At 38.8% G+C, this 260,960-nt stretch overlaps 1 protein-coding gene across 1 annotated transcript; it reads right to left on the bottom strand.

Moving 5' to 3' along the window:
- Positions 1-25,385: 25,385 nt before the first annotated feature.
- On the bottom strand, positions 25,386-239,466 carry XKR4 (XK related 4). Its single transcript, XM_085052850.1, has 3 exons — positions 238,445-239,466; positions 103,812-104,011; positions 25,386-28,399 (listed from the first exon to the last, which is right to left on the bottom strand). The coding sequence occupies exons 1-3, from the start codon at positions 239,281-239,283 to the stop codon at positions 27,453-27,455; spliced, it is 1,986 nt and encodes a 661-aa protein (XP_084908976.1). The 5' UTR covers positions 239,284-239,466; the 3' UTR covers positions 25,386-27,452.
- Between the last annotated feature and the right edge of the window lie 21,494 nt (positions 239,467-260,960).

Genomic DNA, 260,960 nt, shown 5'->3' with positions numbered 1-260,960 from the left:
ATCTAAACCTCCCTGATCTATTTGAAATCTAGCAAAGGTACCTAGAAACATTTCTGAGCTCTTATTTCTCTAATGGAGTTGCCAGCTCTCCAGTCATTTCTTTAATGATCAAGTTTCTCCCTGCCGTATGAAAAACACTGCTGATATATGCACCAAAACTTTTGAAGCATCCCGTCTGTTTAGAAGTGAATTGTTTTCTTTTGCTCATTATGCAGTGGATTAATTTTCTTAACTAGTGGGCACAGCATTTGCAAGCTTGCTTGGTTAATGTTTTTTACCACAGATTTCAACTTTCCAGACAAATTTTGGTATTTGATCTGGCTTTGTGAGAACAAGCTTGAAGTGAAAGGCTGACTGCAGCTTGGCTCAGTCTCTGAAGGCATAAATGAAAATATAAAGCAAATCTCACAGCTGAAGCAAGCACACCCAAACCCGAAACTAGTTTTGGAATCCTAATTCTGGGCAATCTTGAGTCACATTTATGGAAACAAAACTTCCTGGCTCATTTCTTTCCTTGCAGAAATTACTAGCACAGAAGCATAGCAGCTTTGATGGCATTTCCAGGACCAAAGTTGTCATCTGAGTTGAGCAGTGGTGGGGGCACTTACCCTGGAGGAACAGGCTCAGGAGAAGACCTCAGCAGCCCCCAGAGCCTAGTTGGAGCAAAATATAACTCAGTAGTATGTAGTGGAAGATACATAGTAGTCAATGATGTATTAGACTTGCTCATCATTCTCACCTCCAAGTCTTGTGGTTCCCTCTCAAGACCAAGCTAGTAGTTGTGGTTGCTGCCCAAGTCCTCTCTCTAGCGCTGGTTTTGGTCTAAAATCTTTCCTGCAGACATCCCCTGTGATGACACCTGGGGTTGTTCAGGACAAAGCTTAAATCACACTAAAGCTTTGCCTTTGCAGGGGGGTGAAGCGAGCTCGAGTGCCTGCAGTTCCCCTGGCGTGGGACAGTGCATGGTGTGGTGCTGTGCTGGGCTGCCTTAGCAGAGCAGTCAGAGGAAGAGGCAGCAGCCTGGCTGACCCAGCCTCCCTGTTTCCAGTGCCTCGTGTGCCCTGGAATGTTTCGTTCAGCCCAGGGCTGGCTCAGGCATGGCCAGACAGACACAGCAAGTTAGAGCTGAGGAGCCAATGTGGTTAAGTTTGGTACTTTGTGCGCATCCCACCACCTCCTGAAGATACCCACAGAGAGCAAGCTTGATAAGGGAAGGCTGTGGTTCTAACGAGAGGAAGCTTTGTATAAAGAACTGCTGGTGGTTTTCTGTCAACCTACAGTATGCACAAATACCATTTCTAGGAGGCAATAAACTGTCTGCATAGCAGCTCTAATAAATGAACCAATAGACACTTATTCTGTGTAATTTATTCCACCCTTCTGGTGCAGCAAAGGGTCTGAAGTTGTGCTGAACACACCACCTTCAAGTTGCTCTGGTTACTCCCTGCCCAGTGCTTCATTTGCAAAGCTCTTCTTGCGAGCCAATGAATATACAGTTTGACAAGCATTTAAATTTGGAGGATGGCTTTTGTTGTTGTCTGCAGCAAGGTGAGTCAGAAGAGCCTGGCATGTGGGCAGCTAAGCACCCACCAGAGCCCAAAAAAACACTTCAAGAAATGATGAGAGTAGAGAGCTGACCTAAAAAGGCAGCCAGAAAATCTCAGCTGCTGGAATGCATCAATCCATCATTAGTTTCTTAACTTATAACAACTTACCATTAATGACTGCAGGACCAGATACTGTCTGACTTAATATACACAGCAGCATAGGTAAGTGTACGTGTGTGTTTTTGTGATGCCCTGTTTCTTTGGTAGAACCAGGAGCATGGAACCTACTTCAGCTGCTGTTGCAAGGGAAATAGCAGACCATTATTATTCAATCCACCTGGGCTTTGCAAATGTCAAGATGATATCACTCACACTTGCTTTGTCATTATTACACTTAATAATTTTTATTAGCTGGTGAACCAAACAGTTTCTGTAGATGTTCTGGTTTCTAACAGATTGCCCCTTCAAAACATGCAGCAAAAACAGATAGCAAGCAAATTATTTCTGTACCCCAAGCTCCTTATTTTAATGCAGACCTATATAATTGTTGGACATAGGCCTATAGGACATTTTCATCACTATGAATTTGCCCATCTCTGAGGATTTTTGCCCATCTCTGAGGGCCCCATTTCTAATGACAAAAGTAGAAGACAGCACCTGTGTTACCAGCATGCTCACATTGGGGCAAATAAAGCCAGAAACACTTGGGTTCCTGAATAATGTTTCCACTTCAACAAATATTTTTTATATTATATACATCATAATATTCCTGCACTCCAAAAAAAAAAAAAACCAACGAACCAAACCAACCAACTAACCAAAAAAAAAAGCCACAACCACAAAGGACTAACAGGTTTCACAGTGAGAGAAACTGATATTTTCAAACACACAAGTGTATTTCACCTGTGGAAAGGGAATGTCCCAAAAAAGACTGAAATTTTCATATTGGCGGTATGTTTCTGAAGAATCTTGATTTCTTTGGCAGGCTGTCCTGTTTCAACAGTCCCTCCTCCTTTCCAGGCAGTGTGCCAGGAAAGAGACAGCAGCGGAGACAGGCAGTCAAAGGAAAACACGTGAGTTTGTAGTATCAGCTCTTTCGGGACAGAACGAGGGCCTGCTTCCATCAAATTTAATCAGACTTAATACTCAACTGCTGGGAGCAGTTACTGTTTTGCAACTGCAGAGAGCAAAAGATGTTTGGCTGAGCACAGGCAGGATGTGTTGGGAGAAGGTGGTGGTGATTCAGCCCAATATAAATGTGCCACTGCTGGGGTGGGGTAAGTCAATTTTAAGAGGTGCAGCAAGTGTTGGCAGCTGCATGAAATAAATTAGTAAATCAAATGAAGAAAACAGCAGTGGCTCCAAGTAATTCATATGCCCGTGACCCAAATTTCCCTTCCTGGCATTCCATACTGCTCTGTGCATGTGCTGGGTTTACCTTACATCTCAGCAAAAAGCTGAGGGTTTATTTCTCCCAAGAATCCATTTGTGTAACAACAGTGCATCTGGGATGGAAACATTTGATCCTGTACAGGTTGCTGTGCTGTTTTTTTGCTCCTCTTCGTTGCATACAGTTTTGTTTAGTGAGCACTGCTGCCCCATTACAACCATCCTAATAAAAAATCACCAGCTTTAGCTGCCATTAGCACAGACATCACTTAGCAAGGCAGATTGTCTTAAACTAGGAAAAACTGTGAAAATGCAAGATTTTTGAGAAATAGCTGAGGTCACTTGGTCTGTTCAACTTAGAAAAGAGGAGACTGAGGGGAGACCTCATTGCATTATATGACTTGCTCTTGGAGGGGTAGCAGAAGGCCAGGGATTGATCTCTTCTTTCTGGTGACCAGTGACAGGACATGAGGGATCGGCCTGAAGTTGTGTCAGGGGAAGTTTAGGTTGGATATTAGGAAAAAGTTCTTCACCCAGAGGGTGGTTGGTCACTGGAAGAGGCTCCACAGGGAAGTGGTCACAGCACCAGCCTGCAGAGTTCAAGAAGCATTTGGACAATGCTCTCAGGCACATGGTGTGGCTCTTGGGGATGGTTCTTGTGCGGTGTAGGGAGATGGACTTGATGATCTTGTGGGTTCCTTCCAACTCAGGATATTCTATGATGGTTCAACATGGCTTAGATAGTGCAGTTTATTCCCCCTTGTAAGAGGAAAGAAGAAAATTTTTATATGACTGATTCCTTAAGATGTTTGGCCTGGCCAGCCTGAAAGCAGAACTCCCTGCCTCCCCACCTCGTGTAGTTAGGTCTGCTCAGTTCACACTTACAAGTGCCATAACACATATCATGGAAAATCCCAGCATCTCCTTTGCTGGCATCTGAGGGCAAGGGAAGGAAGGATCTTTGAATGGGGAAGCTTGCAGTGTGAAAAGGTATACTAACACTTTGGCCTCTGTTTTTTTTTGGTTTTTGCCCCCAAGCATATTGGTTGTAAGTTTGCAGTTAGTGTTCTGATGTCAGGAAGAATAAGGACATGGGGAATTTAAAAACATTGCTGCCTTGGCACAAGTGGAAACGCACATTGCTGAAGCAGAAATTATTCCTTTGAACACTAGTTGAGCATCTCTGAGCACTCACACCAGCTGCTGCATCTGAGTCCTGACAGCTCGCAGGAAGAGCTCAGAGCAGCGCCATGCACCATCCGAGCCAGCCGCAATGTGAGCTGGCACAAGGGGAGCCAGTTGCTCTTGCAGCCTGATGTGGACTGAAAAAGCCAGCATGAAAACTTCTCTTTGCAGCCTCTGCTTAAAATCCAGACATGTGGGACCTGGAAAGTGCCAGAACACAAAGCACTGTCCTGCTACAGATAAAAGCTCAGCTCTGGCAAGGCAACAGGACACGGTGCCCAGCTCCGTTGCTCACCCTCCCTCCTGTGGCTGTGTGTCCTTGCTGGCTCTGCTTACTCCTGCTGCACTCATGCCTTGACACCTAACCACAGATTTGTGTATTTGTCCCAGGCAGTTAAAGATAAACAACAGAGAGATCCTGAGCCAAGGAACTTCTCTGCTTTCTTCCCCCTAACCAGCTGCCTTCACAAGAGGCAGAGCATCTCCTCTGGGACCTGTCTTCCCATGTGAATTTGAATGGCACTGCTTCAGTTCTTTTGAATCGAGGTAGTAGATAATGCAGAGCAAATGACTGCTTCTGATAACTCAGGTTTCAGAGAAATGTCAGATAAAGTCTTCAAGGCAAACTGTAATGAACACAAGACTTTTATGTTCTTCCAAGATTTTTTGTTTTTCTCTAAGGCTGCCCTGTTTTTTCTGTCACTTCCTTTAGGAAATATAAGAGCTATGATCTCAAAAGAGGTTGCTTATGTGCACACAAGAAAAAGCTACTCTAAAGGATAAAAGTGAACCAAAACTTCACTTCCTATTTTAATTCTACTTCAGGCAGAAATAGAAAGAGAGTATATTATCTCTATGCACAGTCAGGAGCATCCTGTAGCATAGGCTGCTGGTAAAACTGAATTATCTATGCAAGAGAAGTTAATTTAAAAAAGCATTTTTGGAGATCTGTATTCAAAACAACATTAAAAAAGTTAAATTTAAAATTGAGGTTTCTCATGTCCTACTTGCATGCACTACCAAGGCAATGAGATACCTCATTGGAAACATGCTGAGGGAGGAGATGTGCCATGCTGGATCAGATCCTCAGCCTGGTCACCATCTAAACCATGCACTGGTGAGGAGTGCTAAGTCCAGCTTGCCCTTGTGCAGTTTCATAGGGCTGCAAGGTTGGTGAGATGAATCCAGACAAAGCAGCAATGCTCCTGTGCTAAGCAAGAGGCATGAGAGCCTTTAAAATGGGCAGAAGTTAGAGGTGACATCCTGTAGGTGGCTGGGTGACAAGTTCGGGCAGGAGGAGAATTGATCCTTTTCATTCCCTGCTCTCCAGCCCACTTTTTAAAGTCTCACCATAATGATGTGTCAGACATTCAGCTGAGTACTGAGAATGAATACCAAGGACCACACTCTTTGGATCCTCAAATTTCCAGGAATGCTTCCCATTTGATTGCATATTTTCTGAAGATGTCTGATTCTAGCAATTTGTGCAAGAAAATCAAAGACAGAAGTTTCACCCTGATATTCTTTCTGCAACAATGCCTCACAGAGGTGCTTTACAGGCGAGGTAAAATAATTTTATGTGCTAGATAATATACCACTAGAATGAAATCCTGTCCCATTAGGGTTTTGAAGAAATTGGTATCACTGATATCTCATGTCTTATCAGCACAGAGTAACAGTTTGGGATCAGGTTGGTGTGATCAAATGTAAAAAAACAGTAACTACATAAACAGAATGAAGTTGGATAGTTATAACTTTCATAGGAGATGGGTCAGAAATATAACCAAAAGCCCATTTAAGGGCAAAATTTGATTCATTATTAGTTACAAGTCACACATAAGAGTTGATGCCACTTTAAAGGAAGATGTAGCCATGAGGCATAATTATTCTTCATGCCCTGCCAGCCATCAGCTGGGACAGCGTGGGGAAAGCTTTAACCCCTGTGTGAACACCAGTGCTTCTCACAGGAGGCAACACAGCCCATTTCTGCCTTTAAACCATATAACGGAACTGAAGCTCCAACCTCATTTTTCCTTTACAAATCCAGTACACACTGCACTGTGTAAGCTGCTCACATGAGTAAGACATTTGGAGATGTCATTAAGGGATGTCATTAAGACATACTTTTTATGCTTTTTATGCTTTATGCTTTAGGCTTTATGCTTTATGCTAAAGCAGGGTTTAAGCACATGGCAATTATTTGCATTCCTGGGAAATGGTGAACGCTCCAGGGCATTATGGAAGAGCTAAGGAAGGATTTCCTTCTTTTGGGTTGGGCTCTTCTAGGTTTCAAAGTATGGGCTAAGTGAAGTCACGCATAGAAGTCACAGAAATTCCAAGTCAGCACAACAGATCCTGGGGTGAAGCTGTAGGCAGAAGATGGCAGAGAGTACCTAACAAAACACTGACAGGCTGGGAAGTTGAGAGATGGGTTAGTTTTCCTGCTTTTATCAGGACATTGTTAGAACATTGCTCAGGACATCAGACCTCTGACGAAATGTCACAAAATGTTACCTGTAACGTAACCACACAGCTCCTCACAACTGCTGCACCAACACAGTCAGCTGGAATCAAAGTCAGCTCGAGAAGGTGACAGCACTTGAAATGTAGTCTCAAACATAACAGATGGCAAGCAGAGCCCAAAGCAAAACAAATCCCCAAAGGAAAACACAAAAACAAATATCAGAGGCAAATGGGCATTTAAAATAAATGAAGAAATGCATACAAAAAGAAAATGCCTTAAAGGGAGAATCTTGGAAGAGTTACAAAATCATCAGACAAGAAAAAAGATCAGTAGGTATAAATGTGAAATATGGAAAAGCTGAGTTGTGTAACACTGCTCACTCAGTCTGAAGGAGACTCCAGATGTTCCCTCTTACTTTCATGTAACTACAGGTTGTGAAATAGCTGGTTTGAGGAGGGTGGCTAAGCTGAGGCTGGCCATGGTGCCCCTTGTCTCACCACAAGAGTGAGAAACTATACCAAGGGAAGAGAAACTGCATTCATTTCACTGCAGTGATGGATCCACTGACCTGGCAGAAGAATGCACAAAGCTAACAGAGGAATACAGTGGGGCCAATGCTGGTAAAGATATAGAGAAACTACTACTAGTGGCTAGAGCCCCACTAGTCATGGATGTTAAAAATGAAGTTAGGCCCATATGGAAAGGATCTGTGGAGTTTCATGAATTGATAAAATTCCAAATTTGGACGGCTTACAGCCTTTACAGACATAGGAAATTTAAAATTACTGCAAGATTAGCATGCTTAAAACTATGAGATAGTTTGGTGATGAACTGCAGGAGACCACAATATCTGTAATAAACCATGAGCTCAGTTCCAATTATTTATAATAGTAATGGACTCAAGCTTATCCTTCCATGTTTTGGGACATTGTCAGTAGTCTTGCCTTCCATAAACTGGACAACTAGGTTAACAATGTAATCCTATGAGCACATGTAGCAGTCACACAGCAGCAGGAATGTTAATACCTGCGTGTGACCATGGCAGCAAAGCTTGTGCCCACAACCCTTAACAAAAACCTGATTTAAAATAAACGACCTGGTTGCTGAAAGACACAGTAGTAAGTATGAGCATCAATTTTTTTGTGTAGCCTCTTGTGAGTAAGAAATCCTTCCACCTTGGCTAAAGCCTAGTGCTGAAGAACAGCAGTGAAGCCCAAGACATGCTCGCCCTGTTGTGCTAGGTGGCAGCAAAGGCAGGGAAAGCCACCCTTTCCAGTCAGCCTGGCTCTGCGTTCTCCAGAGCTTTTTGTCAGCAAACTGAGCTCTCTTCCCATTGGAACAGAGTGCACATGAGCACGTGAGAATAACACTGATGTAAAGCAGTTAAAAAAAATCATTATCATGTGAACAGCACACTTTGGAGAGTGTTGTACTTAAGGGTTTGCTTAGCCCAAAACCATGGGTTTCCAACCCATCTTCACATCAAATTCACCTGTGGTTCTGTGCTTGACCATGGGTTTGAAATGCTCCCACAGCAAAAATACTGTATATCAGTTCTTGCTTTTCTATTTTCCAGGTTTGTTTTGGAAATGACGGAACAAATGTATCTCATACCTGGCAGCATTCAGGAGAAAAAGAAAAAATCTTCTCATCTCTAATATACCTTTCCAAGTTTACCATTGCTGTGGTAGGAAGACACTGCTCCTTCACATGCACACAGGTCTCTGGGTGCATTAGTAGCACAGTATTAAGCCATGCCTCTTACTAGCTCCCAAGCTAAGTAAAGTAGAAGAAAAACCCTGCTTGAATAATTTTGCCAAGACACTTGGGACTTTTATTACCAAGTCCCTGTATTAAGTTTTTCAGATTTTTTTTCTTTTTCCCCTGAAACTACAGACATGTCTATTCTTTTAAGGCAGGAGAGACAAGAAGTGCTCAGAATAAGCACTTTTCAAGCCACTTGCAAATTTTTTCTCACCTTCTGTTGTAGAGAATCTAATTAGACTGTCTACTACCTTTGTTCAGCCTAAAAAGAAGCTGCTCTGATTTTTTCATGTAGGTTTTCATTAAAAGTCCCCTGAAGAAAGCTTTTCCCCTAGAGGTAAATAATTTGAATAAAACCATGCAAAATAAATCCCTTTTACCCTAAGCTAACTAGACCCCACTGTGGCAGCTGCCCACCCAGTTAATGTGTCCCATGCAGCCTGCATTTGGGGAGAGGAGTAGGAAACCATGCTAAGGGTAAAAAAAAAAATGTTAAAGTGTGTTTCTATTACTTTCCTACTGGTTTTGGAGCCTTTGGTGGGGATTCACAGGGTTACAGGGACTGAGGATTTAGGACTTGTGAAATAATTCCAGTAGTGCTGCTGGGCTGCTGCTCCCTCCATTACACTTTTCCAGGTTAAAATAACAAACTATTCCTTTCAAACCCTTAGCCACACAACAGACACACATGAAAAACAAACCCTCTTATCAGTCACATATCATCCCTACTTGCAAATTCAATTACTTATGATATATACATATGTATTCTTTCCTCCTGTTGAACTCATGACAGATATTTAATTGTTTTGTGGGTCGTTTGCCCCTCATCTCCCTTTCTTGATCACCCAAGGAAGGCCAAGCAGTGTCTAAGAGGGAGTGGGAACATGGCTATGGGACAGAAAGGATGAGGGATCTAGGGGTTGGCCTTTCTTGCACAAACTTTGGCTGCTGCTTGAGGTGGCATTGTGCACACAAATGTGGCAATGAAGTTCAAGAGGGCTATCAAGGATATTGGAGATGCTGCCAAAACCAGCAACAACTTGTGTAACTGTTTAATGATTTAAGCAGTTGCCCAGGGGGCAGAGGTAGAACCATCTGTGTTTCTCTGGAGTTTTTCTCAATTATTGGGGTCAAGATAAGACTGGGATGAGGCTCAGCTCTCCCTACTCCACTACTCAATGGATACCACTGAATGGCGATCATTTCAGGAGACTAAAGGGGGTTTAAAAACAACAAATTACCTTTGTCTGTCTCCTGTGACCGAGGCCCTTCTCATGTAATGGAAAAATCCTGCTTTTCTGCATTCCCCTGACAGCCCTGAGATCAGAGCCCAGAATTCTCCTTTTCCAGCAGCAGGGTCAAGCTCCTCTTGCCTCTGCCTTCCTTGGTGTTGTGAACTGGCCAAGGGGCCAGCTGGGGAGTGTGGTCCCTTGTTGGGGAGTGTTTTGGCTGAGAGTGGCCTGGGAGTGGGGAAGACCTGCTGACCTGCTCCCTGGGCAAGGGCAGCTGTTTTGGAAGTTCTCTTCCAAGACAGCACCTAAAGCCTCATCCATGGCAGCCAGGGCACCCTATTCTGCTGCTCTGGGTGAGATGCCTGCTGGGGTATCTCATGATTTCCTGGACATCCCTGCTGGAACAACACCTGTAAGGTTGTCCAAACCCCAGGTAAAGTCTTCTCCCAGTCCCAGGGGTAACGTGGAAGCCACTTGCATCACTCCTGCATTCAGGGATGGGAGCTCCTGTGGTAATATTGCCTGGAAGCATAAAATAATTACTGGTGGAGAAGATCTCTGGAGATCATCTGACCCAAACCATTGTCCAAGCTGCGCTGACTTTTGTCTTCTTTGCTAATAATTTCAGAAGCTCAAAATTAGCATCCTTTTACGGACCCATTAGGATAAAAGAGTTTTAATGAAGACTCAAGAGACAGGGTAAAATGACCACAGTGTACTTTATTTAATGATTTTGGTACCTTGTGTTGCAATAAAATAAAAAAAATCTACAAAATCCAAATATATAAAATTTTCAAGTTTCCCTTTTAAGTTTTACAAGAAAAATCAAGTTGTAACCAAGGAAATTTGTTAGTATGAAGCACTACTTTCAACTTCATTTCATCACAAATTGCAACTTACTTAACAGACCAAAATAACTATGGTACTGCAGTACATCAAATACTTCACACACTGTGTTCTTTACTATAGCACATGTAACCTCTGCCATGGGAGGCAGTGGTCTCTAGCCAATAAAGACACTCTTCACAATCTGAACTCTAAAGGAATGTTTGTATACATGGATTCAGAATATATATATTTACAGGAAGATTTCTTTTTCTTTTTCTTTTTTTTTAATAACTATTTCGATTCTTCATTTCAAATAAAATACCAAATACATTTTTACAATGTTTACAAGTCAAAGCACAAGTTCTGCAATGATTATCATTCACCTCTAGTCACTGTGCTTGTACTGGGGGGGTTGGGTTGTATCTACACTGTTCCATAAACACAAATGTGATCTTCCATAATTTTATTTCTGCAGTGGTGACTAAGGAGTATAAGCACAGTAACAGTTCTTTTAGCACAATCAGTGTATAATGCAACAGTTTACAACAGAGAACTGAGAAACTATTGGTCCATTCTGTTCAATTTGCTGTTTATTTGCCAACTGTTATGTTAGTCTTTGTCACATAAATTTTGTACAAGAGAAGAGTTAAATAACACAACTTGAATAGGAAAGAGCATACATTTTTAAGGCAAATTAATAAGCAGCTTATGGTGTTTTTTTGTTAAACTATATCCCAACAGAACCTAAAAATATAATGTATGTTCTGCAACTGTCAATAATTATGTCTTCTTAAACTGACCTCCTCTCTAAATTGATCAACATGGCTTTGAACCTGGTTATTCAAAATTGAAATAATTCCTCCCCCCAAATCCCCAAATATAGAAAGTGCATGACTTCGTATGTGCCAAAACAAAACAAAAGGCAGCTGAGGTAGTTAGATGTAAAATGTATTTATGAAAAATAACTTAAAAACTGAAACAAGACATATAGACTAAAAACCCACTCATTTGGAATTAATTTTATATCATGTAACAAAGCAGGAAAATTTATGACTTCTGGAAAAAAAGTAATAATAACATATGAATGAACACAGAATATACTATTGGAATTTTAATTTCAAGTATTTGAATGTATTTGCATGTGCATTTTTTACAGGCTTTGTATAGTATCAGGAAGTCATTTACTTTTTATCAGGCATCACATGAGATCTGGTTGACTTCTGGGACTGAAGCTCCTGGAAGGCAGAAATACACTGCGAGTGCCTGAAGATATGCCACCATGTATGCCTGGAAGCACCATCATCTCAGCGTGGGTGAACTTCTACACACCCATCCTCTACTGAGGTCACCTGAGAGTGACAGGAACAGGGATGCTGTGCCTATGCCTCCCAGGGACTGACTGGATGGGTGTCCTGGGAGCCCTGGGGTGAACCCACGTGTCTGGATCCAGGTGGGATGCGCCCATGTGGTGGGGAACCCCCAGGGGATGTTCCTGCAGAGCTGGTGTGGGTACACCTGACCCAGGCAGTGACCCTGGGCACCAAAGAGAGGATCAGCTTCCACTTTGGAGCACATTTACAGCTCCTCTTGGGCATTCCTGCCCATGCCTAGCACCATGGCATTTCAGCTCTCACAGGGACCTTTCCTCATCTGGAGAGAGGAACAGTGTTCCCCCTTGGACAGGACAGTCTCCAAGAAATTGTTCGCTTGAGTCCACTCAGGATGAATCTGGATTTCGGCTCACATCATTGTCCCAGAGCTCCACCAACAGCCCCTGGCCCAGAGGCAGACCCAGCTTTCCCTTCCATTCCTGTCCAGAAAGAGGAGCAGGTAGATTCTTTAGCAAAATGCCCAACTGGAGTATGCAGGTGCATGAAAATTCTTCAAGCTCTGGGAATGAATTTCACAAAAAAGCTCCTACTTGTAGGGGACAGATCAATTTGGAGATGTGTTCCGGTCTTCAGTAGCAACAACCTAAAACCATTGCATCACTAAGTGTGCAATGTTCTGGCTTTTCTGAGTCCTACTGTTAGATCCCTCTGCTGATGGCCACAACATGGGTACATGTAATTTAGTATCATGAATTCTGCACTAGGCACCTGGCTTGAAGAGAATCACAGCAGGGAGCATCACAAACTGAAATAGTTCTGGTGTTAGTGGTTTTCCTTTTTTTTTTATTGGCGTGTGTAAAAAGTAGAATTTATACTTTGGAAGTGTGTGCATATGTCATCTTTTATTTTCATTTTCTATTAAAGAAGGAAATTCTGAAGCCCTTTTGTCCCTTTCTTTTTTTTAAAAAAAATTATTTCTTTTTTCTTTCCCTCTTAATTTTACCCTTCTAAGCTCACTGTATTGTAAATATGATTTTCAAAAGTGATGTATGATTTTGGACAACTTCACCTCTGGCAGCCCAAAATGAGGAGTTGCTGATGTTCACAGAGTGCTGAATGTATGTGCTGTGGTGGCAGAGCCAGTAATGGCCGATTAGACTTGGACATCCTGCACATCAGGGTCATTTTATTTTTTCTGCTAGACCTAGATGGAAAACTAGAAGACTGGACTGTGAGATTTCTTGATGTGGCATGATATTGCAGTTTTCTCCAAAATGTTTGTCAGGAGTTTCTGCTCAGTTGTTCAGATTTTTTGTGCGTGAGAGGGAATTTCTCAGAGAAGTCAAGGTTTTATAGTTTTATGTAAACATAAGCAGAAAAAGATGCTCTGATTTTGAAGAGGGGAGAAATATTTTTTCAGGTCTGATTTCATTAAAAAAAAAAAAAATGTTAAAAGGCACACTTTTACAATGGATGTAAAAATCTTTCTCCTGAATGAGAAACAACAATAAAGACAATCCTCTACAGCCTATGGAATCCAGCTCGATGTTTCAGTGTGTTGGCATTGTGAGTATTTGACATATGTAGACATCCTCTGCACTGTGTCATAAATTTAATTGCCACTTTTCCTTTCCAATCACAAATAATATTTCCAAGTCTCAGTACTCACAATCAACATCTGCCCCAGGAAGCAGTGGTCTCCCTTCTCATCACTAATTCAGTTGTGCCACTGGCAGCCATTGGAGAAACTGGAAGATGATCTACCTGCACCTGCTTGATCCCTATCCTTGCACCACTGAGCTGCCACTCTCCTCTTTCTGTGTGACCCAGCATGAAAGAATGAAATGAGATTTGTCAGGATCCAAATGCTAAATCCATTTGCAGGGATTTCAGTGGTGAAGAATGACAGGCAAGTTTCATGGAGGGTTGGGGTAGCAGGCTGGGTAGAAAAACAGGATTTTTGCCTGAGCTTAGGAAAAAATTTCACCTCCCCAACTTGTCGAAGTTTTTCCCTGGAGTCCAGTTGGCTATAAAGTCCAGTTGACTTGGACTTCATAGAAAGATGCCTATTTGTCTTGAAATTCAAGCGCATAGCTCAAATAATAGTTTTTATTCCATAGAGAATATTAAAATATAATTAATATATTCACAAGCTATCTGAAAGTTTAAACAGACTTTTTAATTTATCCTGGAATCCAGCCAGGTGTCTTGGCCTTATCCAGTGACTAACAGAATTGGAAGACCGAGAAATGCTTTAGTATTATTTGCAATGCTTTAGTATTATTTGCAGTGGACTGTTTTTTATTACAAAGCCTGATATTCCTTCCTCAGACATTTTCAATAACTTAGCCAAATCAGTACAAGGTGCACCATGACTGACAGTTTCACTTGACAGTAAAGTTCAAGTGCACTTTAAAGTAGTTATCAAAGAGATTCCTTAAAAAATAAATTTTACTTAGACTGGCATTGTGAAATTTAAAAGCAAAATGCCCACATGCTTTCTTCTGGGGCTTCTTGGACTCCATTGAAGTCAAAAGAAAGCAATTCATTTGCTGTGGTGGATCTTCAGGGAAGCCCTTTATGATTATAAACTGCCTGTAATCAAAGCAAATCCAAGTATAATAAATACTCTTGTCCAGACCACTGGTGTAAGTATGACTTATTGACGTGTGCAATCAGGCAAAATTCCTCCATCAGTCCTTTAAGACTGTCTCTTTTTTTTTTTTTTTTTTTTTTTGTGTGTGGGTTTTTTCTCTCTTTTGTTTTGGGGCTTTTTGTTGTGGTTGGGGTTTTTTTTTGTGGGTTTTTTTGGTTATTTTTTTTGCTTAGCTGTAGACTATTGTAGAAGGTTTTGTAAACACAGCTGTCATAAAGTCTGTCTTTTAGGATCATTTGCTTCATGTGAAATTGCTTTGGAATGCTCCCTTTTTTTACTAATAGCCTAGAAATACTTATGCACATGTTTCCCCAAAGCAAATGAAATCCACCAGTCAACCTGAAAACAGACTTGGAGTTCTGCATATTAAGAACTGGAGGGTGGAAGAACACACAAATTAGTTAGCCTTATCTGAGTATACATTTTACTGTAATGACTGGAGAATATGCCCTTTTTAATTAGTACTGGGTTAATGAATATATTTTGTAGGAATCCATTGGAAATATCCAGTGTGAATTAATGGACCACTCCTTGCACATTGCAAATTTCAAGAGAACAATGTATGCTGAGGAAGAACAATTAAAAGTTGGTTTTATTATTTTTCCTTTTTTTTCTTTTTTTCTTTTCTTTTTCTCTTTTTTTTTTTTTTTTTAAATACAAGAAGATTACAGAGAGCTGCACAAAGATTCAAAGCACAGCTGTGCTCTGGAAAATTGCTATAAAACCAATATGATAATGAACCGTGTTTATTGCGTCCCAGAGGGTGCCATTTCCGATGCACTTGGCTTACAGAGAGAAGATGAATCTCCCATTTGCTAATGCCACAGGTCAAATCCAGAAGTCAAACTGGGTTTTGCATGGCTCTGCAGCATGTGAAATAACAATTGTTAAGTTAACATTTGATTAAAGAGGCAGGTGAGCAAGCATGGGAAGAACAGAGCCAGCTGCCTCTGTTGAGACAGTCATATCCACAGAATGGCACCTGCAGGAAAATACAGTGATTCTCATTTGTTAGAATAAACATTAGCTTGTTAATAATACAGAACTCAGAGAATAGACAGCAAAATATCTGTCCCCTCAAGCAGAACAAATTACACAGGGGACAGCTTCTGCCCTTGAGAATCAATGGGAATTGATTTAAAGGAACTGCAGGCCTATTAAAAAGGAAGGGAGATCCTTGTTTGCTAATCCAACACGATCCCTATTAGTGGCTGTTCTGAGAGTCAGAAACTGTCTCAGAAACTAAAGATACTGACTTCCAGGTTGCTGTGGGCATATACCAAGGCTTTGGAATGATGAAGTAAAATCAGCTGAGCTAAAGTAAAAACAAGATATGACAGGTGTCTTTGTTCTTGAGAAAATTACTTCAGTGTTCACTTTTAACTTGGTTTTCCATCTTAACATAACAGAGATTATGCCACAGCCAGGTGTTATGCAAGGGAGTTTTTGAGTTTCTCATGTACTACAACATGAGAAAAGAAAATTTCTTAGATAACCTGAGCATTGTCTTTTCTCATTGGTGAGGTTTCCATATGAGACTCATAAGCACACAAGAAAAATGAAAGCAATGGAAAACATCAGAACAGTATCTAGTAAACTTTGCCAAATTTTGAGTAAATCTTTGAAGAAAACAGACCTATCATTATATGCTACACTCATGGATCATGCATGAACCTATGGATAACTCCACGATATTTTCTGCTGAAATCAGGATGAGACTGTTCCACTACTAAACAAGCAAGAATTGATGATAACATCTAATACAGTTGGAAGTCTTTGAGCAATAATTTCCATGATGAGCTGAGTGAAAGAATACCTGAGCATGAACAAATGCTATGAAGGCTCACCTGCTCTAAAGATTCACAGCTCTCTCCTAATTATAAGGCTTCTAGCACATCATCTACGGATTTCCATCTTTCTTTCTTTCTCTATGCCTTTACACTGTCCCATGCATGTGTTCCTCAGCTGTGCATGAAGAAGTTGATGTGAGGACTATTAGCAATAAAGGAACATGCACCTGAAAATCCACTATTTGCTCATGGATGCACTGTGTGAGAAACTGAGAAAATGAGAAAATGCTCAAGCAGTTGAACAACACCAAGCCTACAATACTTCATACACAGAAAATACTTCTGAGCCTATTTTAAACCTTCTATTTTTTGTGGAAGCCATCTGAGATTTATCCTCCATAAAGAAAATAATAAAGTTCTCTGACCCATAATCTATTACAAAGACCTCTCATTCCTAAATTTAACAATCACTGGCGTAACTGCCATACATAATCCTTGTCTCCCAGGCCTTAGTTTGAGACACTTTTGTATCTTATTGCTCATAACTAACTCCTGTCAATAGCAACAAAGTTATATCTAAGAAGTATCTTTCACTGTGTCCTTGTGTGTTTCAGTTAGTTTGTTACACATCTAGAATTTTCTCAGTCAACATCTTTCCCAAAGCAAAGAGCAATTGCACCATAAATAGTATTTTGGCATTAAGGTTTGTTGGTTTGAGTTTTGGGGGTTTTTTGCTGTTAAAAGACTCTGCTCCTCCTTTTATCCACTTAAACATCAGGGGCAGCTTTCCCACAGTGTTTCACAAACATCTCCTAATCTTGACCAGAGGAATCACCACTTTGCTTTCATGTCTTTTGATCTCTGGCATCCTTGCAAAGGTCACTAGAGGAGATGTTTCCACAATAAAATGTGTGCACAGATTATTCACATGCGTGCCCTGTGCAGCTGGACTGGAGTGGACTGTGACAGCATCCCACCTGAAAACTCTGTATCAGGAGGGGCCCAAGACAGAGCTGTTGCTGAGTCCCATGTTGCTGTAGTTGTGTTCCTCCAAGCACCAGAGTTAGGTTAAATATAAACCACCCACTCATTCCTACTGATTTTTATAAAACTGCAAGTGTACTAACCAACATCCTTCCTGATGATGAAGAAATTTAAGTGCTTTGCTGACCAGGAGCCTTCCATTGTTCAGTTATCTCTGTAAGTAAGCAGCATATTTTTATTTATTTTTTTTTTACCTTCTGCTTCATCTCAAGGTAGCTAAAATCCACCTGTGTGTTAAAAGCAATGAAAACCAATACTTTCTTCACTCATTCACCCAATTTTTAATGCTGTTGCTAAATGCAGTATGAGTTTTGTTACAGTAATTTCTCCAGGATAAACACTTGCACAGTCAGTACAGTCATCTCAAAAATGAAACAATGAAACTGTACTGCTGCTGTGTAGAATTTTTTGTCTGATAAAATGAATAGATGACCAGAAGGCAATTTGTCCAGTTCCTCATTGATGGTCACTAAAGCTGTCTCAACCTTAGCAATCCTCTTTAAAATACAGCTCCTTGCATGCATGAAACAAATCAAAGAGATAAATGTCTCATAAGATGAATGATGAAAGCTTGGCTAGGATGAATTTACTATTGTTACATTTCTTCTAGATCTCTTCCCAGTGTGGGCATCTCAGTGAACACAGCTAACAATAGTTTTCTTTTTTCCCCCCTTAACTGATTAATGTTTGCTCACAGGACCTTGATTACTGTATTACAAGCCACAAATTTGCAAGATTAAAAATGTCTGTTGAATTAATTAGCTGCAAATCAACCTAGGCACAGCTCGACAAGTTCCAAGCAGTTCCAGTAAAATAAAAAGGGAGGAATCGATAGCAGCTACAAACACATGACAATATGTTGGCACTTTGTGACTATAAATAGTGGCAGCTGCCCTCTCTGCTGACAAAGGAAGATTTTTCATTGTCCATACAGTGATATCTAAAGGCTAAATCCTGCCCAGATTGGTGTGGCAATCTCACTGATAGCAAAAGTTCTCTCAGTGAAATATGTCCCGTGGGCCAGCCTGATAACCCAGGGAGAACTGGAGCTGAAAACAAGCTCCCTACCTTGCCTTCATCTTCAGCCAGAGTGACTACCACAGTGCCCAGGCCAGGAGTGATCATGGCACATGTAGATGCTGGCTGACAGGAGGATGATGTGTGTCCCAAAGTGGAAATGCTGGGAATGATGCTGAAAGTCATTAGTGACTACTCTCCCTCTGCAGTTACAGCCATTGTCTTTTGCAGTTATGACAATTTTAGATCTCTCTGTCCATAAATCAGATCCTGTAGGAAAGTTACACATTTTTTCAAATGCTGCCCTTAATGCTGAGTTTTGACAAAAAGCAAGAACTCTAGACATATATCTGAACTTCAGAGGAGTAAGGGCTTTCACTGTCTAGTAGTTTCTTCCTCAACTTTGTAAAATTTAAAATTAATTCTTGTCAAATATTGTCTAAGAGGCAATCTGGGATTGACACATAGTAATGCAGAAAATATTGAAAAGAGCATCAGCAGTTAAAATTTCAGAAATAGTTACTGCATATGTGTGGTACAGTTAAATTGCCAGAAGTACAATTTTCAAAGACATGATTTGAAATTTATCTTCAGTACATAATCCACGCAAGAGCAAGTCTTTCCTTCTGACAGCTTGTATCAGGAAATTGCATAAGTGTTGGATAACAAACCTCCTTAATGTTCTTCAGTAAAATGCAAATAAAGGATCCTAGTTATTGCAGGTCATTTCCTTCATAAACTACTGACAATGATAACTGATAGTGAAACAAATACAACGAATATTAAATTACATGAAACAAAAGTTTAATTGATCCCTTGACATTTTTCTATATGATTGTTTTTTCCTTGATTAAGTAAATGTGATAAATCTTTTTTTATTTTACACAACTATCCCTGCTCTATTATTTTACCAAAATATTTCAGATATGAAATACAGCATTAGACATATTTTCTCCATAACTTCTTATTAAAGTGCTGGCACATTAAATCACAAGGCTGTTTCCAATAATGACTAGAATGTGTTTTCAAATAGTATTATTTTCTTTTTGCAGTTATCACTTGATTATCCTTGATGACAATGCTCCAGATCCTTTTTTTTTTTTTGTTTTAGGCTTACGATTTAAATGAGTTGTAAGAGTGAATCCTAATAGAATCTCAAGACTCATTGTCATGTGTATATACAAACACACACACGCATATATATATATACCAGTGTATATATATATATATATATATATAAATGCATTTGATACTGTAAATTTGCTCCCAAGCATGAGATAAGATCATACTGTTTTTTATTATAATAAAACAAAACACTCACAGAGAGTATTCTTTTTAGCATGCTGTGGACACTGAACATCTTGCATTCACCATAACCTGGGCAATTTGCACACAACTGTTGTTCAAATGTACCATCCAGAGAAACCATGTCTGCTCCACATGCTTCACTAGATAGCACAGAGCCTGTTTGCCCTTTGCTCAGCCCAAACTGACCAATGTTTGGCAAAGGAACTGGGATCTCAAAAGCGTATGAAACTTGGGCTCAGGCAACAGTAGATAAGCTACAAGTGTAGCTCTGGTGTCCAGATGAAGTGTGCCTGAGCTCCAAAGAAAAACCAAGTGAACGTGGCCAGAGTAGCACACAGTACATTAATAGACCTGGTTCAAGGCAGCGTGTAGAGATTCAGGCTCTGTCACAGTGCTAACCATGTTCATACAGCTTTTGGTCAGGTTGGAAGGTGAGCAAAGCGATTTTGATTCTGCCCCAGGTGTTTACTGCAGACATTGCTCTGGCTGGATGTAGGCAATGGCACTGAATGTGCTCAACAAATTCAGAGTCCTCAACACTAAAGCGACTGAGCATGTCAAAACACTAGAAGTATGTTTACACTGCACATGTCTACGTTTGTATGTCCACATTTGTGTTTCCCACAAAGAGGAAGAACAGTTCAAAATATGAGGCAGGGAGCATCGCCCTTCTCCTCACTAGCGTGCAGCCCTATACTCTTCCCCTGAGATAGTAGCCAGAGTTATGAATCACTGCTAGCTGAAGAGATCATCTGGCTCTCCACTTGGTCTCTGCCTACCACCAGTTTACTGCTGGAAAAGCCCTCATGAGTATTTCTGTGCAAAGCTCCATCTGATAGCACCACAGAGGACCAAATTCTTTCATGTAAGATGGGCAGGAGACTATTTGCTCAGAAGATCCTGGCAGGCTTAGGTGGGAGGTAGGCTCTGAGCTAACTTTGTGCTGTGAAGACCAAGTTGTATCTGACCAAGTCCAGGAGGCAAATTTTGGGTGCTTGAGCATCTGGCATTAAAAATGTTCAGGAGCTCCACGAGCCTGAGGCCCCTGATGTGCCTGTGACCTCTGCACCTGCGCTGCAATGTGCCAGACACCTGGTCCCCAAGGACTGTGGCTTTCATCCAGCCCATGCACATGGCTTTCCTCTCTTTTGGGGGCTCTTTGGTGCATGAGGTGGGGAAGAGAGTGCTGGACTACGACCAGGCCTTGCCCTGAGTGGACATAGAGCACAAAACCACAGTCCATGCCTTGCCTTAGTACTGTGTTATGGCTCTGCAGGCTCCTCTAGACATTCAACTAGCAGCTTTTTTACCTTGAGGAAATCACTGATCTGTGAAATCCTTTTTTTGCAGTACCTTTACACAGTAGGTGGCTGAGTGGACACACCTATTTCATGCTAAAAATGCTTTTGTGAGGTTTAGTTCAGTGCAAAAAACTACCCCAACCTCAACTCTTTGTTTAAATAATGTGGACTTTCTTATAGCAGAACAGATCTTCTGCAGAAGAGCTGCTGGCATGCCTAGAGCTGCAGTGTGCCTAGAACTAAGATCCAGAAGCAATTGCTTCCAAAGATCTGAAATGAGAGGCCAAACTCAACAGATAGAGAAAATGTTTCTACTCATAGCAGTCATATCTTTCTTTCTATGAATGTAGCATTTAGTTACTCTGACAAATCTGCTACCTTTTTAAATTTAGCTCTAACATTCCTTGAAATTACATTTTTGGTTACACTTTAAAGTTTCTTGGCTGATTTTATTTTACACTGCCTTGCATGTAGAAGCTGAGATTTGATCTATTAGTTGGCCACTTATGCCTCCATGTCTTGTAAATCTCTATCAATTAATATAGCATCTACAAGTCTGTTGAAATTTTGCAAAAGCTTCTGTCTGACCTCTCTGACTCATGCAAATCACCCCATAAATGTGCTGAAGAGGGCTTTTTGCCCTGCATCTTCCATATCTGTCCTCTTTGCCCCAGTATTTAGAGTAGGCACATGGTTCACTAATAGTTATGTAAGATCCTCTGCATAAGAATCAAATGCTAAGCATTCAGAGCAAAATGCAAGTATAGGAGCCAAGCTTACATGTTTAGGAAAAGTTCCTTTTAACGAATGTGCTGGTGAGGAATTGGCTTTGTAAGAATCACTGGAAATGACTGGTTTCAGAGACATTTTTCAAAGTCTTCTTAAAAGGATTGCAAAACAGCAACTCTGTCAAAGTGGGTATATTCTTGAATGTTTGAACTAAAAAGGAAAGAATAAGAAATCTTTGATTCACACTGAGTTTGCACTAACTTTAGAGTATCTATTTCAGGTTGAGCCAAGTGACATGCAGGCTTTTTGGCATTACGAAAATCTCCAGATGAGTTCAGTTTGGAGTGAGGAGATGAAGACTTCCACTGCCACGGTCTGAATTCATGTAGTTCACTCTAGGCCAGGGTCTGATTTTGACATATTCATATCAGTGAAGAAATCTCACCAAAGTCCTGCACTGAGGTCACTAAGGCAAAAAAAATGGTGCCAGAGGATCCCTTATGTGTTAAAACAGCTCTGTAAATGATCTCTTGATCAGTGACACCATTCCCCTAACTTTGCATGAACAAGGCTTTGTAATGTCATCTCTGTGTCTCCTGTAATGAAGTCTGCTCATACCAGATGTGAGAAATCATCTCAGAAGAAGATCACTCAGCAGTTTGCAGCCAAGTGAATATGATGGCAGAATTTGTTTTAAAAAATCACTATATGTGAACTGCAGTAATCTGTTGTGTCTTCTTTTCCCTTAATTCCAAATTTAAAAGAATCTGTTCTCATTGCATTTTATCTCTTTTATCAGAATAAACAGGAATGGGTTCAATGCCATAATGAAAAGACATAGTTCTATAAACAACCAAAGGAGGGTTTTATAACTTAATGTCTCTGGTACACAAATGGCTGTTTGCCACCTACTCCATTTGGCTTTCTGCTGAGAGCATGGGCTTCATGTGAGCTACTCTAATTGCTACCATTAGCAAAATTAAATGGCTTATTGTGTATTTAGACTATTCTTCCCATGTCCTGCATTGTTTTACTGCAGAATTAGTAATTGCGGTGTTGGGCTTGTAAATTCACGGACACGAGTTGCAATTATTTTCATCACACACATCTTGTAGGGGCTTCACTTAAATAAGCTTGCTCAGATGGATGCACAGATGCAGTTCACTCTGCTTCCCACCATGCACAAGAGCAGGAGAGGCAGCTGTAGGACCCCAGGAATCTGCTGAAGTCTTTTCCTTGGCATTGTGCAGGCAGTGCAGGGGGTGCAGAGTAAATCACAGCATCTCAGTCACTCTGGATTGCACAACTTCAGGCAGGGAGAGGAGACAGGGCAGTGGCTTTGGAAGCTGAATCACTGGCAGAGCCAACCAAAATGCAGTACAGTGCCACTTTTAAGGCTCTTAGGAGTGATATGATCAAATCACAAACACTTCAAAATTGTTTAATTTGTGTTCTGAAAAACCCAACAGTCTAGTTGTGAATATTTGCTGGCCAATAAAAAGTAAATGAACATATTGCATGACTGGGAGTCCCTTTCCAAATAAAGCAGCACTTCTACTTTTAGTACCATTTATGAATTGCTCTTTTGGGGAGATAATGATGTATTGGCAAGACCATAATATGTTTTAAACTAATACAGATTTAATAGCTATTCACCACATATTAAAAATTAAATCTCCAATAAAACTGTAATTTACCTCCTCTGCTTAAAAGTTTAAAAAATCAGGCAGATGAGGCCTAGCATTAAATTTTGGAAAGAAAAATTTCTCCAATTTTATAAAAATTAATTAATAGAAAATTTGTTGATTTGACAATGAAAATACTGTATGTATGCCATCAAGTCCATACAACCCAAGCAAAGAAACATTGTTCTATCACAAGAAGCATATTTAAATTGACATAACCAAAATGGGAAATTAGTTTTTTCATTATTAAATATGCATGGAAAGAAAGTATTGCACATATTTGTAAAGACCTTTAAAAGAAAAAATATCCTATTACAGAACAAATATCTTTTAAAATAAGTCAAATGTTTTGTCTTACATTTTCTTAAATGTTTTCTGAATGAACATGTGTATATATTACCTTTTCTTTATTTAATTAGCAATAGTAGTTGAATTGTCTTTTCTACAACAGACAAATCCACAAGTCTCAAAATTTTCGGACCAAGTCTTTAACCAGAGAAGTTACCATTAAATCTGCTGGAAAGTTTGTTTGGTTCATTAGAACAATGGTCCCGTAATTCTTTCTTCTAACAAATAGATGTGATTGCTTTTGTTTACCAGAATGTAAATATGAAAATATGAACTTCTTTATTTTCCTGAATTTTGATATGAAATTTAAAAGGCCTGATTTTTTCATTATTTTAAATGGAAAAGTTTGGGGTTTTTACAAGACTTTTTTTTTTTTTTTTTTTTTTTTTTTTTTTTGCTGTCTCGGTTGAACTTTAATGATTTTACAACTTTTGGTGGTAATAAGAATAGTGCATATTGATTATTAACTGTCCATAAGGCCATAATGGAATTTCAACATGGACTAAGTTTAATCTTGGCAATTTCTATAAAAAAATTCTTACAGCTTTTAATGTGACTATTCAGAGCAATGCAAATTATGAGACTGTCCATATAGTCATGCAGAGTGTTTAGATTTCAGTTGCTGCCCTGTTGTCAGTGCAAGTAACACTGATGATATGAATGTCACAGAGCAAGATTTTGGAGAGCAAATTTTGACTTAGTGTATCATGACTTCTATCCCTGCCTCAAACAGCTGGATTGAATTCTGAGGACAAGGCGGATATATGTAGTGTTGTGTATATATAAATATATGTACACACAAACACATATATGTCACTCTGCACTCACACCCTGCAGCAGTTTGCTCAAGATAAACATTTTTACAAACACTATTTAAAAAAATTTAAAATGCTATGAGAATAAAGAAAAGAAATGCTAAGCATGAAAAAACACATGGATAAATAACACCTCTGTGTCCTTCCTTCAAAAACCAAATGAGCAAATCAAACAAACCCGTCCCAAACTTTCTTCAGAAACCTTGCAATGCAAGCACTGGTACAGACCTTGACCCTTTAAATTCTGTATGAAGCAACATTTCTTCAATTCTGTAAGCCTGACCAAAGGGCTCACAGCACTGAGGAAGAGCAAGACAATAAGAAGGACATCAGAAGAGGAAGAGCCTTGCTGACAGCAGCGATGCTGCCCCTCTCCCCAGGAGGTGCTGGAGGAAGGCTGGAGCTTGAGAAGGCTGCCCACTGAACCTCACTCAGGCTTCAGTTTCTGAGCTGTTAAAGCAGCAGAAAACACATCAAACTGTTTCCAAAAGAAACCCTCACATCTTGGATCACAGAGTTTACATTTGCCTTGCTTGTAAAGAAAAAAACCCATTTCCTTGTGTGAACTAGAATTTGATTCTGGAGTGAAGGGTCTATTGAATTCGGCAGGACACAGCACTTGTTCCCAAAATCTTTTTCTAGCAGTTCTTGAAGTGGTATATTTTCTGACAAAACATGAGTGCTTTTCTTGGAATAATCAGCTATATCTCCATGAAGAAAAAGGTAATCACTCTGTAAAAAGCTTCAGGTTTGGACTATCAAAGAATTGTTTTATTAAAAAAAATTTATAGAGGCAGTTGGCCATTGCTTAATTTGAAAATATCTAAGAAACCCCTGAAGCATATGTGTTTTCTCATCTGTGTAAAGTTCCCTCTGCCTTGCAGATTCCTGCACTTCCACAGATTTTTGTTTTGAGGAACTTGCCCCAGCAAAGAACAACAGGTATTGAACATTTCACTAATAAAAATAGTCACCATTAAAAATGGCAGAATGCATACAAATAAACATAGTCTGTGTAACCTTGGCCATTTCATAGTACAAATATTTGTAATAGGAAAGACAGAAATTAACCCAGCAGCATACACAGCAGTGACTACACTGGATATATCTGACAGTGAAGATTACTATACCAATTATCAGGTCTTCTCCATCCTGACAATGCCATTTACAACAGTAACTCTTCAGTTCTGCTTCGCTCTCCTAAAATGGATGGAAATAGTTATAGCAAATTGTTTCTCATGGAATCACTTGGTGTCTTTACAAGCCACTTACATTTGAAGCAGGATCCACAGTTTATAGAGTATTCTAAAAGTACCCATGTAGGCTTTCATATGACATTACACTGCAAAACAAATCCATAATGTGTGAAAACCAGATTTATGTCAACCTGCAAAAGCCATTTGATAAAATTCATGGACCAATTCTTAAAATCTAAGCTATAAAGAGAATGAAATGTATTAAAAGATTTGAGGTTTATAAAAAGTAACCTTTTATACCATATTTTACTTTACAAAAATATTGAAATAATCCATGAGTTTTTCACTCTGCACCAGCTTTAAAAAAAATACTATCAAATTTTGACTTGCACCTTTAATGCATCTGAAAGCACCATCAGGGGATACTTTTAACATAAAGGATAATACCATTAACTAGATTTAGGGAGGTATTTTAAACCCAAAAGCTTGCAGCAAAAGCACTCTATTACAAGAGATTCAATGCAATTTTTAGACGCATCTGGACACAAGTCTTGAACAGGCAGAAGAGGCTCTTCCACATAACTTGTTTATATTATACTTCGGTGAATATACTTACTAAGAGGTGGCTGAAAGCCTTTAAAAGACATCACTTTCACCTTGGGTGGGAAAAATCAGAGCTGTCTCTACACATTGAGAGCTTGGTTGGTCTTTCCTGCTTCTTTTTCTGCTAGGGCTTGTGCCACTCGTTGTGTCCCTCAGACAATATCAACCTTGCAGTTATACAAAGTTTGGCACTAGAAGGGTATGGCATGTCACAGTCTCTTGTCACACCTGCATACATTCACACACTGAATCATGCATTCTCAGTCCTGAAACAGAGAAGTTTCAGTGTGTCCAGCTCCTTGTAGTTTCTTTTGAAATATCTGAATGGGGTCCTCCAAAAAGTTTAGTATATGAAAACTATGCTTCCTTGTTCTTTTATTTTTTTTTGCAAATTGAGCACTGAATCATGATTATCATTTAATGAATATCACTACGTGCTAGAGCTCCTTATTACTCCTCAAAACCAGAAGTGAGCTGCATAGAGTTTCTGTTGAAAATAACATCAAGAAGTTAAATTGCATTTTAAAAAGACTTTGAAATTCCACAGAAAACAAACAGTTCTGGTAGTATTAATTTTAATGATCTAATTAATCAGAATTTAGTTTATTTTCCATTGACAGCCTTATAAACATGATGATGTTTCTTTTAAAATAAGAACTATTTTGCAAACCTGTTCTAACCTGAATGGTTGATTTATGGGAGTGTTGAAGACTACTAAGCTCCTATTTTTCCCCCCAGAAAACAGTTTTCCTAACAGCAACACTGTGTGCTACAGTTTTGTTACTTTTTAAAAGGAATGGATTTTTTGTTTTTGCCATTGATTATGGAAACATCAATCATTTGTTTCTATAATTAAATGCACTACTGGCTAAAGTTGAAAGCTCTGGTCAGAGCCTTTTTATTGGTTTGATTGTAAGTACTGTGCAGTCAGAGTTTCATAGCAGTAAGTGGGTGAGTTCCCCAGCTGATGTAACTGATTTGTATGTGTGGGTCAGGGTTTGGGGTTTTTTGAGGCTTTCAGATGATGCTGCTGTATCAGTGTCCTGCAGACAGACTGCACACAGTGGATCAAATGATAATCATGATGATAGCCAGACTAAGAACACTATAGCTTGCTGCTCTACTTGTAGTACGCAGTTTAGTTATTCCTGCAGCCCTACTGTCAACCCTTAATTTGGACTGTCAGGTCGGAGCTCCTTCAAGCTGTGTTTCTGCTTTGTTTACAAAGTGGTTTCATATTCCAAGCGCTCCTGAATAAGGGCATCATCTTTATACTGTAGCCGCGGAGGAGTAGGGGAACATTCAAATGCTAAGATTGCCTTCCTCAGGCTCCTGTCCAACACGTGTCTCTCCCATGCTGGGTACCTGTTCCTGAACAAATCGATTTTAATGACAGACTCCTCAATCCTTGGTGGCCGGGATGAAGGTGTGGATGGTGCAGTGGGTCTCACCTGAAACACAGGCACACACCCATCCCTCTCCGCAAATTTTTGATCCCTCTCGCTCGTGACACTCCGGTTGTTGGAGATGGAGCGCAGCGTGCTCGTGGCCACTTCTGGGGGAAGGGTGAAGGTGGCGGCAGGGTCCTCACAAGCACAGCTTGGTGACTGCCCAAACCTTGGTCCATTGGGGTGAAAGAAGGCATAGTACATTAGCATAAAAACAATGCCTGTCAGAAAGCTGCTGAACACTACACACAGTGCTGGTATGGCAAACGCGTCAGAGATTGGAGGGGCCTTGTACAGATACCAGAGAACACTCAAGGCGGTGTTTTCTAAAAGGATGACAAAATAGTAAATGAAAAGCCTACAGCGTGTCCTTCCTTCCTTGACGTTGAACCAGCTGAAGATATAGATTATCCCAACAACCATGTCGAAAACTATCTCCTCCCATTTAGTGATGCAAAACTCTGTTTCGCAGTGAACGATCCAGAAGGTCATGATGCACCAGTGCAGCACTATGAAGATCCCAAAGTACAGCTGGAAAACCGAGGCAAAGAGAGCAAAAGTAATGACCCTTGCTGCAATCGTGAAGAAATGCCAGCAAAACTGGATTATAACAGCCATATAACTGATGGGTTTCTTGTCATCACGGGAGTCACGGAGGGCCTTTTGGTAGGAGGCCAAAGCCCAAGCCAGGGATACGAGGGATGCTGCAGCAGTAAGACCTAGGAGGAAACAGGAGATGCAGTTAAGGCATAATTAGCATGTCAGCACTTGGCTGGAAACAATGAGATCCTTGCTGCTTTAAATACGTTCTCCACCACTGGCGCAATAAAACCTCTTCCCTCTCCTTTAGCTCAGAGAAATGGACCTCAGCTGCTGAGATTTCATTGCTCTTACAATGCTGAACACACACATACAAGAGATGCTATCAAACCACACTCTGAACCTCTTCTCAAGCAATTACATATTTGAAACAAATTAATTAATTCACTACTTTGACCAAGTTGGGAATAGGGGTCTCTGTTGGCTGTGTGATTTAAGGGGACCTACTGTGGTTATTTTTTTCAAGAAAGAATATGAATTTTCTGATTTTGATAAGTCATTAAAGAAGCCTGATATAAAGCAACCAAATCTTTCTAATTAAAATGCCAGCATAATCTACATATAAACTAAATCAATAACAATGTGAGCATAAATCTACATGTTAAAAATAAATTTATGTTGCTCTTGTTACAACAAAATTTAAACTGGCTGCTTTACTCTTGCTGAGGGAAAAAAATGCCCATTTTGGTATTTTCACTACTTTTAAATAGAATTTTAATAAGTAGAAAATGTCAGAACTTATAGTCTTCCAGCTGGAAATCAAATTTATTTTAGAAATTATGGAGTTTTTTACTGAATTGGAACTGTGAGTAAAGATGCTGCTAAAGGAGGGAGCTATATATTTTAATTTATATAGCCATTCTATCTCCTATATATCATAGAATTACCTACTTACAAAGCCCTAAACTATAATATTTTAGTAAATCCTGACAAATATTTAAAGCATTCAATGAAATTATTTCTCATAAGATTTCAAACATTAGTTTTGTGAAAATACAAAAACAGTGAAACAATTTTAAAAAAATTGACCTTTTATACTTATTTTGAATGTGTATTATTCTTTTCTCCTCAAGGGAGTTTGATTCTTGTCTATAGGCAAATTTAGGAAAAAATACATTGCTTTGAAATGGAATCTAACTTTTAAACTAATCTGTTGCTTCCATGCACTACAAGAAACATCTTACATTCCCATTTCAAAAATGGTATAGTTCAGCATCATTATTCAAATGATTAATACTTACAGAGCATTCTGTTAGAAATGAAAGATAATTTTTCTTTACTAGAAGATTAATTTTTATTTACTTACGACTCGTATCAAGCTGCTTTGGATGGAAATGGGAATTGCAATTGAAATGCAAAATCCCTGCTTTTCAAGAGTATTTATTATTTAAATAAAATTGCAATAAATGTTGTATACAGAGGAAAAAATGTATCAAACATTTTATACTTAAAACTGGTTTATTACCAAAGCTATTTTTACATACAGTTAATGAATGAATTCATAAGTCTCAGCATCCCAGACTGAGAATTTATTCATAGACCACTTAAAGATAATGATGCTTCAGCTTATTCTATTTCTAAGCAGTTCCTTAACTTTGAACTAGTTATTGAAGTAAATCAAACTGACATGAAGAAAACATTTCTTTTGTCTGCTGTTAAAAGCTGTTTAATCATTTCAACCACCTTTGGTTCTGGATGCATAGCCAGTATTTTTCCTCCCTATTAAACAGCTTTCTTTAGAACTTAACTATCAGGAATATATTACTTAAGTATTATATGCTTTATGAAATTGAATTAATACAAAATAGTAAATATAAGCCTAAATACATGTTGCTATGTACTTTGCGGGGGAAAAAAAGGTCATTTTAAAAGAGAAGAAATGTAGGTTATGGAAATAAAATCTATTTAAACAATTCATTTGGCTTCACATCCTAAGATTTTGCTCAGTAAATAGTACAGAAAGATTCATTCCTTTCAGGAGAGATTGTGTTTGCCAGTGTTTCTCCCTCTCTGGCAGGGTGCTAATAATGTTGTGAGCTCCCATGAATCCATGAATTTAAAACCTCTTTGTTTTAAAAATAAAAATAATAACAAACAATCAGCAGAAATATAGACCAAACTTAGGATTCCAGGGAGAATTTTTAATAAAATGTCATAATTTTTCTTCCCATGCAGATGCCTGCATGACAAAACACCAGTGTTACTTCTGGAATCTTCCTTCATGGAGAAAATAAGCTATCAGCGATGAAGACAGGAAAGAGACATGGTATGAATTGGTGTTTTCATTTCTGACATGTATATTTGCTTTTTCACACTGGGCTACATTTCTGTGTCCATTATCTCTGATGACAACCCTTGGAGCTGAAAATGTAAGTTCTTGTTTTCCTGTAGGAATGTTTTAAGTATTGAAAAAACACAGTTCATTTCCCTCACAAAATGAAAAGTTGGGTAAGGTAGATGAATAGGATAAAGAATCTTCCAATATAAACAAGCTGCTCTGAACAAGAACTCAAGAATAGCATTATCAGCATAGGGAAAAATAATGTGAGCGAGAAATCCATATATTTTCTTTGCAAATCTAACTTTAATGACCTCACACACTCCCCCAGAGGTTTGTAGAGATATCATCAGTTTTGCATTAGGAAGTGTAAAATCATTCAACAATGCACACAGAATATAATGTTAAATTCATAGGAATTTCCAGTGTTCTAATGCTAATTAATTCATAGCCATTGTCTGGGACATAAAGAAGCAAGTACAATAGCTATGTAATTCTGTTATTTAAATAGTCATTAATAAGGAATCATCCTCTGCTTTTGCAGAACAAACTCAGGGATGCTGGCATACAGGAGAGAAAAGGAGACAAGGGAATGTACAAAAGGGAAGAATTACCAGTTAATATATTATGTATCTGCCCTTGGCTATTGGCAATGGTGTTAGGGATATAGAATTAAGATAAAGTTAAATGCTTCATGGGCTCCATCTGTTTTTCTTTATTGATGAGGCCAAGCACTAAAGAATTATTGAAAGTAAATTAATAATGAGAAGAATGATGTAAAAGTGATGCAAACAGCAGTTTGCTAATAAATGTCACTATATAAATAATTAATTGGGAATGGTTAGAAATAAAGTGGATTATTGTAACACTGAAAGGATAATTCATTAATTAGAACATATTGATGTATTTGCTGAGTATATGTTCATATAAACCTCTTTATCCCTATTTCAAAGGAGGAACTAAAATAAATTTCTATTACTATCAAACCCAAACTTTAGCAATGCAGGTGGTTTGACTTCTGCTGTCAGGAAGGCTTATTTGCCACTCAGAAATGAACAGAGATCGGACATGATCTGTGGAGCCACTGTTCATGAAGAACAAGAACCAGCTTTCCCACTTGCCATCTGCAGTCTCTGAACACTTTTTGGGCACTGCAGCAGCTTTCTGGTGTATTTCTTTGTCTTGCATTATGACAGTCTTGTATTTAGGGTCTTGATCTTGGAAATTAAGACTAAATAGCCATTTCCAGTGAATATGTACACAAGCAACTATATGCTCATCCACTACAGACTGTTACAATAACAGGAAAGCAAGAAATTCTCTAAAATGGCCTTAGGAAGCAGGAAAGCATGTTCCTGTTTCTTTCTTTTCTAAAGCTGAACCTTTAAACATTTTTCACATTGTATGATTTGATCTCTAAATTCTGTACTGAAGAGGAAAGAAATGTAGGCTTTGCACAGGAAAAACATCACAATTTGCATCAGGCAAACGATGCTTTAATCTGGTTCTAAAGTGGACACCTGAAATACTCTAAATAGCAAAGAGTGGGAGTGCACATACCCACTTTCAGCCTTTGCAGCATAGCCCATCAACTATAGTCACAATAGCAAGAAAATAGTGCATTGTATCAGGACAACTTTCCCCCAGGAACTAATTATAATTTTTTTGGAGTGAAAAATAAAATTTAACCTCTCTTATTCTATGAATGGTTTGCATCACTTCATTATATTATTTGTATAAAGGAATGACAACTTTTTAATTACAGATATTCTTAAAGTAGTGTCTATCAGACTTTCTGTCTGATAAACAAGTAACAGAATTGCCTTGATTGAATTATAATTTTAATTAATTTCCCTGAAATTATTAATTTCTCCATATATGACATGCACTTGCATTTTATAGATTGTGGCATTTCTGTATGGATACTTTAGATATAATACATAATACACTACAATGAGCTACAGCTCATTAAAGACATGATAAAAAACCCATAAACATGAATTTCACAAGTGAAAGCAGACATATATGAGGGAAAAGAGAATGTATACAGAGAAGAATACATTCACAAATGTAATATCATTTCAAGGAAGCAAGCAAGCTCAAACAACTAGACAAGAGTCAATGAAATTCTTCTCAACAGCATTTGTAAGAAATCTGACTGAAATGTTTTGTTCATGAATAATCCAAACAGAACTGCTTGCAATACATAGGGGTTTTCTATATTACATCTCATTACATCTCTGCTTAGCAATTCACAACTTAATTTTACTCTACTGACACCCCTGCCTTTGTATTATATCCCACAACATAACCTTTTGACTGTGGTGTTGCTGAAAAAAATACGGGTCTCATTCTTCCACTAATTTTCTTTAACTCCTGATTTGGACTTGAAAGAATAAAGGCATCTCCAGGTCCATAAATGACTTTTTCTCTAATCATATCAGTCCATAAATTCTATATAGCATAAGGACAGAACAACTCGAGTCAGCTAGAAACACTACAGATGAATGAACTGATCTGAAAAAGTGCTCCTTGACATTCAACCTGGTTTCAGAAATAAAACTCCTGCCAAGGCGTCTGTCTCTGCTTCATCCTCCCTTTTAAACTTGCACTCATCTCACCATTTCCAGGAGTAAATTCATCTGAAAGCAGGAATACCAAATGCAGCAGGACATCTGGGCATGGCAACATTGCCTGGGATGTGAGACTTTGAAACATTATTTTAAGAAAGCCTATTTTGTGAGTTTCCTACTCAGCTAGAGAAGTGACATTACATGCATCCAAGCTTCCAGGTGGTTCTCTGAACCAAAGCCAAGGATCTCTAATATCCATATCTAAGTCCTTTAGGAAACCATATCGTGACTGCATCCCTGCAGCTTCAGAAAATGTCTTGCTATATTTACACAGCTTTTACCACACTTCTCTGCAAGTATAGGCACATGTTAAAGATTCACGTGGAGGCAGCCTTGCAGGCAGCTTGACAATAGTCCATGGGTTTCTGCACTAACTCTTTTCTTGTCATACACAGTGTATGATAGCAGTGTATGACATGGCATACATACTGTGCTTCCATATGTGGTTTAGTACACAGGAAGCTCTGAATGCTTTAAGGGCAGATTTTGGTCATATCAAGGACCACGTGTTCAGGTTATCAGCATGTGTTTCATGCTCATGGGTCTCATTGCCTGACAGAGACTGTGAGATGAAACTTAAAGGTGAATCTTACTTTTTTTTCATGCATTCCTATTTTCTAAAGGGATAAATATATAAACTCTTGTCCTCACCTGGGTTATTTCTCCATAAACATGCTGCCAAAATAATCCTGCTACTTTCCCACATCAGCCAGTTGTCACGTATTAGCAATCCTAAATCAAGATCAAAGGCTTTCTATTCAGCTGAAATAAGCTGCCTGAGGTCAGAAAAGGACATTTTTCTTCTTTCTTGAGTCGCACTATATCTGATTGTGCCTAGATTGAAATGGCACCCTACTGAAATGTTCTACTCCTGTGGTTTTACACTCAGACTGTTTGTTCCCCACAAACATGGGAATGTCAGTGTTTGAGGATGACAGTAGTTCACATGTCCAATTTTTTCCACAGGCTTCATTCATAGCTGGGGATTTTCAAGGCAACACAGGTGGTTTCATCAGCTTGCCAACATTCAGTTTAACTTTCTCTCACTGATACCGAGGTGGATTAATACAGCATAACAGGTGACAGGAACTCCTCCTTGTTGAAAACTAAGTTAGAATTATGCCTGATATTACTTCTCCTATGTATTACACAATACTCATAGAACATGCTAGCATATATAGGAATAATTTCTCCCACGATTCCTCTTAGCTGTTTTCAATAGACACTTCTGGTGAGACAACTTCCAGTTGCTTCTTTCATTTGGCTCCCCACAACAATTTACCATTGCACTGAAAATCTAGAAACATTCTCTACATCAAATGTTACTTTCAACTTACTAATTTTACCTGTTCCTAATTTTTTACCAGCAGTGGTTTAGACTCTGTGCAGGGGACCAAGGTTAACTGGGAAAAGTTTGGCGTATTGTATGTATTTTTAGCAGTTTCTTAGGGTCTATGCAGGACACCTGCCTAATGATTTATCTCTTGCTGCACTCAAGGTCATATCCACCTTAGCAAATCTAACTGTTAGTGTTGAGAAGCTTCTGCTGAGCAGCAATCCTGGTCGTAGCTTTAAATACATGGATGAAGGTCATAATTTGGTTTCAAGATAAAATCAAGCACAGTTCCCCTTTGCCTTGCCCCTAAATCCAGACTAACTATTTTACTCAGTTTTTGTTTTTATTATTTCAGGATTTGTATTAGAAACTGAATGAAATCAGCACAGATAAAGAGAGGCAACTTGGCATGCAGGGACCACTAGAACCATGAAAGTTGGCTCTCTCCTGTCTTTCAAAAGACTACAGTAAGCAATTCAGGTCTCTCTCTTCACAGACAGCAAAAGCTCCACTACCTTCTCAATCAATCTGTAGAAGTAATTGGCTCTTTCAGATACTTGAATGGAAATCACACTGCCAGAATACACCAGCTAAGACTAGTTACTGTCTCACATACTGGGTGATTTCTTCCCTCTCAATTACATTTTTCTAATATTTGTTAGTTTCTTGTTCTATTAAAGATTGTTCTAACTTTCAATTTAGGAGTCCTTATTAGCCACCAATCAAGCCCAGTCCCTCACAGGCAGTGACAACCGCCAGGTACTCATGTGTGTCATGCAGTCTGTGTGCTGCCAGGCTTGGCAAGACAGCATGAGATCATTTTGCCTGTTAGGAATCTAAACTTAGACTTCTGTACTTTCACAGCTAGACTCCCTGTCTGTTAGCTAATTTGGTATTTTTTATTCCAAGTATATGCAGCAAAAACATACCCACTGACTCCAAGCTCATTTCCATGATTTCTACATTTCAGGGCTTTCAATGCCTTGAGCTTGCTGCAGAAATCTTAGCTTACAAAAATCAAGGGATTATTTGGAGGATGCAGCAACACCAAGCAGGACAAACCCCTGCCATTAGCTCTTCAGAAACATCATGACAACATAATGCTAAGTTAAATATGGGGCACCATCTATGGGTTCCATAGTGCCAATGGCAGCAGCAGGATCACTTCTCCCCGCCACCAAACAGGAGAAAAAGATGTAGTTTACTATACATGTAAAAAATCCTGTTAGAACTTTTGAGGAAACACCCTTCTGTTGATCCACATTTCTGTGATTTTACCTGTGCTCTTCTGTTGAGCTTTTATATGTTTTTACTAATGCAGTGTCTGGACAAATTTTATCCTGCTATATTTCACTGATTTGGAAGAACCAGACACACAAATTTTCATTCCATGGCATCTAACAAGATCAACTAGAACTTTTTTTGGAAATGCTTTGGAAAAATACTGAAGTGAAAAAAACCCCAAAAGACGTACACACTAAATGCCATTTAGATGATTTCAGTTTTCTATTTAAGAATATAGAATTAAAAAAAAATCCAACTCTATTGTACTTAGTCCACAAGAGTGCATAAGCACGACTAGGGAGAAAATTAGTATTAGCATTTGATTTATTTTTTTACAAAGTCATTTTGTCACCTGCCCCAAGGTCTGCATGCCATCCTTCTCAGCTCACAGGGCAGGGATCTGACCTTGGTGCCAGGCTTGGTGCTGCTGCGGGTGTTGACTGAATCCACACATCAAAAAATGGCAAGAAAGTAAAACTTTGGAATAAAAACTCTCAGAGGAACCATACAAAACTAGAACTGAAGTGGTACAAAATTTGGAAATAAACCTTTTGAAGTGAAAGCATGGTTGTGTTAGAAACAGTATTGGTTTCTTAATCAATTCTCCGTGAATCTAATGGTTTTCTAACTGTTTTCTAACTGGGTGTCAGGTGCCCAGGGGTTGGCAGGTGGACACATGGGGTGACCTCTATGAGGAGAGGTCAGGGCCTGTCCCATGCCAGACACAGATGTTTCCAGCCATTTTCCAACCAGCTCCAAAATGAGCCACCACAGGACACAGCTGAGCCCATCAGCCAACATGTTGGTGCCTCCGGAAAACATATTTAAGGGGCAAAAATGTCTGATAGGCAGAGGAGGGGGGTGGGAAATAAAGATGAGAGAACAGCAGTGTAAGCGCTAAGGTGAGAGAGGCAGGAAGGGGATGAGGTGCTTCAGGCAGCTGTGGGAGAGAGCCATGGTGGGGCAGGTAATCTCCCACTGCCACATGGAATGAGAAGGCAGAAGGGTTAGGGATGAAAATGTGAAGCTGATTCTTGTAAAAAGGGAATACAGAGGGAAAATCTTGTTTTAATTTGTCCATGTTTCTCACCATCCACATTTAGTTTCACTGGCAATAAATTAATTTAATTTTCCACAAGTCGAGTCTGTTTTGCCTGTGGTGGTAACTGGTAAAGTATCTCCCAGCCTTTATCCCAGCGCACAAGGTTTTTATCCTCTTTTCTCACCCTGCCCTGTTGAGGAAGCAGAGTAAATGAGTAGCTGGTGGGTGTCTGACTGCAGTCCAAGGTCAACACATCACATCTAATCACCTCACGCCAATATATTTTTGCATGCACAAACTGTACACATGGCCATGGATTTAGGGGCCAGGTTGTACCTGTTCCTTCCAGAACCACTCAAGAAAAAGATTTTTTCCTTGCACAGGGATATATGAAACATTCCTCAACATTCTGTAAACCCTTGTTCCTCTGAAGGGTGTCTTACCACCTCCCAGTGACCTACAACGTACTGGCTGACTCTGAAATAGATGTCTGAGAATATCAAAGCTGTCACATTATTTCCTGAGATTTAATGAGAGGATGTGGGAGCAGAATGCACCTAATACCCAGGAGAAGTGGAGGGTTACTACAAATACAGTTTTTCAATGCCTGTAGAGAAAAGTATAAGCTCTGAAAAAGGAAGTACCTACCAGCATGCTTTGGTTTAGTTTAACATAACCTCAACTAATCCACTACCTTAATTTTTTATAGTGAAACACAAAAAAAATGGGATACTTCAGTAATGTGTTTCACAGATGTAAAGATATATTTGAAGTGAGATAGCACAGTGTCTCTGTGCTATCACAGAGACATCTGTCTATCACAGAGACAGTGTCTCTGGGCTATCACAATACAATCACAGTGTGATTGTATTTTACAGTCAGTGTAAAATACAAGCCACTGCCTCATGAACACTGAGTGAATCCCATACTGTGTTCAAACAAGTGAATATGAATTCAAAAGTTTCAAACAAGGGAGAAAACATCCCTTCAAGGGATATTTGCCTTGTCTTTAAAAATATACATTTTTTTCAGTTTGGCTTTATTTACCTTTGGTTTTCAGCCATTAATTTGGCTGAAATTCTGTAGGGTTCAAATGACTCAAGCACAATATTTAATGGACCTTCAGAATTCTAAAAATTAAAGGTTTCCCAGGACATCAGCTTTTTACTCAGAAGCCCTCAGTACTAAATAGCTGAAGACAATTTTCCTAAACCTGAAATGAGCTGGTGAAAGATAAATTTTTTTTTACTATTAACCAAGCTTTTTGACATGTTTTCTGCCAGCATTCCACAAACAAAATAATCATGCTGGCTGCAATATAGTGGAACGTATCAGAAATAGTATCTGGCAAACTCAAACTATCTCTTCCGAGTATTTTTTTCAGGACATAGTGAGTATCATAAACTACAAATAGCAGCATCACACTGGCTCTAGAAATGTCTGCTGAGGATTTGGAAAAGGAAGGGCTAAATCAGTACTTCAAATACACTAGAGATTTTTATGTTTTGGTTGTTTTTTTTTTTTTCCCCAGATACTGCACTAGCTGTGGCCAGCATCCAACACAGACATTACTAGAAGCCAAGATGCATTTTGGCATGAAAAATATCCCATGTTCCTTATACTAAGTTTTATTGCAAATCAATAACATGGGACCAGGGCACTGGCAAGAGCATATTGACTCCATGCAAAGATAGCATGGGGCCCTTAAATCTCCTTAAGTCATGACTTTAGGATTGGCTTTCAGTGGCTCGTAGGCTCATATTGGTTTTCTGAAAGAGGATAAATTTCAGCCCTCATTAAGGAACTGATATTTCTTCCACTTGCACATTAAAATTGGACTGAAGTTAGCACATTATTTGACACAATTTGTCTAAGAAATATTTTGTATATGTAGCATTTTTTGATGTTTGGCTTTTAAACTTCTCTAAGCTCTGAACAGATGCTGAGGATGATGCCTGATATGAGGCTCTGGGACAAAACACAATTAGCATCACTCTGAGAAAGAAATCAATTTAGTATTTGTGCAATCCCACTTAGCACAGGAAAAAATGGAGCTGTTAGCTCATGTTAGTACATGATGCCATAGACGTGTCCTTTGGATCAAACTCTTTGCTATGTTTTTTTCACTTCAAAAAAGTTCAAATATAATTTCACAATAATTCATTAAATAGACATTTTTCTGTTAGAGGAAAAGCAATCACTAACATCTTATCCTCCATCTCAAAAGAAAATCCATAGTTTCACCTACTGTGCAGATAATGTAAATTGAAGCAAAGTCTAACAAACTCTTTTGAAGAATATTCAGAGTATTGTGGAGATTAGTTCTGCTTCCAGCTCATGCCAGGCTTGGATTATTTTAGGTTTCATATTTATGCCTCTGTCTTCAATATTCATTGCAAAGTTATCAGTAAGGAAGTTCTACAGCTATATATCTGCCTATTTCTGATAGAGTTGGAATATATACACATGATATATGTAGGTATTACTTACATTTTGTACATATGGTACTTTTAGAGTCATATACTACATGCAGACAGATAAGCTGGCACAATTTGAATACACCAAGCAAAATAATGACCCAAAATTTCTTCTGAAAAGCTTTTCCAATATTTTTCTGTGGCTTGTGCCAAAAATTTGCACCTTGTTGCAAGTTTAAATGAATCTAATTTCCATTTCTGCTGCTTGTCTAGAAGATTGAAAAAGTGAAAAATTCCCCTGGCTCCTATCATTAAGCTTTTTTTTTTTTTAATGTGTAAGTACCCAGAGAGAGTGATTGAATTATTTCTTCAACCTTTTCCCAATATTCTAGGCTCATCAGTTCCTACAAGACTTATATTTTAATGGTTGATTGATGGCCTCTGGACCATTTTTTTCCTGTCCTTTGAATTTCCTTCAGTAGCTCCATCCTCCAGGAAGTGTAAGGCACAGAACAGGGCACAGTGGTCTTATTGGTGGTGTTCAAAGTGGTTTGATCTTTTTAATGTGTCTACTGTATATTTTTTTTCCTCTTCATCCATGGATCAATATAAGGTTCAAAGTCCCAACTTGACACCGAGATATCACAAAAACCTTTCCTCTCTCCTGACTGTTATGCCATCTTCTGAATTACTGTTTTTTAAAACAGAGAATTTCTCATCCTATGGGTGTAGTCTGTGTTTCTGATTGTCAAATTCACTTTTCTGTATTAAACCACAATTAGTTGGTTGTGATAATTTTGACCAAATCACTCAGATCAGCCTGTGATGGCACCTGTCCTAAGCATTATTAGCTGCCCTCACATCTCTGTGCAAAGCCTGGAACTGCCAGTCACTGGAAACCCAGCTGGCAAGTGATGCATGTCATCATCCATAAGGGTATCAAACAAGATGAGAGCAAGGACAGGCATTCAGTAGGTGCTCCTGAGCACTTTCTCACTCATTCTTTCCTAATTATCATATCCATCTAGATGACAGATTTTAGTACACTTCATATGAACTCTACTCATTCCTAGTTTAAGATCTCATGTCATTTTAAGTCATGTGAACTTAAAAAAATATTTGTACATTATTCATTGTAGTTTCTGTCATCATTCTAACTTGTGAGCTTGTCAATGAATGATAACAGGTCTGGGTAACAAGACCTGATATTCGGTAAAAAAAGGGTTTGCAGAATTCTACTGTTTTGCTTCTAATTCTTTGTTACCTGAGTACAAAGCTGACATTTAAATTATTTTGATTCTGAATTAGTCAGGATAATCCATACTAATTTTTATCTCTGTGCACCTTTTCTTTTAAAATTTTTAGATTTATTTCTCTATACATCTGCACATCAGTCTTCTCCATGGCAATTGTTAAGAGTGGCCAACTGATTTCAACAGAATTTGACATGGAAACAGATGTCTCAAAGATACTAAGTTCTATGAAGTTCAGGGAAGATGGCAGCTAGAGAAGGGCCCAAAGAAATGTTCCCACTTAAAGTATAGTGGACTTCAGACATTTCATTTTTATGCCTGAATTTCAGGCATTTTTATGGCTTCAGGCATTTTTATTGCAACAGCTAGGGACCAATTAGTAAGTGAATAAATATGTCCCTGGCAGCTGGCAAATTCACATAGATGTAACTTTGAGCTAGTCCCAGCAGATATTGCCTCTTAGCCATCCAAACCCAAAGTCATGAGAGAGAACTTGGAATAAAGCAGGGAGTGAACAGTACAGTGTGACAACCCAGGGGATCTGAGGAAAAAAATGGATATATTTTCAGGGCAGTGGTTAAGTCAGGAAATGAAGCTTCATTATTTTTTTTGCTGCTTGAAGAACCTATATTAATAGGCACTCTGCTTTTCTTGAACTCATCTATTTCTCCAATATTTTGTTAAAATGTAATGTTTCAGTGTCTATAGACATACACAACAGAGTCCTTCAGGCTGGGGCATGGTGTAGATCAGGCTGGACATAGAACACACAGAGGAGCCTGCAAATGGAACTCAAAGATTTAGATTATGTTTTAAAGATTAATGAGCATCTACCTCAAAGTGAAAATAAATGGGTATTAGTTTTACACCAGTGTGACTGTATATCAGGTTCTCTGCAGACATAACGGGGGAAGTTACAGTCAGCTGCACACCTAATATTTATTTGATTTATTGTTTTTTTGATACAGTGTGACAGCAGATTAGCAAGGCATTTTTCTGACACTGATGATCAAGAAATTATCAATGCACATCACCGGGACATTTTAACAAAAAGAATAACAATAATGAGGCATTCAATCTATAACTGTTACCCAAGTAAACAATTTGATATAAAAATCCAGTCTTTTCTCAACATCAGCAGCAGTTGCAACAACTGGTAAAAGCCCAGAAGCAGTAGTTTGAAACATTCTGGTGAATATACTAGACTAATATAATACCTTTACCCTGATCCACCTTGTTAATTTTGATTTGGAGAGGAAACAGGACAGCGTGTGTGCCCTCAGTTGGAGGAAGGTGATGATATGCTATTCCCCGTCAACTTTGGCTGTTTGGATCTGCAACTGTGAATGACTCTTCATTCAGCCTGCAGAAAAATAGCTTCTTTCTGCTAATGCTACACTTGGATAACTCATCCCATTTAGACAACTATAAACGTAGCTATTCTTTAGAACACAGAGCTCACAGAAAGCTCTCTGAGCCATGCCATAAATACACTGTCAAACAAAGAGTTGAAACTAACACCATCAAACTAATATCCCATTTTGAGATTTGAAAGATAATATGAAAATATACTTCAAAGAATTCGTATTCCCAGTTAGAGAAAAAAAAAAGTGCCATGATCAATTTGAGTAAATGATCTTCCACAGAGAGATGAAGCAAAAAGGCAAATTCTTTTTTTTTAAATTAATTTTTTAAAACTTTTACCCAGTAATTGTGGTTCTTAGTAAGGCACATGCAAAATACCTTTCCCCAAACACTCAGCCACTGGTGGAAAAAGATACTTCATGTTAATTAGAAGTCCATTCAGTGTGCATGTGGATTGTCTCTAAGTCTCTACAAGTTTTAATGTTCGGACACCAAGATGAGTTATATTTTGAGCTCCTAGTATTTAATTTCAACTCTTAGCACTTCTGGCCTGGTTATACTATAATGAATTTCAGGTTTTTCTATTGCTATTAATGACTGTTTGAAACAACATATTATGGGCACTGATACTAACTAAGGAATAAATGCAACACTCTCGCAATAACCTAGCATACTTAAATAATTAATCTTTTTAAAAATTTTAACCTGATTTGGGAAGCAGGAGACTGAGAGATTTTGTTTTGATTGTGATTAGAACAGTATATGGGTACAAAGTTGTTTAGATATTTTCCTTATTCTGTTCTTGAAAAGAAATGTGTATCAAGGGGAAAGAGTGTGATTCAATTTATATTCCTGAGATACTCAATACTACCTTCTCCTCTCACAACATAACCACCACAACCCACAGCCTAAACATCTTGTCCATTTCTGTTCTACATATTTTCCTTCCACTGTTTATGATCCTAAAAGAATTCAGCATTGCCCTCCTCCCAAAAGTTCCCTGAGACACCTTCCGCTTCTCTTTGTCACCTCTTCTGCAAGGTTTTCAAACTGCTCTTTCCCCAGTGCTTCTTATATTTATTGCTTTCCCACAGGTTTCCCACCTCATGGATTTATTTTCTGTTGAGGTGCTCCAAACTTTTAGCCCTCCTCCTCCCTTCCTACATCCATCTCATGTGGTATCTCCACAGTACCCATCCCAGGACTGGGACAAGGGGCCAAGGTGTTTGCATTTACATATAACCTCTTGATGACTGCAGCACTGAGATCAGAGCTGTCTGGTTCAGGAATGTGTTGTGGTCCACCATAAAACCAGACAGCTGCTACCTTACGTTCACTTCTCTGGCAGCAGCACCCTGTCCCAGCAACTCACTGCTCTGCTTTCCAGCCTGTGTGTAGTCACACATAGGTCAAACCCATTTGTTGTTCTTCAGGCTTTCCCCCCAAGCCACTTCATCTGTTTTCCTTAAACTGCCAATTTTTTACTTTTAAAAAAATTCCTGTTAAACAACTGTGGTTATTTTTTAGAATTTTTTGTTAAAGATCCTGCCACACAATGAATTCCAGAGGAAACTAATATTCTTCTTAATTTTAAAGAAGTTTTAGCTGTGTTACCTGCTTCATATTTTAATACAAGATGTCATATTGAGGACAAAGGTCTGCTTGTATGAGTAACTATCAAGTCAGCAAGTGTATTCACTGCTTCCTAGTTTTTCCAAAGCAGCCTTCATTATCTAGGGCATTTAAATTCACTTTCTTCTGTTCTGACTAGCACTTCTATTTGCTAAATTATGTCATCAGAATAACCCCTGGCCTGTGCCTCTCTACATTTTTATTACCTCTCTTACTCATAATGAGGTGAGGAAACTGAATACAATAGTCAAGTAATCAGGTAAAGTTCCATAGAGTGCAGGAATATATTTGTAATTATTTGCTGTCATAAATTCTGTCTGCATTAAAATAATTTATGCTATTCACAGAGTACCTAGATCCATAAATTCATAATTTAGCATTAAAATAGATAAAGTCACAGGCTTGATCTGAGCACAGCTTATTCTCAGTGCAAAGAGTTCATAAACTGAGCATCTCAGAGGTTTCTGGGAAATGCAAGTGATGTTCATACAAAAAATGCTGTCTGACAATATTCAGTTAGTAAAACACATTATTTCTGTCCCCAGTACAAGATTCCCTCTCCTTTATCCATGCTGAAAAGGTGACAAAATTTCCCCTTATAGCTCCATTGTATTCCTCTAAGCTCTTCAACAGGAGCAACGTTAGCTCCTAGAATGTGCCTATTCCTGTGAATGGAACATTTAACAATTCTTTGCGGATCTAACACTTTTTCTCAAAATATTTTAGTATTCTCTGTAGTCATTGCATTATTCTTGAAATAGCTAATGAAGAATGTCAGTATGACATCCATTTTCCTGATGCATGAACCAGAGAAAAAGGAACTCAATGATTTGCCTGAAATACCAACCTACAAAGCTTTTCCAAGAGCAGGAACCCAGGAGTTTTTAAGCAGTCTATTGTCTCAGCTGCACAGAGCATGGCTTCAATGGCACCTCAGTACCACTTTGCAGCAGAATCCTTGGCTAAACTTTCAAACACTGAATTATCTGCCTGCATTGGTGCTGTGCTTATCAGTGGACTCAAGCACCACTGCCCATGAGCCAGCACTACAATCTGTGCCTGCACTGCAAATATTGGTTCATCAGCATCAAGCTGGATCTTTGGAAACTTCTTTCCTGAATGATCAGTTTGCCAAAAAGATATACAACTTGTATACTTTGGAAGCCAGTTGAGTCCCACTTAATATTTCAAAAGCCACTGGGCTTTGAAAATAGGCCAACGCATAAAGGAGACAGTATTTTCAAATTAGGCTTTTTACAGTTCAGTGAAGTGACAGGTATTTATTTCATTCTTTCAAGCACTTGGCTAGCAACTACAATTCAGAATTATCACAACTGCCATTTCTCAAGAGCTATATAAATCAAGCTATCTTACCAACTTAGCAGCCTTCTACATTCTAGATTAAGAAGAGTTTATTTATCTTCTTACAAGTGGAGGTGAAGCTCTGTGCCTCTGCTCACCCAAGACAGTGTTTAACCACTATCTTTCAAGCATGCTGAGAATGCCTGCTGTGAACACTGGCATGCCTTTGGGTGAGTATGAAAGACGTTTTCCTGGAGTTTTTCCAACCTTAGATGCCATTCACAAGATTATCACAGTGGTGATAGATTTTTTCAAGCCTTCACATTTGTGCACAAAAACTTATGGGTTTCATGCTAATTCACTGGCAATAATGTTAGGCGAACTAATTCTTCTTAGATTAGTTTTGCAGAAGCATAAAATTTCAATAGCTTTCCTCATCTTAAAGAGACTTGGGGACTGGGTATTTATAAGCATAAATTCTATGGGTCATTAGCAGAATTTGGTTCACTAAACCCTTATGGGCTTTTTTTAAAACGTCTTATCTGATATACTTAGTACAATTATTCAATCAAACACTGCAGCTTGAATTTATTATTTTTGGCCAATGGCACATTCCAGAACAGCCCCATCTGGAACTTCTGAGCTGTATAGGGTATATACTCTGCTGTTTAAATAGCAATTTAATAGCAGCCCTGTCTAAATAAGGATAAATCAGTTATTTTCTGAAATATTCAAGATTTGTCACTTGTCTTAAAAAACTTTTGCATCTTTAGAAATAAAGCAGCAGTTTTATTGGCATATTTGCAACTAGAATATTAACAAATTTCCCTAACTCTACAAAAGCTAATGTATACTAGGTGTCACCAACCTGAACTGAATTATTACTGCATGATAATAATCTCCTCAGAATAGAAGTCTATAATGGGAACACTTAAACTCATGTAAAGAATGCCAATTATTCTATTACTCTGCTCAGTGTATAATTAACAGAAACTGGAGAATATTCCAGGCTTTCAGTTTCTCTATTGTTGGATTGTTTGGTAAACTTGACTGGCAGCTTCCCTGTTAATTTTTTTTTAACCAGCAGGGAATCAAGTCATGCAGCCATTTTGAGTGACAGCTAAAGAATACTGACTAATGAGCAAACATTCCACACCGCATTTTAAAAATGCAAACACCACCATGGAGAAGGAATTGAAGTAGCCAATTTGTATAATAAATGATTTTATAAGGCATGCATGATAACAGAACTGAGGAAAAATGGGATGCTGGTCCAAGATAGGCTCAATGCAACAGGCATCCACAGCACAGGATACCTTTACATCTTGAAAGGCAAACACCACATACCTTGGCTAAATTGTAAATTAATTAAATAAGTTGCCAATATAATTAGTTTGCTCATTTTTGGTTTCCTGGGATGAAATTAATGAAAGAACCCTTTGCACTTTTTAAGACAGACACATAATCACACATATTTGCCATAGGAAACATAGGTGCTCGGCCTTCAGAGCAGGAGGACAGATTGAGAGAGTTTGCCAGTATGTTGTCCTGGTATAAATTAAAGCAGCTTGAAGGTGGCTGTCACTTGCCTTTGCTGCTGACAGTTTTAAAGGATCATTGATCCAGCTGACAAGCTTTGGAGGAGTGTAGCCATGCCACCTTTCCCAAGGCCACAGTCTTTGCCCAGGAGGCAACAGCTACTTGCCTTCCAGGGTATCAGGGAATCATTGCACACTGGAAAGCTCTTCTGCAGTCCCTGGCTGTGAATTAAGGGCTGCTCTGTGGTGGGAGTAATCACCTGTGTTTGTGAAATAGGTCTGCCTGCCAAGCAATGCAAGGCTCTTTCCTCAGTTGCAAAGCATCAAAGCTTTAGAAATCCACCTAAGTTAAATGTTTGTGAGAGGAGATGGTAAGGGAGGGAGGGAGAAAGGAAAGTTGAGCAAAGGCTTGAGACACTGTAAGCAACCAGAAAACACCTGTGAGTCTTTCTGTGAGGAAAAATAAAGCTCACCAGAACTGCTTTTCAATAGAGGCACATAGTCACATAGAAGGAAAAGAGTACTGCTGAGGAACTTAAAGAGCTGTTTTTTAATACAATTCTCTGTTGTGCTGGCTATGCTTGCCAACATTTCACCTTAGGGGTAAAACTTCTTTTTGTTGATCCGTTGTACAACGAGGTGCAAAGGCAATGCATAACTCAATAGGATTTGAGTCACGTTAAATCCATCATAAGAAATTTGTGAAATGTCCTGTTTCCAGTTTCAAAAGTATCTTAAGCTTCAGCAGTAATTAAGTGCTTAACCCCCTGATGTCAGTGGGAATTAGACATTAAAGCACTTCAGATGAAATCCTATGGGCCAAGATCTCCACATCTAAAAACAACATTGATGTTAAGTTTTCTGTAAGACTCCGACTACAGCTCGAAATAAACCCTTATGTTGAATCCTTAGTGCCAGTTCCAATTCAGTTATAGTTTTGGAAATGTAACCTGAGGGCACATTGACCCAGTCCCTTGTGGAGAACATGTTCACTGACTGTCTGGGAAAATTAGTTTCCCCAAGACTTGAACTATGTTTTCAGTGGTAGAATTCTTCTGCTAACTGTTAAAAGCTCAGTCTTCCTATGCTGTTTCCAGGGCTCTATCCAGCTCAGATACCTGTGTATATTTTTTCTTCCTTCCGTCAGTCATGCACTCATGAACTTGCTTTTCTTCTGTGGTGAAGCTCCTACTTTAACCATAGAACTCTATGAAAAATCGAAGATAAGGCCAAAGCACCATTAGAATAACCTTCCAGGAGGGAAAGTAGATGTGGACAGCTTTTCTTCTGAATTAATTTAATAAAAATGCTCAGAAGAAGCAGCAGTATAACAAACAGCTTCACTAATGTTTACCCAGCTGAAACATCAAATAGCAACCCAGAAAATGTTTAAAAAACCTATCCATTATTCTTATGAAGCTGAAATTACTTTTGCCCCCTTAGAGTTTGTGATTATCTTCTGTAATCCAAAGGAACCCTGTGCCATAAGTTTCTTATTTCAAAAATTTTTGTTTTATTCAGAAAAATTTCAATAAATGTTGAACATACTTCAGGAATTTTCAAGGTTAATTGTCAAATCGTTCATGACATCATGTCAGCTTCTCTGTGGTAAATATAGGCTTGTGATCAGCAGACTGTCAACTGTATTTATTTATAAGCCAGTGTTCCTAGAAACACATCTAAAGGCTATACTTAGAGGTTGTGCCACAATACTGCAGTGCTGCAAAAACTGGTCACATATGGAGGTAAACAGTTTTGAAAGGTTAACTCTCCTCACTTGTGATATGCTCTGACATCCTGTGGATGCCAACTGGCTGAACACGACACAAGAGGAAGAGCTGTGGGTATGTCAGGAAAGAAGACAGTTGCTTATTTGGATGAAAATTTACAGCTTAAAATGGTAGGATGGAAAATATGCACAGTACTGTAGGAAGGTCAATGATATGGATGTTAAGACCTGAAAAAGGCTCACAACTGACTTAGTCCTGAGTGAGTTTTATGCCTGAGATCATGAATATTTATTCTAAGTAATAAATTATTTATAATAGATAGCATGCAAGTACATTTATTATAAATATGTTTTAAATACAGTATTAGTTAAAGAAGGCAAGGCACCTAGTCACTCTAGACAAGCATGCAAAAATTCTCAAAAAGAGTTTCAAGGTCTAATTTTGTGCAGACTTAAAATAAACATGTCTCACACTCATCTATTCTGAGACAATCTCCTAAGCAAATATGAGCTGAGTGTCAGTAAATCCAGTTTGGTATGCACTCTTCTTCCAGCTAATAGAGCCTACACTATCAAACAAATACCTCAATTAAAGTTCCCTCAGCATTTATGATTGAGCCTCCAACATCCTGGTAAAGTATTATTATGTTTCTATTCTCATTTGATAAATTAAAAACTGATAGATTCCTTTAAGAAATGTGGCTTGTTTAACCATTTTTTTTTAATGTTTGGGCACTGATGAACCATCAGTTCATCTCATTCTCTCTATGTAGCCATGTTAGGTATTTTCAGAAATGAAATGAAATGTAACTCAAGTCTTTGTCCTTGGTAAAAGACACCTAGGTAAAATTTAATGGAGGGAGATGTACAGACAGTTGGACCTTAATTCCTATGAACTCCAACTGTCCTAACAAGCATAATGACATCCAGGAGAAGTTCCAAGATTAATCCATTTTACCATGTCTCAGCTCCTTCCTTTTCTACAGGTCTCTATGTTCTCTTGCTAAAAAGAGTAGATAATTCTATGGTCAGAAATATTTTACAGAAAGCATCTTACTTTTTCCCTTAAGCCCATCGACAAGTCTTCAAATACATGCAGTGCTCTGATATTTCAGAAGGCATTTTCCATGGAGACAAAGAGATTAGAATGAAATGAACAAAAACCCATCATCCTGTATATAAAGCATAACCTTTACCAGTCACATGTAATCCAAGATAAAAATACATCACTTTGTTAATGTCCAGTGAATTAAAGGGAAGTTGTAGGCCATAGTCTATATATCCTTATTCATATCAGGTAGAATTGTCCTGTTCCCACATTAGCACGGTCATTGTAGGACCACTGACTCTATTCTTAATGACTCTTTACATATTTGAGAATATGCAATACTCTTTTTCTCAGAAATGTGTTGTGATGATCACAAAAGTACAATTCAAAAAGGCAAACAACCTGTACATATAACTCTCTGCAGAGCCAGATTGTTCAACTTGTTTGATAGATGAAAATGTAATAGGAATAGCATCTGATCATTAAAGATATTGCTTAAAAAAATTGTGATTGACTCCATGATGGTGTTGAGAGAACATCCTCAAAGATATTGGTCTTGACAGGACCATTGGCAAGGTTAGGATAGGTTTCAGATGGCTGATGTGATTTCTGCAGGAGTTCATGCTATCCCTGAGGCAAGGGAATTCAGGTGATGGAAACCTAGCCCTTGTAACTGAGAGATGATAGCAACTGATGAGTCTTACAGGAGTGGATTTTTGCGTAGTTGAGAGAAGTATCAGAAAAGGTATGATACTTAAAGGGCTGATTCAACAGACACAGGAACCATCTTGTGATAATTCATTCAAATCTCTTTCAAGTACCTGACTACCTGCAAAGAACAGTGTTAATGAGTCATTATTTTTTTATTATTAAAATAGCAAAAGAAAAACATAAACACCAATGAAGGAAGATTAAGAAGACAGAGTTGCCACAGGGGCTCAGGCAGAGATTCAAGAAGCCTCATATGCAAGATGCAAAGATGTAAGAAGCCTCTGGCAATGGCCCAGATCAGTCACATAGGGAAAGATACACAAATAGGACAGCTGAACTCTTCGCTTTCCCCAAATGTAAATTTTGTTTCAGCTACCTTCAATGTTCTTTCTCTTTAATGACTGGTCCCTGCTTTGTTTTGGACTTGTCTAACCACCCAGAACATCCTTGAACCTTAAATATACCCTATATGAGAAACTACGTCTGTTTATTCATTCTTAATGTACCATCTGCTAAATTCCCTTCTTAGTCATCAGACAATGTACCAAGTGAAACTCCAACCACTGGTTACTTCTCATTGCATTCACAAGTTCTTATTTCATGCACATCATGTGAGCTGTCAGATTTCAGAAGAGGCTGAAAACACAACCCATATGTGTTGAATGTCTTTAATGCAAAAATGCATCTACTTTTATTCTCCAGAGAAGAGGAGCTGCCACTAGGATAAAGAGGCTGCAGAGTTGAATCAGGCACTATATGACTGACTCATCCCTGGTGGACAAAAGCCAACACTAGGTTTTTCCTCCTGCACAGTGGGCTGTTCCTGTCAGAAAGATGAGGCAGAAAATGACACAACTTTTCAGTAAACTCCCTAAGGATGAGACCAACCCAAAATTTCCAACCCAAATACTTTCTATTTATTTGACAATCTTCACTTTTATACATTTTAAAGAGCAGTGAAAAAGTTAATGGTGTGGTCTCAGTTCAATAACTGCCACTGAAAACCTCACCAGACATTGACATGAAGATATTTCACAGTGCTCAACACCATTGATGCAGAATTTCTGCAAACACAGGCACACATCAATTTCATCTGGGGTTGTTTCAATTTACTTCATAAATATAGGAATTAGGAACTTTAGATATAACTAAACAGAGGTTCTGGAGAGCAAAAATACCAGCATCAAACAAAACCAAGTTACCTTCCAACTCATCTGAACTGAGCTTCTGGCAGAAGCGGCAGAAGCTTTTATGTGAGATTTTCCTTACTTTCGTCTCAGTTTCTGAGACTGTACAATTATCACAGCACACGCCAATATGTCAGACAAATCCTGTTGAGGAGGGAAGAAACTGGAAGAGAACCAGGTTGGTTAAAGTCAGAAGACCCACATGTATTTCTTACAGACACAGGAAATAAAATTATAAAATGGAAGCCTTTAATACATCAGTCACTCAGTATCTGTTTGTAAACCACTGAAATTTGAATCATCAGGCCTATTGATGTCATTTACAGGAAGAATCAATGGAGTTAAGAAAACAGTTAAAGAACCCACATAATTTCAAGATGTACCTTTCCCATGGGCTTGCATAGAAAGCAAAACCAAGCTGTTAAACCTTCTTACCTGAGCTTCTTTCATTACTAGATTATATTTTCTGTTTTCCTCCAGAAATATGGAAGAAAGAATGGAGAACTGACATCTGCTTGTAAAAGGAGTGATTATTTTGACTTGATGGTGAAATCAACAGGATGTGTACATGACCTACTGCCCTCAAAGTCCCTAAAAGCTGCTTCCTTGGACAATTGTTCTAGGTTCAATTTTGCCAATTAAGCAATTTAAAAAAAGTGTTTGTTTGCCCTAGAGCTGTTATGGTACTGTATTCTGAACCAGCAGTTCCAATTAGCTTTGGAAAATATAAGTGACAGATACTTTAGCACAAGGGTCCATGCACCAAGGTTTTCTTTTCCTGTGGCCATTTCATGCATGTATTTCTAGGGGTTGTGTAGGAAATTTCCCCGCTATGTATGTATATGTCACAGGGACTGAATCTGTCACTGTTTTCTTAGCAAGGATGGGCAGCTGGTATCTTTTGCAGAACTTCATCACAAGGGACATTCTACAATGAGAGCAATGCACACTGTAGTATTCACTACCAGTTGAAAATATGTACAGAAAAAACATATATTCAGTATCTTGAACTGTTACAGCACATAGCGATGAATGCTAAGAAAACAACTCAGTAAGCCTTGCCTGCAACTCAGGAAAAAGAAAAAGGGAACCTTCTACCTGGAAAAATCTGTGTTATTGGAAACAATACAGCTTTGCACGGAGTCTGAAGAATTTGCTACTCGAATAGAGTGAAATGCTCAACTTAGCTATGGCAGCCCCTTGCTTAGCACATCAGTTTTCTTCTTATAAAGAAATACATTTCTTCAGTAGGGGAAATGGCATGTTTCTGATCTGTTTGCACTGCCTGAATGATGCAATAGATGACAAGTGGAAGTTTCCTCCTTTATGGTTACCGAGTGTAGCAATAGGAGCCTCTTAAAATAACTGATGGAACTTTAGATTCTTTATCAGGCAAGTCCTCACCCATTTCAATATAATTTCACTGAAGATATCTTGTGTAAAGTCTAGTTTTTCTGCTTCCCTGTTTGCCACTAATTGATGGCCAGGCCAAGTCTGATTCATGGGTCATAAATACATCTTTCAGACAGTTGATAGAACATGTTTCTATCAAAAACATACTTAGGATTCATTGCTTTTTTGTGAGGAATTATTAATTATTTCATTATTTAGATTCTTAGCCCAAATAAGTTTCTGCCCCATGGTCTGGGTATTTTAATGTAATTTAATTTCACAATCAATCTAGTGTCTCCCCCAGCCAACAATAAATGCTGTGACAAATAAATAAAACAAAATCCTAGTCACCATGCCTAGCTCCCTCTATAACACTAAAGATGAGCTTTCCAAAGAGTTTATAAGATAACTAACACAGGCCTTAATGGATCACGTAGGAAACAAAGTCTAGAGCTCAGAAGTTCATCATAAAGAGCATTTGGCCAAATGCATTAACTTGTACCAGTGGAGTTGCAGTACTTCAGCAATACCAGCTGCAACAGTAAGAATTGGGTTTCACCAAATTACTCAACTTAGAAGTGATAACAGCTGTTGTTTTGGCATGTTACTTGAAAGGGAGAACATGGAGGAGTCTTGCTTCCTGAGTTATTTTGGTATCTGTGCCTGCTGTGTAGTGAGAGACTGAACTCTGCAACGACAGTGTGAGATTAGACACTGTACTTAAATGCCCTAAAAGCACAAGAAAATGCAGTAGGTTATAGGTAGCCAAAGCAGAAGGAGGCTGCTATATACACCTGTGATACAAATCATGCCATCCCTGTTTGCTAATATCAGTAGGATCCCTTGATAATCTATATGAGCTTTCCTCCATTTATCACCTTTCTGTCCGGATTGATTTATGCATGCCCTTTCCAGAACACCACACAGCTGTGAGCACATCACATCTACTTGTAATCCATACTAAAAAGACCTCATGGCAGGAGAGCAATTACCTGCAGGTACTCATTAGGTCCTGCCAGAGGACAAAAGAGGAGCAATGTAAGGACCATATCACCCATCCTGTTAGACCTACACTGCCTTTCACAGTAAGAGTTCACAGCTTCTCACAGCTCTAGAAGAATCAGCACTTGTAACTTGTCCCTTCTGCTGCCAGGAATGGGTGAATAGGTCATGCAACTTCTTTTCCACATTCAGATTCCAATCAGATTGGTATCTTTTCAGTACTGTTTTGAGGATAGTATAGATCTGAGATATTTTATCTACAAAATAACTAAATGAGGAAAGCCCAGCTAATGACCGCTGGGACTAGCCTTCTAAGTATGTTAATGAGTAGCAAAACAAACCCTTATTGATGCTGTGAACTGCCAATGCATGTGAGAATTTCTCTGACTATTCATCTGCAAGTCTGTGAGGAAGAATAAAAGACAGAAATGTTCAAGATAACATCCTACTGCCTACTATTGAAGCAATAGCCATAGAAAAACTGTTCCCAATTGACATTGTAATAATTCACCAAGAATATGACTTCAGTTATAAACTTGTAGTGCTGCTTCATGGCCAGTGAACTTAGGATTTTCTAAATTAATTAAATTTCAGAAAAAAAGTGCATTATCTCAGGGAAAATTCTGCCTGTTTGCCCAAAATACAGCATTTGGCTTGGTAGTAGAAGCATTGTAGTGTATCTGGATTGTAAACATTATTCATTGAGAATACTAAATGGAAATTGAAGCTGATATTCATTCTAGGGTTGTCCCATCTACAAGCATCAAATATATATTAATGGGAAAAACAGTACTGTAGTGGCAAGTTGTATTATTGTCCTCTGGTCTGGATTAATCCAGTCCTGCAGTCTTGGCAAATTTTAACTGCCAAATGGCTTTTTAGATAAGAAGAGTTAAATGCAAAGAGTAATTAAGCATGCAATAAGTATTTTTCTCATAAATGGCTGTTGAATTTCTTATTCTGATGTTTCTTTGATTCAAAAACTCCCAAGAGTTCTTTGGGTACCAGGTAAATATTTAAAAGTAGGAATACAGTGTTTATATGATGTGGATGATCTCTGATACAGTTGCTTAATTAAACAGTAGGGTATACAGAGGCACAGCCCAAGGCACAAAGCTCTGTTTGATTTAGATCCTGGCTATCAGACAGCCATTGGGGTGTGGAAAATGTGTTCTTAAACTAACAGCCACCTTTCATTAGATGACAGGCACTTCTGTGGTAAGGTATATCAGAGAGAGACCCTAGAGTCTAAAAACTCTTTTTGTTTTTTAGTGAGCAGAGCTAGAAAGAATTTACCTAGGGGTTTTCTGTTGGATTTGTGCATGAGTCCTGTTTACATTCTTATGTTGGGTATAGTTTCTGATGAAAGTGTAAGCTGTGCATTTAATAATGGTAAAGTTTCATGCAGTATCTATCACTGAAGTGTTATGTAGCTGAAGTATTTTGATACTGGCAAAAGGATATCCATACTGGCCAAAACCTTGAAAGTTTAAACTGTGGATTTCTATGCCTGAAAAAAACCAAAACAAAAAAACTGCACATTACAATCTGAGCTAAATAATACAAATATTTATTATTTATACAGAATAATAAAAGATTTGCTAGGCAGCACTGTATAAAACTAGGCACAGCTGTCAAATGACCTATTGCACACTTCCTAATGGGATGCACAATGTATTATTGATCCAAGTTTAAACAAAATTAAGTTAATAACTGTTAGACTGATATGTTTTTATTCAAAGTCTTTCAGGATCTTTGGCTCTTATGTAAGAATAATTGCATATTCCAATTAAATATGAAATACAAATATTAATACTACTTACATTTGACAATGTAAGGTGACATCATAACTGTAAAAGAATTTTATTGACAGTGATTTATTCACAGCCTACTAGAGATTAGACCTCTCTCATACTTGTCTCTGAAGCTTTTATAAGCTCGATAGGACCAGACCAGGTCAGATCCAGAAGCAATTTAGAGGTGCTATGAAAATTCAGATATTCTAGTTGAATGCTGCAGTGATAAATATTTGGTCTCACTTTTATGCAAGTACTTCAATTAAGCTGAAATATGAGTCTGTATAGAGACTTCTAAAGGACTTAACTTATGAAAGTTTAGTAGAAAAAGCAGTTGAAAAGTAAACATGGTATTTCTCCACAGATATTAAAAGGTTCTGCTCACATTACATGGTCAGAATATTATGCAGTGCAACTTCAAACAAATGACTTCAGACTCCTCTAGAAATCTCAGTTACAAGTACAGTTGATTTATGGAAGTAATTTGGGATACAGTGGACACACAGCAAGATTTTGGTGCATAAGCATGATGAATACCTGATTAGTATGAGTGGAAATAAACCATTTTTCATTTGCCAGAAACAGAAAACAGGACAGTGCTGTCCTCTCTTGTGTTCACAGCCTGGCTCAGTTTTCTGCAGGCCACTGCAATATTGGGGCAGCGTGCTGAGTGGCTGGTGTAAGCCTTTGGGCCTTCATCCATCCTTTCATGCATCACCAGCAAGCCCCTTTAATAGCAAGGCTCCCTGTGAAGGTCATGTCAGGTGTTAAGTTGGTACGAGTGGGTATTGCACTTGAGCTCAGTAATAAGGCCCTAGAGATCAGCCATTTTACCATGCTTGTGTGTGAGAACTGATTAGTTCTCCTTCCTCTCATTCCTCTATACTTTTCCCACTCTGAGTTAGCAATGCCATTGCAAAGGAAACCCTTTTCTTGATCTGGAAAGGCAACAAAAGAAGCTGCCTTGATTTTCTCAGCCCCTGGTGATGTAACACAGTTATATAGTGCATTACTTAGGTTCAAATGCACCTGTTGAGAGTGGATCAGATAAACATGTCATGGATTGACTCATCGCTGTCATTGCAGCTGTTCAGAGGACTTTTAAACCAGAAATGCTTGGAATTGCTAAATGAAAGTTACATCATTCAAAGGTAGCATTTCATCCCTCTAGTGCATTTTTAAAAGGAATGTCAGACTCATCGCTAAGAGCTTCTTTGATAATGCTGATAGTACTGTGATCAACCAGACTTTGTAGACAGACTCAAAACTTTGCAGCCACATAATGGTCACTACAGATATTAAGAGTTGCTGATAAAATCTTAAGTGAGGAATTAATTTCAGCCAAGTTACTCATCTAAAGCTATGTCATTTCCACTTATTTCAAGGAACAGTCGCACATCTAAATACATTTCAAAAGTTGAATTCTTGATACACTTAACAGCCTAAGAAATTCTTTTTTTTATGATTACTTTTACCAGTAAAGCATTAGAAATGTAACTGGTGGCCTTCTTATGTCAAAAGGTCTTGTCTTTCCTTTCCTGTCCTGTCTTGCACTACTCTTAAAAATGCCACCTGTAAGAATGAACAAGGAGCTTATTAATACTCCCAAATATCCAAGGTTACAAAAGCCTTTCAAAGATAAGGATCTTCAAAGGAAGTAGCATGCTCACATTTTACATGGGATGAAAAATTAGAGTGGAGAGAGACACTTCAGATCTGAATTTTAAACTTAGTGAACTTGATTACAATGTTGGTGAACTAAAGCAGAGTGAGAGAGCTATCTAAGGAAAAGAAACCAACCCCACAGCACAGCCCAGATAATATCAGTTCTGTTATTCTTCCAATACAGAAATACATTAAACAGCCATGAAAGAACCAACTTTATAAGTATTCTAGGTCCTGTTAACATTGGTGACTTAGAGAACCTGGATTTTAGATTTTGTGCTTGATGGAAATGGGATATTCATTTTAATTAGCTGGAATCATCTTCATCTAATGTTAAGCAGAGGCAAGAAGAAAAATCTGTGCATATTTACTCTGGATAAAAAGCAAATATAGGAAGAGATAATTTCTAAAATGAAGCAGGTAAGATACTGTTGTGGATTCTGACAACTCCAAACACAATGAAGAGAGACTTGCCTGGATGTGGAAGCTTGTAAAGACCATGGTTTAAGGAGAGTTTAGTCTCCCTCCATTTGCTCTATAGGCAAAACAGTAAATAAAATATTTCAATCTGAACAAGCTGCTGGATGATCTTTTCAGTTGGCCACTACCTCAGCTAACAGATAATAACAGATTGCAAAACTCACGTTATTATCGAAAACATTAGGGGCTGCCTTGTAGATGTAAGATGAAAAGTGGTCAGGCTAAGTAGGACAGCATCCTTTCAAAGAAGGAAATTACATCTCTTAGAAACAGCTTTAAAAATATAGCTCACACTATACTGATATACTGATAACTTCACCCACAGTCCCTGTGATGCTGCACATTGCAGAGCAATTCCCAGGGCTGTGATGAATCCCTTGCTCTTGACCTCAGAGAGGTATGAAACAAGACGAGGTAGGTGGCTAAGGAGCAATCCCTAACAGCTTGAATCCTGGTTGAGCCAGTTGGAAAAGCTGAAGAAAAAGCTGAATCACATAACCTCCTGGCTTAGGAACTTCAAAGGGACTGATGCTGGAGATGAGGCTGAGGTGGGTCCGTGCAGTGAGGACAGAAAGCAGCAGGACTCTGCTGTGCCAAGGGCAACAGGGCTGGTTTCCAGGTTGTTTTTGTTTTTTTTTTTTGGTGAACTGACCATGTGGAGCAAGATGCCTACACTGTGCCTTACAACTTAACAAATCATTTGAATCTTCAAACTGCTGTGCAAAACAAGTAATCCTTGCTGAGCCTCTGTGAATTATGTTCAGTTGCTCAGCCACTACCAAGGTGAGCGCACTGTGCAGGTTTGGATAAGAAAATTTACTGTCTTAATTTTATCTCAGGTGCAAACAAGGTAGGGAGGAGGTTAGGAAATGAGCATGAGGTCTTGCAGTGATTCAGAGGCTGAGACTACACAGAAAATTATTTTAAAGTTATTATGCTTAACTCTCTGCATTACTCCATTCTCTAGCTGATTCAGGTCACTCAAAATGGGAACAAGGTAAAAAGGGAACACAGAAAAATGTTTGGATTCAGATTTTACACAGCTAAGCTCAGTAAAAATAAACCATTACCCAATAGGACTAAAATAAAGACAGAATCCTGTTCAGACCAGACTTAGGACTAGTCTTTAAAGAGCATAAAAATATGTATTTTTAGCTCAATTGCTGACTGACTTTACCTGTCAAAGCTTGCTCTTTTTTTGTCAATGAATAGCTCACCCTGTAAATTATTTATGAGTTTTAGATTGAAAACCATATTTTTTGTGTGTATGTGAAAAGACAGAGGAAAAAATTGTAATACATGCAATGATTTTGCTTCATATCAGCATCTCCTTTGCCATCTCTAGATATCAGAAGCACAAAACAAGTTACTGTCCTGACCTTATGAAGAGCTGTTGCTGAAGATTGAATTCCTTGTTTTTCCTAATGATGGTAAAGTTGGCCAAACCATTTCTAACACATAAGCATTTGGTTTCATTCCTTCAGGGATATTCAGATATTCTCCCAGTACTTTTACATTTCACCTTCTCTGAGCAAACTTCTAATTTAACTAACAGCTTTCTGATTAAACAAGGCTTTTTGGGTGGAGGGGAGGACTCTCTCCCACTGGAAAATAGGGGTGAGATCTTTCAGCCCACCTCTCTTCTCCACAGCACTCCCAGGTGCCTACTCAGTTGTTTTTACTCCTGGCCCAACTTGTGCCAGCAGCAACCCTTGCACAGTTTTGCAGTTGGTGGTTTGGCAAGATGATTTGGGTGAAAATTTGAACAGTTTGTTCATGCACAAAATTAGTTTCAGGGGGATCTGTGTGTTACCAAAAGTCCTACCAGTAGAAAACAGAAAGGTAAGAAAAGTGCCAAGAAGAGGATGGGAGGACTAAGCATTTAATCATGAACATGACTTTAAATTGGTGCAAGTTCCTTTAGATACTGGCCATAAGAACTGAATTTTAGGCAACAGTTATTTCAAATTTCCTACTCCAAGAAAATACCAAATAGAAAAATGCTTTGAAATAAATTGGTGTTTTGCAGTGTCTGGATCTCCGTGTGAATCTTCTGTGGCTTCAGCTGTTTCATTTCACTGATCAGTCCACTGTTATCTTAAAGATGTACACAGTCTGCTTTGGCAGGGCTAAAGCTTCTGAAGGACTGCCTTGAAAAATGCCATTTAAACAAGAAAAAATAAGATATTTCATTCCATAAGATGTGTTCAAAGACATTCATCAGCTATATAGTTCTTAGCAGGGAGAACTAAGAGCACCCAGATTCAGCTGAATGCATAGATGAATGTATAACTTTAAACAATCAAATCTACCTATGTTTAGGAAAGTATTTGAAGTGAGGTGTATTCTATTTATAATAAACTTTAATAAAAGCATTCAAATGCCTAAGGCCAAGTACCTGTTTAAGGGTTGTGCTGAAGCAGAGAAAAGGAGAAATACAGATTTGAAAGATCAACCCAGTCATCTATAAAGAGCTGACCATGGAGTGCTAGGGTGACTTTTTTCTTTAATTGGTTTCTTTTTTAATTGGTTATCTTTTTTTTCCAAACTTGTTTTTTGGGTAAAGGTCTCATCCCGCAAACTTTTTACTCAGTAGCAACACTGGCTTAAAAAGTCCTTCTATCTCTTCTGTCTCTCCCATACACCTTATTTATCACCTCATCTTCAGAAATATCTATATTATGAAGGAAGCCTTTAAGAGAAATGAGTTTAAAACAACTTGATCATTGAAGTTATCCAGTTTTATGAGTAATACCATAAGTAACTACATCAGCACAAATGTGAGTGATCAGTTTCAGGAGGGGGCAAGAATGAATAGGTCGCATTGAAACTTATCTTGTAGTTACAGGCTGAATTTGAATGACAAGTTTATGAACCCAGCAGTTGTCAACATCACTTAAGATACATAAAAATCTGTGTGTGCCTTTCTACTGCTTAGGTGTGCAAATGATTAGTTTATATGCAAATTAAATTACATGCTGGCTGTTTACATGCTGACTGTGGATTTCTTTAAAAATGATGCCTTAAGCATGGTTCTTTGCTGCAAAGGTACTGGAAGAACAATATTGCAAGAAAAGTATGGGACACAGTTTGTTTCTTTCAAATCTAATCGACCTAATGTGCAAATTAAAAGTGTGCTGCTTTTGCTTCCAGTAATATAAATTCAGGATATTCTTAAAAGTGATAATACTCTCCTACTTCAGCAACTATGAAAATTGTGCACCTGAAATTTATGGCTAAATCCTGGCTCATAGAAAAGTGTCTTGGTGCTCTTTTGACTACGTAAGGGGCAAAAGCTTCCCTAGGACTGATACAATGTTGACTGACAGAGAACTATGACCATAATACTCTAGCATGCATTGAGTTTCAGGTGCAAAACTAGATGTTTTTCCCAGATGTTGCAAGAGGAGAATGGGAGCAGTACCCTGTCTTCCTCTGCACTGCTAGCAGTTGTTTAAAGGTGCTTGAAGACTGAGACAAGAGTCATTAATTACTCAGATGATGCACGAGAGGAAACAGCAGCACCTATTGTAGGTTTGTAAGAGGCTCAAGGACCATTTGGGTAGTCTGCAATGATGCTTAGGTATTGTGTTCTACTTGGCACAGCTTAAACTGGTTGGTCATGAATGACAGCTACATGAAACTGAAAAAAAGGAAAACAGGACAGATGGTTTACAGTCAGACTCACACTGTGTCACCTTGATTCCTCTCAAATAATATTTTTGAAGGAGGAAATGGGCTATCTATGGAGTTCAGTGAAGGAACTTCCCAACATAACTTGAGAGCATCAGATCTTGTACAAATTAATGTAAGAATTGTAAAATGTCTGTAGTTTTTAAGCATACCGATAAAACCTAGCGCTGTTAAAAAATCAGAATATATATGCCTGGTTACTTTACATCCCAAAATAACCATGTGAGCCTAAATTGACAAAAAACTAGGGGGAGGAAAGAAGCAATTAAAGCTGCACAAAGAATTAGGTTGGCTGTGGTTGTTGTAGGGGGTTGCTATTTTCTTCCTTTAGAGGAAGGATTGGGATCAGCTGTAAGTTGTGTCATTATCTGCAATTCTTTTAACAGCAGCATGGTGAAAAGCTGCCAAAGCATTTAAAATTAATTCAGTCAGGCTAAGAGGAGTATGTCAAACTGACTTCTTTGCCTGCAAATTACAAAATTATCTGTAGTTAAAATTAGCATCTAACCATCCTGGAGAGGGAGGAGATGAGCTCCTAAAACTACTGTATGCTGTGATGAGTCTGCAATGTAGGCTTGATGGCCCATCAGCAGGACTTGCAAAGTCAGTCGGTGCTGGTAGAGCTGCTGAGGTGTATACATGATGCACATGTGATTACCACTGCAAAATGAAGGAGGTGATAATAGTAACTGTAAACTATGAATAGCAAGTTATTATAAAACCACCTAGATACTGAATACTGTTCTCATTTTCTCTTCAAAAATCAGCACAGCATAGCCTACTTAACTCTTGCGTAAAGTAAAATTAACTTTTTGAATTATTACTACTAGCTTAAAATGCCAATAAAATTTCCCTTAGCAAACTTGGTTTCAGCCACATCTACTGATTACTGTCCTTCAGCACAGGGACCATTACAGTCAATTACATTGTTATCTGACTCAAACATGTGGACAGCTCAGTCAGTGACTTTAATTACTTTCTCATCAAAGCCATGTTGGACAGTCTCTGAAATTCCTTCTTTGCCTCTTAGGACATTGTAAAGGACAAATGATTTTTGCATTCTGTTCATCAAACATGACAGGAAATCTTTTAGTTTAGTTATCACAAGTCAAGTTCTACCAAGAAAATGTATGTATACCTGGATTGTCAATGAGCTCATATCTCTTGAGATCTGGCATCAGATCTTTGGCTTCATGGATTATTTTCAAAAACAATAGGCAAAAATCCACATCCTCACTCACAGTCTGAAATCAATATATAAACAGAATCCTTTCCTTAAATTATACCCTTCACAAGGCAAAAATGTTTTCAAGTGGTCTCCCCTGGAATGAAGATTCACAACATCTTGTGCTTACATGCTAATCAACTGTGCTCTGCTTTAGCCTTGCCAGAACTACTGGATGGGGCATATATGTTTTTTTCACATTGAGTAGGGCTTCTGGTCCTAGCTGTGCAAGACATCAGTCTGCAGTTATTTTCTAGCTTGCTCTAGAAATTCAAGGCATCACATCAACAACAACAACAAAAACAAAAAAGCTCAAACTGTTTGTAGATTATTTTGAATGTGCAATGAACTTAATAATACTTAAGTGCTTATTGTTACTGAAGTCCATGGGCACATGGATAAAGAAACAGGATGCAATTACTGGGTGTTCATGTCATCAACAAAAGGACGTTGCATTATTGTAGAAAGCAGGACAAATACCTACAGCAGATGCAACTCATGAAACTACTAAAAACAATTGCCCAAAGGGGCCATAATGAAAACTTTTTAATCAAGAACACTTATTTCCACAGGAGGTGTATTTCAAATGTTACTGATTTCTGTTTGATAGCCACAGCTGCCAGTCCATGCATCTAAAGGTGACATTTGAGCCAATGTTTGAAAAAAAATAATCATGGCCTCAGACAGAATAAAATTCTATGAAATTATAGTCTAAATACTGTTGCCTTTAGAACAAACAAAAGTGCAGCTGCACATTTCATGAAAAACAGATTTAGACACATGCAATCAGGGTGAGAACTGCTCAGAGATGTGATAGCTCTCTGATTGCGAAAGGGACAATTACTCCTACAGGGTTTCTAGAATCAGTGAGGGACCTGGGTCACCTAGTCTAACTCCTGCTCAAAGCAGCATCAACACTGAACACAAGCCAAGAGATTCAAGCCTTTTGATAATCTCCAAGGAGAGAAGGTTCACAACCTCTCTGGACAATCTGTTCCATGATTAATTGTCTTCTTGATGAATTTCTGCTCCCTTTTACATGCAGTCAGAACATCTCTTGTTTCAGTTTATGATCACTGATTCCCATACTTCTGTTGTGTAACACAGAGGAGAACCTGCCAAGAGGAGGGAGCAATATTTCCTACATGTTTTCCCTAAGTATCTCTCCCACTGGCCACTGTCAGAAATAAATTATTGGTCTAGCATGACCTTCAGTTTTACCAAGTGCAGTCCTTCATGTTCCTATGACAGAACCTCCATCACTTTTCTACATAGACCACTGAATGATAATTACTAGCTTTCAGCACTTCTGCTCAGCAATCAGTTACGTATAGAGAAAGGAAGGGGAAAAAAGGGTCTGATCTACAGATATTACAAACTATGTTTATAGTTAAATGCCTTGCATTTAACATAGAAAACTGGATTAATTTTCTTGATAAAACAACACATGGGAAACATCATTTAACAACAGCACCTGGTGAATTATGGAGCAGAGATGAAGAATAGAAAAGAGCATTGAGAAAGAGCATGAAAAAACCCGTGTAGGTGCCAAAGGTGCATTTGTTACTATGTGTCACTATGATTCTGAACTGGAAAGTGCCATCTCCCACTGCTGCAGCACTTTCCACCTCTGTCCTTACACAAACGTGCAGGAAGAAGAAATTGCAAGTGGTAGAATGGAGGTGGGGATGCATGATTACAACCACCCCCACTATGGGAGGCACCCAGACATTGCTGAAAGAAACAACAGGTTCAGACCTGAGGGAGTGCAGTTTGGAGGGGATGAAGCTGTTGCAACTAGTGACCTGACCGGTTTGTTAGCATGGGACAGAAGCACATGTACCATAAAGGGTTTGGGTAATGCAGTGGAGTTGCTATCACATGACAAAAAGACTGTTCAATAGGACTTAAGCAGAATCATTATCAGGAATTAAAGTGGGCTGGTATTGAGTTTATGCTCTGAGCACACTCTCTTGATTTCTTCACACAGAGTTCACATAGACTAGCAGAGTGAGCTCAAATGCACCATTTAAATATGTCATATTAATTTCTGAGTACGTGTTGCACACAGAAGCACATGGGGAGCTGAGATTTCTATGCTAAATCTTAAGGAGAAATTGCTGCATGCACTGACTTCTGTTCACTATTCTTTTGTATCCTCTGTATTCATCTCCTTTATACTTGAAATTCTTAGCCTGTGCTGTAAAACCTGCTCCTTCTTTAATGAAAATAATTTACTTTAGGATAAGTTTGTAGAGGAAAACAGTACCTTTTATTATAAAAACTTCACTTATATCCTCAGAGCATCATGATTCCAATGTTATTTGAAATTCATTTAAAAGAAAAGGGGATTTAATGCCATTCTTAAAACTGTGATCCTCTCTGGCTCGGTCAAACCATACACTAGCAGTCTTCAATTGGCACTTCCAAAAGAAAGAGATTTGAAGAACATGTTATGCAGAAGACGTTTCTGGAATATTTACTTGAATTAAAAGAAAGCCAAAATGCACTCTCAAGTCATTGTTTCTTATAAACACAAAGTAACTTGTAAATACTCAGTAGAAGCACAAAGCATGGCAGATCTTTTGCTTTTTAATTTTAATTTGCTAGTTTTTAAAACTTTTTAGACTTGGTTTATAAAACAAATAGTGGTGGGGATTTTGTTTCTCTTGTTTCTTATTGAGCTAGTGCATGGAAGAACATAACTTTGGGCACTTAAAAAAGGTGCAGTCATTAAGGCATTGCAAGTAGGATCTGGAAAATTTGTACAGAGTTCTCACTTGTGCTGTGGACTTGCTTTTTTACTGTAGACAAGTGTTTAAAGAACCTAATACCCTTCTCCTCCAAACTTTGTCTACTTGCAAAGTAATTTCACTTGAGAAGAGACCGTAACCTAACAAATGAAGGCAGAATATGACATGGACCAAGAGAAATGCAAATCCTACTCTGTTTACTGTAACTGCATGCCCTAAACTGGCAAAGTTGCCAGTTAGTTAAAATATTAATTGCAGCAAGCATGTCATTTTTCCCCTGAATACACAAATATTTTGTCTAGGAAGATGCAGGAGACCTTTACAAGGCCACAGATAAGAAAGCTTCATATGCATTTTTGTGTGGTATAAGGGATTACAAGTTTTAACATTTAGTGTATGCCGCTAGTTTATGCATTAAGTGGTGCCACTTAAACTTGTTTAAGAAGCTGCCACCCTCCCTGCCTTGAATTAGTTTACACCTCCACACTTCCCGCAGTGCTGTCATGGCACATGTGAAATCATGGCTCTGCAGCAAACTGGATCAGTTATGTCAATCAGCCAAAACTGTTTCTGTCCATGTTATCCTTCAGCAGGATTAGTTCTGCACAAACAGAGAGCGAGGGTTGGATGGCTGGGCTCAGAGGCTGGTGGTTAATGGGATTTATTCTACCCAGAGGCTGGTGAGGAGCAGAGCACCACAGGGGCCTGTCCTGGGATCTTTATATCTTTATCAATCACCTGCAGGATGCAACATTGCACATTCATCAGATGAGCACATGGCACCAAACTGAGGGTGCCAAAGGCAGGGCTGCTTCCTGGACAGGTTGGAGGAACAGGACACTTACGAAATTCAGTAAGGACAGCATAGTCCTGCCCCTGAAAAGAAGAATGCTTGTCAGCAATCTAGACTGGGGACAGACTGGTGGGCAAGTAGCTCCAATGAAGAGGCCTTGAGGACCATGGCAGACAGTAAGTGGCACAGAAGCCCCTGTTCCCTGGCTGAATGGCATCCTGAGTACTGTCATTAGAAGCACAGCCTGTAAATTGAGGGAACTGATGAATCTATTTATGCAGGCCCTGTTAGGCCACACAGACACACAGATATGTCCATTTTGGGGCACCCAATACAAGACGCATCAACCAACTGGACTGAGTTCAGCAGAAGGTCACTGAGGTGGTCAGGGGCTGGAGCCCTTGCCCTGTGAGAAGATGCTGCAGGACCAGGGCTTGCTCAGCCTGGAGAATCTATGATCATCGATAAGATGGAGCCAGGCTCTTCACAGAAGTGCAAGGTGGGACAATGAAGGCAATGATGTTAAGTTAAAACAAGGGAGGTTCAAACTGAACAGAATGAAGAAACTTTATCCCTATGAGGACAGTAAGGCAGTGTCACAGGCTGCCCAGAGTGGTTTTAGAGTCCCCAGCTTTGGAAATGTTCAAGGTCTGACAGCATAAAGCCCTCAGCAGCCTGGTGTGACCATACTGCTGCTTCTACTTTAAGCAGAGGTCACTTCCAACTCCAGTGACTCTGATTCACATGAAAGTCAGGGAATACTAGAACTGGCTCTGTTATGGATGAAACATTTATGGAAGTGTGTTATTTATCCCCAGGAACAAGCAGTTGGGGCATATCATGTCAGCAAATGAAACACAATAATTTCAGCCCCTAAAACACATGAAAAAGAAATACTGTGGTATTACATTCTATTCATTAACAACTAATGGATAAGCAACACAAGGAACTTTATTACTAGAGATTGTGTTTATCCCTCTCCATATATATAGTCTATATTTTTGTGTATTTATATCTGCAAGTTGGCAAAGATATCACTGCTTGAGAGGTTTAGCCCACACAAGAATTACTCTGTACAGAGTGTTTTTTACAGTGTTGCTTACATTTCTTAGCTGTCCCTACAGTGAGAAGAGTTAAATGTTTCAGAAGCTTTTGGAGGGCCAGAACTGGTTATGAGGGTGTGGAGAGATATGGACTATGCATCACTGATTATATGAAATCAAATGATCGATGAAGCTAATCTCTATAGACAGACTTGTACTGAGTGATTGCAGTACTACACGTGCGTAAGACTATCTTGGATATATTAGGAAATAATTGGCTTGCTGTGCTGTGTGCATTGCACTTCTCTTGAAGATAGATAAAATGCTGGATTTCAGAGTAAAATAAATATCAATACTTCACAATTCTAAGACTCTCACATGATGCTTGAGACGTGAATTACCGATGTTCCTTTCACATTGTACTGTAAGGCAGTCATGCTCGATCCTCACCTTCTCAGAGGAAGAAAGAGATGCACTGAAATTGAATGGCTTGCCCAATATCACATGCTAAATCTGTAATGGAATCACAAAGAAAACCTGTGTATTAAGGGCAGCATGTCCTGTGCCTTTCTAAGCTTATCTTCCACTATCTTTTTCTGCTAAATAAGAAGGTTACTGGGTCAGAGGAGCTGTTTCTTACCTGCCTGTGAGCAACCAATTACAACCTACCTTGGTACCAGTGTTATTCCTTAACTTAACAGTGTTATTCCAGTCTGTGTACAAACATGAGTGTCAGCTTTACCCTGGTAGGCAGCACCTGCAATTGAAGCTGCTGTGAAAGATGTTGATACCCATCTGATATCATCTTGTAATTTAGCTTTGTATGAGCAGAAAAAAGAAAAAGAGATATTGGGAAAGGAAGAGCAAGAGAGAAAGAAGGGAAATAAGTGGAACCCCTTTGTGTGTTATTATAGCCATAATTTCCAAGTTGTGGTAGAAAAATTAAAATATGAAAAGGAAACATTAATATTAACAGTCACACCAGGCCATATAAAGTTCAGCCTGATCTGCATAGTAAACTTTCTGGAGATAAACTTATGCTTAGTATAAGAAAGTGGAAAGTTTATTGTAAGGTTCACTGCATCTCCTAAACCAAATACGTAACAAAATACACTCAAAATAATGCACATGGAAAGTGCATAATTGAAAAGCTTTATGATACTTTTTTTGCCAGGTTCCTGAGAAACACCTTTGAATTTCATTCTGCAACAGATACACAGATTTTACCATGTGCACCACCACAGAAAAAACTATTATTATTCTTTCACTTAATTAATTTAAACTATCATAACTTCTTTTTAAGATGCCATATTTGGGAGTTTAAACCCTTATCATTTGTTTTTTCCCCCCAACTTAACAGGGTAGTTGGAACATTAATAATAAAGAAAGAAAACTGAGATTTACTTTTCCTCATTCTCTCCAAGGCTAAGCAAATGTATTTAAACAATGAATTTTCAAGTGAAACATACTGTCATGTGTAGATACTTCTGTGTACAGCTGGCAGTCAAGTAATTGTATTAAAAGAAGATTCAAATCTACTTGGCAGAATTTTTTGGAATAAACATTCAGAGAGCCATTACATTATGGTGTGAATAAATACCAGCTAAAAATCTGGAAAATTGTAGATATTTGTCAATTGAAAAAAAAAAAAGGTGAAAGTTTAATTTAATGGAGAAAGATGTATCTATTTCGTATTTTTTCTGTGGATACACTTTGCCCACTTTCTCTCTGTCATTTCTGGAAAGTATATCCAGTTCAGCTTGCCTTCCTATGAAAGTTTCTTACATCCTTTCAATAAAGTCATACAGGTGAAAAATCACATCTTTGTCCATGTGCAGAGAGCGGGTGGGCACAATGTGCCTTTGCTTTAGGTCTGGTATTTCTTACATCCATACTGTGTCTTAACTTTTCCCATTTGGAGGCACTGACTGCTTTCACTCTTCTGGGTAAAACACTGTCTTTCTTCTTGCAAGGGCGAGGACACTGACATTGATTCTCATCAAGCTTTAATTTAAAGAGGACAAAATAATCGAAACATTATGTGCACACTTGTCTGCCTTCAGCTCCACAATTCATCATAATTCAAAAACATTTAATATGTGTTTTCATCTGAGAATGCCCTTTCTGGGCAAATGACAATTTTGGTGGGCTTTTTTTGAGGTTTGCCCTACAGGACACAGTAGACAGGAAACAGAGATTAAATAAAAAAGACATTAAAGAAAAATCCTAAGTACAACAGTTTCCTAGAAACTTTGCTGTCACTACTTTTCAAAGGTGACCCAACATAGCCCTGCAATGGGGGTCAAATGCTACCAAAACACAGGAATTTCATGTAGTTTTGTCTGCTGTGTGAGGGAAAGGTGTGAAATGAGGCAAATTTGTCATTTCTGAAGAGCAAAAACCAACAATCAAAGTCATAGAAACCTTAGGAAATCTGGTAGTGACACATTTCTCCAAGGCTGACATCCAACTTACTGGAATACATTCCTCATCAGCTTAAGGTACACCGAGAAGAAATGAGTGAAACTATCATATAGGGTGGGATGCAAAACTCTCCTGTTTTGTTAGGTCCCCACACTGACCTCACCTGGCTTCTGCCAAGGTCAGCAGCAGCCCAGCTCATTTCTGTGCACCCAGTCTTCAACTGAGAGTGATTACCTGTGCTTAGAAGGGGTGGGCATGTCTTGAAAGGTCAGCTATTCCACATCTTGGTGCCTGATTCCCCAGTCTGCTAGGAATAAATCTAGTTTTGATTTGGGCCGTTCAGTAAGAATAAATGTGAAATGTGGTATTAAATATCATGATTCCTAGTCCCCCAAAATGGGGCAGCATGATTTTATGTTTTAACCACACTGCTAAAACATTCCAGCCAGGTTTAGAACAGATCCTTCCAGCCTGCTCAGGAGCAGGGGCCTTCCTGAGGGGCAGGGGGGCTCTGGCAGGTACCTTGTGCTGAGCTCCCTCCCACCACTGCTTGCAGACAAGTGAGTGCTCCTCACAACAAACCCACATCACCATCACTAGGGCGACCAAAGTGAGGTCAAACTAATTATGCATGGTGGTGTTACAACAGTTGTTAGGAAAAAAATATGTAGCACTCAGGTGATGGCTGTCTTGTGAGGGGTCTGTGGCAAGACAAGATGAGGATGATTAGAAACTAGTGGTAGGTATTTCTCAGACTGGTCTCAGGCTGTTTTCTCTTTGGTTAACCCTCTTCAACCCTCACCCAGGCACCAGTAAAACTGATTTTCAAGCTGCTCATAGTTTCAAAGGGACCACATGTTGATATCAGGAAAAAGATACTATCACTGAGGGTTCAAGAAAGAGAATGGTAGGATAACTAAAGAAGATAAAGTGGTTCCAGAAATCAGTGCACGAACATTTCAAGTCTTGAAATAAATTTGACAAAAGGATGATACCTGTTTTGAAAACCAAATTACAATTTTCAAAAGCAGGCTCTGGCCTGAACTTTGAATGCTTAAAAATGCCCCCATTTAGACCATTTAGGTTTAAGACAAATACAAAACAAAACACCAAATTGCTGTTCCTTGGTCTTGGTCTGATTTTCCAGAAGCTACCACACTATGCAAACTATTTTCAATTCACGAACTGTTTAGGTATTATTTCACAGCTAGAGTACACAGAATTAAAGAAATGCAGTGTAGAAATTACATGCATTCACAACCTGCACTGTTTTGCCTTTAAAAAGGTGGGTGAAGAGTGGCAGTCATTTTGATTAAGGCTGTATATGTCAGCAGGAAACTGAGAGTACATGTCTGTTGAATCACAGGATTTGATAAAAATAGATTTATTTAGTCACTGGTACAATTAATCACGTGTGTATATATATAGATACACAGACAAACTATTTATAGATTTAAAATTTCAGTAGATATGCATGCCCTTCAACAGAGCACGTTTGATGGCAGCAAGCAGAAGGGTCACAGTAATTAGATAGCCTAAATGTGAAACCACTTCCTGTTGTGTGGCTGATGAGACCACTGAAAATCAAATGTTTCTGGTTCTAGGTGAGAGGCTGCTGGTGTGGCTAGTAGGTAAAACACGCTTTCCCTGGGGGAATGACCTGACCCTGGCCTTTCTGCTGCCTCCACCGTGCGTCCCACCAATCCCACCACCAAGGAAGCAGGCCAGGAGGATTTTTCCCATTTTCCTTTCCTTCTCCTGGGCTCAGACTCCCTCTCCTGGCTTCTAGCACCACTGCACCTTGTCCCCCTTCCTTTTTAATCCTGGCCAGAGATTAAATGTGCCTTCAGTGTCAGTATTTCCCACAGAAACTTGGGTTCAGTTTCCCAGGGCTCCACCACAGCACCTACTTGTGTCGATATGGACCTGCCTTTTTTACCTCTAGCATAGAGCTATCCAACAAAGGTGTCACCAGAAAAAGGTGACAGTTCACAGCATGGGGGTCTGAAGGGATGTCACATCTAGATATCTCTTTTGTGAAGTGTTTCTCTGGGTATCATGATGACGAGATGAGCTACCAGCTTACCTACAGGGACTTGCTGGCAAATGCCCCCATTTGACAGCATGGCCAGCTCCTCTGGTTCCATCATCAGATGAATTTTAATTTGCCAGCTCTTAGTGTCAAATATTATTTCTATTTCAATCTTGAAAAAGTTCCCATTTTCAGAATAGTCATGGCTCAGAGGAGGCAAGATGTGGTCACTCCTGGTGGTGCATGCTGATGCATTAGTAAAGCGTGCATGCATTCCCATAATTTCTATGGAGATAGAAAGGCCTTAGAGAAGATTTATTTGTGTGTTCCACAAATAATTGGAGAGAAGATGGGACTGGATGATGTGAAGGAGCAAGAGAACAGACAGTGAGAATAGTGTTGGATATAAAGCAATAAGAAGTAGAGGCAAAAACCTTGATGAAGTGCAGGAACATGTACAGACTCATGAATAAAATGGGCCAAGAGCCATTGTCTGGCTCTGAGAACATCATCTGCATCCCTGTAGTTATAATTTTCTTCCTACTTCACTTCCATCTCCCCAAAACCCCAAACACAGACAAGCAGGACTGTGCCATCCAAACTGCTCTCTGGAAGCAGACTCTGGGCTTGTGCTAATTCCCCATGTAGTGTTTAACACCTCACTTTGGTACCCGTGAAAGCAGCAAGAAGGATAAAATTGCTCATCTCAATAGCCTGATACTATCAGTGAGCAGTGTATGACAGTGGCATGGCTCAAAAACTTCATTCATCAATAAGTGACATAGTTACCAGATCACTAAAGCAGAATTTACCTGCTACAAAGCATTTAAAGTTGATGAAAAATTTTTTGTACCCTGTGTGCTCCTGCCTACCACTCTAGGTCTCCCTCTTTGCACTGAGGTTATGGATGAGATCCGAAGTGCAGTCTGGTGAACTTTTCCATTCTAGACTAACTCCAGAGTCAGTGTCAATGAAATTTGTAGGTGACAGGAAGAGACAGCAACAATCCTCTCCATTCTGTGATCAGTGAAAGGGGGAGCACTGGCTCTGATTGGGATGGAGTGAGCTTCTATCAGCCCATATGGCACCATGTGTTGGAATTGTGGTTGAGAGTGTTGACAGCACACTGACATTTGGGTACTGCTTAACAGTGCTTGCACAGCACCAAAGTTTCCTCCTTTTCCTATTCTGCTCCCCCTCTCTCCTCCTGAGCAGCAGGCTGAGGGTGAACAAGAAGCTGGAAGGAGACACAGCTGGAACAGCTGAGCTGAAATAAGTAAGGCTAGTGCATGTCCTAAGGTATCACACTCAGCAGTAAAAACTGTGGGACAGGAAGCAGGAAGTTGGGCATTTTGGCTTCCAAGGTGGCCATTGGTCAGACTTGCTGGGCATCGATCTGCTTTTGGAAGCTGCTGAGTGATTGTCTTTGCAACACCAGTATAGTTTTTTTCCCTTTGCTTCACTTATTAAGCTGTCTTTATCTCAACTGTCAGGAGTTTTCTTGGGTTTACTCCTCCTATTCTCTTCTCTGTACTCCTGGAGGAGGGAAGAGGGGTGAGTAAACGGTTGTGTGGGTGCTTGGCTGCTGGCCAGGGTCAACCCACTACACTAGGGCTTTATCCCAGCCTTGTAAAACTTTTACCAATGTGTAAGCAGTGTTACGCATATTTTTCTTTCATGCACAGAAACACATAATATATCTATTTAAAATATGATTTTGTTAGTAAAAAGGAAAAATAAATAAAGAGTTGATTTAATTGCCAAATTGATTGCAAATTTTAACATTGAAATATACATTTAACCAAAGTTGTCTTCAATTATATCCCAAAATTTGAAAGTGCAGAAAACTGCAGAAAAGCTGTATTTCCTAACTAGCCTTTTACCTTTATGGTTGTAACACTAATCAGCATAGCTGACTTATTTTGATGACTGCATAGAAAAATCTTGCAGTGACCCATCCAAAGTAATTTTTTTCAACAGAGACAAAACCCCCTTGAATATCTAAAGGCAGAGACAAATTTTCATTCTAGCTCCTACTTGCTATAAAGATTCAGGCATAAAACAGAGAAAATTAATATCCTTCCTCATCTGAAAATTTTGCTTCTCAGACTGGGCATATTTATTGGAGTGCACATAGTGTCTTTATCTTTTAATAATCTTTGTGAAATTAAGTTTGTACAAAATATACTTTGGTCAATTATGTCCTTAATTTACCGCAATTCTACTAATATCTTTTTTCTGCTTCTGAAATGCTGCTCTGGCAATGACTTCTGGAACCAGACTGTGGTGCTGCCCAGTCCAGGACACCAGTTGTCCAATCCAGACCAAATCCAGTTGTCCACAATGTGGTACAAAAAACAGGCAAGACCTGCAAGCCATGTCCCAGACAGTGGATAAGGAAAGCTAAAAAAACTTTAGAAAGTTTTTTTAGTAAAAGGAAATTAATTTTCTCTATTACTGCAATGTAAGATTTTATGACGTATGATTTTGCTCTTAAACAAGCTGTATTGGCATAGGAACACATCAATTTTTCAATGCAGTAAAAATTGCATGGAAAAAATGTAAAGAAATGCCACACTGCACAGATTTCCACACCTTATATTATAGTCATTATAACAGTCTTCTGGATCTTCCTTTTTCAATACCAAAATATATATAAATAACTGAAGGGAGAGTGTTAAAAAAATGGAACCAAACTCTTCTCAGTGATGCTCACAACAAGAGTCAATGAGCACAAACTGAAATATAGACTGTACCTTCTGATCACAAACACTTTTTTTTTTTTTTTTTTAACTGTGAGGGCCATGGAACATTGGAATAGGTTGTACAGAGAAGCTGTAGTCTCCATACTTGGAGATACTAAAAAACTGTCTGAAAGTGGTCTCTCAGTAATGGCCTTGCTTTGAGCAAAAGGGTTTGACTAAGTAATAACCAGAGGTTTCTTCCACCCTCATCTGATGTTTTAGATTAGATTTTGTGATTTGTCATTTGTTTCTCCTTCTAACCATTGTAGGAGGAAATTTTGGACCCTTGGTTTTCATTTAGTTTCGCAGCCAGCTCTCCAAGGCACACAAATCTACAAACATGGATTTACAAACCCCGTGAGATTCATGCAGTTTTGTGTATCTGGAGTGAACAGTCCTCTGCTTGGCTCTGGATCCTTTTCTCCTCTCCTGAATGGTGCTCTATAACATAATATTGCAGTACATCAAGGCAAACAAGAAATGGCAAGATCCCTCTCGGCCTGACTCGTGTTCAGTCATTTCTTTCCACTTCTCAGGAGGCATTTTAACCCTGTCTACACGACTGGTATCAGTAGGGATCATGTACAACCTTGTAGATGGTAGATCCAGTTGTTCAGCATAGCTGGTTTGTGCCTGGATCCAGAGAAGGAAATGAAGCTCTTTGGCCACAAGTGCTCTAGCTTCCTGTCAAATTCAGATGTATCTTTGATTTTCTTTGTAATATGATGCCTTGTCCCAACAGAGCTGGGTCAGCTGCAGCTGAACAGCTGTTCTACTTGATGTTGTACTAAACATATCTTTCTCTGTGCACAGTCTGTCTTCCTCTGATCAGACCTTTCAGCTTGGAACACTCGCCACTTTGTTGCACAGAGACTTTAAATTTCTCCTTGGGGTTTAGGGACTTAGGGTTCCTCCTAAGTCCTTTCTGTCATTTGCTTCACTGTCAGCATGACAGCTTAAAGCTAACCTTTAATGTTTCTGTCCTGTGTATCTCCTAATTGTAACTTTCTGTTCATAAATACCTGCCAGATACTGGCTCTCAAAAACAAATAACTTGGTGATGCTTTAGCCATTTTTTGATTTAGAAATCTCATTTTCTGACTTTCTCCCGATGGATAAATTTCTGATCCTCCACTTGAACGATTCCACTGCCTACATGTTCCTGTTTCTGGTTCTGTTTTTCTCTTCCCTGAGCGTGACCTGCAACTTCTCAATGCTTTGCATTTCACATTACAACCTGGTCTCCCTGTTCCTTTTGCCTTTTTTAAGCTTGTCCAGTCAACTAGCATTTCACCTCACACATCATCAGTGATACACCCCTGTTCTGCCTGTGTTTAATGTACAGAAATAGCTCCTATCTTGTCTTTTCCATTCTAACAGCACCATCCTGTACAATTATAACAGGCAGCCCAGTGAAAGGAGACAGAGGGCATCAGGCAGCGTACCTGTTGTGAAGTAATGAGGGCAGAGCATCCCCACCCACTGTATGAGGTAGATGACATGACCTGGGGCATTTCCTGGCCCTTCTCTCCTCCTGAATGCAGGGGTAGCAGGGCTTCACACAAAGCAGATGCAGAGGAGTGCCACTTGTTAGACTTGGGGCTGCCTTGCACCATGACACTCAACAGATAGGACAAAGGGAAATTGAGGAACACAAAGAAAAGAGTGGGTGCTTGTTTCAAAGCCTCACTGCCAGTAAAGCGAGCATTGCAGAACAAGCTCCGTATTTGAGACCTAGCTGTAATGTAGCAACAAACAGCTTCTAGTGCACAGGTGTCTGGGTGGGGATGATTTCTTAAGCTTTGCTTACAAAAGCAAAAGTGTTTGTGTTACCAAGGTAGGATGGAGGGAAAGCTAAGGCTGCTGAGGTTGAATAAATAAATGTAAATGTGGGAAAGCAGCCCTTGTGCCAGTACTCATGCCACAGAGGGAGGTACTCCAGGGCTCTTGATCTTGCACTGCGCTCTTCAGCTCTTGCAGTGATGAGTTTCTAAGAGGCTCTTGACTTTTGTTCGTTTACCCAGATTCCAGCAAGCTACGGTCAAGGGGTCTACTGTGCTAGTCAGCCCTAGCCACCAGAAAAGAGAGCAGATGGCCTCTTGGAGTCATTTCCAGGAAAACCACTGTCATTATTACTTATACTAACTGCAAACCCCATATACCCTGCTCCACACCCCAATAAATTTACCATCTTGTTGAGGACAAAACCTGTCACATCCTCCTCATAACTGTCATCACAATTATCTCATCTACTGTCTCTCTGCCTCTGCTTTCCCCAAAATACAGCTCCTCATTGTCCATCAACCCACATCTTCTTGTTGCTCTTTTGTAATCTCTCCAATCTCTTTCAATTACAGCAAGAACTTCAATAAAATACCTAGATTCACAACAAAACTATCCTCTTCTTTGTTCTCTTTCTGTGCTTCTTCACATCTCATCTCATCTCCATGGATAGGTAAGGCAGATAGCAACCTATGAAACTGTTTATTATATTCAGTGGTAGCAAATAGACTGTTTATCTTCGCTTTCCATTTTTTAATGTTTCTACTTTTACCTCCACATATTTTAACTCACTATGAGTTACTCTTTTTAGTATATGTAGGCATGGCATATAGCACAATTTTGCAAGTTTGACAAGTACTTATAAATATTATCCCAATTTTAAGTGCTAATTAAAGAGAAGGAAAGAAATTCTTCCAATATTTTCTGTGTATTCCTATATGTACCTTGACAGAATCCTGCTTATTTAAAACTTCTTCAGCTTTCTGTTACTCTTCTGTAAAGACTGTTATGGTATACCCTCTGATTCCAATTTCCCATCTTTATGTTCTCAAAGTCATACTTTGAACTTCAGCTTCAAAAGACAAGATATCATGAAAGAGACACTGTTGAAATTGTAGCTCTAGCAGACCATTTGTGAGAAGAAAACAGGATGCTTTCATGTATTAACTTATTTGACACAAATGCTCTGTTCTGCTCTGAATTCATATAGTTTGAATCAAACCAGGAAACCAGAATTTTGATTTAACAGCATAAACCACTCTAAATTTCCTGAAAAAGTCTGAACAATAGTAAACTTTTAGCTGAATGCTGCTTGAGTGTGGAAAGCAATCAGTATTTGAGTTTGAGGCAAGAGCAGGCAACTCGAATGTTAAAGTGAACAATTTGCATTGTACTGTAACCATTTTGTTGCTGAATAGTGTAGTGTTCCTGCATACCACTGCTCTCTCCATTATGAGAGCTTGATTTCTCATTGCTTTACACCTCTTGAAGTGTTTTGTGCCTGTGTAAAGTGGGTATTTAAAAAATACTCTTTTGGTTTAATCATATTTCATACCTTCTTTGTGCAGTATGAAGAGACTTTGTGCAGTATGACAGACTTTATGTCACTCCAGATGTCCATTACTGTAGACATCATGATCTCTTAACTGACTAAATCTGTCCATATTTGGAAGCATAAAACCATACTCATTTCAGGAACTAGTGCCTTGATGTATTAAATTGCCATTTTTAAAGTAGTTGACTTGCTTGACTCTTGCACCCCCATTTTCCCTTTCCCACATTAACATCATAATGGGAACATAAAGAAGCTTAAAGATGCCAGATGGCACCTCTGGGGATGAGGGAATACCCTGCCAGTGTGCTCCTAGACTACTTGCTCCCAGCTTCTTAACTAGAAGCTGGAGGTTCCTATATTCTAAAATATAAACGTGGTAGACAACACTTGGTTCCCGAGGTAGTTATTAGGGAAGATGAAAATACAGGAGACATGCCGAACCTCAGCCCACAAAATCATTAACTCAATGAATACACTTTCATTTTTACAGTGTTCAGACCATTAGATGACAGGACAAGATTAACAGAAGAAAAGGAAAAAAAGAAAAAGAAAAAGACAACTTTAATCAGAGCTTTGTGAAGTGTGCTAATTATCTTCAGGGAATAAGATGCCACAATGAAAGACTGTGGTTTAAACTCCCTTTACTGAGACTCTGGAGCTTGCATTTGTTCTGAGTGAACAGCGTGTTGGGTAGGGACTCTGGGGTAAACCTAGAGTGGATGTGTTTTGTGATCAGTGGACTGTGTAATGAAATACTGATGCAATATATTTCCCTTTTTCCGCAGGGGAGTCCCTCTGGGATTTGATATAGCTACATTTGATATTATAAAGAATTTAAAACTGGTAATAAATGTGTGCATATCTGTTCCTAAACAGCAGGTATGAATGTTGATGCACTGACTATTTATTATGTGTGGAGCACTTTTTTTGCCAAGCAATATAACAAATGTACCTGACTACGCTTTCTTTTAGCAGTTTGGAACTGTTTTATATGCACACCATGTATTAGCAACCCCAGCAAGGAAGCTGAAGAAGCCAGCAGGATGAGCGAAGCATCCAAACAACTGCAAGCCTACATGAGTATTCCTTTGGTGGAGCCTCCTGCTCAGCCTGCTCTGTTTCCAGGTGCTTTCAGCTTCCCCTTCACCCATCTCTACTGTGGGTTTCTGGTAGTGTATTTACTATCAGACATGCAAGGATGAAGTTCGATCTGAATTCCTATTTGGGTTTTTTCAGTTTGATAAACTCTGGATTATGTGCCCCGTGACATCTGTTAATCCCCCAGCCATCCTGAAGAACGCCACCAGAGCACTTCCAAGTCTGTCCCAGGTGCTTAAACCGCCACAGCCTATTCTTTGAACTGCTGGAGTCATCCTCTCCCCTCCCTCTTCCCCGCTCTTCAGCAGCTGTACAGCTTCTCAGCACCTCGGACGGCCGAGTGGCCACCAGGAGATGGAGTCAAAGCACCCTTCCCTGCGGAGGGAAGCTCGGGAGGAGCTGCAGGAGCCCTTGCGGGATGCTGGCAGCAGCGCTGTCCGGAGCCGGGCTGCCGAGCGTCGCGCTGCCTCCCGGCTGGACTCGCACTAGGTGGCACTGCGGGGCTGCGAGGCACGGTAGCTCCGCGCTCCGCGCTCCTCGCACCAAACTTTGAATGGAGCCCGAGCGAGCTAGGAAGGCTTTCCCGTACATTTTGACAGCGAAAGAAAAACAGGATCTGCCAGCAGAATAGTCCCGTTCTGTCTCTCCAGCGTGAATGACGCACCGAGAAGGATTTTTCTGGGCTGTTTCTTCCGGCAGGCACGAGGAGAATGCTGGTTTCTGTCACACAAGAATCTGCGTGGCCTGAAGAAGTGGGAAATCATGCCTTACAGCTCAGTTTTGAATTGTACCACTGCGCTATGCCAATGTATTTTAGGAGATCCTTGTGCTCACAAATGCTTTGCATCTTCCAAAATTCCCCAAAATAGATCTGACCTATCATGGAGACCTTGGTCTAGCCTCTGTAGAAATTTCCCTCCCAGACTGAACATGCACACACAGCAGCCAAAAAACAACTGCATTCCTGATGTGCTGGGGGAAAAGCTGGAATTTCTTGATTCTGCACACGAATGAACTAGCTGAATCCAAACTGCTCATTACAAACTCTGTCAGAGATGCTGCATGAAAGACAGGCTGGAAAGAGATGAAATTCCATTTTAATTGCAGAGGATTCAACTTTGGCTAAAGTGGGGCACAGAGATGCTCAATAAACAGCAATGTTAGTAGCAATATCAGCCTTTTCACTTTCCACTTCCCAAAAGTGAAGAAATAAACACGATGTACCAGAAAGGCTTTGAGCTTGAATACCTGAAGGTAGCATTTAGCCCTAAATTAATACATTGTTCAAGCATTAAAAAATATATGGAATTAATTGCAAGTGTGACCTGGGCTCCTTGGCCTTGCAGCAGTCCTCAGTTTAATGAAATTCCTGGAAAGTGTTTGTTGGGGTAACTAAGAAGCACTGTCTGTGTACAATAACTAAACTGCTCAATAGTAGAGGTGGATCCCATTCTGACTGAAAGAGATTTCATTTCTATTAACCTATTTGGCAAAGATTTGATGCTTTCAATTCCATACCACACTGGATATTTAACTGTGATTACGGTAATTTTTGAGGATGTTCCACCTAATTATGGGTCTTCTTTTGAAGGAACACAAAGCATTACTTCCAAAAAAACTTCTAATATTAGGATGATGACTTAGTATTTACACAGACACAGACACACACACACACACATGTGCAGATACATCTGGCTCTGTAAATCTCTGTTGCTACTGTGTCTGTGATGTAAACCTGATTTTTTAGGGAGTTTAGTCAAAGTAGAGAAATTCTGAAATAATGTGGGAGGGACAAAAGATCTTTGGAAATCATATGATTATTTGTCATGAGGGAGTTGGCAGTGAGTTTCTGGAAGAAAAGGTCACAGTTGGGATAGGACAACGGTGCTGTGTTTCCCCACCACAAGGCAGATTTCAGACCTAGAAAGGTCTTGCTGTTTCCTGAACTCTGTTTATCAGAGCTCACAGCTGTTAGGACAAGTTTCTAATAAGCTCTCATGTAGTCACCTCAACAATGGCTAAAGAAAGCAACCCTGGTCAACCTTTACAAATGTGTTCCTCTCTTCACCTTTTATATAATTATCATCCTAATCAATGCCTAAGTAATTGAAATCTCCCAAGACCAAAGTCGTGACTTTCTAACTGTCCTCATCCTGATCTACTTTCTCTAACTCCTGTAGCAAAGGAGAGCAACATCCAGTGTCAGATGATTGGCTTTGTTGTGCTTAATGAGAACCAGTCTGCCAAAATATATCCTCTCCTTACAAGCTCAATATCACCCTTTCATTTGTGCTTCTGAAATCTCATTATCATTTTACACATTAGAAATTAGTAAATATACTGGTGTTTCTACATATAAGATGAAATTTCACTTTTTCATTATAAATTGAACATCCTTTTTAAGCTCAGTATGTTTTTTTAAAAATAGTTTTCAGAAGAATAAAATCATGTTGCTACCAATCCAGTTTCAATTCTTATCTGGTTTTGTTTCTCCTGGTAGGGATATCCTGGCCACAATGTGAGTTATGATAAACTTCAGGTGAATGGAATGACTCCAAGATTTTTCCTTGTAAGGATTTTTATACTATTCCCAAGGTGTTTAGCTGTAACTAGATTACATGAAAAACTTGATACTAATATTAGAGTAATTATTTTTATTTTTAATGTATTACAGTAGAAAGTTTTGAATTATGTAGTTAATTAACAAATCATCACAAAATTATTATATAATTAAGGGTTTCTGCAAGCATATTTCAAGCATTTTTCAAATGTTCAAGGCTTTGTAATTCACAGGTGAAAAATATCCTCAGTCCCAAGGACCTGGAACTTAAAACTTCAATCTCATAATGGAAGCCAGATCCTTGACTCCACCTGGATTCTCAGTGAAATCAGCAGGTCTGAATGGTGTAGAAATATATACAAATCCCATTTCCAGACTCAGTACACACTCATGATGAAAGTGTAGAAAGATGCTCTTAGACACTGGTGGCTTGCATGGGCTAATGGGATGTGGGAGTAGTAAACATTTTGCTATATATTTTTAAAATCCATTTTGTTTTTTTTTAAAACCAGAAATTCAGTTGTTTGGTGTTTTTTAACTTATGTGGCTTTTATAATGTACCTCAGTGCATGTAAGGTGGTAGCCTTTGGAATGATTTTCATGCATTAGGAAGGAGCTGAAAATCAAGCATGTTACACTAAAGAAAATGATGGCACATCACATTTAGTACTAGAGGAACACGTAGAACTGTGCCAGGGTCTGTATATTAAACATTGCCATGGATTTCCATATTGCAATAGGACAGCTCTAGAGAAATCATAACATAGGACAGATTTGTATTCAACAATCTGTTCTTTCAGATAAGAAACATTTAATTTAGATTTTTGATGACTTGAAATAATTAGTTTTCTACAAATTTTATCTTAGAATTGTGTAGTTTGCACTTGATCAGTTATTTTTTCCTAAGCTATTCATATATGTTAAATGTTGAAAAATTTCTGCTGGGTTTGGGGAATTAAGCAGATTACTGGTCATCAGAACTTCTTTTTTCTAAGACTAGTGTTAAGTGTGTTTTTTTACTTCTCTTGTCTTTAATTTATTCTTGCTATTTAAAAAATCAGATCTTTTGATTAATCAGCTTGAAGTTGCTGAAGTAAGGAAAGTTAGGCCATTCCTACCAGAATTAATGAAGGCATTTTCCATTATTTGTGTCACTTGCATAATCTCTCAAAGTAACAACAATATCTATCCAAAACATAAAAGATTCAGCAAGCAAAACCAGCCAGACATAATCCAGCCTCCCCAGCACCATGTACCTTCAATTTACTGATTATTTATATCCAATATACTTCAGAAGCAACTTCACAGCTCAGGCCTCCTTGGCGCTATTAGCCTCCTTTTTATTTGATTTGAAATCACTCTAAAGGTAAGAAATCATGCTAGCTGCTAGATACTATCTGTTAATTGCTCCTGCAGATAATGAACACCCTAAGGGTCGAAAGAAGGTTGCAAGGCCTATAGGGACACATCAGAAATGTATAATTTATGCTTCTTCCAGCAGTTAACATTGCAATGTTTCTGTGTGCACAGTCTATCTTAAGCTGTTCAGCCTCCAGCTTTCCAGGCATTTCATTTTTGGATGGTTCACCATTGAACAAACTAGTGAAACCTCCCAAAATCTCCTTAGGGCTTTTTCCTCCTAAATCCTCTTCTGTCATATGCCTCAATTATTTGATGGTGAAGGATTTTCCATTTCTCTGCTCTTTGTTCCTCTCCTCACTTCCTCACTTGAAGTCCTAAATAAGTGCCAAGACTGAAAAGTATTTAAAATAATTAACTTGGCATCTTGTACAGCTTGATTGAAAAGCAGGAATTATTAGTACAAATGAGCAACGCCTGTAGGACCTTTAATATAATTGTTGTTTTGTTTATGCTGACAAAGTATAATGTTGGCATCTTGTTATTCAATTTTTATTAAGATTTTGAGACAGTGAAGTTGTGTTTACAGTATAAATGAGGCATTTATAACTATTATAAAGAGAACATTTCATACTCCATCCCTAGGAAACCAGTTACCTTATGGATGCCTCTGATAAAGTGGGATACAAGCACTTGCAATCAAGCAGTTTTGTTTGGCCTCTATCCTTACCTCCTTTGTCCCAAGGGTTCTCTGAAGAAGCTAACAGAGGCTGGTAGTGCCTGTGTTAATCTTCTCAAATGATCTCACTCATGAAATCTTATGTATCTTCTGATTCAGTGAATTCAGATTGTGTCTGCCAGTTTGAATTAGGCAAACCAGCTATATGAGGATAATCCCAAGGTATCATATTGGAGCATTTTCTGTACAAGGCTGAAAGGCTGATCTTGTGGCAGGTGGAACAAGCTGCTCCTTCCTCAGAGAGCACCACTGTCATTTTTGAGGGCAGACTAGATATTGTAACTCACTGTATGAACTGTAGCAGTATTAAGTCACAAACATTTGTATTGTTTCTCATTACTGCAGGTTTGAGACACAACTGTGAATTTTTTAAGTGCAGTACCTTTTTTTCATACTCAACAAGCTTTTAATTTATTCCTGTTTGATAATGCAGGAAACTTCTGTGGTGAAGGAAAACAATATTTGTGAGATTCAACAGCAATGTAATTCCCTGGCGTGTGTATAAAACCATGTGAAATTTCTCTCCACAAATTTCTCAAGCAGCTATCTTGCAGTGAAAGATATAGAAAAAGCGAATGTGTGCTCATCTCCCTAGATTTTAGCCCTGTTAAAGTCAGATACTGAAACTATATTAATTACCTGAACTCCATTTCTAATCCATGGAGATATGTGAGCATATCTATAGGGTAAATCATCCCGTCTGTATTAGATGCCCCTCAAGAAAGAATGTCCTTCAGGTGCCCCTCTCTCTTAACTGGCTATAAAATAGCTTAAACAGAACATCCAAGTTTTAAACAGAACTATAGTTCAGCAAGATTAATTCTACCCTTAACATGCAGTTTCCTCATATCATCATCACAGTTCAGCAAGGTATTTAAATACATGCCCAGCTTTCCACGGCTGAATAGCTCTAATCACATGGACTGGTTTAAGTATCTTGTTATACCAGGACTGGATGGTTTCTTGAACAGAAAGCTTAACACTCTGCGTGGCTGCCTCTGTTAGACTCCAGGCTGCTTGTTTATGACACTAATTCTCTTTAGCTTTCTTGAGCAGCAGTGTCAGTATTTTAGAGGGCAAATGGAAAAAACAAAACAACTGTTTCAGGTATTTTCAAAAGAAATACATTGCATCATTTACTGCCTTGCTCTGTGCTGCATGTCTGACTAAGAGTTTGAATTATTTCTGCTTTCTTTTGCCTAAATATTTTAAATTTTTTTATTCTCTGTTGTTATTTACTGAGACTGTTTTATGTAACTCTGTTAAGTGTTCGGGGACACTTTCACGGTATGAGATGTTCCACACATAATAAAGAGCCATTGTTCAGGCAGCTCCCATGGCAGTTGATGGTGAGATTGCAGTATTGGGCCATAAATTGTATTGGTATTGTGTAAGCAGGACATTGTTGATAATTTATGATCCAAATTGGAAAAAAATTCCAAAAAAGCTTGCCAGTTTTTGAGCAGCTTCCAGTAATTTCTTTACGTGAGAATCTAAAAAGCATATTCAGATAGCTGACATGTCTCTGGTGTCATGTTGATTTCAGGCAAACTTTTCCTCTGCGACTGGCTCAGGAATATCTAGTTTAAGACACATTTTCTCTTTTCTTGACCTAACTAAACATGTTCTTCCAAAAAACCCCTGATGACAAGAAGAATTGGATGTTCAGAGGAGTATCTATAGGAACAAGTGCATCAAAAGTCCACTGAGACCAATGGAACATGAAGCCCCCATCCAAGGAGAGAACAGAAAGAAGAACATTGCTAAAACAAGCTCATTTGACATAGCTTGAATTCTGGCAGTAAACAAAACAAGCCGAAACAAATGTCAGCTCATTTAATATACAAGTCAGAAAAGAACCTGAGCCAGATGATCAATGGTGTTTGAGAGCATTGACATATTCCGCCAGAATCCTCTAATGTAATCACTCACAGTAACCCTGTGACAGTGGATGATGTCTGAGAAGCATAACTGAAAATCACTGAGCTGAAATGAACCTGAAGCTGAGCCAAAACTGGAGCAAATCACCATCTATAAAGCACCACAGATGAAACTGAACTTCTAGTGTGAAATCTTTGTAGAATTCCCTTGTGTCCTCCCTCCCCTCTGTCTGACAGCCATGAAGGGGGCCTAATACTCCAGGAGTGGCTCAAAAAGCTCCAGTGTGGTGAGAGAGCAGCCTGCCTCTGGCTGATGTGAGGCTGGCTGTCCCAAAGGTCACAGATGTGCTTGTTGAGGCTCACAGGAGAATTGGCACTGACACACAGTGTACATGTGGCTCCTGCTATTCCTGCAGGTCTGAAAACAGGAGTTATGCAAGGGCTGGAGGTGTGGATGGGAACCCTGTGGACAATGCTGAGCAGGGGTGAAGGCCATGCTTCTGCAAGGCTGCTGTGAGGGGCTAGGTACTGCTCGAGGTGCTGGTGTGGCAATTGTTCTAAGATAGAATCTTGGCAGGAAGAAAAGATACAGGCCATGTGCTTTTCTTCAGCACAGTGTTGCAGAAGGACTCAGATCCACAATGCCTCACAATGGCATTGAGCAAAGCTTGTGCAGGAAGGAGAATTAAAATGTAAATTCAAGTTTGGCAGCTCTGTTGCATGCTTGCACTCTGCTGGCCAGTACCTTTATCTGTTTCCTTTTTCTTCTCTGCTCAGAAGAGCACATTTCTGCTATTTTAGATTTAGCTTTTCAGTATCCTGGGGTTATGGCACTTCCTAGCAGGAAGAAGGTATAATTTTAGCATATTTTAATTTTTATGCCATGCTCTCTCAATCTGCCTCCTTATCTCCTTTTGTTCTTTTTCTCTTAACCAGAAAGGCAACAGAAATCAGGCACTGAGGAAAATGAATACTGCTCCCTGACAACAAAATCTAGAGCCAACTGTTGCAGTCAGTTTCGATTTGCATTCTCTGGTGAAACCCTGAAGCTTACTGGGACATGGAAACACACAGGCTAGAGCAATTTATGATCGTGCACGTAGCTACTGCTTTTTTTTTAATTACCTTTTTTTTCTTTTTTAAAAGAAATGTTAGCAGAGATGCAGACTTCTGACAAACATCTGTAGTTTTTAGGACGTTCACATGCAGGGTGAATTTTCTGCCCTGAGAGAGGAGAAGAGGGCACATTTCTCATGCGCCTGCTGGGGAACAAGACAAATTCAGTGCCAGTTTGCACAGAAATCTCAAATTTCAGTCCTAAATCCCTCCACACATAAATACATAAACCACTCTGCATAGTTTGCCTATTCTTGCTTCGCTTTGGACATAGTTAATGATGTAATGCTAATTTTTTGGATGACTGTTTTGCATTTTGTAGCACACTATTGTTTGATTCTTTTCTTTGTGTTTCATAGCAGGAGACTGAATTTGGTGATCCAATATTCCTCCTTGTCTGACACCTGACATTAACTATTGGGAGAGACCATAATAAAAACACAATATGAGTTGTACCATTACGGCCTTGGTAATGGCTTTAGAGGGCTGAACATATTTAAATGATTGTGTTCAAAGACACTCAGAAGCTAAAGCATCTGGTTTTGACAACAGAAATAGTGGCTGAAAGCGTTACCTCCCTTTTCTTCAAAATTTATGACATTTTCATTAAAATCAGCATCTTTTGCAAACGACTGTGAGGAGAAAGTGTGTTTGGGTGGAAGAATAGAGGGGAGGACAAAAAGGAGGAAATATGACTTGTCACCATGGATTAATATGCCAGAGAATGAATGTTTAGGCAGCAGTGCCTAACTGTAACCAGCATCAAATAGACACTGTGAAAAACTAATAAACATTTTAGCACTCACCAGTGAGGTGCTAATGAAATTGTGTGTGTGTTTTTGTGTCCATATGGGGGAAGCAATCAAAAACTAAATATTAGTTAACTAATTAATGTTATCCTTAAGGAAAAATTTAGTTCCTCTTGGCCATCTTATCGGGCAGCAAAAATGTAGACTCATAAGTACGTTTATAATCTGAGAGGCACAAGATAAATCAATCAAAATGCAAAAATTAAAGAAAATCTAATTGTACTCCAGACAAATCTATTTATTTAAGGAAATATATGTATTCAAAATTTGGTAATGATTTTATAGTGCTTATTAAGGGAGTCAAGAAAGCCCTATAAATTGTAAAATATCTTGTGACTGGATTGTTCTTAGTTACAAGACTACAAGATATTAATGATATCACAGGTGATCATAAAAAGACTCAAATATTTTCATGGTTTTCAATGATACATGATTTCAGTTAATGGGTTAAGCTGTCATTTGGATCAACAAGTATTTAGAGAAATCCTCTGTAGCCTCAATGTATTTACAAACACATAACTGCAAATTTTTCTTTAAGTAACATATCCATTTGGAAAGCAGATTACATATTTGTGTGGTTAACTATGGATCCCTTTTCCTAACTTGGGCCATGCAATTTTTAAAGGTTTTGTCAAAGTAAAATGTTATTGGTGTGTTATAGGAAGAAACTAAAATATGATCCCAAAGATGTCTCTAAAAGCCTCATGTTTTCTTAATTACGTTCCAGCTTTCCTAAGACTTCAGATCTTATCTTCTATCCTTATAGACTTGGCAAAGTTTTATATACAGTTCTTGGAACCAGGAATTTAGTATCTGAGAAGCATCTTTCCATAGCCTTCCCAGCAGGACTATTTTACTTAATAGCAGGTACGGCTCATATGTAGAAAAATGTGTGAAAGTCTCTAACTGGAATCCTTTCTTAGCTGAAGCCTTTGTTCCACAAATTACTCATGCTCAGATATTTGTCTAACCATCTTCTATAATACCTTTCAGTCTTACTTTTACCTATTGTATATTCAGCTGGCTCCTCTATTTCAAGGCTGCATAAAGAATGCTCTAGTTAGAATCAAATCTGGAAATTGATTCACAGTATGTACAGATACTGAGACTGTCAAAGCAGAAGATATTCTTAAAGTGTCTGATCTTCCTAATTTGTTCTGCAGACCCAGTTTAAATACTTCTGAATATGTGATCTGAAAAACTCAGTCTTGATGACTGTTGTTGATGAAACCTCAAGTAGGGGAAAGAGAAAAAGCCCATAACAAAAGAAGAGTTCCCCAAGTGTAGTAACAGACGAACATAACACAAGTCAGTTGTGATGGACTTGCTACTTCATTTGCTGATAACAACTAGAGCAAGACACTTCACTGAATGGTATAAAAAATTCTACAATAAAGAGTTCAGGAATAGCCTGCCATGAAGAAAAATGCTTTTTCTATTTCAGGAAGCAGAACTCTGAAAGATACAATGGCTAGATTGTAAGCATTTGCTGTTAGAATGCTGAATAATAATAATAATAGCACTCATAATAACAATAATAACAGTGTTCTTCAATCCTTGTTCATCTTTACCGGTTGTGCTTGTCCTCAGTGATACTTGACAACAAAGGGATACCTTATATAGGCAAATGATATAAAGATAACACTTCCTCAACACACAATTCACACTTTGCCACTGTGCAACTTAGTGGTCCTTTAGCTTTCATGTTAGGTGAAGTATAGCTAATGTGCTTTCCTGGAGATCATTTGCAGCTCTGTACATTTTATCCAACTGATCTTTTCAGAAGAGCTTTTTTTTAAAGCTCCGTTCATTCTCATTGCCTCAATTGTATCTCAGTTTCAGAAACAAACACAGGACCCTGTCTTTGAGGAAGCAGATTTTGCTGCCCTCTTATATTTAAGCTTTTTCATACTAGGAAGCCTTTCATAAAGAGATGAACTGGTACTGCTTTTTAGATTGCTCTGGGTCTTGGCCCACGTCCTTGTTCAAGCCCCAGCTAAAAGTGAATTCTTACAGCTGCTTTAAGTAATTGAGAATCAAAATTTAGAAGTGAAATGCTGATACCACCTTCCCCATTACACCATTTAGCTGCTTCTGTCATGAAGCAATCAGCCGTGTATTGTAAGTGACTGTGTTGTGAGCCTCTCTGATCTAAACATGTGTTAGCTTAAAATATCAATTCAATTGCGATGCATTATGCTCTGCTCTGAAAACCCATCTGGCTCCAAAGGCTGCTGCCACAGGATGTGCTGCTTCTGCAAAGCCAAAGGACTGTTTCTGCCCTTGTTTGCACTGCTCTGCCTCTCAAGGAATGGCATTGAAGTAGCTGAAAGTGAACCACGCCAGAGCAGGTGTGGGGATGAGTCGGCCAGGTGTATGGCTACATCATGCAAATTTCCCAGCTTGTTTTCCCAATTTTGCTGCTACCATAGTTATCAAGGAAGTGAAAGAAAACCTCTCAAAAACAGAGAACACCTTCAGATTTCTTTTCAAGCAAATGATTGTAACCCCATTTCTTTCCTTCTGAATCACCATTCAAGACACTTTCAGGCATTTCTGAGCTATCTTTTTAAACAAAACTGTCTCTATAGGGGAGGAAAGTAAAATCACGCGTTTTAAAGGAAGTGCCAAGAAAAAAGATATAAAATATTCATCCCCTAGCAGAATCTCTTTTCGCTGCAAATTATTTTAGTGTCTACTGTGCATGCAGGTGAAAATATGTCATTGAAAACCTCTAGATGATAGTCCTAGTCTCATGGTGTGAGAGAGATCTGCTGGGACTACAGTGTGTATGAAGAAAAGGCACAGGGAACCATTTTCAGTTTGCTGTTGCCTTGGACTCACATTGCACAATTTCTGCCTTCTGCTGAGCAAAACCAGCTTAGGAGCCAGTTACTGAGGAAAGCAGTTATGTTTTGAGCTATATTTAAGGATGACAAGCTGCGATGAATATACAGAGAGTAAATGCTACCATGCCACTTAGGGTCAGAATCAAGAAGATCACCAGAGCTCGATTTTTTTATGGCTTTGGGGCAACTTACTTATTAAGCTTCATTACCAAGAGTGACTAACCTAGGAGTTCAAAATGAATGCCTTTCTACGGCATGGGAGACCTGGGAAAGATCCAGCTTAACTAGGTGGTGAATGAACAGCTCTTTCCTATCATCTATCTATCTATCATCTATCTATCTATCTATCTATCTATCTATCTATCTATATCTATCTATCTATATCTATCTATCTATCTATCTATCATCTATCTATCTATCATCTATCTATCTATCTATCTATATCATCTATCTATCTATCTATCTATCTATCATCATCTATCTATCTATCATCTATCTATCTATCATCTATCTATCTATCTATCTATCTATCTATCATCTGTCTATATCTATCTATCTATCTATCATCTATCTATCTATCTATCTATCTATCTATCATCTATCTATCATCTATCATCTATCTATCTATGTATCTATCTATCATCTATCTATCTATTTATCTATCATCTATCATCTGTCTATCTATGTATCTATCTATCTATTGTCTGCCTATCTATCTATCTGTCTATCTACTCCATCTATCACCTTTCTGGTGATAAAGAATCACTCAATACATTTATCTACAGAGCAGGAAGGAGAATGTGAGAGCACCAAAGGCACTCATTAAAACCTGAAAAGAGCCTGAAGTTGCATAAGCTTTTGGAGGGCTTTGACACCAGGGTGGCAGCAGATGGCTGAAGGAGGGGTACACCCCGTCGTTCTCTTGTCCCTGTGATGGGGACGACAGCACAGCTCACGAAGCAGCCCTTGAGCTACTGCAGATTTTAGTACAGCATAAAGCAGCAAGCTGAGGTGGGGGTTAGTTTATTTAATTTTGCAGACTGAAAACTGCAGCGAACTGGGAGGTTTTTCGTGAGTCACTCTGCTGTCCCCACTGCCAGGGACACGGCAGCAGCCTTGCTCAGAGCAATGTGGCAGCTGGCAGAAGGGGTTTGCTGCTGCTGATCTCTGCTACACGTGAGCCCTGAAAGCCCCACGGTCCCAGGGCCCAGAACCTGCAGGATCCTCCCAATCAGTCCCTGGGCTGCTCTCTGACCCTGCCAAGGGGTTCCTGGGTCCTCCCAGTTTCACTGGGTAGGTGCTCCAGGGAAGTTGCCACTGTCAGAGCTCCTGCAAAACTCTGTGACAATCCTGGATGGCTGCTGGAGAGTGACAGGGAGCACTACTTGTGTCTGTGCCAGGAAAAGTCACACTGAGGGAGGATTCAATTCACACTTTTGACTCAATTATGTGAGTATGGAAGGATTCCTCTGCATCTTGAAATGTCCACAGGGTGGGAAAGGAAATGCAGAGGCACTGTCTGTTAGCTACTTGGGATCAATAGTAATTCAGTAGCCTCATACCACGAGATTCTTCCTGCCCAGACTATTTAACTCCCGAGAGCACACTGGCCACCCATGCACAGATGGTATGGTAAAAGCCCCAATCAAAACTAGAACTAGAAATTCTCTCTTCAGCTGTAATGCTAAAGCCATTAATGGTTTGTTTTTAAACTCTATTCATTATATACAGAGAAAAGAATAGAGTTTACCACTTTATTAACTGACATACTATGAGAAATAACACCCACTAGAAAAAGAAAATTATTATAAATTCATTTTCATTATAATTTAGTTAGGAAACCAAAAACTAATAAAACACATTTAATAGGTTTGCATTCTCATTAGGTTAGGTAGAATGTCATGCTTAACACAAAAGACAGCTACTTAATACCTTTTGTAAAACAATGCTCCTGTAAATCCTAGGCCAGTGAATAGATTTTATTCATTAAAACAGTTCCACTGAGTCCAGTGAGAAGGTGCCCATGGGGGTGAACCTCCTGTGCCTGACTGGACCATTTTTTTGAGTCTTACTGTAACACTGACACATGCAAAACTCTGAGCACAAAGCAGGAATGCAATGTTTATATTGGCAGTTCAATACTCACCTAACACCCAACTAAAAAATAAGAATATGTATAAAACAAGTTATAGATAGCAAGTCCCATACAAATTTCGTCATTTGTATTTTGTATATCCTGTATAGAATAAAACTTGAATGTCATGCAAGACACGTTTTAAAACACGAATTCCCACTTTAAAACATGCATTCCCACTTTAGACTTTTGGACAAAAAAAAATTAATTCTGCAGATTAAATCACTAACATGCAGTAGCAATGAAAATGACAGAAAATTTCAGATGCATGTTTTTGGCATGAAGATGGACACACACACTGGCTCTGTGCCTGAAGCCTTAAAGGTCACTGCATGATGAAGAATTCACATTAATTCCTATATTTGAGGTATTGTGCAGTCTTTGGGTAAGATACAATCACGACTATAATTTCTCACTGCTATATTAGACACGGGAAAGCTTTTTCTGTGCCAAGCATGCATCACTTTCTTTCCCATCCCCGAGCAAACATACCAGTCATAAAAAACACAGGAACCCAAAACGAAACTGGAAATTTTTCCCTTGGCAAATGCACTTTTAGCACAACAAAAAGGGAGCAGAAGGATATGCCACCAACTTTCTGACATTCCCCAACAAATAAAATTCAGTGTGTAGGCAATATATCACGCTTACAGAAACTAAATGTAGTACTTTGTGTCTCAGGCTGTCTTTACCACTATGTATACATTAGCAGCTTTGTGAAGGCACTATTAAATTTAAAAACCTGTAGATAATGTTAAAGTAAATTTCGTTGGTTTTTTTTGCCATTCCCTGGATCAGTACAGAATTTCTTTTCACAATACCTCCCGGCTCATAATGCCCTTAAAGCCTGGATCTTCACAGGGGAGCAGCTGGTCCACAGAAGAGAAGGGCTGTCCTGCAGAGGCATCTCAGAAGACTAGGAGGAGTGACAAAAAGACTTACAAAGGCAAAGAAAAGCTCTTGCATGTTCATATAATTTTGGATCACCAGTACTGGAAACACCTTCACAAAGGAGTGAGGCCAGTGAAGGGCCAGTGAAATAATAGAATCATAGGATGGTCCTGTCAGTACATGCTCTTGTAAATAGTCTCTCTACATCAGCCTTGTAGATACTGAAAAGCCTCAATTAGGTCACCTTAGTTTTACCTGAAAAATCCTAATTCTATTATCCTTTCCTTGTTGGAAAGGTGCTCCACCCCTCTGATCAACTTGATGGCCTCCTCTGGACTTGCTCCAACAGGTTCATATCCTTCCTGTGTTGGGGGCCCCAGAGCTGGATGCAGAGCTGGAGCCAGAGCAGAGCTCCAGATCTGGAGCCATGCTGCTTTTGACCCAGCTCAGGATATGGTTATATTCTGGGCTATGAGTGCACATTTCCGGGTCATGCTCAGCCTCCCAACCACCAGCACCCCCAAGTCCTTCTCGTCAGGGCTGCTCTTGATCTGTTCACCCCCAGCCTGTGTTGATACCAGGAGTTGCCCTGACCCAGCTGCAGCACCAGAACTTGGTTTTGTTAAATCTCATAAGGTTCCCATGGGCAACTTCTTGTCCAGGTCGCTCTGGATGACATCCTGTCCCTCAGGTGTGTCAACTGCAGCACTCAGCCTGGTGTCGTCTGCAAATTTGCTAAGACTGCATTGATCCCTTTGTCTATGTCATCAGTAAAGATATTAAAATAACACTTGTCCCAGTATGGATCCCTGAGGAACACCACTTGTCCCTGATATCCATCAGGATTCTGAGCCACTGACCACTACCCTCTGGGTGTGACCATCCAACCACTTTTTTCTCTTACAGTCTGCTCATTTGTCACAGACTGAAATAGTTTGTGCCTCAAACATTGAATAAAGTTTTGCTCATTATAGCAAAACTGTATAAACAAATCATTAAAACCCACCCCTCCCTAAAGGTGACTGACTGGAATTTCAGGCTCAAAGTCAAACTGCTGAGATTAGATAAAGGGAAACCATTGTTCAATCATCTCAGGCTGAGGGGAAGGAATGCATCTACAAGAACGCCAAACCCAGCAGCTGTGCTGAGAGTCACCTCTGGCTGGGTTTTGAGTGGGGGAAACCACAAGGCACAGAAGCCAGGTTTACACAGACTCCCCCCCTGAAATGAGGTGGGGAAGGCAGGGGGAGTAGGTTTCGGCTGTAACCTCTGGTCAGAGGCAATGAACACCCATCCTCCCTTATACAAACTGGCCCAGTTGTGGAGCCCCCAACCCCACAGGCCACATCCACAGGATATTCACGTGAGAGGCAGCTGAGGGGAGTCATAATCCATCAAAGGTCCCTCAAAGGGCTCCCCAGAGGCCTTGCACCGCAGGAGTGCACATGATGAAACAGATCCAGAGTCTGCCGCTAGAGACTGACCCCACTGGGGGTGGTACTTGGATATTGCCACCTGGCCTGAGTGTATATTAACCCATGGGATTCTGTGCTTTTGGGGGGACCTTCACCACCAAGAAGACCAACTGGAGAGGATCAGTGGAACATTGTTGGGATCCAAAGATGGTGATATTTTCTTTATTCTGTCTCTGCCACTCTCCTTCTGTCCCCCCACCTCTGTCTCTCTCTCTCTCTCTCTCTCTCTCTGTGTCTCTCTCTCTCTCTCTCATTTACTATCAAATGAAACCCATACTGTTGACTTTGGCATGTGGTCTCATTTGCACCTTAATTCGGGCAGAGGCATTTCTTATAACTTTAAAACCGGATCATGACATCATCAAATCCATCTCTCTTCAACTTAGAGAGAAGGATGTTGTGGGGGATCATGTCAAAGGGTTTACAGAAGTCCAGGTAAATAACATCTGTAACCTCTGCCTTGTCCACTTGTAACCACAATGTTAGGGACTAGAGCTTACTGTGCCACCTGAGCTGGGTTTGTGTGGCCTGGGGGAGGGCTGGTAGAGAGAGCTGTGAATCAAGAAGAGAGATCTAATTGCCATTTTCTCCTGCCTAAAAGGACAGTCATACAAAACCCACAGACTTAGAGGCACCCAGTGAAAAAGTCAAAATTACGGCAAGGGAAGTTCTGTTTCAGTGTAAGAAAAATTTTCACCAAGGTGATGAGCAGTGGTACAGTTCACCCAGAGAGGCTGTGGGCTCTGCATACACACAAGTACACAAAACTCAAAGAGACATGGCCCTGAGGAGCCTGATCGATTTTTTAACATGGCTGTGCTTCCAGAAGGGTTTAGACCAGATGATTGAGTGAAGACCCTTTGACCTATGTTATTCTTTCATTCTGTGACAAGACATTTTATCTCTCAATCAGTATGATCTGGAAATACCACCCAGAAGTGAGATTATCAGCTTGGTACTTAAACAAGTTGAATCAAAAAGCCTTGAGAAACCAGTCCTTAAATTATATTCCTATGCAAACATAAGTTTATAAAGCCACTTATAAGTCTTTTCTTTCAGCTTGGCATAATACTTCTAAGGCATGACAAAATATGTATCAAACATTCTGCTCAAATATGTAAATATATGACAAGATTTTTCAAAATTTAGAGAAGGAGGCATGCATCTACTATCTTTGGTAATCAGCTGATTTATTGAGGCCTTCCAACAGGTTTTTGAAGCTTAACTGGAGATATCTCTATCTGCAAATGTAGCTAGGATAGCTAATGTGGTGAGAAGAATGAGGACAAAAAAAGTAGCAGTAAAATGTATACTAAATCTTCTTAATACTGTTTTAAATGTCTTTTTTCTATTAAAATTACAAATGCAGATTTCATGCTGGTATGTTATGAAGCCTTATTGCCATTCGTTCAGAATGACTTGTGTAGTTTATTCATTTTACTGTGATGTAAGGAGTGGACAAAAATGGTCAATGAGCGGCAAAGCTTTAAAAATGAATTTTTTTGCATCATAATGCAAACTCACATTGATATGTCTATATAGTCCTGTGTGATCCTCTTTGACCAGTTAATAGGGAATAAACAAGGATAAAGGTATTGACGTAAACTCAGTAAAAAAAATAGAGTCACCAGAACATACTATTAACTCAAAAATGTTTGACACAGTTCCCCTCATTACTAATGTTGCTAGAGGAATTAGAGTTTTGTTACTGCAGTTAAACAGAAAGAATAAAAGTGCTCACTAGTATCTTCTCCAATTGACTTTCAGTGATTGAGGTCTTGTAAAATGGGTTTGTTAAGAAATTACACCACAACTCTGCCAACTTCTCATCTTCCTGAGAATACTTGTGTACATTGACTCTTTTGTGTTTACAAGTTGTATTGATGTATCATACTTATAGACAGATGAATGGACAGGGATGGGACATCAAGAAACACAGGAAATAAACACAAGACATAAAGCATTACAGGGTTACAAAAAGAACTATAGGAAACAGAAGCACCATGGACTCATAATCACTCCCTGGACATGAGTCCTGAAAGGGATCTGGTAATCAGAAAAGATGGATATAATGGTAAAAGCAGTGTGTGTGAATGGAATGACAGCAGGATGTTTCAGAAAGGGTTCCCTGATAAAACAGATTCTGTTTGCATACAAAATCACTTTGGGGAAAGATAGTGGGTAGTTGTTAGAGTCTGCTGTAGAATTCCAGAGTTAAATTTGGATATGGATTGAGATGTTCAAACCATTATTACAGGGAGAAATTCTGCACAGAATTGTCTCATTATGGCAGCTTCTGATTTGTCAGATATAGGCTGGAGAACAAGTGCTGCTGAAGGCAGCCCAGATATTCTGGAGTGTGACAACTGACAGCTTTTCTGAGAGAAAGTAGAGAGAATTCTTTCTAAACTTAGTTATGGAAAGTATAGAGGTTGTTACAGGACATCTAACTGTAGAAAAATAGCATTGGATCACATGAATGTTGGTTTAATCTATATAAAATGGAGGGATAAATAGAAATAGATCTGTTAGTAAGCCTAACAGAATTTTGGACAAATGAGTGAAGGCAGCAGAGGTTAATTGTTCTGGGACTTCGCTGTGGGGGAGACGTGAATTTTCTTTGAGGCAAAACACAGAAGGATTTCTGGAGCTTTTGAACACTGAAAACAAACAAAAAAAATCTGGAAGAAACCCTCAAAACCTACCTCAGAAATGGTTCTTTGATGGAAATGAAAAAGGCTGATGAGCAATAAATGTTGTGCCTTATAGGAAAATTTTCCTTAAGGGGTCTTGAAATAAGAGCTCAAAGACAGAGCCAGCAGATAGGAAATGGGAATAGAAGGGAAATAAGAGCTCAAAGACAAAGCCAGCTGATAGGTAATGGGAATAGAAAGGAAATCTGTATGACTGTAGGTGGAAGCAAAACTCGAAGCTCCTTGTTTCCACCCAATGCAACAAAAACCTCTCTGTCTTAGGATTCAAAACAAGGTGCTGTATGAAATCGTGCTGTTGGTGAGAAGCATCTTGAGTATCTCCTCTCAGAACTGGTGCCATGTGACTGAAAAGGAGTAATTTCACAAGTACCTAGCTGGAGCAGGACTACAATGTAGGCTTTAGAACAGGTTTTAAACCAACAACTAACTGAAAACAAAAGTAAACTAGAACTGTACAATGGCTTGGGTTGAAGAACCTTACAGATCATCTGGTTCCAACCCCTCTGCCACGGGCAGGGACAACTTTCATTACATCAGGTGAAGCCCTGTCTGACCTGGCCTTGAAATATGAAAGTATATGAAAAATAAGGGGTATCTTTAAAAAAAAAGTAGATCATAAGAGAGCCAGAGTCTACAACAGCTCTATATCTTTTGTTTATAATCTGTTTCTCAACAAGTAAAATGTGGCAGATTTAATCAATGAAAAGGCAGAATGGTGCCTACAATGCTAACAGGAAAGCACTGACGACGCTTAAGAAGTTAGGGAATAGCAGAAGAGAAATAAGGCAGGTAAAGGAACTAGTTAAAGATGCTGCAGATTATGTTGGAATACTAATAAAGAGCCCTTGGGGTGGAGTAGAATTACTTTTCCAATACTGATTATGCTTGGAACCATCTTGTCTGAATACTTCTCTTAATGACCTTTGTTTAAAACATAATGTACTAGTAAGTGTTTAGGGGACTTTGTCAATGTAGGAAAGGAGAGTGATGTGTGGAAAAATCAGGTACACCTTGCAGGCTGGAAAAGTAGAAAAGAGATGAAATTTCATTGCATGCATTTAGTTGCTAATACATTTTGTAATGTAATTGAAGCCTCCTCAGAGTGACATGGTGCCAGAAGAGCCTGTGTGTTTTAAAGGATCATGAAATAACTAGGATTAACTAGTGCAGTACCTGGGTGACCAGGGAATTACAACCCTAGATCATACCTAGTGAGATATTGCCATGAGAAATATGGGAGCTCGGGATAAATGTCATCTGGAGTTTTCTGTGCAGTCTTGGTCATCTACATACACCAAAGATTAATTCAGACTGGGACTGGTGAAGAAAAAGTCTATGAAGAGAATTCAGAACCTCTCATGAGACGAGAGAATGTACAGCAGTAGGAATGATTCTTACTTTCCCACCAAAGTATCTCTTATTCTCTAATCTCATTTGTCAGTCACAATAGTCCCACTGGGCAGGGGAAAGCAGTGCAATTCTTTGTCTGTAAGGATGCTTACTTGGGATGACTGATGGCTGGTATGTAATAAAAATAAATATTGGCTGAAGTCTGTTTGCTTTTTCCTGCAGTGGAGACTCTCTTAATTTTTTTAAATTATAATTACTTTTATTTATTTTTTTTCCTTTGGTATTGACTGCTTTTCCCCCAAAATTTAAAGAAACATAATTATCACTGAGATGTTTGCTATCCTTTTATACTTGATTGAAACAGTGCAGTGGATCATAAGTACTTAAAAGTCAGGACTGAAGGACAGAAATGAGCTATACAATTGTATGAATCCCATTTCCTTAGCAGACAAGTGTAGAAACAGGGATGGCACAAGAATAAATATGGGCAGACTGCTGATAAAATTAAAAAGTGAGGACAGGCATCAGCAGGTCACTATCAATCAGAGAATTAAACTTTCAACTGGTATATTAGATACCAAGGGTATAACTAGCTTTAAGACTGTAATCAGGTTATGAAATGGATTATATGACACGGTCGCCTTCAGGAAGTCCTCTCCTGTACTATCAGAAACAAGGGTGTGCTAATATGATGTCTCTATCCTAATGAGCACAATGTAACATTTCTAAAATTTGCAAAAGGACCTACAGATCAGTTTAACAGTCATTTGCACAAAGCACATTTACTCCATAGTATATCATACTTGTTACTGAAAATCTTTTTTTTTCCAAGTTTCAGGCAGAACCTGTAACTATAGGTTTCTCTGTTTTGATTTCTCTCTGGAAAAGCTGGGTGCTGGACTGCAGTGGTGCAGAACTTTGACAGCACAGAGAAAAGTAATGGCAGCTTGCCCAGAACTCAAGTGCTGCACCTTATTTCCATACAAATATACATTGAATTGTATAAGATGTTGCATCAGAATTACTTTTCTGTATTTATGCATTTATTTATTTATTTATAGAGCACTGAAAATGTAGGCAGCATTTTACCGAGCAATCCAAAATTGCTGTGGATGTAATAAAAAAGAAAAGCTGTGCAAAAGCATAATGTTGTCCACACAAAAAAATTTGTAGACTTAAATGATTTTCAGTTTACTGTGCTGATATGAAAAGAGTCTGAATTTCTGATGCACAACGTTGAGCTTTGACAGAGGATTTTTTTAATGAACTGGCTAACAACATAATTTGCTTCTGCCAGATAAAGTTAGGACCTATCAGCCACGTCATAAACTGCTATCAAGTCTCTGAGTTTCTTCTTCAGCTCAGGCAGGAGTAGCAATTTGTTTGGAGTAGGAGGACTGGAGAATGATGCTTGGTGGCACTGTGAACTTTTGTATACTGGCTGTGGTGTCAGCATATGAACAGTGTAGAGTTTCCAGCAGAGTTGGTAGAAAATGGAAAATGTTTGGCCAGGGAGATTTCCTAGAAGTGCATTTTCAGCAGAATCCATTAGCTCTGCGGTGTGTGGTGACTTCAATGAAACTTGATGAATTTATAAACTGGTCTGAACTTTTCATTTTGCTTCTGCACTGCTGTCATTCCCCATTAAGAAATGCAGCTTTATGTGATATAAACTTTGATTAGACTTTGATAAAACTTTGATAGAGACTTTGATTAATAGCATTGTACAGAGAAGCCAGAACAAACCCCCCGGGGGCCGACGAAGAAAAAATTGTCAATGCAGTAAACAGGAATGAGAAGCTAATCTATAATTTAAGCAAAGTGTTAATTAATACAGTATAAATAATGAAATCTGTGGTAAATCCAGGGAGTAATCTTGTCTATCAGTTCATCTGGGTGTAGTTAGAACATCATGCCCTTGAATAATAAAATAGTATCTCTGTGATATTGGAGAGTCTCTTTCCAATCAGATGGTCAGCAGGATTTTTTGCTTGTTGGTGTTTACTTGTTTTAAGATGAGGAACCTTTCTAAAATCAAATGGCATAGTGGGAAAACCAAAGTAAGTGAAAGGAGAGTGCCAAGGGATGACAATCTGTGAGAAGGACACCAAGACGAGGTGCCACATGAAGGCACAGCCCTGACCCTTATTACCCACGCTGGTGCTGTGTCCTCCCTTGCTTCCCCAGGGCTGGCATTTTCCATTGTGTGACATCCCCCTGTGCCTGGGAGTACAGCTGTGCTCAAAGCAAAAGCAGGAGAAACAGACTGCCATGAGAAAAAGAGGCAGGAATTACTTATTTCAAAGCACATCAGTCAGTCTTCTAGAGAGCAGATATTTCTTCAGACTCAAAGGAACCACGAGAATGGAAAAGGTGGAGGTGATAGGAGCATTAGCACAGCTCCGGTCTAGTCCACTGTCAAACTGAAGTTGTTCATCTTCTTGAGGAATTAGCACCTAGAAATCACCAGCTTCCCCCATAAACAATTTCACTCCTTCCACCCAGGTGGGACCTGTTTGCTGGTTGTAGGCAGAATAAGAATGAACATTGCCTCTAAATGTGCCAGTTTTGATGAAATCCTAAAGAAGAATCAGATTTTTAGACAATAATTTCATTATGGTTTCATAAATACTCAGATACCTCTGGATGAGGATGCAGAAGTGAGATGCCACTCCATAGTGACAGTCAAGGGTTTCCCACAGAAGCCTTTCTCTGCTGCAGGGTCACGATAGGGTGGTACACAATCCTCGCTAGAAGCTTACCCTGCAATTTTTAAATTCATGCCTGGGGAGCCCAGGCAAATGCTAAAGGATCCCTGTGGTGCATCCTCTGGGCTTTTGAAGTGGTCCTCATTGCAGTGTATGGGAGGTTGAGAGAGAAGGTTTCACAGGCATTGCACAATATTTTTCATGTTCCCCACAAGGATGCATGTACATGTCTGTACATATTTCTTACCTTGATTAGCAGGGATTAATTATTGAAATAAGAAATAATCTGAACCAAGCCAACACCCACTGCAAAACTTGGAATCCTCAGTAACACTGACAGAATTCTCCTGTTGGGAATGATGCTATTTTGTTGCATTTGGAATTGAAAATACAGAATTTCATAAATAAAAAGACTTAGAAGTTTTTCTTCCAGTCATTAATTGATTAATTTCAGAAATACCCTGCTTATTTCCCATTCATTTCCCATGCCAAATTTGTGGTTTGTGAAAGTAATTTACTTTTAGGACACGGACCAGTGATGTCACTTAACAGTCCTCATAATAACTTTGTCCTGTGGGACAGAGAACTAAAGGAACAACAATAAAAACCAAGTAGCATTCTCTAAACAAAGAAAATCAATCAAACACCCTGTTTATTGATCCATGTCAGAAATCTCTCTAACAGGCTCAGTAAATGGATAGCTTGCTGAAGCAGATACCTTATGGCTGGGCTTTTTAAAACACACAATTGCAGCATGATACCACTGAGAGAAATTATGCTCTTCTTATGCAGCCTCACAGCTAATCCACCATCCTATGGTGCAATGCATTGTCCTTATAATTTCTTTAAGAAAGGAGAGAGAACAGAGAAAGGATTTTCACAGCTAGAAAAATACTAAAATATATTAGCTTTTACCATGAGAGTAAAATGGTAGTACTGTTTAAGAAAATACTACAACCTTGTTTAATTTTCTTAGTCTTTTATAAATGAATCTTTTTTTCTGTGGAAGTTAGAAGAAAATGGGGAAAGAGAGCATAAGTAAATACCTTCAACCTTCTCAGCTGAAATCCATAATTATAGTTTTATTACTGTCTGGTTTCTGATCCATAGGTTTCACAGAGCTGATTGCAGGCTCCAGGAACCACTTTTGCCTTTTAAATTGAAGCATTTCAGGTCTTCTCTAATTAACAACCACTTGCAGAGTGTAACATAGGCTTAGTGCCTACTCACCAGGCACAATTCTCAGAGACAGATCTGTTATTGCTCTAAAATGAGGACAAGAGGCATTCTGTATTAATAGTTTATAAAGATAGCTAAATTACAGCTGACCACATAGTATTCTTCCTATGTTCTTCTCCTAAGTCTCTCTCTGGACTCACTTTTTCTGGGGAGACAAATCTTGAAGTGATAATACCTTCTCCTCATTGATAATAGTTTGAACATGCTGGTGTGGAGCATCATCATTTTGAGAAATAACTGTAGGAAGTGCTTAGGCAAACTTCCTTGTACAGCGCACCAACTAATTAAAATAGAAACTTTGGTTTTCTTTTCCCCTTAGGGTGGCAGAGTTTTAGATCTAAAGAAACAAAAGCACAGGAAGAAGGACAGGTCTTTCTTAGATTCAGAGCTGGGTAAAGGAAAAGCCTCTGATTTATCCACAGGAAATGGCCCAGGATCAAGATCTTCACACAGTTACCCACTTTGTGCCCAGTCCTTTTTTACCCAATCAGACTCACTGCATGTTACTCATAATAAGCTAACCAGACCCAAAATTTTCCCAAAGCAAGGTGCTCTCACATTTTTGTCTTGTAAGTTCCTTAAAAACAAATGACAAAAATTCTGCATTTGCTTCCTCCCTCTGTCCCTCTGATTCTACCCTTCTCCCTTCATTCCTTACTGCCTCATGACATTTTTGTCACTTTCTGGATCCCAGGTTCTCAGTCACTTAATTCTCTTGCTAAAAAATTCCATCCAGGTGCAGCCATAAGGCAAAATGATGGCACAATTCAAAAGGACAGCTGTCAGGTAGCCAAAAGCAGCATGAAAAAAGCAGTAGTGAATGAGATATTCTAATATCTGTGTCACCAACTGACAAAACCATACAGCAGGACATATGCACGCATTTCCCATTTTAAAGAAGTAACCACTTGCTGAAAGCATCAGCCTTAGAAGGAAACCCAGAGCGTGAGGGAATGAGTACTGCTCAAGAGATGATTTGTATTATTTCAGATAACCATGGCCGAGCACTGATGGGCATAAACATTGGTATTTTATTCACAGAATTGCTGTTATCTCCTGTGCCATCTTCTGTTTTGCATAATGCCATAGGAAGCTCATTAGTGCAGTTTGCAGGGTTTTGAACATTCACAGAAAAAAAGCATAGGGAGAAGAGCAATAGTTTGATTGATGCAATTTTCACATTGGCCCAGTGGATAATCAGAAGAGCTCTTCTACTACAAGGACATGCAGAAAGCAAAACATTATAAATCCTACCCACAACCCAGGACCATTAAGAAAGGCTAAAAAAACCTCTAATAACACAGGCTTTCTTGACAGAGTTATTGTTAACAGCTAAATAACAGCTAGCAGGCAAAATCTGCTCTTATGCCAGGACTACAAGGCACACAAGCAGTTTGAAAGAAGGATAAATATGTATGCGTGGAAATTACATCTTCCAAAAATTATAAAAAATAAATAGATTAAATGAACCCCTACCTTGGAGAGCCTGGAGTGTACGAGTCTGTACAACAATACAGAGCTGCAGGACCAGCTGTGGTGCACTTTCCAGAAAGGTGGCTAGCAAATGCAGCATACTCACATCTGCATACTCATACACCATTTTCCAATAAAACCGCCATCTGTCATTCTCTCCACTCTGTCGACTCCGGATACCCAAGTACATTGTGTGAAAATACCTGGAAATGAAAGAGAGTGGTTACAGAAACACAGAATGAGATTTCATAGGTTATACTTCTACTTGCGAATAACGTTTTGTTCAATGTACTTCAAAATAATGAACATTTATTTTATAAGGTTGTTGTTTTTCAATTTATAATAGTTGATGTGATAAGATTAAACTAAACTGAAGGCAAGATTAGACTTCAAGGCCATTAAAAAAGCTTAGCATTGTCTTATTTGTTAAATCATATTCCTTTCAAGGACCCAGTTTTCCAATTTGAAATATAAGGGTGATATCTTTCTTATATGGCCTTCCTCAGACGTTTTTCAAATAATGAAGGGAACAAAGCTAACTCTTCAGTGAGAACCTGCGTAGCACCAATCTCCTCCTGCATGGCTCTGTGAGGACTTGGAGGACCACCTGCCCTGCAAGTCTGGGGTGGTCTTAGCCTGGAACCCTTCTGTGGCAGAGCTTTTTGTCCTGCTCTTCCATCTAATGCACTATCATATTTCAGATACTGCCAAATATATAGTGTTTTTTCCTCTTAGTTTGATTATTTTAGTTGGAGAGGAGATGTAGCTGTGAGTTCCTATTTTAGGAGGTGTGGAGATCTGGCTGTGGGTTCCCTTGGAGATCAGGAATGACTCACTGTGGTAGCTCCCATGCAGCAGGAGTAGGAAGAAGCAGCAGGAGCCAGGAACCCAACAGGCTGCTGCTGCTCCCAATAGTACCAACAGATAAAGGGAGCAATAGTCAAAGCATGTCAACTCTCATGGCCTGCGCAATCAGCAAGAAAAACACCTGGCAGCCAGCACATTAAGTAGATTTTTGTGGGTGCAGGAGTAATGAGTGGTTTTAGAAAGCAAGGGATGTCTTCTGAAGGCCACTGCACAGATGCTGTGATGCTTGTAGTGACCCTTGCAGAGCTTGCATCAGCCTCCTGTGACACACCTGAGTCACAGCACAGTGATCACCCTGGGTGGCCTTTGATCTGCTCTGTTATTCTGATGTGATCTCAGTTATTCTGTGTCAGAAAAGCTCCCACATTGTACCTACAATTTTAGTTCCAGTTTCACTTAATCAAAAACTCTGAAGATTAAGGTTTTGTCTTGCATCAGGATGCCTTGTGTCCTACTGGAATGCCCTGTTGGTGAGCTACCAACTGATGTAGACCTTTGTTTCTCTTTTTCTTGAGGTATCTTTCATATCCTGTTCATGACAGAATTCTCTTATGATATTTTTAATATGTTTTCACAGCAATGTTTTAAAGTGAGATCATATTTTACAATTAGAAAAATTTTAATAAATTGTAACCACTTTCAATATGAATAGTTTTAATTAGTTAAGTGTTTCAGTATTTCTTCTTTCCATAAGTTCTTGTCTTAAAATCTTTCTCAAAACTGGTGGAACATCATGAATTGTGATATCTCTTTTTACAAAGGTTGCATGCAACCTTTGATCTCTACTCTGTTCAGCTGTAACTCCGTAGGTGTCTTATGCTGAGGAGAAGACTTTTGGCCTCTGACTGGCAAAGAGCCCAAGACTTGGTTGCCCCTTGAAGAATGACCCAATGAACCCTTGTACCCAATGGACTCTTCCACCCAACACACACTCTATTGCAGAGCAGCAGCTTTATCCAGGAATATGCACCAGACACATCTAGAAAGTAACACAGAGAAACAGCTGAGAGCACAGATCTGAGCCTGCAGCATTTCTCTTGACAATGCACATCACAGCAATATAAAAGGAAAACACATTAAACTCACATTTAAATTAAAATCACACCAGGTGGCTTTGAATTCTATCAAAGTCCCACGTGGGAATGAAGCAGCAACGAACTGCTCAGAGACTGAGACCACAGAGGTACAGTAAACAAGACACCAACTGTAACTCTCATGCAAAACACTGAGCAGGTCTAGATGGGTCAGAGGGTGATGGGCTAACTGGGGCTCTCTGGTGTCCTTGGGGTTAGGTAAAGTGAAATGGCCTGCTGCCCAGATCTGAAAGCCACTGAGCTGGAAAGGCATCTTTTGCTGCACAGTTCTGTTAATGGGGTCCATTGGACCCACAGGTTCTCAGTCACAAAGTATTTAATTGTTCCTAGACCTCTCATTAAAGTCCTGAAGCACAACAGGAACAGGTAAGGCTTTTATTTCCTTCTACAGTTTATTGTTTGGGTGGGGTTTGTTTGTCCTGCCTAACATGTCCTCCCAAGGGGCACACCTTGGAATATTGCACATAGTGGGAGCAGACAGCATCTTCAGCATTCTTCTTTTAAGCTATCACTAACCCTTGCTATAAATTCCTAAAGGAGCTGTGGCTGATGAAGGTTGTGCCAGGAGGCTCTAGCTCTGCCAGTGGAGCCATCTGCAACTTCAGTTCTACAGCATTTGTACGAAAAATACTTTTCCTATTACGAGAATGACATACTGTGGCACGTGAGGACCCCTAGGGTTCTTTACCTGTTCTGCAGAGTGGCTGTGCATGGCAAATACGTTGTGATTAATGAACCCATATGGAAATATTTCCTCTCCCATTGCACTTTATTGTGAAACACTGGCAGTGAGTTATTGGGGACTGGGGAATCATTGTTCTTTGTCTACTTAGCTCCCTGCAATTTAAACACAAAATGTAGAGGAGGAAGATACTTTCTCTTTTTACACACTGGGGACCAAATTTCAGCCTAGGGTGGTATTTTTTTCTGTCCTTTAAATTTTGGCCAAATTAATTGCAGGCTGAAATGAGCATTTACACACATAATTACTGTCACAGATTTATAGGCACAATCAGGTGATTAGACAGCTGATTTGCATCCACAATTACTTGCACCAGCAATTGATGTTAGGTGTGCAAATTAGCAGTTATTAAAATAAAAAGATGGTCTCATAAAATGATTCATATATCAAAGACACTTTTTTTCCTGATAGTGAAACAGAAGAAAAAAATGGGAGAAAGTGCTTTGTTGTAGTGGCTTCCAAATATAGCTTAACACTGCAGTAATGACACATTCCATTTTATATATATATGCATTATGTAATCCCACTTTAGACACCCTCATTGGAGGCCTATTGTCAGCAAATGACATACAGACACTGTCAGAGGTAGTTCCTGATTTAAAGGGTTTTTATATTTTGGTGTTCTGGCATTGTTTTGGTGGAAATTCACATTTTTATGTGAGTCAGGGTTGTGACTCTTATATACAGTTATTACAGAAAGATATAGGAAGAAGTAGGGAAAATTGGAAAGCACTGGAAAATGTCTTAGGTTTATTATGGGGTAAACTGATGTCAATGAACCTGAAAGAGCAGATGTGAATGTTATTATTTTGGTTGTGGTTACAGCCAGTGAACTACAGTCTTCTGCAGGTGCTTTACAAATACACAAAAACTGCCTATCCATGTACCTACAGAGTATTTAATTGACATGAAAAGAGATGAAAAGGACTGAAGAACTGAGAGTTAGAGCACCTGACAAAAAAGGGAAAAGAGGCAGGAATTGAATGTGTGGTTACAATACTGTCATCTAGTAAAGTAACTACTTTGTCTAACTAATCAAGATAGTCCATTAAAGTACCTTATTTCACTAGAAGAGTAAAACAAAATAAAAACCCACCACTCCACCCACTCCACAAAAAGACCCTACAATTTCATAGCTCCCTTGTTTGTGGAGAAAAACTCAGATGTAACTGAGTTTCTTTGAGATTTTGCAGTTAGAACACTATGAAACCTCTCACATGAAGTCAGGCTGAGAAAGCTGAGGTTGTTCAGCCTGGGGAAGAGAAGGCACCAGGGAGACCTTATTGTGGCCCTCCAGTACCTGAAGGAGACCTACCAGAAAGCTGGAGAGGGACTTCTTAAAAGGGCTTGTAGGACAAGAGGTTATGGCTTCAAACTGAAAGAGGGTATGCTTAAATTAGATATAAGGAAGAAATAATCCATTGTAAGGGTGATGAGACACTGGAAGAGGTTGCCCAGAGATGTTGTCAATGTCCCATCCCTGTAACTGTTCAAGGCCAGACTGGGTGGGGCTTTTAGCAATCTGGTCTAGTCGAAGCTGCCCATGACAGGGAATTGGAACTGGATGATCTCTAAGGTCCCTTCAAACCCAAACCATTCTTTCACTCTGTGATTCTATGAAACGTACTATGAAAAAGCAATATCAAAATCTTAGCACTTTAAAATTACTCCTTTACTCTCCCTTTTTTTTTTTTTTTTTTGGTGAAGACAGACTACTGCTTGGGTTGTCCATGGTGATTTAAAGAAGCTTATATTCAGAATTAATATGATGGAGTGAGAAGCACTGTAACACTGAAAATCAGATGGCAACATATAAATTGTTATTGAGTCTTAGTTTCTTTTCTAACCTTTTGAGGAAGTAGAGAACTTTTCAGCATTGAATTGTTTTAATTTGTTTCAGTGCATCACACAGCATGGTATACAGACCATTGATAGAGCATAACCCTGAAGGATGCGAATCTGAGACAAGATCACAAGTGACATTCTTTTTAGATTATATTATGAGGGAATGCAATAAAGTAAAAAAAAACAAACAGAAAACCAGGCTACTCCTTGTGCTGTCCACAACAGGCGTCCAAGACACAAGACAAATAGAAATAAAAAATTCCCTATGTTTGTATTTGGGAAAAAATGTATTTCTGTTCTAGGGAAAGAAACAAAAGAAAGTCTCTCCAGTATTTCCAAAATCAAGAGTTCTCATTTTGCTCCAGGTTCACATACCAATCTTGAGGTTGGTCAGCATAGACTGAGACACCCACATTTGAAATAATTCTGGCAACAATTCACTTACATGATTACAGCATGTCCACTTGAGCATTTAATTGAGATGAGGTAATGTAATTATACGATAATACCAAATATTTATAGGAGTGCTTTCCATGCTTAAAGTGTTGTACAACCATTGCTTGATTAACTAGGATGAATGTAAATAATCTCACAGAGCTCATTCCTCAGGAGTTGGCAGCTGACCAACCTAGCACCTTTCTACAGGAGCAACGTATAACTTTCAGTCAGCACACTCAAAACCAGCTGATTTTTCAGAAGCCCATGATTGAGAGGACTTGTCTTTTTCTTGCGTGAAGAAGATTCTAACTGCTTTCTTCCTTATTCTTAGGAATGCGATATACTGCCTAAATTTGTGGACAAAAAAGCCCAAATTCTCCCCAGGTCTTGCTCCACTACAAGGCAGGCATTGTGCTTCACAGGCATCATTGTTTTTCACACAGATAGGTGAGGCTTATAATAAGTGGAACAGGGAAACCAAATCCTGATTACTGGTGGACATGTTGTTCCCATGCATGTGGGATTGAACTGTTCTTGCTGCACATAGTTTGGCTCAGACGATGTCTTTCAGTCTTCTGAGCTCCTCTGGGATTCCCATCCCATCATTTGCTATTTGCTTTTACCTTCTTCCTTCCAGTCCCACAGGTTTTGCAAATTTTTAGCTACGAATTCAGATTTTTGAGATTTGGAAAAGTTGTGTTCATCTGCTGTTCATTTACACAGTGTGCACAACAAGTATGTGCATATGCAAGTGCAGAGCCATATGTGAGTCCAGTCTGACTATGGCTCTGAGCACTTGCTCCAGATTTTCACCATAATGAAATTAACCATCTGATGATAATATATACAGCTCTAAAAAAAAGTCTTCAGTTTAGAAGTGTCAAAGACTTCATTGCTACCATGTGCTTTATCTAAAAAGTCCTTAGGATGATACTCATGAACAAGAGACCATTTGCATTCTTTGGAAAAATGAAATTATTCTGATTTCATGCCTCATGTAGTCCATTTTATTGCAATTGCCTAGGTCTGTAGAGGACGCCTGCTTATGTTGCATAATCTAGTGAAGCACTTGTGAGAAGATCAAAAGTCATTAATGGCTATTTGGAGCAGTCCCAGACATTTATTCTGATGCCTAATTTGCCCTTACATCAAACACTATATTAAACAACTTAGCCATACCATAAACAGTTGTTCTTTCTGTGTTTGAGGTGTAGAGGATGAAAATCACTACTGCAGAGCTAAAAATCAGTAGAATAAACAGCAATTCTGATAAGTGGTATTTTCTTCTGTTGCTTAGTTACAAGAGAAAACTTAACTGTATTTGTATTTCAACAGAATTTGCCATGTTAAATAACAGCAGATTGTTCTATTTTACTTCGTGTGTGCCTTTTTATTAGGTGTGCTTGAATACTTTATAAAAAACAAAAAGTTTCTTTAGCAGGAATACTTACTGCCTTAGCAGTATGTACTAATGCTTACTCTCTTTGTTCTGAAGAAACAAACAAATCCCATCAGCTTTAATTCCTTATTATAGGAAGGAAAAAACAGCCAACTTTTAATTTTCCAATCAAATTATTTTTGATGGGACCATTAAGGTTTAATGTGCAAAAGGAAACTGAAATGCATTCTGGAGCACAGCAGTGACCAAAGCTTCTCCAACCAAGCACAGTTCTGGCAATTTACCAGCAGTCAAAAGTCTGGACTTAATTTAATTTAAATTATGAGTGCAGCATCCTCATCTGTGTCCCTGAGATGAGATCCATGTGAGGACAGATCCCACTGGGGAATATTTCATCATAAGAGACATTAAAAGGCTTATTTCCAGAATATGCATACCCTAGAAAGATGAAAAACAAAACCCAACATGTTGTATTTAATTTTCCTTTGCAGTATTTAAAATATCAGAAAAATAACTGCTTTACTTCCTATAACATAAAGCAAGGCACTTTATGAGCATAAACAAGATGATTACATCTGTTTCATTACGATCTATAAAGCATTCCCTGGCATCTTCTATGACTGGGTGATCCTTCTCAAATGGCCATGAGTCATATTACAGCAGCATTTTATGGTCATCTAAATTTTTATGGCCCTCTGAATTTAGCTACTTTGTGAATTCCCCAACTGTAACTGGTCATACCCAGCACTTTCCTTCTTTTCTTGACATGTGCAAACTGCAGACCTCCAGTTTGGGAACCACTGGTGAAGGGAGATGGCAGGTCTAGGTTGGACTATGTCCAGGTTTAATGAGGAGAAGGCAGGGTGGTCTAAAGAAATCCCTGATGCAGCCTCCTCCCCTCCTAACTGCCCTCACCCCTGGGGTACAGCTGCTCAGTTCCACTGCTCAGACTACAGATTCGGACTACAGATTCAACCCTGTGTGAGGCAAAGACCCTCTCCAGGAAATAAATCTTGTATTGGAACAGAGGTGCAGCCTGCATGTTTGCATTGAATGGTTTGGATGCTGGGCTCTTCACTGCCAGCACCCCTCCAGCCTTACAGCAATTTGCTGTCCCTTCCTTTTCTCTGTACCCTGCAGATTCAGGTGAGACAAGCAGCAAACCCTTTGCCTCTACACACAGTGAGGTGATATCCCCACACCATGCCTGCCACATGGTGCCAGAGCAGACAGAAGTACCCCTGCACGTTTGCTGTTTAGTTTAGTTTAGTTTGTCTCTGTGTTTCTTTTTTTAAAACTGGGGTATTCCCAGGACACACTTGCCTCCCAGGGCTCCCTGTCAGCCTGGAGGCTTTGTTGCATCCCAGTCAGCCTGTGAAGTCCTGTGCTGCCAGGCTGCCCCTGCCATGCCCGTGGTGCTCATCCCTGGGTCACCTTTCCCTTCTACACTGTGGCGGACCAAAGGCAGGGGGCAGATGAAACTTGGTGGCCATGGACCCATCAGATAGGCAGCTGATGATGCCACTGCTGGTGACAGGGATGGCATAACCTTCTCAGGAAGTATGACACAGCCACTGGCCACAGATCCTCTACCTGCTGCCCAGATATTTTTCAGGAGGAAACATCAGGGCATTGTTTTGCACCATCAACTATTGGATAGAATGGAAAAGGAGAATGCAGAAGTGAAATAAAATAATTCACAGTATGCTGCAGACTTTACTATATATATATATAGCTTTGCTTTCCAGAGTTTCTTCACCAGGCATTGCCACTGGTGCTGCAAAACAGCTACCTTTCCTGTTTCAATCAGGAGGCAAGGCCATTTAGACACGTTCAGCAGCACAACTAAAAAGTTTTCCTACACTGCCATTTCCTGTATGGCATCACACACCTCTATGCTCTTAAACTACAGGCACTGCCTCATCAGAAGCTGATGAAATCACTTTGGGCCTCAGAGGTTCTCAGAGGCTCCCTTGGTTTCCACCTGTGGGAAACACTGGAGTTTCTTATGTATTGTCAAGGCTGTAGCCCTGGAAGTGAGATCAGACCCCTAAGGGCAAGCAGCTTCCCAAGAGATCAGATATCTGCCCTGCTCTGTATCCTCTGAGAAGCTGAGGGCTTTCTTGCTTTGTTGAAAGGGTCCTTATGGGCTTCCTGAAGCAATACTTCACTGAAACTGTTAGAAAAACATGGCTCTGCTGGTAAATGCCAGGGCACTCTGAAGAGATCAGTTAAAATCCTGATTCACAATCTGCTCTTCAACTCTCTTTTTTGTTTCCTCCCTGCAGCCTTACATGGTCTTCAGGGTGGTCGAGTGGAAAGCTATTTCTGTCCTATGAAGAAGAGTTGAGACTCCCAGCCAACAGTGGTTTACACTTTCTTTCTCCTCTTCTCCTCCCTTCTTCCCCATGTCGTATTTTTCATTTGCTTCTAAGCCTGTCTGCCTCTTAGTCATCCTAAAGCACCCCAAGAAGTGAATCCTGGTTTGCCTCTGTCTCAGGCTGGAGTTACCAAGAAGAATGAGGAATCAGAAAAGCACAGAATCCCCCAAGGACCTCCAGGCATTCCCTGGAAAGACAATTAGTCATGGCCAAAGATCTGTACTGTGCAGCTGTCACAGGAATATAATCATTATCATAGGCATCCTCACTTCACCAGCCCCTGGGGCTGCAGCAGGAATTGAATTGTTTCCCTGTTCCTCCCAGTTCTGACAGAATTATGATGATAGCCCTTGGAAATGGTCCTGAGACCCCCTCATGTGAGACTGGCAAGGAAGATGCACCTGTCTCCCTATCACCTATTTGACTGCACTTGAAGAAAGGATTGCTTGTAGAGTTAAGAGTGGGCACAGCTGGAGAACAGTGTTTCTGGCTGCTCAGCTTGGGGTATCAGGTGTATTTCACAGCTCTCTGGAGAAGCAGCCAGGCAGCATCCCCTCACCACATAAAGATAAGACCAGCATAAGGTATCAAGAACCCTTTGCCTACCTTACCACTGTTTTCACAGGAGCAAAGTGTGCAACATGACACTTTGAAAAACAGTGTTCCACGGCTGGACACCCTGCAGTCTGGAGACAGGCTCTTCCCCTGGGTGTCAGTGTTTATTATTCACACTGAGCACAGGGATATGCTCAGGCCCCTCTGGGACAGCTGAGTTTCTCCCAGCATCCATCTCTCAGCCCACATCCATAGGGACATGGGCTATTTATCGATCCAAACATTTCACAAGGGAGGCTTCAACACGGAGAGGGAGCAGTGGAGCTGCCAGCAAGGTAAATACCCTTGAGCATTCCTGTGCCAGGTCACAACTACTTTGTAAGGGAACCCTTCAGAGGCAAGTTCTCAGCCTCCTGGTCAAACTCACCATCTGGAAGAGGGAATACCTTTACACCAGTGTTCACAAGAACCCATGTTGTTTGTTGCTTTCCTTGATGCATTTAGTAAATTAAGTAGATAAATCTGCCTTCTGATTATGCAGCTTTCCAGTGACAACTTTCACATAACAGGAGCAGGCAATTGTGATTTCTTTGATCCAGGAGAGGAAAAATTGCATTTTTAAAGTAGAGGAGTTGCCTGCAGTATCTTTTGCAAAAGTCAAGAGAAGCAACAGTAGTACAGACACTAGGGAATCAGAATGGGTGGGGTAGATGCCATATTTTATGCCCACAGACAAAATGTCATGTGTTTCCTTCCATATAAACATCTTTCTTTCATGACCACCGGTGTGTGCCAGGATGGATCTGGGTTGTGTCACTCTGGGGGCCTTGCATGTTATTTCACACTGTGAAACAGCAGGAGCTAGCTGCCTCCACTAACCAGTAAAACTGAACTATTGCCAACCTTCCCCTTTCTTCCTCCAAAAAACCTTCCAAATTGCTTATAAGAGCTTTTATAGGACCTGCTTGCTCTTTCTGGCTCAGAGAAAACACGCAACTGAGAATTCTGTTTGGAAATATCTACGCTGTAAATAACTTTTTATTCATCCTATTTATATAGCAGTCTGTGCTTCAGCTTTTTCTTTTGAAGTATTCAAGAAAATCCATTATCTAACTCTCCAGTATAAAAGTCCTAATAAATTGAATGGTCATTGTTTGGATGTAGCAATCTATAAACACTCAGGAAATAATGCGGGATTAGTCACTCATTAAGATACAGACAGGCAGTGCTCGTGTGATCTTTATGTGATATTCAAATGGCTGGCAGTGTTATTTAACAGGAATTCAGGCTGACTTCCTCTTGGTGCTTATAAGTGGTCTGGACTAATGTAGAATGTTCTTTAAATGTTGTCTGCTTGAAGAATTTTATATAAGAATCAATTTAAAAACAAATTTGCCAGCAAATAGCATTAGTAGGGCTGAAAAGCATCTCACAAAGAAATGGTCTTGAATATAATGCTGAATACCTCACCATGCATTATATCTACGTGCTTTGCAAATGTAGTATCCAGAAATCTGAGGAATAAAATTTCTGGCTTGAGTTTTGCGTAGGGAAAAAGCTCTAGGGCAAAAGACAGCATTTTCATGTCAGCCTTTCATCAATTCCCATTGGCCAAATCTAAGGGTGTCTGTGAGAAAAATACTCTGAGGAATCTAGAGGGAATTTTGCCATGTTACGGATCTCCCAGTTTGTCCCTTATCAATATATTAAAGAAAAAGAAGAAGGAATATAAGAGTTGACATACTGGCAGCATACAAGCCAAAGGAGAAAATAACATGAGCTGGCAAGACAGCAATTACATTTAGGACTTGAAAGCAAGCTGTGGTCATTAGAGATCTACAGTTTTAAGTCTAACTGGAGTTCTGTATTCCTATATTAGTTCCATCTTAAAAAATAGCACAAAGTCCAAGAAGCACTGAAGGATAGTAAAATGCCTTCAACAAAAATGCTGCAAGGAATGGCTTGTTACAAAGGGCATGAATTTATAACAAATTCTGAGAGTGAATCTGAATTCAACAGCCATTTTGTCCACAAACTTGTTCAGAAAAGAAGGCAGAGATAACACAGGCATGAAACAAGAATTAACAGAGGCTTTTTTTTTGCTGTGGTAGGAGCAGAAGAAAGGTTTAAAAACATTCAGCTAAGGTTTGGTCTATGAACAATTTTTTAATACTATTTTTAGCTGGATATGAGATCAGTTTTGCAGCACAAAACACAAGCATATTTGCATACATATGCATATGAATAATCTTGTAATTCCCCTGCAGTTTAGGCATTTTATTCCAGCAGAGAAGGATATAACATCTGATAGAAGACTTGTAAAACTTGGGAGACCATACTGTTCCAATGCTACAAATACAACTAAACAAACATAAAATCTGTGTGCCTTAAGTCCCAAACTGACATATGCGTATGTATAAACAAGAGCAGCACTTTCAGTATCGTGGCTGAATTCACTGTCACGCTGAAAATTGCTAAAATTAAGAGCCTGATGTAGAACAGGAATGCTTTCAAGGCGGTAAAACTGGACAGGACTTGCCAGGAACAATAGGGCCATCTGCTCCACACCAGGGTAAGCAGGGAAATGCCAGAGATGGAAGGCTCTTCTGGGACTTCTGGAGGGAATGCTTGCTCTCCACAAAGCATCTGGCACTATCCCTTTGCACCTGGGCAGAAAACATCCCCCAGTGCTAATTCTCCTAAACACAATGAAGGTTAAAACAGCTATGAAGGATATCCAAATCCTACTTTGTCCAGTGTATATCCATTGAAACTGGCAGATTTAGTGTGATCTGCTTCACCCTTCCATTGCAATCTTCCATTCACAGAATTGCTAAGTTTTGGAAGGGGCCTTTGGAAGTCATCTGATCAAGGAGAGCCATCACCATGTTGCTAGGAGCATGTCCAGACAGCTTCTGGACATCTCCAAAGAGGAAGACTTCACAACAATCCAGAGTAACTTGTCCATGTGCTCCATCACCCTCACAGAGTGTTTCTTGATGTTCAGAGAGAACTCCTGGGTTTCATTTTGTTCCCATTGACTCTATTCCAGTCACTGGGCTCCACTGAAAAGAGCCTGACTCTGTCTTCTTTGCTCCCTCCTTCCAGGTATACAAGATCGTCCCTGAGCCTCTCTTTGTGTTAACAATCCCAGTTCCTAGCCTTTCCTCAGAACAGGGATGCTCCTGTCCCTTAAGCATGTTTGTGGCCCTGTGCCAGACTCTCTCCAGTACTCAACATCTGTCTTGTACTGGGGAGACTGGAACAGGACATCACACCAGGCATGCCCTCACCACTGCCGAGCAGAGGAGTAAGATCACCTCCCTCGACCTGCAGGCAGCCCTTTGTCTAATGCAGCCCAGGACATCATTAGCCTTCTTTGCTGCAAGACACACTGCTGGCTGATGCTCAGCTTGGTGCCCATCAGGACCCACAGGTCCTTTCCTCACAAGCTGCCTTCCAGCAGAGTGGCCCCAGTATATACTGGTGCATGGGGTTGTTCCTCCCCAGGTGCAGGACTTTGCACTCTTCTTTTTTGAATGTCACAAGGTTCCATTTCTCCAACCTTAGGGAACCCTCTGGTATATCAGCCATTCCTCCCAGGTTTGTGACATTAGCAAGCTTGCTGAGGACACAGTGTGCCCCATCATCCAGATCATGCAACACTTCTCAAGATGCTAAACAGGAGCAGAGCTGACATTGGTGCCTGGGGTTCGCTGCCAGTTACTGCTCTCCAAATAGATTTCACGCCAACGTCACAGCCCTTTGAGATCAGCTGTGACCAGACAGTTTTCAATCCACCTCACCAGCTGCTTCCTCAGGCCATACTTCACCAGCTTCTCTATGAGGATCTTGTGGAGACAGGCAAAATCCCTGCTCAAGTCTAGGTAGAAAATATCCACACATTCCCCTCACCTACTAAGCCGGTTATTTCACCATGGAAGGTTAATACAAAAACTAAGAAGAGGTACAGCAGGACTCATGGTCAGATTTTTAAGTAGAGCATTGATAAAAATGGAAGTTTAAAAGTAAACAAAATATTTAAAAAAAATGTTTAGGAAGCAGATAGATCTTTTAACTATCCATGCCTGCCACTGAAAATCCCTCAGACATGTGACAGATGCCAGTGATGAAATTCCTTATTTAGACTGACACCCCATCTCCAAAATGCCACATGCTAGAAGTCTGGTTCTCAGCCTAGACTTCACTTTATTACTTTTTCAAGGAAAATATGATAAATGTCTTCCTAGATCTTTGTATAATGAATAAAAATTCCCTCAGAATCCTAAGTGCAACTGAAGTTATAAATAACACTTATAATAATACTGTTAATAATAATAATAATTATAAGACTGCTTAGCATTATTTGCTTAAATTGAAAACCATTCATATTAATACAGACAGCAAATTGCATGAACTTCCTTTAACCTCTGGAAACCATTAAGAAATTCAGTATTTTTGGCTAATTACAGTTGCAATTCATGGGGTCTGCTTTTAAGTTAGCTAGTTAAAATACTACCATCTTCCTGAAATTTCCTTCCTCTGTGGATCCCAGTCATCCAAATGCAGAGCTGGGTTTTCCACATTTGAAATCACTCTGAATTTAAGGAGTATTTGAGGTGAAGGTGGAGAGGGATGTAAATGTGCCTGATAAAGGAGGCAATAAAAACTACGAACTGCTCTTCTCAGCTTTTCAAAAGCACAATTAAGAACTTGCTTTATCTGCTGGTATAGATGAGACCAGAAGCTAAAAGAGCTTGGGGAAGCAGGAAAAAGTAATTTTTGCAGTTACTTTCTTTTTTTGTTTCTTTTCCCTATGCAGAATATTTTAAAGAGAAGCTTTCCCTTTTTAGACCTACCAGCAATCTGCCTGATTGCTTCTAGCTTCCAGGCCTCACATGCGCCCTTGGTTTCCAGAGGAAATTCAAAAAGAGGTAACACAACCCGTAAGACTGCTTCTATACACAGAAATGTGCCCGTATAGGGAGTGTAAAGAAAAGATACAGGGATACAGTGAACAGCTCCTTCTGGGTGCTCTGAAGGAAACAAGTGACCTGTGATGGGTTGAGAGGATGAAGACTATGCAGATGGCTTTTACTCACCCACAGCCATGGCTGGTCCCTGTGGGTCCCTTGGCACTTGCACCATATTCCTGGGATTTTAAGCCTTCCATGCTCTGCAGCAAAATAAATTTCTAAGGCCTAGTAAACATTACTGAAGCTAACCCTACCAAAGACCTGTGTATTTGTGTTCAAAGATGCATATCATTTCCTACAACTAGAGGCAGCCATTTAGTTTTGGCAGATGTTATTTTATTTGTTCAGGCTGAAAGGTCACTATAATTCTGTCAACTTTATTTTCTGTATTTAAAATGTCACCCCAAACAGGTAGCTAAGGTAACACATTTGCTTTCTACATGTCTTTTACCATTTTTCATGTCAGAGAAGGTCTTTTATGTCTTAGGAATACTAATTAAATTTGAGAACTGGTCTTTGAAAAAAACCACTCAAAGGATGTGAAGCACCTTTTAAAGATGATTGTCTCAGTTCCAAGAGTGCTCAATTCCATTGTTTTTCCAGGAGCTTTGACATGTTTGCTTCTGGCAGCATTTCTTTACTCCCTCAAAGCATCTCTTCATGTAAGAAGACAATTATAATGATCTGAAAAGTTTCCTAGTACTGTCCTCCATTTCTGTGCTCACATTTACTTGTGCCTCCAGTTTGCACCTACAGAGATAAACAACAAATGTGACCCAGTGCTTTGAAGGCCATTTCAGAAAAGCAATTAAAGCCGTGGCTATAGAACACCTTCACTGATCTGTCTGTTGACGCCCACCATCCATGAATCCTGGCTGTACAAACCAATTCACTCCTTCACGCCAGCTCCTGAACATGGCTGAATCTGTGCTAAGCTATTTTGACATGTCAGGCAGGTCAAGAACTATCCCTGTTTCTCTAATTTAATTTTAGTTTTCTTTCCTGTTATTTTAGCATGCTGAAATGGCTTCATGAGGACCACAGAGCATTAGAACCACAGGAAGAGGCAAGAGAACAATAAGCCGTGGGCAGACAAAGGCAGGAGGAAGGTGGAACCACACCAACCAGGACTTGGATGGAGTGCCACTGCCATGGCAGGGCAACTTCACTTTTTAGAAAGACCTTGGTGGCTCCTAGGATGCAGTTTTGACTTACCATATTACCCCAGGGAATACTTAGCTTTTTTTTCTAATTAGGAAGTTCCTACATTTTACTGACATTTGAAACACAGGTATCTAAATGCATTGGAACTGTCATGTCCATCACATATGGCTAACTGTGCTCCAGAGAATCCCAGCTGCTTATTAACTAACTTACACCAGGCACATAAAAGTAATAAAGATCTCTTGCTGCATTGATTAATTCAATGCACTACAAATTTTATTATATTTTTTCTTAACTGGAGAATTAAAGTTCTTATTTTGTGGTATAAATGACTAGAGAGGGAGATAAAAACATTCTGATTTTGAGGTATATTTATGAATAGTTTTCTTCTAACATTCTGCTTTTCCATCTTGTCCTTGTCAAAATGGACATGAAAGCAAAAAGACCAAAAAGTACTCTACAAAAGAATACTTATTTTCCTTGTAAAATACATTAATAATCAATGCTGTGTCTAAGGACTTGTGATTTTTTCTTCCATATTGTGCAAGTTCTAAACCAAACTGCAGACTGGCATGCTATACTCGTGAAGCACTGACACCCTAGGTCAAGATAAAGACCATCATTCACTCTTTTAATTTTTCTTTGACATTAATTTTGAAAAAGACTGCAGAAAACCTGTTCCTTTTGTACCAACTATTTAAGTTTTTTCACAAATGATTTTTTTTTCTTCCTCACCACATGGTTTGAACATACAGGTCAACGTGATCTTACAACTTCCTAGGGGAAAATTAGTTGCAGAGAGATGGCATGCAAAGAAAGAGACACTGACAAAAAATCAGTGGGTTTTCTGCAAAACACATTTACTGCTTCTTGGCAGTCTCTGCCCTCAACTCCCACCTTTGCTTTAGTAGCATCTGCTCTGATTTTCTTATCTTGCACTGAGTGGTCCAACTAGAATTCCATTATTTGGAAAGTGCATTCCATTCACTAATGTGTATCTGATTAAACTTGGCTCCAGATTACCTTAAGTTAGAAGCACATTACAGCTGCATCTTCACAGAACGCTGAAACATCCCACTTCCCAGAATACATTGGCAGAGGTCCAAATTTACTGAAACCACCAGGACTGAGACCTCTAATTTCCCTTAAATATTGAGACAGATTGATAAAATGGGGGAGACTCAGGATTATATATACAGGCATACATATATATGTGTGAACAGGTTCAACGCATACACACTCACATTCTGTACTGTTCTATTTTACATCTACTGGACCCTCTAAATGGTTCTGCACGCTTGTGTCCTGACTTTTTTTTCCCAGAAGCAAACCGATATTCAACAAAACTGTTCAAGGTAAATAAAGGCAAGGAACTGAGACAATGTCAATTAAAGCTCTCCCACCTAAATCCACCAAAATGGTACATTCAGAAAGTTCAGAGGCAGAGAACGAGCCCCAGGCTGTTTCTTAGGCCAGTCGGCCTCGTGCAGTGCAGCTCCTCCAGCGGCCTCAAGGCTCATGTGCTACTTCCCTGGGCCAAACAGAGTTTGTGGTAACTGTCTCATGCTACAATCCACTGTCTGGCTCTAAATGTTTCTGCTACACCTCACTGCCCACAGGGGTGAATCTGGTGTTTAGCATTAAGCTGCCATAGGTAGGCTAAGGCCACTTTGTCTAAAAGAAGAGTAGATTAAAAGGAAATTAACCTGGTCTCTGCTATTCAAAATGAAAAGCAAGCAAGCAAACAAAAAAAACCTGCCCTGAATAAGCCAGTCCAAATCCCTTCATTTAGCTGGCTTTTAACATTGTTTTTTTCCCACTCTGGGACTCAAGCAGGCCTGGAAACTGATGAAACAAATTTCAGCAGCCTGGGAATCTGGCCTATGTTTGCAACGGGTGGACCTTAACTAGACACAGGGAGTGCCAAAAGTCATAAAGAAGACTGATGATCCTCTTGAGATCTCCAAATTAATTTTAATGAACTGAGGAATTTGACTAAGCTCCTGTTAAGCTTTTCACATTTGGAACTGCTGTTCCAAGGCAAACCTATGTGGTTTCATTCATCTCTATCTTCCTGGCTTGATTTGAACTCTATCCTGATGACAAAGGGAAACACTTCAAGCAGTAGGGAGGAAATGCTATAAAGATTAGCCTCAGCAGTGAGGAAAATCCAGTCCTAATTCTCATTCCGTATATCTCTCATAAGCTTGCAGAATCACTTAAGTGGAGATAGGCTTACAACATATTCAATACCAAAGTTAAGACAGAGGTTAGAAAAAAAAGCAGGTGTGCTCATTGAGTTGAATGCAACTCAATTTAAGCACCTTCAGCCAAAGACTGTTGAAAATCTTGACGACTCCTCTGAGGAAAAAACAACCTGTGGTATCTCTAGTTTCATCCACTAGGAACACCAAAACTATGGCAATGCCCAGACCTGCTACCACACTGACCCTGCTGAATAGCTCTGTAAATTCTCCTTGCTCCTATCCATCCATGTGGGATGTACCAAAATTTACATGCCTCCTACTCTAATACTTGCCTATCACCTCAGTCTTCTGGCTGAGTAACTACCAGGAGATGTGGGACTGGGGCTGGGATCCCCCAGCCTGGGGAGAACCTGCAGGAAGCCCATGCATTCCCTGCACCATACTCTGCCCATCACAGTGTAGGTTGGTCCAGTTACTATTTCTACAGTTTTTAGACAATTGCCAAGACCCAGCAGCTAAGTTTCAGCATCAAGTAGGTAACAAAAGATTTCAGGTACCTTCTCAGTATGTATTTCTTCTTAAGTATTCTCCTGTGCTGAAGGTAACATGAGATGAGCCATTAATTCTAATGCAATACAGCATTAGCTTTATCTCCTTGAACATCTCTCATCATGTCTGTGTGGGAATGGTACTGTTCAGTAACATTGAAGGTATATTCGGAGGCTAATTAAATTAGGATCTGCAAAATACTAGCTCCCTGGGAAAGCAGGTGCTATATAAGTGAAAGATATTATATTTAAAATGTCATGCTAAGCGAAACTTTTTTTTTTGCAGAAGATTATCTCTCAGAAATCCTCGATGAGTTTTAAAGCTGAAATTTCATTAGCAAGTTGTCAACACCAGCTCATCCTCCCAAACCCCTCTTTTCTCTCCCACTCTTTCCCCAAAACACCACCCATCTAGAAGCATCTAGAATGGCAAAGGAAAACCTGGCACTTTTAAAAGAGGAAAAGAATCAAAGTAAGCAACAGGAAGCTTATTTCTGTTTAGGGCTAAAAATGCTTCCCTGTCTCACACATACAGCTACCTTACACACAAACATGCGTACAAACACATTCACAGAATGCCTATGTACCATGCTTGATAGATAAATTTACTCACAGGAATACAATTACAGGTTAAATGGAACAAAATACTGTTTCAGTAGCAGAGAAATTACTGGGGGCTTTTACCCACATTGTTCCTCCATTTTGAACATTTTTAAGCCTCATTTTCTGCTCAATTAATGAGTTAGCAGAGGACTGGTTGGATTTCTTCTAAAAGAGCTAGATGCAAGTAAAGCTCCTATCAATTCAATTTTGAGAAGGAAAATAATCGCAGTAGATACTGATTAAAAATCAAAATTGCATGTGTCTAATCCTTTCATGGCAATTTCAGATACTTCCTAATGAAGACTGCTACCCTCCATCTGTATCACATCAGCCCCTATTTTCTCCCTTGACTCTCAATGTACACTACAGTTTCCAATGGTTATTAAATGCATCCTGATCAGCTATTCTTTAAAATTAGCATCCCCCATAAGATGCAATATCCTCCCGAATTCCCCCAAGAACCATTGCAGCTGCAATCTGCACTTAATATTGAATTTGCACCAGAGAAATTCATTAGCTACGAACAGTATAAGACTTCCTTTATTCATGCTTTCATTTCATTCATCCAAACCCACCTTACTCCTTGGCTGCAGCAAACAAATTTGGCCTCTTCCCAGTAAAACCAGCTGTTAATGCACATACCAAAAAAAAGTCCCATGCATTCAGAAAAGATAAATTACAGCTTGGATCCAGAATTTTTACCCTGAATATCTTTTTAGGCTTTGGCAATGGCTTATAAGTTATAATAATCCTATTAATTACATATACATTACAATACTCATTCCACTTATATTCTTAGCAAAATCTGGGAATATGATACAGGACTGTCATAAGAGTAATGGACTACAATTCTAAAATCAGAGCTAAATAGATACTGGACAGATTGAAAGAATTTAAATATTTATTCTCCTAACTGTAATTTGAATATTAAGTTGTGGAAACAGACCTGTTGTGTTTTTTTATAAATATACAACGTAGAAAATAGCGCTCTGTATACACATATACACACCAACATGTAAAAATGTTCTGTGTTATTGAAACTTTGCATTCATACTTGATAGGACATATCCATTCAGAACAGGTAGCAAACCTAGTATCATGCCCTTAAAAGGGCTTGTAATATTGTAATTGATTACTACACTCTTAGAGATCCTAATAAATAGGAAAGAGCCTGAAAAATTAGTCTTGCAAAGCTTAAACTGAGAAGTGGGCAAGGGTACTGACTTAAGCACTGCAGTATGCATAAACTAAATAATCTGTCACTTCTTGTCTTAAACATAATGAAATCTTGAAAAATTACTTTACAGCTTTTTCCCATAAGGAATGTGGCTATACACAGTGTAATTCTTGGAAATGTTTAGTTGGAAAAGACCTCTAGGATGATCAAGTCCAACCATTAACTCAGCACTGCCAAGTCCACCACTGAAGCATCTCTGTGTCTTTTAAATGCCTCCAGGGATGGTGATTCCACCACTTCCCTGGGCAGTCTGTTCCAATGCTTAACAAGCCTTTCAGTGAAGAAATTTTTCCTAATATCCAATCCAAACCTCCCCTTGTGCAACCTGTGGCCATTTCCTCTTGCCCCATTCCTTGCCTGGGAGAAAAGACCAATCTGCACCTCACTAAAACCTCCTTTCAGGTTTCTCTACAGCTGTAGAGATTAATAAAGTCCCCTCTAAGCTTCCTTTTGTCCAGCCTAAACAGACTCTGTTCCCTCAGCCACTCCTCATCAGATTTGTGCTCCAGACTCTTCAGCATCTTCATTGCCCTTCTCTGGACATGCTACAGCAAATCAATGTCTTTCTTGTAGTGAGGGGCCCAAAGGTGAACTCAACATTTTAAGATGTGGCCTCACCAGTACTGGATAAGGGAGGAATTACAGCAGCATAACTATAGACAGAAGCTCTCCAGCCCTCCATTTTAAAGGATACAAAAAATCCTGTAATTGTATACCTTTCGAGAATGACTGTGCATTAACAGAACCACTGGAAGCAATTATCTCGGCAATCTAGGATTCTTGACAGTTAAATTACAACATCTGACATAAATGGGGATAGGATGCTTCAATACTTGATATTGTGCCTTTTGGAGTGAACAGACCCAGAAAATATGTAGGTTCCTCTGTATATTAAAAAGTCTTACTTAAAATTCATTAATTAATTTGGACAGGCTAATTCCCACACTTTTCCCTGAATGCAGTACTCTTTAATTACTATATTTTAATAAAGCCTTTCTTAAAAGTCACATGCAATGAAGGTACAGAACCAAAATGAGCCATGCCTTTCTAAAATGCAATCACTCATGAAAATTAAGATAATTCAGCTATATACATGTAATACAGAGTAGATTTGTCAGGGATTTGAAGTAGCTATATCATCCCTTTCTTTTTCTCCTTAGCATGGGTTTCTCTGGGCCATATAAACCAGACCCAAACTGTGGGTACCCTAGAAAAAAAGAATATATTAATGCACTGTATGGCTGGTGCCTTTCAGAGGTTAATTAGCCTTAAACTGACATAATCAGAAGATACAGAAGCTCAGTATCTCCTTTAGATAGTTTTTGCTCAAGTGTCTTTATTTGAAAGTAATGGGCACAGATAATCTATGTGCAAAACAATGAGCCAAAAATCTCACTGTCCTTCTTTACTATACAAAGATTTATTATATCTGTGGCAGGTCTACCCATATCAGTGCAATTACACCAATATTTGACCTCGACTTGCATATAGCAGGGCAGAAGTAGAATTACAGCCCACTGTCCTATTTCACAGTTATTTTTCTACTTCTGAATTATTTCTGATGACTGCAAGCTTGCGTTATCCTCTTCTTCATACTTTCTGCACCACCAGGTCCTAAGGTGACATCACTAAGCCCAGACTAAGTCCAAAGTTCTATTTTGGTGATCATTAGCATACAGTGAGGATCTTTACATCTCAATGGGGAATCAATCTATGACCTTCTAAAGCACATCTTCCAAGTTTGTAACCACTATTAATGTCCTGAATTTTCCTTCAAGTATACCATTATAATGATGTGACTTCCTCATCCTGCATTTGATTAGTCTTATAGTCAAAACAAATATCTGGTGCTGTCAATAAGCTTGACTGTTCAAAAGACCAACTTCACTTATATATGTTTCAGTTTATAACTGAAATTTGTCAGTTATAGAGTCAGTAGATTAGGGACATTACTGCAATAGTGCTCCCTTGCACTCCACAACCTCCTCCAGGCAATACAGAGTCAGACTGAAAATTCAGGTAGCAGTAATAAAAATATTGTTTGAACTAGGGCACCTCTATTCTGTTCTTTTATAACCCTGGATCTTACACACTCCACCTGCAAGCAGGAAAATACAGTAAGGGGATGTGTTTGGCAGCTGCCTTTATAATTTAAAATGTCAAGCTCACATTTTCAACCATTGCCTTAAATTCTAAGGCAGAAGTTAAACTATTCTAGGTTGTGGGGTGGGAAAACACGAGGGCCAATATTCTGTGTTTGATTTACAGGAAAAGCATGAGATATCCTGCTGATTTTTTGCACTTGTCTATACCATGTAGCTTTTCTATGTATTCAGATCTTAGTGGCACCAGCAGTTAGTTTTACAATTCAGATCTATTTATTCACCAATAAATACCTAAATTCTTTCCAGACTCTACTCTTGTGTACTTTTCTTCATGAAAAAAAAAAAATATATATTTTAAAGATGCTTAGAGAATTTTATTACCTTGATGGTGTTTATTGGTTCAGATTTTTGGGGTTATTTTGTTCAGAAATTTCATTTACCCTACATGTTCCAGACAAGAAAACTTTGTGAGAATAATTATAACTAAAGCAAATTTTATTAAATTTTTGTTTGTTCTGGACTTAGGAGCATAGGTATTTCATTTCTCTGATGCACATTTTCATTTCTTGTTTCATTTATTTTATGATACAAATATTTAAATTGCTAGAGTTCCCAGCTGTTGCATACAGAGCATAGACCAAGGACTGTCCTGTTGATTAGACTGTCTAATCTGCCTGTCTTGACCAGAGACCACTGACAAACTCTTCCCTCTTTAGAGTAAAATCCATGCATTCAGACATGTCAGTTTGCTGGACTTTTGCTGAATATCGAAAGTTGAAGTACTTTGCAAATAAACTTCAAAAGGTTTTGTGGTGGCTAATGAGGACATCCTTTGCTAAAAATATGAAGAACTTATGCACTTGAGTGAGCTGGTACAATTTTCTCTTCCAAAACACATTATTTCATACAAGCCTGTATGAATTTACATTGCCACAAATATTCCAATAAAGTGCTGTATTTACCCAGCCAACTGAACCTCATCACTGTACCCTGTCACAGAGTGCATCTTACCAGGGTTTTAGTCTTCATGTCTTGGTGCCTTTACCCAAAGCAAAAACTTTCAAACCCAGGCAGCAGCCTTCTGTAGAGTATTTGTAATCATCTTGACATATACTGGAGTGCAATAGGCTCAAGAGACTTTTTTCCTGCTCCTTCTGGGACACTGAGAGTGTGAGAAAAAGTCTGAAGATCATTCCTTCAATTAAGTGATTTAGAAAGCCTTTAGAAGTAAGGTTTTCAGGAGAAGAATATCAATACCATATTGTGTGCATATTTAATTTTTCACATTTCTGGAACAAAATGGCCCAATTCTGCTGGGCTTTCTATGCCAGCTTGTCTCTACAGACAGCTGCTTGCACATGCCAACCTTTTCCTGCTTTTCAGGTTTCCTTTCAACTTTGATTCTCCATTGGTAAGACAAGATTTTCAGTATCTTTGAAATCAGGAACAGGGTCTTTTAATATGACAGCTCCTTCCTCCATCTTGGCAATGTATACCAAGATGATCTCATTTGAGAAGTGGTGATATTTGATATGGATTGATATGAAGTTATGATGTTTGATATGGATTTAAGATAGATTAATCATGCAGGAAAAAACTATTAACACTACTTACTACTTTAATTTTTCTTGTGTTTGGTGTTGACCCTACTTGAGTTAAAAAAGGAAGACCAGAATTTCACTGTCTTATTTATTTGGGATTAATCTACTGTTTAGTTATTCTCAGCTCTTACCAGATCTATTGTTTCCTGCTTAGCTACCTGCCTTGCTTTTTTCAGCTATTGTTCTGAATCCTAATGTAAGTGCTTTATGCTCCTCAAGTCACCCCCTGATTTTTTTTTTTAAAGAGAAGTGTAGGTTTTTTTTTACACAAGAGGGCTGTAGATAAGTAATTGACTATAGCATTAAGCTACATTTTTGTCATTAGCTCAGACACCTTCTTCTCAAACATCCCTATAATTCCTATATGAACAGTGGCTAGACCCACTATCTAATTGCAGTTTATTCCACTGTTCAGTTTTTTAACATCTCATCTCCCATTATGCCTAGATTTCATCTGGAAAAAAGAAGAGTTATAGTAGGAGAATATGCCTCATCCTCTATGACAGACACTAATGCAAAGTCACAATCAAGCTGCTTTGAAATCACATTTCAAACCTGCCTTCCTCTGACTAAGGGCTTTTACTGCAGCAAAGAAAGAGGAAAGAACTGCCCTCTCCCCTTCTACATTGGATGCTGGAAAACATCCTTTGAAGATGCATCTGCAGCTCAGGCAGGATGCTGGGCTTCTGGGGCAGGAAGTGTGGGCTACCTGGCAGAGCTGAGAAATCTCTCATTTTCCTGTTTTTTCTAACTTGTCTGTGTGTTTAGAGGAAAAACACCTGTGACCAGATTTGATGGGAGGAAGAAGTAAAGGTCAGTCCTTTGAGAGGCAGTAAGTATGGAAGGACTTTCTTCCCTCTGTACCATGGCCCTTTGGCAAAGCCCACAGTGTTGTGGGGATGCAGGATGTCTGTGTTACACTCTCTTCATGTGACACTGTGTAATTCTGGGAGATTTTTACCTTACAGACAGGAATTTTGTGGTGGCTGGTGCAGCACACACAGGCTGGCTTTTCCTCTGGTCTCTTCTGGACTATTACATCTATTACATGGTTTGCTGTGTTAGCAGGCAACAGGCTCAACGATCCATGAGCTGTCATCCATTCCTGTGGGGAATAATTGGGGATAGCAGTAACAAAATCTCTGCTATTTTAGAGAATTTGGGAGTCTTGTTCTTTGTTTCCCCTGTGTTCTGCAAGAGTTGCTGTGAATTCTTTAGCTTCCCCAGATTTCAGAGGTGTAAAAAGGTTTGCTGGGCTTGCAGACCTGTCTGGGAACTCAGAGACACTGAAAAATAGCAACAGAATGGCTTGATAAAAAAACAAAGGGCTGCTAGCCAGAATCTGTCCTTTGCCAGATGGTCTTCTTAATAATACTTTGCATAAATGTAGCATTAGGAATTTGTACTTTGGCCTCTGAAGTGGATACATATCATTAAAATTGTTTTACAAATGAGGAAGCTGAGGATTGAAAAGGTGCACTCAGTGGCCACCACATTGCTAAACACATAGGTGAGTAATGCCAAGAATTTTTACACACAAGTTATGCAGAAAAGGTCTTAGTGGCTACACTGCATTATGGAGACCCTTGGAGTAAACTGTGATGTTCAAACAGAACACAATATGTCTCAGCAGCCACACTACAAACCCAGGCTAAAGGAGATTGCTGATTTTAGAGATAGAGATATGTGCAGCTGCTTTTGGATATCAGCTTTTGCTCCATGCCTTATTACAAAGGATGCTGTCATTCAGTCAAGAGCTACAGCCAAGCATCACAGCAGAGTTCAGCATTGACAGTGACCTAGAAGCTGTGTTTTACTCAATGTGCCTCAACAGGTCAGTAGATTTTTGTCAATATGTTCAGCCTGCACCTTTCATGGACAGATAAAAGCTTGTTTCTGCCAACACCACAAGCAGGCATCGGTTTAATTTTCCTATACTCCAAGGCAGAAAAAAGGTCCATGCCCATATAAACTTGGGCTTGGAATTAAGCAGAAAAATTCGTCTTTACTTAAATTTCATCATGTAGGTCTAAACAAGGTACCAATATGGATGTATGATTTTTCTCCCACTCTAGTTATGCATTGGTATCTGCCTTAAAACACAAAGAGTAAACACATCTTCAATCTTGCACTTCTACACTAAACTCTCAGTAGACTTCAGGGTTTCATTCTTCTCATTTGGTAGTGAATATAATTTTGAAAGAATGGAGAACTATGCCTTTAAAAAGTTACTCAGTAAGACATCCTGCCAAGAACACTGCAAAATGTCTAAACTCAAACTGTTATTCATTTTAGCTCCTTTATGTTCAATGTCATTTGTCCCTTGGCATTCAAGCACAATTTGATACAAAGGATACTTTAATAAGGATTTAGGGCACTATTTCTGAACCAAAGGGTCACAAACACAGAAGGACAGTGCAAATAAATCAGGGTGACTTGAAGTACTGTAAATTTTATTATATTATAAAGCAGAGAGAATGCTGGTTTCCAATTCTATGCACACACCCCAGCCAACCAAGGTCAAATAATCTGTTAACCTCTCCAAACAGACACATGAACATAAGCTTATATATCCTGCTTGCTACTGTGGATATATTCTTTGTTCTTACATCTACAATAAGTGGAACAAAATCATAAAAAAAATGAATGAGACTCTGCCAAGTTGAAAAGCTTAGAAATACTGTTCAAATTTATGTTTTAAGAAGAAAAAAGGTTGGGAATATTTAATCCGCAAACAGCTGCTGAAAATGGTGTCTTAATAGGAAAGACTTTGAGAAAAACTAGGCTTAAATAACAATATGTGGAAATAATAGTCCCTTTTATATTTTGGAAAAAAGTATCATAAAAATGTTGATGCTCTAAGTGCTATAGTTATAAAAGCCTCAGTAAGTACATCTTAACGGTGATATACTGTTACTTGCTCCTATTTATGCTAATGGGATGTATGCTAAATACTTTACTGAGTACACTGAGGGAAAAAAAATTGTAGCATAAAACAAAGAAAGCACAAATTATTCTCATGTGGCATGTACATCCATTGACCCCACTTCAGCTCTGAAGTACCTAGACATTTGGGAATGCTGTTTACAGAGACCTTCAGAGACACAGCTGACAATCATAAGACAAATAATGATTTGTGGTATCACCTGTACTTCCAAAAAAGAAATTACAAACCAGCTAAGTACCTGTGAAGTACTGGAAAATATTCTTATAATATAAACAAATGAGAAGCAGAGACATGAGCTTACTGGGGAAGAGAAAGAACCTGCTGCAATATTAGAAACAGAGGTATAAAAAGCAAAGAGGTCAACTTCCCATCGCGTCACCCATGAAAACATATGAATAACTTTCTTTTACTACTGAACCATGGAGGAAATGACCTGGTCCTGCAGTGGCAGAGTTGCTTGGTGTAACACAAACTACTCAGGGATTATACACAAAAAAATACCGTATCATACAGAGTTTGGCATCTGTTTTAGCAGCTGTCACCCTAGTCCTGCAAGGGAGCATTCAGAGCTGCAAAAGAGGCCAAAGGGGACTATATTCTGCAAAATCATCACCAGGAAAAGAGGGTGCCAAGTGGGTATTTGAGTCAAATTTATAAACCAACTTGCTATAGAACAGTGCTTCTATTTTTAACATGCAGGGATGAGCCAAGAAACAGTGAAATAATGCATTACAAATTACAGAAAAATACGGTTCTGCCCTAAGTTTCTCCCTTGTGCTTTTAATATTTGAGCTTGAAGGCTGCATTCAGCTTTGGGGTAGGTGTGTGCAGTTTTATTTAGAAAAGGAATAAAATGGAAATTGCTTACAATAATTCAAAACAAGTGCTTAAAGAAAACTACCATTCCCTGTCAGCGACTGCTTAGTAATTTATAAATTATTTTGGCAGGCAGTAATGAGTAAATGAGCTAAGTCTTCACTTAAATAAAATGAGCCATATCTTTTGGTTCAATGTTTCATTTTACATTATGCTAATGTCATAAAAGAGTATTAAAACTATGTTACTCGTTGCCCAAGACAAGGCAAATCTGATGTTCTCATGTTCTTCAGGTATCTGTTGGATAAATGTAAAAATTCTAGAAAGCAGATACCCAACTGCTGAATTTCTGAAGATTTCTTCATTTACATATTTAATAATTTTAAAATTTAAATTTATAGAAAAGGCGTATAAACCTCTGGATTTACCCATAGTACTCACTCTTTTGGCTTCTGATTAACACCATTTTAATAACAGTCAAACAGCTACACACAGAGCTCTCAGTATCACTGATTTGGATCAGCCTCAGTTTCTCAATATTTTGAAATCTTTTACACAAATTTACATTGTGGATTTTCATTGTGGCTTTCAATAGGGTCAAAATATGTCTCTTAACACCCACAGAAAATTGCCATATAACAGTGAATAAGCATATGCAGGCCCATTACCTGACCCAACTTGCAAAGTTCTGATATAACTTTATTCAGAATTCACTATAATTTGTGTGTCCAAACCTGCAGTATGAGTGAAAGAGCCTCATATTAAATTCATATAGAAATTAGCTGGCTTCCTGGTACCATCAGCCTGTGTTACTGCTTGTTGCTGGCCACAACAAGCCTTCTGGAACATCAAGTTCAGCAAGTCTTTTTTTCCCATAATAGAGAATGCTTTAACAGGTCAACAGGGCAGCTTTCAGCACAAATGCGTGTGATCTCCTCACACTGATAATTCATGCTCAAAGCAGCTTTTTGTGAAGAGATGAAGACGTGCTACCCTCCAACTGACTTATATACCATTGTGGCATTAATGCTGCATGTTATGCCAGGTTGAAATCACGGGTTTGAACTCCATCCTGGCTTCTGTTTAAGTCCCCAGCCGAGACCTTTTTCTCTCAACCCTTGTTTTTGAAGCACACTACTCTTCCAAGGTCATATTAAGGTCTTCCAAACACATCAGGAAGGCAAAGGAGCTTGTTTTGGTCTTTATACTCTCAAAACAGGTTTGCCTGCAGCAATTTTGTTTCAAGTATCCTCATTCCCAGGTCAGTACAGTCTATTTTTGTTGTGAATTTACCCTGCCTCCCTGCCACACATATTTACCCTTGGACAACACCTAGTTCTCAACCTCACCAGCATTCAGCTGCTACTTTGCAAGCTGTCAAACAACCACTCAGGTGTTAAAAACCCAACCAAGTCTCTCTAGAGCCTTAATTTAAGTGTTAGCAGGGAGCTGAAAATTAGCAGCAACGTTTCTGCCTGCAGCTACAAGAAAAAGTGAGAAATGACACTTTAATGATTGCTAAGAAAGGGTGGGTAGTGAGTTTGCTACTTGCTCTCCATTTCACCTTCCCTGCCAACTGCCGGATGCGAAAGCACTGAGCCTGCCTACATTCCTCCAATTTCTCTCATAAGGGTAGGAATCTGAGCTATGAATACAACTTTGGACAGTAAATGCCCATGTCAAGTACATTGGTGAGGCCCAGCAACCTGCTTGGGAAACTCTACAATATTCCTCCCATTGCTGACTGCACTGCAGAAAGTTTTACACACTGCTGTTTTTGAGTGCATTAGTCCACAAAATACCTTCTTCGAGATTTCAGAGCAGTCGCCTTCTTCAGCACCTACTGTTTGTAACTTTTACTTCCCTGATCCACCTAGAACTTCTCTATCGTTTTTTTTTAAGCTTATGATCTCTGCTCACACATTCCTTTTCAGGTCCCTGTTCTTGGTCTTTGAGAACTTACTGCCTCTTTGGTGCTGAATTAGCATTATATCTCATACAACCATAAACAGTGCTTGCTCTGCTGAATGCTTTTAAATCAGTTGTGTGTACTTTTCACTTCCAAATCATCTCCCCATGTGCCCTTGGTGTACACGACTGCTTCTGTGTCAGGGCAACAGCTGGTTCTAATACACAGAAAGTACATCTCAGCATTTGCCTTGATTAGGTTGATTTTCTACCACCAGCTGATAAAATTGGCTACCAAGACAACATGAGAAATACTGCAAATGTCAAATTTGCTAATCTGGTGAGGGATCTAACACTCACACCCTTCTGATATTTGCCTCATTTGCTATTTCCTGCCACGCTAGTCAAGGTCTACTTGTGTTATGCTCAAAGTGCAGTTGTGTGCAACCACACTATTTAGATACTGTGTGACCCAAATCCTAACTCCACGCTGTCACAACTGAACAACATCACTGCTGAACATTCACCACAAAGGTTTTTCAGTTTGAAGACCAGCACACCCCAAACTTCCTATTGCAGCTTTCTTTCCCTCCTCTCTTCTTCTACTTCATCTTAAATCTGAGGAACTTTGATGGTCAGTTTAGCTATGTCATAACTTCTTAGTGGCACAGTAGCATCTTGCCAGCAGACAGCATGAGCTCCAATCTGCTTCTGTGTTGAAAGCCTATCATTCAGATGACAGTATCTGACAGACTGCAGTACCTCTGGTCCCGCCTAAATTGCTGGTGGCCATAGCCAATGTGTAGGCAGCACCCACAGCTGGGCTTTCAGGACAATCTGTGTGGGCTACATGGCCAGATGCACATTATGATTAACTGCACAGGGAACGATCTGCTGGCCAGGGAGGCTCTAAACACACTGAATGCTGCCAAGATTGTCATGGTTTGGTTTGGCCACTTGTGTACGTACTAAAAATAAAATTACAGCAGTAGACACCAGGAAAAGCAGTTAACTTTTGACAGAAATCTGAGTGACAAGTATTAAAATCTCCTGTCAAAAAATTTAATCTAAGACATCATCGGTCCATCTGAACTCTGAGCCCAGGAGCATTTTCCATCTGGTGGCTCTGCTGTGCACCTTGGCTACATGACAGCTCAAGGCTGAAGATGTAGGTGGGATGGGGACAGTCGCCCTGTGCCCTGGCAGGTCTGTGTGACTGGAGCTTAGGGCTGTCAGGCACAGAACAGAATGCATCCCTCCCGTGGTTTAGGCCCTGTGTGATAGACACCAGGGTGCAGGAAGCAATGAAGACTTGGGAAAATTCATATCTTCTGCATAAATAGCTTTCTCTACATGAACTTTGACATCTCTTAATTACAGTGTGCAGTTTTTCATAATAGAGAAGATACTTAGGATACTAGAGGGATATGAGGTTTGGTGGAGTATGGGCAGCTTTAGAGATAATATGAGCAACAACCCTCAAAATATGAGGCATTTGAGAGGTATTGGAGTAAGTGCCTATAGCAGTTTATGAACAGATTCAGAGATGATAGTTCACAGTTCATCTATAAAACTGTAAACAGTTTTGAGAGAAAGATTAATTCCTTAGAACATCTTGGAAATCTAGTGTTCAGCTGTGATATTGTCCTAAAAGTTAAATGTATTTGTACCATCTTATACAACTATATCAGGGAAAAAAAATCTTTTTACTGGAATGAGTAATCACTACACAGTGTTTAGTAGTGTGATTCTCCCTTTAATTGTCTATTCCCTGCTGCTGATTGTTTCAGTGATCCACGAAAAAATATCAAAGAATAAATAAAGTGGATGCTAGAGATTTCTTAATACATAATGATTAGGCTTCACTTTATAGATGAAATCTCAGACATTTCAATTGTTACATAACCAAGAATCTCATGGCAATTTAGGAATTACTGTAGATGAAGGCTGATTTCTCTCTCCTCTGCCTATCCTCACCCTTGCTTAATCATATTCTATTTCTGACTTAAGTTACAGCACTTCACTGACAACACAACGAGCACTGATAGTATCTTGAAGACAAAGGAAAACTGTCTCTCTGAAGCACTGCATAACTGAGTCATGCATAGTAATACCCATTTTTAAAATAAAGTAACTCGTAATTTTCACATGCATTTCAAAGAAGAAATCATTACAGTGACTAAAGAATACCCCATCCCTAGAAGTGTTCAGGGCCAAGTTGGTTGGGGCTTTGAGAAAACTGGTCTAGTGAAAGGTGTCCCTGCCCATAGCAGTGGGGTTGGAACCAGATGATCCTTAAGATTCCTCCTAACTAAAAGCATTCTAGGATTGATGCCATGCTTTTATGGTTCAAAATAAAACCTTCCATCTTTCTCTTTGCATGGCTTCCAGGAAAAGGCAGTGGTGTTTTGGGTACACTCACATCAGTCTGATGACATCCCTCTACACATCACATATTGTCTGAATATACTGAGAACAAAAGGATGGCTATAGGACAAGGGGGCATCAGAAAGCACACCCATGATGACCATCACTACAGCCTTGTTTCTCTACTGTTTTTTCATTCACACTGTAGCCTTGTTCTCTCCTCTGCCTTCATTAAGAGTCACCAGAACCAGTCCCAACCTCTCTTTTCCCTGATACACTGCATGCCTGTGGTTGAGGTGGAATTCGCAGCAGTCTGCTCATGCACATCAACTAGTGGCAGGAGAACTCATGCTCAGGATGATAGACCTTGTACCATTTCTATCTGAACCTTAATTCATGTATTTGATGGACCTTACTTCCATCCCTCTTTACATCTAGTGATATCATGGTTTAAAAATGAAACTTTGAATTTTATGGAACTTAGAATTCCATAAAAGCTTCTGATTACCCCTTAGCCTTGCAATTGACATGTATTTTAAAAACTGAAGACACCACTATCCCCATCTACTTTTGTTTCCTGAATAACAGAAGCTAAAAAGAATATCACCCAGCAGTTTCCTGGGAGGCCTCCATTTTTCCCTCCAGGCACTGTTTTCTCCCATTAGGAAAGTACAGACAATGCACTCATGTTGAACTCAGGTCTCATATGATTTTTACAAATGGCAGCTGTCTCAGTGCCTCATTGTTGCCCTGTGATTGACAGAAGGAATGCAGCTGGTTCAGCGTGAGGCAGTGTGACAGCAGTGCAAAAGGGGCAACAACCCAGTGCACCTACCATCATCATCATCCAGCAAACTGCATCCTGAAACCTCACATCCTGAATAACAGCCCCAAAAGCCAGTTTAGTACAGCAGTGGCATCAGGGGAATATATGAGAGAGAATATATGCGCAGAGAAGATACAGACCATACAAAGAAAGCTTTAAGAGAGTCCATGTTGTTGGACTAAACAGAAAATGGACAAATGCCTTCTCTTAGTTTCTTAGGAGTACATACTTTGTTATCAGTGCTCTAATTACACTCTTATTTAAGTCCAAATGAAGCCCTGAGCCATGCTCTCATTAAAGAGCACTTATATTCCTATAGTCTTTAGGTAAGCAGCTAATTTTAAATGGCTGGAACAAAAATTAATTGCATTAATTTTAATAACATTTCATTTAGAAGTCTAGGAGAAAACTAAATGAGACCAGTTAAATAGATAATGGTATAAACATTCTCTTCACTTACTGATTTATTAGAGACACTCAATGTTATTCAAGCAGCTCCCCTGGTAGAAAGGCTTCATGGTATGAGCCATGATCATGTGTAGCAACAAACCAAGATGCTTCATCCCTGTGATGATCCAGCCATGGGGCACTGCTATGGGCATTATGGGGTGAGGTCTGATCATCATTGAGGCTACTCCAAGTGGATTTTTTCATACACCCCCATATGAGACCAATTAGACAAGTGAAATAAGCTCACTGATGCTACTTCCCTTCCTAATAATGCTAATTTAGAAATTAGAATTCTTGACTGGGTTTTGTTACTGCCTTTTAGAGCAGTAAACAGAACATAAGTAACTACCAACCACCCAAAACTGAATTTCTAAGACTAAAAATACTGCTTTTCTATACAGTTTGTCTAAAATGTATAATGGAAAACACTACAAATATTTTATAATTTTACTTGTGAAAGCTTTCTGAAATTCCATACTTGTTTCGCCATTTCAAATTTTTCAAAATATATTTTACTGAAAGGTTTTCTTTTAATTTTCTGAACTTAGCTTCAGAACGTGTAATGGACTGACAATGTAAATGAGATATGCTGTGATCTAAAATCAAAGACTAAGATATGCAGTTAGGGCAGTAATATTAATGGGGTTTATGTTACACAATGAAAAAAATATTATCAGCTTGGACCAGTTTGAAAGTTTTTCCTCGCAAAATATAAGATTCAAAATTCTGTGTCAAGGATACCATTGTTTCCTGGAGAAAACCCCCAAACCCATATGTCCACCTCCTAGTGGAATGCCCTGCCCACCAATCTACTGAATCACAATCTACATGGCCCTGGACATGTAGTATGTCCATGACAAGGTCTCATTTGGTTGTAATTTCAATTACTATGGCATTTTCAAATAGGGTTATCTACCAGAGAAGAGGAGGCTCGAGTTTCAGACTGTTCTGCACCCTGTCCCACAATGTTTGTCACGTTACAAAAAATTTCTCTGGCTCCTGCACAGCAGGATCAGTCTAAGTAGCATGTCAAAAACGGTCTCAGTTGCCTCAATAAAACCTTTCCATCCTAATTTGATTTTTCCTCTCATGGGTGTTGCACATTGACTCCTGCAATGATTCCCCTGCAGTTATTTAATTAGAGCCTAATCTTACCTTCTCACACATGGCAAGTCTTCCTTGTACTCATAAACTGCAGCCAGATATTTGGCAACAGTGGTGATAAAAGCAATTTTTTCCTCTTTAGCACCTCTCTAGGGCAGGATGTGCTGTTCACTTCTCCCCAGTCTTGCTACCACTGCCCTGGTCAGCCATTCAGCAAAGGGAATCAGTACAATGAATTCCATGGTCCAGGTCAGACCACAGGAAACACACCCAGCAGGAACTGGGATACAGAGGAGAATGAGCAGGCAGGTACTGACGATGCAACATACTCACTGCTAGGGAAGGAAGTGCCCTTTCATCATGGGTGAGGAAAGAGGAATAGAGCCAGGAGAAATTACTTCAGGCCAGTCCCCAGTTTGTGTGACACTGAGGCACTGTGAGGCTGTTAAGTGCTCACCTGGAGACAAGGCTCCATTGCATGTTACTGCATTACTCCAGTTAACTCTTGTCATCAACACCTTGTTCAAATTAAGCATGTGCTTCTAAAGCAAATAAGAAAAAAAGTGATGCCTGGACAGGCTTACCTAAAACAGAGGCTAGACAAAGTTAAGAGAATAAAAGCAGTTATACTTATTGAAGCACCTTCAGATACATTTAGGGCAATCACAGCCCACCCAGGGGCTAGACCCAAAATGGATGATGAGTCAGGGGCTTTTCATAATTTGTAAGTTTTGTCTCTTTTCATATTGGGGGTTAATCCTCCAACTACAGCTTCAGGTGATGAAGTCAATTACTCCAAGTTTGCTCCCCACAATTCGCTTTTGTTTGCATACCTTGGTGTCTGAGACAGTGAGGTGTCCTTGAGTCTTGGGCTTAGAAAGGAATTATTTTGTCTAAAAATGAGAGAACAGTAGCTTAGCACCCTATATGGAGTCTAGAGTTACACAATAAAGATTTACAGGATTACAGATACATGAAAAATATAGAAGCTAAAATCCTAAGGCATCAAAAATGTATCACAAGGGAAGTCTGGATCTTCCCTCAGGTATGTTTTAACAACATTCAGTGGGACCAGAAAGTGCAGAACAGACTATATTGATGATAAATGACATTGGAATAGGACTGTTTGGTTTTTTTTTTAATTACTACCTTGTAAATTCTTCTATTGCGACTTCTTAGATAGAAAAGAAAGTATTATTAGGCAGATTCTCCTGAGTGTCTATATGGCTCCCTCTAAAGCCCAGGGGAAATACATACTTTTCTTCACATCACTTTTGCAATTTCCAATTTTCCTTGTGTTAATTACTATATTTAAAAAGTAGATTTATATTATATTAACAGACCAAACCTTCCCTAGCATCTTTGGCAGCCTTTTTAAATTCCATATTCACATTCTGTAAGCCCTAAAAGTATGCAGGTCACTTTCCTGGAACAAAAGCATTTGTGTTTCCTTGGGACCTTGCCTGCTTCTAGTTCGGAGCATGAAGCGTGCAAACCACTCGTAACAGCCATAAGGGAACCTAAGCAAAAGTGCAGGATCATTCAGAAAGCTAACACAGACACAGAACATAGATAATCTCCTTTCCACCATAAATGTCCTGAAGGCATCTTCCTGTAAGCAATATTCATGGGAACATCTTCAAATATATAACTACATGCCAGGTTCCTGAGCAGAGGCATCTCTGGAAACGAGGTAGAATTATCAATCAACGGTTTTTACTAATGTAGAACGGAAATTGTAGCAAAGTGGAGCAATCTTCTGTCACACTAACACTGTCATCTGATTTGTGCTATGGGGTGCAAGTTTAAGTACCATACACAGGCAAAGAAATATAATCTGTATTAGTGATTTGAATTACATGTGCTGTAATCAGAATATGCACTCTTATGTCGTACTGATGTGCTTTCCGTGCTGTAGGAGATGGAGAAATCCACAGCCTGCCTGGTTTGACATTTGCTGAAGTGTTCAGCTGGGGATACTGTCCCATCTGCTGATAAAACAGTTGAGGGGAAAATGCAGAATAAGCCCAGAGTGAATGAAGAGGAAAAGTTACTGTCTCAATGAGAAAGTGAGGCTGCTGGGGTCCATAAGCACAGTATACAAACCAAGTTTAGGAACACAGTCAGCAGTCAGGCCAAAACCTGCTCTTCACAAAACTTTAAATGGGAAAAAATATCCCAAAAAAGGAGCAGAGCCTGGATAAATGAGGTAAGGCAGCAACAGATCTATCTTAACACTTGCAGAAGGCAAGATAAGGAGCCAAGAGGAGGAAGAGGGAGTTTGTGACGTTCAAAAGAAGCAGGTCAGAGCAGATTCGCAGGCAACCCACAAGTTCCCAGCATGTCTTTATTGTGACAACAGTGCTTAGGGCACAGCTTCTCTCCAAAGAGTTCAGAAGTAATAACCTGGGGAGTGATTGCCCTCAGCCAGAAACAGCTAATTACAGAGACCATTCAAGGCATTCAAGGCATTCACTGACATATGCACCAATTTTTTTTTTTTTTTTTTTTTGGCTAAGTTGCCTGTTATAACTGCATAGTTTTCCCAGATGCCCTACATCTTTTGAAATTCCAATAAGGAATAGACACAAAAGACCTCAAGACCCCAAAATGCTATTGCTCCCAAAAGAACAAAAGTACAGTTTTGTCTCAGTTCAATCTACTGTTTTGTCATTTTTATACCATCCCATATTTTATTGCATAATCCTTTTGTGAGTCAGTACAATTCTGAATAGCCTCCAATGAGAAAATTAGTAAATATCTGATTTAATGGTTTCTAAAAAAAACCAAAATCCAAACCTATAAGCATCCTCCTGTACTATTTGTTATCAATAACTGGGAATTGGTTTTATCACAACCTAGGACCCATTGCAAATTTTTGTGCATAAAATTTTTAGTAAAATAGCCTAAACAGCAATAATCTAGTGTTGGACATATTTCTTAGTGCTCTGAATTGGTGACAAAGAACATTTATGAGCAATATTAAAATTACAACATGCAAGGGAGAGACCAAAACAAAACCTTGTTCTCTTCCAGCAAAACACTAAATGAAGCCTTTTGGAGAACAAAAGCATTGATTTTCCCATGCTTTTTTCCCTGACTTAGTCACTATTTTTTTTTTCAGAACTCTTCTGTCAACGTGCATTCCAAAGTTTTATGTGAGAAAGCTGGCCTCAGAATGGAAACACCAGGCAGTCTGAGTTTAGTGCTGAGTTTCCATGCCTTTCAAAATGTTTTTCATCTTTTCCCTTTCAATAAGATTGGAAGGAAGAAGAAAAAAGTCCTTCTAAATTTCTGACTCCATATGTGATCAAGTATTACCTAATTACAGGGCATTTTTGGTGCTCTGTACTTGTGACCTGACCCAGTTTTCACAGAATCATAGAATGGTTTGGGTTGAGAGGGACCTTAAAGACTATCTAGTTCCAACCCCACTGCCATGGGCAGGGACACCTTCCACTTGACCAGGTTGCTCAGGGCTCCATCCAGCCTGGCCTTGAATGCTTTCAGTAATTTTATGCTGCATCTCGATGGTTCTTGGAGGTCTTTTCCGACCTTAATAATTCCATTTTTCAATTCTGTGATTGTGTGCTGTGCTGCCTGGAAAGGAAAATCTGTGACTGTGCTTCCCATGGGTTCAAATCACTGAGTGGAGAAGTGGTTCTCTGCTCTACAGCCAAAGTCAGCTCCAAAAATACAAGATCCATTGTAAGCCTGAAATAAAGTATTCCACATCAGGAATGAGAAAAAAAGAGAGATAACAGGGTTTCTCATGTCTCTATCTCAAAGACCATTGGTTGTTTATCTTTGCATATCAATGTTGATTCAGAACAAGAAATGCTCTAAGTTGGTTGTATGTGATTTTCCAGGTAACTTATCCTCATTCCCTATATTTTATGGGATATATTATTCCTAATATACAAATTTAGTAATTAATTAAGCATAAATAACATAAATACATTTTATACTCTAAATTAAACAACTAATTTCTGCTCTACAGTAACTGTTTTTTGATCATGCTATTTCTATAATTAGGAATTATTAGTTTTTTGGGTTTTTTACTCCATCATCTCTTTCTCAGAAACAATTTTGCTTTTCTTTTACCCTGTGCTTTGCAAATAAACTTTTCATTTGAACAGAAGTTAAGACCATGAAAATCTCATTTTAAGAAGTTAGCTTGTCCAGAGGGAACCCTGTCTCTAACCAGTGCACTATTGGCTCGTCTCAGATGCAAGGCAGATAAACACATTGTGGGGGGGTGCATTTGGAAAAAGAGTGCAATGCTAACCCTAAAAACTACTCCACTCCTAAAACAATTGGGAAATTCAGCTTCTTGATAAGTCCTTCCAAACGGGTTTCAAGGGAAACATTTAAAGAACATTGTCCCAGCTTAATTAGGTTGCTATATGTAATATGTATCTAGTAATTGTAGTAGAACTCTCTCTTTCCATCTTGATATAGAGCTGTAAGATAAATCTGACTAATAAATGTGAGGTTTTAGTTTTGTATTATTTTAATATGCGCTCATGGTGACAGGAACTGGGATCCATTTCACCAATTTTTCAAAACTGTATGAAGTAAACTATGCTCCAATAGGGCAGAAAAAAACAGTGCAATGAGAGAAAAATTCAAACAGACTGGCAGCAGATCAAATGCTGGCAGAGCTGGAAATAGACCTTAGGTCTCTAACACCCCACTCCAGGTTTGCATAATCTCATCTCATCTCTCCTGTCTCATTTATTTACACTGGTTTTTCTTTTCTGCTGCTTAAATGAATTACAGAATCTATGTCAATAGCTGCACTTGCAAATTTGGTATATAATTTTAATAAGAAATGTTTAAAAATTTCATTTTAATTGTCAGTGGTCATAGATCTTGCACTAGCTCTCTTCCTTCTCTGAACACAAACATATGCTGCTTTCATTTGTGTAAGTTACTGATCATTCATCTAACACTGGGGAAGGCAATAATGGCACTCATGATAACAAAAATCAATAGAGTTGTAAATAAGCTTTGCTACAGCTCCTAACAATTTTAAGTCATTCATTAGCTAGAAACATAATGCCAGCCAAGGAAATACACTAGTTTTCTATACTAGTTTCTACACTTTTCCTGTATTTGCACCCACCACCTTCTACTTATGGGGCATAAGAGAGGATTCTGTAGATCCTGTAAAGGCAATGAACATGCTGCCAACCCTATTACATATAATGTAATGATTTTGCTGAATAAATACATGGAAGAAGATAATCAGTGTGTTGGCATACATTCACAGAAACTTCTCTGTTTCCTTCACCACCTGCCTTTTGGATCAAATCCTTTTTCTAAGCTCCCAGCCAGGTTTTCCAAAGGCCTCCAGGAAGAACAAAGTCATTTTAATACATTCCAGTCACATTTTGGCCTGTGGATGGACAGTCAAAACATTCAGGGCACAAAGAGTTTACATCGCTAGGATTAGAAGGTGAAACATCAGAGTGTATAAGGACAAGGCTTCACAAGGGAAAAAAAGCATTTGAAAAAAAAAACCCTGCTGCTTAAAATGTGCTAAAATGGAGACACTGAATTTGAACCCTTTCAGAAAGGCAGTGAACAGAAGGGGAATTTGACAATCTGACCAGAGTAGTCCTGGGTAGGAGGAGACTCAAGTACTGCAGTAAGGTCAAATACATTGGCTATGGGCTGCCCCACTTTTCATTCTGCCTTAAGAAAACCAAAATATACTGTGGAGTAATGGAAGAGAGCATCGAGAGACAAGACAGGTGAGGAAAATGCATTTTGAGGCATTTTGAGGTCCTCTTCCAAATTTCTGAGCAAAGTAGTGCTATACACCATATCCCATACCATATAATACATTCAGTTCAGCTCTTTTGATCAAGAAGCAGAAACTTGGAGAATTTCCACAGGCTTGTTAGCAAGGAATACCTCCTAATTGCCAGAATTTTTATACTTCAATTGAAATTGACTTTTTTCTTACAACAGTATTAAGTTCAGGATCCTCATATACTTTTGCAGAACAAGTTGGAATCTGTGGAGTTCAATAAATACAGTGGAAAAATGTGAAGTATTAGAAATCCTGATAATCTTGATGTGTTTCTCAGAAGACCATGAAAGAAAGCTGGATTTGATTGCTTGCCAAAGAACTGAGGAAAAGGTCTTTAAGCTAAATCTTACTGGATCAAAGATGACATCTGACCACTGAGAAACAAATCTTTTGCAGTTTAGTAAGTAGCAAAAGCCTAAACAACTCCACCAGAGCACCATATATTAACACACATCTGACAACTTTGCCAACAGGAGCTCTTTCTATTTAATCATAGAGGAATTTTGGGCTTAGCCTCCCAGGCAGAGATATAAATATTTTCTGAAAGAAAATCTGAAATTTCTATGCAGAATGCACACATACTTTGCTTCCCCATACCTCTCTACAGACAGTGCAAAGAGACCTGAACCATGTCAGGTATTTTCAGTCTGAGACTGAATACACAACCTCTGCTTTCTCTTGTGAGGTTCAGACTGTCTGTATTAATTTAAGCTTGAAGTTCACAGTGGCTGAGTTCCCTCAGCTTCATCTAGAGTCCAGCACTCGTAAATAAATAAGCAAGTAAATCAGATTCCCATGGCTGATCAGTCAGATTTACTACTAGACATGATAGCAGATACTTTCCCAGTGTAGCTATCCTCAAGGAACAGCTTATCTCCTAATCTGGGAGTCATTAAAGGAGGAAGATTTAACTTGAAGAATGCTCTTGTCCTAGATACCTACAAACACATTTGTCTCAGAGCTCAGGTGCCCCAGTTAATTGGCACTGACTCTATATAGAGCCCATAAGAATATTCATAGAATTGAGAACACATTTGTAAATGATTCATGTTGCCAATCCTCAATTACCCATTTGCAGCACCATTACCATATTAAATATGTGATGATATGTGCACTCTTCATTATGTTCAATGTCATCCTTTATTCTATTTATAGGCCAAAATCTGAATCTGAAACAGACATATCAATTTCTGGAAAGTCTTGTCATAATTTTAGTGACTGAAACCTTGATCAGGGTTTGGGAGGGGGAGGGGAAAAAACAGAAAGAAAGAAAAGAAAAGAAAAGAAAAAAAGAAAAGAAAAGAAAAGAAAAGAAAAGAAAAGAAAAGAAAAGAAAAGAAAAGAAAAGAAAAGAAAAGAAAAGAAAAGAAAAGAAAAGAAGTTTGCCTGAGTGAAAAATCATTCTATAGCAAGACAATAGAAATACTGCTGTAAATTTATAAATCAGATAAGCTTGTCTTTGAACTGCCAGCATGAAGCTGTATCTAGCATCCAAAACCCAGATTTAGGAGACCCTGTAGTATCAGTTATTCCCAGACAAGATTTCATCATAGGCACCACCCTAATACAACAAAATTTAATGTATGCACCATTTCACATTTCCTCCCACACATATTTGTGTGCAGGGCTTATGCAATGTGTCTCACTTCAGAATCACCAAGCTGAAATTGCTCAGCTATATGTGGCTTGAAAATAGCTCCAGTGTGGCTCCAGTTTGGGAGAAATAGCCTACAATTAATAAAAGGTATGCCTGACAGGACAGTTGCCAGGTAACATTTTATTGCTAAGGCACAAGATTGCAGCCTAGCCATGCCCTTGAGGCAACCTTTGGAGACTGGCTTGATACTCCTGGGACAATCTTATGTGAAGCACTGTAGGCTGCTTCTCAGCATCCCTGCATCTGCCTGCTGGCCCAGCGGTTGGCTCAGAGAGTATACAAAATCTGAAGAGCCAGGAAAACTTCAGCTGAAAATTAAACTCAGTATGAACAGACTAACTTCAGCAGTGGAAAGAAGGAGTTCATGAAGGAGAAGGTGAGAATTAGAAAAGGTTGTGTGGAAATTCAAGTTCCAACCAATCAACCAATCAAAAAACAACAGCAACAAAAACAACGACAACAAATAAAACAACACCCAAACAAAACAAACCCAACAAACAAACAAACAAACACCTCACTCCCAAACAAACAAACAAAAAAATCCTCAGAGCTTATTTTCAGAACCATGCAGCTAGATTGCATGAGTATTTTGGTAACTGCAACCCTGACTTATTTTGGTACCATTATGTTGGTAGGCACTCCTCCAATACAAGTTCCAAAAGAAGTTAAGAGGTCAGGCTCAGGAGACCTTGAAAGGCCACAGAGAATCAAGACTGAGACAAAGTGATTTAATTCTATGAGAAAAATAGTATGTTTAGGAAAGATAATAGATGTTAAAGTTTGACTTTTTGACCTGTTCCTTCCTTCTTGTTACAGTCTAATGAGGAGAAAAGCTTTATTTTTAAGAAGTTCTTCTCCATAACTATATTTTCACAGAAATCACAGTTCTGTGAAAAACCAAAAGCCCCTTCAATAATACATTTGCTAAACAGGGGGTCCCATTATCTATTGACCCAGCTAAGTAATATAGTGACTCATGTGTTTCCACTCTGTTCGAAGCTTTGGTCAGGCCAATAATCTGGAAAGAAGTATTCATACAGAAAATCAAAGACACTGCATGGTCATCTCATAACAGTCAGCTCTGTATCATCACTGCACAGTGTGAGAGCATGACTGAGTGATCAGATGGATTGAAGGGCTGGGAGGTCTAGAAACATTTCTTTCTTTCATTTTGGAGAATCAGTGGCTACATTTGTACTAGAAAATAATGTGTTCTGAGATCTTACCCATAAGTCAGCTGTCCTTTGGGATTGTGTTAGTGACCAGACACATCCATGCCTGCCTTTGAACTTGTATGGGAGTGACAGCTGGCCCATGCCAAAGCTCTCAGGGATGAGGCTAATGGTAAGGGCAATCACATGCTGGTGCTTTGGCCTTGCTTCATTATGAGTATGAACACAGCCAGTGCAACCTGCCATCTGGGTCCTGATGTCTGATGAGGACATCCCACAGACAGCTTGAGCTGTCACCCACCTGCTGTCCAGCTTCCAGTACTCCTAAGTCAGGAATACTCTGTGGACACCTACATCTCTGCCACTGATGAGCTGAAAAGCCATTTAAACTTCAGCTCTCATAGCCCTGCTTCATGTCTTGAGACATACAGAACCAGGGAGATTTGGAAGAGGACCATGGTTCAGGTTGGGGAACATGTATTTCAGCAGCAGTCATCACCACTCCTCCTGTGGACATGCCCTGAAAGGACCAATGCAATGAACACACTTAACATCCTGCATTAGGTATGTCACAGCTGGGAGGAGGGACAGGAAGCTTGCCACCCAAGGCAGAGCAGGGAATACAGGTAAATAAATGCAAACAGCTATAAGGGAGCATGAAAAGGAACTGGTTTTGACAGCAGAGCATGGGCGACTTAAATACCTGATCTGAGTTGGACGATCAGTTCCAGCAGTTATTGATGCTTGAGGACAGGATGTGAAGACAAGAGATATGACATTCACCTTGGCCTACCTGCCATCCTCACAACCTCAGGTACTGAGATGCCTCCCTCTTATACACATCTCTCCCATTTCACATCTAACTAGCCTTCATCAGCTGGATATCTTCTGCACACCTTTCCTTGAAATTCCTCCTGTGCACATACTGTGCCACTGTATTGAAGCCAGCAAAAGTAAGTTGTTGCAACAGGAAGTAAAATAACAGTTAAATGCCACTAAATATGGACTTGGAGGACCTGCAAGGAGATATGCTATCAATGGGCACATATGTGACCAAATGGATATGCTCAAACAATTGAAATCAACACATGCTAAGGCTCAATCTACATTGTGAAAATCTGCGGCACTCAGGCTACCCCTGTATCTTGTAGAGATGCAGAAACCATCACAAAATAAAACTGTAATCAGGGCAGCCTAATTTAGTAATGAACTTGGATTTACTCTGAGAGCTGCACTCAGCAATTTCCAATTTCACAAAATATTCATGCATAGATATTCCTACCACTAACCCAGTTTTAGCAGAAATGATATTTAATGAAAAATGAGAGATGAGCAGTAAATACTGATAACAGAAACTGCAAGGGAATGAGGAATAAAAAATTAAATTGATCATAAAGAAAAAGCATATAACCTATTTTTACTTTTTTTTCTTGTACTTTTTTTCTCCTGTGTGGTAAGAGGAAATCAGAAAAAGATTGTGCTAAACATGAGAAGCTTTGGAACTTTGTGTGTAGACTGGCTTGAGGGTCACTGCCATCCTCCCAGATCTCTGCAGAATTTTGATTATTTGATGCAATCTGGAAGCACTTCAGTGCCAAAGAACAGTGGCTGCCTTCCATCACCCGAGCCTACTGATCTGGTTTCCAGGTTCAGTGATTCAGCCCTTCCTTAAGATTAATGCTATTCCTGTACTTCTTCTTCTTGTCGAAGGCATTTTTCTTGACTGTGATTATGAGTGAGTGAATAATTTTAGGGAACAATTTGCCTCCATGTATACATTGCAAAATGTTTGCAAGCACATTATAATTCTTTTCAGTTTATAATGCAAAAATATTTGATGCATTTTTTTCTTCTGTGGACTAATCATTAAATTACTTGTTGTATTTGATATCTGAACTGTGCCGTTTCATTGCATTGGTCAAACAAGTCGCACAATCTTGTTTCAGAATACTTTGTGGTGCAAGATCTTCACCTGTGCTAGTCTTAAACAGCAGCCCTGCATCTATTTAGATGTATTATTTCACATCAGTGTTTTCAAAGAGTTTTGCTGGTAAAACTCCATTCCTTGAAAGCTGAAGAAGGAGCAATGGAAGAAGGCAAACCTGACATGTTTCCTGAAAATCTGGAATAAATAATTGGTGAAATAATTACAAACTAGACTTGAAAGAGAAGGCTTAAAAGGTGTCATTTAAAAACCTAATTCTAAATCTTTATGAAGACTCCAGGACAACTGCCTTCTAACATGGCAGCACCAAGGCTCCCAGGGCACTTCAAGGTCAAAGATCTCCCCTGAAAGCAAGAGATCTGCACCTAACCACACATGTAATTCCCAAATGCCTCTAGGTCTAGCTATATGACTCAGTACAGACACCCACAGCATTTCATCTGCAGTATCCAAACTACCTTCAGCAAATCCACCCTATGCTTTGCTCCATTTTTTTTCCCTTTAGTATTTCTCCTGTAGTATCCTATATAGTACTATACTATATTATTATAGTACTATAGCATATATATACTATAGTACTATGGTATATTAGTATTATATATATATAGTACTATACTACAGTACTACAGTATATTAGTAATATGTATTTTCCCATAGTATTTTTCAGGCTTTTTTGGTTTTTTGGGTTTTTTTTTAGGTTGCCAGGCTCCCAGAAGGACAAATTTGCCCACTCTGTTCCATCTCCAACACCTCCTTCTATCTGCACTGCTCTCTTGGGGAGAAAAGCACAAGGGAGGAATAGCATCAAGAAATCTTTCCTGGCCACTGGCTTGCTCTGGTACTGGGTAATGAATCTGCCTGAGAGCAAAGGTTTCTTAGCTGGTGCAGGCATGCTGCAACCATGCTGTCTGCAAACCCTGAGCTGGTAAAATCTGTCTGGCCTCATAGGGGACCTCATCAGAGACCTCACAGGAATGGACCTGAAGGTGATTACACACCAGCTAGTGGAAACTTCTACATGGTGGGTAAGAACAGCAGAAAGGTAATAAGAAATCACAGCAGTGGAGGGCCCTAGCCAGGAAACCCCATGTAGAGATAAATGATCACTGTGCATTGGCTTTCGTTGAACTCAGTCCCTGGACAAATAGCAGATGTTTGCAGCTTGGAAGGAATTTTGTCAGACTATCTGTTAGAAAGTAATTAATGCTAATTTTCTTTAGGAAAAAAAAAAAAAAGATGCCAAGGCTGGGGTAAGTACATTTGTACATTCCCCTACATACTAATGAACTTTCCTCTGTCAGGCTGTGAAAGAGTCCTTAGTATATTTGGCACTTGTCTTAGAGTTGAGTACTATTCAGCACTATTCTATTCAGGAACTTCTACCCCAGAGCCGTAGAAAGAGAAAGAGCCCATGATGAGTGAGATAAAAGCTGGCATCAGGCACAGAGTGTAGGCACGAGCACCATGTCTGCTTAAAAATCAAAGAACTCTCAAGACACACTACCATCATTATGGATTTTTTTTTTTTATTTTTTTATCCTCTGCCAGATGGAAATGGGTTGTTTGTTGTGTCAGAGTGATTTAAAGAGTTACTGAGCACCGAACTATAGTACAAGCATTTGGCTGGAGCAGACTGCTTCTCCTTTCAGGGTACATACTATCTGCTGCTGCCTCTTACACATCCTCTCCAGCTGCAGTCCTTTTGGCTCTTCTCAGGAGGGAAGTGCCCCCAGCCTGACTGCCATATCGTCAAGAATTTCTTGTTTATTCCCCCAGTTATTTTTCATTTCCACTTCCATACAGTCCTCCACATCTTTCCTTCTCTCAGTTCCATCATGTTTTAAAAAAGGAGTAGGAATCCTTTACTCATGAGGTTGTGCACTGGTGCTAGTCCATAATTTTTGGCTTTATCTTTGTTAGTGATTGTATTACAATTGCTTTTTTCCCTCATGTTTACTGCACCCATAGCACACATCTTTGTGGAGATGTCTCTGGTACACAAATGCTTGTTGAAGCAGTAGCAGGAAGATTCAAGTTGACATTGCAAACATGCATTTTCACAAGCATTAGTCACATTGAGAATACATTACTTATTTGGTACCTGGCAGCAATCACAGGGCTTGCAAATATTTGTGCCAACATTCAGTTTCTTGGCAAATATCTATCTATAAATATATTTATTTAGATTTTTAAAATCATCATTAAATCAAACTCTAGGCATATCAAATGGAAGCCTTGGTCAAATACAAAACTGAACAACAAGCAATATCACTTTTAGAAACAGAGCACTTGACCAGTTTGCTCTCAACAGCCAAGAAAATATTTGTTATGATGAAGCAACACAGTTTTCCTTTAAAAATGCAGCTATAAGAAATTTATCAGTTTTGTGAAATTATGTTGACTGAGAAGTTGCTTTTCAATGGAAGAAAATCAAAAGTCAAATTTTGATTGATTCATGCTTTTATGCTATTAAAACTTAATACTGCTTAGATGCCTTCAGCTGATGTAATTTTTAAATTTTATATGGATGTTGCACTAATGAGAAAAACCCCAAACCATCAGCACTCATGTTGGAGATAATGAGAATATAAAGGAATTTCTCTTTCATAAGAAACTGAAATTTGGGGTTTCTTTCCATTTCACATTAGCACAAATCTGCCACCAACCTACGCTCCAAATGTTGGAATTATGCACAGATCTGAAATGTCTATTTCCTACCAAATCTGGTTTCTATTACTGTGTCAGTCAAAGCCTTCGATGTGCTAACCACTGCTCCCTTCACAAGAAAGAGCCTTAAAGAAATAAGCAAGCCTTTCACAAGTATCAGGGGGTGGCACAGTTGGACCTCAACTAGAGGCTTAACACTGATTCCAGCTCCACTTTGGAAGCTCCCTGAAGCCAAACCTCTGGACATCACAAGAGTGTCATCTCCAGCATGAAATGCAGACAGAGCTGTTGACAAGTAGGATTTCCTGATGGCAGGAAAGGGATATTTTTTCCTGTTGTTATTGCGTCTTATTTTGGTCAAAATGAGACTAAATGCAAATCTTTCTGTATTTCCAGAGCACCAGAATTCCCCTGAGCCTTGCAGCTGCTTGGTGAAAGTGACTTTTCCATCAGACACTGCTGATGCCATCAGGGAAATAGATGCTACTCTTTTGAACTCTGCTTTGGTTTTGTGGAAGATTTAATCAAACACAGCACATTCTGAATCAGAGAATTCTGCCCCAAGGAATGAGAATTTCAGGATGAAACTTTGTTCTGTCAGACATTTCCTTCACATGGTACTCAGAGACACTCAGTGACTGCTGTATCATATGAGTAGGAAGAAACTTTTTTCAGTAATCAGGACCCAAACTCAGTATTTGCACTTAAAGGGAAATTTAACTAGGAATTTAACTAAATGCAAAACATTTATAGTTGTGGTGCCCTGCTGTTTCCTTTGCTAAGTATTTTTAATTTTACCTGGTCACTTTTTAATCAAGACTACTTTTACAGCATAATTATGTAGTATATTTGCCAGTTAATTTGATCCTGAAATACTACCTCTTATGGGAAAATCCAGGATCTTTCACAGATAATGCATAAGAAGATGGCAGTCAGCTTAAAATGGGAGTTTGCATAGATCAAGCATTCCTTACCATCAGCTTGCTCTAGCTTGTGCTGTGAGCCTCACTACTTGCAAAATTGCCTTTGGCATCAGTGCACTCTTTGACAAAGTTCAGTGTGTGTGACAGTGCCTTAAACCAGGAAGTTTTTATGGATATCCTTTTGCTTATGATAATTTAAAGCAGAAACATCTTGTACAGTAAGGTTCGATAGCAGGATAGCACTTAGCAGAAGTGCTTGTCACAGATACCAGAGAGCCCCCAAACCCAGCAAGCTGCCACTGATTGTCACCTCATCCAAACCTCGAATTCAACACTTATGCATAATCAAGGCATCTCACTTTATGAAATACATGTGCTCCTACAGACCTAATGTAGAAATGTGGAAGTGTATATGGTCTGGAAGGAGTACATTTGCTCTTCAGGGTGATTGCATTGCCTGAGTTGACTCAGCAAGGAGCTGCATTTCAGCTGTGCCCTCATATATAACACAGGCTAATTTCATGCCACGAAATATTTCATTACCTGGAGGCTGAGAGCTGCTACCTGGTTTAGACTAAATGTGTTAAATTAAGTGCTTTAGGCAGTTTTCTATGAATGCAATTAAACACAAGGAAATCTGCAAGGAGGAACAGAAAACGAGGAGAAATGTAGCCTTGTTGAAGAGTCTGAAAAGAAGATTGTCCCAACACTCTTTGATACTTCTATTTAAGCCAACAGCATATTCACATGGGAGACATCTTTGGATGAAAATAAAACAAGATTTATATTTATCACTCATTTCTTTTTATCTCCTTTGCTAATCTAGTGTCATCAAACTTGACATTGTGTCAAGACCAGAAAACAACTGTTCCTAGGCAGTTTACAATATAAAATATTCTCTGTGTGCGTCTGTGCAGATCTTTGGTTTGATCTGCTAATCTTCTATCATAAACACAAATGATATGAACAGTATCCAGACTGCAGAGTGGGGATGATAGACAGAAATGTGTTTACTCAAACTGGACTATATCCAAAGAGCCCTTATTTGGAATGAAAGACTTTTGTCCAGTCAGTTTAGCAGTGCTTTTTGTAGGGAATCACTCACTGGGAGTTACAGTCTCCTCACTGAAAGCACTGGAGATGATTTTCATAGCAGAGTTTTTGCATAAATAGGGCAATTGAGAGAAGCACAGCACAAGTTTTCTTCTTGCAGTGTGATAGAGGTTTTAAAACCTTTGCTAAGGATATGGAAGGATGGTCTCTTAAGCATAATCAGTTTCTCATGGTTTTATTGCTTTTATGATTCTCGATTTCTGCAGAAAGATGTAGTTTTAAGGATAAGAAGCCTGTCCATCACCTGAGTGGTGATTTCGAATAAGAAGTAAAATTAATGCTGCATGTACTTTAGAGTCTTTTCTAAGCTACTCAATAACACACAGGTCTAGCAAAGAGACACTGTTAGCAGTTCTGTATTTAAAAAACCTCACCTGTAATGCCTGGTTTCTGAAAGCACAACAAAGAGACTAAGGGAAAAAAAAAAAGATGAAGAAAGAAGAAAGGACAAAGAGAAAGTCAACATAAACTCATAGAAATATGACAGCACTAAATGTCTGACTACCCTGAATTTACACTCTACCACCATTCTTTTCACATACATGACATGTATAAACCAAAGTCTGCAATTATAAATCATATTATTAATAACAGCAGCTACATTCTTGTTGAAGAATCTTTTATTTTAACAGCCATCCAACTCATTTGAATAGCACTTTGACAGGAGGAGTACGCTACCACTCCATATTTTAATGAAGATGTGGAGGTGAAAAATATGATGATACTGTATGCAAAAGGTATGATTCCCTGAGAGCAGTTTAGAGTCCTTAGGGCCAATGTTGAACTATAAATAGAAAACTCCAATCACTACATTGCCATAATTCATTCAGGTGTTTTCCTCTATCCATGAAAAATGCCTATGCTTTTATCTCAGCCCCAAAACAGGATAGGTTGAGCTAAATACGATTTCCTCATCTAGCTATAAAACTGAAAAACATATGCTCTTCCTTTATAGAAGCAGTATATTATGCTCACTACACCATTTTGAGAAGTCTGTGATGGCATCTGGCTGATGTCTAGGTTATTTAGCATAAGCAATCACAATCTATCCATTATGTTAAACGAATAATAATATCTTCTGGGCTATGGAATGACAGAAATTCATAGTTTCATAGACTTTGAACAGGTTTTTGCTGATTTAGCAATATGAAGTTCCACGGTTGAGTACTCATTCTACTTTAAGGGAACACTAACATAGAGAAAATGTAGATGTTTGTCTCCTTCCTTCCCTTCAGGAGAAAATTAAATTAGAATAGCAGTCAGAATAATTTCCTGTCAAAATAAATATGTAAGTATGGCCATGTGCACATTATTTCTTCACAGCAATAAGTAAAATGTCTTTCATCCAAGATAGAAAAATATCTCTTTAATCTAGGGCTTTACAGAAGGACCAACCTCTATGAAGGATGAGCCTGACTGCACCGTTTCATCTGGAGAAGGCTTTCTTTGAACAAAAAAGACAACAGTCTATTCAAAGATATGATACAAAACTTTGCCTAATTTGTTATCCCTGATTTTGCCTACATCTAATAATTTCCCAGTGGCACCAGGAGGCCTTTACTCACAAAAACATTTGAGATTTGACCCCTCAGTCGTATTTTAAAAAAATCAGGTTCCTGGTACTGTAGGGAGCTGAATAGGAACTCTCTGAAGGGATCAGCTGTTACTGATATGTAAAATGAAATTCAATAACCTCCATTAGGGTTCATTTACAGTAGCTTGATAACAGTTACTCTGTATTTAATGAGTGTTGGCTTATTTTTAAACATTAATCAAAATCCAGTGAGTCACCCTAGGTATGAAAATTGTGTCAATTACCAGCTTTGAAGAGCTACATCCACCAAAAGTAGGTCTTTTGAGGTACACACCTTATCTTTCTGCCCACAACCCACAACATAAATAAGAACAACTATGCATAAAGCATTAATAAATGCAGGTCCTATATTTACAAATTTAAAAAAAAATCAGTCACAGCTTGAGTTTGCAATATTAAAAACTGTAGGGCAATTAAACCATTTATATGCAATTTTAATTCTGCTTACAGAAGCTGAGTAGCACAGCTGGAGCCACGTCTCTGTAATTCTACCACAGGATGGCTTTAAGGTGTTAAATAAAGAAAAGAAAAAAACAAGACACTCTGAATTTCTCAGGCTATCATACAACAGTAGCTTCTCCTTCTCCCAAAAAGGCACTTAGACATTTAAAACCAGTGACATGGAATCCCTAAAGGAAATTAATTTTATCAACATCATCAATAGAGATGTTCAGAACTCACAATTCCCATACTGTTGACAAAGTCAATATTTAAGAAAAGTTTCATTTCAAATTGGAAAGATAAATGTTTCTGGGTAGGGATGCTTTCTCAGAATGCTTACTGGGGAGAGAGAAAGAACTGCACATTAGCCACAACTACACGTTGTAAAACTTAAGATAAAAGTAGAGACCCCAGTTATGAAACGTTCTAAACAAGAAACCCTAACAGTCTGACATTACAGCTCCTGTTAATCTCAAATTAGAAATATAAATATGCAAATGAATAAGCACATAAAGCTTTCATCGTGGTAAGAAAATATACAGAAATGAACATTTTAGCAAGCTAATATCACCTGTCCTTATACAGCTTGCAAGAAGCTGACCTAAGGATACAGACCTGGCCTAAATTACATATAACGTAGTTCTGACTCATTTGGCATGTTTATACTGCCTCCTGATCCAGCACCACACAGCCAGGGTGTACAGGACCCAATCCTACAAGCTTCCACACAGCCCTAATTCCCAGACACCTCAAGGAATTAGCGGGGCTGACAAAACCCTGCATCCCTCCAAGCATCTCTCAGGCTCAGACTACCTCTGAGCACAAGACCAGAGAAGTGATGGGAAAGGTTTCTGCCAGGCAAAGTATGAGGAAGAAACCAAGCCCACTGGCTAGGTGATCATCAAAACCAACTGACTCAATCCTTTAAAACGCTGTGTTTTAGCAAACAGCCTTCCCTGACCCTCCTCCTAACCCTCAATGGTAGAAAAAGAATTTTTCTGTTGTTGGAAAAGCTCTTGACCAGACCTGAGAAGTCTTCAGAGAAGAGGTGACTTGGCTATTTAATGATCTTTTTTTCATAACTCCTCTCTGACTGTCAATTTGGTTTATATCATAAATCAAAGGTTAAGGATAAAATGAACTCATGCAGAGAATAACTTAAAAGGCTCATAGCAACATCATCAGTACTTTATAACAAAGTCAAAAAATCAGCAAAACGTTAATTTTAAGTGTCTAGACAAATAAATGTTTTAACCAGTAATCAGAAGAGAATTCCACCTCCATAAAAACACATTAAAATCTTCAGGAGCCATAAAGTTCAGTCTTTGGCTACATAACCTGCCAAATCTTACATTAACAAATGATCAAGAGTTTACAGGGATGTCAAATATTTTATACCAGAGTGGTTAAGTGCTTGAAAACACAGTGGCAAAACCTTTGAGTTAATATCTACCATTAAGGGGGGAAAAAAGTGTGAAACCAGGAGTGATATGTCTTAAAAGTAGATGATTTTCTACAGTTTCTCCATAATGTCATGGCAAGACTAAACCTCAAAGAAGATACTTGAAGGAAAGAAGGAACTCACTGTTAAAGGTCAGAGTAATCAGCCCACAAAATGAAAGTTATATGTAGATTAGTAGTAGTCCAGTCTTTTTTTCTGATTGAAATATATCCCCAGTATAATGATTTTTTAAGTGTTAGATATTGCTATGTATTATAAATTTAAATTAATTTGCATCTCCCTTCTTAGAAGCAAAACACTATTTTTATATGAAACTAGGATAAAAGAGAGATTTCATGAAAGTGCTCATATTGTTATCTCACTGTGTAAGAGTTGATACAATCTCAAAATCTTTATGTGCTCTTGCAAATGGGCAGCTACTATTCAGATAACTCTGGACAGAAAAGGTAAATGTTTTTAATAGCGGAGATCAATTCACTGGTAAAAGAAATGTCTGCACCACTCATATCCAAGGGACCTGAGAACAGGAAGGACCAAGCTCTTCCTGAGCATATGGAGGATCACCATATTTAGTAATATGGTGATTATTTGAACACAAGCAAAGCAGCATCTGTGAGCTCATTTCAAGACAGTGACAGTGCATTTGGTGACCCTGGCAAATATTCAAAGACTCCTAAGGAATCTGAACAGACTCTATTCAGTAGGTTGTGATATGCTTTCATCAAAACCTGCTCTGTGAGAAAGCATTTTGGGAAGCCCACATGGGAACTTTCAAATAGGTCAAATTTGATAAGGAATATACAATTCAATGCCACTGACTTTTTCAGTCCCTTAAAACAGAAGCAAAAATGTGATGCTCAGTGGTGAAAAACAAAACACTCCCCTCCCCCTCCCAAACAAATACGACTCCTCCTTCTTCCTCAACCCTCCTAAAAATTCAGAGCCCTCTCCATGTGTGGGTTGTTTACACTTTTAAGCATGTACTCTTCTATACCTTAGGTTAGCAGTTATCTAGGAATAACATTAAAAAATCCTATTGGCTTGTGGAGGTAGTGTAATATATCAAAATATGTCGGATACAGATCTGCTGCTCATTGGCCCTGAACATCATGATAAACTAGTGGTGGTGAAATATAGAAACGTATCTGGATCCACAAAAACAATTTGCTTTCAAGCTGTATTGCTCAGACAGAACAGTACATGAAAAACAGAGCAAAAGGAATAAATAGGCTGTTGCACCTTCTGGATGAAGGAGTTCACGTAGAGTCTGAGAAAAGGTTGTACACGTGACTCCTCCCTCCAGCAATAAGGTTCATTATACAAAATTTCTCCTTGGCAAGGGTGACATGAAATTTTGCCATTCGCAATATTCATACCGCAGGAGACTCATGCCATTTCATTCAACCATCTGGCCACAGAACTTTGTTTTTCAGGGTATTATCCAGTCTGCTCAAATTTAGATATTGCATCATCTCAGTTTTACGTGTTTGGCGAGGGAAGGCAGTTTTGCTTGCCCAGCTTCTCAACAAGTCAATGGAGAGAGTCAGATACCTTTGAACACTTGTAAAAGTATATGCAGTCTTCCTAGCTCACCTGTTTCTCCTTTCCTCCTGCCAATATATGGAATTCAGGCATTTCCAGATATCATCAGTGCTGTCTGCTTAAATGATGGGTATATCTTTTCAACTGAGATCAGAGGAAACGAAAGAAAAATCTTGCACTGCTCCATTCACTTAGTCCACAGAGTGGTGGCACTTCAAAGAACTGCATTGGCAATAAAAATGTGTGAAAGGAGTGAAGATCTGGATGCCAGGCTATCTGATCAGAGCTGAGGTAATGTCTCAGAAAAGTGGCCTAGTGATTACTCAACCAAGCACTCTTTAAATACCATGTCACTGTGTCCAGAACATTGAAGGGGAAAAAGTGCTGGAAAAGCCCAAGTCCAACTTATTAGTTAAAACATTCAGTTGTGAGAGGACTTATTTATGCATTTCTCATTAAATCACATCCTTGTCATATTGCAGATAACCAGGGGCAGAAACTTTGATCCTATCTCTTTCTGCCATCCTGGTACTCTCCTTGTATGAGGTGAAGTGAGACACACATATCACACAATCTAATATTTGGATGTTCTAGCTTCAGGTAGCTTTCTGCCTCATCTTAGATTGCAATATACCTTTTGTCACTCAATTCCCCAGAAAGCAAGGCTTTTCTCTGCACACAGACTGACAAAATGTTAGTGCCTAGGGAACATTCAGACTACATGGGAGGTATCTAATGAATTTCAATGCCTCATGGATTTAATAGCCTTACTAAGTAAGCAGGCTGGATCAGTGTCGAGGATTCAGCAGGGTTAAAGCATTCTAATCCTATTGTAGGCAGGATTTAGGCAGACTGGATCATAGCCTCACTTTTTCATCCTTAAATCAAGAAGTAGCAACAAATACTCCAAATTGCAGTCCACAAGGTATTATAACAGTTCACAGAGACAAGATTCACCAGAAGTTTCTGACTTCATATGCATATGTATGTTTGCTTAAATTATCAGTAGTCAGCTGAGATCTGATGTAAACAGTACATAAAATAAGCTGACAAGTTTTCAAGGGTTATGAGACTCCAGAGTTATCAAACACCAACAGCTCGCTCCTACTCTGCTAGTTATGCTACAGAGCCTGTTTGCCATGGTTAGAGGCTTGTATATCAAAAGGATAAAAACGAATGAGAAATTCTCTCTATAAAGGCCAGATACTGGTTATCCTACTGCCTGAGACAGAGCTCTTGAGCAGTTAACATTTTATAGTGTACAACAAGGGAATATACCAGATCTATACCTGAAGGTCTATTGTCCTTTCAAAAATCTCTGATATTATGCCTTGCTCACACTCATTAAACCTAATGGTACTTTCTTTTACTAAGTCATACTGTCGTTTTTGTTGACCACACCTCCCAAAACAGAAGACTCTCAAATGCAAAATCAAGTGATAATTTAAGCATCTTTGCTATAAAAGCCACTGAAGATTTGAGCTTGAATTTCTTTCAGTTTGTGAACTCACCCCAAGGAAATTAAGACAAGAAGCTTCATATATAAGTGGCATGCACTTCTAAAAGATCACAAATGTAGTTTGCTATAAAACTCTGTCATTCTCAACTGCAATACTGTACGCAGAGTTGGTTACTCCTTTCAAAAAGAATATTGCTGAACCAATTTAGATGCTTAAGAAAAAGAAATGAGAACACTTTTCAGAACTGATAAAAAACCCCACTTCTGTCCATGATATTTGGAAAATACTGTTACTGTCAGCTCAGTGAAAGAAATAGGAATGATACTAGAACAGATTTGATACTTTGCTTTGCCTGCAGAACAGAGGGCTACATTGACAAGACTGAGAAACAGGTAAGGACCTCTAACCTCAGTTCATTCCTCAATTCCTGCTATTGATATAAAAAGAATAATTCAGCTCTTAGACTCTTCCTTTCCTTTCAGTACATATCAGGTTAAGTTAAGGAACAATTTTCAAGAAGAGAGACTAAGATTAGCTTTTCTCAGTGTCTTGTGCAGGCTGGGGGTGAAGGCATTCTCTTCCAATGGCAAAGGACGTGAGCTGAAACTCTCTCATAACAAGAGGGATTTATGCCCAGATCCTGTTAACTACTGCTCAGTGGCAGGCACTGCTCTCAAAGGTAACAAAGAACCATTCTTTTACAAAAAAAAAATGGTAAATTAGGCATAATTGCTTTGGAATTAACTATTTTCCACTTCTTTTCAATTTGTATTTATTAAAGCAGAGCAAAATACAAATATGCAAAATAATTCAGGTGAAAATGTGCAAACAGAAGTTTCAAATCATAAACATGAAGTGAAAGAGAAAAAATAATATTGCTGCAATTTTAGGCAGCAGCACTGACTCTCAAGTTTCCAGATTTAAGTCCAACTCCTATTAATCAGAAGGAAACTGGAAATAGTCTTCACCTTTGTCTTCCCTGGATTCTCACATCCTTTTTCTGAAGAAAAATTGTCCTACAGAGATTCTCACAAGAATCAGACTTTCTTAACACGTGGTCTGATATAAAATAAATATGTCTATCTTCCCTTTATTTTTCTTTTTTTTTTTTTTTTTGGCAAAGACACCGTAGTGTAGTCCATTTTATTAGCCAAAATTCTTTTGAGTCTAAATTTTATGTTAACAGCTTCTCTGTACATGCAGCCAAACTAGAATGACAGACATGGCTTATTTTGAAGCCAATTGGTCTGTTCATGGACAGTAGTTAAAACACCAAAAAAGTAAAAAGCCAACCAAATCTCAACCCTCCAAAAAAAACCACCCAACCAACCAAACATAAACTATGCACCCCCCGCAAAAAAAAAAACCTGAAAAGCAAACCAGCAAAAAAAGTGCAAAGTATAGAAAGAGAAATTTATGACCATTAGGAAGAGTGCTTAATTTCCAGGGGAATCTCATGGGAAATTGCTTTTTCAGAAGCATGCTGGAAAGATTATCCCGGGAAGACTGAAACATTTATTTATGAAAGGAGCCCTTCTCTTTATTCCAGCCATCAAACACCTGAAATACATTTATAGTCACCACATCACATAGTTGATGAGACTGTAGTCAAATTTGCTTTTATCATTTAAGTATATGATCCTGTTTGGCAATGTTATACTACTAAAGTGAATTCAGATTTAAGTCACAACTTTGGCTTGCTACATATCTCAGCCTATTCTGCTTCAGTATTCAAGCCTGACTGCTATCCTGTCATTTTGCTTTTCATTGCTATCCCTAAGAGGAAACAATAAAGCTTTCCCCATCTTACAAAGTTACATTAATAAATTTAAATGCTGAAACATCACTGATCATAAGAATACAAAATATTTTTCTAAAATAAGAGATTCAGACAGCATTATTTTTTAAACAGAATATTACATGCTACTTTTCATAAAAATCTCTGAACCAAATATAAATGCATGCAAGAGAAAACAGAACCTGGCAAGTCTAGACAAAGGCTGGGCATGATAAAAACACAGAAGCACATTTGATACTACAGAGCTCCTCTCCATCCTTCTGTTGAAATGTTAATAATTTTAGCATCTTCTTCACAAGGCATTTCAATGGTATCTATTCCATTAGATACACACTATACTGCATGACCTTAAATCCCCCCAGAAAGGAAAAAATCTATATGAACATACTGCTTATCCCTCCATGGGATGGAATGGCTTTAATGTTTATGGAAGTATGTCACAAACCCCACCTGGCATTCTTCTTTGCTGGCTGCATCTGCTCTTAACATGATCTTATAGCAGCTAGAACAAATCAAGGGACATTAAGATAAGAATATGAGACAGCCAGACATTCCGGTAATCTGAGGAAAGTTCTTCTCTTCATGGAGGAATCTAAGCTATAAATATGAGATAATGCGAATAAAGCCCTATCAAACCACTTTTTTTTTTTTTATTGAGAAAAAGTAAATAGCAGTGCGAGCTACAATTGTTGTACACTTTATAACTCTCCTTGCTGGGGATGCTGCAGTGTGTACCTTGAAAAAGAAAAAAATTACAGTGACTGAAATTTAAAGCTCAAAACCTCCCACTTAATCATGAGCTTGATTGTAAAACAAATACCTTAACTGGGATTTAAGTTGCTTTTTAAAAACACTGCATTGATAAAAATTGAGAAACATCATAATTAATTCTAAACCGAAAATAAAGAAAAACATCTTCCTCTCCTAGAGGAACAGCTCTGCAAAACCAAGGTGCTTGCATTAGTGCTCTGTTGTTTGGTTTTTTTAATATTTTTATTTTCTTGCTAAATATTTGGCCCAAATTTCAAGTGTAGGTATAAAAGAATAATATGTTTTACTGAACTCGGTAGATCATCAGACTATGATGGGGAGAATACTGGACAAGGCTATCAGTGCTGCTCCATAGGATCCATACAGCAGCTGAAAGAAATGAACACCAAAACCAAAACCAAAACCAAAATCAAAACCAAAACCTAAGCCAATCTCTGTCATGGATCATCTGGAATTTTGAGCAAGGGATAGCACAGTAAGACATTCATATAAATTAAAACCCACGCTTAGTCACCTGGATGCTCACAGTCATCAAGTGACCTTCTTGCATGTCTTCCTGGATTGACACTATTGACTGGGAAAGAACCCTGGAGGATCTCAGAGCAGAGAGCTATGGACACATGGAGGCCAGAAGAGAAACAGGCTCTGCTGTGGGAGCCTCACACTCAGACTCCCATAACAAGAATACACATTGGTCCACACAGCCACCTCACAGAATACCACACAACAAAGGGAAATATAAATTCCTCCTCCCACTCCTGAGCAGCCTGGGTCTCTGAGCAAGCTCTAGGAGTCATTGGAGAAAGGACTGCTATGAGTATCTCATAGCAGATTTGAATATTTAGCAATTTGATTCTGCTTGGCCCTGCGGACTATGAAGAAAATTGTTGCATAACTCAGAGTTGTCCTACATACATTGTTTCTCACTTGCTAAATACCTGTGTAACCTGAAGTTCAGGTTGTTAAAATAATTAATACATTGCTACATTAAACACAAATATTACAGCATTAGTAAAATAAACTAACAAACCTAAAATCCCAGGACTGAAACGATCAGGGATGTTATTGCACATAAATAAAAGCCTCAGCACTGTTATTGAGTGCTTTTTTTCAAACATAGGAGAGCTACCAAAAGAGCAGTTCCTCTGCTCCCCCTTCCTAATGATGCATTTCAGAGTTTGGCAATGTCAGGAGAAAGGTTGCCTGTGCAAAATTAATCCAGTCCCTTTGGGTATACGCATTATGATACAGGCTTGTAATTACACATTCACACACCATTTTTTCCCTCAGGACCACTGCTGTATTCAGCTCGCAGGAAGGAGGAGTGTTCTGCTAAAAATCAGCTGGACAAGCTTCCGTTTCTCTTTTGTTTCTTCTTCCAGGGTCGATATGTGGTCCTGTGCCACCATATTTACTGCCTCCTGATCATCCTTTCTCCAGTAACAGAGTCAGCATCCTCACTGCCTTTCCAGCAGTGCTCATCACTGTGATATTCAAATTATTGACATATATTAACTGATTTATTTTCTGAAAACTTCTCTGACTGAGATTATAATTCCTCCTATTTGGCAGGTGAGGAGCTGTGTCATTTGGAATTTCAGGTATAAAGTTTCCATTCACCTTGAGTGGGCATAAACCAAGAGTTAATGAATTCAGCTGAGCACCCAGAAAAAAAAACCTAGATGCAATCAGTGTCCATTTGTGGAGGTCTGGTTGAAAAGATTTATCTAGTATTCTTCCATAGAACTTATGGCAGGTATAGAATCCAGGTTCACAAAGGAAAATTTAGCTTTCTTGAGCCTGCAACTCTCTTTCTGAGCTGCCTTGTGCCATTCAGAAACTTTCAAATTTCACAGAAGATTAAAAGGCATTTTACAGAAAAAAACCAAGCTCTTTTACTGCACAGTCCAGATTTACTCCATCTGCCTCGCTCACTCTAAGAAATTTGATAATGTGCTCATTGTTTGACTCCTTCTGTTCCACTGCTGTCTTTCTTACTCTTGATTCTCCTTGTAATCTCTGCCACTACCACCACTTTTGATGGGAAGATAATTTTATTCTAAACACACTCCAAATCCTGTTGAAATTTTGGAAAGACAACCTATAGACGCTATCTGTAGACAAATCTGTAAGACACTAAGTTCCTGGAATAAGCAATTCCTGCTGGTCACTGTAGAGTCTGGCAGCTGCACAAATAAAGAACTTTAAAATAAATGGAACAGAACTTTCACATCATTTTAGTGAATATTAGTAGTTTTATTCAATAGCACACACATGGGGAAGGAGATTTTCATACAGCATCATCCTTTTAGGTACAATACTCCTTTGAAAGAATACTTACAACTGCAGGGGCTGCAGACTGTTTATGCCTAAATTTCTTTTGGTATGAGGAAACCTTTCATTGACCTGTGCACTATTTCAATTGGGGACATTCAGTCAGTTTTCTTATATAAATCATATCAGTTCATAATTTTCAAAGCATGAATAGTAATGAAGTTGCATTTATGATGTTTAATTTGATTTTTAATTTGGCCTCTGTGGGTCAGTGCCTCAGAGATACTGCTGCTGCTGCTAGGCATCATCATGTGAAGAAATCTGCATTCAGGCCAGCTGTGTTTATGTATCATTCACACTGGTACCATACAATGAAGAAAATCACAAATTTGACTTTAATTGTGGCAGCTGTGTTCAGTGAAGTGTCCAAATTAGAAGCGACCTATAAAAGACTGTATTACTTGTAAAAGGAATGTGCTCTGGGGCATTTTATACACAATGGAATATTCGGAAGCAAACTTTCAAAACAAATAGGAGATTATGTGTGAATAAAAATCATGAATGATGCATGTAACCATGAATGAATTTTCTGAATGTACCTTCATGCCCTTTGATAAAAAATATTTCTCAAAAGTCTCAAAACATTTGCATTTCATGTTCCAGTAAAACTGATTGAAGAAGGACCTGACAAAAAAAAATCATTAAAGAATAGTTTTAAGAGACAAGGGTAAGAATATTCTGCAAACATTAAAACTAAAGCTCTGCATACACTGAAAGCAAAAAATGTCACTTCTGCAGCATACATTGTCAAACCAAAAAGCGTTACCTCATCCAGAGATCTGAATCCAGGGATTCCAGCCATTTTGCTAGTCTACCTTGTGGTTTTGTCAGCTGTATGATGGACTTATAAGTTACACCTAAACTCTTCTGTTGTGCCACACAGATATCACTGACTGAAGGAGTTACTGAAAATGCTTTGCTGGAATTAATGACACTTGCCTTGTAAAAAACAAAACAAGCCAAGAATATTCACTTATATTTTCAGATATACTTAAAATGTTTTTAGTTCACTTTTTATTCAAAATGGTGGCTTCCCGAAAAGTGTCACTGTTTTCCATACATTCAAGAAAATATATTTATGGAGATTTCAGCATTCATTATTTTTTCTATTTCAGTATAGCCTGCACCACAACAATAACCTGGCACTTGCTTCACTGAGTGCCTAAAATAGTTACAGAATAAAATAAATTTAGAATGACTGAAGCCTCTCTTGACTTCCAAAAAAAAAAAGAAAAAGAAAAAGTTTTAAAATTTCTAAGTGAATCAGACTCTGACAAGATTTGGAATATGCATGTCCTGGTTCTGGGTTACAGCAGATTTGTTGCAGAAAGATTTAAATAGAACATTCAATTTGTGGCTTAGTACTGCAGCACTCTGAGCATTTTTTGCTAACTCCCCAAAATAAAACTGAATTCTCTATCTCCTAACCATAAATTTCACTCTTAAGTAGGTCATTAAGGTTAACTTTATGTAAAGTAACCCATAATATGAAGAAAGCAGTATGACATTTCCATAGCCTTAGATGGTCTAGATAAAACCCTCCTAACAGGACACTTTTCGGCTTGAGAAAAGCTCTCCCTGTTAAAATAGAGTTTGGTCAAAATGAAATGGTTGTCCAAAAAGAGCTCTGTGTGGTTTCACCTGAAACCCATATCAGTCTTTTTCAATGGATGATGGAACAAAAGGGGCAAGAATTGCAGATATTCCAGCAGAAGGATGAAAACTCAGTGGTACCAGGAATTTCAAGGAATAGCCTGAATTTGATCCTACGCAATCCAAGATATGAAATCCTAGCATGTTTGGAAAAAAATATGAATTATATCAATAAGTGAGTAATGATTTGCTAGACAGCAGTGGGATCAGGAATAACAGCAGGTTATGGTCGAACATGTGCAACAGCATGACAATGTTGCACAAATGTATCCAGAAGAAAACCTTCTGGTCTGCTTCATTAGTGATGACACAGCTGGAATACCACGTCTGTTGTTTCTCTAAACATAGTAAGGCAATGACAGGCAGACTGGGGAGAATTCAGAAGACAGCAGCAGAAATTTTTAAATACAGTGTTTGGAAACACAACATTGCAAGGAAGAATTGGAAGACTTACATTGGAAGACTTACATCCTTACAGACTAAGGACAAAAAAGGACATGTAAATAGTGCACATACAAAGACAGCTGATAATGAAGAAAATAAGGAGAGTGTTTTACTAAATTATCTATCTCTGCTGCAATATTGATATGTTAAGCACATAAATAATTGGAATGTGGGTACTGACCCACTAAAATGGCTGCACTTCCAGTTATTTTTTTTTCCTAGACTAGTTAAAGATACAAACATGAAAATATAGAATTCTGAAATGCAGTTATACAGCACCTGAATAACACAGAATGCCATAAACCAGTTCCTGGAAGGTTTTCTGAGGTTAGGACTAACCTTCAGCATTCACAGCAGGAAGACCTGTACCTGAAAGACATAGGTGCTGAGTGTGGAGAGAGAGGCCCATAAATGAGAGCTATATTCAGACATACCTTGGGCTGTTGAAGGTAAACCACATATGTCTTATACAGAGAGTTCAGCATATAGCGGAGCATCACCACCTCTCTCAGGAAGTGCCCTCTTTCTGGGTCAGGTCTTCACTGAGTCATTATGCATATTACTGCCAACTACAGAGCTCAAACCCTGCAGCAGAGGTGGCAGGATTCAGGGGAAAATGTCTGAAGTAAATTTCTGTACCCTTTCTGTTCAAGCCTGAATAGGCTTCAGTGACATATTGTATGCTATGTTAAGATAACCTCTGCCTCATAGGAGAGGGCAAGACCATTTCACAACTTCTGTTGAAGATCTTGAGCTACATTCTGCAGCTGCATCTTCAGAGAGCAACCCATGGCTGCAGTCTCTCTTAGAGGGAGGCTGGCTCCTGTTCCACTGCTGACTTCTTGCATTCCAGTCTTACCCACATAAACAGAGCACCCTACGGAGAATAGAAGGATGATAGGACCTCATGGGTGAATAAGAGGCTGGAGCTTTTATTCACATAAGGACTTGCTTAATTTAAAAAATCCTGATTATTTCTGAAGTTTGGTTCTATTTCTCTTTGGCCAAATATACCATGAGGACCAAATTAATTTTCTCAGTGCCTCTCTGTTAGCAGCAAGGATGCCTTGCCTTTTTTGGGTACAGTGTTGTCTCAATGGGAAAATAGCTTGAGCAACTAGTGATAAAAATGCAAGCAGTTTAAATCTAAGAAAAGGTACTTCTTTGAACTGAATAATGGTCAAAACAGTAGACTTGTAGGAAATATATCTTAAAGTTGACTTCTTTGTCTCTGTTGCAAAATGTATGCTGGCATGCTTGAAGAAAGCTTACATTTTGCTGAAATACTGGAGTGATTTCAGCTTACTCATACCTGGACAAAAGGTAGGGAATTTTTTTTTTCCATTTTCAGGGCTGCCATTAGAATAACAATTTTAGGGAAAAGAAAAAAATATTAGAAATAAAAAGCCTGTAATTTATAGAGAAACTCAGAAACTGAGAGGAGTACCTTTGACTTATCATTTTCAAATCTTCAGCTACACATATTTTTCGAAACAGAACTAGTTAATTTGCTGGTTTAGTTATGTATATAATTATAAAGCATTGACGTGAATTTAGTCTCTAGTACATTCACTGCCTTTAGTACACTGTACTTGTTCTTTACGCTGCAACATTATTTCAGACCTCCCTGCACTGAAATGCAATCTTCTCGGATGTTTTTCCACTGCTGTGTAATCACACACCATTCAATCATTTGAGACTGTTATCTACTCCTCACTCTCTTCTGCAGCTCTAATGGATGACCCTTGTTCCGAGTTCGCTCATTCCACCTTCACGACGTATGGCACCCAACGAGAGGCACTTCCATCTGACTAGCAGGAGGCAGTGCAGAAGCAACACAGACATTTGCATTGCATTCAGCTCACTCAGAGCAGCACAGTTGATCCAACACAATCCTACCTGACATGTGTTCATTTACGTGAGTTCAATTTGCAGTCTGTATTTGATTTCTCCTTACAAAATTGGTTGTGAGGCTTCCTGGCCTTTTTTTTTCTTTTTTTTTAACCAGATTGTTGTAAAATTACAGGTAAAAGACACATTGTAAATAGAAAACCCATGTATATGTACACAAAGGTAATAATTTTTTACCTCTTTTTTTCCTGTTAAGGTGAACTAAAATCTAGAAGCAGAGGAAAAAGAATTGTCTTTGCTTTTACATGAATGTAAGTCAACATACATATTTCAATTCCAGTATGGCTAATGTGACTAATGGAAAAATCTTAGGCCAGGATTTTCTCTCATTGCAAATCTTGATTGGCCAAAAATAGACATTTTCTTATATAGTCTAAATTTTTGAAACCATATGTTAATCAGAAATATATGCAAAAGCAAATGAATTCTATCAAAACAAATCAACAAGTAATAGATGCAGGGAGAAGAAAAATACAGGGAGGAGACAGGAAAACAATACTTTCATCATTTAAATATTTACATTAGACATAAAAAATACATCATAAACACTTCAGTTTATGTGGTCCAATAGTTTTAAAGCACAGAAGGCTGATGTAGGTGAAGGTATCAGGAAACTGAACAAAACCAGAGATGAAGTCTTTTCATTGAATGGTGCCTGGAGCTATTAATTGGAGAATATTGATGCTTGACTATATCTACTCTAGCAAATAGTTTTCTTTTCTTTTCTTCCTCCCTTTTGGAAAAAGGAGAGAAAAACAAAAGACTGGTGATGAAGATGAATGGGGCTCTCTCTAGATGCCTGAGAGGGCTCTGAAAAGGAAAAATCACAATATCTGTGGTTTGTGGGCTGTTCATGAAAGCAGCTGAGCTGAACAGCATTTCTCAAAGCTTGGGAGAGAAGATTAAGATTTACATGAAAGCAAAGGTGTGATTTGAAGCTTTTTTGCCTTTTACCATTTGTTTTGATGACCCTTAAGCAAGCAGCTAAATAATGTTCTGTTTTGAATAAATTACTTCTGACTTGCTTTAATTTAGTTCCAGGTATGAAAAAAAGGACCAAGATAGCTGAGATGGAGGTAAAAGATGTATATATCACAAGTCCTTCAAAAGTCACATAAAATAATTATTTCATTCTTCTTTCACCCAAAGAGACTGAAGCACATCTAAAGTACAGTTAAAATAACCTTCTTAAAGGCTGTAAGCAGCAGCAGTAATAGGAAAAAATAGTTTTCTCTGCATTTCCCATTGCCATTTTACACATATGGATGGATGGATGGATGGATGGATGGATGGATGGATGGATGGCTTCTATTAACATCACAGGAGAAATCCACCTACATTTGAAAGAACCTAGTCCACTGTTAAAAGTCGTCAATCACACACCGTTGCTCAGAATCCCCTCCATTCAGTGGCCAACATAGAAAAGTAGTACTGAGAAACCTGTACAAAGCACAGAGTTTCACATGCAGTACATAATACAAGGCAAAACATCTCAGCGCAGTAATTCAAAAACCCAACATATTTAAAGACTAAGTGCTCAGAGCTCACTTATCAGAAACACTTTCTAGACAGTTGTAGCTGATGTCCTATTTCTCTCCAAATCTGAAGTACCTGATTCAGTGCTACCCCAACAATATTCTTGGGCCCATGGTGTGACTCTTGAGAATGGTGCTGTCCAGGGCTGGGAGCTGGACTTGGTGATCCTTGTGGATCCTTCCAGCTCAGCTTTGTGATTCTGTGATCTCAGGCCATCAAAATCCAGAAAGCCTTACTCTATGCTGAAGGAGACCTGACTCCAAAAATCAACCCAATAAACCCTTCCTTTTCCCAATGAGGGAGTATTTTAAATTGGATTTTAAACCACAGGTATGTTTTATATTCTGCTGAGACCAGTCTGTAAGGTAACATCTTCATGATTAGAATCACATTCACACATCGGAGACATTCAGTTTTCCTCTTCCAGCTTCAGGCATTTCAAAGATAAGAGTGTGCTCCAACTATCCAGTTAAAAGGGACTGAAAATCATCTTTTTCTTACTGAGATTGAGACCACTTAATGAATACACAGAACAGAGTAAGGCCTCCAGGACTGACTCCTCCCAGCATGGTTCCTCCTCAAAACATGAGTGTTATATAGAAGACAGAAACCATCATTGCATTCTCTAATGGGTCCATTTAAAAGAGTGCAGAATGTTTCTCCTCATGGAAAAGGCCTGAATCCATTATTAATTAATTCACCAGTTATCCTAGTGTATTAATAGTGTGTGGTGGAAGTACTACAAATGCATTACCATGCTGCATCCTTCAGCTGCTCTTTAAAACCTTTTGAAAAGTATTTTTTTCATAATCAGAGTCATTAAAATGCTCTTATCAGCAGAAGAATTGATGATGATGTTCACTCTCTGCAACTGAAAAAGCATTAGAGGCTGGAGTCTCTGACCAGAGTTTTGAATGGCGCCAGTGTTAAAACTGGTCTTAAACTCTGTCAGTGTTTAGTGTGAAAAACTAGTGTGAAAATTTAAGAGTCAAATATTCCTATAGCTCCTATCAGTGCCTCGAAGTGATGTAGGTTAAAATTATTTCCCTTAGTGGTCTTCATTTTGCAGAGGGAAGACAAAGGACTGAACAAACCAGTGCAAATTTTGGCAGGGGTAAGTTCCTGGAAGTTACTGCTGCAGTTCCTCTTCCCCATTCCCAGTCTGAAGTCAAGCCCTGGCATCACAGAATCATAGAGTATCCTGAACTGGAAAGGTCCAACAAATAATCTTGCTGACCTGCTAAACTGAATTTGCAGGTACAAACTAAATATTCTTCCCTCCCCTCTTGAAAAGATGGTTAAAAAAAGAAAAGAAGACTTATCATATACACTTCCAATACACAAGAAATGTAATAATTAAGTCCTTTATGAGACACTGGATGGTCTTTTACCATCCATGTAAATCACACTTCAATACTGAATAACCAAACTCCCCAAAAGGCAGAGTATTTTCAGATTTCTCTCATTCAGATTTGTGTTTACTGACATCTACTGGCTGTTCTGACTCATACGTTCATTTGCCAGTGGAATGAGAGGTGGGTCTGTTTGGAACTGATGTTAGTCCAATCACATTGGTAGCATCAGCCACATGAGGGGAAACTGGCTCTTCCTGTCCCAATGTATAATACAGGCAATCTCATTTGCATGTACTGCTTCTAAAAATTATCCTTCTGAAAATATGATTCATTAATAAGCTGCCTATGAAAACACCACAGGTAAAAGGACACATAGTGGAATACATTTGCCAAATTCATCCTTCCCTAAACCCTTTTCTCCTTTGCGAAACTCAAGCAGAATCCAAGGAGAATCTTCCTTTAACCAGGCAACACCTGCTTTACAAAGAAACACTGCTTGTAGCATACAGTCAATAGAATGATCTATTGGACCACAAGAATGAGTTGGATGATGCTTTTCTCACAGTATTTTGCCAACAGATACAGAAAGAGATCATTCAGTATAATGAGATGATTCATTGGCACCTATTAATGACTTAGGAAAGAATACCCCAGCTAGTGCTCTCAAATAAAAAAAAATAGGCAAGCAGAAAATAATCAATACAGACAGAAAACCAAGAAATGGTACATTTATTCAATGTGATAGAAGTTGCAGGAATTTTTTCAACTGAAGTCTCAATGGTTTTGTCACCTCACCTGAAAGATGGCAATTTCAGGGAAGGTTCATTGCACATCCTTCTATTGTGCCTCAGTATTTTTTTAATATAGTCTGGGAGACACAAGTGCTTCTTGACTCAAAATCAAACTGCTCTCTGAAATACTGTCTGAGAGGAGAGGAAGTCAGAGTTGGCTCTTTGAGTGAACACAGCTGGTCAATATGAATGGCAAAATTTGAATAATCTCTAAAGAATGATTTCAGAATCACAAATTTTCTTCACTATAAAAATTTTTTCTAGAACTTGAATCAATCTTCCAAGAGAAGTATTCAGAAGATTAGCATTTAATTTACTACTAAATTAGCTAAAGTCTTCACAAGAATGTTTCATGGGGATTCACAGGAAGCAGTTTATCTCCAGGATGAATTTAAGACCAATAGATGACTCAGTCTATTATATTTTCCTGCAAAAACTGACTGTTCTCCAAAAATCAGCCAATGCTGTCTGATGACATCAAAAGTTGAGCAAGTAGCAAGGCTCATAACAAAGTCGCATTCTCTCATTACCAATGAGGAAAGAATTCTGGTTTCCTGAAATTCCACATTTTCCTTTCTCTCTTGCACACCAAAGTCTTTCAATAAAAGTATCATAGACATTAAAAGTACTTACCTCCATAATTCTTCCTTAAGTAGACAACTTTTAAAATATAAACATAGAACATTGGATAGGTGTCTGTTATAAATTAATCATGCTTTCATGAGGTTCATTACGCAGTGCAAGAGTTTTAGGTACCTGGATTATTCAGGTCAAATTTCCTAAATTTTAGAGAGGAAGAGTTAGAAAGAGCACTGATCTCTTGTGGATGAACAGATGAAACAGAATACTTATTGATAAAGAGCAATGCAAAAGAAATATGCATCAAACTGAGAGCAAAATATGGGATTTCAGGCAAAAAGCCTCACAGAAACCCAGGAGATAGGAAGAATATCTGAATAGACACTGAAGAGTTGGACAGTAAACCATCAAAAGCAGTTCAACTTCAGTTCATACATTCATAGTCTAGAGATTAATTAAAAAAATTCAATTTAAGATTCCAATAGTCTGAGAAAGCTTATCGGTATTCTGTACCACATGCTGAAAAGGAGGTTCCAAAATTCTGTTGTCACCCTCCTCTAAATATATATAAAAAAGTTTTACAGTGTCAAACAATACTGAATGCCAGAAAATTTTCATGGTGTTGCATTGCCAAATAACACTCCTTTTGTTCCATTCTGTTAGGTGCTACCTGAGATGGCAAGGGCAAATTAGGAAACTTAGTAATACCACAGATAAATGCTCCCTTTAAATATGGAAATGCATTCTACAGCTCCCAAAATAAATTCTCAGATGAACACGCATCATCCTGTGAAGTTTAATTAACTAGTGTTTGGGTTTGTTTATTTTTTTAAAAACAGCAGCCTTTTTGGAACACTCTATAGAAGCTTCTTTAGCTGGCCGTTGAAATGTTTAAGATCTAATTTTCTCTCTGAAAATGACACACTGGTTTCTGAAAATTCAACTGGTCAAATCTTTTAGCATGAAGCTATGAAAAAGTTAAAACCAACATATTTTCATTAATAAAATGTCCTTTCCATATAACCCTTCTAATAGAACAAAATGAGGGGCAGTCCACTAACTTAGCTGGAGTATTAACCTTATGGTGCTCATATTGATTTTTATTTTTAAGTAACTTTAATTCTGTCATATAATCATTTAGCCATATTGTTAAAACAAAATTGCTGTCCCGTACATAATTAAAGTTTTATCTTTAAGGACAAAATGTTGTCATAAAAAGTCTATTGTTAGAATGACAAGCATGAAGTGCTCTTCTTCTTTATTGCTGCAGAGGGACAGACAACACTGGCTTGATTGGGCTTGATGGCTCCTCTTGGAGAGGTTTTCAGAGAAGCACACAAAAGAATCATAGCATGGTACCCAGGTTACAAGCAGCAAAGAATTCATATTTTAATATGTGAGGCACATAATTTCACCACCATGAACAATGCATTGTTATTAACATCATAAAGGAGATCATTTGAAGAAACTCTACCAACAATAATAATTTTCTGTTTTCCTATTTTCTATAAACTGTCCTGAAACCTTCCTCAAAAGCAAGATGATAAAGCAGAGAGGTTACAAATCCTGACAACCACCAACCCCCTGAAGATCTATGAAATCAGAAGTCATTTTTAGTAACCCAGTGCTCTAAATTACCATCTGAAGAGCATCAACTCTCCCTGACAATCTAATCAACACAGCTCCGAGTTTCAACCAGAAATTAGCAAACAAACAGCAATGGCAGATCAGGAGGTACATGGGTAATACAAGGCTTAAAGAACATCATCTACAATCAAACATCACAAGGTAAAATGAAAATGTAGTGCTGTGATTGGATATATAAAAGAATCCTAAATTAGATAATCCTAATCCTAATTTGGTGGAACTACTCGCCAGTAGTGTGAGGGCCTCATGCAGTGTGTTTTCTAAAGCGTTCCCACAGAAACAACTACTTCAAGACCTAGCCCGTCTTTTCAGGATTATATAAGCAAAATTTCAAGGTTTTGTAAACAGATGAAGCATATTTTTAAGCAGGAACAGTTATTACAGAGGCAATGTAGATTTTAAGACTTTTATGTCACTTTAAATAAAGGTAGCAAAACTATCTCTTTTTAAGCCAGTGAGTATTTTAACCTTTTTCAAAGAAGGTACACAGACCACATGAGATAAAATTGAGAAGGAAAGGGGAATGAAGTCTGTCTCTTACTGAAACAGGATACATTTTTCCACCAGTGCAAGGATCTTTGCCCATTTGTGAATCTGAACAGCTGAAGATCCAGTAAGACCAAAAACCCACGTACAAACAGCTATCACAGATTTCTTGAGGCAGATTGCCTTCTGGAATTGCTAGATCAAATACATATAAAATTACAGATTATTTTGCTTACTCACCCATTACATCAACCTCCCTACTCTTGACTGTTGTTATTTATTAATAAACATAACCTTGCTCTAGAGCCTTTTATTTATAAATCTCAGAGCACTTCTCAGTATTAGTATTTAGTTAACTCTTTATTCTTAGAGACAGTGAAGCACAGAATAAACTGATTTCTTTGGTTTCTCTGGCAAGGTACACAAAGGGAAGGAATAAGAATTGATTAAGAGACTAAAGTATTAAAGATAGTACCCAAGTAGAAAGGTCATTAACTTCAATATTGAAATAATCGTCTTTTCATTCATCCTTACCAGAAATCTTCTTACACTTCCTGAAGGACCAATGAGTTCCCTGTCAAATTTCTACCAAAAGACATGTAGTGCCTTTTAGAAGAGTCCTACTTTCCTTGAGCAGTAGTGGGAATGACAAACAGATTCACAACTGAGCTATAACAATCTAAAAAGAATTTGTTACCATGGCTTGTTTTCAGCAAGCCAAGCAGCACTGTATTGAAAACATACAGTATTTCATCATCTGGTTTATAGAGTTGTAAAGAGTTACAGAATGAACTCTAGCATGTGTCTCATACTTTGAATCCTATAATATTTCAAAAGATGCCTCTTGCCCATGTTTATTGCTTCTCAGTGATCACAGATGAAGAATATCATAGTCGGAGAGACAGCTATTATTGTTAGTCCTGTAAATAAAGTCTGGAGTTAGAAAAGCTAGCTGTGTTCATCGTGATCATTTATCAGCAAGATTCTGACATTCACAACTTCATTAAATAACTTTGCCTGTGACACAAGACAGACCAATGTTCTTGTTATCCTGTAAGGCATCATCACTATCAGCCTCACTGAAAGGGTAAGAGGCTTCCAAAAGAATGACTCTTATTAAAAGGAAAGTTCTACAATTTAATTCTGAATACATACAAAGAGGAGACTGATGAAGAAAAGATCATTTTTAAAAGCACAAAAAAGCCATCATCACCACTCTAAGCCTCATTTCAAAAATACAGGCATTATTTAATCCTGCTCCTATTGTAAATAGTATACCCAAAGTCCTATTAAAGCTTTTTTGTGACTTTATGGAAGACAGTTCCCACCCAAGGAGCTTACAACCTAATGTAGACCAAAGGATCTAATGAAAAAACACTATTGTTTTAACTGAAAATAACAACATATATGATTCTTATATTTGTTTTAGATTTATAATGAAATAGCAGCCTGAAAGCCAAATTAAACCAAAAATTTCTTCAAAATATTTGAAGATGAGAAAACCATTTTGGAAAACGTGTATGTAACCTAAAGGTTATTTTATATATACATATGTATTTTTTTTACAGGTTCAGATATCTTATTGGATCATGGAATATATTTCTGAACAAAACACAGAAAATACAGTGCATTAACATATTTAATATCTCAGTTTAGTACAAATACAATCTGAGATTAAATTGCCACTATTTTTAACTTTGAAAAAGCAAGAGGACACATGAAAGAGGATGTGCAATTGATACCCCTATTGAATTTCAAAGCCATTGGGAGGTATGGGAAAAAACAAATTAAGTATACCTGTGTGGAACCTCTCCTGCTCCCCTATTGCTCATGAGACATATTTGGAGACAACTTTTCAGAAAGGACTAGGTAAAGATACAATGAGAATTAGCTACAATGAGAGTTTAGCAGAAAATAAACCCATGATGACACCAAACATCAGTATAAATTCTCCTGAAAGCATTGCCATTTCTCCTATGTCAAATGGAAGCTTCACAGAAGAAGTTCAGCTTCTGTACCTGCAGAACACTTCTAAATGTCTTAACCAAGGTAACTGTGGCTAAGCACTTTGCAGCATGTCACTCTTCATTGACAGAGATGGTGGAGCTGCTCCAGAATGAACTCAGTCACTGAACTAAATATTTGGGATCAGCTGAGAGGAACATATTTCCATGTGAAACAGGGCCAGAGCAAACTGGCTTGTGCAATCTGCATTCAGAAAGAGACTCATTTCTACTTCTTCAGTCTCCCTCTATGGTACCGGTCACCAAGAGGAGCATGTGCCTCAGTCTGGCATGCTGAGTATGGCTCTCTGGCTTGAGCTTTCAGCATAGTGCTAATACCCAATTCTCCCCATGCTCATCTAAGGATCCTATATGCCAGACACAACTCTTCAGCGAATTTCATGCTCCATAACTCATGTTTTCCAAAGGTTCATAGCCCTGGCAGATGGGACCTGCCATGCTGAAGTGCAGCAGAGTGTGAACTGGCGGCTCTGCGCTCGAGGAAACCCCAGCAGAATCCAAATTATCCTTTGCTACAACCTAACCCTTCTCCATCAAGTGACCTTGCACAAATAAACCATGCACAAGCACAGCAAGGTGCACATTTCTGCATACATGAGGTGTTGGATGTTGAATGAGAGCTAAATGGAGATATCTGCTGAAATTCAAAATTCCCTTTAGAAGAAGAGTCAAAATCATGGAACTACAAAATAATGCCAGTAGAAAAGGCCTAATGGAGGTCATCTGGTTCTACCTGGGGGCAACTTTGAAGTTATATCAGGTTCCTCAGGGTCTTTTCCAGTCATTATGAATGTCTGCAAGAATGGAGATTCCGCAAGCTCTCTGTGTAACCTGCCCTCTTGTTTGACCGCCTTTAAGGCAAAGAACTTGCTCCTTATGCCTGGCAGTAATTTGCATCCATTGTTTCTCATTCTTTCACAGCAGCAGTGCAGAACCTGAAAGCAGCTCTCTCCTGCTGCGGGGGGAGGGCTGCCCCAGTACCGGAACACGCAGGATGGTCATTCCATGGCCACGAGCTGTGGGGCTGGTCAGACATGGTTCTTGTAAAAGCGTTGCAGGTTTAGAAAGGCAGCTGTTTGGTTCCTGGTCTCCACGGTGGTTTTATTGTGGAAAACAGGGGAGGAGTGGGGAGACGGAGGAGGGGGAAGGGAAGGCGAGGGAGGGTGCAGGTTCCATACGAGCCCAGAACCAAAGAGGCTGTTCCGGATCTGGCTGGGGTTTTTATCTCTAGGGATGGGAGACGGTCCTGACTCACATCCAGTCAGAAGGGGTCAGGGGGGCGGGGTCAGGGACAGGAAGGACACACGTTACAACATTTCACTGCACAGGCTGGAAAAGGGTAAGAGCTCCTTTTTCTGGACCCACACTCTCAAAAGATGCATGTGCTTCTTCCCCAAATAATGAATTATTAAATGCCAAAAGAGAGGCGTTGGTATCATCATCAGCCACATGAATGTGCTTTGTGGCAAGAAATAAGCAAAACTATAACTCCAGAAGATTTTTGAAATTGTATTCCCTCTGCAATCTGAATTGCATTCCTCTCTGCAGGCTGGCGAGAGTGGGATGTAAGTCACACACCGGCAGATTTAGTATAATTTGTTTTATTCTGATGGGTAAGGTATTGGCATGGGTAATTTTCAGATCTTTTTTTTCCAACACAAATTTCAGTACAAACCTGCAGTAATTCTGTTTCTGTAACTGGCATTGTACTAGTGGAGAACAGCTGTTATTTAGTGAGGATTCAGACATTTATCTCGTTACACATTCACAGTTCATTCAGCTGGGTCACGAGTGCAAACCAGAGTGTCTGACAGAAAACCTACAGGGTGCTAAGGCTTTGCCCCAAAGAAACAGTGGAGAAAATATATTCCAGAAGGGTCAAGAGAGAAGAGAGAAAAGATAAGGAAACAATCACGTATATAAAGTGGATGTTTAAATCTTTTTCCTTCTGGAAATGTAAAATGACAGTTCGGGTGAATGGCTCTCACATGATGCTGTCACCCTTCATTCTGCAGCTCTGGCTGAATGACGTCTAACAGAAAGCTCTTTTCACCTCACCTTCAGGGATTAGATTCTTGGAGCCTACTTAGGTAACTTCTAGATAAATGTTTGAGGCATTCAAATCTGGAAAGCAAGGAATAGTCAAACTGACAAATGCCTCATGGTTTCTTCCTGTATACACCTAATGCACTGCAGTGTAGAGTAATAGCTATTGGCTTGTACAACCTCTTTATATCAATAGGCAATTAGTCCTTGTTCTTTCTTTCCAGTAAGAAAATGTAGAAATTAAAAGCATGATATTTAATATACCATCATTTACAATGTTATCTGTGTACAGCTCATCTCTAACATGTATGCTTGCTAGGCAAAGGACACTGATGAAGACTCAGTGGTAGTGAGAGTATTAAAAACTTAAGCTAACACGAGGAGTACTACTAAACAATATCATCAGTTGATTATAAAAAGTTGTCTCTGTCCTACATATAACTATTCTGCAAACCTACTGCAGATATTTATTTTCATACTAGTCAGATTCTTCAGTAAAAATATTATTTATTTAAAACCTCTTTAGCACAATGAAAAGCAGGAGTTGCAGATGGGTGCACAGAAAATCCTCCAAAAGGTCAGACAAGTCAATGTTAGCATTTTAAGGGAAAGGATATTTGAATTCCCTGGCAGGAATGTAAATGTATCAGTTACCTGATGCAAGTTTAGCTGTACTTCAGCAAATTTTTATCTCAACAACGTCTAAATGCTGCAATTTTGTTTCCGAAGCAATAACAAGCATTCAAGTCCCTCTGTTGCTGAGCCTTGGTATTTGCTATTAGTAAAAGTAATAATACTGTAGAGAAGACAGACTTATGTGGATGCCAGGAGCCACTCTATAACATCAAAAAGTTTTATTTTGTTTATGTGTTTGCTTCTCCAGAAATACCTCTATGTGTTTTGTAGCTATTATGGTATTAGGAGTATTATTTCATAATAAAATTGATGTAATATCTTGAAATTAAGGACACGTGATGGCTGGCGAAAAAGTTTTGCAGAGCTCTTAACATTCCACTAGTCTAAAAACCTCAGAATTATGGAAATGTTCTAAATGGAGGTTCTTTGAAAGGGTGGGTACAGAGGAATGCACTGAGTGCATGAGAAAGGTCTTTTTCCACCCACTAGATTGAGACTGAAAGCCTAATTTATCACTCACATTAATACGGTAGATTAGCGTGCTATGTGGCATACATTGCTCAAACCCAGAAAGTCACTGCAAATTATCAAGACAGCCAGTCAGGTAAGTCAGCTAATGTATGTGGACATAACTATGTGCAGGAAGAGGAGGATGGCTCCCTTCTGAGCACGGTGCCAGCCTGGGGAGAGGGGGCACACACACACACAGAGAAGCATGACCTTGCCAAACTGAGCCTCCTTCCCCAAAACCCAGGGGAAGAGGGAAGGTCACAGCGCAGAACTACCCTGGCTCTGCCAACCATCATTGCTGGGGATGGCTGTGGCAGTTTCCCAGGCTACACAAGGCTCCTTGCCAGCACAGGAACAAGGAAGGGGATTTGGGGTCAGGTCTCCTCAGTTTCATGCAATAAGTGGAAATGGGAACAGAAGACACACTCAGAAATAAAAAGGGTGTAGAAAGCTCTTGTCAATTATATTCTTCCAAATTGATATCTAGGGCCCATGAGAATTCTTAATCTTTGCTTCAGAGATACTATTCCACCACACTAGCAGCATTGGTCAAAGTATACCTCTAAATATTATAAACCTATTTACATAATGTACAGTCCATCTAATTATCTGTCAAAAGTGTACTACAATTATTTTTTATTACTTCCAAGAAATGTTTTTCTTGTCTTTTTTTTTCCCTGAGTTACTATACTAAAAATAATAGGTCTTCCTTTTCTGTTTGATGATCCAAAATATTGGATGAGTACAGAAAACACAGTATAAACCTCAGATGAGCGTTCAAAGGGAGGATAGTGCCACTCAAAAATAAAAGAATTTTCTAAAAGTTGCTCAAAATATTTTAGCTAGATTAGCTAAGAGTTTTGCCTAGCCCCAGTCTGCAAGTTTTGGCAAATGACTACTGAAAGAATTTTGCCTGGGTTTGCATCTTGTATTACTTTGTGTTCTGTAAAACCTAGCTACACTTCTGTCCAACAATTAGATTTGAATGTGTGTACTGGATTTATACCACAGCTTCTTATTAAAGCCCTATCTTGCAATCTGATCCCAACTACTGACATGTTGGCTGCCCCAACTCCTGCTGAGTTAATGCTACACAAGTAGGAGACTTTTCCTGCATTGAATCACATAACCAAAACACCCATTTTTTCTTCTACTTCAGGAGAGGTCTCAGACTGGGATAACAACTGCTGACTCCCTGTAACCTTGGGCAGATTGCCTCACCCTTGCATGGCTCATTTTAATCTTCTGTTCAACATGAATAATAACACTGGAGAGGACTTTTATGTCTTTGGATGAAAGACTTAATATAGTACAAACTATTTTTATTTAATATCAGAATATAGCTTTCACAGTAACATCTTATATGGAGTGGAAAATGATGATCTTATATAATCTGTTGTATACGGACACTGACAGCTTATCCTTGAGGGTCTGGCAAGAAATAACTATGAGAAGGTAATGGCTGTGAAGAATATTTTTCTCTGTCCATGACACATCCCCTAGGACACAAAGGTCTCAGCAATCAGTTTTGTTCCTCTTCTGAGAAAAACACATTAAGCAGCATCAGGGAAATCCTGTAGTCACCTGGGGAAATGCACCCAAATCCCAACTGCTGTTCTGTATGGGCAGAATTTTTTCTCATTCCAGGCCCTAAGGGGCCATATGAGCCCCTTCCAAGACAAGCATAATGAATGAGCCAATAAATAGGCCCCATTTTATGTAAATTTCCTCAAAGGCACAGAAAATTAATTCTGGTTGTATTTTGAATACAATCCAAGCAGGAGCTCAGACTCAAACTCAAATTTAAACAGCACATCAGTGCAAGCCTACTCCCATTCACACAGGGCAACTTCTGAATGTGTGTGGGCTGGAAGCCTCACTCCCTCCATCTGGATAGGAGTCTGGCCCATACACCTCTGGATATCGTGTGGCTGTGCAGGAACCATCCTGGAAGGGTCTCATGTCACAAAAGCAGAAGGACTTTATAGCCTGTGAGTTTTACAGTAGTGTCCCTTTAAAGTACATATGTTTGCAAAGCACCAACCTGCCAGCATCCTCCTTCATAGAACATATATTTGGGGCCAAGAAATTCTCCATATCTAGACCACTAGCTAATCCTTAATGAAACAAGCCCTAAGTCAGACTCCATCAGCATGGAGTGTGTTGAAGGGACTTCAGCCTGGAAACCCCAGTTGAACATTGATGGAAATGCTTCACCTTACTGTTGGGAGAAAACAGAGCTACTCATCGATGGGTACCAAGCAAATATTTGCGGAGTGGGGGCTTTAATGAGTTTGGTTCAGTCTTCCAAGTCTTCCCTTCAGATTATGTCCCTAAAGAGAAGAGAGTTTACAACAGAAGACTGAATAATCTTTGGGAATTTGATGTATGAAAAGCAGACCTGAAGACAACAAAATCATAAAGAAAGTACAACAAAGTATAAACCCTTCTAAACTAGTAACACTATAAGCATTATCAAGCTGAGAATGTGCTCCTCTAGTGTATTTCTAGATATATTGAAGTGTCTTGGTGAAAAAAAAATCAGCATTTCTGAAAGCATTTTTCTCCAATTTAGAATTAGAAATTGGGATAGAATAATGGAAAGCAAGTTAAGAGATGTGTTAATTTAGAAAAAGGCAACAGAATTTTAGAAAAAACAATTATGTTTTCTTCTGGTTTTTAGTGGTGGTTTTGGTAGTATTTTGGTTACTTACTTTTCACCCTCAGATGACCAAGTCAATAAACTGTGTGGGTCACACATGGCAGACCTGATAAATGAGCAACTCAAAGGATTTAAGTTTTATGTCAGCTTCTCCATTAAGGAAATATTCAAAGTATGAGAATACAGGAATACTGAAAGTTGACTCAGAAGTATAGTGACACAGCTGGTGTTCCACAAATAAATAACCTAAGGAAATTTGTATCTACTCAAATGGAGAGGAGATAGTAAATAAATATTACCTGTAAATAAAACTCTAGCACATGCTTTTGTAAGACAAACAAACCTTTCCAACACAGTAAATACAGATGTTTATTTGCATGCTGCTGAAGCCAAAAATCTTGAATAATTTTGGTCATTAGAGTGTACTTACTCTGCATCTATTTGTCCTTTCCTTTAAATAGAAATCTAATACTCCATTCTCCCTTGAAGGCTTATTAGAAGATAAAATGCCAAAGGATAAAACAAACACAAATTAAATGGTGTTAGGAATCCCAAGAGAAGAGTAATTCAGTTTACATTTTGGGGGGTTTTAATTGCTGGTAAATTACACTTCTGAAATCATGTTCAGAGGACAAAATGATTTCTGCTCTGCTTTGTAAACCATTTTTACAATTTTCAGGCATGAAGCCAACTGAATACAATGACATATGGAAGTACAGAGCTCATAGGATCAGCATTCCCCATACATTCATTGGCATGAAGAAAGGTTCAAAGCATGCAGTATATTCGTTAAGAGAAAAATAATTGCTTCTTATAGTTTTGTAGCTTACCTGCTCATTATCTACTCAGTTACACACCAGTTTCCAAGCAAGAAAAAAAATCATGACAGACTGATGATAAGCAAAAAGAAGCAAAGAAATTAAATGAAAATGTGACTATACCTGACCACATACCTTCTAAATAAAAATTTAAAAATATTAAAAAAAAAAAAAATTGTTGCTTGTGTAACCCCATCCCTAACCTGAAAATACAGCAAAGTATGTAGTTAGTAAATGGCAATTTTCCAGGACACAGCCCTGTTTTTTTACTTAGCTTCACTCATAATTGACACCTGACATTTCAGAACAGGACTTCCCTGCTGCTAAGGTCAGCCTTCAAGTACCAAACACCAACTGTGGAGAATAGGTATTTTATTAGAAACCAAACAAACCACAATATGTAATGGCTACAAAAGCTGGGAGTGAGAAAAATGGAGTTGTCTATATGTTTGTTAGCTCATGTGATAAGCAACTAATAATAATGAAAGGGAGACAAATGCTTTGGTATTCAAAAGTGGGGATTATTTAAACACCTGTGCATGTGTTTGTTATTGCAGTGCCTTAATTATGGGCTGGGATGCACTGAATATTAATAGAGGTCAAGAAAAACAAATCTTTCACCATGCTTAATGTTCTTAGCTCTTAAGGGCCTAAATCTAATCCTTAGAGACATAAATGTCCTAAATGAGGGCTGGTAATGAAAGATCCATCCCCTCCATCTTAAAAGTAAAATTCATACCGAGGCGGATCTTGTAACAAGGTTTTATCTCCTGTATTTTTCTCTATTATTGTTCTACAGGATCAAACTATTGTTAGACAGCAGGACTCAATCATGTGAGTACTTAAAAATATCATGAGTCATCCCACTAACAGCAGTGAAATTAAATAACTCAAAGTCACAGGTGCTGTGCTGAAAACAGAGATGGTTACAAGGTAAAAATCTGTTGTCCACGGGATCTGTGCAAGCTCCATTTCCACAGTTTCCCAAACACTCGGGGATAGTTTTTCTGTTAACCTGTTTTCTCTCTTGACATAGGCATTCAGCTCCTAAGACCTCACTAATTTTGGTTGGTTCATAAACAATTGTTCAGCCAATTTACACTTTCACAGCCATTAAAAACAAGCAATGCAAGCTGTCCCACCTCAGGAACAGGTATTTATGTTTTATTATCTAAATTAAGGAAATCTGAAAAAAAATATAAATAAAGCAGTGGATTAAATTAATTGTCCTTTAACCATATAAGAATTCTTTTCATGCCAAAGCAATGTTTTGTGATTTACTAGCATTATGAAGGGATAGCTGTGTTTATGCTAATTTACAATGCACAGAAGAAAAGGTCTTTTGATCATAGCTTTTTATTTTCATCACTTTGATTGACTGTCAGCCATACTAATTATCATAGAACCATTGATCATCATTTGCTGCTAACTAGAAAATGTTGACATGTTTTCTATGGCATTATTTAGTATGCAAATTTAAGAAGAAATGGTGCTAGACCTGATAGGCAAAATTTTCATGTCCATTTCATTCTAGGAAGTCAATAGCTATTTAAGAATAAAATAAAGTTCAACTAGGAAAAGTTCCTCAAAACAACATACAGAGTAAAGAAATGCAACTGTAGACAGTATAAAAATGCTATATATTTTTGCTCATATTGCCTCTAAGCCTTTCTTGCTGAAATCCATTCCTTACCCAAATCCAGCTCCTGAAGTAAAAAAAACCTTGAGATTTTGATTTAAAAAAAAGGGCTCTTCAAAACTAAGAATAAAGTGCAAGTTCAGCATAACCTTTTAAAGTATATTTTTGCTTTAAGAACCACATTTAAAAATCATACCATATTTTATCCAAAATAAGTTTTTCTCCTTTATGCACCAATCCAATATATAGAACAAAAGAAAAGTATTATGATACACCATGGAAAAGGAACTACAAACAATATTTATCCACAATTCAAATGGGTGCACTGTAGACTGTAGAGCTCTATCTAATATATTAATTAATAAATAATAAATTTTAATATTAATATATTATTATAATAATGTATTAAATAATACATAACGATATATTAATTAAAGAACAATAAATAAATAATGAACTATCACGTATTTTAATTGCTGCATAAAAGGTTTATGTAATCCCACAGAATCAACACAGTAAAACCCTGTTTACTCCCTTGGCAGCTTCTTTATTATGATCAATACCAAAAAAACCAGGCACAGTTCCCATTCAGGACCAACACAATTCAAACTTGTAAATGTGGCTTTGAACAATAGTAATAGTCTATTAAAATGTCCTCTAGCAAGCACAGAAATCCTGCCTCAGCAGTCACCTATTCATCATTATAGCATTGTATAAGTAAACATTGCATAATTAAAAGCAGGACCTCACAAATTCCTCCGATCATGGGGTGCCCATGATGCTTCTGGAGCACTGAGAAACCACAGCAGTGTCATGAAAGATCTCAAGGAGCAGCTGCATGGAGGTTCACTGCCATTCATTAGAAAAGTAAACACTGCTGGCATTACAGTACAATCCTTTTTTAAAAAGATGTAAAGCCACAAAAATATAGGGTTTTCTCCACCATTTTTTGCTGTCCCAGATGTGAAAATCAGCAGCTGGTTGACTGACAAAGGTTAGATGGCAATTTTTATGACCAGGAGCAAACTATTGCATACCTGGACAATTGAATATTCTGGGGATGGACCTTGAGGGCTGAAGGCAGTATCTCCCTCCCTCAAAAGTTTTCCTTGCATCCAAGCCAAAGTTATTGGTTTGAATTAATGGTCACAAATGAGTAAGAAAACACAAGTCATATGAGTTGATACTGTGTACAATCACTAAACTATATGTGTCTTTATTTTTAAAAACCCTCATAGACAGAATCTCTGAAAATTACATTTTCTCTTTTTGGAAATATAGTTAAATTATTGATATTATGAGGGACAAATGATTCTCTGTATGGGAACACTTCTCTGATGCATCCTACAGCCCATGTTTCCACTCAAAGCTGCAAAAGTTTAGGAGCCACAATTGCATCCCTGTTTGGTCAGCAGCCTCATCTGTCCTTATTCTTCTCTGTCAATTCAGAGAGAAGACAGATGCTAATTTTCAGTTGCGTACTATAATCTGCTTTTAAAAATATTAATAGAAGCAACTCATATTACCAGCATGTTTTATCAAATTATTTTCTTCCCTCAAAGAAAAGCATTTTTTTTCTAATAACTTTGAAATCAGCATAAAAGATGATTCTTTCTGATTACTGGCAACAATGAAATGTCTCATGTGGTTCTATGACTCTACTAGCTTTGAACTCTGGATTTTTTTAAAATTCCCACTACTCCCTTCAAATAATTTTCTTTAGAAGCAGTAGAGGCTTTTTTAAAGTCAATGGGAAAAATAATGTAGAAGTGGCTTTCTTCTCCTCCTTGTATTTTAAAATACCCGCATTTTCTGTTCTTAGGTCAAAAGCCCCAAAAATCATAAAATTAACCTAAGACCATAATCACTTTTACCTCATATTTAAAAAGAAAATCTGTTTCTTTCCTTTTAGTGTATGAAAGTCTTTAGAAAACCCTACTGACAGGAGGCAGGTATAACAAAGCTTGTTGTGCCTTAACTTCGAGGTACCTACAGTTTAAAAAAAAAAGATTTTAAAAAGCCTTTGAAAAGCAAGTGCAAAGGGCAACAGATGTAGCAAACTTTGAATTACAATATATATGCTAGTTTCTAGAAACCAAATTCTATCTTTTTGTGGTTACAAGAGTTGGCTTGATATTGATGCAAGTCTGAATGTAAATATTACTGGTAAAAATAGCTTATAAAATTTCTTGTAGCTGTGAAGCTGGATTTACATGTGGTCTGTATTTATGCAGTTAAATTTCCAGAAACCAATATGGTTGAGCCAAGGAAGCTGAGGGAGAGAGGATGGGATGAGGCACAAGGGCAAGAAAAAGTCAACCTGTAGATTAAACCTATGAAAATGCCTCATCCTTAATCACTGTTTTATTCAACCACTTTATTCAGAATTGTAAATAGTTATTTTGATATAATTAATTGCATTAGTGAAGACTAGTTTTAATACAGTAGCACAGAGGTGCCTAAAATGAGAGCATCACCCTACAGTGCTTCGCTGTGTGTGTCAACGTACCAAAAGGCAGCTCCTGTGTCACTCAGTCTGTCATCTAATCTGGTAATTAAAGCACAGGAAAGAGGATATTGTCCCCATGTTAGCAATAAAAGCAGAGCAAATATATGGAGATTTGGTAGGAGCAGATACGGGAATTTATCCCAATCTATATTTCTTTATACCGCTCCTTTCTTTTACCAAAAAATCACTTTTAATCTTTTTTATCATGTCTACACTGCAGAGCCAGTCTGGCTACAGCAAACAAACTGGAGCCCAGCTTTGAGTAAGTGTCTTGGCTCTGTCCAGGATGGAGTCAGCCTTCCCCACAGCAGTCCTTGCAGGGCTGTGCTTTGCTCTGGTAGCTGAAAAGTGTTGGGAGCACACCAGGGTTTTGGTACTGCTGAGCAGCACTGGCACAGCACGAGCACTGGCTCTCCATCATTCTGCTCCCCTCCTGCTGCAGGCTGGGGGTGGACAAGGGGTTGAGAGGGGACACAGCCAGGACAGCTGACCCGTGCTGACCAAGAGGTTCATAACACGTGACACGATGCTCAGCAATAAGAGCTCAGAGAAAGGAGGAGGAGGAGGGTCAATAATCATTATGGTGTTTGTCTTCTGAAGCAATTGCTACATGTACTGAGACCCTACTTCCCAGGAACTGGGTGGAATCACCTGCTGATGAAAAGCTGAGATTTAATCTTCACTAAATTGCCTTTATCTCAACCCATGAGGTCTTGATCTTATTTTCTCCCTCTGTGAAGAGGAAGAGGAAGAGGAAGAGGAAGAGGAAGAGGAAGAGGAAGAGGAGAGCAGCTTGGTGAGCACCTAGCAGCCAGTCAAGTCCACTCATGACAATAATACAGCAATACTGATAAAGTGTAATATATACATTAACTGACTAAGGAAACTTATCATCAGAGGTTGTTTGTGCTAGCATAGATAAAAAAAGAATGGCCAAGTTTGATGACTATACAACTGTATTTAGTATCTGCACAGACTTCATAGGGTAAAACTTTTAATTATAGAATGACCAGTTGTTGATTTAGAAGCCACTGAGTGACAGCAGCTATAATGAGGTTCTGTTTAATTTCAACAGACAATTTTTAGTATTGACAGATATTTTAAACACAAAGGTGTTCTTTTGAACCATTAAAATCTATTCCTGTTGAACTCTTAATGAACACATAAGGTTTTTATGAAGTAAAATCAGTGTTATAATTCTCTATCAAGCTACAATAGTATTTGGTCAAATATCTTTGTTCTTAGTCACATACTGTATCAAGCAATGTGATAATGTTGATGCAATTTTTCATTTAGGATCATTGGGTAAAGGCAGATTTCAGATTCTTAAATAACAGATTTTTTTTTTTTCCAACAGTTTGTGCCAAATAATACAGTCCTTATACCCAACCTTGCTGGTTCTAGAAGGGACTTGACAAATAATTTTTCAGGTACATTTCACTGCTACAGACATAACTTTCTCCCATCTTTAAGTACATCTAACAGCTAAAATGTGCAATTTACTTTCATATTCTTTATGCCTTCATATTTTTTTCTGACATCAAGATGTCTGAATAGGCTATTTAATCCCTTCAGAATCCTTCAGAGAAACCTTGGTATTGCCTGTGAAGAGGCTTTATTTTATGCAATGTGTTTTACTCATGCAGAAGGAAAGGCACAGTGAACTTCCAGTGTTCACTGCTGCAGCAACTAACCCCCTTCCTCCTGTGGGTTACCCATTCTTTCCCCTCTTAACTTTGGCCTTTCACATGCCACCAACCTTGATCACACTCCCTACTTTTAATATTTATTTTTTCAAAATTGTTACAAAGAAAAAAATAATCAGGAATACTCTATATGATACCTTCAAGATATTTAAACACCATTAGGGATAAAAAAGGGAAAAAAGCCCTACCCCACATGCTCGGAGATTAGGTCTAAAATGTGATAACTAATAAAGAAGAAATTCAGACAAAGAACACATTTCACCTGCCTGTTCAAGGCCTGCGTGTCCCCTGCCCTTGCCAGGGGAAGAAGAGGCAGAGTTATGGCATGGTTGTACAGCCCATCTGCCTTTCAGCAGCATAACTGCACAGCCAATGGCTTCCAGGCAGCTTAAGACTCCCAATCCTCTCCTGGCAGAGATAAGCTAAAGCCCCTCTCTCACAAGTTGCAAGCAGATCTAAGTCTTGTTGCTGCCTTGGATTTGTTTTGGTCTGTGTGGGAGTATCAGCCCAATGTGAGAATGGGTAGCATGGAAAGGATTAGCTGTAAAAAGTTGTAACTGCCATTTGATTTTTCCAGCAAAATTGGTATTCATCAAAAGTTGAGTTTTCTGACTAAGCTGTGACCTCCCCAAAAATTGGGGTTTTTTAAACATCATATGCTGCATTAAACAATAGTAAAGAATAGCCAATATTAAATTGTAATAATATTTATAAGGCAGACATCTGTGAATTCTGAATACAGTTTATAATTTGAAAATACTTTTCAAGGTCAACTTTTTTCACCCCTCCTCATGTCTGGTACAATATCACTATTTACTTGTAACACATCTTCACCAAGAAATACCAACCAAAACCAGAGGTCGCAGAACACAGCCCCTGTATGAAGAGTCTCTACTCAAGGAGGTTCAGGCTAAATCAACAAAATTAAGTGTGCATTGAGGTAAAAGGGGAGAACCTAGGGGGAATGGATTCAAACTAGGAGAAGGTTTAGATTAGATATTAGGAAAAATTTCTTTACTGTTAGGGTGGTGAGGCCCTGGAACACATTGCCCAGAGAATCTGTGTATGCTTCATACCTGGAAGTGTTCAAGGACAGACTAGAGGGAGCTCTGAGCAATCTGGTCTAGTGAAAGGTGCCCCCACCCATGACAGCTGAGTTTGAATTAGATGAGCTTTAAAGTCCCTTCCAACCCAAAGCATTCTACGATTCTATGATGATTCTATGAAATCAGATGTGACTAACGTCTTAGCAGTCCAAAATGTACATTGTCTTATAGAGAAAACTCCTCTCTAAAACTAACTCCTGGATATCACACAATCTGAGCTGGAATCACAAAATGCCATTCCATTGTCTTTCGCATATAAATAGAAAGCCAGAGTCAGATCAGTTTCTTGCCTTGCTTCTACATAGTGCTCTTATATGGAAGTCAACCTTCCTTTTCTACACAGGCATTTCCACATTTCTTAGCATGAAAAAAGTTTAAGTGGTTCTCTCTGCCCACAGCTCATTTCTTGCCCCTCTGCTACAATTTGTCCTCTGCTGAGTTATGCCAGTATGGCTGTTTATGGGCTATTCCTCAAACGTGGTCACCAAACTAAACCAGAGCAAATCCAGCCTTGTTCGACAACTGCAACAAGGAAGTAGTCCAGGAGAGACATATAAAGTTGCAAATAAATGTTTGAATAAACTCAGTTGCTGAGAGAGCACTTCTAACATGTGCTAACTCATATGCTGCCATTATCCTATGCACTGATAATACTCTGAATCTCTGAAGTTGACTCAAAGTAACTTTTTCAGTATTTAACCAGAGTGATTTTCAGGACCATCTACGTGAGAGGCCTGTGTATTGCTCACAGATCCTGTCTGTGCTAATGAAGTTGCTGTTTTACTGAATACTTCTGGGTAGATAGAATTGACCAAGATTGTGTCATGTCTCTCTCTAACCAGGAATAAGGGAAGGTCTCTTGCTAGAAAGACCTATTTAAGTGGAAACACTCCATAATAATGAGATACTTCAGAAAATCCCCCTTGGAGAGTTTCTTTGAAGGAAGTGGGCTAGAAGGAGTGGAATTTCCTCAAAAGCAAAACAAAACCAGACGTATTGCTGGGTTTCAGAGGCCTCAAAGTGTGAGCAACTTGAAAGGAACTGACATTCTCAATGTCACAGTAAAAAGAAAAGACGACAACTCTGCTACCTTTACACAAGCATCTACTGTATTTATCAGACCACAGATGAGGTAAAAATGGCTACACAGAGGAATGAGAAAGTGTCCTTTTACTCAAAAGAGAATAATAAGGGGACCAGTCACAGATCCCACCCATGACTCTCATTAATAATAATTATACTCAAAAAAAGGTGAAGAAAAAAAGGAAAATACATAAGGATCTGCTTCTCTGTTCAAATGTACTTCTTTTATCAGTTAGAGAGGTTTCCTTTCCTGCTCAAAGGTTTTCTTCCTGGTCAGTTCAGCTTTCAGATAAACATTAAAATGTTCAGGGTGTCCTTCCTTTGGGGTTTTGCCTTCAATCAGTAGCATGTTTCCAAAACAAACCTCCCAGCTGTTCTCGTTTACTTTAAGGAGACACATTATCTCTCGGTCATAAAGAGATCTCAGGGCATGCAACCACTCTTCTTTTGGACATAAAAAACCCCAAAGCCATGACACAGAGTGCACCTAACCCACTTGAATTTTTAGTGAGCTAGCCCAAAGAAAAACAAGGGAAATTCTAGCAGTGTGGATATGAGGACTTCAGCCAGTTTCACTACAGAGTCCCATGCCAGCTACTGCGAGCACATCCTCACACATTTCCACAGCCAGATATCCTAGGGCTGATCACAGATGCTTTTATTTCAGCATCGGGGTAATGCTGGGGACTGTGTCTGACAAGCTTCACAAGACTTCAGAAAATTTAAAAGCCTCCAATGCAGCAAACTGACATGTGGCAGTTGACATGTCCATGCAATTTCTTCTAATTTTTGCAGCTACTATCTTTTAGTTTTAAATTTACCCATTTCAAAAATTTCATTGCTGTGTTTATATCTCACTTGATTGAAATAGCTGTCTACCATTTTAGATTTAATCATAATCTCCAAAATAATGTAATTTCTAATAAAATACACATATTCTGAACACTATCAGAGACTGACATACAGTATTTGCTAAAACTACACAAGGGAGCTCTTCTATGGACTAAGAAGAAAGAATGACTGAGACAATCCATCAACATAAATTTAAGTTGTATAAATATTTTTATCTTGCAAGCTAATTTGCCAAGAATTAAGTGTTCTTCACCAGTCATGACAGCACATTTTATTAGGAGTTTTGTGAGGTTTACTTCATTCATTTAAAAAATTTTCTTTCAGAAACCAACAGCTAATTTGTTAAAGGAAATTTGATTAATCTTAAGTAAGCTACTTTTTATTCCACTACAATGCAGTATTAATGGAAATAACATAAAGGATAATGGAATTAAGAACTCAGTAACAGCTCAGACAACATCCCATTACATCAGACTAATTCCAGTGTGTTTCTGTAGTAATCTGTTCTGCACCACTCCAGTGTGCTTATGCAATCAGAGCAAAGAGCTGTTACCAAGGAAACCAATCAACCCAAGACCCCTCGTGTATGGAAAATGCAGATATTTAACACCAAAAAATCCCATACAAAATAACTTCAAATAACAACCCAGACTGGACCTACCTCTGGCATTTATTAGCTCATGCAAATGTGGCCATTGTTCTAACCTTTCAGTTAAATAATTTTGCAACCGTGGACTGAATAAGAAAGTTTCTGTAAAAAAAATTAAAAAGTGTATTGGTCCAAAGGAAAGAAAGGTTTATCCAATGTTATTAATTGCAACAAAAATGCAAACTGCAGAATTGTTTCCCACAATTAGTTCTCCATTGGTTTTATTAAGCCTAGAGTTGAAAATCCTAGGTCTGCTCTCAGTGTTGGTCAGAGGAATTATAATTCTATTGCATAGGATGAACTGATACAAAGCCTTACTATCAATCAACAGGTTAATCATAAAAGAAAGGCTTGACTTTATCCCTTCATACCTTGTGGTAAGGAAGTTTTTTGCAAAGTTGCTAACACAGTTAGCTACTTAGCAAATTGTAATACCCAAATTCCTGAACTACACGTTTATTGTAAATGGCTGCAACTCAGCTGCATTCTCCAGCAATGTACAGACCTGGATTGTACACAGAGAGAAGCAGAAACACAAAGCCTGCTGTTCATCAGGGTTCAAGTTCTTAAAATTAGCAGCTAATTTTGCTAATATAGGTGGCTAAATTCAGATGCTCAGTAGCAATGAACATAGATCAAATTTAAATAAATGCTTTTAATTTTCAGTTTCCCCTATACTAATTGAAAGATTATTTTTGGAGACATTGTCTGCAATGGTAGTGAATAAAATTCAAAGCAGAAGTTTTCTAAGCTGTATAGCTCACATAACTGGAGATTTGAGGAAAGCTTTGCGCTAAGTGAGAGAAACTGCTGCCCATAGACACTGAGAGCTCTTAAATGACAATTAAGTCCTCCAAATGTAATTTATGAAAGCATGGGAATACTACTTAAAATACGTGTGTAGATGGTGCAGAGCTACTTTTTCTTGTAGTCCATTAGCTTTGTGGCACATAAACTTGAAAATGAACCTGTATGTTAATATGCATTGTACAATTTACTGTCTCTAACAAGCACTTATGCTATCTTATTGTAGGACTGTACCTGTAAAGGACACACTGTAGATAGAAAGATTAAATTGGAAATTAATTCCTTACTGAACAACAGACGGCCTAAAATGAAAAGATCTTGAACATATGGAACTAACAAATACTAATAAAGCTTAACAAAAATTTGCATGCTTCAGGGGATTTAACAATAGCTCTAAATCGTTTGTGTTACTAAATATGCACACACTGCTTTACAGAGATCAAACCTTCCAGTTAACTTCATTTGTGCTAATAAAAGTCAGAAAAGATAAGTCTGTCCTGTTTCACAGGTAGAAAGCAACACTGGAGTTAGGATGTAGTCACACAAAGCCCCAGATCACCCCCCTTTTTAACACTGTGAAGAAGAAATGAAATAGTTTTTACAGAGGTATCTGTTAGTTTTAGGAGAGAGACATTACAATAGGAAATTGATCCCTGTTTCTTGAACAGTTTAACTGAAGCCACAGTTGTAAACAACAATATTTTATAATTGTTAAATTTAGTGTAGGTAAATACAAAGAGAGCATCTATCTTAAGATTTCCTTGAAGCTGTGTTAACCCCAACTGCTTCTTATCTACTATCTTCATCAACTCTGAGAGCTTAAGTGTTATCCAGCTGTAAAAGATAAATAAAACCCTTTTGAGAGTATAGCTGCTTTTATTTCAGTGAAAGAGCCACAGGTCAATTTTACTTCATTCGGTTCTAGCATGAGCCAAACCCTGAATCAGATTAACCTGAAGTCTTCCACTGTTTGCTTTTACAATAAGCTTTCAAAGCAGCAGCCCATCCTTCCTCCTGACCATGCTCCAACAAAATGTTTATTTTCACATTCCTTCACCCATGACCTAGGGAAGGAGTTCAGAACAGATCATAAGGAAGTCATGACTGGTTTTGCACCAGCTGAATGAACATCTTTACCAGGAATCCAACTACAATTGCCATGTGAAAGAAAGGAGGAAACTCAGCCTGGGGCAATAGCAAGGGGCTACTATAGGAGTATTTTTGCATGCTGGGGAGTGGAGGGGTGTTTTGTTGTAAGAAGTCAGGCACAATGCCCAGTGGAGAAAATATGATCTGGTGAAGTCCTAAATCTCTCTCAGACAAAGCAAAAAATTCCTTTTTCTTTTAAAAACAATAAATTTCAGCATTTCTGTATCATCGGAATGTTAAATAAAGCACCTTTCCTTCTGCTGCACATAGTACTTCTTTTTTCCCTTCCTTTTTGAGCTAAATAACTAATACACTGTCATACAATAAATTGAACATCTCAGTTCTTGCAATAGTCACTTGTTTTGTTAAAGATATACATTTCATAACTATTTTTTTTTCCATAGGAAAAGATGACTGCAATGAGTTATATGCTAAGTGTCTCCAGATTAGTTATGTGGAAGTTAACATCGCAAAAGTTCTGGCCATTGCAAGTTATTCTGGGTTTGGAAAGTCAAATTTAGTGTTTTCTGGTGCCCACATCAGCCCTGTTTTATTTGAAGTTTGCACTGTAGTCTGCAGTATAGTCTTAAGGTGTGTAATGAAGTGGTTTGGGTACCAAGCTAACTAGGGGTAAAGGCACAGAGCACAGCAGGGCCAATCAAATTCACCATGCTCTGAAGCAGACTATCTACAAAGAAGAGTAAACTGTCATTGTGCAGGTGTGGGCTTTGCTGGTTAATTTAGCTCAAACACCTCAACACTGCAATGCAGAGCAGCTAGGTGCATCTAGCAAAACTAGTTAAAAAAGCTGTTTATGCTACTTAAGCTATAACAGTATTCAATACACACCCTTGTAGTTTAATCAGTACATGGATGCTAGCACAAACTGTAGTAACAAATTTATTTCAGTAACATGAGCAGATGAGTCCTGGCAGCATCACAAGTAGCAAGTCTACTAACTAGTCTTTACCATATTTTATACTTATGCTCATTCTTTCATCATTTTTTTCATGGGAAGAACAAAGGCAGCACTATTGTAGAAGTATCCTCAATCAGAAGTGAATCAGCAAAAACTAACTAACTTGCATGTGTGCCTTGCTCTAACAAGTTTATGTGTTCACAGCACACACCCTCAGAGCCACTGGGCAGTTTTCATGTTATCCATCACCTCACAACACAAATAGGAACAGATTCTTGTTGGCAGTCAGACTCCAGGAACCCAAGTCACACTACGCAATGCCTTATTACATAGAAAAAGATAACTACTTAAGCGTGAAAATATTATCAAGAAAGCATCTCCCTCTGTTAGCAGGAACATAACTACTGCTGACCTGTGTTCTGTGAAGGTGTTAATGGAAGACATAACTACAGGATGTTTTTTGATCTTACTATGTTTAATAGCACACTTTTTGGTCTTCGGCAAAGAGAAGAGTTATAGTTTCCAACATGCTGGAAAGGAAATCCTGAAGGCTGGAAATTCACTGCTTTTCACAGAAAAAACCTTCTCCAGCCAGAAACATCACTGAGATATTTTACAGCAATACTTTCAAAATAAAAGCAAATATTGCATTCATATTAATGACCATTAACACACTAAACCCTAGTTTAATAAACTATGACTTATTGAAACTAGAAGATGAAGACTGACTAAAGAGGAAGTTTGAAATAAAATGCCTAGTCATTAATACATTCATTCTTCTGTGACCAACTGGATTATTAAATGCACTGTAATCATTAACTGACTTGTAAATTAAGTTCTGAGGCTTTTAAAACCAAGCTTGACAGTAAAAGCTCAAGTAGAAATCATGGGTAAGACAATACAAATTAAGAAAGGTTATATAATACATAAACTTCATGTAAGGGTAGACTGGTCCACAAGAAAAAATTTGAAGTGTTAATTACTTCCTATCCACCAATATTTAAGACCAAAAATTAAGATTTGTATGTATAAATGCAGCACTCAGTAAAAGGCACTAACCACTGCTGAACTGGAAAAGGTTCATTTATTTAGAGTTGAATTCAGATGGAAAGATATTCATACAGCTTGCTGAGTTACAGACCAAAATAGTGACCAAATAATTGCAGAAGTATCATCAGAGGGACAGAGTGCAAGCCTTGTGTAATGTAAGAAATACCAGTAATTGCTGTAATATATACTAGCCTTATATTGAAGAACCAGTATATTTTGATAACTGCATTTTAACTATTATTCCTACCAGTTAGTAAAAATCTTGAGCAAATAATGTTCAGTGGCATTTTCCAAAATATAAAAATCTCAGTCATAAACATTGATTATGATTTAATGTAGAAAATCAACAGAAATTAAAGACAGATAATGAAGTTCCCATGTACTTGAATGAGGACTTTTAATACACACCTTTTCATTAAAAGGACTAATGGTGACTATAGCAACACACAGGAAAAACAGGACATATCATCAAGATAATAAATATTTCTGTTAGGATGTGGAAGAAATTGCATTAAATAACTTAAACAATAAAATTTATTTATGTCAACTTCTACATTAATCTAGGCAGAATCAGCAAGCAAATGTGATTGCTAATAGCCTTTTCAGGTTTAAATATTCACTCAGGAATTTACATTTTGTTTTTATCACTCTAGGAAAGCTTTCTTCAGCATTAGCCTAGTTTTTACACTGCATTGCTTTAAAATGTTAAGTCAAATTAATAAGAAAAGAAATAGGTTTAGAATATTTTGTCCTTATGGATTTTTCCACTCTCATATCAAGGTATGCAATCTGTATGCAGTTTACGTAAACCGAACTTCCAGTCTTAATTGGTAAAGGAAAGACAAATCCCTACAACCTTTAAAAATTATGAACTGCATTTTCAAGAGACCAGGATTCACTTTGTCTTATATTGGTTCTGCCTAAGCAAATGAATTGTAGGTGCTCTTTTTGAATTAAGTCTTGAGATCCACTTTTTTTTTTTTAATATGCACTTATTTTTAAATGTGGATCCTAATGTATATTACAACCACTTTAGTCAACACTGAGATGAAAGTTATTAGCCCAAACATATATACACATACACACATACATGAAAAGATATGAAAAGACCCAAGCAATCAGGTGGAAATAAAAGATGCATCCAAATTCCCTGAAGCTTGTTTTGACTTAGGAACATGTGAAAACTTGTTCTTATGAGGACTTCTCTAATTTAAAAATGTAGTCATGGTGCTTAACTTGCTGCTGCCACTTCTGATTTGAATCTTTTTTCTGACCAGGAAGCAAAGAGCTGAAGCACCACTGGAGTCAGCAAAAGACTGCAGAAACAGCAATCAAATGACTCAGCATTTAATAGCAGATGACTGCTAAGCCATTGCATATCTGTATCAGAAGGAAAGTTATAGTTTATGTAGATGAGAAATAGGAATATTCTTTATGCAGTGGACAAAACTGCCCCTTTTGGCACAATACAGTGTGCAATTAGCTAATAAGAAGTGGAGAAATCATAGTGAGACCAGTCTGACTTTTATAATGAGAAGAAATAAGTGCTATTTACCCATTCTCTTTGCATTATACAAATAATAAAGTGACAGTCTCTGAAAGCCTATAATTGCACCAGCAAAAGAATCTAATTTAGCCATAATATCAGGGTTGCCTATGCAGTGACACTAAAACCTTCTTTGCAATACTAGTATTTTGTTTTCGCCATTTCCCATGAGCAATCATGACCTTGGGTTGGAGGTCTGCCTAGCGCCAAGGATCTTTTTCATCTCTGGCTTCTTTGCAATAGCCCTAATAATTCCTTCACTGCTAATTGCCACGTGGACACCTGTCCACTTGGAACTCTATTAAGAATATTGGGTTTGTTTCATAAGCAATTGTGAATTAGTAATGATTCTGGCTACTGTCAACCTGGGTGGCTTCAAACCAAGAATGAAAATAAAGTGAAAACCTTGACCTCCTTCCATTATGTAGGGCCGCTAAATTAAACTTAATCCATTATCTGTGGAGCTACATGGCAGCTGGTGGGATAATATCAAAATTACACAAGTCCTGGAAGTAAGACAGCATCAGGGAACTGCAAGAAACAGCCTTCTATACTCAAAACTCACATCCTGACTCTGGCATAATAAGTACTGACAAGGAAGTATTTCCCCCATTAAAAAGGGGCAATTTCTAGTGGCAGGGAAAGACAGGAAGAAAGAAGAAAGCAGTACTTCTGCATTTCTTTTAATACATTGTGACTAATCCAACTACATGACATACAACCATCCAACAAAGGAAACAAGATAGAAAGGTACATTTTTTCATTGTGTTACACAGGAATTTAATTACACGACTCCCATAAAAGTTAATGGGAATCACAATGATCCCATCCTTGTATGGTGCAATTAAAATGCACCCAAGAATATCAATCATTTCTCAGACCAGAAAAGGTAGCTTAACATAGCTACATGCTGAGATTAAAAAAGGGTGTGCAGAGCAGAGAGAACATTGGATGTGAAGGCTGATTTGGGAACAGACCCAGGAGGATATGAGAAACTCAAATTCTGTCATAATCTATAAAGGACCGAGATGAGAATAAAAAAGAATGAGACAACAGATTGTTTACAGATAAGAAATGCTGGTGCTAACAGTCTCTGCAGATACAAATTCAGTTTGGTTTAAGAATATAGCTAGGAGAATAGTTAAGGTGAAAATAGAAAGTGGAATCCTGAAACCTGTAATCCTTAGACTTTCCCTGGTTTACCCAGCATAAATGGGTGTTGTAGGTGAAAAACATAGTTTGGCCTGTGGACACCAACAGGCAGCTGATAAATGAAAGCATGGCACGTAGCAGGGTAAGAATGTCCAAAATAGAACTTCTGTGTCCTCAAGCAGAAGCCTACTCTTGCTAGCTATAAGTGGTACAAGCTGGGAGGAAATTTCAGTAACACCTGGGCTAAACACAACTGGAATATCCTGAATCCTTCTATTAATAAGAAAACACGAGACAGTCACCAATTAGGAGGCTGGTTTCACCTTTTGCTTCAGCACAGAGACTATATAGACTGGGAAATTGAGGGTTTGGGTTCTGGATAAAACAACTGCTTCCAGAAAGGGTGGTAGAACAGAGGAGGTGGTCTCAGAAAGAAAAATCATATAATCATAGAATGTTTTGGATTGGAAGGAACCTTAAAGATCATGTAGCTCCACCCCTCATCCCTTCCACTGGCAGGGACACCTTCTAGCCTGGAAAGCAAATTAAGATCTTGGCTGGAGGTGAAATCCTGGAAATTGGGGAAGATCCTTAAGATTTGCTTCAAGGTGATGGATGCTGTGGTGTGCTTAGGCACCTTGGCTGGGGATGCTTGGAGATGGGTGACTGGAAGCAGTAATACAAAATGAACCAGCATGACCTTCCCTCCCAGGGCAGCAGTGATCCCTCTGTGGGGAATTCAAGACCAAGGAAAGGGTGTGAGCTAACCAGGCAAGGCAAAAGCTCTGCTCTCCTTGGCTCTGTATACAGGTCTGCTAGCAGCTCCTATTTATTCTGTTTCATCCAGGAGAACAGGCTACTGCACATTTTGAATCCCATGTTAATAATTCAGAGGTTGCTTCAGCTATGCTGCCCTCTAGTATTCAGTCTAAAAGATGAGTTTTGTTACACTTTAATGGAAATTGTATTTGATTTCAAGTGATAAGGCCCTGTGGTTTCTGGTTAAAAATATCTTGAATTTTATTCCACCTTATGACCCAAAAGTCCAAGGCTGTGCTGTGTATTGCCTAGAAGAAACAAGTCACTGGAGCCAAAGAACTGTGAAATCAAAGACAGTGAAGATTTGAGAAGGGGAAAAACTTTTCTCAGCTTTCCAGTGGAGAAAAAAAAAAAAAGAAAAGGAAGCTATACAAGAAAATATTTGTTATTACTTATCACAAAGAGATAAAGCTAAAACTTTTACTTTCTGTGAATTAGATAAAGAGCTTATAGACAGCAGGTGTTATAAAAGTACTTAGAAAAAGTAAATAGAATTAATTGTGAAATATATTCCTTGGAAGTGATCCTTAGAAAAAACAATTTAGACATTAAAGGAATGAGTTCTGAAATAAACTTAGTATTATTTTTATCATGATTCTGTAAAATATGCAAGAAGACATGCATTTCATTATCATCTTAAAATCTAAAACTAAGAGGTAAAAAAAAAGTCCATACAAATACAATGCTTCAGAAATTGTATTTATTCCAGCGCTGTATACAATCAAAACATGCTAAATAAAAGACTGACAAGGGGGGGCAGGAAAAGGGAGTAGGCACACAGGACAAGGAAGGTGAAGGATCTCCCTGAAGCTTGACTTGATACCAAATAAACCTCTCCCAGTCATACTTATTAGAACCATTTGATTTCATACTACTGAATTAAATTTTCAGTGGGTGAAAAATGAGGGCATAGGATCTTCCAACCACTCCTAGAGTCAGCCTGCTTTTTCCCAGCATCATGAGCATTTATCTATATGACACAAGAAAACTCCAATGGGAAAAAAAAATTAGAGAGACTTATTCTGCAGTGTAAGGGAGACCCAGATTCATGCCTATACTCTGATCAGTTCTGTCTTTGATTGGGGAAACATACATGAAACATTTCTGTGTCTACCGTAAGACAGACTGTTGAACACAGATGTCCAAAGTGAATCTGAACTCACTCTACTATCACTACTACTGGCTTATCTTGCTGTTCAGCAAGATAGTAATAAAAAACCCCCAAGAATTATTTTTTAAACAAATAGGTTGAGAAATTTTTCCAGCTTTTATCAAAACAGCATCTCAGATCAAAATCCTTTTGAGAAGTGTTTATTAAAGGTTAAAGGTTTATTAAAAAATAACCACATAACTATAGAATAGAACGGAGGATAATTTATGTAAGGCAATCTAATACAATGGATCTTTTTTTTCCGCTTTTTTAGGTGCTAGCTGCGTGTTTCCAGTGATAGAAAGAAAAACCAAACAAATTTCGATAATTTGATAATTTTGATTTCTCTCCTTCCCTTGTCATGGTAGCCTGACAGAGGACCACCTGTCAAGGACCACCTGACTGCTCTTCGGATCATGACTGACTCTGGGGTTGTTCATGGAATGCCATAAGTATCAGAAATGTGATGGAGGAAGAGCATGCCCACCTTCAAAACTCAAAGAACTAAGAAAAGGAAGGGGTTCCCGCATTAAAACAAAACAGGAAACAAACAAACAAACAAACAAAATCCCTGCAAAAGCAAACAAGCAAACAAAAAAAATGACCCAATTCCATCAGGAACTCAGAATTTCTGTAAGCTGCTGAGTACTTTAACTTTCTATTGTTGACTAAGACCTGATGGAATTCAGTGATACACAGAACAAACAGACTAAATACCCAAGAGCTAGGAAGTTCTACAGAGAAAACTATTATTTCATCTGACATGAAGTGTTACAATAAGCAGAATGTAAAACTCTGCATGGGGTAAAACTTTTGTGAATCTGTGAGGAAGTAACAAGTTTGCTAACATCTATCTGTGAAGGTGATCTATTTTTACTTCCTCTATTACATCCCATAAAGACACTAAAACCCTTAACTGAGCACATAATTTACCCTCACAGTCTCCAACTATGGTTTTCTGTACAGGTGAGGGGTCTCTCTGCCTCCAGAAGATCACTGCTTCTTTTTGGATTCATGAAGCGCCATAACTAGGATTTAATTCATCAATCACAGCATTTGTGGGACTAACAGCAACAAATGAAAATACAACAGAAGGAAGCCAAAGCTGTCAGACCATCATTAGTTTCATTGTACCACCACTGCATTCTATAAGGGGGGGGGGAAATGACAGCATCCATTGTAAGCACAGTGGTGCTATTCCATCCCCAGACGACACTAGGAGCCACGAGGGGAATTATACAGCATCCCACTAATTAGGAGATTATGATGATTCAGGGCTTCATACATTTATAAAATAAAACTAAATTACTTCTATATTTAAATGTTTGTTCAGGGTCAGAAATTACCCCAACTGATATTATGTAGGGATTTCTTTTCCCCTCCTATTTTTGTTACCTCTGGAACATACATGAACAGGTGGGATGGGGTTTTGAGCTACTTGCTTTGGTGGAAGGTATCCCTGTCCATGGAACAGGGTTAGAACTAGATGATCTTTACAGGTCCCTTCAAACCCAAAGCATTCTATGATTTTTATAGTTACCCCAAATCTACCTTTCTTGAAAACAATTGGCTGTTTTCAACCACTGGCAGAGCTCTGCAAACCTTAGGTGACGATAAGAAAAGTATTTTGACCCCTATTTAGTCCAAAATGCATGTATTCTCTATTTCCTGAGCATAAAGAAGAAAATATTTTTAGAAGTGCCAAGCCAGCAAAAAAAACAGAGTATTTACTGATACAGATATTGCATATTTTTCATGAAGGTCATGAGATAAAATTGGAATCCATTTAAAATAGCTTGTGCTTTGATTAGCCATTTTTCAGCCCTGCCTTCCTTCACACAGATTCATTAATAAACCCCTAGAACTATCATTATCCCAATATTCAGAAGGCTTCTAATTTCAAATTAAATACATTCAGCATCATTGTTCCTTCAACTGAAAAGAGACTGCAGAAGTACATACATTCCTTTTTCATAAATATTTTGCTGTGATAGCTGCCTGAAATTAGACGTTTTCCTAGTCCTTCCTTTCAACATACCGTGATTGTTTTAGTAGAATTGTGAGGATATTCCAAGATCAAACATCCCAGCAAATGTTTACCTAACTTTTCCTAGATGCTGTTCCCATCCATAGCCCAAAATGCCATGGAGGCTGTGCGCCACTTCTTGGGCAAGTCTGTCTTATCCTCTCAGCTGCTCCCTCTTTCTGCACAGAAAGTCTTTCCTAACAGTCACTCCAGTTTGAAGATTTCTTGGTCCTCTTGGCCACTGAGTACAAGTGATCACTTTTTGTCTTAAAATAACCATTTGGAATAGAGTTACTTCTCTTCCCTTTCCATTATCTTGACAGGGCCCATGAATACTTCTGGGAAATAAATATTGAAATGAAATCACTAACATAGCAATGGTTGCATGTCTAATAAATCACAGAATCACCGAATCATAGAATATGCTCAGTTGAGTCCAGCTGAGTCCAGCTCTTGGTCCTGCACAGGACAATCCCCATAACCACATAGGCAAATCCTATTGTTTCAGAATCAAACCCCCATGATTGAGATGTATAATTTCATGTTATATCTACCATCAGAATGTCTTGTATGCTCTTACACTGCCTTGAAAATACCCAGGCATGGGATGCTTTTACTTCAAAAGCTTTAGTACTAACACAAACCCAATGGAGTTTTCCAAATGACTTGAGCTTTAGTCTCACAGTAGCTGGCATTAATATTTTCACTGAGTGGCCAGGGAACCCAGCTCACAGAGGAGTCTTCTTGGAGATCTCATCCTGAATTATGATATTTTGAACTACAGGCTATTAATTAAACAAATCATAATTTGCCCTTTCAGTTTAGCTTTAATCAGGAAAGCTTTTTGAATGTGAACATGACCTCAGTATTATTAATTAAAATCAGCAAAGCTACCTTGAATTTATGAGAGGGTAAATGCCAAAAGAATTTGGTATCTTGCATGCCACTGGTCTACTCAGTCTGCACCTTGGACAATAAATCCATAAAAACAATAAATCACAGCATATTCTAAAGCCATAAAAACCTTCAACTTGCCAATTGAAGCACTAAATGAACATGCAAAATGAGTTTTAACTCATTGTTGATGAGTGTTACCAGAGCTGGTCAAGGCAGATATGTTGTGGTGCCTATTTTGGGAGGCATGCATTTTATTTAAAAGATTTCTAGAAAGATTTCTGTGAATAGTGGGAATGTTTAAAATATGAAGTAATCCAAAAAAGGCATTATACTGTGGGTTTTCTCTGTCTGCTATATATCTGTTCTTTTCATCACTTCTCATGGGATCCACAATAGAGAACGGAAAAAAATTGTCACCTTATTCTCTGTGAGCTTTTAAGAAAAGAATTTTTTAAGATACTTAAAAGGTCAGCAGTGAGATTTGCACTGTCAAGAAAGGGGTTTCTCAAGGTATCCCCCATGGAACGAGAATTAACACAGCAGATTAGTCACCTCAGTGTTGAGATATTAGCACGTGATACGCTGCACCATACCACGTTACTGTTTCAGTGTTGCCAACTCATGCAAATCACACAATAATTAGTATTTTCCCTAAGGCTGGTTTAACGAGATTACATAAAAATAATACATCTTTAAAAACTAATACAATTCTGAGCCATATGCTCAGGAAAAATCCTGAAGTAATTGTCTCCTTGATCTTAAAATGCCAACAAATAGAAGGAAACAAATTCTGAAATTCATTACAGTTAAAATTTCATCTTTATTAAGGCAATGGAGATCACCTAAAGAACAAGTTGCCAGTACTGCAGGAATGTCAGCACTGTTAGTGATGCCATTTCCAAACCACAACTGCTGTACACATTTTCTCCTTACCTCTCCATCGCATATTATGTGGATTAGTTCTGGATTAGATCTTTTTTAATCTTAGCTACACATCACAAGTTCAACATTTATCTTTGAGGCGAAAGAAAATCTTATCTAATTGCAGTTATTTATTTTTTTTATTGACTGGACACTGACTGCTGTTGCTTAACCAGTGAAAGACTACACAGTTATGTGCATTCTTCCCTTCAGTGAAACAACATGCAAAGCCAGTGGAAATGCCACATCAGAAAAGAACTGACAAGGTAAGAAGGAAAAGGAAAGAATTCACTGCATGAAGGGTCTGGGAGAAGCATCATTGACTCAAAACCTTCAGAAGAGAATTACATGGCACAAGCTGGAGTGCAGCAGGCTAACAGCAGATCGTGACCACTGAAAAAAACCTAGTGTTTTCTAGTTTCAGTTCATCAAATATTGCTAGTGGCAGTTTTGCTACTGTGCTATGTATTCACCATACACGCTTCTTTACCTCACCCAATTCTTTAAGTTACCCAATGGAATGCATAGAAGTATGGGTATATCACCAAAATCATCCTCTATACACTTAATATTGTTCTTACAAGTAGAGTAAGAGATGCCTGCCCTCAGTTTTCTAGAACCCTATTAACAGGATTGCTCACCTAATTTAAAGCAACATCAAGTAACTTATTCTATTTAAAAAAAACCAAAAACCTCTTCATGCCACGACTCTGCAGATTAAAAAACTAACACATTATACCTCTCAGTCATTTGAAAACAAAAGCTAGCAAAGCATGGACTTGACTGTGTCACATATATTATGGCCATAGCCTCGTATGTATGTCTAGAAACTCTTCAGAGGCCAATGAAGTGTAGAATGGGAATTCTCTACTATCACATACACAAATAGTAAGATAAGGAAATTTACATAAAACTGGTTTGGGCCAAAACAATAAGAGAATTGCCTTCTCCAAAGGATTCAGTCTCAGCTGGAAGCAGCTGAAAGGCACAGTCTGACAGCATTCACTTCCATAAGCCATGACCTCGGGATTCCCTTCCTGTGTGGTCCTGGCTTTCACTCTGGCAGGTCAACAGACCCAGTTCTGCCAAAGCTAGGGTGTGTTGCAGGCTGTGGCATCTCTTCTCTTCTCTGAGTGACTGGGGTAAGAGTTTAGAAATTATTGTTTATAGCCTTTGATGCTGTTTGACTTTACATGCATACATTGTGATAGATTTTGGAGTGTTCCTGTCAGCCTGTGTTTTATGTATAAGTATTTCAATTTAACGACATAGATTAAAACCCAAAAGGGAGATAAGAAGTGAGTATTCCACTGGTTTTCTCTATTTTATGGGCAGATCCTAAGACCTGGGGGTATAAAGAGTTTTGTGGGATATTTTCCAGTGCAGCAAGAAGAAGACATTCAGAACCTGAAGTACTTAAACCAGTAATAAATTATTTGTAGTTCTAAGATTTTTCATGGCATTAATACTGTTTTCTAAAGTGAGTACAGAGAGATGCCTTGCAAAATTGATCCTACTGATTTATGCTCAAATTTTCCTCCACTTCCCATTTTTCTTTCATATTATTCTTTTCTAAAGATAAAATTGCATGAAGTTGGTTATGCTTTTGCTCTACTCAATGCATAAGAGATTTCATCTGCCTAGGGAATTTTTTAAGAAAGAAAAAAAAAGGAATTGCATACATAGTTCTTTCAGTAATAGCATCAGAAACAAAATATCTCAAAATCATTGTTTGTTGGTTTTCATTGTTACAAATTTTGAATTGACTTTCTATCAGGAAACTTATCTGCTAAGGAGGATCAATTATTGCATTTAAGTCCCTTTAGTCAGTAATTCATTGTTTCTGAATAAATTCAGTAATTTTAAAATAATTATAATGAGACTTAAACTAGCTTTTACTAAATAGTAGTTAAACATTATGCAAATAAAGATTATTCTACACTGATGGTAATAGTCCCTCTTCTAAATCTTTCCCTGGTTGCACCATACCCTTAGAAATTACTTATACGTTCTTGGCAGATCTGCAGCTGAGAGACTGTACACTTGATTTTACAGAGACTCTTTTCCTAAGACAACCCTCTTAGAGAGAGTTTATCTTTTCCTGCTTTGTAGAAGGGCCTGATACTCTTTCATCTATAGAAATCAGCTACAGCAATGGTCTCCAAAATTTTTTTATGGTGAACACCTATCAGTAAAAACATTTTCAGCAAAATAAATTTAATTCATTAAATATATTTATGTTAACATATTATGCATATTGCAAAGTATACACAAAAACTGAAATAGAAAAGGAGGAGCTAAAGATTAAATCATTATTATTTTTTAAATTATTAATAAATAAACTATTATTATTTAATTTATTAATGGTTAAAAATGTATTTTCCGCCTACACCTCAATGGATTGTCTCATATGTGGACCCTACTTTGGAGACAACTGAGCTAGAGCACCAGTTAACATGTGGGGTAAATGCACACCACAATCCTTCCTGAAGTTTTGGCCTCTCTCACAAGATCAAGTGATATGCTGATATGAACCTTAACTTTCTTTCCACTCATACACCCAGGTTTGTTTTCAGAGACACCAGAAGTATACACCTAGGTTTCATCATAAAATAGTATCAAGGTGTGTTCCAAGGGTGAGCACCTAAAACCAAAAGAATGTCTTGGGTTCATCAGTTCATACAATGTCTTCATTGTATACCAGTCTCATTTTTCAGCAGGTCCTAATGAGTTTAACATCTGCAAGGGACTTCTCTCCAGAGAGAAGGCAGAATGATAAATACACAAAAGCTTCTTTAGAAACCATAAGAATAAGCAACTGGAGAAAACACTGACACAAAAGCCATCTTGTCTTCCCTAACTTCAGCGTTCTCCCTGAGGCTCCTGTCTGGCCCTTCTGAGTTTGGCCAGTGCTGTTCCTCTCTCTCCCCCAGGGAGCAGGAATGGAGAGTCATGATTGTTTTCAAAATTAGCTAGTTCCCTACTTTTTCTCTTAAATGCCAGCAGAAGGGTTGTCTAAGGCCATTGCCCTGCTCCTCTGTGTGTCAGTTCATTTCAAGCAGAAACGAGCTCTTTAAAACCAGGTAACAGTTCAATAAAGAAATTGTCTAAGGCACATGAAAGTCATAGGACCTTCACAGTTCAGTAATGATTTTTACTGTGTCTTGGCTGTGACAGAGAGTGTGAACACAGGATCCTCAAAGGCTGTAATTCAATCTTCCATGGGATGCATAAAAATTCTGTCTTTCTGCTAAGTCCTTTAAGCTGATTCATGTTTTACTTTAGGTATCCTTACAAAATATCAGCTAATCTTTCAAATGAGTATATTACAGTATTACAACTGGAAAAAGATTAGTCAGAAGTTTCTATTTCTAAGTATTAAAAGAGATTATGGACTCACAGCAACTCAGATATGGTGCATTTGCTCAAAATCCATCTCATTAGAAATGCTACGTAAAACTCCTCAATCCTGGAATGCTTCATAAAGAACACATAATAAAACTTTTTACAATCAAATATTACAATCAAGCAGTTTTAATCAAAGTGACAATTCTAGAAAATTGTCTCAAATGACACAGCATCCTGATGCCAGGATTTTACAGGTTACATCATATATCTCAAATATTTCTCAGCACTTCTGGGGGGCTCTCTCTCCTATTTCCAAGTCCAAGGACCTCATTTTGCTCCTAGGGAGTCATGCAACTAGAAAAATTGATTGTTGGAAAACACTCTCTTGGTTTCATCAAGCTCAGACCCCAACAGGCAACATGTAATCTTGTCAGTAATGCAACTAGCAAATGTTTTTCAATGATCCAGACAAGACTTTTTTAAAGCAGATATTATCTATAAATCCATTATCTACAGATATCACTAATGCAAAATCTCAGTGTCTAGATTTCTTTTGTTTAATTAAATGCATTGCTTCCAGACAGGCAAAAGTTAGGCAGAATGGCAGACAAGCCCTACCAGTAATTCTCTTCACAGACTTCAAGTGAAAAACTCTGGACCAGACTGCCCCCTCTGCTCTGACTTCACAAATCCCTGAATCTGGTGTCTTAGGTGCTGTCATGACATTTTCACTGCTGTCCTCTGAACTCAGCTAAGAAAGGGGATGAAATTAAATATCTTCATGTGAAGACATATTATTTCATACTTGGATGTCTTTCAGATGCTCCAGCTTATTCTTGCCTATCTACAAAACTACATGTTCCCAAAAGACATTAATAATTTGCTTGAGATCAGGTCAGATACGCTCCAAAAATAAAAATAAATTCATCTTAGGTTGGGTTAAAAAAATCAAAGTCTGTAGAGTCTGGAAGCTCTCCCTCTCTTGCATTCATCAGTGTTCTCTGAACTTCAGCCTGTCCCCACATTCTACTTCAGTGTACACTGACAGTTTTCTGAGAAGGTGCAACCCTTTGATAAGGGCTTCTTCTGATTATTTAAATATGTCTAATATATACAACTATTTTTTAAAAATACCCCAAAGAATCCAGATTTAAGATCCTGCAGACACACCTGAACCAACTAATCTTTGAATGGAACTAGAAGGAAACTCTCTTTAAACAGCTAACTGTTTCTCTTTCAAGGATTAGCACTTACACTCCTAGTTGGGAAATACTTGGCTACCAAGACAATGTCTGTTTTATGGAAGACAAAGGGCAGAGTCTTCAAGGAGGATGCTATTCATGTATCCATGCCTCTAAAAACAACTGCATAGATGAACACTTGTAGGTTTTTTGTGTCTGGTTCATAAAGCAATGAGTTTTTAAAGCAGCTGCATTTAGTTTAGCCTTGAACAGATACTCAAGAAGGGAAGAGCAGTTATTTACCAGCATGCAAGTTCTTCCAAATCAGAGATATCTAAAAGATAAAAGCTCAGATTCACCCCACAATGCATGAAGAGCCATCTGTAAAGCTGCCAGTGTAATTGCTCACAGAGCTCCCCAAAGAGCCAGATGCCACCACTTGAACACGTTCCCAACTTAGTCATCTGAGTACTGAAGACAGGAGAGAATAGCAGGAAGTTGAAGGGTCAATGGTATGCCATTTATATTCTGAAAAGATGAAACGGATTTTTGGAGAAAATTAAACTGAAAGGACGTCATGCCAAACAGAATGTGCTTTAGCAGCACAATTTAATACTAGAAATAAATGTGTGTGTCACTCTGGAGTTTTTAGAATATGAAAGGCATGAAAATTGTGCTCTGATAATAATACAGAACGAAAATGTGGCAAAATTTCCTCATAATTAAAAGATGTAGTGAAGACACTCTTGCAACTTGTTTTTGATTCTCTGCACTCTTCCAATCAGGGTTTTGTTTCCAAAGCTTAGTCTTGCAGTAAAATTAAAGCAGGCATTCAAAATCTCATTTTCTTATGCACCTGTTTCCCCATTTTACTAGCAATAGCTGCTGTAATTTCTGTAAGTGCTTGGAGGATGATACTTGGTCTTAAAGGCTTTTGCAATGGACAGAGGATAACAAAAGTGGGTAATAAGTACAAAGATTCAAAGTACAATTAAAGCATGCATTTGATATTTTCTCATCTCTGTAGCTTCTTGGTATCACATTATTGTTACAAAACACTGAGCTCTGAAGTCTTTAGGAGTCCACAAATTAGTGACCACAAAAATTATAATAAAATATCAATCAAGACAAAAAGCTGATCAAGATAAATATGTTAGTCTCTGCATCAGTGGAGCAAGTACTACTTCTGCAAGACAGCAGCTGAGTCCTTATCCTTCTTTCCTGATGTTTTTCCAATCTCATCCCGATGGGGAACATGCCTTTTTGCTCTTTGCTTGATAGTGCTTGGGTCTCATATGACACCAAACTGGATTCTTCTCACATGTTCTTTATAATCAGCTGAAGGAAGAGGAAATAGCCCCCTCCCTGTACCTGTAGCTGAGACAGTCAACAAGTCCAAAGTGTCACAGCAGTGCCAGGAAAAATGGGACAGATGAACAGAGTGGCTCAGGGAGGCCCTTATGGGCATGGCTTACTTAGGTTTGTCACTCTTCATCTCTTTCACCCCAACTTCAGACCTGCCACACCCAGCCAATGCTTTGTAGCTCATTTGGGAGACCTGTGGCCCAGGCTTAGGGGGAACACTGCCCACAGTTTTTGCACAGGAATCTTCCCTATTGAAAGACATACCTGTGCTTCTTCCATTCCCTCTTCCTTGCCATTTTCCTTCCATTGTTGTGCAGATGTCAAGCCACATTCACAGTCCTGACTGCCAGTACTGTAACGACTCTTAACCCACATGATTTGATCATGTAAAGCTACTGATTAATTTGCTTTTTCTTTACACCATGGCAGTATTCTCCTCTTGATATCCTCATCTCAATGATTCCCTTCCAGTTTATAATCAAGAGTGGATTAGGTCCATGGTGGTCTATTACTTCTTTCCAAAATAAAAAATATCAACATCTCTATTCACCTCACTATTTTAAAAAAAGCTGTTATTCTGTTCTTGTAATACCAGAAACACTTGGTATCTCCCTGCTCTGATGTTCAGAAACAAATCATATATAGAAATGTCCTGTGGCAAAAACTATATCATCACATGCACTTCATTTTTGGGGCTGCACAACAATTTTCCTTTTCTTTGATAGAATGAATATTATTAGTGAAGAACAATTTCTGACCCAAGAAATAAAGCTGCTTCTTGACTAAAAAAATTCCAATACAAAAATAATGTCTCAACTACTGACTGCAATAACAGTCCTTTTTTTTGAGCATTAGCCTTTCTTTGACTTCTTATCAAGTTACCAAAGGTTTGCCAGTGCAAGGGTCACTCAAGAAAGTTAATCTGAATTAATTTTTAAAGTGGATCAGTCAAAACATATTAAATGTCTGTGTAGACACTTTCATTCAAAATTGCAGCACACTTAATTAACTAATTTTCCCTGGAAATTAAGTTAAATTGAATCAAGACATTTTTAAATTCTGATTCATAGTATCCACATGAGAGTTTAATGTCATTTAATTAATCCACTGTGGATTCACACTTCTATTTAATTTGGATTACCTTTTTGGAAGGTTCCTGTACACAGTAGTTGCGATGCTGGACTTGGGCCAGGATTCTCAGAATTTAAAAATAAACTATGGAACAGTGATACAATTAAAATTCACGACAGAAAGCTATCCTCATTTGGTTTCTGTCATTTATGAAGTGTTAAATTTGATGAGTTAAAACAACAGTAGTCATTTGATAAACATTTTCAATGAAACATTATATTTAAAGACTCCTGGAACTAAATTCAGATGAAATCAATTTATTATTGGCACCAATGGAAACCCACATCATTAACAGATCTACACAGTGCAAGGCAGAGCTCACCAGTACCAGCACTGTGAGACCATCACAGCCTGAAGCAAGTGATCCCACTCACTGAGAGTAAATGGTCTGGAAAGTTTTTGTTCCAGGGGTATTCAGTGGGCCTCACAAATATGCAGTCCCAAAGGCTCTCCAGCAAGCCACCAGCGGAGGTGATATTCCAATGGGTTTATTTCTCATTCAAGGCAGGCCCCAGTGAGGGTTTATGCAAAAAGAGCAGGAGGAAGGACTGTGGGAGATGTTGAGCAGCTTGATGGTCCCAAGAGCCACAGTGCACACCATTCTGGGCCCATCAAAGTGCATACCATGCCTCCTCATATACATCAGGCAGCATCAGTAGGGCTCATATGGAGACTTCTCAATTTCCATCAACTGAAATGACACACAGTTATTCAGCATCTCTTGTCTTCTCAGCCACTACTGCTGGAAAACTGCTGCTAGACCTCGAGATATCACTGGTGGAAATTGGAATTGTTCCAAGGATAAAGGGACAACATTTGTAACTGGCTGAAATCAAGCCATTACAAAGCACCAGAAAAATGGCTGTAAAAATAGTGGGAAACGATGGATCTGAACGTGGCTAATATTATCACATGTAGGTCTATGCACTAATCCTTATGCTTATGCGCTCTCTTATGACAATCAAATAGTATGCAGGAGGGAAGATCTGTGTGTGCTTGCAGGAATACAGATGACTATGGGGCTTTTGTTTTCCTGGATAACTACCTCTTAAAAAGAAAAAAAATCTCACTGTCTAGAACAGAAAGGGGTGTTGCCTCTTGGCAGAATTCAAGTGCCCCTTAAAGAGAAATTTTGCACTGACAGCATTCAAGTTGAAGTAATGCAATTAAGCACTCCCAGAAAATATTTAAAGAATTTGGAAATTTGTTAAAATACTATTTTAATCAAAAACTATTAGGCAATTTTACTCTATTTAGTAGGATAGCTTTGAAAAAGTAATTTTCCTGCCAATAGTACCAGTAAAGGTTTTTTTCATAGTTTCTAAGTACTGCAACAAAAATTGCTTCAAAGTGGAAATGTAATCATTAGTGTCATTTCTTAGCAGCAAAAGAACCAACAACACCATGACCCATCTGAGCAAATTTAGAAGTCAACAATTTTATAAGTACATGTTGGGGTCAAATATTTTTTGCTGTACAGATACTTGCTGACAGCTGTCAATAAGAAAGCTGGCTCTTATTTTTAGTTAACTTCTAATTATGCTCTTCCTGACTTCAGCATATGAATAGAAAGTTCTTTTAGGAAAATCTTTCACATCTGATCCTTTAACATTGGCAACACAGACGAACAATTTATTTCTTTTTCACAAAATCGTGCTGTCACTTGTCTGCAGTTTTCTGAACTCACCAGAAAAGAAATGTGTTTATTTTCCCCTTATGAATGTAGCAGTGTGCATACAAAACAGCATCTCTCTCATCTGGATTTATACCTGCCCTTCAGGAATTGCATAGGAAGGACTGCTACAGGGACCATATCTTAACACACTGACCATTCACCTCTGCCTGCCTTCAGCACCTTCACCCCTGCGTTATGTCACAGGTCACTGTCAGTTCAGGGCTGTTCACAACTCCCAAGCACGCAACACAAATCTCTCTCAGGCTGTCATTCGGTGCTGCTGCTGGAGGCATGATGGCTTCAGGATGAAAGGGATGACGGCTTGTAGGAATGGGAAATATCTTTTATTAGTCCTGCTGATACACTGGGTGAAGCAGCCAATCATTAGGATATGCTGTCGCTTCACCTGACATCACACATTCCCATGCAAAAGGATGTTCTGACTAAAAAAGCAGGCATCTCTCCCATCAGGAGCTCAGATACCCTACTTGATTTTGTTAATTTCCTGGAAATCCCCTCATTAGCTTCTGCTATTATTTTCTGATTTCAGGCATATTACCCATCATTGCCAAGATGCAAATTTTATAAGCACTTTAGTCATGGTCTCTGCCTGACAAAGTTTACAGGTTAAAGGTCCAGCCCTGCTCAGCAGGCTTTCAAATGGGGCTACTTAGTGTAATTACCCATAGAAACATATTCTAAGATAAGAGTCAGGAGGTAAATGAAACAAATACATAAGGGAATAAAATTTGCTGAGAAGCGCTGAATTTCAAATTAACTGGGAGCTGACAACACATTTTTCCACCTTGCATACATCTGTATATACTTGAGAAAAAAATACCAAGATTTTCTTTGTGTATCAAACTCCATTTTGCTTGAGTAAATAACTATCCAGCTGAACAACAGTACAGAAAGAAACCTCAAATATTTTAGCACCGATTCTCTTCATTATTAATTTGTAGCCAGTAAGGGACAGTGATCACAACTCACAACTTGCCTATGAGAATTCAGTCATCTTATATCTTGTTTAAAACCCTTATTCTATCAAAATCTCCAACTGTTTAAGAAAGAAACAAAACAGAAGTTAAACACATTTTTGCTTAACAAAGAACAATAAATACTTTTGTTTTACTGTAAAAAACAGTTCTCATCTCTGACCACATAATATTAGTATTCATCTATTTAGAAAAATAAATTATCTATGAAATTAAAATAGAACCCCAAAACATCATGAGAATCTATAAGAAAAAAGCTCTTCATAGACACTCTAGTTTACATTTATGAAGCCTACCAATTAACCGGTATTATCATTGGTATTCAATCTTATATATAAAGCATTTATCTTTGTACTGCTTAACAGACTAATGAGATATGTCAATTCTTTTGACTTTACAGGAAGAGAACAATGGCTTTTACAAAAAGGCTTAAACAGCTCATTTACTGCTGTAAATTTTGAATTCTGGTAAAAAAATCCTCTCCATACCCTACAAAATGAAAAAGGACAGTTATCTATGGTACAGAAGACTTATATTTTTATCCTCAACACAAATTACATGATAAATATCACAGGATATGACCACCAGAGTTGGATCAATGTTACACAGGAGGCATTTGTGAACAGGAAAGGTAACACTCTTACCTTTAATCTGGTAACAGGGAAAAAGAATGATAGAAGCAGGCAGGGGGAATGTCAGCAAATGCAAGAAAGGGACAGCAACAACAGCCCAGGGCTAGAAAGACAGAAGCAAGGAAGACAGGAGGGAAAGCCACTTGGGGAGATATTTACAGTGCCTGACTTTTTCCCATGCTCCCTAGGTTCCTCCTACGGGCAGGAGAGGAGATGGGCTCTTCCAGGGCCATAATTCAAAGCACCAAGCAGCTATAACCAGGCTTCTGCCATCAACTCCCCTCCTGGGGAAGACTCCCTCCTCCAAGCTGAATGCAAGATTAGGTTTCCTAGGATAAATTCAGTCTTTGTGAATTCCCATATCACAGATTTTCAAAAATGTCAATCTCCTAACTCCCATTTTAAAGGCCCTGGTAAAAATTCTCATTGACATGAAGTGGCAATACACTTTGGCCAATGCAGGTAGTCATGAGCAGCCTGTCCTGAGCCCCAGTCTGAGACAACTTCAGGGTGATCAGCAGCAGCTGCTACACCTGCACAAAGCCAAGGGGCACCATGTGGGTAACTACCACAGAACCTGAAACACCTGAGCCCATCATTTCAGAGATTCTCATCCCAGAAATATCCACTGGAAACCTTGTAGACTCTCTGTCTTACTGCATCCCCACAACAGATGTGTGGAACGCTTCTTAGTTTCTAGATCCCTGGCAGGGCTAGGGTGACCCAGAACAAGGTGACCAGCTCTAGTAATGCTGAGATATTTCTAAATGTCCTTTTTTTAATCATATATTTTTTAGTTCAAAATACGATGCCCACAATGTTCTCAGAGAGAATGTTTCCAGAGACATAGTGTCTGAACTGAATTTCAGATTGAATTTTGGATGTAGATGCTCAATTGCCATAATACTTTTCTTTTTCTTATCTTTTTTTCTTTCTTTTATCTTTCTTTTTTTTTTTTTTTTAATTTTAATTGGTGGCATATTTTTACTTCTCTCAGTTCTTCCTAAAGCAAATCAAGTATTATCTAATGATAGTTCAGGTCATCCAGAGCAGTGCTATAATTAATCAATTATTCTTTCTTGTTAGGGAGATTATGAGAGAACATGTTGTATGAATAATGTACTAATAATTGTGTTACTACTGCACTTCCTAATAACTTTTCAGATATTTGTGTAGCTAATGCATGCAACCATACCCAGTTCATGTTGTCCTGGTGATATCAATGGCCTTATACTCTGCAGAGTGGGTGGAACATGCAACTCAGTGATCTTCAATCCAAAAAAGTACAACCAGACAGGATAGGAAAATACATGACCTTGGTCATACTGTACCATATTAGCAACTTATTCCATCAAATAACATCTGAGATTTTTCAAACAAATCAGAACTGCTATTATTGTTCTGTGATAAACCACAGCTTACCACAGAAAATAATCTGCCTTTCATTAGAAAATAATCTACCTTTCAATTTTGGGGTTTTTTTCTGTTAAATTTTCTCTTGTGGAACTTTTAATACTAAATTAGACAATCAGCAAACTTTTTTTCTAAAAAGAAAGAAGGGAAGGAACATTCTTGGAGATCTTGTTGCCCTTTAATGTCTGTAGACACTGTTGTCTTGCCTGCTTTCCCAGACAATCCATAACTGGGGAGAATATAGCTCTATTAACCTTGCTTTATCAGCCAGCATGTCAAAATCTGTGCTATAAATCTTCATCTTAATCATTTATGATTAAATATTCAGATGAGATTATGTGCAACCTAATTCTACACATCCATCTCTCCTTCCCTAATTAACAACTGACAGCAACAGAGGGGAAAAACCACCACCTTTCTGAAGTAATGAGACAAAAGCAAGATTTTGTAGACAACTTTAATTTCTAAACACTTCTTTTTAATCACCATTTAGGAAAGAAATATGATTAATGTAGTTATGTATATCGAATTATACATCTGCTGCTTCATAATAGATTGCTAAATATTGCAGTGCTAGTCCCAGCAGCCCCAGAAATTCTTATTTTTATGAAGCCTCACTGGTTTCAGTTCTTCCACATCTGTCAGAAAATTTGACATCCATACAATGGAAGTTGCATGGGAGACAACATTTCAGGGCTCAGTGGGTAAAAGTTCCTCCCTGTTCAGAAAAGCAATCTAAGACTTATGAACCACTAAAAATCCTCTTGGTCTTTACTTCTATTTAGAATTGCTTTAGCTTTAAGCACCAAATTTGAGCTATTTAAACCCTAACTTTGAGAAGGAATGCAAAAGTGTACCTCATACTGAAACTGATACACATCACCAGATTTTCAGAAAAATCAAACTTGAAAGCTACTAAAGGCATTACTTAAGCTGAGACAGCCAACTCAACTTATAAATCACAGGCTCTAAACAAAAGGGATCTCCCAGGAAAAAACATAAAGTCTGTCCTTCTATGAGCTTAAAACAGACTTCTCATTATATTTTCTAGAACTGTGCAAATAACAGATTCTTTGGTTGAACGAGATGAAAAAATAATAAAATACAAATAGCCCAATTACAATCTGATGCTGGGGAAGGAAAGAAGCAGGAAAAGAAAAATGCAATTACGTATTTTTGCATCAACCTGGAACAACTATGACACAATTCATAAATGAAAGCACTAAATTTCAAAGTGGTAAATTGCATTTTTAGCATGAAACTTCTTTCCCAAACATGCAGGCATTTTCACAAAATTACTGGAATAAAAAAATTTGTCCCTTCTCAGCCAAAACTACTTGCTAAATTCAACCTGAATCCATTATTATTTCCCCAAATGACATTTTTCAAACTTATTTGGGGAGGAAGCAAAGGAGGGAGGGGAGGGGGAATTGCCTGGCTCCATCCTCTGCTGGTTTTTCTAATTGCACTTAAATGATCCGTGCAACTGGTCTCCTACCACTTCCCTGAGGGGTAATATTTCACAGTCTAGCTAATCTCGCTATTGAAATGTGTCCTGGTTTTCAGCAAAAATTTCACTGGTATAAAGCAGAACTGGCACAAGTTTTGTTGATTTCTGAAAGTTTTAAAGATCAAGAAGTACATAAACTCGGAATATCAGCAGATTATACAAGTCTGGATGGTTTAGCAGGGCAAGCTAATCTGCCATCTAAGGTGCCTCATGTCTACTCATGAGTCCAAGTCTTGGTTCAACAACGTTTTGCTGTATCTGAATGAATGATAGTTACCCTTTTAAAAAGAAGGAAAAAAACCCACAGGTGGCACAGTGCTTGCAGAACCAGTGCTTTGTATACATCTCTTCACTGTGAAGGCTGCTGAAACATTACTCACTAAACAAAAATCCCAGCTCTCTGGGGAAAAAAAAAAAAGTTCCACTGCTCTACTGCTCTCAGTGATTGAGTAATCCCTTTTGCAACTATTATTAGTAACATTACTATACAACTTAATGTCTTGGTTCTATTTTTTTTTCCACTAGGTTGACTAAGACACTACATGCTTTGTGAATTTCTGGAGTCAGGAGGGTGATTAAAGGAGTTGGACACATTTTTAAGCCTTTGGAGACTACTTATGGAGACGAAAGCAGGGGTGCCTCTGCCTGCAGACTGGCATGTGGGCTAATGTGCCCACTTACCTTTTGTAATTTAAACTGGTTTAACCCTCAATGAAGTACTGCCTAATTAGCTTGTGTCACTCTGCACAAGAGTGAAAGCATTCTAGACTCAGGCATAAACAATTTTTTTTTTCAGACTTACTCAATTTCTGAAGCACCTACTTTCACATAACACCAGGGAAAGGCAACACATCCACTTCTGAGGTTAAAAAATCTCTAGTATGAACCAGTCAACAAACGCTACTGAACACAGTGTAAAGAAAGTGCTTTAACAGCATTCGAGACATACCTGTGTCATTACAACAATAGACAAGGAATATATATTCTGGCCCAGTGATGCAATATTGTTCTTTTTCTCAGCTAGTCTCATTCTCTGTCTGCTGTGCTTATTCTGCAGCATCAGGTGAGAATGTTTCAAAGTATTAAAATTAAAATTAAGATAGTAGCATGATGTTATTTCCACATTTTAATTTAAAGATAGTACAAGATTCTACACACACAAAACCCAGAAGTACCTCAGTTTGCAGAAACTGATAAAAGTACCCCAGACCCTCAAGCAGGTCGTCTTTCAAAGTCCAAGGCACATGGCCAAGTAAAATACCCAGGCTAGCTTTTGTTTTAAACAGTTTATCCCTACATGTTGGATCTAAATGATATAAAATTACTCAATCTTCAGTGACAGCAGTTTCTTCTATCACTTTGCAGACACCCAACACCTGAATGCTCCCAGGTGATAAGCAGCCAGTAAAGTCTCACCAAGACTAGGTATCTAAACTGAGTATTGTACCTTTTGAAAAAATTCAGTCCTGTGTATATATTGCCATAGCAAAGCTCAAGCAAAATTTTCTGGCATGCCACAACATATGGAAAGCTCCAGCTTAACTGTAGTCTCAGGGTATGACACAAATATACAAGCTGGAATCCTATTTGAGAAGATGTTTAGCGGAAGCTTAAATCATTGACTCTGAAGTTTTTAACCCCCCTGATTTCATAGCATGTGACAATACATCTCTGTGGAGCAAAATCAAACTGTAGAAAGACTCAATTAGTTTTGACTGTATTTCTACCAGCAATTTTTTTTATCTGCTCAGATCATGCCTGGAGAATAAACAAAATCCCAATATGCTCAGACTAGGCTGTGAAATGCAAACTTCTATCTGATATGAAACTCCGAATTTTGAAAACAAAAAGAACTATGGTTTGGAAATTCTGGCGGAATGGTAATGCAGTGATTTAAATATATGTCTCCTGGATGAGAGGATAAGAAGAAAGAGGCTAAAAATAGGGATGTAAGCTCTCAGTGTCACTCAGTGAAGCCACCGAGTGCCACCCTCATAATTCAGCTGCATTGGTTGTACTTAAACACACCTGCTAGTGAATTAGTTCCTTTCATACTCTATGCTCTCCTGCTAATCCTCTTCTTGTCCTGCTCTACTGAGAGCTTCCAGGGTACCTCACAAGGTTTCCTGCCAGACAGAAAACCTGCAGCACACTGTGTTCTATTATAAAACTCAGTAGAGTACTGGGAAAGTTCTCTGGTCTTCCTGGCAGTGTTGGTCTTTAGTAAACTCTGTTACACTTTATTTCTTACTCCCCCCGTCTTTCAACTGTATGTCTTTACAAAAGATTTTAAAGGAAAGGAGACTTATAGCATCACTTAGTCATAGATGGAGAGTTGATGAATAATTTCATTTCTCAGATTCCTAAATACATAGCTCTTCTCCAGTCTGATGGTACTATCTACATCTTAACAGATTCAAAATACAGATGTAATTCACCAGCTCGTTCAGTGTTCTAGAAACAGAATTATTAATTCCCTTTGATTTTTCAAAGAAAAACTCATTTAATGTTGCTTTCACTGCAGTTGTGATTATTTCTGTTTTACTGTCATCATATGCACTATCTGTCTTCCCTTTACCACTATGTTAACATAATCGTCTTTACTGAAAAATGAGGGAAATCACCAAGTCTGTCTAGATTATCTTTAAGATCCACTCTGAAAAGATAACAGCTCTCTTCCTTTTTCTGTCCCCATTACATAGCTGAAGAGTGTTCTGTTATTTGTTGTTTTTTTTTCTGTAAAGGCCAGATCAGCTTGGTTTTGGAAAGTCTCACTTTATCTCCAAACCTCTTGACCTCTGAGCCTTAGTGCTGCTCAAACATCTGGGAAGGAAAGGGGGCAAAGTGGCAAGGAATTATTTGTAGATTCTTAATGGTGTTGCAAACACTTTGTTTAAGAGCTACATCCTACAATTTTCTTTCTTTTTTTGCTATTCAGATTCTGGGCAGTGTAGCATTAATAATTTCAAAAAAATTTAAGATTTCTTTTATATTTGCAAGAACAAATTTCTCTTACTAGCCAATTGCTTCAATTATGAAATTTTGCTCTTTAGGGGAAAACAAAACAAAACAGAATAAACCACTTAGCAACTTTATTTCTTCAAAAAACATAAAAGGAAGTTATTTGTGATCATGCTGTTGAAGGTTATTCAGTGTTATCATTCTTCCAGAGTGTCCTCATTCCCTACCGAGAAATGCTAAAAGTTCTAAAATATCCCCATAAAAAACAGAACACTGAGACACATCCTAATACATTAGCTACTTGATGAGGACTGTCAGCTACCACATGAAAACATCTATGACAGTTACTAATAGGTTGTGATCTCCAGTACCCATTTAAGCAGTTTCAATCGCCCCCAACGGATAACATTTTCACAGATTTCTGGAATGCCTACCCTTCCCTTTTCACAATACTACTCTAGCAGCCCAATGCTAGCCCAGGTAAACCTCCTTTGCAGACCTTCTAGAAAATTAGTTTTTAAATACAAATATTCTACCCTTTCAAGTTATCGTATAGTTAATACTCAGTAGAATACCAGCAGGTCTCCAGTTTCAGTTGTCTTTTCTTGGTAGCACACAACATTCAAGCCCCTATTTCCAGCCATGAATTCACATGATTCAAGTCCTGCACAGATGTTTCTACTTCTCTTTTCTTGTGCAGGTTTTTGGCAGGTGCATATTTCACCTTCTTCCTTAGGGACAACATTCAGCCACTGAACAGGTCAAGCACAATCCTAGCAGCAGTGTGCTATTGACACTTTATCAGTACCTTAGGGTTTTCTTTGCTAGCCTAATTCCTATAAACATTTCTATATCCACTGTTATATCCTCATTTTCCCCATTTTCCTCCTCTTGCACTATATATATATATAAAGTCCTTCTTCCAGATGTGTCAGCACCAACCTGAGAATAGTTGCTAAGTTAGACAAGAAGAATACATCTTTAGATGTCTCTTTCATCCAGCTGCACAATAATGGCTGATGCTGCAAAACACATCCCTTGTAGCATTATGAGTTATGTGCTGATCACCACTGCTCCATCATGCGTCTAATCTCTTAACCCACTGTAAGATAAAGGAAATTTCTGAAAATCTTAAAGAAACTTTAAATCAAAGTAGAAACACATCCACCACTGACCTAATGTCCCTTATTCTACATGTCACTGACCTAATGTTCCTTGCTCCTTCCATGCATGCTGTATGATCAATAAACTGTTTCCAAAATCAAAATCTCTGGTGGAGTTCTGATGAAAGACCAGGTTAACCAGGAAGTTAAATAACAAGACCAGAATTACATTTGCAGCAATGAGCCAAAATCTGTGACATTACCTTTCCCCCAGTAAGCAGGGATTTTTATGAAGAGGGTATGTCTCCCCTTGAACCACTCCTAAATCTATTCTCATTATAGTGGAACTTTGGAGAAAGAATTACTCAGCTACAGCCTTCCTTGTAGGCAAACAGGTTGTGAGAGCAGCCCTGGCTATCTTTTTACCTTATTGGCCAGATGAATTGGAGAATACTATAAAAGTTTGAAGGAAAATTATTTCTTTCACAAGAATACAGAAAAACGTTACTCCTTAGTCTCAATCCTCATCTGCTATTCTCCTGGAGAAATATAGTCCTGGACTGCCTCATCACCAAGACAATTACAAGTCTATATGTATGATTTCATTGTATATCTTTGGCATAAACACTGTCATAGACAGAAGGCTATGTAACAAAAGGCTTTCTAGAAGAAACAGACTGTGGAGAACACAAATGGCAAATGCATAAAATTGAGCATTGTACTTATCTCTTGGTTGTAGGCATCTCTTGCCTTCCATATGAACACACTTCCATGGATGGAAGATAAATTGCTACGGTTTAAATTATTATAGCCACATATCTTCATAGGAGTGCTTGTTGTCATTCAGCCAATACTGAAGAAAATTTAGGGCAAATTTGTGACAAAACAGTGTGAACCCGTTTGAGTCACTCCAGAAAAAGCAATGTAGGAAAAGAGAAGTCCTAACCTGAGTTCAGTAGTTCTAGTAGTGCATAATACATTTGCCATTGGTACACTACCAGTTTTCCATTTTCCTATCAACAGGCAAAAGCATTAGAGTGAGAAGGTATTTGTCTCTTTTTAACCACATCTGTTTATGACTGTGAGAAACACAAATGTTCCCAGCTCAACCACTAGCTAACACTTGGTGTTGGGCTACTAGTGGCAAAGGAAGGGAAAAAAACCCACCTGACTCTTTGTAAAAGCAGAAGAGGTAAAACTTCCAGAAAGCATGTTGCCCTCAGTTGATGGATCCCATGTGTCAGACACTTCAGGAAGGGTAGGCACAGCCTTTCACCCATGAGATAAATCAAAGGTAACTATTACCCTAAAACAGTGCCTCAAAGTAATAACAAGTTTAAAAAAAGTGACAAGTTTGTGAAATGCTAGTTAAGAAGGGACAGAGAAAATATTCACAAGCTTTAAAGCTGGTCCTGGGCAAAAATTTGGATTCAGAACACAAGCAAGAAAACTCTTATTTAGCATGTAATTAAGAAATCCTCTCTGAATTATGCAACTTTCTTTCACTTCTTCAGAAGATATGAGAACACTGCAATCACTTGCCAAGTTTGATCCCAACATGCCATGGGGCAAATGGAGACCCTAAACTGTCATATTCTATTTAAATCACATGTAGGCTAAAGTGAGTGCGATTGCTCGGTATATTAAATTACTACTAGCGTGTTGATAATTCCTCCTGAACAATCTATGGCTCTGAATTATTTATTGAGGAGGAAGTGGCTTTTGAAGTGAACATTATTTCTCTCTCAGAGCTAATGCTTGAATATGATAAAAATAGTTGCCAAGAGAAAAAGGAAATTAAAAAAGATACTTCTGTGACTGATGGTTCTGAGATTCTACCTTATTTCGTCATGGATATCTTCTCTTTGTGAAGTCTATAGGCTAAAATTATGTTCACATGGAAAAAAAAGCAAAAAAAAGAGAAAAATTTGGGACAGCCTGTGTAAGGATATTGATTGCAACAAATCCCAGGTACATACACATTCAGTGATGGCAATTAATATCATTCCTAGACTATTCCCATGGCTTTGTGCTTCCTTGCTTTTAGAACCCCATACTGATCATAGAAATAAAGCTTTGAGGGAGCTGCAGAGCAGCCTTCCTCTGGCATCAAGAGTGGTACATCACAGAATCAAAGAGTAGTGCAGATGAAGGACACTTAACAGAGCATGGAGTGACAGCAGGACAGGGAGAAGGACCCAATTCTCCCACTGGTTCTTCAAACTTGCAGACAGACTTTTCAAAGCCTTGTCCCCTCAAAAGACTTCACAGGTTTTTGAGGATGGGGAATTGAAGGCACAGATGAAGCAGTGACAGACTCCCACATAGTAAGATAAATCCAGCGTGAGACATTCTCCATTATGACTAAATTACAATTTCATTGGTCAAAGAGGTATTCTCACAATAAAGTGCGCTCTTGAGTCACAGTGACAATATTTAAAACCAAAACAATTACTTGAAATGAACATAAATCCTGCTGTCTTGTCCATGTCTATTAAGGTTTCTATTAATGAAGAATTCTCCAAAGAATGATTTATGAAATGCCATTAGAATACATATTTCTATTGTTTATCTATTTGCAAATAGTTTGTATACACTAACCATGCGTGAGAACTTTTAGTAAATTTTCTGTGAACAAATTTGAATGTTGAGTTTATTCATATTTCAAGGTTATTCTTCAGTTTTCAAGGTGCCAAAGTTAATTTCTTTAATAACCAATCCTTTGTGCCTACTAATTAGAAATATCCAAAACAATTTGCTATTTAAATCATATGTCATTGCTTCTGATCCTTGATTGGATGAGTAATGAAATTAAGTAAGACCCATATGAATTGTGAATATTACTACTGAATATTTAATTAAGGTCTTGATTAATATTCTGGCACTCAGGCTTAAAATACACCTTCCATAAGTATTTGCACTAATAAAGCTCAAGCTCAAGAAATCAGTACAAGTCATTAACACAGTCAAACTGAATTCATAAGTGAACTTCAAAAGAATTCTTCTAAGGTTTTTTTATGATGATGGTTATGTACAGTGTCCTTTTAAGTTTGACTCCTATATTAGTACTAGCTGTCAAATAAAGCTATTGGCCATGTTTTCTCCTTAGGTGCTGGCATAAAATTAAAAACTAGGAACATAGCTTTTGCCAAGGTATTGAAAATATCCCGTGTTAATACACACTGATAATTTAAATGCCAATTGTTTCAAAGCTCAATGAATAATTTTGTGGAAATTTAAAATCCTTTAAGACACAACAATACATTTAAAAACTTGAATTTTTATGTTTTTTTCATGTAATACACTTCCATTTCCCACCTATAGTAAGCATTAGGACAATTTTTCATTTCATTACTGAAATATACTTAATTATGCTGACAGTCAACACTTTTCAAAATGTTCTTTCCATCCAATACTTTCTGTGCTTCAAGAAAGCCAATCAGAGTACCTGATGCTTAACAAATAGAAAGATATGAATGTATAATTTTGGGGATTTTTGTTATTTAAACCTCCCATTTGTAAAACAAAATAAAAATCATTGATAACAACTCATTAACATGACTTCTGAAGCAGTATGGTGTTCCACAAGCCTGTCCTATTAAAAGTTAGACCTGTAGAAAAATTCTGGCTCTTATCACAGAAGGGGTTGACTCCCTTGTGAGGATGCACACAGTGTGTAATAAAGATATGGGCAGTGTAAGAATAGCTAGACTCAAGAAGAAGGATTGAGTCCAGGTCTAGAATTGAACTGGGGATAAGTTAGGAAAGGCACCTGCTCAAAAATACTCCTCTATTTTGGACATACTCTTAAGCCACAAGGAGTAACAACTCCTCATTAATTCTATTACAGAAGTACCCCCAAACCTGCACAGAATATCATCCCCCTGGTGCTCTAGGAAGTTTTCAGATGAACAGAAAGGGAACCTCCTTCCAAGCAGCTTGCCACCTTACCAAGGCTGGTGAATCTGGAAGCTGTTAATACTGGAAGAGGAAAGGATACACAAAGATTAAACACCTGCTCTGGATTGTCTCAGGCAAGTACCACATGAAGAATCTGCCATGGCCCAAATCACAGCTTGGTTATGAGACCAGCATTCTCTCTCTACAGGAGCTACACTTTTACACTGATAAATGCAAAGCACCCACAAACTCACAAAACAAGTCAAAACTCTCAGTCTACCTGACAGCACATGAGTAACAGGTCCAAACTGATGAGGGAACAGGTCCACTTCAACTAAGCCTTCTCAGCTCCTGGGCTTTTATGTTCTGCTTGTCCAAACCCACCATGTGGGGCTGAGTCAGCTTCTTCAGAGACAAACTCAGGGACTGATGCTGGGGTGACTTATTTTGCACCCTATGCTATTTTTCTCAGCAGCCCTCTTGATTTAATCTAACCATGAAGAGAACACTCAGAACAATTAATTAAGTCTCTAAGTCCATTGGATTACTAATGGAGTAGCTCTTCCACAGAAGCGACACAAAGAGAATGAAGACAGGTTATAGAAAAATATATGTGTCCAAAATTTTATTTTTTATGTATGGAAAAAAATAATGAATAGCATACTTAAGGACCAAACATGGCCCTTAGTTCAGAAAGGTAATTTTCATACTATGTTATCATGAGTTCTTAATTTGACTGTGCGGTAAAAATTGCTAACAAATGGTTGTTGACTGTAAATGCAATCCCTCCTTTTGACACATGCATTAATGCACTATTGCAAAAGTTCAAAGCTGTTATGATTGAGCTCTCTCTGCCACATTAATTCTCCTCTGCACCATATTTGGTTTCACTTGGGTAAATCTTCTATAAGTACCCAATCTTTACTTACAGAGCATCTTCATTTAATATTCTATGAGCTCTGTTTATATTTTTTTTCAATAACTCTGTATTGAGTCCAGTTTCCACCAGTACTACTGGCAATGTTCTATCCTCAGCCTATTTGTCTGCTGTCAGCAAAATGTCATTGTTTCTGAAGCTGAACTGTTCAGTGCTTGGAAGCTTCAGGTTGAAGTTGATTCTAGCACCTCCCATTTGTTTAGAAAAATTCCTAACCATTGTTATTAGGCCATTTTTTTCCATAGCATGTTGGATCCAGATTAGAAAGCAAACTAACAAATAAGGAAAGCAACACAAAAGAGGAGGGGATGAACTAAAAAAAAAACCAGAAAAAATAGTAGGTGAAGGAAATGGGGTGAAGGACAGAACTTTTTTAAGCTATATAGCATATTCTGGGTTTAATAATCATAAAGCCTTGTGGAAAGAAATCTTTAAAATATTAAAATCTTACTTTAATAGCCCAATACTGTCCATTATAGAGAGCTGTTCCTGTTTTCAACATGTTTAACTTGAAACATGTTTTGACAGACACATTGAAATGATAATTGGGTTTGAATTGTTTCTACTTAGATAATTTTCCATCTGAGTATCTCAAAGTCTTTTACAGAAATAAGACTTCATAATATCCATAGACTAGACTGCAAATATGTACTAGATAACTAAAGAATAAAATCTTCAGAAGTATGTTCTGCTTTTGACTGCCCAAATTGAACTGCTTTAAATATCCTTCTCTTTTAAGAAAAATATTATAAAAAGCTCCATTACAATTAAAGTAAAAGGGAGGTGCAGTTCTTAATTTCTGAAACACAGACTAAAGGCAACCAAAAGACAACCAAAACTATGTGTACTGAAAAGTTGGGCTCTACTTGTTGTGGAGCTTGAGATGAGTTGGGAAATAAGAAACTGGGACATGAAACAGGGGTTGATTTCAGCCAAAAAACTTCTGCTGATGCTGATAAAAATCAACTACAAAATGTTGTCAGGAAATCAACTCAGAGCAAGAACTAAGAACTCAAGCTATTTTTAAATTGCTATTTAATTCACTTTTGCAAGAAATGGCAGAGCAAAAATGTGAAACAACCACTGGGTGTACACATCAAAACCACATTTTTTTCTATCTCTTTTTCTAAGTTTGCCTACATGTGACAAAGAAAGGTTGATGAAAAAAATGAATAAACCAACCCTTCAGTAATTCAGTTCATCTGGAGTTCATCAGTTCATCCTATGAGCCAGGCAGGTCTTTTCATGGAGATCTGTGTTATGGTGCTCTTTGTGGTTGTACAATACATGAAGCATGAATGTTTGCAGACAGAAATACTGGTAGTGTACTTTTAGGGTAGGAGAAAGAGAGAGAGTTAAAAGATGAAAAAAAGGTAGGAAAAAATTAATTAACCGATACAAAAGAAAGACAGGGAAATCTGTTCCTGGTCTCATTACAAGGTCCTATTAAGTCTTCCTCTGTGGCCTCACAAACATGACATTTTCTGTCAGTGTTATGTCACAGTTCCAGCAGGAAGGGCAGTAAATGTCCCCATCAAGCCTTGCCTAAGCATCAGTGCAGAAACCACTCAGAGAGAGAACTAACCTTTCAGAGCTGGAAAGGGCAGTGGACTCAAATCTCCTAAAACCTGAGCAAATACTCTAATCACAAGGGCTGTTTCTCCAGTACTATAAAACAAGGCAGAGTCAGCAATATTTGTTGGGGATATAAGCTCATCATTGCTCATAAAGCAGATTTAAACAATGCTTGCCAGCTGGATCCACTAAGGGATTTTGGTGCCACTGCAGCCAAGCATCTGGTTTGCAATGGGCTTAAATGATTAGGAGAAACTCAGGCTCTTTGTGCTGGGGAGGTGCTGGACACAGCTAAAATGCAGGAATACAAACCTCTAGGCAACTTTCAAGTTGGACATTGTGGTCCATAATGTTCAAGTTCCACAAGTAACTTCATACAGAGCCACAGAATAACAATGTTTGGGGTGGAAAGGGACCTCTGGAGACCATCCAATTCAAGTCCTCTGCTAAATCAGGTTCATAGAGCAAGTTGCTCAGGATCATATTCTCCAGAGAAGGACACTCCACAAACTTCTTGGGCAGCTTGCTCCAGTGCTCTGTCACCCTTACAGTAAAAAAGCCTTCCTTACAAGGCTGCTAAGCCAAATTTTCTAGGTCATCTTTTCAGGTCTATATGCCTGAAGAATATCTAAATTCTGCTTTCAGAGCAAAGTCCTATTATAGATCTGTCTCACAGAAATATTTCCATATAAAGCAAGCCTATAAATATTAGGACTGAAGAAAAATAAGAAAAGACACAACTCCATCCATACTCTTCTTTTAGATAAACCCCCCCACACATTTATAATGACAAAGCTTATCGTTCCACAAGCTACTATTAAATGGTGAAAATATCAGCGTAGTGGCTTTTGTTCCTTTCTATGCACATATAGATCTCCCTATAGATAGCTGAGGTCTGGTGCTTGATATTTAATGGTACTTTCCTTGGACCTGCAGGAAGTAATCTACTGATCCTACACACTATACATGGAAAAACTCCACTCAAAGAAGTTGCCAGGATGCTAGAATAGATCAGATGTTTACATGAAAACATCCCATTAAAGTGAAAAACTGTGCCAATGCTAACCTTCATTTCTAAGGGCAGAAATCAATCTGATATATAACAGCTGATAGAGATAAGGAACACTGTCTTTCCATCTACAGGTTAATTCACTTTTAATTCACCATAAAACATCCGCATCTTTCTCTAAAGCAGCTGGTACCATCCTTGGTACATTAGCCTTGTCTAAGTCACACCTTCAACTTTAGAAGAACAAAAAATAGTTACTTTCCCTGTCATATCATTGGCTGCTAAAATTCCTTTGAAAACAACCCACAAAATAGTCTCATTCCATGTGCTCCAACTCCTGACATCAAACAATTTGTGATTGATAACATTAACCACCCCCACTGATTATCCCTGCCAATCAAAAAGATTTATATGGCTCGCCATACAAGTCTTATACCATGAACATACTGAACAGCACAGGCTTGTTGTCAAAGGAAAAGTAATGAAAATAATGACATAATATAGCAATTATTTTATCTTGGGGGAAAAAGTACATTATAACCCATTTCAGCCATTCAGGCAGGGAAACAGAATGAGAAGGAGAGTAATAAGAAACCACTTCAGCAATCAGAGCCCACGGGGAGATGATAATTCATGTTATGGTTGTCAGAAAATTCAGGTAAAATCTCTTGGAAAAATATATACCCAAGACCTATTATTTTTTAATTCTAAAATTTATGAAAAGATGTTTTCGAGTACTCTCTTCCCTGTCAGCTTATGCCAGACTGATATCTCACATTTTTATTTATCTTTGTTCAGAAGACTACTCACTGCAGTGAGAGTTTATCTAGCATTTTCCCTGTGTATCTAACATTTTTGCTGTGAATTTTCCCAGACATACAACTCTTCCATTTTCCTGCCTGCTTCTACGGTTTCTCAAGCAGTCACTTAGGAAATTATTCAAATAATCCCTCTTTGGTCAGTGGCTGAAAGGAAATAAACTGGAGTTGGGTACATAGTTATGAGGATTAACTGGTATTCCCATGACTTTTCAGATCCTGCTTCCTTTTCTACGTGCTCCCTCAGCTCTCTCTCATGTGCTCTTTTAAATCAGCCTCCTTTCACTTTAAAAATCAAGTAAATCGAAGCAGTTCTTTTTATAGCCTGTTTGCCCCTTCCATGCCTATATGTCCACTTGACAAAATGTATACAACTGACAGCTGTGCTAAAACTGACAAAAAAGGCACCACTTTGTAAATATACTTTAGCAACCAAAAATTTCTACTTGAAGTGCAAGCAAAAGAGCTATTGATTTTGTCTAAGCCTGATAAATTCCTCCCAACCAACCTGTTTACTGAAAATGTAAGTCACTGTTGTGATTTATCTGTTATACATTAAAAGCTATTTAATTGGAACAGAGAGACAGAAGAACAAGGTAACACTGTTATAAGCAACATAGGAATTGATTTAATTTTAATTTATTGAGAGCTTTTGTACCTTTGTGGTCAAGTCAGTCCTTATGGACAAATATTAAGGATTAAGCCAACTGGCAAGGAGAACACTCTTCTGAACAAGTTAAACTGTGATGTAAATAATGGGAAGAATGAAGGAGGATAACTGAGGATACATATCGTGCTGTGATGTCACACTTTCTCGCTTTCCCACAAGAGATGCGGACATGAAAACTGACCTTTCAGCAATATATACTTCCCCTGATGTAAGTAACAGAAATTTTAACAACAAAAAACAAAACAAAACAAACAAAAAACACCCCAAAACAAAACAAAAAATCCCTCATCTGGTTGCAAGAACTTCTTGCAAGTTTATAACATTTTGAAACAAATTATAATTTGAAGCATTTCTTGAATTCATGGCATGTACATGTAGTAATTTCTGCATAGTGTCAGAGGACTCTAAAATAATATCTATATATGGTGACATGAAATCCTCTGAAACACAACCCCTTGCAATCTTACCAATTTTCCACTCTTGGAAAAAGGCAAATACAATTTTTTTCCCATATATAAGTTTCTAGAAAGCATTCTGTGTATAAAATATTAGTTTTCCTACTAAGCCAATTGAGTGATCAGAAGTTTTAGTGCTTAAGCAGCCCTTTGAAAATCTGAAAATTTATGTAACTGATAAATATTCTCTACAGAGAGAACGCTTGTTAATTATTAAAGTACAGTATCTTTCTTCTAAAGTACATCAGCATCTTTTACACATAGCTAAGGTTATTAGAATAAACTGAATACCAAATCTGATTTGTATGCAGACTTGTAAGAGATTTTTAAGAACATAGTAAAGCTTCACTTCTGTGTTTCAAAAAAATATGAAAGGCACAGACTTCATCTGCATACCACTGTCTTCAGAAAAAAGAAGAAAAAAAGAAAAGAAAAAAAATAAAAAAAATCAAAAATTTTGAATATTTATTCTGCTGAATAGATTACCAAAAGTTTAAATGTGGTCAGGCCACTTACAGGCTGGGCTGCCCTTTCTAATCCTACTGAGAGGGAAAAAAAACCCCTTTTAATTCCTGTTCCTGACAGTCCATAACCTTTCCTGAGACCTAAAGATACAGCAAGCAAAATAGTTAGTCAGTAGGACTTTAACTCAAGCACAGCAGTAACTCAATAAAAGAAATATGGCATTGCTGAGTGGCAGCATTTCGCTACCCTAAGAGACAGATGGGAAGGATATGCAATAATCTTGTCTAGGAAATGGCTATGATTCATAAATTTGGACTCCATGTGACAAATTATCTGACAGATTTCAAAACAGTTAGAAAAACTGCTGTCAGATTGAGATATTATCACATCTTAGTGTGAAGTCCAATGGCAGCTGGAATTATTGACCACCTAACTACACCAAACTCTGACACTGCTACTGAACAAAAGTGTCAAAACTACTATGTAGATCAAAAGTGAGAAAATAAATGAGCTTATTTAAGTTTGGAGTTGAGCTGAGTTAAGACAGATGAGGTTTTTCTTTATTTGAACTACCTTGTTCACATTTCCAGTTTAGGGGGTCAGGTATGCTCAATAGTGAGAACCTGAAGAAGTCATAAGGATTTCTAATACACAGGGCACATGCCATTTCCCTTTTTTTTTTTTTTAACTTTTAAGAGCATCAAGTTATTGCAGAGGTGAAGCTTATGAGCACAAGCAATGACAATTCTTTGGCAGATGATCCAGACCTGTGAAAAATGCTTCCACAGGGCACCAGAGAAATTATAACTCACCCTGGTCTCAGAATCCAGCATCACCTTTACAACCTTGCTCCAACTTCTTTTTTTTCAAAATAAGAACCATGAGGGAGAAGGAAAATAATAGTTTCTTGGTATTACACATAAACAAAGGTAGCTAAACCATAGCACCACTTGTCAGGGACCAGAGCCACTTTGGAACAGACACTTGTCCTGGACAATGCCACTGGGAAGGACCAGCAGTTGGTGTCTCCTCCTCCTTCTCTAGGTGGTTTCCCACACAGCTAGAAAGTCTCAGTCAAACCCCCTCACTGTTGAGAGGGTTATACTTAATCATCTCAGTATTACTTAAGCATTCCAGAAATAATTGTAAAGGGTAATTTCCAGTCCTCTTCTTTCCAATGATTCACCCTTCCTCTGGCCTTGTTAGCTACAGAAACTTGACAGTTCCCTTTCAGGCACTTTGACTGCAGCCTTTCAGACAAAATGACAGACACTGTGGGAACTCCAAAGCCCTCTGAGCACCAGGGCAGACTGCTCACACCACCCTGCTGCAAGGCACAAGAGTTGTCTCAGAGAGCTACTTCTTGCTTTCCAGACACCACAAGATGGGCTCCAGCAAGTCCTCCAGTCTCCTCCTCTCACCCACCCAATTTCCCACTACCCACATTCCCCCCAGGGCTGGTTCTCAGGACTCCTTTACCAAGCTTCAGGAGCATGGCTATCTGATCCTGCCAGACCAAAGGAATCTCAGCCAGAAATTTGTTTTTAAGGAAATGAACCAGCTTCACAGATGCCTAGTGAATGCTATGATCTCTTACATCCAGTCACCAAGTCCTGCTATTAGCTGCAAAATCTGAAAGTCATGGCAAAGCCTGGGAAGCTTAGGGAAGCAAAAGAATGCTCAAGGGCAGTGGTTACATACTCTCAGGCCAGGCTCAAAAGGCAAAAATTTTTCTGAATCCTACTGGCCCTTATACCTCTACATAGTCTTTACAGACTGTAAGTTAAAGCATCCACTTTCATTTTTTTCCTTTCAATGGGATAGAAAGACCCTCTACATTACATCCTCCTTGTACCCCCCACCCAAGAGTCTACTAACAGTAAGCCAGGTCTCTCACAGCACATATTTGGGAGAACAGGGCTCCATAGTGTGGCTTCCATGCCCCTATGTTGGTAAAAAGCAGAACACACTAGAAGTATGGATAAGGAAATGTATCTGTATCTATCTCTGAAGGCAGAATCTCATCAATGGTCATATTTTAACGTGAAATTAGCTGCAAACAAATGCCTAGTAGCTGCAGTCTGCTGTGGAAAGCAGATCCTCAGAGACTTCACCTGAATTTTAACAGGTGGACAGTGTTATCAGGAAGTCTGTGAACATTCAAACTCCAGAGGGAAAAAAAAAGTATATATTCTTCAAAAAGGAGGAATTCAATATTCTAAAGTTTTTAGGGGGGAGAAGTTAGATCAATTTCAAAAGAAAAAAAACTACATTTACATTCAGAACTGATTGGCAGCTTAGCTGCTCCTGCAGCTCCCCTTTTTCACACTCTAGGAATAAACTGTTTTAGTAATTTTAGATTGCCTACTTACAGCATTGTTCCATGCTGCATTAAAGACCTCATTCATTTCCCATTAGCACATTTTAGTTAAAATTAACACATAATCATTTCAAATGATCTGGCTTTCAGTATATTTGTAAACAAAAAATTAATCTCAAAGGAAAAGCTTCGAAATTGTTAAAAGTCATTCTGGAAGAACTAATCACTAAAAACACATTTTTACACTTTTTTCATTTAATTCAAGAATATTAAAAACATTGGGATTGTCAGTTTTGCCATGCATTTCACAGCATGACTTCCTTAAATAAGCAGTTGACACAATTGCACCCAAAACCTTTGGCAATGGGACAAATAAAAGGAAATTGAAGAGCTCAGGATTTAATTTATTTTAAGAGGAGACAGAAGATAACAAATACCACGTGAAAACAGAATGATCACAAGTTTCAGTATCTTGAGAATCAGGCACAAGCAAACTTTCTCCTCATTCCCTGAAATCCTCACCCTTACACAAAAGCTCATTTCTCATACCTAGGGCTCCTTGTTAACAGAGAAATAACAGACATATTACTGTCATTTTTACTTGTGGGAGAGTCAATGCAATAAGTAACAGAAAACTTAAACATAGCTAGAGAGCTTTAACCAGGGGCTAAAGAAAAAGTGAAGGAAAAATCTGAAAGCTAAGAGGAAACATAATGAGAGGCATGGAACAAAGGGCAACAGGTTTTGTCAACCATTGGAATGGTGACCCCTGCACGTGTGCACTTGTGGTGCTCACACAGCCAGCAAGTTTTGTTCAGCTGTGTCAAAGAATGAGTTAGTCTCCAAACACAGGCAACTGGAAAACACTTCAGATAATCTTTCAGCCTAAATAGCTTGAGCTATTTGCTCAAGCCAGTGCAGTGTCAGTGTTACACAATGGAGCAAAAGTTCTGGACTACTGAGTGTCTGAATACTGGTGCTATTTTCCAGAAAATTTCCACAGATCATGTTAATCCTGACACCATGCACACTTATGTCCAGAGTTTCTCAGGGTTTGATGTGATCTCTCCTCTTTGGTGCTGATTATTAGCTGTAGATGTCTCCAAAGGTTCTCCTTAATCAGGAATAAATGTAGGGAATTGAAATAGAGCCACTTTAATCAATTATGAAGTGCTAGTATAAAACATTCCATACTACTGACCATATATTTTCTAAGTTTGTGGAAAACTGCAAAGAAATACTACTATGTCACTGACAGAAAAGCAATTTTACAGCTCTGTTTCACTGAAAAAAAGTGTAACAGGCTAAACCATAAATAATGTCCTAACATGCCTCATCAGTTTAATATTCTGGTAGTCTTACACTGCTGCACATAAAACATGAAGAAAAGCTACATATGATCAAAAGAGACTCATCTAGCTTTAAATGTAGAGGACTAGGTGCTCTTGCAAGGAGCAAATCTTATGTTAAAAGGCACTGTGCTTCATCAAAAAGCAAGCAGCTGGAGAGCTCTAAATCCCAGACACCTCCTCTGACAGAAGTGCTGTGCAGTATCAGATCCCACCCTGCTCCACCCACAGCCCTCCCCGCTCTTTGTGTTCTCCAATACGGAGTCGTGACACCAGACCTTGTAAAACTCTCTTCTGTGATACTCAGCATGATCCACACTGTTTGACTTTTATGAGTATCAACACAAATTTCTAAGTAAAATTGTAGCCACCGTACTTACTTTTCTACCTCTGCAGGGTGGGGGCTAAACATTACACAAAAATCATTCCATTCAGAAAGTCCTAAACTTAACTTGTGTTAAACAATTTTGAAGGTAGAACACAAAGGAGCCTACAAGCATTCGAGATCCAAACAAAGCATCACTCTTTGTTAAAAATTCTGCTTCCCTCTCAAGTCATGTTATTGTTAATATGAGCACACCTGTAACTTTGAGTTAGTTTCACAAGTTTGGAAAATTGCACTTGTTACAATGAACCAAATACTCTGGAAAGCAAAAGGTACTTGGCTATGGCATGCTAAGATCTTTGGTCGATTATCTAGCAGCATTTGGACTCCTTGATGCTTAAGGGCCATAAGCAGAACTGAGCTGTACTGGAGACTGCACTAACAGAGCAAAAGACAGCCTTTGCCCAAAAGGATGAGACAGATATTAAAAGTGCCAGCATTAGAATTGTATAATAACAATAACTTAAACTCTCTAATGAAATAATTGTGAAAAGTCCCCAGTGTTTCCAAAACAGAAAGATGACATAATTTCTTTCCATTCAATGGACAAGAAACCCAAAAGGTATTTTCAGCTGTTGCTTAAGTGCACTTGCCCTACTGCATGACCTTCTTCAACACAGCATCTATCATCTAAAATTTTAAGTATAAGTTTTACCTCTTTATACATTATGCCTTCTGAACTCTACACTTTTCAGGCAGCACTAAATATATTTGCAGGGCATTCAGCCTCTATATGAATCTTTCCTGGAAATTTGCTAAAATTGAAGGAAAACTTTACTTTTGAAAACTGTGATGTCATCTCCTTTTTCATCAAGTGCCTACCACAACCTGCTTCAGCACATCCTTTCCACAACGCACAGTACGTCGCATGCAGATGGTTTTGGGTACTGCTACTCAAAAGTTTGATTTGGAAGACATTCTTTTAGTACATCACATATATAGAAAACGGATATGCACAGCAAGGAGATGACTGCTAGCAGCAAATGTACACATAAATCTCAAAACAGAGCATCAGGGCGTCACTGGAAAGAAACTCTTCACTGCCAGTGAAGTTCCCTGCTGGCGGCAACGATGTCCGGGCCACATGTGAGGACACTAGCAGATGTACACTGCCAGGGCATGTCCCCTTTCCCCCACCGGTCCCCTTATTTTACCGAGCCCCCAGTGGATGTTTCCCAGGAGGTTCAGGGCACCCGGCGCTGCGCGGGCTGGAGACAGCCGGGTGCCTCCTGGGGCGGCGGCCGCCCGGGCAGCATTTCGGGACCCGGCGGGGCTCCTCTCGGCACCCCGCGCCACGTCAGCCCCGCGGCGGCCCGGGCACCCTGACGGCCCGGCTGGCCGGGGCGCGCCGTCCCGAAGAGGGACCCCGAGTGGGGCAGGGGACCGCTCGCCGAGCTCAGTCCCGCCCGCGGTCGGGCGAGCTCCCCCATGGCCAGGGGCTCAAGCCCCAGCCCCCGCACCGCCCTCACCCCGCTCCTCACCTCCAGACCTGCCCCAGCTGCAGGATGTGGACGAGCGACTGCAGGAGCCAGATGCAGAAGGCGCAGGACGCGGACCGGCCGCCGCCGGAGCGGGTACCGGCGGCGCCGGTGCCGGCGGCGTTGCTGCTGTTGCTGCTGCTGTTGGTGGCGTTGCCCTTGCTGGCGGTGGACGCCTGTCGCTGCGGCGTGCTGGGGCGAGCGGCGTCGATGTCCGCGGCCGCGGAGCTGCTGCTCACCAGGAGCTTGCTCTCGGCGGCGGGGCAGTGCCCGGCGGCGGCGGCGGCGCTGTCCTCGGTGCTGAAGTCGTGCGCGAACCAGCGGAAGCTGAAGACCTGCACGGAGAGGGAGCCCAGCAGCACGAAGAATAGGGTGAGCCCGAACCACCAGCGCTGGCCCCGCAGGTAGTAGTCGACCGCCAGCCAGATGTCGGTGCCCACGTCCGCGAAGTACACGGCCAGGGCGGCCAGGATCCAGAGGCAGTCCCACAGCGAGTAGCGCCGCTGCTCCCTGCCCAGCCGCAGGCACAAGGAGGACGAGCCCCCGCCCGAGCCCCGGGAGCCCCCGCCACCGCCCCCTCCGCCGTCTCCTCCTCTGCCGCCGCTGCAGCAGCAGCAGCAGCACCGGGAGCCGCCGCCCGAGCCGTCCCCGCCGCCGCCGCCGCTGCAGCACCCGCCCCCGGGCGCCTCGTCGTCGTCGCTGCCGCCGCCCGGCCCGGTGCCGGCGGGCAGCCCCGGGGCCAGCGCCTGCACGGAGCCCGAGTGCTCGGAGTTCTGCAGCGGCGTGAACGCCACCTCGCCGCCCTTCTTCATCTTCCGCCGCCCGTCCGACTTCGCGGCCATGATGCCTCCCTCAGCCCCGCCGGAGAGCGAGCGGGAGCGGCGAGCGCTCCTTTATCCCGCGCCTCCTCCTGCTCCTCCTCCTCCGCCTCCTGACTCCTGCCTCCCGCCCTTCGCCGCCGCGGACCCGCCGCTCTCCGCGTCCCCTGTCCCCGCTCCGCGCCGGGCTGCGCGCCCGCGGGCGGCTCCTCCGCGGCGGCCGCGTCCGCAGCGCCGCCTGTCTGCGGGGAGCCGCGCTCAGCCCGCCCGCCCCGCCGCCGCCTCCGCGGGGGCCGGCGGTGCCGGGGCCGCCGCCGCCGCGCTCCGCTCGAGCCGGGAGCAGGCAGGGCTGCGCTGCCCGGAGCAGCGCATCCCGCACCCGCCTCCCCGCCCGCCTCCGCCCGCACCCGCCGCCGCCACCACCCAGCTGACTGACGCCGGGAAAGAGGATGACCTCATCCCTCTTCCCTCGCTGCCACCGCCCCCCGCCCGGCACCGGCACCGGCACTGGCGCAGGGGCGGGGAAGGGGGCGCTCGGCGGCCGGGAGGGGAGGGCTCGGCGCTGTCCCGAGGGTGCGGAGTACGGCCCTGCGGCGGCGGGGGGAGGCGGTGTCTCGGCCGCCCGGCCCGGGGAGGTGGGCACGGCGGCGGAGAGGGAGCGGGTCGGCGGGGAGAGGTGGGGTGTGGCCGGCGACCTGCGGGGCCGGGCCGCCGGAGTAGGGGCTCGCGGAGCTGCCGCCGGCTCTTCTGCTGATCTCCGGTGTCCTCCGAACTCTTTGGGTTGCGTCTACCCCGCCGGCTCAGGGGTGGAGTGGCGGAACGCGGGTGGATGCGGACGGGGCGGCCAGGAGGGCGGGGGTCTCCCCGGGCTTCTCATTGCGAGCGGGCACCCTCGGGCTGGGGTAGCCGCCGCCCCAGCGCGGTGACTGAGGGCAGCTACGGGCAGCGATGCCCCACCGTGACGCCCGACTCGCGGAACGGGACTGCGCCGCACCGCAGAGCCGCGCTGAGCGCCCGGCCCGGCGAGTCCCGCGCGGGGCGGCGGCCGCACTCCCGGCCGTCCCGTAGGCAGCGCTGCCGTCGCTCCCCTAACTTTGTGAAACGCTGTTGCGAGGTGCAGTTCTCGGGTTGTGCCGTGACTCACGCTGCCTCAGAGGCGTTCGGGGGAAGGTGAGGAGACACCGTTTTATTCCGCCACCTGGAGAAATCGTATTTTGGGCGTAAAATTCGCCAAGCGAACTCACGACGCCTTTCACAGCTCCCCGCCCCTTTCCTCGCAGCCCCGGCTGCTCACAGAGTGCGGTCTCTCCTCAGAGCTCACCCGGGTGTTTCGGTAGCTCCGCCGGCAGTTCCCAGCTCGGGGCGGGGGGAGCAGCCGAGGCCGGGAGCAGCCGTCCCGGGCGGAGCCGGCCCCGCTTTCCGCCGAGGAACACAGACTCCCCCGGGCGGCCCGCGGTGGCTGTCGCCCTCTGAGCCCGGCGGGGAACACCAGTGAACGGTGGCTAGCCGGTCGCGGGAGGCCACCAGCACGCTGCCTCCGAGAGTCACACGGGATTCACAGGGCTCGGGTTGCTGGCGGGGAGGGGGTGCATTTACCGCCCACCCTTGGTCCTCCTGCCCTCTCTGTCCTCCTGCATCTTCAACTATACGTGATGAGCAACTAATTGACCTCTTCACCTTTAAAAAAAAAAAAGAAATTTTTAAGCCTCTGGAATATTTTATGAGCATGCCCTCTCTCTTCTTAAAATAGAGCAGTGAGTTCGTTCAACCACGTTGCTGGAATATCTTAATAGGAATGGCAGTGAGACTGTGATAGGGCAGTGTTACTTTAAGCTCTGTGACTAAATATAGTCCCTTTAAGTTCATTAATTAAACAGAAGAAGTCGTATGGACAGCTGAAAAATCTGCCTTCTAACTCTTAAATGTACATGGTAAGTATAAAATTGCCTTTAGGAAATTAGCTTTTACTGATATATACCCAAGATTTCAAGAAAAGACTGCTGCATGCATTACAGTATCCAAAGAGTGCTGAGCACACAAAAATCAAACTTAGGGAGGTGAAAAGCACAGATGAAACTAATTTGACTAGTTATTTTGCATGTTATCTCACAAGAGTCTTTTAATTACATTGTCACGTAATGGTTCTTAAATAATACACATTTGCTATGCAATCTCTGTTACAGTGGTATAGCTGTACTTTATTTCTGTTCCTTTTGAACCCTGTATTTTATTCTCATTACAATCCACATGATCTTTCTTGCCTGAGACTTGTAGTACAAATTGCTTCTTTCTCAAGATATCTTTTAATAATTCAGTCAGCACCCATATATAATACAATATATTCACTTAAGGTCCCTTTCAACCCAAAAAATTCTATGATTCATTCTATGATTCCAGGATTACCTTGGGAGCAGAAAAGGTGCTTAATGATTGAGCTAATTAAGCTGCAAGTTTGTGGTTCATAACAAACAAATTTTACGCATTATTCTGTTTCATAGAATGGTTTGGGTTTGAAGGGACTTTAGACATCATCCAGTTCCAATCCCCTGCTGTGGCCAGGGACACCTTCACTTGACTAGGTTGTTCAAAGCCCCATCCAAACTGTCCCTGAACACTGCCAGGGATGGTGCCTCCCCAGCTCTTCTGGGGAACAATCTGTTCCACAGCCTCACCACCCTCACAGTAATCAGGTTTTTTTTCCTAACAGGTAATCTAAACCTGCCCTCTGTCAGTTTGAAGCCATTACTGCTTGTCCTATCACTACATGCCCTTGTAAAAAGTCTCTCTCTAGCTTTCTTGTAGGCTCCTTTAGGAGTTGAAGGTGCCATAAGGTTTCACCAGAGCCTTCTTATAGTCACATATTCAATAAAATGGTTTAGTGTACACTTTAAGTTACTTTAATTGAGTCTGTTTGACATATACAGGTCTAAAAGATGCTAGAAACTTATAATGGAGGTTATAGTGTGATACATGAGTGGTGGTGGGGGTACAACTGTGCTCCTAGATCTGAAATCCTAACCTAAATTCCTTGGGCTGCAGGTGGGGTAAGAGAGTAACTCAAAGGTATCAGATTTAAGAAGGAATGAATAAAATGGAGGAGATCAATGTTCAACATACTAAAAGGGCAGAAGGTGCCTCTGAGTAATTCAGGAGATATTTAAGAACATAAATGGCATCAGTCTCACTGTACATCACCTTCAGAAGTCATGGGACCCTGCTTAGGGCTACTCTGTTTGCCAATTGGAAAAGGTGACTGCTGGGGCCAAGTGTCCCTACATCCTCCCCTCCCTGCTCCATATGTGGGACAAATTTTCTGCTGTATTTGCCCTGAAAGACTTCACTAAAGGATAGAATTTTATAGAATAAGGAGGTGACCCATCTTCCAGGAAGATTTCAGTTTACCCCAGTCGACTCAGACCTGTAAATCTGAAAGGTGTTCTATTTGCCAGGCAGCTTTACACTTTCTTTCCTACATATTTCCATCCTCTCTCCTTGTCTCCTTTTTTGCTTCTTTTGTTTGGTTGGTTAGGTTTTCTCTCTTTGGTTTCAGCTACTGTTGCATTTGAGAGGAAATAATATTCTCTCATGCTGATTTTCATGTTAACAATAGCTGTCTGTTAAAAGAAAGGCAGTGCAATAGATGAACATTACACTTTACAATTAAAGGCTGTTTGATACTTGATAAGAGCAATGTCTTCTGGTTTGTTTTCTCACTTTAAAGATAACAAATGAAAAGGATCCCAAATAATAATAATAACAACAACGGAACCAAATTTCCTCTTTGTTAGACTGGCATAACTTCTGTGGAGCTGTATCAAGGCCAGAAATGTTTGTATACACACAGTGTACAAACCAGCATGCATTCAGCAAGCCGATGTTGTTACTAAACCTCAGAAATTATTAATTACAAAATGTAATTGAAAGGCAAAAATTAGATCACAGACATAAATATGTGTTTCATAAAGCTAGTACAAACAACCAAGTACATTCATTTCTCAGGTAAAGCTAATTTTTCTCTGAAGGAGATTTTATTCATGGTTTACTTTTTCTCCACCATTCTTTAAAGAAAACATTTTTATGGCTATCACTGCTTTTGCTTTGTTCTGAGTTGCAACTGTTTCCCTTTTTTGCCCCTTAGAATCTTGGTCTACTTTAGGAAAACTTTTTGTGTGTGTATGTCCCTCTCTTTTTTCACTGTAAACCATTATCAACTCAAACCTAAATGTCCAGGAAATAAGCTTTCAATCCTCTTATCTTTAAAGTATTTTCCAGTTCTTCAGGTTTCTAATGGTAGTAGTTTTCCATCTCTTCTTTAGCTGTGTTGTACAGACTGCCCTTTCAAAATACACTCAAACTTTTGCTTCTATATCTCTCTTTTTTGCTATTAGAATATCATTATACTCTACAAGTCTAATCAATTTTTGCATGCATCTGTTCAAAATGATTCAAAAACCTACTTCTGTTTGACAGTACTTTTGGCAATTGCCGTTTAGTGCTTTAGTTTCTGCACTTTCTTCTAGTTCAGATCACCTGAAGCATTAGAAATGAGCTCATTATACCTGGATTTGACACCCTATGGAAGCATTGTGGCACAAAAGCCTGCCTTATTCTAGTCAGCCCTCTGGGGAGTAGTTCTGCATCAAGAAGATATTGTGCATAATCCTGCTGTCCTGGCAGGGCATGCAATGCTGAGCAGAGCTCCTGAGCAGCCCCTCTTAGAAATAAATGAACTCCCAAGTCATAAGGAGTTCCCTGGTGACATTTTCCAGAAGATCTGATGAATCCTTCCTTCCTTCCTTCCTTCCTTCCTTCCTTCCTTCCTTCCTTCCTTCCTTCCTTCCTTCCTTCCTTCCTTCCTTCCTTCCTTCCTTCCTTCCTTCCTTCCTTCCTTCCTTCCTTCCTTCCTTCCTTCCTTCCTTCCTTCCTTCCTTCCTCCTATTTTTCCATGTTAAAACAGCGCTGTCAGGCACATATGCACATGTAATCAATTTCTTCAGGAGCATCAAGTGAGAACTGGTCTCCAAAATGTTTGTGGGTTTTTGGTATTTTCAATAGATTCAAGTTTAAACTATACACACAGGTGTCAGTGGAAATTGTAATATCAGCTGTATGTTTAACATTTATGCACTAAAATACTTTGTCTTTTTGCCCAATTAGTTTCACTCATGCAGGCACATGCCACTGTATGCTCTGATACTTGAGTACTTCATTGCACAGGGAGGATACATTTCCATTCAATTAAGACAATATTTAAGCAAATTAACTTAAGCACAAATCAGAAATACATTTGTAAATTGGTACAATGTTTAGAAAATTAATATTTAAATATTATCTATTCTTAAAAGTATAAACAGCAACTGGTTTCTCTCTTTAGCTGTAGATTATTTTATGTATACATGTATACAGGTGTATGTTTAGATTCATTTAGAAACATCTTTCAAACTATGTACTTACTTTTAAAATTGCAAAAGAAGGATAAATCAAGTATCTCTGTATGTTAGCCCACTTTTGCAATTACAAATAATATTCTGGAAGGTTCCCTGGCTTCTGAAAATACTTTGCTTTATTCTGATACTGGTGTGTGTATTTGGTGCACCTTGGTCTTTTCTGTATCATGTTTAAGGTTCATACACACCTACCACATGAGATCTCAAAGGAAGAGACAAAATGTCATGGGGTCCGCAGCTAAATTAAGGTCCACAGCTAAATTAAGGTCCACAGCTAAATTAAGGAGGTCTATAAATCAGAGTAGTGGGACTGATTATATACTTAGTGTTTAGGTATATAGTCACATTTTGGGCACATACTTAATTTTCATGGTGAATTGTGGCTGTAGTTTATTATATTTCCAGAATGTCTAAACTTTAGAGACATGTAAATATATTCAACTGTACACGATAGAAAGATAGATAGATAGATAGATAGATAGATAGATAGATGATAGATAGATAGATAAATGGATGGATAGATAGATAGATAGATAGATAGAGAGTTAGACAGACAGATAGATGATAGATTCCAGGTTTAAGCAGACAGAGAATAGCCATGCTTTGGAGACAGCGTATGGATTTTTAAATTACCTATGAAAGAAGAAATTATTTCTTTAGATGTTTTTAAGATTTAAATTTCTTAAATTTCAGGATTTCTTAAATTTACATTTATTATTGAGAAATGTATGTCAGTGACATTTCAAGTTGCTTCATACCTTGTATTTAAATACATAATCAAAGATAGACATAAATATATAAGGAATGATAGCAGAAGACAGACATATAGGAGAACATTAAGAAAGCAAGCTTGCAACCTTATAAAATGCTGACAACTCTTTTGCTGTTACTGTGCATGCAAAAACCAACCAACTACCATGCACATCACATTTTATGATAAATGGGAAAAGTGTTTATAGAATGCCTAAGGAAATATTTACATGCCTTCTGACACTGTAAGATGTAATTAAGAATTTTCAAAAGTTTAAAAAGAAAACTAAAAGTCCTATTTTCTTTCACCTTTTTGATTCACTGTTTAAAATTAATTTAAGTCAAGAAAAAGAAAAAGTTTTTGCCACAGCACAGGAAGTTGTGAAACTGCTTTGCACTGCTAAGTACAGAGGATTTTATAAACTTTCCTAGTCTACTACTTTTCTTCACAGAGAAGTGCAAAGGACCATTTCTGACTGATATGTGAGCAGAGGTTGCTTATATTTGCAAAGACATTTATAAACACTAACAATGAAGGACTAGATGGTATTCATCCAAGATGTCTTAAGGAACTCAAAAGAGCCCTTGGTACTTCCTTTTTTCTTACTCTCATGCCATTTCCACAACTGACAAACTACAAGATGGATAGATGTGATATAACTGCTCATATGTACTTAAAAGGAAGGAATCCTTTCTTATGTATGATTAGTTTCAGAAAAGCAGTATTTGGAGTTGCTGGGAGAATATTAAATGGTCCAATGAGCCAGTCAGAACATGGTTATATTTTTTTCAAACCCTTAACATCAGCAGCAAAAGAAACTGAGACACTTAAGGACTTAGAAGAGCAGAAATGTGTAATCTAGATCAACCTAATAATGGATGTATAACAGCACACCAGGAGAGGCGGATGAAGAAAAAGGATAGAGTTAACTAACACTGGACCCTCAATGGACATTTTCAGACTCAATTTGGTCTAAGAGTCTATGATATGGTCTACAGGGTAAATATTTCAGCACCCAATTTCAGGCATTCTCTGCAGTGCAAAACCAAATGTCTAGTAATAATAGCAGCAAAATCCTCTTGCTTGCCTTCTTTCACAGATCTTTGAAGTCAGGTTGCAATAGGGAGAGGCAGTAGAAATCAAATCCTTCTCTCCACTATAGCCTTGCCTCCTCCAGCTGATTGAGTTATCTCACTGCTCCTTCCTAAACATCTTTGTTTGTCAAATTCCTACATTATTTGTTGATCCAGGCAGTCTCTTTTCCATGCTACATCTCTGTTCCCCTTGGAAGAATTGGTAGTGTCAATATCTGCCCAGGCTCTCCATAGGCAGGGCAGGCTGTTGGGAGGAAAAAAGCAGGGAAGCGCCCTTGCTGTGTAGGAACAGCAGAGTGCACATGAGGAGGCACCTCTGTAATGTCCCTGTCTTTGGCCAGCAATTTTTCCAAAAATCATCCCACTGGCAAGGGACAGAGATTAAGTGACTTCTGTGCCAAACACAGCACACATCACACTATACCATGTGGAAGAAGCACGTTTGGGATTTGGCACTAGTTACTAGCTAAATATGCTAACTGGCATGTCTTCCAAGCATGACCTGAGCAGGAGGTTATATGGTATTTCAGGTTTTCTTATCAAAGTGTAATCCCCTGCTATTGTGTGCTGCATGCACCCATGATGCTCTTGAAATGAAGCCCTCTGCAATGCTGGTCCTGTTATTGAAAGGGTTAGAGAGCTGTATACATGGCTCTGGATCCAGGGAAGCAAATCCACAACCTGATTTGGACACTGTACAGGTAGAGAAAACAATTTTCAAGTGTGGAAGGCAACTGCAGAAGGAGGGTATCCACTGTTAGTAAAGAAAAACAGATTAGGAAGGCATTATTTACACTTGATAAATCAGAAATGGCATCAAAGTGAGCTAGTATTACAAACTATTAATGAAACACGTAGTAATGAAACAAATCACATAATAGATCACAACGAAGTGATTCAGTGTAATGAATGCTGATATTAAGTAAGTGAACTGTGGGCTCTGGGGATACAATTTCAGATCCATTCCAGCGGGCATGGTAGCAGTGTTAGCAGGAAAAAAATTTACTGTTCCATTGCTCACACTGACCACATCCACAGCTTACATTAGTTGTCCTTTTGATGACATAGGTAGATAAATGTAGACAAAAATTACATTACCTACCAAAGCCAAATATATGCATTTAATACTTTTTTGTGTCAAAGTAACAACTGAGATCTCATCACCAATGCAGATGTCAGCCAACCGTCCTAATTTCCCAGAATAGTGTGAGTAAATAAACATTAAACATATTATAAAGACAGCCAGACAGTGTTTTATCAACACAGGTTACAAACTCATTTTATTCTCATGAGTGTAGAAAGCCTATTGCTGCTACAGAACATGGTAGAGTCTTGAGGGTGAAACAGGTCTAAAATTCTGATTTTCAGAAAGATTTTAGATTTTAGAGGTACAAAAGGTGAAGCCTTTGATTAAGAGAGGGATGCCTTATATAACTTATATGCAATATTTTTATTTTGATCACACACATGAAACTTCAGATGGTGTGCAAATCTTTATTTCATTTCAGACTTGTCTGTGTCCGAACCCCTTCCTGAGTCAATTCTGGCAATATCAAAGCCTACCAAATCAAACATTAATTTGTGCATTTATAGCTAAATACATTTTTTTTATTGTGCATTTGCAAAAATAACTGGGCTTTTTTTTTTTCTTTGACATAAAGCCATTCATACATGTAGCACTGCAAAGCAAGTTTGATAGCTAAGGACAGGCACTGCAAAAATCATCAAGCTGAGCAGGGAGCTGCCTAAGCCTGCCTAAGCTATTGCAGTGTTGCTGATAACAGCCTCTCTTAAGAGACCCTTTGGATCTAAAGGTTCTCAGCTGAGGTTCTGGCTCAGCTACAAGATTTTACAATCAAATGTCAGTGAGAGGCTTACCAACACGGGGTGAACTTCTGAATAGCAAGATTGTATTACTCTCTGTTATGGTATTAAGAGAAGCAATATATGGCAAGGTTGAAGCATTGTGCAGTTTGGAAAATGATTGTGAGAAAATCTAGATTTTAATAAATGTTGAAATGGAAAAAATCAAATCGTCAAATTAATACATACTGACAGATTTGAAATGAGCTAAATTTAGCTTACCCACAAATCATTACTGAAATAAAAATTTTTGAGTATGTTACTACACATGTTTACAATTATGATTACTGAGATCAAGTGCACAGAATCATGTTACAGATTTAAATTTCTGATATCTAAATTTCAGTCATGCAAAGTTTTTGAGCATCTGTAATAGGATCAGAATTCTGTGTTCACACTAGACATGTTTATTTTACTGTGATTTTTTAAATACATTATTTTGACTTTTCTTCACACCAATTAGAATGCTGTCAGAATTCTAAAAGACAAGTAAATCAAATCAGCATGAACTTTGTGAAGCAGCACACTCAGAAAGAATAAGAAATCAAGCAGCTGTGGATAAAGTTGCACTTTGGTGATGACATCACTTTCACCTTCAGAAAGCCACCTTAAGGGAAAAACATAAAAACCTGTCATAGAGACAGCACATATAAAACCTAATAAACAGACAACTTGTGAGAGCCTGGTTCTGCACCTTTGATTTTCTAGGAGAGTTTTTACATTGGTTTATAGAGAAGCAGAAACAAACCTGAAGAAAATAGTGGCTTTTAAAATTTTTGGTTAAGTACTCATATATATGTAATTTTAAAGTGTAATTAACTTTATTAATCTATTTATGAAATATATGTATCTTTTATTTGTTGCTGATATAGGTAAGTAGTAGATTGCTCCAAAGAATGAGATGAAATCAGGATAATTTAGAGTAAGGAAACCTGTTCTGTGATAGCAAATTATTTTCCTTGTATTTCATTCCAGGGACTCTCTCATATCTCTTTTTTGGTTCACAAAATGCTGAGTTGCAGGATGGACCCAATCCTTGCTCTGTAAGAGCCTATGGGTGTTTTAGTGTTGATTATATGAGAAATAGGTCTGAGTCCAAAATTCTGGTAGACTAATTTTAACTGGAACCATGGAGAGAGTGGTATTAATTTCAAAAGGGAGTTAAAAATCTAATATTTTGGAAGGTTTATGACACCTGATGTGATATCTACTAAAGGGGTAACGTGGGAGGGATTCCCAGACAGTAAGCACAGCATCAATGTAGCTCACATCTGAAGCTGCACCATTCAGCAGCTGGGAAATATGGCTGAAGATAAACAATTCCAGGCTGAAACACTGTGGATTTTGGCAGCTAAAACTGCATATGGAAGTCACAGAGCCTAGGAAAGGTGTAAGCTAGATAACAGGCATTTAAATGGCTTAGCAAAGGATTCAGGTTTCTCAGTGATAAATATCTTTTAGAGACATCAGTGTGTTGGAGGAGTCTTTTTGAAAGAGAATGAACTCATTCCCTGTCCACACAGTAGGCCATGAGATGAGGAGCCCCCCGAGGAGCTCCATGTCTCAGCTGGAAGAGGGATGTGAACTTGGAGTTTCCTGTATCTGAGGAGTGCCCCACAGCCTCTGGGTCACTGAGTACTCTGGGATTAACCTCCTAATCTCTCATACTAAATTCCATTTTGAGTCAGCAGGTGTACTTCAAGGTAGGCACATAGCTCTGCACCCTCCAAAGCCCCAGTTAAATGTCCTTGTCAGTACCATGTAGAATCAATCTGTGCCAGTCACTCCTTCACCTCAACGATGTGATTCAAGTAATTGTGTTGGTCTCTTACATACCTTTTTGCTTTTACTATAAGGTTTTAAATAAAATTGGAAAAAAAATCTCTGGAAAAAAGTGTTTTCTGCTATCTTCTTCAAGAATCTTCCTCTGACTAGTGTGGTCTGAGAAGTCTTACAAGCAAAAGGGTTGAGGTGGCATTAACTGAAAATCCTGCCATGGATTGTGTTGCACACCTGAGTGATACTGTGGTTTAAGGACTTTTGTTCATGCCCACTAACTTAAATTTAGCTATCTAAAAGGTTAGAGAGTATCTGAGCATGCATTTGAAAGAAGTTAGATTAAGGGAACTTTAATATTGTTGGAAAAAGTTTAATGTTGTTGAGGTCAGTAACAGCTTCACATTCTCATGATTTAGGTTGTAGAGTCCAGCTGAGTATCCAAGAACTTAAAGGTTACTTTTTTGGGTACAGGGCTGGGATTTGTCTTCCATTAGTTGTCAAGTTTATAGAAATATTTTGGTAAAGGATAAAATTAAATATTCTTGGCTACCATTTCTGTTTTTAGATTACCAGGTAACATTCCTCTTTCTAAATACAGAGAACTTGAAAATTTTCACACTTCTGTGTTCTCCAGATGCATCAAAAAGCTAATTTCCACTTGGGAGGAATGAATATGTTTGTGTTAGTTATTTATTCTGAAATACTTCAAGCTGTGAACTATATATTGTAATGAACAGTCACTTCACAATATGCTTCGGTTTAATTTCCAGTTTTTGAAACTATATTGTTTCAGTTTAATGCAGTGTGAAGTGCACCTTCTTTTTACACATTAGAAGCCCTTTACCCCAACAACCCAGTACTCAAATACATTTCTAAATTTAGATCATTATACTTCTACATGCCATTATATAAAGATTTTTTTAATCTTTATCCTATTTGCTGAATGTATCTTGGACCCATACTACAAAAACATTGAAAAAGAAGAATATTCTAATGTTTTAATGTCGCTTTTGTTCAATAAAATACACTACTTTTTCCTTGAGTTTTGAATCTATGCTGTCATATCCTACCATCCTCCTTTCTGATTCCCTTCCATGACTGTTTATTTACCCTTGATATGTTTGCCAGAGCTACTTATGCGCTGATGCTTGTGTAATGGTTCACCAGACACCTTCTCCCTCTTGAAAATATATATGAATACTTTTTCTTGGCAAAGGCACTAAATTGTTTCACTCCCTCACCCAGTTTTAATTGCTTGGAAAAATATAGTGTCTTCTAACAATTCTTCTGACAAATTGGTTTGAAGTTTGCCAAAGGGTTCAAGAGTCACTGGAGATGGACTGACAGGAGCGTAACATTGTAAAAAAAAAAAATCATTACTGTCTTAGAAAACCAGAGAGAAGCAGCTGTGAGACCTGTGGAAAAGAAAACAGCATGTACAGAGTGATGATGGACTGATCTACTGACCTGTTACAGTTGAAGCAATGCACTGAATTCCTAGCTGCATCTGTGATTTCCACTTTTTCCAGAAACCAGCCACTTGCTTTAGAAGGAAAACAAAGAGCAAATTTAATATTATCAAAACACAAACAGAGCATAAGAAAAGTTTCTAATTTCATTTGCCAAACCCCGTGTGGTTCAGTACTTAAAAGTGCATTCAACATCAATAATAAAACTGAAACATAGATGATTCAAATTATTATGAATTTCTCTCAGTCTTAGAGGGAAGTTCTTTGAAATTTTTTACAGAGATTGTAATGGAAGATTTTTGTTACAACTTAACTCTTTTTTCCATATTGAATAGCACAGGCAGTAAGACAAATGAAAGAGAGTGCATGGTAATATTGAATACGTTCTTGAAAACCCATTTTGCCCTTTGTGGTACTTGGAAATGCACTCAAAATGCACCCCAGGTGGGCATTCTACTACTCTTTTCTAACTAATATATTGATATGAATGTAAACCAGGTGGTGAAACTGAATACTTCTCATGTCCCTATTTTTCCAGCAGTCATGGTTCAGAATAGCATTTTCATTAAGGCCAACATTCATATTTGTTTCAGCTTTAAGAAGATACTAAATATTGTACTTTAATCTCCTACTTTGCTATGTGAAGAAATACCTTAATTCTTGTGAATAGGCTTTTATATCATAGAATATTAAATATTAGTATTTTAAAACCAAAACCATTTTTTTCTGTATACAATCTCTGTGCTGATATCTTTAGTTGTATTTGCCAATGCAAATACTTAATGGCAACATTTTAAGACTAATTAGGATCATACAGCTAGTAGCTGATAACCTTTTGGTATTCTTTCCATGTCCTACAGATAAAGAACTATATCCTATCTAATTATTTTGGTTTTCAAATATTTGGACTAAGTACTAAGCAGGCTAAAACCAATAAAAATATTTTTATTTGTAAGAAGGCTAAAAATGTAATATAAAAATATTTGCAAATTGTGTAAATTTGGATAAAATGTAAAGGTATAGCGAGTGTTTCTTGTTTTTCAATGACATTTTCAAAAAAATAGCTGGGGTAAGTAGGCCATGAAGATGTCTAAGTATCCCATCTTCACGATTCATTTATTGATATTGATATTGTGAAGTACTTTTGAAACTCTTTTAATGAAATCTTGTGAATGGTTTAATATATCATAGACTCTACTTGGAATAGATGACCTTTCATGAAGTCTCTAAATCAGAGTCAAGATTATCAGGAATAAAAATTTACAGTCTCTTGAACTTACACGGCATTTTACAAAAGAATAGAAAGGCAAGTTTGCTCTCTCGAAAAGATTAAAATCTAATGCTTCATTCTTTATTGACAAAACTCCAACAGACCTCACTGCAATCTCCAGGTATGGAGAAATCTAGAGGTAGCTAGGAAATATTAGCAAACAGATGAAACATGTCAAAGAGGTGTAACATTTGAGGAAACTTGTGGGGATAATAGCTGATGTGACAAAGGACACTTGGAGTTAATTTCAGAGAAATATTTGGAGGAAGGCAGTCATGTCTAAGATAAATCAACACACACCAGCTGTGCTAGGGAGGCACTATTAGCAGCTATGTGCTGTTGATCAGGACACAGAGAGGAAAAATAATTTTTTTTGATAGTTCAGGACCCAGGAAATAAAAGTTCAAACTATTTTTCCCGTGCAGACTTCTGTGTGACTCTCAAGAGTACTAAAAGTCTGCCAGTGTGGAGTTCCCTTCTCAGATCAGATCTAAGCTGAACTGTGTGCATGTACAGCAGTTATCATAAAGAAGATGAAAGTCAGCAGGAGGATCTTATTTATAATAGATATTTCAAGAGTTTGGTGTTTTTTCTGTTTGAGTTTTCAACACCATGACATATACAACGTGACTGGGTAGTTAGGGAAAAACCCCAGCTGTTCAACTTTTTCCAAAAAAGAGCTGCTATTTGCAGAATTTTTCTTGGTACATCCTTGACATGATAAACCCTTTGCCACTGTATTATGCCTTATGAACTTAGTCAGATTTTATTAAACCTAAACCTATTTCTTTGAGATGAGTTAGGCAAACTTCACCTGACTAGAGTATCTTAGTACAATCAGACCTTTTTGACTCAAGTTATACATTCCCTGCAAATTCAGTTTATATATTTGTATATCTCTATAAACCTGTATGTACCTTGATATCAGTATATCCCTAGAGGTTTTTAGCACTATTAAGTATAAGCTCGAAAGATTATATGCCCTAGTCTTCTGTTTCCTTTTCATGTAAAATTCAGAGTTAAGAGGTTTTGTATTAATAGCTACATCCTAACTTAATATCGGCAGGATCTGGTGCACACCTGTGTTCTCAGACTTTCACAACAGGAAGAGCTGCATGTGTGTGAGAGGGAGCTACAGCATGCTTTGAGCAGAGTCCCAAAAACTGGCTCAAATCACGGAAAGTTTAGCCTGCAATTTGAAAATTTAATCGTATCTTATTTAAGACATTTTAAGAGGGGTTTGGCTGAGCAATGTTTGAAGGATACCATCTGAGTTATATGTTAACCAGATCTCTGTTAGAAAAAAAATCATGGTATAGTCGAGGGAAATGTGGTAGATAGAGGGGGTGAAAACAAGAGCAGTAAAGCTGACCTCATTTGTACACAGATTTGTATTAGCTAGCTGTAGCAGTAGTGTGACTTCCAAATGTCAGGCAGATCCTTAAGCAGAAGATTTTTACAAGGCTAGTAAACACAGAATACTTACCAAATCCTTTCCCATCGTGGCCAATTTCAATTCAATGTAAGGTGCCTATTTTTATTTTTTTGTCTTAATCTTGAATGTATCAACCTTTAATATTAAAATACTGTTATTAAAAATATTATACCAATGTTTGGAAGATTACAAATTTGTCTAGGTCAGTTCTGAGAGCCATTCAGGTGTGAGTAGAAAGTCAGTATAAGTGAAAAACTGATCTGATTTATTTTCCTTACTGAAGATGTGTGGCATAGATCCTCTCCTATTAGGTCTCAGTTTAAACACAAAAGATTCACTTTTCAACTTATAGTATGACAATCCCTGCCTCTTTCTTGACTTTCATCTACCAGAAAAACATTTTTGGTCTCATGAATTCTCAAATGAATTCATGATATGTAAATAAAAATTCAGGAACATAAAGGTTTTTACTACATGTACCATTATCTCTCTCAAATATGATATACTTTAATTTAAAACATTGGTTTTTTCCTATTGCAGGTTTTAAAAAGAGATCCTTTTTTTCCAAAGAGCTTTGACATTACCAGGTACCCATCCACTTAGCTGGATTGCAAACAGGATTTCTACATATCTGCTCTTCTTTTTAGAAGAGTAATGACATCTTCTGTGTAGTACCAGGCAAAGGGAAGTACTACTCAAGACACATTTTTATTTGCTCCTTGTGCCTGTAGGTAACTAGATTTATTAACCTCCTCAGTATGGAAAACAATTCCTGGGTAAATATCTTTTAGAAGACAGTCACAGATATCCTGGCTGAAGAAACTCAGACCAACTGCAGGTAAGAAGATATTTAATATCGCTGGAGATAATGAGGTAGATCTCTTAAGGAATATATTTTCACTGGAATTCTAATTATTTAATCATTACCTTTCAATAAATCCACAAGAGATATTTACAGAGAATATATATATTTCTCTTTTGCTTAAGGCTAACCATCATTGTACTCCATTGCACAGGTGGTGACCAAATGGAGTGATTCCTTTGCCAGAGTAATATGTTTATTAAATGAGGAGAACATTCAGCTGAGGTACATGCAGAGAATCTGCATTCTTATGCGAATATCTCTATCTGAACTTAGGGTATCTGAATAACAGCCTAAAGCATGATGGATATCAGAATCAGGTTGATGTCTATGGTTCCAATTTATCTACTTATAGGCTTATACATTCAGTGAGGCTCACAGCACCAGTTTCCATGGCAAAGTAAAATGATGGGATTTAAGAAACTGATGTGTTCTCGTGCGCAATATTATAAGTTTGTGCAAGAGCATGGGATAGTGCACATACATGCACATGCACACGAAATGCATGCTCTGCGTTTCAGAATGAGAAAATACATAACTGGGCACATAAGTGGATGCAATATGAAGATGTATTTGGGACTAAGAGACAGAAGAGCAACAGAGACAGCTAGATACAAGACAAGTAAAATGTCCCTTGGTTACTCCAGTGAAAAGGAGAAACACAGGGAGAGCTGACACAATAGCTCATGTAGTGATGTGGAAAACAGCAAAAATGCCTCGAGTTTTCTAAAGAACTTGCATAATTTAAAGTTTGCTTTTCCACTACAAAAGTGGACACAACTTATACGATCTGTGTATTCACCTTTCCTCTTTCAAAGGGGTTTTGATGCTCCAGTGACTGAGAGAGTTGAAATACCTCAGATTTTTTCTCATTCCCAAATAAAATAATATGCACATTGGCATCAGTCCCTGCTCCCCTTTTGTCACTAGGGTACACTTTAATAGTATATTCTGTCAAATTTTCTACTTGACTTCCTTCTTTATTCAAGTTGTTCTCTATATCATTCTTTTTTTTCTCTCCTCTAATAACAAAAGATTCTAGGATTTCTTTCTGTATTTCAGCCTTATTTGCACCCACAGAAAATTCTCTGAAAAGCAGAACCACATATGTTTTTGTGGTAAGTAAATAATATGTTAAACAAAAATATCCTATGAACTTATGTGGAACAGTTAAAGAGGGGCATATTTTTAAAATACCTATTAACAGAATAACTCTGTGGCAGTTACTTTAATTCAGTGTCTGCTCAGTGTTTTCCACTATTATACTATAAAAAATCATTCCTATCTTTACATAATATACTTACTCATTCCCTTCAAATACATAGATAGAGTGCTCCTTTGCAGTTTCTTGCACATGCAATTTTTTAATCTCTAGTTTGCAGTCTGCCAAGAAGGAAAAAGAGTAGAGTGAAAATGTTGCATTGCATGACAAGAAATTAGGTAGACTCTGATGTTGGTATAATGGTGTCATTCTTACTATATTAAAACTTCATTTTTTAATTAATTTATGAATGCAAACAATTGAGTTGCAAGTGCCGGAATGACTACAAGATTCTTTATTTTGTTCCTATTTGTAAAGCTCAACTTAGATATTTAGGAGTAAGCATTTCCTTTGTCTTAGTGAAGCAAAGGAGTGTTGTCCTCACTGTCCTTAGACAGGCATGTAGAAAAGATTCAGCATGACTCAGGCAGGCACATTTGAGAAGCAAGAGCAGAAGTACATGTCTGGTGCCTCCTCCTCAATGACTGGCTGACAAGAGGGTTTGAGCTCTGTTCCACATGCAGCCCAAAGAGGATTTCATTAGGTGGCAGGTGTGAGGTGAGTTCAGCACCTCACTGTATCCCTCTGCTATTTGGGAAAAATTGCACTCTGACTTAATCCTTTTTGAACTTCCTGCTGGGGGCTGCAGCTACATGGCCTGAATCTCTTGCCACTAGTTGGTCATGAAGACGATTCCTTTTCCCTTCTTTTCTTTGTCACTTCAGCCCTGTTCAACACACTGTATTCCAACCTCTTCTACTGCTGTCCAAGTCCCTTTAATTATATCAATAGGATATTATCAGGCTACTATGGAGGAATCTAGGACATTGTGTTATACTCATGACCTGTCAGGACAGAGCGTGGAGACAGTCAGAAGATTCAGGAAGGGACCTCGAACCATCTGGTCCTAAAAACTTGCTCTGATACAGAATGAAATCATAAATGCACTAGAGAACATTTCCTGGGCTGATCAGTCCTGCAGGGTACATCTGACTTTAAAGAGATTTTATGAGGTTTGGGATTTTTGGTTCAAAGTCTTGGTCCAAACTAGTCTTAGTTCAAATAAGCCTAGTTACAGTATGGACACTGTTACTCATCTGAAGTGTTTTATCATCTAACTCCTTTGGAAGAAATATCTATTATACATCTGCCCAATCCTCTCTTCATGGCACATCGAGAGGCAATGAGCCCAATGCCTGTCTTTTGTGAATTGTGTTTTCAAACCTGAATGGAAAAGTCTTGCCTGTCATGCTCTCCGTGGTGCCCTTTGGCAACACACAATTGCCACATTCAGTGACTGTCAATCAGACAGATGGCTGCAGTTAACTTTCACAACTGAAGCAGTGGGAAACAAAAGCAGTGAGCTACATGCCTTGCTCCCCACAGCAGTGTGGCAGGGCTGTTCCTCTCCTCTTCCCTTCTACAGGAACTGCAGCTCCACACTATACTCCCTTGGGAGTGACCAAGGCAGCCTGTGTTGGGGTGCAGGATGCGTTGACCAGCCAAGGAGTAAATACATGCTTACTGCCTGAATGTCACTGCACATGCTTGGTTGAAATCAGGTGGTGTGTCTGAAAGGTTTTTATGAGGAGCCTACAGATGAGGAAAAAAAAAAAAAGAAGATAAATTCCAAACATAGAATCCTTGTGTCCCTAGAAAACTGTCTGAAAATGGTCAATTATAATACATAGTAATGATTTGCAATTATACACCAAATTTCATTAATGGACTTCAAAAACTTCATAATTAATTCTTTGAATTAGTAGCATGATAGCCTTCCTACAGATAAAGGAAGGAGATGTTGAGGTCAAGACAATTTTTAGGAAGTTCAATGACAAAACTTGCTGACTGCCAAACAAAGGTAAAATTTCCCTCTGAATGTCACACAGAGGAAACAGAATAGGTAGGGAAAACAGTGAAAATAATTGAATCACGGAAGAAAAATTAAACAATACCAATTTCTTACATAAGTTATAATTATTCTCCTAGATAACTTATTAGTAGAACATGTATTAAGTGCAGAATATAATTATTCATCCTAATTTTCTATTCTTTATTCTTGTATTCAAAGGAATAGTTTACTTTCTTGATGCAATAATGTTATAACCTTTAGATCTGAGGATTTTAATATGTCAAAATGTAGGATTTTGCTTTATAAAATATTACCCTTTAGCAAAAATAGCCAAAAGGAATTAATTAGGATTTAACTCTGGCAGTGATTTCATTGCCTTTAACAGGAGGCTAGCTGTGTGATTTACATGCCTGACTTGAAAAAGTAAAAGGTATTTTACCTGTTTTACTGCTGATAAAAAGAACAATTTTTTCCAGTTCTCCCAATGCAGCAAACCATGGAAAAGACGTGGAATCTGTCCTGGTGACTTACATGGGAAAGGAAGGAGAAAGGGCCAGAGAAGGAATGAAAATAAGGCAACAACAGAGGTCCAAGGTGTGTGCAGAAGAGAGGGGCTAGAGGACTAGAGAAAGATGCACATCCAACGTAGCTCAGGCATGATCTGATCTGGACATCCTCTGCCCATCGTGGCTGGAGGTTCCAGGTGAGTCCAGCCAAGGCAAGTAGGATCTGTTAACTCATCATGGCCCTCATACACTGGAGTCAAGTAAAGGCTGCTTTCGTGAACTTTGGATCAGATCATAGAGTGGATAGCACTGGGAGAGTCCATTGTACAAAGTGCAGTTGAGGGAGATTAATGTAGGCACGGGTAGAGGGTTAAAATGTTTGAATAGTGTTCTTTGTTCAGATAGTGTGACCAGATCATCATAGGACAAATGTAGACAACAAAGCTGTTATCTCTCTAGTGTACTGAACAGACTGGAAGGGGGAAAGATTAAAGAAATCTCTGAAAAGAAATTACATAAGTGTATGCAATATATAATAAACATATATGAATGTTACAACTCCATTAATTTTATAAAATTCTCATTTTTTTATAATCTCAGTTTGAATTATGGCTCTCTGTTAAATTTGTGGAAATAATCAGTTTGAATGTGGCATAATACTTTTTTTATTTCACCTTTTCAATATTTTATTGTTTTGCCTTAAAACTTACAGTAGTGCAAAATTGACCTTCTGGACAGCCCTGTGTGTGAGAGCAGAGAGACAGCACCATGTCATCCCTGGGGATTCCTGAGGTGTAAGCATCTCAAAGGAAGGTACAGTAAAGGGAAACTATTTATGTATATACTCAGCTGGAAGCCTCTGCTCATTAATACACGCAAAGGCAGATCTTGAGGGTCTGTACTATCAACTCCATTTTGGTGGCTTCAATTAGCCATTAGCATATGTTTGAGCACCATCCCAAGCAGAAATTAAAAAAAAAAAAAAAGGAAAATATATCTGAGATAAAATGCTAAGGCACTCCATGAGTGACAGAGCTGTATCTGAAATTTACCTTCACATGGTTTCTGGTTATGGTGAGTGTGATTAGCTGCTTTCTCTTCCAATTAATACAATACTGGTCTTGCTTTTGGCTGAGAAAAGGGAGAAAATAAATTAGATTTAGAAAGCTTTCAGAAAAGCATATCTATTTTTCATAATAAATTGCAAGTTCATGTGTGTAAATATCACTTTGAACTCCACATGTACCTCCTGCTGTGGAGCTGCTTAAAGCTCTCTTGGACACAAATGGCAAAGATTTGGGGGAATTTCTGTCCTAGATTTTTCTTCACAGTGGTTACAAATCCCTCCTTAAAGACATCTAAAGCATGGGTGGAGAGAAATAAGAATCACAGAAATTACCTATTTCATTTGTTTGTTCTTTACTTAAACATATAGTTAATATAATACCTATTCCTTTTTTGTGATTTTTTTATCTCTTGATTTCAGAGTATTTAGAAAGAATAAAAATATTATCAACAAGGGAAAAAAGAAAGCAAATAATAGAAAAATTATTTTTTCAACCAAGAGGTCAGTGATGGGGACAGAGCCAAGGTCATAAGGACTCCAGTCTCACTGCCCCTTTATCATCCATGCTGCATCTTTCTCTCCTTGTTTCTGTGTGTTTTACCTGCATCCTGAATGCTTCTGCACATGACAGTGACCAGTCCTGTGCAAGGGGCACTCTCATGTGCTTTAGGTTAATCTGAAGGTCCTCTTTGTTCCAGTCTTGTGTGTAGGAGATGAAAGCCATTGAGCCCTGTCCTGTGCCCACACTGTGCAAGTGGTCAAATGAAAATAACACCTCTAAGCAATATAAAATCTAAAGCCTTGATACAAAATTTGCATTTTCAATTGCAGCCAAAATATGCAAAACCCCCCAAACCTCAATCTCTGTTACTTCTGCTGAGATTATCCACAAATTTATTTTCGGATGCTTTCACACACCTCACTGAAACTGGGCCATAAATTCCAATTCAAAGTGTGTTGAGGTAGTTGGTTTTACATCTATTTCAGCTCACTTTAGATGAGGTGACTTATATTTTACCCAAATAAATCATTTGTCTTCCGCATAA

The sequence above is a fragment of the Lichenostomus cassidix genome, chromosome 2 (genome assembly GCF_008360975.1).
Source record: "Lichenostomus cassidix isolate B80296 chromosome 2, HeHo_3.0, whole genome shotgun sequence".
Taxonomy (NCBI): domain Eukaryota; kingdom Metazoa; phylum Chordata; class Aves; order Passeriformes; family Meliphagidae; genus Lichenostomus; species Lichenostomus cassidix.
Note: the sequence above shows the minus strand (reverse complement) of the source record. Positions and strands in the feature narration are given on the sequence as shown.

What these genes read in the sequence shown, in the direction of transcription:
- XKR4 (XM_085052850.1), bottom strand. Translation starts at nt 239,283, where the DNA reads ATGGCCGCGAAGTCGGACGGGCGGCGGAAGATGAAGAAGGGCGGCGAG. An exon ending in CAGCTGGGGCAGGTCTGGAG is followed by an intron (nt 104,012 to 238,444) that starts GTGAGGAGCGGG and finishes TTTCATTTCCAG; the next exon opens with GTATTTTCACACAATGTACT. An exon ending in TACACTCCAGGCTCTCCAAG is followed by an intron (nt 28,400 to 103,811) that starts GTAGGGGTTCAT and finishes GTTTCCTCCTAG; the next exon opens with GTCTTACTGCTGCAGCATCC.